The sequence below is a fragment of the Amblyraja radiata genome, chromosome 3 (genome assembly GCF_010909765.2).
Source record: "Amblyraja radiata isolate CabotCenter1 chromosome 3, sAmbRad1.1.pri, whole genome shotgun sequence".
Classification (NCBI taxonomy): domain Eukaryota; kingdom Metazoa; phylum Chordata; class Chondrichthyes; order Rajiformes; family Rajidae; genus Amblyraja; species Amblyraja radiata.
Window position 1 is genome coordinate 104645102 of NC_045958.1, and position 262471 is coordinate 104907572.

Consider the following 262471-nt stretch of genomic DNA (forward strand, 5'->3'; position numbering starts at 1 on the left):
CTCGGTGGTGGTAAGCTACTTCTGTAGCAACAGCTGCCCTGGGGCAGACCGACGGAAGCGTGGCTGCCAATCTGCGCCTACGGCCCCTCCGACCACTACCAGTCACTCACACACATTCACACACAGGCAAAGGTGGGTGAAGTGTCTTGCCCAAGGACACAACGACAGTATGCACTCCAAGCGGGATTCGAACCGGCTACCTTCCGTTATGCCTAAAAGGAGGGAGATTGAGACATTTTGTGAAGGCACCTTACCACCTAGGTCTTGGACAAACCTTTGTTTAAATCAAGAATTGTGTATTTACAGCTGTGGGTCTAGATCCGTATACTTGCTTTCATACCTCATCAAGTGGTCAAGGTCTTGGCCACCACAACTATTGACGGGGATGAACCAGTCAGCATTCATGGCACCCTGAATTTATAACACTACAACTGAGGCTTAAATTCAAGTAATATAACATTTTATTCCCAGAATTGTTTTTAAATAAAAGGTTGAATTGTTGCATTATTGACTCTGTATCTGTTCAATATCCTTACATCTCTGGTCCAGGTAACAGACGGCATTGTGAAGATGGTTTCACGATCCTTTAAGTACATTTATTTGCAAAGTGGACTAATTCAGTAATCATACTCTGTGATTTGTAACTACTTTGCACGAGCAGTTAGAGAATCATCTCTGCATTATCCACATTAATCAACAAGCATAACGTTCATCAGGAATTGCTGCTCAAGTCTGAGCTGAACAGATCAGTACATCAGGCCCAGGATTACTTACACGTTTCCAATACCAGCTGCTTAGTCAAGAGTGCAGCATAGCACCGTTAGTATTAGTTTTACAGAAACAGGCCCTTCAGCCCATCTGGCCCACGCCAACAGGCAATTTACAGAAGCCAATGAACCTCCAAACCGGCACATCTTTGGAATGTGGGAGGAAACCGGAGCACCCAGAGATATCCTCTTGGTCACAGGGAGAACGTACAAACTCGGTACACTCAGCACCTGAGGTCAGAATTGAACTTTTTCACCCAGAGAGTTGTGAATCTGTGGAATTCTCTGCCACAGAAGGCAGTGGAGGCCAATTCACCGGATGTATTCAAGAGTTAGAGTTAGCTCTTAGGGCTAACGGAATCAAGGGATATGGGGAAAAAACAGGAATGGGGTTCTGATTCTGGATGATCAGCCATGATCATATTGAATGACGGTACTGGCTTGAGGGGCCGAATGGCCTACTCCCGCACCAATTTTCGATGTTTCTAATTAAAGCAGAATACACGACAAACCATTCTGCAACAGAAGTGGACGCACAGATTGGGAACTTCACATTCACAGCCCATCATTACAGACTCAGCTAAAGATGACTAACCTCTTCTGCTGATGGAGGCAATCCCACGCAGTTCCTGGGCGTCACACGAGGAGGTATGGGGTGTTTCACATGGGAACAAGATCGACACCGGCTGCCAGAAACTTTGATACATTTGTTTTTATTGTTAATTAACAATGCACCCCTTTGATAAGTTTATGATCAGAGGGTAAATGCCCAGAAACAGACTGTACACACTATACAAAGAAACCACAATGTGGCAACACAAAAACATTACTCTCCAAAGCCACTCTGCTTTATTTAAATTATACACAGCTTTATGAAATATTCTCTTATGGAAAATATATAAATAATTTCTTATTTTAATCAGACTATGTTACAGGTATACATACAAATCAGGTATATGTTCCGTGATCTTTGAACAGCAGAACATTCCAATAATGTAGCAGCTTATCACATAGAAATAAAACCAAACACATTCACAATGATGGCTGCAATGTCCACCTACAATGCGCTCTCTCTCTTTCCCTCGTACTTGGCCATTGACTTCCATTAAATTATTCCTTCCCCTTCAAACAGCAAACACGTTTGCTGGATGAAGTAACATCAGACTTGCTATCCAAGCATTGATTCGTTTCAATCTCACTCCCAAGTGTGTGGAGATGGAAAGAGTGACGCACCACGAGAAACACAGAGCAGGGGGATTCAGACTGAGCAGGAGGAACAAATGTACACAGAGACCACAAGACGGGAGGGGAGGGGGTTCCTGCAGAAAATGGCAATGATAAAGTCGTAAAGTTAATAGTGAATTGCTGACATCTCTTGAAAGCATTGACGGTGATGGTCACCGCCATTTCAAGTGGCCAACTTGATTAGTGTTCTTCACAGTGCACCGCCCATCACAGGGCAGACTGCTGTGGGGACAACCAGGCGGAACAGTACCTGTGAGCTGTGGAGAGATGGAGGAACCTCCAACACCGTGTGTTTATGTTACAGCAATTCCATCAGCAGCTTCTTCCTACATCCTGGATCCTGGGCAGAATGGATCAGGTCAATGAAGTATAGCACCTTATTCTAGACCCATCCCTTGGGAGTCACCATACTCTGGGGGTGACATCTCAGCTGCTCTCTGCAATCCACCCACTCAAGATCAAGGCACACAACCCAGAGATTTCCAGCTTCCAACTAGCAACACCAGAAATAGATAGTCACAAAGTGCTGGAGTAACTCAGCTGGTCAGGCAGCATCTATGGGGAAACGAGGATAGATAGGTGACGTTTCGGGTCAGAGCCCTTCTTCACACAGCTCTGAATCCCGTGACGAATGATCGCAACCTGAAACGTCACTCATCCTTTTCCTCCAGAGATGCTGCCTGACCCGCTGAGTTACTCCAGCACTTTGTGTCTTATCTTTGGTATAAAGCAGCATTTGCAGTTCTTTGCTTCTGCCGACACCGGAACTCTGATCCGCTTGCAATTCTCCCTTCCCACCCTCTCCAGGTGAGTGCCAAGATAATGGAGAAGAACGCGTCCAGCTGCCAAACACTCCTCTGTTCCAAATTCACTGCTGATCAGAAAAACACAAAGTGCTAGAGGAACTCGGTGGGCGGGCAGCATCTGTGAAGGAAAATGGACAGTTTCCAATCTGAAGGACCACGACCGGAAAACATTGCCTGTCCATTTCCCTCCACAGATGCTGCCTGACCCGCTGAGTTCCTCCAGCACTTTGTATTTTGCTGAAGATTCCAGCATCTGCTGGTCAGATTTAGTTTTGTAAAAAAATCGCCGACCAGTGCTGCGACAGGATCTTCAATCTTAATTCAAAATTAAATTCTGCACATGCACACACCATCGAGCTGCAGTAATGGATGAGCTGAGAGCCTCCAGCAACTCAGCATCCTATCGACACTGATCATGTTTCTGTCTGGTGTCCAGAGCCCACTCGCACCCCTTGCCTGAGGCACACTGTTCAACAATAATCTGCTCAAGACCTCACTATAACAACCTCCTCAAAGTTGTGCAATGGGGCTCAGCACCGAACAGTATATGGATCACTATCATACATCTCAAAGCCAGGACACAACGAGAAACGGCAGCCAGACTTGCCTCCTCATCTGGACGCTCAGCTATTTTGGAAGCCGAAATATTTGATGTCATTTTCTTTCACATGGTGCCTCCCAGTTTTCACATCACCACTGGGGGGCGTTACAACCCCCCTGCCCAGAACCCATCCACGCTGAGGAATTGCCACCCACGTTGGCCGAAATGCCCAGTGCACAGAACTGCCTGACCAGGGCTGGGGGAGTGGGCAGGCAGTGATGGAGAGCAGCCGGTGGTGGAGATACCAGGGATCAGTGTCCTATGCATCCTAGTTGCTGGAGTTCCAAACATCCTCTGAACTGCTGGGTGGAGAGTTTCCTATGTACCCAGGGGATGGGTAGCTACGTGACTGGGGGTGGGGGTTCCCTATGTATAATGGTTGTGGGAGAGGAGGAGGGGGAGTTCATAGTCTGGGGAGGGGCAGCTACCACCCACTCCTCTAAAGCAGCAGTGGTGGACAGGCCACGTGTGGAACACAGGGGACCCTTCTGAAGAAGTGTCTCGACCCGAAATGTCACCTACTCCTCTACGACCTGCCCCGCTGAGATACTCCAGCTTTTTGCGTCAATCTACAGGGAGATTTGGTAGTTCCAGGGTGGAAAGTGCCCCCCCCCCCCCCAGAGAGCCCTTGACAATAGAACGGTTGGTCATCTGGATAGAGGCAGGGTGAGGGGCGAGTTATGCCCCAACTACTTGGGCCCACGGCTACAGTCCGCCATGAAAGGTCCCCAGCAGCGCCAGTCTCCACCAGAATATTTCAAACATTATTGCAACAAACTGTAGTCGTTTCTCCTTGTGGTGCCCATCAGACAGTAGCGCAGACTTGAAACAACCCAGGGCAGTTGCGGTGGAGTGGAAGGGTTTGCGATGGGTGGGTGTTGTCTGTACAATGGTGTTGAGCAGATCCATCCAGTAAGCCAGACCAGCGAGAACCGAGGGCTGCGTCCCAATTGTCTTCATACCGCCAGTAGTGTTAAGAATACCTTCGCGTTCAGGACAGAGGGAAGGGCAATAAATAAGGAGCCAGGCTCTGGACCAGAATCGAGTGCGGAGTCGACGCAAGTGGCAGGTGTGTTGGTGTCAGCAAATGGGGGCTGAAGTTGGCCGTGGATCTGGCAATGTGGAAATGTTTCCGCTTGGGCTTGGTCAGGACTCGAGCATCAGTTCAACGTCCACGGGCTTCGGTAATACAAGGGTAGTGTCCGCTTCCTCGTATAGCTGTCAGAGAGGAGAGACAGGGTCAGAGAATAGACAGCGAGATCTGCTAAACAGCCTAAGTGAGAGACAGACGGAGATCTCGGATGCCAGAGAGCGAGTGGGTTCATTGGCTTCTGTGTAATTGTAAATTATACCTAATGTGTAGGATAGAACTATTGTCATACGTAATAGGAGCAGAATTAGGCCATTCGGCCCATCAAGTATACTCCACCATTCAATCATAGCTGATCTATCTCCCTGCTAACCCCATTCTCCTGCCTTCTCCCCATAACCCGACACCCGCACTAATCAAGAATCTATCTAATCTCTGCTTTAAAAATATCCACTGATGGCCTCCACAGCCGTCTGTGGCAACGAATTACACAGATTCATCACCATCAGACTAAATAGATTCCTTCTCATCTCCTTCCTTATGGAACGTCCTTTAATTCTGAGGCTATGACCTCTAGTCCTGGACTCTTCCACTCGTGAAAACATCCTCTCCGCATCCACATCCTCTCCACATCCACAAGCCTTTCACTATTCTGTACGTTTCAATGAGGTCCCCCCTCATTCTTCTAAACTCCAGCGAGTACAGGCCCAGTGCTGACAAACGCTCATCATAGGCTCACCTACTCATTCCTGGGATCATTCTTGTAAGCCGCCTTTGGATCCTCTCCAGAGCCAGCACATCCTTCCTCAGATATGGTGCCCAAAATTACTCACAATATTCCAAATGCGGCCTCACCAGCACCTTATTGAGCCTCAGCATTACATTCCTAACACAAGCCCTTCGGACCACCAAGTCCCCACTGGCCATTGATCACCTGTTCACATTAGTTCCATGTTATCCCACATAGTCAGTCCCTGTTAATTGGGGGCAATTTAATTTACAGATGTCAATTGACCTACAAACCCGTAAGTCTTTGGGCTGTAGTAGGAAACCGGAGCACCTAGAGAAAACCTATACGGTTAATAGGAGAACACACAAGCTCCGTACAGACAGCATTCAGTCAGTATCAAAGCCAGGCCTCTGGTGGTGTAAGGCAGTAGCTTTACCGCTGCGCCACTGTACTGTCCTTTTGTCCATATCAGGTCCTTGCACTGTCCACGAGAGCTTCCCTTTATTTATCCCATCTAAATCAGCATATCATTTATCAAATATCTTCTCAATCTTTTTTAATTTAGAGAGAAACAGTTCAACTTCTCCAATTTAACCCTGTAACCGAATCTCCTCCCCGCCCCGCCCCCCCGCCCCCCCCCCCCCCCCCCCCCCCCCCGTTCCTGAAACCTACAAATCTTTTCAGCACCTTCTCTAGTGTCTCATAAGCAAAGTTAGACACAATATCACAGTGCGGGCCGATCAGTGTCCGGGCACAGTTTGAAACTTCCCTGCTTTCACACTCCATGCCACAACCACATCTGTCCCATTACCACATCAAACAGGGTCTTGTGTGTTCTGGGAGACACTGTTTCAGAACTCTGTCGTGAGCACACGGAACATCACCACCTCTCTGACTTCTCTCAATCTGCACAAGAGATTGTAGACCCCCCCCCCCCCCCCCCCCCACCCCACTGCAGAAGAGTGCGATTCTTCTGAGAAACGGGCGGCTCCAATGAGCGTTGGTCAGCAACTTACTGGCTGGAATTGAACATCTTGGAAGAGTTCTTGGATAAACCTGCGGGACGGGAGTCTGAAGGTGCAGTTTGCCAGCAAGTGAGAGACCTCAGAGTAGAGACAGATGTCATCAAAAGCATGAGGAAACTTCTCCTTTATCCTGGGGAGCACAAATAGAAGGATCTGAACATTTTTGTGCAAAAACAACACAAGTAATGCAATTTTAAAAAGCAGGCAGTGGGAGGGCAGGGACAAGCCCCCCTCATTTGGGTGTTGTACAGCATGTTATTTTGTGTTTTCTCTGGCACAATTTACCACCACACACATGGAAACTGCTTCTCAAATCGCAATGGGATCGAAGGAGAGATAGCTGACTGGATAGAAAATTGGCTTCATGGAAGCAGAGGGTGGTGGTGGAGGCCTGTAACTGGTAGTGTGCCTCAGGGTTCGGTGCTGGGCCCATTGTTGTTTGCCGTCTATATCAATGATTCGGATGGCATGGTTAGCAAGTTTGCTGATGACACTAAAGTGGGTGGTAGTGAAGATTGTTGTCAAACATTGCAGCAGGATCTTGAACAGTTGGGCAGGTGGGCTGAGGAATAGTTGGTGGAATCTAGTAGAGAAATGTGAGGTGTTGCACATTGGGAAGTCTAACAAGGGCAGGATCGACAGTGAATGGTAGGGCTCTGGGAAGTGTTGTAGAGCAGAGTTAAGTACATAGTTCCTTGAAAGTGGCATGAATAGGGCGGTCAAGACGCCATTTTGGCACATTGGCCTTCATTAGACCAGGGATTCCCACCCTTTTTTGTCCCGTTTACCCCGGGCAACTTTAATAACACATAACAATGTTATTTCACTTATTTATGAACAACTAATGATGAACAGATACCGGTATACCAGAACCAAACACAGTCAGTCAATGAGAACAAATATGTACAAATCCAGAATCAACACATTTACCCCCTGGGTAGGTGAAATATACCCCAGGTTGGGAACCCTTGAGTTAGGGTATTGAGTGTAGAAGTTGGGAGGTCATGTTACAGCTGTATAAGATATTGGTGAGGCCACATTTAAAGTATGGTGTTCAGTTCTGGGCACCATGTTATAAGAAAGGTGTTGTCAAGCTGGAAAGGGTACAGAGAAGATTTCATAGGACGTTGCCAGTACTAGAGGGCCTGAGCTATAGCGAGAGGTCGGGTAGGCTAGGGCTTTATTCCTTGGAGTGCAGGAGGATGAGGGTTCATCTTATAGAGTTGACAATAAACCAAACTAAACAAAGTGCCCTTTCGAAGGATGAAACTGATGAATAGTTTTATTCAAGAGGGACATGTGATGCCTTGAGGAATGAGTGCAGGAACTGTGGTCACAGGCTGGTCTAAGTGTGTCGGAGCATCCTAACCCTCCTGCTGCGATTTTACAAGAATCTAGGTATATTGGACACTAAACACCTACTCCAGACCCGGGGAACAACTGTCCGTGCTGGGCATCGATCCAGGATTTAGTCCCATATACACGCCTTTGTGTGTACAGACAGGGAGAATACGCAGTCTTTTTTTCCCCAGGACTGGGGATTCAAGAACCAGAGGACATGGGTTTAAGGAGAGATTTAGTAGGAACCCGAGGGGCAACGTTTCCACAGAGGGTTGTGGGTGAGTGGAACAAGCAAGCAGTGGAGGTAGTTGAGGTAGGTACTATTACAGCATTGAAAAGATATTTGGACAGGTGCACGGATAGGAAAGGGACATGAACCAAAGGTAGACATGTGACTGGTGTGGATGAGTTGTGCAGCAGGGCCTGCTGTACGGCTCTGGCGCCTCAATGACGGATGCCCGTGACGCTCTGCCAGAAGTACGATTGCCGTGAATGTCGCAATGGAATGAGTTCTTACGTCAGGAGCCCCGTTTCGTGGCCCTTTGTCCCGACAGAGCTGCTCAGATTTATGACCAGCCGCAGCACCTCTTTGCGCAGCAGCACCCGGCAGGCAGGCTTGTTGTCCATCACCGCTTTCCCTGCTGGTGGGAGGTGGCAGGGTTCAAAACAGGCGCAGGCTCCAAGCAATCACACCACTTTCACACTCCCCTGCATCTACACCCTTACCTCACTTGGTCAAACCAAGCTCACCCTCAGTCTGAATGGCCCCGATACGACACTGGCCAGTCCACTCATGCCGCCTGACTCGCTGGATTCCTCCAGCACTTTGCCGTTTGCTCAAGATTCCAGCTTCTGCAGTTACTTGTGTCACCCTCATACTCAATGCTGAATTAAACCAAGCCGTCTCCTCCCTGCCCCACCCCGACTCACTAATGCATACTCCCTCCTCACCCTAACTCAGACGTAAACTCCCTCCCCACCCAACAAACCCCAAGATAAACAAGCCACAACAAGCCCATTTTCACCGCCCCTCCCTTAAGCCGACAACCACAGAGTTGTGTGTATCTAAGAGCGTTTCCTGAAACTCGTATGTGGATAGTCCAACCCGGGAAGGAAACATAGTGGACCTTTTCCACACAGAGAGTTGTGAGTCTGTGGAATTCTCTGCCTCAGAGGGCAGTGGAGGCCAGTTCTCTGGATACTTTCAAGAGAGAGCTAGACAGGGCTCTTAAAGATAGCAGTCAGGAGATATGGGGAGAAGGCAGGAACGGGGTACTGATTGTGGATGATCAGCCGTGATCACATTGAATGGCGGTGCTGGCTCGAAGGGCCGAATGGCCTACTCCTGCACCTATTGTCTATATTGTGTTGGGAACTAAGCCTGGCCAGGTGATCGGTGGATTTGGAGCTGGTGATCACAACTCCATAAGTTTAATGTAGAAACAAGGAGCTGCAGATGCCGGCTTACAAAGGCATGAGACAAAGTGCTGGAGTAACTCAGCTGGTCAGGCGGCATCACTGGATAACATGGATAGGTGACTTTTCAGTTCGGGGCCCTTCTTCACACTAATTCCCTGGTGAACATGGACGTTTTGGGTCAAGGTGCTTATTCAGTCAGAAGAAGGGGACCCGACCCATGATGTCACCCAACCATATTCTCCAGAGATGCTGTCTGACCAGCAGAGTTACTCCCGTACTCTATGTCTTTCCATAGGTTTTCAGATTGGTTTGAATAGGGATAAGGCTGGAACATGCTGCCAGGGATGGTGGCGGAGGCAGACGTGATATTGGCATTTAAAAGACTTTTGGAATGGCACATGCAGGGATTACATGCGGGCAAATAAAGATTGGTCTGGGCACTACGTTCTGCACGGACATTTTGGGCCGAAGGGCCTGTTTCTATGTACCAGCTTCCCCAAGCAGACAAGTGCTGGGAACACATTTCAAAGGGTACAGTTAGTTGTGCCTCACGTTAACCTTCTTACACAAGAAGCAAGTCTGAATCACGAGCACCAGGGTTGTTCCAGGGTCCCACACTCACTTATTAGTATATCGACACTCTTGGTACTGCTGGCAGACCCTTGCGACACAGCATCGCTGCACCCGGAGATGTCAGAGATCTTCGAGGATCGAGGCGTGACTTCCAGGTGGGTGTGGATCGGGATGGTGGGCAGACAGCAGTCAGAGTAGAGAACGTCCGGCAAATCTGGAAACAGTAACACCGTTACATTAACACCAGGAAACGTCACGAGGGATATCTGCAGCTTCAGAAAAGCAGAGTAAGTTTATTCAAAGCACTGGCAACAAAGTACTCTTAACTTGGAGTTGAAAATACAGTTGTAATGGGGAGGGAAAATAAACTCTGGAAGGGAATCACACGTAAACTGCTACATCCAATCTGAAGCCGTAAGAAACCGCAGAGTTGTAGATATAGCCCAGTCCATCACACAGATCACACTCCCCACCATTGTAGATGTGGCCCAGTCCATCACACAGACCACACTCCCCACCATTGCAGATGTAGCCCAGTCCATCATACATGGAGTTTAATGCTGATAAGTGTGAGGTGCTACATCTTGGCAGGACAAATCAAAATAGGACGTACATGGTAAATGGTAGGGAATTGAGGAATGCAGTTGAACAGAGGGATCTGGGAATAACTGTGCACAGTTCCCTGAAAGTGGAATCTCATGTAGATAGGGTGGTAAAGAAAGCTTTTGGTGTGCTGGCCTTTATAAATCAGAGCATTGAGTATAGAAGTTGGGATGTAATGATAAAATTGTACAAGGCATTCGTGAGGCCAAATCTGGAGTATGGTGTGCAATTTTGGTCGCCTAATTATAGGAAGGATGTCAACAAAATAGAGAGAGTACAGAGGAGATTTACTAGAATGTTGCCTGGGTTTCAGCAACTAAGTTACAGAGAAAGGTTGAACAAGTTAGGGCTTTATTCTTTGGAGCGCAGAAGGTTAAGGGGGGACTTGATAGAGGTCTTCAAAATGATGAGAGGGATAGACAGAGTTGACGTGGATAAGCTTTTCCCACTTGAGAGTAGGGAAGTTTCAAACAAGGGGACATGACTTGAGAATTAAGGGACAGAAGTTTAGGGGTAACATGAGGGGGAACTTCTTTACTCAGAGAGTGGTAGCTGTGTGGAATGAGCTTCCAGTGAAGGTGGTGGAGGCAGGTTCGACTTTATCATTTAAAAATAAATTGGATAGTTATATGGATGGGAAAGGAATGGAGGGTTATGGTCTGAGTGCAGGTAGATGGGACTAGGGGAGAATACGTGTTCGGCACGGACTAGAAGGGCCGAGATGGCCTGTTTCCGTGCTGTAATTGTTATATGGTTATACAGACCCAACTCCTCACCATTGTGGATGTAGCCCAGTCCATCACACAGACCATACTCCCCACCATCGACTCAATCTACACTTCACGCTGCCTCGGGAAAGCAGTCAAAGACTTGTCCCTGTCCCACCCCGGTCTTTCCTTCTTTTCCCCGCTCCTGTCTGGCAGAAGGTACAGAAGCTTGAAAGTGTGCACCACCAGACTCAGGAACAGCTTCTTCCCCTCTGTTATCAGGCTTCTGAATGGTCCTTCCATAAGCTAGGGTGCTGTCCGATTCACCTCTACCCCATTGCGGACATTGGACTTTGTCTCTGGAACTGATGCGCTACAATGCTGAGAACTATATTCTACACTCTGGATCTTCCCCTTTGCTCTACCTATTGCTCTCGAGTAACACTTGATTATATTGATGTATAGTATTATCTGATGTGCTTGGATAACATGCTGGACAAAGCTTTTACGGGTGACTGGGGTTATGTGGAGGTTGGAGAATGGGGTTAAGAGGGAACGATAGATCAGCCATGATTGAATGGCAGAGTAGACGATGGGCCGAATGGCCTAATTCTGCTCATATAACCCATATTTCACTGTATGTGGGTACAGGTGACCTACACCTGTGTGGTTTTAGACCGACCTGCACGGTTTAAAGTGGAGGCGCATTGGCTGCTGGGCTGGCAGCCCAGTATCTTCAGGCATACACAGTAGAGGCAGCTATCGTCCGTGTGCTCCTGCAAGCCAGTCTCCTCTGTGGCGTCACCTGAAGGAGCATCTTCTGAGGCTTTCAGCATTGCCTCCGTGAAGCTGATCTGAGACCGCAGCTCTTGGAAGGGGCTTCGAGAACAAGGGGACGATACTTGGTCTAAAATAAAATAAACACAACTTAGGCATTATGGAGTCATACAGCACGGAAACAGGCCCTTTGACCCAACTTGCCCTTTCTAAGATGCCCCATCTACACTAGTCCAACCTGCCCACATTTGGCTCATATCCCTCTAAACCTTTCCTATCCACGTGCCTTTTGTCAGCCAGTATCTGCATCTCGTTGTGTCTACACGCACCTGTCCAAATGTCTTTTTACTGCTGCTGGTGTACCTGCCTCACAACCTCCTCTGGCAGCTCGTTCCATACACCCACCACTCTCTGTGTAAACTCAATAGACAATAGGTGCAGGAGTTGGCCATTCGGCCCTTCGAGCCAGCACCACCATTCAATGTGATCATGGCTGATCATCCCCAATCAGTACCCCGTTCCTGCCTTCTCCCCATATCCCCTGACTCCGCTATTTTTAAGAGCCCTATCTAGCTCTCTCTTGAAAGCATCCAAAGAACCTGCCTCCACCGCCCTCTGGCAGAGAATTCCACAGACACCACTCTCCGTGAGAAAAAGTGTTTCCTCGTCTCCGTTCTAAATGGCGTACTCCTTATTCTTAAACTGTGGCCCCTGGTTCTGGATTCTTAAACTATGGCCCCTGGTTCTGGATTCTTAAACTGTGGCCCCTAGTTCTGGAGACTCCACAGACAACTTCAGCTGCAGTGTCTATAGGCCAGAGCTTCACTCCATCACCAAGAAACTATCCATCAGGAAGAATTCTCAGTTTCTAAGCCTGTCTGAAGGCGGCATCTCTCATCAAGGGGCCCCACCCAAGAGAGCCGTGCCCTCTTCTCACTGCTACCGCCGGGCAGGAGGTACAGAAGCCTGAAGTGCCACACCACCAGGTTCAGGAACAGCTACTTCCTCACAATCGTCAAGATCTTGAACCGACCGGCACCACCCTACACCCACCTCAGCAACGGAACACTACGCACCACCTCCTGCACTACGGGGACAACCAGAATGCTTGTGAACGCCACATAACACAAACTTCAGCAACTGCGACTGTATCTTTGGTTGAACTACACACTTTAGTTTTTGCACTATTATTTCCTAGTACTGTGGCTATTCATTTATTGCACTATTGATTATCAGAGGTTGTGAGGTGAAGGCAGGAGGATGGGGTTAGGGAAAAATAGATCAGCCATGATTGAATGGTGGAGTACTTGAAGGGCCGAATGGCCCATTTCTGCTCCTCTAACCTATGGACGTATATTCATCTTAGGTTATTGTGTTTACTAGTGCAAGTAAAAATGTCATTGTTCTTTCATCAGCACGTGTGACAATTAAACACTTGACTTTTTCCTATGTGTATTTTTGCACTCATTTCCTTTTGCAGTCTTTTCACTGTCTTGCAGAATTCGTGTAAAGTATAATTTGGGCATCATTTAAAAGTTGGTGTTTTCTGTGTGTGCCGTAAAGATTTTTATTGTACCTGCACTCACCATGAAATGCAGCCTCAACGCTCTATGAGGCGCTGGTCAGGCCGCATTTGGAGTATTGTGAGCAATTTTACGCAACATATCTGAGGATGTGCTGGCTCTGGAGAGGGTCCAGAGGAGGTCTACAAGAATGATCCTAAGAATGAGTGGGATAACATATGATGAACTTTTGACTGTACTCGCTAGAGTTTAGAAGAATGAGGAGAGAGCTCATTGAAACTTACAGAATAGTGAAAGGCTTGGATAACGTGGATGTGGAGAGGATGTTTCTACTAGTGGGAGAGTCTAGGACCAGAGGTCACAACCTCAGAATTAAAGGATGTTCCTTTAGGAAGTTGAGGCGGAATTTCCGTAGTCTTCTTTAGAGGGTGGTGAATCTGTGGAATTCTTTGCCACAGAAGGCTGTGGAGGCCAAGTCAGTGGATATTTTTAAGGCGGAGATAAATAGATTCTTGATTAGTACGGATGTCAAGGGTTATGGGTAGAAGGCAGGAGAATGGGGTTAGGAGAGATATACAAGCCATGATTGATTGGCAAAGTAGACTTGATGAGCCGAATGGCCTAATTCTGACCTTGTATGAAAGAATATAAACAATTTGACTGCTGCAATGCCTACAGGCAATAGGTGCATGTCTCTGATCTACAGGGAGGAGAGCTGTTCCCCTGCTGTGCCACCTACTGGTGAGGGATAGGAAGCAACCTTCCGTGCAGTGCATTCAGTGCCGTGCCAAAGCCACTTAGGCTTCATATAAACAACACAAATCTCCCCAGGTGGCGAGGATGTTTGCAACACACGGCTGTACTGGGGTACCTCAGCAAGGCAGGAGTTGGCATTATCTTCGCCTGATGTGCCTACACTTTCTCGTTAAAGCAGCAACATGAGAGCACTGTGGTCAAGATACTACAGCACTAAGCAAGAGTCTAAAGTTCACATCTTCTCCTCATAGTTGAGAATTTAAGAAAAAAATCAACCTCTAAAAAACCTCCATCCCCTTCCTTGTGCCCCTCATGGATGCCCCTCTATTTCCCTCCTTTCCCATCACCTTCCACCTACGCTCCTTCCTCTGGCTCCACATTTCACGCCTCTGCTAGCACTCGCTCCTTTTCTCACACATTTTGTCTTTTCACCTCTGGTCTTTGTCCACCTATCTGCCCACCAAACCCTCCCCTCACCTGTATCCACCTATCACTTGCCAGGCCTTGTCCCTCCCCCACCTATCTTCCAGCTTTCTCCTCCCCCACTACAATCATTCTGAAGAAGGGTCCTGACCCGAAACGTCACCTATCCATGTTCTCCAGAGATGCTGCCTGACCCGCTGAGTTACTCCAGCACTCTGTGAAACGTCACCTATCCATGTTCTCCAGAGATGCTGCCTGACCCACTGAGATATTTCAGCATAGTTTTCTTTAAAAAAAACCCCCATTGGGTTCACAAATTTTTATTCTAGACTCAAAGTAATCATCTCTTAAATGTCTCCTCAGTTCAGCGGAAACCAGGGATGGGCAAGAAATGTCAGAAATCGCACAACACAAAGAGAGCAGTTAGCTAGACCAGGTAGACATTTGCACCCACCATCTTTTGATTCTGGTCCTTGCATCGAGTAGTCATCTTCAGGTGGGCTGCACTTCTGCTGAAAGTAAGGGATGTCCTTCACCTGGGAGAAAGGTGGAACAGTTCACTAGACAGTTTCATCCGCACACCATAGATCATGGTCTTGTATCTAAACATCAGCTCAAATGTAACAAACATCACAGTCATAGAATCTTAAGGGCCTGTCCCACTGTACGAGGTAATTCAAGAGTTCTCCAGAGTTTGGAGAATGTCTGTAGCGGGTCCGTAGGAGTTTGTGAATGTCTCGTAGCGGCTCGTACGAGTAACGGTAGGTACTCAGGAAATCCGGTAAACTCGTGACGTTTTTTCAACACTATGAAAAATGCCCACAAGTAAAAAAATACTCGTGATGAAAAATATTGTTACTTTTTACTCGTATGAGCCGCTACAAGACATCCACGAACTCCTACGGACATTCTCCGAGTTCGAATCAGGGGAAAACTCGGGACAACTCTTGAATTACCTCATACAGTGGGACAGGCCCTTAACAGCGTGGAAACGGGTCCTTCCAACTTGCCCACACCATCCACACAAACACGACCCACCTGCTTACATTTGGCTGATATCTCAAAACACAAATAGATTTACAATAAATACTTTTTAAAAAGTGTAGATAGCAAAGATTGGATATTTTATAATTAGCTAAATTTTCCATTCTCAACAGAATAAGTATTGATCTGGAACTGAATGTCAGATGCACCAATCATGATCCTTTGAAGATTCACTGGGAATACATTTAAACGGAATTCTTTATAAGCACTTTACATGGTCAGCCATTCCCAGGATTCAACCAGGCAGCACCTTGCAGCAAATAAGGAGGTCCTTCTGTTCCTTATCGAATATAGGAGCAAAGAGGTCCTCTGCAGTTGTACAGAGCCCTAGTGAAACCACACCTGGAGTATTGTGCGCAGTTTTGGTCCCCTAATTTGAGGAAGGACATTCTTGCTATTGAGGGAGTGCAGCGTAGGTTTACCAGGTTAATTCCCGGAATGGCGGGACTGTCATATGCTGAGAGAATGGAACAGCTGGACTTGTACACTCTGGAGTTTAGAAGGATGAGAGGATATCTCATTGAAACATATAAGATTGTTAAGGGCTTGGACGCGCTGGAGGCAGGAAACATGTTCCCAATGTTGGGGGAGTCCAGAACCAGGGGCCACAGTTTAAGAATAAGGAGTAAGCCATTTAGAACGGAGACAAGGAAACACTTTTTCTCACAGAGTGGTGAGTCTGTGGAATTCTCTGTCTCAGAGGGCAGTGGAGGCAAGTTCTCTGGATGCAGTCAGGATGATGGAGGTGAATTTCCTCGGGAGGTAAAAAGGGCAGCACTTCACCGCCAGATGTTCCAGGTGCGGAGAGCAGGAGTTAGACAGAACTGCCAATTTGTTACTATTGCAATTATTATTATTGAGGGAGTGCATCGTAGGTTCACCAGGTTAATTCCAGGGATGGCGGGACTGACATATGATGAAAGAATGGGTTGACTGGGCTTGTATTCACTGGAATTTAGGACGAGAGATCTTATAGAGACATATAAAATTCTTAAAGGATCGGACAGGCTGGATGCAGGAAAAATGTTCTCGGTGTTGGGGGAGTCCAGAACCAGGGGTCACAGTTTACGAATAAGGGGTTGGCCATTTAGGACTGATATGAGGAAAAACCTTTTCACCCAGAGTTGTGAATCTGTGGAATTCTCTGCCACAGAAGGCAGTGGAGGCCAATTCACTGGGTTTTCAAGAGGGAGTTAGATTTAGCTCTTCGGGCTAAAGGAATCAAGAACGGGGTAGTGATTTTAGATGATCAGCCATGTCATATTTAATGGCGGTGCTGGCTCGAAGGCCGAATGGCCTACTCGGGCACCAATTTTTCTATGTTTCTGATAATCCTATTGTAACCTACCCATCCTACATTCCAATCAACTCCTCCCAGGTTCCACTGATTCTACGGGGGCAGCACAGTGGTGCAGCGGTACAGTTGCTGCCTCAGCGCCAGAGTCCTGGGTTCGATCCTTACCACGGGTGCCGTCTGTACAGAGTTTGTACATTCTCCCTGTGACCGTGTGGGTTTTCGCCTAGTGCTCTGGTTTCCTACCACATCGCCAAAGACGTGTAGCTTAATTGGCTTCTGTAAAAATGCCCCATGTGCACAGGATTGAACTAGTGTATGGGTGATCGATGGTTGGCACAGACTCGGTGGGCCGAAAGGCATGTTTCCACACTAACTATAAAATCTAAAACCAAGTCTCCTCACGAGAGGCAGGTAACAAAGAGGCCCAATTTCTCACCAATCCATATGTATTGTGGGAGGAAACTGGAGCACCTGGGAAAGCCATGTAGCCACTGGGAGGAGGTGTAGATAGAGAGCAAGAAACTATTTCAGATGATCGAAAAGGGAACAGATCATAAAAACTAGATCCAGACTAGCAATAATGATAGGAAGCCAGTTCTACATGCATAACTTGGTAGAAATGTCTACAAATGGAATTGATTCCAGGTCTATGTTCAAGAAGGATCTGCAGATGCTGGAAAAACGAAGGTAGACAAAAATGCTGGAGAAACTCAGCGGGTGCGGCACCATCTATGGAGCAAAGGAAATAGGCAACGTTTCGGGCCGAAATCCTTCTTCAGACTGATCCAGGTCTATTGCTGATTTTAAATTTTAAAAGGATGTTCTGTTAACCATAGGTATTAAACAATAAAGACAAATGTGGAGTCAGCCCACAGATCTGTAGAAGGGTATCGACCTGAAAAGTCACCTATTCCTTTTCTCCAGAGATGCTCTCTGTCCCGCTGAGTTACTCCAGCTTTTTGTGTCTATCTGCAGTTCCTTCCTAAACAGACCATCCGTGGTCTCTTTAACTAGTAGAATCACCAGCAGTGGAGAGAGGGCTGGTCTGTTGCCAGGCCTGCAGTTGCACAATGGCAGTGTGCCTTCCCACCCGCCCACACACACACCCTGCCAGACTTGCAGACACACAGAATAATGTGCAGGGTTCCCACTCATCCTACCTGGAACAGCTCATTGATGTCGCTCGGCAGTGCAAGGCCAATGTAATCGTCGTTGCTGCCGTAGGTGGCGTTGGAGACCATGGAGCGCACAGAGGAGGAACGCTGAAGGGTGGTGTGATTAATCGGACTGAGTAAATCCTCTTTGTCCAGCGAGGCAAAGCTCAATGCTTTGATGAATCTGAACAACGGGAGATGAGCAGGAATGAGAGGCGGCAAGTGAGCGACAGATGGTATTCACAACCTCAGACACACTGTGCAGGGAACGGCAACAACAGCGTGGTGGAGCACAGACTATTTTCCTTTAGCTCCCCCTGACTCTGGTGAACTCTGCAGAGTAATTCATTTCCATAACCCGATCCGACCCGACTCGCAGTGTAATCAACGTTGTGGGGGAACAGTTTGTGTTAATAAATTTTAAAATTCTGAAAATGAGAAGATTTTTACCAAATAACTTTTATTTATACGAGGATGTTTCCGTAACCGGCTTCTGTCTCCGCACTAGTATCCTATGGGATCTTTGGTGCGGAGACGGAAGCCGGTTACGGAAATGGGGCCTTAAATTACCCATGACCGTACTACGTCTTTTTCGTCGAGTGGACTATCTTGCTCGCTATAGGATCTTTGCTGACCACGGTCTGTAGCAGCCATTACCAGAGCTCACCATTGTCTGTAGAAGGCACCCCCTCCTATCATTCACCACTGTCTGATAGTAGGCATCACCATTGTTCACCACTGTCTGTAGTAGCCATTACCATAGTTCACCATTGTCTGTAGCAGGCATCTCTACCGTAGCTCACCACTGACTGATAGTAGGCACCCCCACTAGTGTTCAGTAGGCATCCCCACCACAGCTCACCACCTCCTCCCATACATCACCACTGTCTCTGCTGGTAGGCAGCAGCACAGCAGATCATGCCCACAACTTAACAGAGAGCCTGCAGCAGAAAACCACTGGCTATTCGAGTATTTAAGCAGCTCGCCCAGATTCCTACACTGTAAACTACCTAATTCAGCGCACACACAATTCAGAATCCTTCACGCAACAATTTACCAGGACCTACTTCCCTAAAGTCAAAATCATCATAAGATCATGTTCATTAGACATAGAAGCAAAAATTAGGCTATTTGGTCCATCGATACTACTCCAACATTCGATCATGGCTGATTGCCATCTGTCCTTCTCTACCCTATTCTTCTGCCTTCTCCCCGTAACATTTGACACCCGTGCTAATCAAGAATCTATCCATTTCCACTTTAAAAATACCCATGGACTTGGTCTGTCTGTGGCAATGAATTCCATGGATTCATAGACAATAGGTGCAGGAGAAGGCCATTCAGCCCTTCGAGCCAGTACCACCATTCACTGTGATCATGGCTGATCATCCACAATCAGTACCCCGTTCCTGCCTTCTCCCCATATCCCTTGATTCCGCTAGCCCGAAGAGCTGTCTAATTCTCTTTTGAATGCATCCAGTGAATCGGCCTCCACTGCCTTCACTGGCAGAGAATTCTACAAATTCACAACTCTCTGTGTGAAAAAGGTTTTCCTCATCTCAGTTCTAAATGGCCTACCCCTTATTCTTAAACAGCGGCCCCTGGTTATGGACTCAAAGTAGGAGACCATAAACCGCACACAATACTCCAGGTGTGGTCTCACCAGGGCCCTGTACAACTGCAGAAGGAGCTCTTTGCTCCTATACTCAACTCCTCTCATTATGAAGGCCAATAGGCCATTAGCTTTCTTCACTGCCTGCTCTACCTGCATGCTTACTTTCAGTGATTGATGTACAAGGACACCCAGGTCTCGTTGCACCTCCCTTTTCCTAACTTGACACCATTCGGATAATAATCTGCCTTCCTGTTCTTGCCACCTCACATTTATCCACATTATACTGCATCTTAAACATATCTATTGACTTGGCCTCCACAGCTGTCTGTGGCAATGAATTCCACAGATTCACCGCCCTCTGACTAAAGAAATTCCTTCTCATCTCCTTACTATAGGTTTGTCCTTTTATTCTGAGGCTGTGCTCTCTGGTTCTAGATTTTTCCACTAGTGGACACATTCTCTGGCACTCTAAGGCAGCAACTCCAGTGCTGTGCCACCGATCTGCCCTGTAAAGATTCTTTGGAGAATCAAGGAACTGTGGATGATGGTTCAAAAAAAGGCACAAATTTCTGGAATAACTCAGTAGGTTAGGCAGCTTCTCGTGCAGACATGGATAGTTCACCTATCCACGTGCTCCAGAGTTGCTGCCCGATCCACTGAGTGTACTCCAGAACTTTGCGCCTTTATTTGAACCAACATCCACAGTTCCTTGTTTCTCCAAAGAATCTTTACAGTCAATGGATATGTTTAAGATGGAAATTGATAGATTCTTGATTAGTACGAGTGCCAGAGGTTATGGGGAGAAGACAGGCGGATAGGGTTAGGAAGGAGTGATAGATTAGCCCGTGAGTGAATGGTGGAGTAGACTTGATGGGCCAGATTCTGCTGCTCGGATTTATGAGACCTGGGTTCGACCTTGTCTATGGGTGCAGTCTGTATGGAGTTTGCACGTTCTCCCTATGACCGCGTGGGTTTTCTCCGGGTGCTCTGGTTTACTCCTACTCTCCAAAGACGTACAGGTTTGTAGGTTAATTAACTTCTGTAAATTGTTCCTAGTGTGTAGGACAGAACTAGTGTATAGGGTGATCACTGGTCGGCGTGGACTCATAGGTCAAAATGGGCCTGTTTCTAGTTTATCTGTAAAATAAACCCCTTTTGAAAAAGGAATACATGGGGTTACCTTCTGGGCGTCAGTCTGGAGTCCAGGCTGCCTGTCTTCATGGTGATGGTGTCTGTGAAGAGCACGTCCTTTGCGGGCGATGCGAGGGCCTCGGAGTGCGACAGTGACGAGTGCATCCTCTGCTGCTGCAGCCGCTTCAGGGTGGCGTAGCCAAAGGCATCACGCGGACTGGTGTAGCTGAAGCTGTAGTCGGTCAGGCTCTTGATGGTGGTGACAGAAGGTGCTTTGAGCGACTGGGCCCGCCGCGGGAGAGTGTGAGAGGATCCGGGGGGTACCAGCGAGACGGAGTTGGACTTGGACAGAGGTAGATGGTTGGAGCGAGGGGTGGGGGACACGTTGGTCTTCAACGTGCGTGAACTGACGATGGTGTTGAGGCTGCCACAGTCGGTGTCGGCGTTGGCCAGGTCGAGACGGACCGTCTCACTGGAAGGACTGGAGCTGACCGAGCTCATGGAGCTGATGCCGCTGGTTGTGGTGTCCGTGTTGAAGCTCTGGCTGCGGCTTTTGAACTGCGGGCCGGCGGTGCCGTCCCCCATCGACCTGTCCTTGACAATCTGCTCCCTGTGGTTGTCCACCAGCAGTGTCTTGGGGCGTTTCAGCTCCGTCTCCGAGATGCTGTGCGAGCTGTCGCCGTTTCCGTGATCCCGGTTGCCAACGAAGGAGGTCTCCAGGCTCAAGGTGTGGCTCTTGTGCATCCGGGTGCCGTTGAAGATGCTGGTGAAGACCTCGCTCTGCAGGTACTCGGTGCTGTTGGCCGGCTCCGTCACCGCCCGGATGCGCTGGTGCACATGCTTCCTCTCCACTGCCACTTTGGCCGACTTGGACTCGCTGCTGCTGCGCAGTTTCTTGCTGGGCAGAGAGGTCAAATTGTTGAAGAAGCGGCGGGTGACAAATTTGGACGAGCTGAGGATGCTGAGAGGGCTTCTCTCCTTTTCCTTCATTGACTTGGGCTTCAGTAGCAAAGACGGGTCTCCCTCTTCAGTGATATCAAGGAAGAAAGTGCTCGTCGTGCTGCTCCCATAGCGGTCATCTTCCATGATAAACATGCCTGAAACGAAGCAGACCAGTTAGCATGTCCCACTGATCAGGAGCTGAATTTATACAGATCTTTCATGACTTTTGAGCAAGGAAAATAATTGCTCCTCTTTAAAGGCAAAAATTCCCTTTGAAGTGTAACTATTGCATAATATGGTAAATGCATCAGGCTTTTGGTCACGGGAGAATGATCTGCACAGCACATAGCACAGTACAGGGACAGACCCTTCGGCGCACAATGTCTTTGCCGAACAGGACGCCAGGTTAACCTCCTCTACTGCCAATTGATTCATATCCCGCCATGTGTCTATTTAAAAGCCTCTTAAAAGCTGCTATTGAATCTGCTTTATTAATATCTACTGTAAGTTGAACTTTAATCAAGCCAATAAGATCATAAGTCCTGAAGGCACAGGAGCAGAATTAGGCCATTCATCCCATCGAGACTACTCCGTCATTCAATCATGACTGATCTACTTTTTCCTCTCAACCCCATCCTCCCACCTTCACCCTGTTACCTTTAACAAATCAAGAACCCAGCAATCTCCGCTTTTAAAAATACCACAGCTGTCTGTGGCAATGAATTCCACAGATTCACCACCTTCTGGCGAAATAAATTGGCTGGTTTGCCAATGTAACCAGAGAAAAATGAAGGAAATGTTTGATGAGACAGTCTAGAGACCTCTGCTCTGTATTCAAATCATGCAGTGCCGGGCCTGACCATGGCTCTTGCGTTCAGTCTTGAGGTTCATTCGCTAAACTAGCATCGATATTTCAATCAAGGAAATGGCAGTTGGATCTATGTATCAATAGCAGGTGCTCTTTAATACGGCACGCAATGTAGATGGGCTGATCAGGACACATGCAGCTAACAGAAAATAGCAGAGTTGTAGATTGCGAGGAAGGTTGCTAAAAGATACAGCATGAAATTGGAAATAGCGGCAGAGAAATGGCAGATGACGTTTAATCTGAGCAAGTGTTGTAATTTGGGAAGCTAAATGAAGAGGAATATACAGAAAAGGCAGGACCCTCAGGAGTATGAACGTACAGAGGGATCTTGGGGTGCAAGTACATTGCTCTCTGTAAGTGCAAAACCAGTAGATAGTGGGAAAGACAGTGATGTTGGGGGAGTCCAGAACCAGGGGCCACAGTTTAAGAATAAGAAGTAAGCCATTTAGAACAGAGATGAAGAAACACCTATTCTCACAGAGAATGGTGAGTTTGTGGAATTCCCTGCCTCAGAGGGCGGTGGAGGCCGGTTCTCTGGATGCTTTTAAGAGAGAGCTAGATAGGGCTCTTAAAAATAGCGGAGTCAGGGGATATGGGGAGAAGGCAGGAACGGGGTATTGATTGGGGATATTCAGCCATGATCACATTGAATGGCGGTGCTGGTTCGAAGGGCCTACTCCTGCACCTATTGTCTATTGTCTATAAGGCAGACATACCACCATCAGTTGGGGTGTTGAGTATAACATTTGGAAAGTCATGTTGCTAAAGTGTAAAACTTTGGTTTGGCCAAATTTGGAGTATTGTGTGCAGATCTCTGGTCACCCCGTTACAGAGGTATGCAGAGGCTTTGGAGAGGGTGCAGAAGAGGTTTACCAAGATGCTGCCTGGATGAGAGGTTATTAGCTAGGAGAGTTTGGACAAATTGGGATTGTTTTCTCTGGAGTGTCGGAGACTGAAGACTGGCTGACCTGATCAAAGTTTATAAAATGATGAGACACATAGATAAGGTTGACAGTCAAGAGTCTTTTCCCCCCACAGGGTTGAAATGTCAAATGCTAGAGGGCATAGCTCTAAGGTGAGGGGGATGGCAAGTTCAAAGGAGTTTTCTTTGCTGACCAAAGAGGGTGGTGAGCATCTGAAACGCATGCCAAGGCAAGTGGTGGAAGCAGATAGGATAGAAGTAGGTAAGAGGTATTAAGTCAGGCAAATGACCATATGAGTGGAGGGAAAGGCAGGAAGATGGGTTTAGGTTAACTTGGCATCATGGTTGCACAGACATTGTGGGCAGAAGGGCCTGTTCCCGTGCTGTACTCTTCTATGTTTGAAGCCAACTTGACAAATTCATTGCAACCATCTTTGAACCAAAGCTTTGTTTGGGAACAGTCAGGGAGCCGACACAAACCCTGGCTGGCGACTGGTGCCGTGCTGTTGCAGAGGTCTCCCGATACATTGGGAGGACGGGCAAACTTCACACGATACTCACTCTGGGGCAAAGACTCACTGTCGCTGTTGTGCCTGGAGCCGGTGGACTCGGAGCTGAGGCTCAGGGTACTGGGGACCGAGGAGAGCTCGCTGTACAGTTGCTCCATGTCGTCAGGGGCCACGGGCCAAGGCTGCCTGCGGCTGTGCCTGACCGCATCCCAGTTGTGCTGCTTCAGGATGTCACAGCCCTGCTTTGTCTTTGCTATGAGGCCTAGCACATACAAACACGTCCTGTGGGGCAGCATAGAGAAAAGGAGTGAGTGGAAACAACAAGCCCACGTCCGATGCACTGTAATAAGCACACTCATAAAGAACATCACAGTTAACTTTACATGCAGACCTTAGAGATACAGCGCAGAAACAGGCCCTTCGGCCCACCTAGTTTGTGCTGACTAGCGACCAACGGACAATTTATCATTTTACTGAAGCCAATTAACCTACAAACCTGTACGTCTTTAGAATGTGGGCGGAAACCAGAGCACCCAGAGAAAACCCACGTGGTCACGGGAGAACGTACAAACTCCGCATAGACAGCATCGAACTTAGGTCTCTGGCGTTGTAAGGCAGCAGCTCTCCCGCCACGCCACTGTGCTGTCCTAACATCACCTCACAGTCTCTGGAAATCCAATTAACATTCACCTATCAGCTATCACTGACATGTCAAAGCACAGAGATCTAACGGTAAAAAAGACACAAGTGCCTGTGTAACTCAGCGGGTCAAGCAGCATCACTGGAGAATATGAATATATCACGTTTTTGGTTGGGACCCTTCTCCCTATCCATGTTCTCTAGAGACGCTGCTCTCTTTGTTGTAAACCTGCCTCTGCAGTTCATTGTCTCGAGATTTACTGCAACATGTATTACGCCGTTCCTCCGGGTTTATTCCAAGCAGGGTTGATGCTTACCCTCTGACGGAGAGGGTCTCGCATGTCTGGGCCAGGACGATGATATCTGGGATCACATTCTCTTCTTGGAGAAGGTTCAGGCCCCAGTTAGATGAGCCAATGTTTCCCTGAAATTCAGACGACATTTCGGTTAGAATCATTAAGCATCCAGCATCAGTTGAAGAGAAAAGATGGCCATCTTTAGTTTAGGTTTATTATTGTCTCATGCACAGAGGTACAGTGAATAGCTTTGTTATAGAATGCTATCCAATCTCATCAGCTAATAACATACATAAATACAATCACGTCAAATGGAAGTACAATAGGTAGAAGATACAGAGTGCAGAATATAGTTCTCAGCATTGTAGCGCATCAGTTCCAGAGACAAAGTCCAATGTCCGCAATGGGGTAGAGGTGAATCGGACAGCACCCTAGCTTATGAAGGGCCGTTCAGAAGCCTGATAATAGAGGGGAAGCTGTTCCTGAGTCTGGTGGTGCGCGCTTTCAAGCTTCTGTATCTTTTGTCCGATGGGATTGGGGAGGAAGAGGATTTACCAGGGGGGAGAGATTTGGTCACCAGATAATTCTTTTCAGAAAACAATCTAGCATAAATAGACATGGTTTGCATAAGGTGTTCAAAAAGGAACTGCAGATGCTGGAATATCGAAGGTACACAAAATTAAAAGAAGGATCTGAAGAAGGGTTTCGGCCCGAAACGTCGCCTATTTCCTTCGCTCCATAGATGCTGCTGCACCCGCTGAGTTTCCCCAGCAATTTTGTGTACCTATGGTTTGCATAAGGGTTCAGTTCCTGAGAAAAGTCACTGTGTCAGAGATATAATGCTGGAGTAACTCAGCGGGACAGGCAGCATCTCTGGAGAGAAGGAATGGGTGAGGTTTTGGGTGGAGACCCTTCTTCAGACTGTCTGGGACTGGAACTGACCCATTTTTCTAAAACTATCGCAAGTACATATCGCTCAACATTAATTTGTTATTTTTCAATGACGTGAGCGAATTATCACTCTGACACTAATCATAATTAAACTAATGGAATATACACCGCATCATTAATGAACACCATGAAGCATTTTATTATTACTACTATGGGAGGCCCTGGGGCAGAGTCCATTCACAGGCAGCCTGCAATAGCTGCACGGAACTGCAGTGGAAGGAAATTATTGGCATCAGACCGACTCCTTTGTACCCATCCAGGACACCGGGCATTCAAGTGAGATGTAGGAATCGCAGGTAGACACCAAATGCTGGAGTAACTCGGCGGGACAAGCAGCGTCGCTGGAGAGAAGGAAAATGTAAGAATCGCAGGTCTCTTTAGGCCTGGGTCGGACGTTTCAGGAACTTGACAAGGATTTAAAAAGTTAGCAAGACATACAGACAGCTGACGAGGGTGGAAATACAGAAAGGTAACCATGTAAAGAAAAGACACCGTCGTACCAGGGCCCAGAGTGCTGCTTTCAGCTGCTTCACACCATCCCACTTGTCCAGTGCTGGCGAACGCACCACGTAACTCAAGTCTGGAACAATGCTCTGCAACAATAGAATGGTATCGCGTAAGGCTCCTGCCATAAATCTAACATTCCCAATCACATCGAGTACGTTCTCCTTTGCGCTGGCATATCAGACACTCCCGTGGCATGAACAGCATGGGCTGGGAAACAATAAAGAACCCTCTAAACTCCTCGGATTGAGATTCACACAGAAAAGATTTATGTTGCCAGGAATCGAGGGACAGATTTACAGTGGGGGTGGACAGGTAAGACTTTATTCCTTGGAGCACAGGGGTCTGAGGAATGATCTGTGTAAAATCAAGAGGGGAACAGATAGAGTAATGCATAGATTTTACCCAGAGTATTAAGGGACTCCTGTTGACAGGTAGTTCTGCTACATGTATTCATATTGCAAATTGGATATAACATATTTGTACACTAATTGTATTATACACATGCCAAATTGGTTATAACACGATTTTGATCGGGAACTAGATAACACTTAAAAATCACATTGAAACTAAGGTGTAGAAAAAAAGCTGTCAAAGAATAACAGCAAAAATTGTTTCCATGTAACGTCCCAACAGTAATCAGACACCATTATCCTTCAAGAACACAGCCTGTCAGTTTCACTGAGTGCCCATTGCAAATGGCCAGCAATCGCTCCTATTGACACATGTGCAATAACACACATGCAGCAACTGAGTGAAGAGACAGGGTTTTAAATACTGTTTTATTACTGTATTAAATACTGTGTTAATCACAGTCATGAATGTGCATTGCATTTATCATGTTGAAAGGTATACTCAGTTCCGCAAAGGTTTTCTGACCTGTGTCTCCAGTAAATGGCAGCCAGTTTTATGATGCACCAGCTGGCTATATAAATGAATGGGCAGGTAAACATACAGCCGTTGTAACCTAGACAAGGGAAAAATGTAATTCTCAATACAGAACATATAAATAAAGTCTTAACTCTCTGTATTTCAAGCTATATATTGCATTTGTATTTATACACGGTTCCTGAATGCAATTTTCAGAGACAAACAGGAAAGCTTGCATTTGTTAAATATCATATTTCAAGAGTCAAGAATGGTTTATTCACATGTGTATCAAAACAAAACAATGAAATTCTTACTGGCACACAAAATTGCTGGGGAAACTCAGCGGGTGCAGCAGCATCCATAGATGCTGCTGCACCTGCTGAGTTTCCCCAGCAATTTTGTGTACCTTCGATATTCCAGCATCTGCAGTTCCCTTTTGAACACATTCTTACTGGCAGCAGCCCAAGTCTGTAAGCACAGTAGTCAAAAGGATAAGATTGTAAAAACTAATTATTTAAAATGCACCACCATGTTATTTCAGTGACGGTGGTGGTCATTTTGTATCGCAAATGGTTTAAATTAAGATAAAGCTGATGTAATAACTTTGTGCTGCTGCAAGTAGCCTCAGCCATTCATTATTGGTTATAATCCTTTAAAGATGTTTACTTAACACACTCCTAACACCAAGTGGGCAATGATTGTTATTGCACAGCATTTACTTTGGAATCTCAGAATCAAGAAGCCAACGCAGAAACAGGTTCTTCAGCCCACTGAGACCAATACTTGCACTGCTCCCACTTTTATTCTCCCCACTTTCCCATCAGCTGGCCCTAGATTTAACCTTTTACTGACACACTAGGGCCAATTTGCAGTACACAATTTGGGATGAGAGGTGAAACCAGAGCACCCGGTGGAAACCCACACACACACAGTCATAGGGAGAACATGCAAACTCCACACAGACAGCACTGGAGGACAGGATTGAAGCAAAGTTGCTGGAGCTGATACTCTACTAGTGTCACGACAGCGATCCCTGCATCCTTTAGACTTTACTTTAAAGATACAGCGCAGAACCAGACCCTTTGGTCCACTAAGTTTAAAACGACCAGTGATCACCCCGCACGCGAGCACTATCTTACACACTGGGAGAAATTTACAATTTCTACCGAAGCCAATTAACCTACAAACCTGTAGGTGTTTGGATTGTGGAAGGAAACCGGAGCACTTGGAGAAAACCCACGTGGTCACAGGGAGAACGTGCAAACTCCGTACAGACAGCACCCGTAATCAGGATCAATCGTGGGTCTCTGGTGCTGTGAGGCAGCAATTCTACTGCTGTGCCACTGTGCCGCCCCAACTGACTTAATCCTCACTTGTCTTGAGTATTCAGCTAATGCCGATGCTCTGCAAGTGTTGCAGCGGTGACTACAAAATAAACCTAATCCGCGCTCATTGCTGCTCTCATTCATGGCCCAGGCGGGGAATATTCAGAAATCAGTGGTCAGTAAATTCCATGCAAACAAGGCCACACAATACAGTGAGGCACACATAGGCAGCCAATATCAAGGACCCACACCACCATGACCATGCCCTCATCTTGCTGCTTGCCATCGGGAGCCGGGAGCCTAAAAACCGTGACCTCCAGGTTCAGCTGCTTCCCAGCAACCATCAGGCTCTTGGAGACTGCACAGCACTAATCTCAGCAAAATGTACAATCAATGAACTGCAGATGCTGGTTTATAAAAAGCGACACAAAGTGCTGGAGTAACTCAGCGGATCAGGCAGCATCTCTGGAGAACTGGATTGGTTACATTTCAGGTGGAGACCCGACTTCAGACAGGCCTCAACAGCTAAAAGATGTAATAGCTGCGCATTTGGAAAGCAGTGACAGGTTCGGTCAAAGTCAGCATGGATTTATGAAGGGAAATCGTGCTTGACTAATCTTCTGGAATTTTTGGAGGATGTAACAAGTAGAATGGATAAGGGAGGGCCAGTGGATGTGGTGTATCTGGACTTTCAAAAAGCTTTTGACAAGGTCCCCCACAAGAGATTAGTGTGCAAAATTAGAGCACATGGTATTGGGGGTAAGGGTAATGACATGGATAGAGAACTGGTTGGCAGACAGGAAGCAAAGAGTAGGAATAAACGGGTCCTTTTCAGAATGGCAGGCAGTGATTCGTGGGGTGCCACAAGGCTCAGTGCTGGGACCCCAGTTATTTACAATATATATATATATTAACGATTTAGACGAGGGAATTAAATGTAACATCTCCAAGTTTGCGGATGACTCAAAGCTGGGTGACAGAGTGAGCTGTGAGGAGGATGCTATGAGGCTGCAGGGTGACTTAGATAAGTTGGGTGAGTGGGCAGATGCAGTATAATGTAGATAAATGTGAGGTTATCCACTTTGGTGGCAAGAATAAGAAGGCAGATTATTATCTGAATTGTGTCAGATTAAGAAAAGGGGAGGTGCAACGAGACCTGGGTGTGCTTGTACATCAATCACTGAAAGTAAGCATGCAGGTACAGCAGGTAGTGAAGAAAGCCAATTTTTGGCCTTCTTTGCGAGAGGCTTTGAGTATAGGAGCAAGGAGGTCCTATTGCAGTTGTACAGGGCCATGGTGGGCCCACACCTGGAGTATTGTGCAGTATTGGTCTCCTAATTTGAGGAAGGACATTCTTGCTATTGAGGGAGTGCACCGTAGGTTCACCAGTTTAATTCCCGGGATGGTGGGACGGACACATGATGAAAGAATGGGTCGACTCGGCTTGTATTCACTGGAACATAGAAGGATGATGGGGATCTTATAGAAACATAAAATTCATAAGGGATTGGACAGGCTAGATGCAGGAAAAATGTTCCCCATGTTGGGGGAGTCCAGAACCAGGGTTCGCAGTTTAAAAATAAGGGGTGGGCCATTTAGGACTGAGATGAGGAAAAGCTTTTTCACCCAGAGAGATGTGAATCCGTGGAATTCTCTGCCACAGAAGGCGGTGGAGTCCAATTCACTGGATGTTTTCAAGAGAGTTAGATTTAGCTCTTAGGGCTAAGGGAATCAAGGGATATGGGGAAAAAGCAGGAACGGGATACTGATTTTGGATGATCAGCCATGATGATATTGAATGGCGGTGCTGGTTCGAAGGGCCGAATGGCCTACTCCTGCACCTATGTTTCTATTTTTCTCAGCTAAAATGTCGACATTAAGCCTTCCACCCAAAATTGTTTAATTTCATTTTGCATACAGCTTTTCCTTTCAGAATTAATTGCTGTAAATCTTAAATTATCCAGCAATAAAGTGATAAAGCAAAATGCTCAGCATTCAGAAGTGGTTGTAGAATTTTAAAACTTGGCTTGTGCATGTGGTAAATATTTAAATAAATGTTTAACCATTTACCCAGTCGCTCACCTCTGGTTACTGCGACGCACATAGTTCTCTCCGTCAGCGGGTTTGCGATATGTAGTGAGTGCCTCATTTAGCTTTTCTTCAATCAGATCCACATACTTCAAGTTGTATTCCTGAAAGCACATGTGATGGTATTTACATTGCTGAAACGATGCACTATATTCTATTAACTTGAACCACATGCCCAGCATTCAATGTATCCGGTTCCATATGCATCACAGCTTGGGTTGGCAACTACCCTGCCAAAGAGATTGTAAACACACCCCAGATGATCACAGAGTAGCCTCTCTCTCTCTCACCCCAAATCATTCTGCCTTGGGAAAGCAGACAATATAATCAAGAACCACTCACAACCTAATCATTCTCTCTTCCCCCATCAGACTGAAGATACACTCTTGAAATTTCACATCACCAGATTTAAAAACATTTCCCCTCTCAAATTCTTGAATGGACCTTGCATATGTCAGGGATGAATTTCCTGATCTTTTATTCTACCTCTTTGCAGCCCTTGCTTTTGCGCTTTATATCTGTCAAGTCAAGTCAAGAGAGTTTATTGTCACATGTCCCAGATAGGACAATGAAATTCTTTCTTGCTGCAGCACAACAGAATATTGTTGGCATAAATACAGATCAGTGTGTCCATATACCATAGAATATATATACACACACATAAATAAACAGATAAGTGCAATAGGCTGTTATGGTTCATAGTTTATTTGAAGTGTTTGCAGTTGGGAAGAAGCTGTTCCTGAACCTGGATGTACCAGATTTCAGGCTCCTGTACCTTCTACCTGATGGCAGCGGAGAGATGAGTGTGTGGCCAGGATGGTGTGGGTCCTTGATGATGTTGGCAACTTTTTTGAGACAGCGACTGCGATAGATCCCTTCGATAGTGGGAGGTCAGAGCCGATGATGGACTGTGCAGTGGTTGCAATTTTCTGCATTCTTTTCCGCTCCTGGACGCTCAAGTTGCAGAACCTAGCCATGATGCAACAGGTCAACATGCTCTCTACTGTGCACCTGTAGAAGTTCGAGAGAGTCCACTTTGACATATTGACTCTCCGTAATCTTCTCAGGAAGTAGAGGCGCTGATGTGCTTTCTTTATAATTGCATCAGTGTGCTGGGACCAGGAAAGATCTTCGGATCCACAGTCCACAATCAGTTCCTTGGTTTTGCTGGTGTTGAGGGCCAGGTTATTGTGCTGGCACCATTTTGTCAATCGGTCGATCTCACTTCTATGCTCTGATTCGTCCCCATTAGTGATTCGTCCCACAACCGTGGTGTCGTCGGCGAACTTGATGATGGAGTTCGCACTATGTCCAGCTGCACAGTCATGAGTATACAGCAGGGGGCTGAGCACGCAGCCTTGAGGTGCACCCGTGCTGATTGTTATCGAGGATGACAATCACTTTCTCTGCAGATGTACGGCTATATTCTGCTATATTCTGCACTGTTTTCTATCTGGCACTACCAGATGTACTTATGCGTGGCATGATTTGTCTGCATTCTCCACTATATCTCAGTATAGTGACATTAATAAGCAATATCGCTATTATTCCGGGATTCAAGATCTTAAATTGAAGCCGACAAAATGCTCATGACATTAGTATTCTGTAACCAACAGAAGGTACAGTGGCCCTTGAGAAATCACTAGCTACATGCAAAATAAGAGCAAACAAAGCAGGCTTTGATCTTTTACCTCAACACAATTTTCCTATTGTATCCCACAATTTCGCCCTTGACCTTAGCTTTGAATGCTATGATTGAGCCTCCATAGCCATCTGGAAAAGAGAAACCCGTGGTTTCACCATTCGGAAATTTGCCACACTTTAGTCCCAACTAGTCTATCCCTCATTTCCTGCGTAGCTTCCTCGAGTTATATTTGATGACGTTAAAGTGGAGACCATTGATCATGAGAATTGAACCATCGCAGCACTTCATTGCTCCCTTTTATCGACTATCTCGGAGCTGACACCACCCTTACACAGGACTAAATATGGAAATAAAATACCTGCTGCAAAATGTCAAATCTGCAGCAAATTGCTTCCTTTCGTCCAGTCATTTGGGGCAAAGATTTTAGTAACAGCCTAATAATGAAACACTTTAAGAGTTTTAGTCACTGAAACTATTAACCATACGCACCTGTTGCCATTTTTCCAACTGCTTGGTAACATAACCTCTTTCGTTCAGGTAGGAGAATCCCTTAGGAATTGATAAAAATCTGGAAAAAATAAACCACATGTCATCACCAATGTTGGGGAAGTCCAAAACTAGGGGTCACAGTTTAAGGATAAGAGGGAAGTCTTTTAGGACCGAGATGAGAAAATCATTTTTTACACAGAGAGTGGTGAATCTGTGGAATTCTCTGCCACAGAAGGTAGTTGAGGCCAGTTCATTGGCTATATTTAAGAGGGAGTTAGATGTGGCCCTTGTGGCTAAAGGGATCAGGGGGTATGGAGATAAGGCAGGGATGGGATACTGAGTTGGATGATCAGCCTTGATCATATCGAATGGCGCTGCAGGCTCGAAGGGCCGAATGGCCTACTCCTGCACCTATTTTCTATGTTTCTATCAGGAATCCAGTCAGTGCCATGGTTCAAAATAGCCAGTTTGAAGAATGGTCCCAACCTATAATGTCACCTATCCATGTTCTCCAATGATGCTGCCTGACCCACTGAATTACTCCAGTACTTTGTGTCCTTTTATGTTACAAAATGAAGAGCTGGCCAAAGGATGGCCAGAGAATTAAACCAATTTCTCTGTTGAGGTGCAGATTCCTTTGTCAAAAGAGATTTAAAAAAGGTGAAAGGGGATGGAGGAAGGGGCAGCCAGAGAGAGGAGAGAGAATGAAGGGGCAGCCAAAAGAGGGGAGTAAGAGACAGCAAGAGAGACATGGAGGGGAGGGAAGAAGAGGGAGATAGGGACTACAAGGGCAGGACTGAAGGAAGGAGGGGCAATGACAGGCAGACAAGCTGAAAAGCACACAGGCAGGCTCGGAAATGGTAGGAATGTTTGCATGGCAGTGGTCAAAGAATTACCCCTTAGATTACTTATAATATATTAAATGACATGAGCAAATATTTTTCATTTTAATCAATATCTAATTCCTTAGATGCCATGAATTTTGCGCTACTTTCGAAAATTTGCTTACTGGTTCACTAAGTTTCTTGAGCGGTTGAAACCTGTTGCCCCTTTACAGGAAGGATGTGGAGGCTTTGGAGTGGGTGCAGAGGAGGTTTACAAGAATGCTGCCTGGATTAGAGGGTATTTGCTATAAGCAGCGGTTGGACAAACTGTTTTCTCTGGCAGATTGGGGGTTGAGTGGAGATCTGACAGAAGTATATAAAATTGTGCAAGACAACAATAGGGTAAATGGCTGTAACCTTTTTCCCCAGAGTAGAAATAACAAAGGCTAGAGGTTGAAAGCCAGAGGGGAAAAGTTTAAAGGAGATGTGTGAGGCTTTGATTTGTTTTTAAACAGAGGGTGGTGGGTGCCTGGAATGCGCTGCCACAGTTGATGGTGGAGGCAGTGGTTTATAAGAGATTTGTTGATGGATATGTAGGGAACGAGGTGATATGGATCAGATGCAGGCAGAGGAGATGACACCATCTTCAGCACAGAACTTGTAGGCTGAACGGCCTGTGTTATACTGTTGTGTGCGCACAAAATAGGCCCTGAAAGGGTTGATGCATGAGCGCGGCAACGATGGGCTACATGGGAACTTCAGAATAATTCAATAAACTTCCCCATTATAAACAAATGTGCTGCTCATGGTACTTCAGTTCCGTTTAGTTTATTGTCACATGTACCGAGGTACAGTGAAAAGCTTTTTATTGCGTGCTATCCAATCAGCAGACAATGCATGATTACAATCAACCCATTCACAGTGTACAGATACATGATAAGGGAATAATGTTTAGTGCAAGGTAAAGCCAGCAAAGTCCGGTCAAGGATAGCCTGAGGAACATCAAAGAGGTATTTAGCGATCCATTGAAGTGCAAGTAATAAAATGGGCTTAAGGCAGTCATGAGAATGTTATTCTTCAGGTAGCAGGTTGGTTGCTGTGATGCCCAGCAGGATGTTGAGAGTTTCAACTAAACGATTATCTTAAGCAAAGATGTGGTTGTAATTTTAGTTTAGTTTAGCGGAAACAGACCCTTTGGCCCACCGAGTTTGTGCCGACCAGCGATCCCCGCACAGTAGCACTATCCTACACATAGGGGCAATGTACAATTTTTACCGAAGCAAATTTAACCTTCGAACTGGTACTCCTTTGAAATGGAAGAGGAAACCGCACCAGGGGAAAACCTACACGATCACAGGGAGATCATGCAGTCTCCATACAGGCAGCACCTGTAGTCAGAATCAAACCCGCTTCTCTGGGGCTGTAAGGCTGCAACTATACCATTGCGCCGCACCCAAACTTTGCTATGTATTGAAGCGAAGGACGAGGGAAAAAGTATTTAAAATAAAGAGGGAATGATGCATGGAAAACAAGTCCCGGTAATTATGAACTGTAATTCATCGCCTGCCTGTGTTGGAAGCAGTATCAATTTGTGCCATCAAAAGGAAACTGGGTAGGCACTTGAGAACGTGCAAATTGCTGGGGAATGGAGCTGATGAAATTATTGAACGAGGATTCGGTGGTTTAAATGGCCTACTCCCATGCTGTGAAGATTTGGAGTTTAATAAAAATGGATGAAAATGGGTCAGGTTAGGACAATCAAGGAATTGTAGATGCTAGTTTATAAAAAAAGACAAAATGCTGAAGTAACTGAGTGAGCCAGGCAGCATCTCTGGAGAACAAGACAAGTTGACGCTCAGATCGGGATCCTTCAGAATGAGGCCTGAAGCATGGGTCCCAACTCTAAATGTCACCTCTCCAAGTTCTCCAAAGATGTTACTTCAGCACTTTGTGTCTTTTTCTGTGCCAGGTTGGTCTTGTTTGATCTTATTGTGTTGTTAGAAGTGTAGCAGTGGAAACCGGAGATGAAGTTTGAATAATTGTACTCACCGGAGGAGTAGCAGCAAACCTTTGTCTCCAAGGTGGGTTAAAGCAGGTTTCAATTGGATCAGTGCATGCAGGTTAGCCTGGAGTATTAGAAAGAACATTGTACATCCATTAATCACATCTTATTCCAGCTAAACAACAATTAATCTTGTGTAGGAAGGAACTGTAGATGCTGGTTATAGATCGAAGACAAGACACTAAATGCTGGAGTAACTCAGCTGGACAAGCAGCATCTCTGAAGGAAAGGAATGGGTGACATTTTTAGTTGACACCCTTCTTCAGACAAGGATAGGTGACGCTTCAGATCGGGTCCCTCAGACAAAAGTCTGAAGAAGGGTCTCAACCCTTTTTCTGTGTATTTTCAGCAATTAAACTTCCTGTTCTCCAAGATTTTAGCACCACATATAGATGGAAACTCCAGTGCAGATTACGATCTGTTGAACAATTGCCCTTGTAGTCTGTATTGTGGCTGACCTGGACAGACAATGCCTTGATCTTCAGACTGTGAAAGCTAATGTTGATGTACAAGTGGAGGCCAGGTGTCCAATCACCTGTAAAGGAAGCGTCTCTGACCGTACATCATCCCATCCGCACTGGGTGCAGTATGAATCGACATTATTCACTGATGCAATGCTTGGAGCATCATGCTTCCTTTTATTTGGGCAACATTGAGAAGCCACCAAACTAGTAAGTGTTTTACATTTTTGAATCCTTCAGAATCTAGTCTCATAGGTAAACTTCACAATAATAAGCATTGCACACTTTAGAGCGGATCAGTGGCGTAGTAGTAGAGCTGCTGCCTCACAGCGCCAGGGACCGGGGTTTGATCCTGCCTACGGGTGCTGTCTGTACGGAGTTTGTACGTTCTCCCCGTGGGTTGTCTTCAAAATATTCAGTTTCCTCCCACACTCCAAAGGCGTACAGGTTTGTAGGTTAATTGGCTTGGTATAAATGTAAAACATTGTACCTAGTGCACGTTCATTCTACGTGCTTACCACGAGTTTGATTTTTTTTTAAATAAACTCGGGAGAGCACTTGAATGAACTCGTACCGTGGGACAGGACCAAAAGCTGTTAAAAGAAACCTTTATAATTTCTCATCCCTCTCTTACCAGCTGGATTCACCAACATTAAGCCCAGTATCCGTACTCCATTTAAAATTACATGGTGATGAGTGAGGCCCACCATAAATTGGAGGAGCAGAACCTCATATTTTGCTTGGGCAGTTTACACCCAAGCGGTATTGAACTTCTCCAATTTCAGGTAGTCCCTGCTTTCTCCTCCCCTTCCCAGCTCTCCCTCAGCACACTATCTCCACCTCTTCCTTTCCTCTTCCCGCTCCTTCCACCCTCACATCAGTCTGAAGAAGGGTCCCGACCTGAAACGTCGCCTATTTCTTTCGCTCAATAAATGCTGCCTCACCCGCTAAGTTTTTCCAGCATTTTTGTCTACCTTCGATTTTCCAGCATCTGCAGTTCCTTCTTAAACATGGTGATGAGTGAGCAAAGCTTTAGGTGACGGTCACCCCTTACATCAGGGAAAACCCAGTGCCACTTCCGCAGGCTTCAAATAATCTGACTGCCATAACTGGGCTCAAACACAAGATCATGGTTAAATCATTTAGACAACTCTCTCACCCCACTCCTAAGTCACCAGCAAAGTTGTCTCACGGTCAAATGTTAAGACAGATGCCCAGCAGCATCTAACAATTAGGCAATTCTGCGCAAAGGTGCTGAGAATCCATTTCCCCTTCCACCCCGTCTCTTCCCTCACATGTATCCTCCCCCTTGCCCCTCTCTCTCTCCCCCATCTATCCTCCCCTTGTCACTCTCTCCCCCCACATCTCTCAGCCCCCCAGGCTTCTCTCCACCCACATCTGTTTCTCCCCACCCCTTGTCCCTCTCGCCACAAACCTGCTCACCCTTCCCACTCTCCTCACCCTCACTTCTCCTTTGCTCCTCCCTCTTCCCTTTTAAGGGTCAAATGCCAACTCCTAAGCCACAGCAGTCTGAAGACTTGCATCGTTGTCTGTCCATTCCCCCAACAGATGCTGCCTGACCCGTTGAGTTCCTCCAGCAGGCTAAATATAATTGCAGATGCTGGAATCTTGAGTAAAACAGAGTGCTGGAGTAACTCAGTGGGTCAGGTGGCATTCTGCGGAGGGAATGGACAGAAGACCCTTCATGAGACAGATTGTAGTAGGGTGGGAGAAGGCTGGGAAAGAGGTGGGTGGTGGGTGGGGCAAAGCCTAGCAATGGATGGACAAAGGCCAGAGATAAAAAGTAGACAAAAGGGTGTCAGATATGTGGAGGAATTAAATGTAAAGTCAGAGGGAGGGATATGAAGGGGGGGGGGGGGGGGCAGATATTGGGGGAAATGGGTGCACACTGGGATTGGTGGGTGGGGAAGACAGTGCAGGATTGAAGAAATGGGTGGAGGGGAGGCTGTGACCTAAAATTGGAGAATTCACTGTTCCCCTAGCATTACCTCAAACAACATGGATGTGTAAGTATTACAGGATGGGGATTCTGTAAGTGCTGTAAGTTAAACTAAAACGTTAGGTTCAGAAAGCTGAGCTTGTGTGAGTAATACCACACTTCAAGCCTGAAGAGCATTGTGCACTCACTTCCACACTCAGCAGAGCTCACCTTGTCCTCACATGCCTCATCCAGGATTTCCAGGGCCTCTGAAGAGATGGCTTTATTTTTGTCGTGCAGCTGTGTCACCAGTAACTCCATGCCCCAGTTGCTGAAGAACTCCACGTTGGCCCGCAGTAGAACGCGCAAGTGCTTGGTCGCGTACAACCTGCAGTTCTGAAATGACAGCAGTCAGACCGAAACTGTGGTGAGCCACAGGAAGTGTTTGCTACAAACTAGTCTACACAAAGTGTGGTAGGTGTATGGAACGAGCTGCCGGAGGAGGTAATTGAAGCAGGTACTATCGCAATACTTAAGACACATTTAGACAGGTACATGGATAGCACTGGTGTGGAGGGCCATGGGCCAAATGCAGGCAAGTGGGAATAGTGTAGCTGGGGCATGTTGGTCAGTGTGGGCAAGTTGGGCCGAATGGCCTGCTCCCACACTGCATGACTATCACTGTCAAGCCCATAATTTGTCATCGTTGTCACAAAAGGTGGGTATAAAATAATTGACAACACAGCAGGCAATGCTCCCCAGCTACTGGTCCAGGTTTTCTCATCATGTGCCCACCCAGGCATGGTTTGGATGCAACGTGGACTTCTGTCCCACCCACTTTTGATCAGCGGTTACCCAACCCTTGCCATTTGCAGAAGAAATGTTAATTTTTCATGAGTTTATTGCCAAACATTAACTACCCCCGAAAAGGCGAGGCATAGGAACATGATAATCGGGAGCGGGAACACCTAGGCCATTCGGTCCCTCAAGTCTGCTCAGTAAGATCACCAGCTCAGCCGATCCAAACCTCAATTTCACGTTCCTATTTACCCACAGCAAATGAGCATTCAGCCCCTTGCTTCAGTTTCAGTTTAGTTTAATGTCACGTGTGCCGAGGTACAGGGAAAAGCTTTTGTCGCGAGCTGACCAGTCAGCGGTAAGACTACACATGATTACAATCGACCCATTTTTACTATAGATATATGAAAAAGGAATAGCGTTTAATGCAAAGTAAAGCCCGATCAAAGATAGTCCAAGGGTAACCAACGAGGTAGATCGTAGTTCAGGACTGCTCTCTGGTTGTGGTGGCATGCTAATAGGTCATTTTTTTAATCACGGGCAAATTTCTTAATTGTGGCTGCCATCTTTAGGTTCAAGTCATTTATATACAACACATGAAGCAAGGATTCTAAACCAAGGCTTGTGGAACACACTGCATACAGTTCCCCAGTCATCAAACACCAGGGGCATGCATCCTTTATTCTCCCTGCATTCTGCATAAAAACTCCATCTTGTATAGATTTTCACACCATTAAGTGAATGTGAATTTCAAGATCCAGCCAGTCTGTACAAAATACGATCAACCCACATGATTCACCTGCTCACCAATTCCAAACGTACTTACATCTGTGGCTGACGTAAGGATTTTGGACAGGATAACCCTGGACAAGCCGTCGCGGCTGTAGTCTAGAGTGGAGACTGTTAGCTTTAGCACGTGGTCGTAGTTCTTCAGAGAACAGAGGCTGAGCAAACTAGAGGGAGGAAGAGATTAAATTAAGACAGGCACAACATTCAGTATTACTTTTCTCACCATCCCACGCACCTTAACTGCATCTTCAAATGCCACCTCAATTTCCGACCAATTAATTCCATTTCTAAATTCCCTGTTGCGTTGCCACAGTGCCTGCCTTTTCTGCTGCAGCAAAACTGACAAATGCTGACGGCCATTTCGCTTGGGAAACTTACAACCCAGCGGTATGAAATTGATTTCTCTCACTTCAAGTAACCCTTGCATCCCCCCTCTCTCTCTCTCTCTCCATCCCTCCCCCACCCGTCATACCAGCTTCAAAGTCGCCTTGTTGAGTCTCATTGTCAGTAACTGGTTTTCACCCAGCCCACAGCTACCATTGGCCTGTTTCCTTTACCATCGTTACTTTTTTGCATATCTTTCATTCATTTGTTGTATATCTCTCTATATCACCGTCTATATCTCGTTTCCCTTTCCCCCGACTCTCAGTCCGAAGAAGGGTCTCGACCTGAAACGACACATATTCCTGTTCTCTAGAGATGCTCTCCTGAGTTACTCCAGCTTTTTGCGTCTATCTTTGGCATATTAAGAGTTTTAGGTTTTTATGCATAGCCTTTGATCTTATACACTTTTCTTAAACAAAATGCTAATCCGTGGAAATCGGATTATACAGGCATTCTCGGCACACTTTTACAAAAGGGAAAGGACTGAGAGACTGATTTGAGAGCTTTATTTTTAAATGAGCAGGATAGGGAGGGAGAATATTGTAAACATGGTATACTCTAACTTTGAAAAATGAGATGCCCCAGAGGAAGCCGAGGAGAGCAGCGAGACACAGTGAAAAACACAGTGTCCAGTCAAATTATACTGTCCACAAGTACCATCAAGCTACACACAGGTACAACGGGTAGTGCAAAGAGAATACACCAGAATGCAAAATATAGTGTTGCTGTTATAAAAGTAGTGCAGATTTTAAAAAGTGCATGGACCTCAATAAGGTAGTTTGGAAGATCAGGACTACACTCTAGTTAATGAGAGGACCAGTGAAGAAGCTATTCCATAGAAACATAGAAAAATAGGTGCAGGAGTTGGTCATTCGGCCCTTCGAGCCATTCAATATGATCATGGCTGATCATCCAAAATCAATACCCCCTCCCTGCTTCCTCCCCATGTCGCTTGAGCACTAAGAGCTAAATCTAAGAGCTGAACTAGCAGGTTCAGGAACAGCTTCTTCCCTGCGGCTGTTACCCGACTTAACTCTGCACCTTGGTGATTACCAGTCACCCCCTCGGACACTCCTTCCCACAGTGATTGATCTCCCCCCCTGAAATTTGCACTACTGCTACTGTATATACATATATACATTTTACTGTTCCATTATTCTGTGTTTGCATTTCTGGGTGAGATGCTAACTGCATTTCATTGTCTCTGTACTTGTACACTGCACAATGACAATAAAGTTTGAATCTGAATCTGAATCGAACTCTCTTGAAAACATCCAGTGAATTGGCCTCCACTGCCTACTGTGGCAGAGAATGCCACAGATCCACAACTCTGAGTGAAAAAGTTTTTCCTCATCTCAGTCCTAATCCTATTCCAGAAATTAATAATACATGCTTTCACGTTTCGCATCTTCTGCCCAACAGGAGTGGGAAAGGGAGGAGAGAACTACTGGGTCCTTGTTTAGGTTGGCTGCTTTTACCAGGCAGGGAGCATTCAGGTATGCCACTTTGACATTATCAGCATCAGTATTTCATTCACCTAAAATTAGCAGAGCGACTTCCACGGCGACTTACCATTGAAACATGCTGCATTTCTCCAACATCTTGACCCCATGCGGGTGAGCAGACAGGGTACCGATGAGTAGAAAGTAGTGCTGGCTGAGGGTGTTGAGCAAACCATTATTCTGCAGGCTTCGTTCAGGTTTAAGGCCAGAGGACGAGGAGAGCCACTGCACAATGTCCTTCACCAACTCCTCCAGATAAATCTGACCATCCTGTCACAACATGAAACCCATGACAATCATTGAATTCACATTTTTTCACCACTCTCTCTCTCTCCTACGTCCCATTTGGATTTGCATCCTTTCTCCCTTTCCCCCTCACCCCGGCTTTACAATGCACCTCTTCTATCCATAGCTCACACTTTTTGTCTTTTCATCTCTGGCCTTTGTCCAAACAATAGCGCATCAAGAAATCCCCCTCAACTGTATCCACCTATCACTTGTCAGGCTTTGTCCTGCCCCCAAATAAATTGTCTGAAGGGCATAACGTCACCTATCCATGTTCTCCACAGATGCTGCCTGACCCGCTGAGTTACTCCAGCACTCTGTGAAATGTCACCTATCCATGTTTTCCACAGGTGCTGCCTGACCTACTGAATTACTCCAGCACTCTGTGAAACGTCATCTATCCATGTTCTCCACAGATGCTGCCTGACCCGCTGAGTTACTCCAGCACTCTGTGAAATGTCACCTATCCATGTTCTCCACAGGTGCTGCCTGACCTACTGAGTTACTCCTGCACTCTGTGAAACGTCATCTATCCATGTTCTCCACAGATGCTGCCTGACCCGCTGAGTTACTCCAGCACTCTGTGAAATGTCACCTATCCATGTTCTCCACAGGTGCTGCCTGACCTACTGAGTTACTCCTGCACTCTGTGAAACGTCATCTATCCATGTTCTGAGTTACTCCAGCACTCTGTGAAACGTCACCTATCCATGTTCTCCACAGATGCTGTCTGACCCACTGAGTTACTCAAGCACTGTCTATTTTTGTAAACAGCAGTTCTGTGTGTCTCTACATTGCGTTCTACATTCTTCTGAAACAGTAAACGAGAAATTTGCACCATAGCAAAAAATGAAACTGCTCCATTCAACACCAACCCCTCCACTCTTCACTCATCTCACCCTATGTATTAATTCTCCCACAGTTTTAGAAAGGGGAATATGTTGAGTTAAAGGGTGATAATCAATACCAAAATAATTCCTAAAGCTCATTGTTATAGTTAAACATTGGCCCTTATCTTAAATAATTTTGTTTTAAAACACACACAATCGTGGAGCGGACACAGTCGCCCAAACAGGTGATCCTTCACACACAAGTCTTCAGACAATGTCTCCCCACTCCCCACAGTATCACCTCTCTGTACTTTCCCCTTAAACGCTCAGAATACCGCAGCCACTGCATTATCCGTCCTCCTGCTTCCTGGATTCAAATGATCAGCTGCTCAGCCTGTGCTCTCAGGCCCTCCCTCACCGTTCTCCTATAATCTAGGCTGTTGAGACTGGAACATTGAGTGCCATCCACAGCATCTCGATGAATTTCATCCCCTAATTCTTCAAATCCATTTCAATTTCAGAAATTAGCAAACAAAACCTGCTGCCCCATAATTTGTGAGCACAACGCTTGAGTTGTACAGAATTAGTAAGTGCAGGGAGGAACTTCAGATGCTGGTTTATAGCAAAGATAGACACAAAGTACCGGAGTACCTCAGCAGGTCAGGCAGCATATCTGGAAAAAAGGAATAGGTGACGTTTCGGGTCTGAAGAAGGGTTTCCATTCGAAACATCTCCAATTCCTTTTCTCCAGAGATGCTGCCTAACCCACTGAGTTACACAAGCACCTTGTGTCTATCATCAATATGTGGATTTACATGGAGGACAACGTTGTGTGGAGTAATAAGGTGGCAAGCTCACCTCGCTGGATTCAAGCAGAAACTCGATAAACTGGCAGCCCACTATAGTCAGCTGCTTTCCCATGGCATGATCCAGCTCCATGTTCGCGTACAGCCTGCCACTGGGTTTGTAAAAGTATAGCAGTCTGCGCACAAACCTAAACAAGGGTGGAAACGCTGAAATAGTGATCAAGGCAGGAGGAAAATAATGTGTCGAAAGGAACTGCAGATGCTGCTTTGCACCGAAGATAGACACAAAATGCAGAAGTAACTCAGCAGGACAGGGAGCATCTCTGGAGAGACGAAATGGGTAACATTTTGGCGACGAGAGACCCTTCTTCAGACTCTACAGAATTTGAAGAAGGATCTTGACCCGAAACGTCACCCATTCCTTCTCTCCAGAGATGCTGATTGTCCCGCTGACTCACTCCAGCATTTTTTGTCTATGTTCAGGAGGAAAATAACATGGGAGAGGACGAAAGAATAATAAAGTCATGCAGAAAGACTCCATTGTGCAGGTAATATAACAGCATTGTAAAGCCATTTGGACAGGAACATGGATATGAAAGGTTCAGAGGGAAATGGGCTAAACTAGGGAAAATGGGACTAGCTTAGATGGAACATCTTGGTCAGCATGGACGAGTTGGGCCAAACGGCCTTTTTCTGTCCAGTGATTGTATGACAAGTAAATTCCCCACTAGCAGTGATGCAATTCAAACTCCTGGTCTCAGTCCAGGTATCTGGGTTACTATTCCAGTAACTCAATCTCTACACTCTACATTAATGATTTGGATGAAGGGACAAAAAGCAATGTATCCAAGGTTGCTGAAGGTTAAATGGGAAAGGGCAATGAGATAGTGAACGGACAAAAATATAGCAGATTATGGGGAAAAGTAGTGTTATCTATTGTGTGGAGAGGACAAAAGCAGGATATGATTGAAATGGTATGAGATGAATGGTAATACTCTGAGATCTGTGTGCCCTTGCAAAAGAAGCAGTTACTTTGAGTACCACAAGAGTTTACGAGGGTGAGGGGACATTGGTCTTTAATGTAATGTGAATGGAGTCCAGAGCAAGAGAATCTTGCTTCACTTTAATGAGAGGCAGCGCTTGTACTCACCTGTGTAACTGTTCATCTTTGTAATTCCTCAGGTTTACATTGGGCCACTGCAAAAAAAGATTGAAATTCAAGCATTTATTCTTGAATAGACTTGACACTAACTGCCAGTCAAACAGTGTTGATAACCAGCATGGACACAAAATGCTGCAGTAACTCAGCGGGACAGGCGGCATTTTCTGGAGAGAAGGGATGGGTGATTTTCGGGTCGAGATCCTTCTTCAGACCTTGATAACCAGCCTGCTTGGTTCTACCACTGCCACCATTTCTTGAACTGATTTGAAATGTTACCTCTCCCTTCATGGAGTGTCCAGGCGAGACCTTTGTCTTTTCACTTGCAATTTTTCAAACGTCCTATTATCCAGCCTACCTCCATGATAAAAAAAAAACTTAACTGTTGGTGGAATTTAGCAGGTCAAGCAGAATATGAGAAGGCAAAGAGATGGCGGATATTTCAGGTTGTGACCCTACTTCAGAACTAAGAGAATATAGTATGAAGAGGTGAAAGAGAGGGATGATAGGAGTCAGTAGAGTATAGGTGGAACCAAAATTATATTTTGTTGGGGGGGGGGGGGAAGATGTAATTTGACAATAGAGGCTAGTGAAGATAGATGAAGTCGTATGAATATTGATCTCACTAACTTCAAGTAACTCGCTCTATCCCTCCCACACCCAAGTTGCACCAGCTTCTCGTTTTCACCCAACAAACAGCTAGCAATGGCCTGTTTCCTTTATCATTGATACGTTTTTGCATCATCGTCTATATCTCCCCTTTCCCTTTCCCGTGACTTTCAGCCTGAAGAAGGGTCTCGACCCGAAACGTCACCCATTCCCTCTCTCCAGAGACGCCGCCAGTCCCACAGAGATACTCCAGCTTTTTGTGCCTATTTTCGAATATAGATGAAAACAGATAAGGGAATAGAATGAATTCAGGTGTGGAAGGTACATGAAAGAGTGGCGAGCACTTTGCATCCAAGTTTTGAACGATCAAATCAAAACCGGGCATCAAATTTTCAAAAATGTTTATGGTAATTATCCCAAAACGTAAATGTTTTGAGATACTAGTCGAGTCTAAATGATTTATTTGCAGTTCTACCTTAAGAATAGTTGAGATGAGGTTCCAGTTCCATCGCAGATTGTCCTTGTTATTCAGGACATCGCTGTCACGCAGGTTCCCCATCATTGCCTCCTCCGTATCCTAGAAAATTATTAAACATTGCAAAATGGGTATCTGGCAGGAGATGTATAAAGGTAAACTTGTGCAAGAAATACATTAGTAGAATTATTTAACTTCACAAGTAGAGTTAAAGCCCTGTCCCACTGTACGAGTTCATTCAAGAGATCTCCCGAGTTTAAAAAAAAATCAAATTCATGGAAGCACGTAGAATGAACGTAGCGGGTACGTCGGAGCTCGGGGACGTCTCTTAGAGGCTCGTAACGCTAACGGCAGGTACTCGGGAAACACGGTAAGCTCGGGAAGACTTGTGAAGATTTTTCAACATGTTGAAAAACTCGAAGTACCTGCGAGTACCGTAAATCTCCGAGTTCGAATCAGGGCAAACTCGGGAGAACTCTTGAATGAACTCGTACAGTGGGACAGGGCTATTACAAAGAAGGCAAATGGGATATTTGCCTTCATTGGTCAGACATTTCAGTATACGAGTCAGGAGGTGGTGCAGCTTTATGGACTATCCCAAGGCTGGCATTTGGAGTAGTATGTGTCAGTTCCGGTCACCCTTGGCGAGGATGTTGAAGAGATTTACCAGAATGATGTTTCGATTAGATGGCATGAAATATAAAGAGAGGTTGGATAAACTTGGATTGTTTTCTCCTAAGCATTAGGGGTTGAGAAGAGACCTTACCAGTATGTACAATTGTGAGAGGCATGGGTAGCATAAGTATCCAGAACCTTTTTCCCAGGTTGGGAATGCCAAAGACTGGAAGACATAGCTTTAAGGTGAAAGGGGGAATGTTTAAAAGAAATGTGTGGGGAAATGATAGGTGCCTGGAACACACTGCCACGGGTAGTAGTAGAGGCATATACGATAGTGGATGACATGAAGCCAGAAGAGATTAGTTTAACGACATTATCTTCGGCATAGATATGGTGGGTCGAATGGCCCGCTCCTATGCTGTGCTAAGCTTCAAAATCTAAGACTCAAAATGCCATGTACAAGTCATTTAAGGACTAAAAAACACAAGGATTTTCAAATTGGTCTCTTCATCGGGACACGTTTTCCCAGTGGCAGTAAAAGCCCTGTCCCACGGTATGAGTTCATTCCAAGAGCTCTCCCGAGTTTAAAAAAAATCAAACTCGTGGTAAGCACGGAGAATGAACGTAGTGGGTACGTCGGAGCTCAGGGACGTCTCTTAGCGGCTCTTAACGCTAACGGCAGGTACGTGGGAAGACTTGCTAACGGCAGGTAAGCACGGGAAGACTCGTGAAGATTTTTCAACATGATGAAAAATTTCCACAAGAGCTCCGAGTACCGACGAGTGGCCATTACCGTAAACCTCTGAGTTCGAATCAGGGCAAACTGGGGAGAACTCTTGGAATGAACTCGTACCGTGGGACAGGGCATTAACTTGTTAACTAGGAGCTCTGCTCACCTTCAGAATGAAGAAATCCTTTTGGATACGCAGATGCTGATCCCGCTTCTGGATGTTGGAGCAGCTCTTGTGCGCAATGTGATCCAGATACAGGCTGTAAGGTTTGGAGCCCCGCTTCTTCATCTCGTGAAAACGCTTCAAGCAATTCACAGCTGCACTGGCTCGCCTGTAAGTATTGAAGGCAAGTCAGGAGGCAAGAGGGACAAATGCTTACTGGCACTGCAATCGTTGCCGTCATATGCTTTTACACAACAGGGAACAAACACCACGACAGAGATCCCATTATCATGTGAAAAAGAGAAATTTGACTTGGATGTCAGTCAATAAGTTGAAAAGGGTGTTGAAGAGATTCACCATGATGTTACCAAGACGTGGGCTTGAGTTACAGGGAGAGTTTGAACTGGTTAGGATTTTCTTCTTTGGAGCGTAGGAGGTTGAGGGGTGACCTTTTAATGAGTACAGGATCATAAGGGGCACGGATAAAGTGGACGCTCAGTTTTTTTCCCCCAGGGCAGAGGATTCTAAAACTAGAGGACACCCGCTTAAGGCGAGAGGGGAGAGATTTAAGTCAGACCTCCAGGAAACCTTTTCCGAAGGTAGTGCATATCTGGAATGTGGTGCCGGAGGAAGCAATAGAAGTGGATACAATTACGACTTTTAAAGGGCATTTAGACAGGTATGGATGGCCAAGGTTCAGAGGGCTATGGGCCAAATGCAGGCAAATGGGACTAACTCAATATGCAACTTGGTCAGCGTGGGTCAGTTTCCACTGCCGACCATGATATCCCACCCACCTGTGTTTGGCACATATCCCTCTAAAACATTCCTATCCATGTGCCTCTCCAAAGTAGGTGATAGAAGAAAGTGAGCAGATATTCACAGACAATGATACCACCATAAATATTGCAGGCTATGGTCAGTAACTGTAAGTACTGTTGTATTACTTTGAGCTTTGACAGCCACCGTTATTTAGCGTGAATGGCGAAATGCAATACTTACAGACGCTTTTCCTGAGCGATATTGAAGGAAGCTGCCATGTTCATGAGAGTTGGTAGACAGTGTAAGTGGTGACTGTACGCATAAGGCAGGATGTTATTTGCCTGGGTGAGGAAGGTACCCGTTTAGTATGCCACACAATATCACAAGCTTACTCTAGTTTATTCAACCTCAAACGCAGTGGTGATGGTGTGCACGACTTTAGACAAAATGTTAATCAGAGGATACAGCTTATCTGGCCAGGTGGATGTTGAGGAACCCATTTCAAAGTGACCATACATGGTTGCCAAGTAAAGAAACAAAGTGCTGGAGTAACTCAGCGGGTCAGGCAGCATCTCTAGAGAACATGGATAGGTGACGTTTCACAGAGTGTTGGAATAACTCAGCGGGTCAGGCAGCATCTGTGGAGAACATGGATAGGTGACGTTTCACAGAGTGCTGGAGTAACTCAGCGGGTCAGGCAGCATCTCTGGAGAACATGGATAGGTGACGTTTCAGAGTGCTGGAGTAACTCAGCGGGTCAGGCAGCATCTCTGGAGAACATGGATAGGTGACGTTTCGGCACGGGAACCTTCTTCAGACTGCCACGTATCTTGGCCACGAACAATAAATCTACTGAAGTTGCTCACTAAATTAACCCACACATAATTCAGTTTTATGGCTGTTCAATATTGCTGTGTAAAGTATTAATGATGGTATAAAATGATTTATTCCATAAGAACCACAATAATATTTCTGAGATATTTAGACCAAATGACAGATTTTAGAAACTTTTACCCCTCTGAAGCAGAGTATGTTAGTTTTTTGAGCAGATGCTGAAGATGATTGGCGAGAGAAGCTTTGTACATGGGCTTTAGTAACGCTCTCGACAAGGTCCCTAATGGTAGGCTGATCAAGAAGATTAAGATGCATGGGATGTATGGAGAATTAACAGATTGGATTCAAGCATAGGCTTGGCCATAAAAGACAGAGGGTAGTAGTAGGGGGGGGATTATCCTGACTGGAGGTCTGTGCCCAGTGGGGTTCCGCAAGGATCAGTATTGCAAGATTGCAAAAAGTGGTGAATATTGCCTGTATCACCAGTACTGAGCTCCCTACCATCGAAGGGATCTACAGGAGTCGCTGCCTCAGAAATGCAGCCAACATCATCAGAGACCCACACCACCCTGGCCATGCTCTCATTTCACTCCTGTCATCAGGAAGGTGACATAGAAGCCTGAAAACTGTTAACATCCAGGTTCAGGAACAGCTTCTTTCCACAACCATCAGGCTATTAAACATTACAAACTATACACTAAACATTTTTTTGTTTATTATGGTATAATATTATGTTTAAATGTCTGTTGTCCCGCTGCGTAAGAATTTCATCGTTCCACTTTGGGACATGTGACAATACAACACATGTATTGTTCTTGATTGTTCTTCCTCAGAAGCTGCCTGATTTTCTCTTTCCATTATGCGCTATACTTGATTCCAGACCTAGCAATGAGATTGATTCTCTACTACAGCTTTGGTTCAGAGGCAATTTGGACAGAACGGTAAATGCTATCAACATCTATATCTCATGAAAAAGCATAAAAGGTATAATCATTGGCCAGGCTGCGAGACATTAATTGCTGGACGTCAAAGGGCAGTGTCAAGCCAGTTACAAACTGGAGTGCAAAGTCAGATGAGATGCAAGCCCCAAGGAGATGGTGTCGGGCTAGTCACAGCCTTGCAGAGCCTGAAAAAGGGCCCGAACCAAAACGCATGTTCTCCAGAGATGCTGCCAACCCGCTGAGTTACTCCAGCACTTTATCTTTTTTCGTAAACCAGCACTGTGCAGTTCCTTCTATCTACTTTGCAGGGTCAGAGTCAGATTAGTTCCAAAAGACACCCACATCAGCCTGGTTTCAATAAATTAATGGCATTGTTGTTAGTTTATAGCTTGTACTATTTTAAAATTGCCACATGTACCGATATGGTGAAAAATATTGCGTGTACCTGATCAAGTCAAACCATACTGTACATGAGTACACTCAAGCCATACTCAAATACACCAGGTAAATAGAAATATACCAGAGTACAGAACATAGCGTAATAGCTGCAGGGAAAGTGCAGATAACAGATATCAAGTTATTACGCTACCAAACCCATGACAAGATTGGAGTAGGCAATGCCAGACGGTGAATAGAGGTCGAAAGAGAGCATTATCTAGCTGACAGCTCAACTTACCATGTGCAGGAGCTCACCCAGAAGGATGGTGGCACACACAAACACACCATCATTGCTGCTTGTTAGCACTTCAACCAGGCTCTGAGGAAAGAGGCAGGGTGAGTTACATTTACGATACACTAAATAGCAACAAAACAATGACTAGGTTGTGGGTTTATGTAACGAGCTGCCAGAGGAGATCATGGGGGCATGTACTATAACAACATTTAAAAGACATTTGCACGGGTGGACGGATAGGAAAGGTATAGAGGGATATGAGCCAAACATGAGCGGGTGGGCTAGTGTAGATGGGATGTCCTGGTCAGCATGGGAAAGCAGCAAAGGGCCTGTTTCCATGCCGTATGACTCTTATGACTAACTGACCGAGGCACACATTTCAAATATAAACCCTCTATTTAAATGAACCACGCTGTTCACAAATATTCCAAGTCTCAATACCCATTGTCATTACTGACATCAGTATCATGTATACTTACATTAAAGATGATATTATTTATTTTATATATCTTTTATCATTATTAATTCACCAGTGACGCTTCAGTTAAAATATTTCACGGGGTGAACGTACAAACTCTGCACATAACAGCACCCGTCATCAGGATTGAACCCGGGTCTTTGGCGCTGTAAGAGCTGTAAGGCAGAAACGCTACCTCTGCGCCACCATGCCACCCCTTGGCGGGAGTAGGGAGGAGGAGGAATGATCAGGGTGGGAAAGATCTTTCTATTGGATTCCAGTTTCTAATGGTGTTATCCTATGCAAAAATAATGCTAACACCTCAATTTAAATTTAAATTCACAACCAAGCATCCATTATTCCACACATAAACCTCCTGAACATGTTGATTTAATACTACTCGCATTTCAAAGTAACTTTACATGACATTATTGCCTGTTAATTACATTGGGTGTTCCAATGCTTGGGGCTTGGAACCGTTCTAAATTAATTTAAAGTAATTCAAATTGTACTTAGCTAATAAACAAATGATGAAAATATATTAGGAAGTTTTATAGTTTCTAAACTGCCAAAAACAAATTTAAAAAGCTCGCTAATTTAGGTGTTACCTCCAGGAGTCCATTGTTGATAAATGCAGAGAGCACAAGTGCCAAATAGTTGTCCATCAAGTCAGGCCTAGAAAGAGAAACAATCATTGCACTTGACACAAAGCCATGAACAAGTCTGCCAACAACTCAAGTCTTCCCTTCAAACCTTACACACAACACTGCAAAAGCAATCAGGACTTTATGAATTCTCATGTAACTTTTACTTATTTTACATGATGCGCCCAACGTACATATTTAAAACAGAGCTGGATATATTCGGGTCTGAAAGCACATGGTAAGAGAAACAAACTTCATATTTCAGGTCCACAATCTTTCATGAGGACATTTAGACTTGTGGCTCCGCAAATAAATTACTGACCGGCTAAATTCACGTCTCCGTCTGACACAGCACCTCATAATTCGCTTGGGCAGCTTGCAATCTAACGGTATGAATGTTGATTTCTCCAATTTCAAGTAACTCCTGCATCCCCCCCCTCCCCCAACCAAGTAGCCCTACCACAGAGCTGGCAAGTTTTGTCAGAGTAGTTCAGTATTCTAATACCTGAAAATCAGTATTTTGCTGAGGAAATCAGTATTTTTGTCATTTTGCTGAAAAAAGTATTGTTTTTTTATGTGCGGTCATACCCATGTAGGCGTACAAGAATGCATAACTTTGTTACCAATTGTCTTCTACGCACCTTCCTTGACAGTGCATTCATTGCCATCTCTCTATATACTGCTGTTTGAACTGCTGCTTCCTGCTTTTAGTATCAGATGATGTAGAAGCCAAATTGGAAGCATCCCTCTCCCTCCCTCGCTCTCTCTCCCTCCTTCCTCTCTTTCCCTCCCTCTCCCGCCCACCCTTCCTCTCTCTTCCTCCCTCTCCTCTCTTTTTTCTCCCTCCCTCTCTCCTTCTCCCTCCTCCTCCTCCCTCTCTCCCCTAACAGTCTGTGACCCATAACGCTATGTGTAAAGCGCTCTAGCTGGGAGCGCTATTATTAGAACCCATAGTGCTGTTCGTTTAAATTCCCGCGCGTTAAACTGACAGCACTGTTTAAACCTGGAGCGGGACACGCAGATCAAAGCTTACAAAAATAATCATCCAGATCTTGAAATTTAAAATACTAATAGATTTAATCTATTTAATTAGAGTTACAGCATGACTTTTTATATCCTTGCATTTTTTAAGCAGCAAGATGAAACAGGAAGTTGGGCTGATTTTAAAAAAATCCGTATTTTACAAAGCAAATGCGTACATCCGTATGCTGATCGCATTTCCGTACAAAATATGGAAAATCCGTACTACTTGGCAGCTCTGCTACCAGTTCCACTGGTCACATCCATGTATCCCTCTTATTATCACACCTTCTCCAGCCAACAATGGGCCATTATGGGCTCCAACTATCCTGAGGTCATCTGTTGCAGGCTCTGATCTTGCCTCCAGTCTATTTTCTCCCCCCTCCCCCTCCCTCACCCCTACTTTCAGTCTGAAGGGGGGTTCCTACCAAAACATCATCTATTCTTTTTCTCCGTAGATGCTGCCTGGTCTGCTGGGTTCCCCCAGCACATTTATTCTGCAAAACACATGTCTCAAGGGCCTCATACGCCGTACACTGCTTGGCAGGTTGGAGTTCACATACTAGATAATTCCTTTGTCACCTCCCCATGAAGCACTTACAAGGTTAAAATGATGTCCTTAAGCTTGGAGAAATGAGCCTACAATTGCATTTCTCTGCGGCCTCATCTATTCAATGGTAAAGCATGAATTGCTGATACAAGTACCGTGCAGTGTAATGAAAGCATTAATAATCAAATGCTACCAAAAATAAAGATTTAGATGATACTTTGGGATCTTCTTCTCCTTGTCCAAGCCACTGCATAACGCAGGCTCTGGCACATGGGTTGAAGACCTTGAGATCTTCTGGTTTGCAGGGCTCTGGGAGGAGGGGGCAGGTATAAGACCATTAGACATAGGAGCAGAATTAGATCATTCGACCCATCGAGTCGACTCTGCCATTCAATCATGGGTGATCTATCATTCACTCTCAACCCCATTCTCCTGCCGTCCCATAACCTTTGACACACTTACTAATCAAGAATCTCTCAATTTCTGCTTGACCCAATGACTTGGCACCCACAGCCACCTATTGAACATCGAACAACATGATAAAAAAAGCTTAACACATAATAACTTTTAAAAACTATAATGTTCTGTGGGCAAATAATTATACAAGTGTTGTTTTAGTCTTCAACCCTAGTTGAGGCCACCCAAACTATTGCATTAATCACTGGGGAGTCGTACCTGGATCGGGCTCGATGCGGGAGAATGGTTTTAGCTTCAGCTGCTACAAATCCGTCCGAAAGACGCCAGGAATCCTGGAATCGGCTGGGATCTGGGGGAAAAAAAACAAGGCAATGCAAATAATCATGGAAAAGCCAAAGGTGCTTTCAACCTTACACGCATGTACCTTCCCATTGTTCATGTAAGGCCGAATTAGGCACACTGGCATTACATCAAAGTCTGAACAGTTCCTATAATCTGTTTCCAATGAAGGGCCTGTAATCATAGATTTAAATGAATTGGCTACCCAGAGGCTACACAAGGAAACATTTTTCTAAACTGTGTATTATGATCTGATACGTACTGCTGAAAAGAATAGTGGAAGTACATTCAACAGCGACGTCCTGAGTGAACTAGGAATTACAGGAATGGTGGGTGTGAGGTTCGAGATAAAGAGCTGCATTAAAAGCCAAATTACAAACTGCCAGCATTGCACTAGGGACTCGGGGCTTTGTTTGTTTTTTTGCACAAAATGTTTTTTTTTTTTAATGGAACTATTTTCTTTGTTTATTATATTATCTATTGAGCACTGTGCTGCACGTAAGACTTTCATTGTCCCCTTTCGGTACCATAGGACAATAAAACGCTCTCGACTCTCGAAAAGAATGAACACGTTCCATGCGACTTCATGCCATGATTACGGCTGACATCAGCAACTCATTATTTTGATCCTCGCCAGTCCTACTGACGTCATGTATTGTGGGGCTTTGATCCTTCATCCGTCTTTAGGCAACAAGGGCGGCAGCGATTGGCGGTAAGTGTAATTGATGAACACTGCCTGTAGGGGTCAGCAGTGATGAAGCAAAGGATCTAACTGCACACACAATGTTTTTACAGCATTTCATGCACAAAGTAGATTTCTTCCTAACCCCCTGCATTTGATTATTTGGGTTTTGATACATTTGCTTCCTCACTTTCCTCACAAAAGAGAATAAAATGTTCCCATGCTGTATCTCTAACCTAAAATCATACAACTATATACTTACTTGTCACTTGTCACCAGAGCATTTAAGGATAGAAAAAGACACAAAGTCCTGGAGTAACTCCGCGGGTCAGGCAGCATCTGTGAAGAATTTGGATAGACGCAAAGAAACAACCTGAAACTTTATTTATCCATTCTCCAGTGGTGCTGCCTGACCTGCTGAGTTACTCCAGCACACTGTGTTTAAAAAAAACCCAGAATCTGCAGTTCCTTGTTTCTATAATTAAGAATAGAATTGTGAGAGCAGATTGTTAGATTGAGTAGTTGACATCACACCCACTTTTTGGACCATTTTCCTTGATTCACTACAAAGGATTGGAAGTTCATAAGTTCTAGGACCAGTTATAGTCTATTCGGCCCATCAAGTCGACTCTGCCATTCAATCATAGCTGATCTATATTTCCCTCGTAACCCCTTCTCCCACCTTTTCCCCCATAACCCGACACCTATACTACTCACGAATCTATCAATCTCCGCTTTAAAAATATCCATTGACTTGGCCTCCATAGCTGTCCGAAGCAATGAAATTCACAGATTCGCCACCCTCTGACTAAAGAAATTCCTCCTCATCTCCTTTCTAAAGGTACGTTCTTTTATTATGAGGCTATGGCCTCTAGTCCTAGACTCTCCCACGAGTGGAAACATCCTGGCCACATCCACCCTATCCAAGCCTTTCACTATTTGGTAAGTTTCAATGAGATTCCTCCCCCTCATCCTTCTAAACTCCAGCGAGTTTAGGCCCAGTGCTGTCAAACGTTCATCATACTTTAATCCAATCATCCCTGGGATTATTCGCGTACACCTCCTCTAGACCCTCTCAAACACCAGCAAATCCTGCTCCAGAAATGGGGCCCAAGGATGACTTCATCCCTGGTGGTATGTTATCTGAAATGGTGCTAAAATCTTGCTAAAGTTGATCTGCAAGCACCCACAGCGAATACAAACATTACATTGTTTGTTGCGGCAGGGCGGTGGGGAGGCGAGGGAGGAAGTGATTTGTGGCGGTACCGACATCCTGGGTTAAATGAGGACTCCCACTATAGATGATGCCAAGTCTGGCCAAGGCAATTTATGAATTCAGTATTTCTGGTAACTCAGAAAGGTACCAGCAGCCATTGAAGTTTCAAATTGGATAAATAAAACCAGCTGTATATTCTTCAGTGCTAAAACACTTTTTGGACAAGATCACAAAGAGAGCATGGAATCAGGCCATTTGGCCCGACTTGCCCACACCGATCAACATGCCCCATCTACACCAGTCAAGGGGCTAGGATCTATTAACAATTTATTTTGCACATATTACAGTATTCCCAATTCATTGCATAATATGGTCCAAAGTGCAATGTGCTGGAGTAACTCAGCAGGTTAGACAGTATCTCTGGAACATGGATGCTTCAGGTTGGGACCCTTCTTCAGACTGAAGCGTTCCAACGGGTACCAAAGAAGGGTCCCAAACCAAACCCATATGCCACCTTTACCACTCGATTAAAAGGCATAGAATGTCAGTGAATATTGTATCATCTATAAACAGGAAACCACTGTACAAAGGCATTCGTAATCTCTGTCATCAACATGTGTCATTTACTGTCTATCTGCATGATATTAAATATTGCAATCAGTGAACGAGTCAGTGATAGTTTACATTTTCTGACAAGTAGAAAATCACAATGTCCTGTCAGATGGCAGGTCTTAAAAAGACTGGCTTTACACTGGCTTCCTTACATCCAGATCAACCACGCATGTCGTACATTAATCAGGTCAGGTAAAGAATCAGAGAAGTTTATCCAAGTCCATCTTGCAGGACTTTTTTTTACCCCCAATAGGCATGAACATAACCAGGAAGGCAAAGAAATGTTTTGCAATATGAACTGTGAGGAGAGTGGGCTCACAGCTTACCTAACCACCCAGATACCTCGGTGAACTGACAGGTAGAAAGTGTGCTCACTCACCTACACTTAGCAGAGCTTCAGAAAAATCCTGCGTATCCACAGGAATAGGTAGTCGAAAGATATCGTGCAGCACCTCCAGCAGACCACGCTGTCAAAGTGAAGGGGGGGGGGGGGAGAAACCTTGTCAGTTTACAAAAGGTTTTTCTGCAAAGCTCTAGAATAATACACAGATGAGCAGAACAGCAGAAGAGGCATGTATAATAATAAAGCTATTTTACGCAGGCACCTCAACACTTAACTGTACAACTGCCAGGTTCACCAACAGCTACTTTTCACAGAACTGAGGTTCTTGAACCAACATGAACCCTAATCTTACTCAGTCAACAAATTACTACCGACTACCTCTTGCACTACTATCAATGGTATTTTCTAATTGATTTTTCACTAATGTCTTTTTTTTTTGCAGAACTTTCTTTCTTTTGGAATTTGTAATATCATTTATGTACAATTTGTTCTTGTGTGTTATCTGAGTGAATGTGCCTATGATGCTGACACAAGCTATACCTACAATAATTGAATTGATTGAAAGATACAACCAAACAAACAAGCACTTCGGCTCACCGAATCCCGTTCATACCAGATCCATGTTTTTCTACTTTCTCATCCATCCATTCCATATTAGGGACAATTTACAGAGGCCAATTAACTCAAAAACCTGCACATCTTTAAGATATGGGAGGAAACCAGAGCATCCGGAAGAAAACCACGCGGTCACAGGAAGAACATGTAAGCTCCATTTAGACAGCAGCCGAGGTCAGGATCAAACCCAGGTCCCTAGCGCCGTGAGGCAGCAGCTCTACCCGCTGCACCACTGTGTATCTCAACTCTTGCATATGACAATTAACGGTGGTCACAGTGGCGCAGCGGTAGAGTTGCTGCCGTACAGCGAATACAGCGTCGGAGGCCCGGGTTCGATCCCAACTACGCGTGTTGTCTGTACGAAATTGTCTGTACATTCACCCCGTGACCAACGAGGGTTTTCTCCGGGATCTTCGGTTTCCTCCCACACTCCAAAGACGTACAGGTTTGTAGGTTAATTGGCTTGGGAAATGTAAAAATTGTCCCGTGTGTGTAGGATAGTGTTAATGTGCGGGGATCGCTGGTCGGCGTGGACCCGGTGGGCCGAAGGGCCTGCTTCCGCGCTGTATCGTTAACTAAACTAAGAGAAATAATCAAAAAAATCTAATGCCAGATCAATCTCCTTGACTCAAATCTGAAAGCCTCCTCAACACCAATCCACAAGCCAATCACTCCACAAATCCATTCACATTGCCTAATAGTGTATTCCATACTGTACCCACCGGCCACCTTTTCCTCCAAGTCCCAGTTAACATTGCCCATTGCACCCACTCTAATGCAATCGAATTTTTCCCTCAGACTAGCAACCAGAACACAACATTCTAGTCGTGGTCTCACCAATGTGTTATGAAACTTACCAAGACCAGTCTGCCTTTATACTCTAGCTAACAAAACCAAACATTCCTATGCCCTCGTCAACCTATCGACCTGTGCTGTCACCTTCAGTCATTTTGAACATGCATACCAAGCTGACTCAATCGATTTAGTCCTCAATAAGTATCCAGAGCCAGTAGCCAGAGTATCCCAGGCCCAGAGAATTAACTATTGACTATATGATGTATTAGACCTGATGTTGAATGACGGATAAATATATTCCAGGAACAAAAAAACGTCAGTGATCGTATGGGATCTATTCATGCCCACCAGACATAGAAACATAGAAACATAGAAATTAGGTGCAGGAGTAGGCCATTCGGCCCTTCGAGCCTGCACCGCCATTCAATATGATCATGGCTGATCATCCAACTCAGTATCCCAGACAGGTCAGTAACAATGAAACCACAGACCAGCAGTGGCGCAACTAGCACCATGGACCCAGGTTAGATTCTAATCTTGGATGCTGTCTGTGTGAAGTTTGCATGTTCTCTCTGTGACCGCATGGGTTTCCTCCAGGTGTGGGTTTGTAGTTTAATTTGCCTCTGCAATTGCCCCGAGTGGATGGGACTGGGTTAACGTGTAACTAGATTCACGGGTGATCGATGGTTGGTGTGGGCTCGGTGGGCCGAAGGGCCAATTTTTAATCAGCATTTCTAAACTAAACTGTTCTTCAGGTAGCAAAGTGCAATAAAAGTAAAATTAAAAAAAAACTTGCATTAAAGCACTACATGGTCAATTTAGCTTAGGCTTTCTTTCAAACATGTCCCCTGACTTGAAGACAGGAAAACTATGAGTTATTCTTGAGCTTCCCACGAGTCACTGCAGCTTTAAACATTAACGCTATCAATTTCCACAACACTGGTGACCTGTTCCAAATGTGTCAGTAGCTGATTCAAGCAAATAACAAAATATATTTGCAAGGGAAACAACTTAATCTGGTTTCCATCAAAAATAATCCCTAGTCTTAGAATCACAGACTAGTTTAATGTGAGGAAGCTACTCAGCCCATCGTGTTTGTGCCAGCCATTTGAAAGACAACTGTCTAATTGGTCTCCCTCCCCGACTCTTTCCCAGGTGAGAACTAGACAATTATATCAAATGCATTCGATGATTAGTTACAAGGCCAGCAGGTCTACATCACAGCAGTGACTAGATATACTTTCTGTCAGTAAAATACTGATCAGAAATAGGAAGGAAGTAAATATACTCTGCAGACCTTTCTTTAAATAAAAAATAAAACCAGGAAGTAACAAGGTAAAACTCAGTGCCACAGTTTAAGAATAAAGGATAGGCCATTTAGAAGAGACAAGGAAACACTTCTTCACAGAGAGAGTTGTGAGTATGTGGAATTCTCTGCCTCAGAGGGCGGTGGAGGCCGGTTCTTTGAATACTTTCAAGAGAGAGCTAGATAGGGCTTTTAAACCTAGCGGAGTCAGGAGATATGGGGCTGTTAAAGATAGCGGAGTCAGGAGATATGGGTAGAAGGCAGGAAGATCAGCCATGATCACATTGAATGGCAGTGCTGGCTCCAAGGATCGAATGGCCTACTTGTGCGCCTATTGTCTATTAGATGTTAGGTGCAGCAGGAATGGGGGGGGGGGGGGGGGGGGGGGGGGGGAATGATGTTGGATTGTGTTCTTATCATCTCCGTCCGGAAAGATATCAGCAGCAAATCCCACTCAGGATATTAAGTCAATTCCATGTGCCTCCTGTTCTCATTGATATATATGCGACTGAAGCTATCATCTTACCAGAGGTGGCCCAAATCTGCAAATTTCAGGACCACACTGGCCATTCATCACATTAAAGAGCGCTCAAGACTACATTTAAACTGCAACTGGAGGCTCGAGCTGTTCATAAAACTAACTCATTGGTTTTACCATATGTCCAGAGATGAAATCAAATGCTAACAAATTCCCCTCAATTGCAGCAGGGTAGGTGAGAATTAAAAAAAAATTACAAATAATGCCCATGTGTATAAAGAGGGGAAATGTGTGAAATCAGTATATTACAGATAACAATATAATCTTTTTAAAGCATCCCTTACAATAAACTGCGACGGAAAGATCACACTGTGCGCTTGCCACAAATGATGCAGCTAAGATTCAAGTACGAGCACCTCAGTGCGAACATCAACCTACCCGTACTTCCATATTTGGTATACAAAGTATTCCTATCAAAGAATGGATGCCTGAGTTTCCTGGCCGGCACAAATTTATAATTCCTGTAAACCAAACAAAATAGGCACACTATCAGCATTAAAATCAGCACTAGATATTGGCAAAAGCTTCATTCACCACATCTTCAAGTTAAAACAATATTTTAAAATATTAAAATAATCATTAATAATATCCACCAGGAAGTAATACAAAGGCAGAAAGCAAGTTGAGTGAGACCAATGCTACCTTGTCTGTGGTCTCAGTACATTTTAGCAGTGCTCTCTGGGTTTAGTGTACAGAGCATGGACTTTGGTGGGGAGGGGTGATTTTATTGTCAGTTAAAATTACCTGGACGTTGCAAATTGAAATCCAAGAAACCTAGAAATACTAGGCGGGTCAGGCAGCATCTATGGCCAGAAGCTGTCTGATCTTTTAAGTTACTGACCATTTCTGTTCTATTTCATCCGAAATAAATTTGGTCTTAGTTTAGTTAAACAAAATGTAGTTTCTAATTTTCTCATTTCTAATTTTCTCATACTCTTAATCTTGTAGTTTAATGGGCCTGTCCCACTGTACAAGCTAATTCAAGAGTTCTCCCGAGTTTGCCCTGATTAGAATTCGGAGAATTATGGTAATAGCCGCTCGTAGGTACTCGGGGCTCTCGTGGACATTTTTCAACATGTTGAAAAATCTTCACGAGTCTTCCCGAGCTTACTGCGTTTCCTGAGTACCTGCCGTTAGCGTTGTACATTCTACATACTTACCAGAAGTTTGTTTTTTTTTAAAACTCGGTAGAGCTCCTGAATTAGCTCGTACAGTGGGACAGCCCCTTTAGCTTGCATTGATATAAACCAGATAGCTCTCAGGTAATTGGGTAACCCGTTAGAACTGGTTAATTGAAGCCAGTTGACTTACCACACGTTAGCTGGAAAGATATATGTGGGTGTAGGAAAGAACTGCAGATGCTGGTTTAAATCAAAGGTAGACGCAAAATGTTGGAGTAACTCAGCGGGTTAGTCAACATCTCTGGAGAGAAGAAATGGGTGATGTTTCGGGTCGAGACCCTTCTTCAGACAAAGATATATATGGGGTAAACACTTATTGGTTTAATTTTGTTTTCTCATGGTCCTATTGTTTTAAATTCCAGCGATATAAACAGCTCTTTAGACAAATCAGTGCTTTTTTTGTACACAGAAATATGCCAGTGTGCATATAATTTCTTTCTATCAGTGCGAGACCTGGGTGTCCTTGTACACGAGTCACTGAAAGTTGGCGTGCAGGTACAGCAAGCAGTGAAGAAAGCTAATGGAATGTTGGCCTTCATAACAAAAGGATTTCAGTATAGGAGTAGAGAGATTCTTCTGCAGTTGTATAGGGATCTGGTAAGACCAAAACTGGAGTATTGTGTACAGTTTTGGTCTCCTAATTTGAGGAAGGGCATCCTTGTGATTGAGGCAGTGCAGCATATGTTCACGAGATAGATCCCTGGAATGGCGGGACTGTCATATGAGGAAAGATTGAAAAGACTAGGCTTGTATTCACTGGAGTTTAGAAGGATGAGGGGGATCTTATAGAAACATATAAAATTATAAAAGGACTGGACAAGCTAGATGCAGGAAAAATGTTCCCAATGTTGGGCGAGTCCAGAACCAGAGGCCAGTCTTAGAATAAAGGGTAGGCCATTTAAGACTGAGGTGAGGAAAAAACGTTTTCACCCAGGGAGTTGTGAATTTGTGGAATTCCCTGCCATAGAGGGCAGTGGAGGCCAAATCACTGGATAGATTTAAGAGAGAGTTAGATAGAGCTCTAGGGGCTAGTGGAATCAAGGGATATGGGGAGAAGGCAGGCATGGGTTATTGATTGGGGACGATCAGCCATGATCACAAAGAATGGCGGTGCTGGCTCGGAGGGCCGAATGGCCTCCTCCTGCACCTATTTTCTATGTTTCAATGTCTACAGTGGATCATCACTGTATACGGTGTTTAAGGTCCTAACTGCCTAAATTAATTTTTTAAAATGTAAGCTTTAGTAATCTTTTTTAATATTACAAAAACAATAAAGCTGAAAATCTAGTGTTTAATTGGTCAGAGGTGCCAGAATGCTGTATGGGCGAATGATGTCATTAAAGAAGCATTTATTTTAAAGGGGGAAAGTACAGACCAATTAGTGTGAAATCAAAATTAAAGAAGGTGCTGGAAAAGGACATTTGGAAAATAATAACAAACTGGGCAGGGTCCGAATGATTAGAGGGATATGTTTGAAAAATCTATTCGGATTTTTAGAGGTTGGAGCTAGCAGAATAATGAACATTGAACTAGTTACAAATAGTATATTTGGCCACTGTCACCATTGTGATCATTATAGCAAGAGACCCTTCCACATTACATTCATGCCCCTCAAAGTAATCAGGGAGAAGTATTAAATCCTACCGCACATGGCTTTCCAAGTTTCTAAGGCAAAAATAAAGAAGCCTTTGACATTACTTGCACGCCACAGTGAATCATACCTGCCCAGGATCGGAAGGCTGCTACTATTGCCATTTTGCTGGCTAATAACCGTGCTTCTCTGTCCTCTCTGCATGAAATAAACAAAATACACAATTACACCCTGAATGCAACTATATTCAGTTTATTCCATAGAACATAAAACAATATAGCACAGGTACAGGTCCTTCAGCCTACGGGGTCTTTGCCAAACGCCTTGCCGAGGTAAAATGTATAAACAAGGTACAACAGATAGCACAGTGGTGCAGCGGTAGAATTGCTGCCTTACAGCGCTTGCAACGCCAGAGACCCGGGTTCTATCCTGACTACGGGTGCCGTCTGTACGGAATTTGTACATTCTCTCCGTGACCACGAGGGTTTTCACCGCACTCCAAAGACGTACAGGTTTGTAGGTTAATTGGCTTGGTATAAGTGTAAATTGTCCCTAGTGTGTATAGGATAATATTAATGTGCTGGTCGGTGCTGACTCGGTGGGCCGAAGGACCTGTTTTGGTCCTGTACCTCTGAACTAAACTAAAACTAAGATGCTGGTCTACAAAAAAAAAAGACAGAGTGCTTGTATAACTCTGCGGGTCAGGTTTCCAGAGGCATGGACGGATGACATTTTGGGTCGGGACCCTTCTTCAGACTAATTCCCTCTGCATGTGATCCATAGCCCTCAATTCCCAGCATATCCATGTGCCTATCCAAAAGCCCCTTAAATGCCACTATCGTATCTGCTTTCACCACCACCCCAGGCGATGCACTCTAGGTATTCACTGCCCTTTGGTTAAAAAAAAAATCCCATGTACATCTCCTTTAAACTTTGCCTCTCATGTTAAAGCTATGCCCTCTAGTCTTTGACATTTCCATGCTGTATTGCCACTCGCATGCATATCCTTAGCAGAGCCGTGCTGGAGGTTCAGACAGCATCTGTGGAGGGAATAGGGAGGCAATGCTTCGGGTTGGAATCCCAGCTTTAGGGGATGCTGACTTGAAATGTCATCTGTCCATTCTCTCCACAGATACTGCCTGACCTGCCGAGTTCCTCCAGCGCAGTCTCAAGATTTCGGCACATGTACATCTTTATTGGATTGGGGTTCTACAGGCTCTAAACTTCGATATATTGTACCATGTTGCACTTCTTCCTACGTCGGTAAAGATCAAGAGACCGTAGGATTTACCCACTGGTGCAGCTACAGCTGAGTTTCAGTCATGTCTATAAAGGATACACACATTAACTGTGAATCACTGGTCAATGGGCAGTAATAGATCTCCAGCTTAAGGTGGTGTTTGGCATGCTTGCCTTCATTGGCTTTCTGTAACCTTAATGCTACAACTGTACAAGACAATGGCAAGGCCAAATATTAACTATAGTCCTGGTCGCCCTGCTATATGATGGATGTCACTGAACCGGAAAGGGCGCAACAAAGATTTAAGGATATTATGAGGTTTGGAAGGTTGGAATTATATGAAGAGGCTGGATAAGATGTGTTTTTTAATCCGGTAAGAGATTGAGGTGACATTAAAGGTTCCCCAAATCATGAGGGGCATAGAGTGAATAACCACAGATTTTTTCCCCCTGGATAGTTGAGTCAAAGGCTAGAGGGCATGAGTTTAAGATGAGAGGGGTAATTTTAAAAGCAATCGCAAGGGTAACGTCCTCCACTTAAGACAGTGAGGCATATGTGGAAAGAGCTGCCAGGGCAAGTGGTCGAGATGGGTGCAACTAAGACACCCGGACAGGAAAAGTTGGAAGGTGTATGGATCAGGCAAGTGGGACTAGCTCTGTTGGGCAACGATCACATGGACAAGCTCAAGACCGAAAGCCTTGTTTCCATGCTGAGTAGCTCTCCAACTTTACCATCTTTCCATTTCATATATTATCCCAGTCCACGCTAGATAATTCCACTTTTATAACTTAGTAACTCTCTTTACTTAACATTGAAACAAGGTTTCAGATTTAGGTCTGAATATGATCACTCTTCCGAGCGAATCCACAAGGATAAAATCATTAGTTATTCCTGTTCCATAATGCATGACCAGATATCAGATTAGTTCCATAATGTATTGTGCTGAGAATCTGTCCCAAATAGATTATGAACATCCTTAGTTATAGTTCTGCCCATTAATTTATCTATTGTATAAGATTGGACGTCATACAATTTATCGCAGTACATTTCCTGCAAGTCCCCATTATGTGTTTACTATGCTTTCCTAATGGAAGGTTGGCCTTCATAACAAGAGGATTTCAGTGTAGGAGTAAAGAGCTTCTGCAGTTGTATAGGGCTCTGGTGAGACCACATCTGGAGTATTGTGTACAGTTTTGGTCTCCTAATTTGAGGAAGGACATCCTTGTGATTGAGGCAGTGCAGCGTAGGTTCCCGAGATTGATCCCTGGGATGGCGGGACTGTCATATGAGGAAAGATTGAAAAGACCAGGCTTGCATTCACTGGAGTTTAGAAGGATGAGGGGATATCTTATAGAAACATATAAAATTATAAAAGGACTGGGCAAGCTAGATGCAGGAAAAATGTTCCCAATGTTGGGCGAGTCCAGAACCAGGGCCAGTCTTAGAATAAAGGGGAAGCTATTTAAGACTGAGGAGAGAAAAAACTTTTTCACCCAGAGAGTTGTGAATTTGTGGAATTCCATGCCACAGAGGGCAGTGGAGGCCAAGTCACTGGATGGATTTAAGAGAGAGTTAGATAGAGCTCTAGGGGCTAGTGGAATCAAGGGATATGGGGAGAAGGCAGGCACGGGTTATTGATTGGGGACGATCAGCCATGATCACAATGAATGGCGGTGCTGGCTCGAAGGGCCGAATGGCCTCCTCCTGCACCTGTTTTCTATGTTTCTATGAAATAGCTTTTACACTTTTCACTTAAGGGAAAGCCGCTTCGCTCTACCAGAATAGTTATTCCCTCAAATTTCTATTGAGAATTATATATTACTACATTTGAAATAAATTCAAGGAGGAAACTTACTTGAGTTGTCCTTCTGCAGTGTCTGGATTATGTCTGTAGTGAAAATCCGTGTATGGCGCTAGAATTTGCTGCAAGACAAATACATTATTGCAATAGATAATCCAGAACACTTCAGAACTTTACATTTTATACAAATATATAATGACACATATGTAACTATAACACAAACGCATACAGAGTCTGAAGAAGGGTCCTGAACGCAAACGTCATTTGTCCTTTTTCTCCCTAGCCTGACCTACTGAGTTCCTTCAGTACTTTGTGCTTTGCTCAAGACTCTAGCACCTGCAGTTGCTTGTGTCTTTCTACATAATATATTTATATATTAAACAAAAAACAAAAAATGCTGGAAAGATTTGGCTGGTCAGGCAGTATCTGTGGAAACAGTACCAGTGTTTCACGTTGAAGACCCAGATTCAAAAAAGACCTGAAGCTAGAATTCAAAGGAAAGTAAACAGAGAGAGAGATCATCAGAAGAAATTTCGGAACTTAGAAACATAGAAAATAAGTGCAGGAGGCCATTCGGCCCTTCGAGCTAGCACCGCCATTCATTGCGATCATGGCTGATCGTCCCCTATCAATAACCCGTGCCTGCCTTCTCCCCATATCCCTTGATTCCAATAGAAACATAGAAAATAGTTCAATTTTCTCAGTGGGAAGGTAAATCCCCCAACAAATTCTCCGATCATCAACTCAAACTCCGGTATCCCTGTCAGTAGTAAAACAATTTGGAAAACTGCTTTTACTGAGAATCAGTTTTTCATCTACATGTTAGCAAAACTCAAACTCACATTTCCCACATGTAGCAAACGTTTTCTTCCCACAGAAATGTAGAATTTATTTATGTTTTTATTTTCACTTTTTGTCTTAAGGTTATCATATCCAAGTACCTAGAACATAGAGCAGTACAGTGCTGGAAAAGGCTCTTTTGGCCCACAATGTCTGTGCCAAACATGACGCCAAGTTAAACTAATCTCCTCTGCTTATATGCGATCCATATTCCTCCATATCCAAGTGAAATACCTTTTCTCTTCCTGGCAACAGTCAGAACCTTTGTCACCCAGGGTGGAAATGTCCAACATTAGAGGGCATAGCTATAAGATGAAAAGGGAAAAGTTTAATGGAGATGTGCAGGGCAAGTTTTTAAAACAGAGGGTGGTGAGGGGCCTGGAACGCACTGGAGGCAGATACGACAGTGACATTTAAGAGGCTTGTAGACAGGCACATGGAAGTGCAAGGAAGAGAAAGCTACGGTTCATGTAGAGGCAGATGAGAACAATCATGTTGGGTGCAAGCATTGTGGTCAAAGGGCGTGTTCCTGTGCTGTACTGTTCTATGCTCTAAAGGCTTTGTCCAGGTGGGATTATTGTATTACATAGTGCACCGGAGAGCAATTATAACTGAAAGCACCAGTGCTCATACCTCTAGTTCCACATCGTTTCGAATGTACTTCCGTGTCTTTGGGTGATTTAGCAGATGAAGAATGGTGGTGATGAGCGCCTCGTTTATCCGATTCAATTGACAGTCGATCACATTCTTCAGAATGGTACTGAGACCTCCACGGATGGCCACCACCTCAGGATTCTGAAGTGCTGATAAAATAAATTAGTCCAACGTTTACACAAAGGAAATGGTGATCTAGAGGCCGAGGATATTGATTTGATGTCAGTAAATCCAATCAATGAAGCTATAGATTGTCATCATGTCCTTCAGGGAAGGACATCTGTTTGTGTGCAAATCATCAATCTATACATTTCAGATTTCCACCAGCATTCATAGAGTGATACAGCGTGGAAGCCGGCCCTTCGGCCCACACCGGCTAACATGTCCCAGCTCCACTAGTCCCACCTGCCTGTGGTTGGTCCATATCCATCCAAACCTGTCCTATCCATGTACCTGTCTAACTGTTTCTTAAATGTTGAGATAGTCCCTGCCTCAACTACCTCCTCTGGCAGCTTGTTCCATACACCCACCACCCTTTGTGTGAAAAAGTTATCCCTCAGATTCCTATTAAATCTTTACTCCTTCACCTTAAACCTATGTCCTCTGGTCCTCGATTCCCCTACTCAAGGAAGAGACTCAATGCATCTACCCGATCTATTCCTCTCATGATTTTATACACTGCAGATGTGAAGTGGGGCACAAAGCTACACATTTTCTGACTGGTAATGGGCAGAAGAGTAGTAAATACTATCTTGGTTAAGGAGCCTATTGGCAATTTAAATGCCATCAGTGCACAGTCTCGTCTTCTGCACTGTGGGTTTGAACGTGCAACCTTTTAGGTTTAGATTGATCTGGTGGCAAGCCCACGGATGCTTTTACACTAATGCCCCAGGACAGGATTCTGAAGATGAATGAATGCCAGATAGGAAATGGTTTAGTCCCGTTACCTAGCTCACAGAGGATGGCCAAACAAGCTCGGACCATGCGATCACGTTCTTGGAGACCATCATTTCCAACAGCAATTAGGGAGTTTGTGATAGAGTTGGGAAACAGTGCAGCATTCACAGTGATCATCTGTGGGGAAAAAAGAAACATATTAACACTCAAGCTCCTAACAGCACAGACAGGAGCTGACTGCTGGAGCAAACCATATCTAATCTTTCTGCCCTATTAGTTTGTCATGACCTCTTCAAATAGTTAGGTTTTCTCATGTAGAAATAAATTTCTCTTCGCCTCTCTCCTTGAAGTATCAAATTTATAATAGACTCCCTTCTACATTAATTCTACTCTAGCCTAAATAGCCTTCAGCGAGTCCCCGTGAAAATGCCCTCAGCCCTCTTCTTGACTAGTAAGGGTATCAGGGATTATGTGGCAAAGGCAGTTTCCATCTCAAAGGGGTTGAGATCAGCCATGATTGAATGGCAGAGTGGCCTGGATGGGCCGAATGGCCTAATTGGACTTCAAAATTAAGCTCCCTGATTAAATTCTAATCATGTGTTCATAAACAGAATAAACGTGGGCCCAGCAGTCAATCCTATGGCTCAGATATTGTTAAAATCCTATGGCTCAGCATGTCCAGCCATACTTAATATTAAGCAATACACATTTGTTGGTCAATGTTTTTAAACAGTGACCCACGTGTCTCTTAATAAGCTTTGAACTATTTCTCAAACATTTTTCAAAAACAAGTAATAGCATTAGAGCATTCCATTTATCTTTCAGTTTGGCTGTTTTTTTTATTTATTCAGCCTCAGAAAGGGAGCATAAAAAGTTAGGAACCTCTGAGGAATCTCAACTACTAACGGTTCCTTGATACAAACTCAATATGTGCGCACTTAGAATGAGGACACAAATGGGCCCACCTGATACACTCCACAAATGCAAGCCTGTCAAAACTCTCAAAAAGAACGGCCACCGAAGGAAGGCAATGAATGGTCATTCGTCCTTCTCCCCGCTGCCGTCAGGCAAAAGACACAGAAGCTTGGCAGACAAAAGTGCTGGAGAAACTCAGCGGGTGCAGCAGCATCTATGGAGCGAAGGAAATAGGCAACGTTTCGGCCCTGAGTTTCTCCAGCACTTTTGTCTACCTTCGATTTTCCAGCATCTGCAGTTCCTTCTTAGACACAGAAGCTTGAATGGGCGCACCACCAGACTCAGGAACAGCTTCTTCCCCTCTGTTATCAGGCTTCTGAACAGTCCTTCCATAAGCTACGGTACTGTCCGAGTCACCTTTACCATATTATGGACATTGGACTTTGTCTCTGGAACAAATGCTGAAAACTATATTTGTATCTGTCGCTTCCCCTTTGCTCTACCAATTGTACTTGAGTTTGGTTTGATTGTACTTATGTGTAGTATTATTGATCTGATTGGATAGCATGTAAAAAAGCTTTTCACTGTGCCTTGGTACATGTGACAATAATAATCACTATGAACAGGTGATGAGGGCAAAGCAGAATGTTGATTTAATTTTGCAAATACAAGTTAAAGACTTTTGCCTTCCATCACAGTGAGGAGGTGTTGGAGATTCACTGTGATGGATGTTTGTGTAAATTGTGTTAAGTGTGGGTCTTGTTTTTTTTTGTAATGTTAAGACTGTAGAAAATGCAATTTCGTTCAAACCAAGCTGTTTGAATGACAATAAAAGGCATTCTATTCTATTCTATTAAGCAATATTTGAAAATATACAATTTTACTCTTTACTTTTTCATTCTGCTAACTTCACCCAATAATTCTATGCAAATGGAGAAGCTAACAGAAGGTCTGTGTATGGAAGAGACTTTATTCTACATCTAATCCATGCAGAATTGTTCTGGAAGTTTGGATGCTGAAAATTATCTTAAATAAATGTTTTCATCAATAAGGAAAAACTAAATTTTAATACACCCACGCTCGTAAAATGTATTGACGATTTACATACATGTTGAGTCATAACACAGAGCAGGGGAATTCCTGGTACACACAAACAAGTCTATGGGGTTGCCATTACCCTTTTGCTACCCTATGTGTAGCAGCTGTCATAGGCAAATGTTAAAGTTTCATTGTTTTGAGTCAGAGCTAGAGAGCACATAAACCACATATAGATCACATAAACAGTGCATTTAGCCAAACTCAGTCATGCCAACAAAATTGTTTAAGCAGGCTAGTCCCACCTGGCTGCACCTGCCCCACACTGTTCCAAACCAGGTCCTGACCTGAAATGTTGACTGTCCATTCTCTCCATAGATGCTGCCTGGCCCGCTGAGTTGCTCCAGCACCTCATTGTTTTTTCACCTGTTCATGCAGCTGTCAAAGTGTCTTGTAAGTGTGATAATTGTACCTGCCTCTCCCACCTCCTCTGGCAGCTCGTCCCATGCATGCACCTTCAAGTATGAAAAATGTCCACCTCAGGTCCCAAAAAGTCACCTTAGACATATGGTGTTCAGTTTTCGATACCCCTAGCCTGAGGAAAATACCATGTCTAATCATCTTTTCTATATTCCTAAAGTCATTCTTTAAGGGCCTGTCCCACTTGGCCGTGATTTGCACGCCATTTACGCGACCTGGTAGCGTGTGGGCAGCTTGGGACGGTCGCATGGAGTTGCATGCGGTATCGTGCAGCGCGCCAGGATTTTGTGCTGCACAAAATCTTCGCGCGCCACAGGCCTGTTGCGTAAATGACGGCCAAGTGGGACAGGGTGACGTTTCGGGTCGAATGGGTGACGTTTCGAGTCGAGACGTTGTTGGGGAAGTCCAGGACAAGGGGTCACAGCTTAAGGATAAGGGGGAAATCCTTTAAAACCGAGATGAGAAGAACTTTTTTCACACAGAGAGTGATGAATCTCTGGAACTCCCTGCCACAGAGGGTAGTCGAGGCCAGTTCATTGGCTATATTTAAGAGGGAGTTAGATGTGGCCCTTGTGGCTAAGGGGATCAGAGGGTATGGAGAGAAGGCAGGTATGGGATACTTAGTTGAATGATCAGCCATGATCATATTGAATGGCGGTGCAGGCTCGAAGGGCCGAATGGCCTACTCCTGCACCTAATTTCTATGTTTCTATGAGACCTTTCTTCAGACTGAAACGTCATCCATTCCTTCTCACCAGAGGTACTGCTGGTCCCGCTGAGTTACTCCTGCATTTTGTGTCTATCTTCAATTTAAACCAGCATCTGCAGTTAATCCCACAGATTAATTTGCTCTGCAGCTTGCTACTTTTCATTCACCTCTTTTTTTGAATAGGAGCTTTACATCTGCAGTTTTTCCAATTGCTAGCACCACTCAAGAAACTGGAACATTTTAGAAAATCACTATAAATATCATAAACTGGGTAAATATCATAAACTGGGTATTCAAATGACGTCACGCACTCCAGACGGCTGTGCGCTCGTCAGTCACCACCAGCCTGTCGCGTAAATGACGGCCAAGTGGGACAGGCCCTTTAGCCTTCTACACTCCAGGGAAAAGACAACACAGACTATCCAGCCTCTAATAGCTCAAACTATCCACACCAAGTAACATCCAGATTAAATCTGTCCCCATTTGTTCCACCAAAATGCAAAACGCGATTATTCAACTTAAACTCTGCAATTTCTCTGTCCATTTGCCCAGTGCAGGAGGCTCAAGGGTGACCTGTGGCCTCTCAATTTCCCCCCTGGGATCCCACAATGTCTTAGGAAACACAAACAAATCCCAGGGATTTAGCTAAACAAAAAATGCTGGAGAAATTCAGCGGGTGAGGCAGCATCTATGGAGAGAAGGAATAGGCAACGTTTCGGGTCTTTCTCCTGCATTTTTTGTCTATTTTCGATTTTTTTTCAGCATCTGCAGTTCTTTCTTAAACACTAGGGATTTAGCACCGCCTCCTCTGTAATGTGGCCTCTCTCTAAGATCACTAGTAATTTCCACAAGGTCCCTAGAAACCATGTCTTTCTCCACTGTAAATACAGAGGAGAATTCACAGGTGGTGATGAGTCAGCATACAAGTGACATCTGGTTGAATAGCGGCACAAAAAAAAAAAAAAATCACTCGCTCAACGTCAACAAAACCAACATTTCGGAAATGAAGACAAGAGAACATGCGCCAGTTTTCAATCGTGGTCAGAAGTGGAGAGAAAAAGCAGTTTCAAATTTCTGGGCATCAACAACTCCGAGGATCTGACCTGGGCCCTGGACGTATGTGTAATCATGAAGGTGGCGTGCCAGCACATCAACCTTCTTGGAAGTTTGAAGAGCTTCTTTGGAAATTGGGAGGTCATGTTGCAGTTGTATAAGACGTTGGTGAGACTGCATTTAGAATATTGTTTGAGAAGGAACTGTAGATGCTGGAAAATCGAAGGTAGACAAAAGTGCTGGAGAAACTCAGCGGGTGCGGCAACCAAGGTTTCGGCCCGAAACATTGCCCATTTCCTTCGCTCCATAGATGCTGCCGCACCCGCTGAGTTTCTCCAGCACTTTTGTCCAATTTAGAATATTGTGTTCAGTTCTGGGCACCGTGTTATAGGAAAGATATTGTCAAGCTTGAAAGGGTGCAGAGAAGATTTACAAGCATGCTGCCAGGGCTAGTGGGCGTGAGCTATTGGGAGAGGTTGAGTAGGTCAGGTCTCTATTCCTTGGGTGATCTTATAGAGGTGCATAAAATCATGAAAGGAATAGATCAGGTAGATGCACAGAGGCCCTTGCCCAGAGTAGGGGAATCGAGGACCAGAGGACATAGGTTCAAGGTGAAGGGGAAAAGATTTAATAGGAATCTGAGGGGTAACTTTTTCTCACAAAGGGTGGTGGGTGTATGGAACAAGCTGCCAGAGGAGGTAGTTGAGGCTGGACTATCCTAACGTTTAAAGGGCCAGTCCCACGGGCGTCATTTGCGCATCACGCAGGTGGCATGCAAAGATTTTGTGAATCATAAAATCCTGGGGCGCCGCGCGCGACCGCGTGTCACTGTCTACGCCACCACGCGTAATGCACGCCATGCGCGCATCGCGACGCGCAAGTCGTGCATCGTGACGCGTAAATGAGGAGGAGGGGGCAGAGGGAGTGGGAGAGGGAGAGACCGGGAAGGAGCAGCTAGCCTTCCGCCCAGCAGCTACCTGGCAACCACCACCTCCACCGGTTGCACCTGTGTCGAAGGACACCGTGGCTGGCTGGCGGGTGGGCCGGCAGAAGGCGCTGATGTGGCAGCTGGTTCCGCTGTCCAGTCCCAGCGGCCGCTCTCAGCCACCCGAGCTACTGAGTTGCTGGCATGATCCCCGACCCCCTCCTTCTCAATACTCCTGCCCTCCCCGCAACTTTACCCCTGGCAGCCCAGAGAAGTTTACTACTTTGTGCAGACCAGGCCGTGCTGACCCGGGCCAGACACCCCACACACTGTGAAAGGAACTCTCCCCTCCCAGCTGTACTGAGGGATAGCCAAGTGACGGGGGTGGGGGGGGGCGACGGACCTGTCCCCCCACCACATTTTCAGAGTTGGGGGCCAATCCCCACCCCCCCATGTTTTGTGAGCTGGGCGCTACAGCCAGTCCCAGGTTGGCTCGCTTGCCCCAGGTCTGGCAGTAGCGCCCAGGTCGGCTGGCAGGTCTAGATGTAGTGCCCAGGTCGGCTCGCTTGCCCCAGGTCTGGCTGCAGTTCCCAAGTCGTCTACGTGCCCCAGAACTAACTGCAGTTCCCAGGTCGGCTGCGTGCCCAGGGAATGGCTGTAGTTCCCAGGTCGCCTCCGTGCCACGGGTCAGCTCGCTTGCCCCAGGTCTGGCTGTGACACCCAGATCTGCTGCGTGCCCCCCGAATGGCTGCAGTTGCCAGGTCGGCTCGCTTGACCCAGGTCGCTCGCCTGCCCCGGGACTGGCCGTAGCGCCCAGGTCGGCTGGCAGGTCTGGCTGAAGCGCCCAGGTCGCCTGCGTGCCCCGGGACTGGCTGCAGTTCCCAGGTCGCGAAAACTAATTGAAAGAAAACGCCTGCGGGCCAAATGTGTTTGGGTTACGGGCCGGATCCAGGCCGTAGGTTGCCGACCTGTGTTAGGCCTCATTGTGTCCCCCCCCCCCTCCCCCCATGTTCTGGCCCAAGCGATTTGGCCCAAGTCTATCTTTCTTGGCTAACAATCTAACCTTCGGTCTCCAAGACGCAGGAAAAATTTCGGGCCTTATTTTAGGGTAAAAAATAGCGTCTTCATTGCCGGGAAATACGGTACTCATTTGTGGGAAATCTAATGCACATAGCCACACTTTTCAAATGAAAACCACGTAACAGGAAGTCCAGTCAAATCAGGATACCTTTGTCACACAAAACAAGATCCTCTCGCAAACCTCAGCCCAATTTTTTTCTCATCTCAATAACGTTGTCTATGGAGGAGCAAGTGTACACCACGCTGTAAGTCCAATATAACCTGTGGTAACTTCATACAAAACAAGAAGCAGAGTGCTAATCACCCAGTGCACCCAACTCAGAATGAAAGAAAGAAAAGCAACTTGATCCCCATGCTTAGATGAAGGAGAGCAAGAGGGCCAGAACTGCGAGATGTAAGTTCAGGGCGGATGGAAGAAAATAGGATCCTTCAAGTCTGTAATGTCCTAGATTCATCAATAAATAATTTATTGTGTGTTGCGTGCTAAGTATGCAAACACATCAACCAAGTTGCACACAGGAAACTGACTAATAGTTTATTATTGTCACATGCATTGAGGCAGTGATATACTGTAGAGCTTGATCTAAAATGTTAACCTCTCTCCTACACATATTATTTTGACCAGCTGAATGCTTTTCAGATATCCAGTATTTTTAAATGATTGAAAGGCCAGCCAACAGTGGGTGAAACTGTATGGCAATTAGAGCCATAGGATTTTTTACAGCCTGCAGTCAATCTATATATTTTTTAAAAAGCAGTCTACTTGACAGCTCCAAATACTGAAGCAGTCCTTGAATCCTGAAGCAGACAAATAGAGTGCTGGATGAATGCAGCCAGTCAGGCAGCATCTGTGGAGGGAACTGGACAATCTACATTTCGGGTTGACACCCTTCTAAGTCTGAAGTCTGAGGAGGGCTTGGAACCAAAATTCCATCTGTCCACTTCCCTCCACAGATGCCACTTGACCTGCTGAGTTCATCCTGCATGGGTTTTTTTTTTGCTCAAACTTTCAGTATCTGCAGTCTTGTCTCCTTGAGGGCTGAATCTTTTGTCAGAGACAAGGGGACTATCACTGGTCTAATCTAATACCAGATGTCTCAGGACCGATTAGATTTGAGTCTCAAAAAGTATGGATTAAAGGAAATCAGTATTAGTTTAAAAAGTATTGGAGAAAATAATGGGCCTGAAAGTTGCCGAATCCCCAGGTTATGATCTTCTGCATCAGAGAGAACTGAAAGATGTAAACACTAGAGATTATGGAAAACACCATGCAGGTTGGAGGGTGGCAAACCTCATAATTAAAAAAAGGAAATGGGAAATTACAGAGAAGTTAAACAAACATCAGTAATAAGGAAAATAGACACAAAATGTTGGAGTAACTCAGCGGGACAGACAGTATCTCTGGAGAAAGAAATGGGTGACATTTTGGGTATAGATCCTTCTTCAGACTGAAAGTCAGGTGACAGGGAAACTAGACATTTGGAAGGGCAAGGTGTGAAAACGACAGATCAAAGTAGACAGTGATCAAGGAAATGTGGATTGGCTCATTGTTGGCTATGGGGAAGGTGACAACGAGGTGTACAAAATGTAAAATTAATCAGGAGGGCAGTGAAACTAGTCGGAGAACTAGGGTGGTGGAGGAATGAAGAGAGAGGGAAAGCAAGGGTTACTTGAAGTTAGATAAGTCAATTTTCATACCACTGGGTTGTAAGCTGCCCAAGCAAAATATGAGGTGCTTCTCAATTTGCACTGTGCATCACTCTGACAGTGGAGGTGGCCCAGGACAGAATGGGAGGAGGAGTTTAGCAACAGGGACATCAGATAGGTTTCGGGGGACTGAGCAGAGGTGTTCAACGAAACAATCGCCGAGCCTGCACTTGGTCTCACCGATATATAGGGACAAAGACTCATTATTTATTTATTTGCCTCTGTACTCTACAATTTGAGATTTGTAATAGAAAAAAAATCACAGTGGTTAAAGTGCACATTGTCAGATTTTAATATGGGCCATTTTTATACATTTTGGTTTCACCATGTAGAAATTACAGCAGAGTTTATACATAGTCCATATAACCATATAACAATTACAGCACGGAAACAGGCCATCTCGACCCTTCTAGTCCGTGCCGAACACGTATTCTCCCCTAGTCCCATATACCTGCGCTCAGACCATAACCCTCCATTCCTTTCCCGTCCATATAACTATCCAATTTATTTTTAAATTATAAAAACGAACCTGCCTCCACCACCTTCACTGGAAGCTCATTCCACACAGCCACCACTCTCTCAGTAAAGAAGTTCCCCCTCATGTTACCCATAAACTTCTGTCCCTTAATTCTCAAGTCATGTCCCCTTGTTTGAATCTTCCCTACTCTCAGTGGGAAAAGCTTATCCACGTCAACTCCGTCTATCCCTCTCATCATTTTAAAGACCCCCCTTAACCTTCTGCGCTCCAAAGAATAAAGCCCTAACTTGTTCAACCTTTCTCTGTAACTTAGTTGCTGAAACCCAGGCAACATTCTAGTAAATCTCCTCTGTACTCTCTCTATTTTGTTGACATCCTTCCTATAATTAGGCGACCAAAATTGCACCCCATACTCCAGAATTGGCCTCACCAATGCCTTGTACAATTTTAACATTACATCCCAACTTCTATACTCAATGCTCTGATTGAAACGGGGCTTGCTGTCTCTCCCTTCGGGGGAATATGACTTTTTGTCGTATCCCCCTTCTCTGCCTCCGTCTGCGCTGAGGCCTAATGGCGGAGCTGGCGACCTCGAGGCTCCAGAGGCAGAGCCTGTCAGGACTCGCCCTGGGCTCGCTCCCGTGAAGGCGGCCTGACGAGGGGCTGAGACTCTCGTGAGGGGCTGTGACGCTCCCGTCGGAGTGGCCCAGCCCGAGGTGGAACGGCACTCCCGTCGGAGTGGCCCAGCCCGAGGGTGGAACGGCACTCCCGTCGGAGTGGCCCAGCCCGAGGGTGGAACGGCACTCCCGTCGGAGTGGTCCAGCTCAAGGGTGGAACGGCACTCCCGTCGGAGTGGCCCAGCTCAAGGGTGGAACGGCACTCCCGTCGGAGTGGCCCAGCTCAAGGGAGGAACGGCACTCCCGTCGGAGTGGCCCAGCTCGAGGGAGGAGCGGCACTCACGTGAGGGCGATCCGGCTCGGGGCTGGAACGGTGCTCCGGTGGCTGGGAAGGCGTTCTGGCGGCGGTGACCTGAGTCCGGGGTTTAGCCGCGGGCCAGCGGCTGCGTCCGCTGGACTGGAGGGCGGCAGCTTCGACCACCCCGGGCCGCGGTGTTTGAACCGGCCCGTTTGCGGTGTTCGGTGAGTCGCGGGACTGTTTGTGCCATCGCCCGGTGGGGAATCGCCTCAGCGCAGAGGGAGAAGAGGAGGGAAGAGACAGTAACCCTAAGATTTTTGCCTCCACCAGTGAGGAGGTGCTTGGAGGATACACTGTGGTGGATGTTAATTTGTGTTTATTGTTGTTTTTTATTGTATGTATGACTGTAGGCACGAAATTTCGTTCAGACCGTAAGGTCTGAATGACAATAAAGGTATTCAATTCAATTCAATTCAATCAATTTATAAAGGCCAGCACACCAAAAGCTTTCTTTACCACCCTATCTACATGAGATTCCACTTTCAGGGAACTGTGCACAGTTATTCCCAGATCCCTCTGTTCACCTGCATCCTTCAATTCCCTCCCATTTACCATGTACGTCCTATTTTGATTTGTCCTGCCAAGATGTAGCACCTCACACTTATCAGCATTAAACTCCATCTGCTATCTTTCAGTCCACTCTTCCAACTGGCATAAATCTCTCTGTAGACTTTGAAAATCTACTTCATTATCCACAACCCCACCTATCTTAGTATCATCTGCATACTTACTAATCCAATTTACCACACCATCATCCAGATCATTGATGTACATGACAAACAACAGTGGACCCAACACAGATCCCTGTGGCACCCCACTAGTCACTGGCCTCCAACCTGACAAACAACCATCCACCATTACTCTCTGGCATCTCCCATTCAGCCACTGTTGAATCCATCTTGCTACTCCACCATTAATACCCAACCATTGAACCTTCTTAACCAACCTTCCATGAGGAACCTTGTCAAAGGCCTTACTGAAGTCCATATATACAACATCCACTGCTTTACCCTCATCAATATCCCGAGTAACATCTTCAAAAAATTCAAGAAGATTAGTCAAACATGACCTTCCAGGCACAAATCCATGTTGACTGTTCCTAATCAGACCCTGTTTATCCAGATGCTTATATATATTATCTCTAAGTATCCTTTCCATTAATTTGCCCACCACTGACGTCAAACTAACAGGTCTATAATTGCTAGGTTTACTCTTAGACCCCTTTTTAAACAATGGAACAACATGCGCAGTACGCCAATCCTCCGGCACTATTCCCGTTTCTAATGACATTTGAAATATTTCTGTCATAGCCCCTGCTATTTTTACACTAACTTCCCTCAATGTCCTAGGGAATAACCTGTCCGGACCTGGAGACTTATCCACTTTTATATTTCTCAAAAGCGTCAGTACTTCCTCTTCTTTGAATCTCATAGTTTCCATAGCTACTCTACTTGTTTCCCTTACCTCACATAATTCAATATCCTTCTCCTTGGTGAATACCGAAGAAAAGAAATTGTTCAATATCTCCCCCATCTCTTTTGGCTCTGCAGATAGCTGTCCACTCTGACTCTCTAATGGACCAATTTTATCCCTCGTTATCCATTTGCTATTAATATAGCTGTAGAAACCCTTTGGGTTTACTTTCACCTTACTTGCCAAAGCAACCTCATATCTTCTTTTTCCCTCGATTTCAGGGCACCATAATGTTTGGGACACAGCAATGTCATGTAAATGAAAGTGGTCATGTTTAGTATTTTGTTGCATATCCTTTGCATGCAATAACTGCTTGAAGTCTGTGATTCATGGACATCACCAATTGCTGGGTGTCTTCTCTGGTGATGTTCTGCTAGGCCTGTATTGCAGCCAACTTTAGCTAATGCTTGTTTTGGGGGCTAGTCCCCTTAAGTTTTCTCTTCAGCATATAAAAGGCATGCTCATTTGGGTTCAGATCGGGTGATTAACTTGGCCACTCAAGAATTTACCATTTTTTAGATTTGATAAACTCCTTTGTTGCTTTAGCAGTATGTTTAAGATCATTGTCTTGCTGTAGAATGAACCACCGGCCAATGAGTTTTGAGGCATTTGTTTGAACTTGAGCAGATAGGATGTGTCTATACACTTCAGAATTCATTATGCTACTACCATCAGCAGTTGTATCATCAATGAAGATAAGTGAGCCAGTACCTTCAGCAGCCATACATGCCCAGGCCATAACACCCCCACCACCGTGTTTCACAGATGAGGTGGTATGCTTTGGATCTTGGGCAGTTCCTTCTCTCCTCCATACTTTGCTCTTGCCATCACTCTGATATAAGTTAATCTTCTTCTCATCTGTCCACAAGACCTTTTTCCAGAACTGTGGTTGCTCTTTTAAGTACTTCTTGGCAAACTGTAACCTGACCATTCTATTTTTGCGGCTAACCAGTGGTTTGTATCTTGCAGTGTAGCCTCTGTATTTCTGTTCATGAAGTCTTTTGCGGACAGTGGTCATTGACAAATCCACATAAAACATTATGGAGGGCACTGTAATAATGTGAGAGGTAAATACTTTGCTCTTGCCATCACTCTGATATAAGTTAATCTTACTCTCATCCGTCCACAAGACCTTTTTCCAGAACTGTGGTTGATCTTTTAAGTACTTCTTGACAAACTGTAACCTGACCATTCTATTTTTGCGGCTAACCAGTGGTTTGCATCTTGCAGTGTAACCTCTGTATTTCTGTTCATGAAGTCTTCTGCAGACAGTGGTCATTGACAAATCCACACCTGACTCCTGAAGAGTGTTTCTGATCTGTCTGACAGGTGTTTGGGGATTTTTCTTTATTAACGAGAGAATTCTTCTGTCATCAGCTGTGTAGGTCTTCCTTGGCCTGCCAGTGCATTTGTGATTAGTAAGCTCATCAGTGCTCTCTTTCTTCTTAATGATGTTCCAAACAGTTGATTTTGGTAAGCCTAAGGTTTGGCTGATGTCTCAAACAGTTTTATTCTTGTTTCTCAGTCTCATAATGGCTTCTTTGACTTTCATTGGCACAACTTTGGTCCTCATGTTGATAAACAACATTAAAAGTTTCCAAAGGTCATGGAAAGACTGAAGTAAAGACTAGGTGCTGAGAGCTCTCTTATACCTGCATTAAGGAGGCAATTACAAACGCCTGTGAAGCCATGTGTCCCAACATTATGGTGCCATGAAATGGGGGCACTATGTATAAACACAGCTGTAATTTCTACATCTTGAAACCAAAACATATAAAAATGGCCTTTAATAAAATCTGACAATGTGCACTTTAACCACACGTGGTTTTTTTCCATTACAAATCACAAATTGTGGAGTACAGAGGCAAACAAATGAATGATGGGTCTTTGTCCCAAACATTATGGAGGGCACTGTACGTCAGTCCCGCCATCAGGGGAATTAACCTGGTGATTTTTTTTGTACCTTTGATACACGCATCCCTAATTTCCTGCTTGATGCTATCCCCAACCTCCCTACTGCTGTTTGGTGGTCTGTATACCACTCCAACAAGCATTTTCTGCCCTTGGCTGTTTCGCAGTTCCACCCACAACCAATTCTACAGCACCCAAGCTGATGTCTCTCCTTGCTATTGCATTAAGCTCCTCTTTAACCAGCAATGCCACCCCACCTCCTCCTCTTTTGCCTATCCTTCCTGAATATCAAATACCCCTGCATGTTTAGCTCCCAGCTTTGGTCACCCTGGAGCCATGTCTCCATAATCTCAACTATATCAAATCCCTTAACTACTAACTGCGCGTTCAATTCATCCACCTTATTACGAATGCTCCTCGCATTAAGGCACAAAGCTTTCAGGTTAGTATTTCTTATCTCCCTTCTACCTTTTGCGTCTAAAAACTATAAACCAACTCAATAAACTAATCTGCCTGTGTTTGATCAATATTCCTCCATAACCATGTACATATTGAACAGCCACTATGGTATCTGTCTCAGGAACAGCTTCTTCCCCTCTGTTTTCAAGCTTCTGAACGGTCCTTCCATAAGCTAGGGTACTGTCCGATTTTCCTCTACTCATTGAGGAAACTAGACTGTCTCTGGAACTGATGTGCTATAATGCTGAGAACTATATTCTGCACTCTTTAACTATTATACATGAAATTGACTATTGTATTTATATATAGGATATTTATAGATAGTATTATCTGATCTGATAGCATGCAAAAAGCTTTTCACTGTACCTTAGTAAACGTGACAATGACAAATCTAAACCGGCCTCCACCACCACCCCTGACAGCATGCTCCAGGCACCCAACACCCTTTAAAAAAGACTTGCCCTGCATACCTTCTTTAAACATTGCCCCTTTCATCTTAAAGCTATGCCCTCCAGTCTTTGACATTTCTACCCTGGTAAATCAAGAAAAACTAGCAAAAAAAAAAAAACAACGTTAAATCAGTCATGATCTTATTGGATGGCAAAGCCGTTTCCAAGGACTGTATTTCACCATGCTGCTTCTATTCCTAAGTTCTTATAATTTTATATCATCTTGTGTCATAACTGAACATCCAGACTGAATCTTCTGGTTATCCTTAGCTTTTTCTTATTCCCACTTCTACAGTGAAGTTTTGAACAATTTGTCATGGGACTTTATTCAAACATTTGGCATAGATCAATTAAACTCAAGACCCCTTGTCAAACTATTATAGAACAAGTGCAGAGATAGTTAAAGTTAGATAGTAAAGAAAAGTTATATCTTTAAATATACCTGACAGATATAATGTAGCTTAGCTTCAGATAAACAATCTTTTACATTATTCCGTTGACCTGTTTCTAATCCAAGATGGCTCATGTTTAGAATCTCACAAGGAATAGTCAGCAGGATAGAAAAGAAAACCACATTCTCTTCTTTCTATCCACAAGTTTCTGATTCAAGGTTAACGATGTTGAATAAATGGTGGAAGCTTCAAATATAATTTCTCAGGCAATAGGACCAATGTTGGCTTAACCCTGCTGTCCAGAGAGCCCTGGCACCAGCTTGTGGCCAGTAGAAGACATGGAACAGTGCTTTCGGGTCCAGCATTAGAGCAGTGCTGTTCTGGGTAATTTACCTTCCGAACTAGTCGAAGTGCCTGTGTCCGCTCCACCTCGTTGCTCTGTTGGATGTCTATACATCTGACGGAAGAAATGGATGACAAAAATGTGTTCAGTCAAAAACCGTACTACTAAATTGAAGACGTTTTTTTTATCGTAGTCTCTCACTTTTATTACCGTCGAGAGGTCTGTCATTCCATTTTACTATATTTCACGAGGGAATTTTTGATCGGTAAAGAATTCAAGCATTTTGGTAGGAAGTAGACACAGGAATATTGGATCGGCAGTGATTCTATTGACTGGCAGAGAGGTTTATGGAATACTCCTGCTCTCTTGTATCGAAGAGAGGGAGAGTTTGGCTCATCAGGTGATTTGTCCCTTTGATTTTCTTAACATTCACATTTAGTTATTAGAATATTTCAGTTATCTTAAGATGACAGACATTTTCTAAAAGGGTTTCAGCAAATTTCTTAACTGTTATGGCATTCACTTTTATTTGTTTATATCCTTTCCTTGTACAACCAGTTCCCTTTTCCCGAGGTTGTGAAAAATGATGCAAATCAGACTGACCCAAGGAATACGAGCACTGTTAAGATATTTAGCATTCTGGCAGATTAGTAACACTTTCTTAAACATTCATTGACTTGCTTGAACATGCAAATCAGGTCTAATAAATTCCTACAGGAAACAAAACTCTACCCTCTACAAACAACACTTCACAACACAGGAATTTTCATTCCAGGACTAAAAGCAGTGGGAAAAAGAAACTGCGGCAGGAGGAAATTTGTTTCAAGTGAAGACGAGATTCCTGCTGAAAACCTGACATCGTCGGGCTGCACGGTTGCACAGCAGTAGAGTTGCTGCCTCTGTTGTCTGTACAGAGTTTGTACGTTCTTCCCGTGACCTGCATGGGTTTTGTCTGGGTGCTCCGGTGTCCTCCCACACTCCAAAGACGTACATGTTTGTAGGTTAATTGACTTCAGTAAAATTGTATATTGTCCCTAGTGTGTAGGATATGGTTAGTGTGTGTGGATCACAGGTCGGCGCGGACTTGTTATGCTGAAGGGCCTGTTTACGCTCTATCTCTAAACTAAACTGCAGATTACAAAATAAAAACATTACAGCACAGTTAAAGGAATACAGCAGTTTGCAGTGCCACAACTGTTTGATATGCACAATTTAATAAATGTGAAGCTTATATTTATGCCTATATTTATATACATAGGTTTTCCAATTAAATTTATCACTTAAGCTTAATTGAATATTAATAGTAAATAAAATATTCCCTTCAGATTAACCATTCATTCAGAAAAGGACTGGATGACCAATGAACGACCAAATTAATTTTGTAACACTTATTTTAAGGGACCAGGAAGTAGCAGCTAAAAGGCCCCATATTCTTTCAATCTGAATCCTATCAGACTAGATTAATCTGCAGTATAGTGCCCTGGTGATGTGTAAACTCCCCAATGAAGAGGCTCCTGGTGATAAAGCTGTCTGTGGCTTTGGCAAAATGGCAAATGTTATCTTGCCAGGAGGTGCCAACAGCACTGAGCCAATACAAAAGCAACTTTAATAAGGTGGTTATTTGAGCCTCCTAGGTCCAACCCCTTTTGAGTTGCAAATTCATATCAACAAACCATCAAGGGCAAGTAGATTCATCAGTTCTACAGAAGAGCATGATATTATACAGCTGAATGGCAATGAGGTTTCAGACAACAAAAATTATGAAACCAAACTAACCTAGCTATTAAATAATCCACACGTAGTTTCAGCACCTTCTGGAGAATACTTGAGTCTCGAGTAAGATATCGGAGGGCACGGAGACCAGCTGCACGCACCTCTTTGGCTTCATTTAACAATGCTAATCGCAAACTGAGCAAGAGGAAATGTTTATTAGTGAAAAAGAGTATTAAGATTCTATCATCACATCTCAAGGCATTGCACAACTAGTGACTTACGCTGGTTCGGGGGTAATTTCTACTTTGTGGTAAATGCAGCACAGAATTTGCATACACCCAAATCCCAAAAGCAAATGAGTCAACTGACTATAGATACTCTATTACTGGCAATGCTGATGTGGAGAAAACATTGACAAAAATAATATTGTTTCATCTGCATTTATCATGACTGAGGTTGTGGAAGCTAGGGAATTCAGGAAAGTGAATGGGAAAGGCCTGAAAATTATCCACATTACAAGAGGTGCTGGCAGTCAAAGCACATAAATCACTGGACGCTGATCTAGTGTATCCCAGGACATTGTGGAAGATAGGAAAGAAAGTAGAGAGCCCTGGCAAAGATGTGTGTTATTATTAGCCACGAGAGATACTGGAAGCTGGAGGATGGCGACTGTATTTTTAATTTAAGAAGGGCGGCAAGGACAAGCCAGGAAATGAAGGCTGGTGAGCCTAAAGTCAGCGGTGGGAATGGAGGGGATTCCGAGAAATACCATCCACCTGCATTTGGAAAGGCATGAATTGATGATGGGTAGTCAGCATGGCTTTGTGCAAGGGAAAATTGTCTCACGCGAATTTGAGCTTATATTGAAGAGTTGACCAAAAGAATTAATGAGGAAAGGATAGTAGATACTATCTAAATGAACAGCAAAGTTCCATGTGTTCTGGAAGGTCAGATTACATGGGATAGGCTGTGATAGCAAATTAAATGTTATAGAAGATATAGAAATTAATCAAATATGTCATTAATATGCTGGACATTAAATCTAGAGGTCCAGAACACAAAAGGGTAGACATGTCACGATGCAATATAAAGTCCTGTTTAGACAACATCTGGAGTACTGTGTGGCCCCCCTGGCTCTTGGTACTCTACAGTTGAAATGACACATACAAGTGTGACACAGAATTACCAAAGTCCAAAGCGATTCATAACAGATCTATTACAAATTCACCTAGAGTCCAAAGTGTTAAACTACAACGAGAGAATGCACAAACTTGGATTGTGTATTTCCTGGAATTTGGACGGTTATGGTTTTCATGCTATTACAGTTAATTGAAGCGATACATAAAGCAAAAGTATTTCTACTGGCGAGGGAGTTTAGTGTTGGGGATAGAGCTCAAACGCTAAAAAACTCCAAATAGGAATAGACGTTTCAATTTATTTTTCATAAATCTAGGTTGTTAATATTTAATTTGACATCAATTTTGTTAACCATAGCTCTTAGCATATATGGGCTAAAAGTAGGTATTTGAAGCTAGGTCACCAATAAACCGTAATTTAATTGAATGGTAGAAGAAGCTCGAGATGTTTAAAGACCTATACTCCTAGATCAGGGGTGGGGAACCTGCGGCCTTCTAAGCCATTAAGTGCGGCCTTTTGAATGAATCCAAATTTTGTAGAACAAATCTTTTTATTATTATTCATATGTTTTTGTTCATCTTTTATTATTTTTATTTTAATCTTAAAAAGAACGTATTTAAAATACCAAAGAATAAAAGAAGATTCAACAAAATAATCCTTCCCGACTGACGGCCACAATTAAAACATTAGGAAGTCATGAGGGCTATTTAAAAAAAATAATGTACATTTTGAAGTATATCTAATTTTCTTGGATGTGGCCTTATTAGATCACAGCTAACTTAATGCGGCCTCCCACCATGAAAAGCTTCCCCACCCCTGTCCTAGATCAATTAGAACCTCAGTAGTGACAGATTTCCAGTTATATTCTATACTTACCATATAATAATTTCTTCATAAGTAAAACCTAGTTTCTCTTCACAGTGGCCAATATTACAAAGTAACTATGGAAGAAAAAAAAGTGAAATTAAATAGTGTCAATGTCTAAACAGTACTACAAACTTTGTATTAACAGACCCAAATGGGATATTGCTCAAGGGCAAATACATGCATTTCCTAATGGGAGTGGTCTTCATCTGTGTGTTGCTGTATTAACGGGAATATAAAATTGCTGCAAGAGAGAATTGAATTGCTCCGTTGCCGGTGAATATGACAATTAAGCACTCTTGACTGCAACTTTCCACACTGCAAGTTCTTCATTTCAATCACGCCAGCTGAGTAATTGCCAAATAAGAGCCAAATACATTCCATGCCAATGTCCTACAGCAGCAAATAGTTTCAATTGATTGAGCTATAGAAGCCTACGCTACAGCAATCCAAAGCACACACCACCTCATTTTCTCCCATATCTTTCTGTGCTTTATATATTTATTAACTTTTTCTAGCAATGTTACAAAATTTTGAGATTTTAAAAATCAAGTCTGTAATTTATCCCATCAGATAAAGCATAAAAATAAGTTTAATTTGACATCTAATTCACTTTCATATCTCAAGTATTTAAAAAGTTATGGCCATTTTCATACTCGGAAATGAGCATCTTGTTCCCTATTGATTTTCTATGGACATAACAAAAAAGCTGTGATCGTGAACAGTCAAAAGCCAATAACTTTCTTAAAAATTAAGAGAACTGAATGAAATTTTCAGTTATCATAGATTGAAGCATTCTGAAACAAATATAAAATAATCTTACTTGGATGACCTGAAATTAAAGCATATAATTAGTTAGTTACCTAATTGTAGCTAATTTCAGACTTCAATTACTAGATCTCAACATCTATCCATTTCTTAATAAATGATTAACATTTTTAAATAGCCTAAATGTCCAAATAATATTCACAAATAATTCACAATAAAACATGATTTTAAAATCTCATTTACATTAATTTATAGGCCAAATGGAAGGAATTCAGTGTTCAATTGCTGTAAATAAATGCCCATTTAAATCAGCTTTCCAGTGGGTCCCTGTGGAACGCGCTGGTTTAGAACGTTCACATTGCGGTAGATTTGTGCCTCAAATGCCGAGAAAAATACTGCGCGATATAATGGGCCCAAATTGAGCTACTCGCAATATTAAATTTTGTATAAAAGGATCTTTAGAAGCCCTTTTGAATGTAAAAATATACAACCTACCTTCTGCTATTTTCTTTATGAGACCCTGCGGTTGCTGACGCTCGCGGGTTTAAAGATTGATTTTTAAACTACTATAACTATTATTCAAGGCCTTTAAACCTAATAATAGCTTTTGCGACGGGGTCTTCCAGCGATTTTTCGTTAATAATTAACTAGGCTGAACATTTTCGATTGGAACAGCTTAGAGAAAATCGCGTTTTAAACCCGCCCCCTCTAAACGGCGCCAAAATCGCGCACAACCTCAGCGGCAGATATTCAGCGACGCTTCAGGTAGGCTTTGCAACATACCTACTTTTTCCTTAAAATAAGCCTTGTTGTATTTCAACCGGCCTGTGGCAAAACACTCCACCCTAACTACAAAAACATTGTTCACAATAAGTGCAATCATCGTAATTTGATCTTGACTCCAAATGGCTCCCAGAAAATAATCTTTACTTAATCTTTAAATATATTCCTTCCTCAGAATAAAAATTGACTTTATCATTCTCAAGGGCCTGTCCCACTTGGATGTCATTGAGCGTAATTTACGTGTCATCATTTACGCGTCACGACGCATGCATGGTGCGTGGTGATGTAGGCAGTGACGCGCAGTTGCGCGCGTCGGCCCAAAATTTTGGGACGTACAAAATCTTCGCGCGACATCTACGTGACGCGCAAATGACGCCCACGTGGGACAGGCCCTTTAACTGTATATTTCTATTCCCAGCATCATTTCGTTGAATTTGTTGGAAGGAACTGCAGATGCTGATTTAAACCGAAGATAGACACAAAATGCTGGAGTAATTCAGCAGGACAGACATCATCTCTAGAAAAAAGGAATAGGTGACGTTTTGGGTCGAGACCCTTCTCCAGATTGAGAGTCAGGGGAAAGGGAGATGAGAGATAGTCTGAAGAAGGGTCTCGACCCAAAATATCACCCATTCCTCTCCAGAGATGCTGCCTGTCCCACTGAGTTACTCCAGCATTTTGCGTCCATCTTCAGTTTAAACCAGCATCTACAGTACCTTTCTTCCACAAGGGAGATTGGTCCAAAAATGTCAGAGACCAAGGGATCCAAGGCAAGAAGTATCCATAATTGGATCAGTAGTAGGAGATACTGGGCGATGGGGGAAGGTTGCTTTTGTGACAGATTCCTCCGCTGACGAACCCTTACTGTTTCTTAAATAGATTAATGGCTTCAATGTGAAAATAGGAGTTCGCAGTTGGTAATATCGATAGCAGGGAAGTTAACCTTGCGCTATACGATGATATGAGATGGTTAAGATTGATGGGGAAATTAGCAGCATGAGCAAACAAGAAGTGCTGGAGGAATTCAGTACATCAGGCAATACCTGTGGAGGAAATGGACAGATAATGGCGCAGGTCCCATCCCCAAGTCCCATATTCCCACTCTTTCCCGTCCCCCGTTCACCACCTGCTGTGCTGGCTCGAAGGACCAAATTGCCTACTCCTGCACCTATTGTCTATTGTCATATACCACCTGAATTCGCACTTTTCAACTTTACTTATCTGAACCCATCTCCTTTTCATCTCTGGCCTTTGTCGCTTACACCATCCATCCATCTCATCCTTTGTATCCACCTTTCATTTGCTAGCCTATTCCCCACCCCCATCTGTCTTTTCCTTCTTTTTCTCACCCCCTCAACCCAACAATATGAAAGGTCCTGACCCAAAATGCCATCTGTACATTCCCAGACCCGCTGAGTTCCTCTAGCAGTTTGTGTTTTGCTCCAGTTTTCCAGCATCTGCAGTTTCTTGTGTCTCTATTGTTCATACTTACTTTGATAAAGTTGTTCAGGTGTCCGAGCTTTCGCATGTTAGATACTCCCTGGGGTTTTGCCACATTTTGGAGGATCTCGCGAAGGTTGTCTGCAGGGTCTGAAACAAAATATAAAGATTGGGTAATGTAGCTCACTGGAATCTTGCTTCACACTTCATTTAATAGTCCTCATTCACAACTGCTCAAAGATGTGCCAAGATCTCCTCACTGAAATTACTTCCTCAGGCTCTGGACCAAATGACTTGCATCCTCAGTGATTTCAATTGCCATTTCAATGCAACATGCCCTTCCCACGAGTTCACTGCAATCCCACTATTCCCTAATCTCTCCCTCCACAAAAACTGTAAAAACCCAAATTCAGAAAGGCCTACACTTTCCCATTTCACGTGGTCTCACAATTCTCACAAAATTCTCCTTCAAGCCCCTTTGCTCCAAGAATAACAATCTTACAGCTAATAGTCCCCCACCCAGATGTATTCTGAAAAATATCCTCTATTGGTCCTGAAACGGTGACCACAACTAAATAAAACAAGAACTAGAAAAGGCAAACTGATTTAACCATTCATAGCCAGATCTGGCTGTGCCATGTAATGCCCTGCTCTCCCATACACTATTATTCCTGATGTAGTCATATTAATCCTCCTTCAACATGCAGAGTTCCTAGATGCATCACTAAGGTCCAATATGTTGCCTCAACTTCCCTCATTTTTATCCAAACAAACCAGACCAATCTTCTGAGGATACCCAGTACTGTCGTACTGATATCCATCCCTCTAGTTCATCGAACATAAACGAGCCAGCTTGATTAGTACCCCCATTAACGGCACAAAACATGACTCCCCTTCAGCATCAGCGCTGTGGCCGCAGTGTGCAACATTCCCCAAGACTACTCTGACAACTGCTCCCTCTAAGCCAAGATGATCAAGGACAGTGGATGCATGGGAAGACTTACAGGTTCCTCTCCAAGTCTTACGCCACACTGATTTGGAAATATATAGCTGCTCCTTCACTGTCACTAGAACAACAGGGCCCTCCATAATGTTTGGGACAAAGACCCATCATTTATTTATTTGCCTCTGTACTCCACAATTTGAGATTTGTAATAGAAAACAATCACATGTGGTTAAAGTGCACATTGTCAGATTTTATTAAAGGCCATTTTTATACATTTTGGTTTCACCATGTAGAAATTACAGCTGTGTTTATACATAATGCCCCCATTTCATGGCACCATAATTTTGGGACACATGGCTTCACATGCGTTTGTAATTCCCTCCTTAATGCAGGTATAAGAGAGCTCTCAGCACCTAGTCTTTCCTCCAGTCTTTCCATCACCTTTGGAAACTTTTATTGCTGTTTATCAACATGAGGACCAAAGTTGTGCCAATGAAAGTCAAAGAAGCCATTATGAGACTGAGAAAAAAGAATAAAACTGTTAGAGACATCAGCCAAACCTTAGGCTTACCAAAATTTGGCACCCCAATTCCAGATTTCAAATTGTGGAGTACAGAGGCAAATAAATAAATGATGGGTCTTTGTCCCAAACATTATGGAGGGCACTGTAGGTCCTGGAACTCCCTATCCAGAGCACAAAGGGAGCGTCTTCACCAAGATGACTAAAGTGACCCAAAAAGACCGCTCAAGATTAATTAGGGATAGGCAATTAATCCTGACCTTGTCGGTGATGCTCAGATCAGTCAAAACAAAAATTCTTATCAAAATATGCAGATCATGCAAAATTCAAGAAGAGTGAACAATGACAGGATTTGTTTTAGATTTAAGGAATACCAATAAAATGAAATGGACAGTAGAAAGACCGAAAAATTGAATGGAAGAATGATTAGGACTAAATAAAACGATTTAAATTTTTTAATGAGTTTGGAACACAGACGGGGCTGCACATAAATGAATCGTTGAAGATAGTTGTACAAGTTGATAAGAATTTTAGAAAAAACATTCAGCGTCTTATGGGTTTTATACAGAAAAATAAAATTCAAAGATCACAAATTATGCCATGGTTTTATATTCGGTGATAAGGTAACAGAAGAATAGTGTTGTTGCATACCCAAGTTTTAAAGTCATAAACAAAGTGATAAAATGACAGAGCACGTCATGAATGATTATAGGATATGGCACCGAGTGAGTAACAAGAGTACGAAAGGAAATACATTTCATAGAAGCTGTCTATAGCACTCGTTAGATCAAAGCAGGAGTCCTGCATCAAATCCTTGACTCACTTTCAAAAGGACATGAAAGTTAGTCAGTTTGAAGAAGGGACTCGATCTAAAACACCGTCTGTCCATTCCCTCTACTGATGCTGTCAGACCCACTGAGTTTCTCCAGCACTTTTGTTCTTTGCTCATCACCCCACCACTCGATCAACCACCCGCTGACGCCATAAGTGGCAGCCTCGCCAACAGCCTGTCTCGTGCCTTTCTTCTTTTGTTGTTTTTAGTCTTTTATTTGTATGTTTTAGTGTATCTTTAGTTTTGTATTATGTGGGGGGGGGGGGGGGGGGGGGTTGGTGGAAACCTTTTCTATCTCTTCCCTCGACGGAGATGCGACTTTTGCCGTATCGTATCTCTGTCTGCACTGCCGCCTAACATCGTGGAGCGGGCGGTTTCTTTGTTAGGGATCGACCTCGGGAGCTCCAACCGCAGGAGCTTTGACCGCCCCAATGAGGGGCCTTCGATCGCCGACTGCAGGAGCTTCGACCGCCCCGATCGCGGGAGCCTCGATCGCCCCGATGTGGGGGCTTCGACCACCCCGATCGCGGGAGCTTCGATCGCTCCGACTGTGAATGGTTCGATCGCCCCGACTGCGGGAGAAAAGGAGGAAGAAGGTAAAAGTTATTCGCCTTCCATCACAGTGGGGAATGTGAGGTTGCCGAAAAACAAGATGTACGTGCGCTGGTGGGTACCCGGGGGGAGTGCCGTGAGTGCAGTGATCTTGGTGTTTGTGGGGACATCGTGCCATGAGAACATCCCGGAGTCTGGTGCGAGTGTGGTCGGCTTTCTGACTGTTCGGGCGGATAGGGACGGCAGAGAGAACGACAGCGGTCAGTACAACTCTGATCACAGCACGGTGAAGGAGCATGTGTGTGGCCCGGACATTGAACTGATGGCTGTGGGTCTCTGCTTATGTTGTGTGCCCTGGGGATTCTCACACGTCGCTGTGGTGGCTGTTTATGTTTAATCTTTATGCGGTTTTGTATCTTGTTGCTTTTTTTTGTATGACTGGTGAATCAAATTTCACTGTACCTCGGTACACGTGACAATAAAGGATCATCTAACCATTGAACAATTCTACTTGGAGCCTGCAAGTAAGTACACAATGGCCCAAGTATTTACCCTCCGTGCTGTCACAATTCTATGCAAAGCCACGGGTGAACTATTTTATATAATTTCTGCAAAACCAGGTGGACTTTGTACTCCATGTCTTGTTAGAAAACTGAAGATTCCACACACTGTATTAAGCTGTCATGCTATCTTAGTACCCAGCCATTTATTAAATCTGCTTGAAAATGGCAACATAGAACCACTATTGATTATGCTGCTCCCTCACAGCCCTAGTGATCCCTGGTGACCCAGATTTAATCTCGGCCTCCAGTGCTGTCTGCATCAAGTCTATGCCTGCGCTTTGTGATTTTGTGGATTTCTTCTAAGTGTGCCAGGTTCTCCCACAACTTAAGACATGCTGGCAGTGAGGTTAATAGCCCTGTCCCATAGTGCGAGTTCATTCCAAGAGTTCTCCCGAGTTTAAAAAAATCAAACTCGTGGTAAGCACGGAGAATGAACATAGCAGGTACGTCGGAGCTCGGGGACGTCTCTTAGCGCTAACGGCAGGTACTCGAAATGTCCACGAGACCCCCGAGTACCGACGAGTGGCCATTACCGTATATCTCCAAGTTCGAATCAGGGCAAACTCGGGAGAACTCTTGGAATAAACTCGTACCGTGGGACAGGGGTTTAATTGGCCACTGAAAATTATTTCCAGTGCATAAGTGGCTGGTGGGAGGATTAAGGGGATGGTAATAGGCAAGTAAGAAAGGTTGGGTTTGCAGGGAAATGAAATGGATGGATGGGATTCAGAGACATGAGAGACTGGAATTGTGAGTAAATAATAAAGTACTGGAGGAACACAGCAGGTCAGGCAGCATCTGTGGAGGGAAATGGGCGGATGGCACAACAGATCCGAAGAAGGGTGCCAACCCAAAATGTCCTCTGTCCACTCCCTCCGCAGATGCTGCCTGACCAGATGATGGGGGAAGAGCTGGCAGAGACTCAATGGGGCAAATATCCCATGTTTCAAAGGAGTCATTTAGCTTGTTTTGCTTCTGATTTTTGTAATCATTATTTTACTGATTCATGCTTACTTCCAGTATTTTGAGGAACCCTTAAAAATCATATTTGGAAACTGGCATCGTGTCACAAACTCTAATTTTCTGGATTATTAATCCTGATTTCAGCATTACGTGTTCAGTAACAAAATTATTACATGATCACACCATTCAAAATCCCAAAACAAAATACTATAGCTAGTGCAAATCTGAAACTGAAATTTGGAATATTCGGTAGGTCACGTAAAAGTTAAGGTTTTTGGCTGTAAACTATGCAAAGGTCTTCTCTGCTGATAACACCAGGTCAACAGTAAAATGGAAACTTTGTGTTGTGCTACAAATGCATCATCCTCTAGACCCTTCCTCCTCTCTCTTTCTTTTCACCTTAACATCACCCCAAGAGAGCCAGTCAATGTAACATTCACAACTTTTAATTAATTCTTGAAGTAAACTATTCTGAGCTTTGATACTACAAATCATCAAATACCAATCTAATATTAGTTGAGCATTGTGCATCAGTATCAAGACACTCTAGTTCCAAGGCCCCTGACACACAGTCTGAAGAAAGGTCTCGACCCAAAACGTCACCCATTTAGTCTCTCCAGAGATGCTGCCATTCCCGCTGAGGTACTCCAGCATTTTGTGTCCATTTTCTAGTAAAGGGCCTGTACCACTGTACGAGGTAATTCACGAGCTCTCCCGAGTTTAAAAAAAACTTGTGGTAAGCACGTAGAATGTACGTAGCGGGTACGTCAGACCTCGGGACGTCACCTAGCGGCTCGTAACGCTAACGGCAGGTACTCGGGAAGACTCGGTAAGCTCGTGAAGACTCGTGAAGATTTTTCAACATGTTGAAAAATGTCCATGTGAGCCCCGAGTACCTACGACCGGCTATTACCGTAATTCTCCGAGTTCGAATCAGGAGAAACTCGGGAGAACTCTTGAATTAGCTCGTACAGTGGGACAGCCCTTTTAGAATAACTTCTGCCCATCCACTTCTGGACCCGACACATTTAAATTTTGTTTAATTCTAGAAGGGCCAAACTTTGACCCTTCATCTCAAAACAATATAGAAAGTTCTTCGTAGTGACAAAACTACACCACTTCATTAACAATAAAACACTTCTTTCCTTAGCTGAAAAAGACTCCTTTAAAATCCCAGAGAATTCAATCTGCAGCAATTTTTACTTCCAATAGCAATATTCCCTAATTCCGGACCGGTGAACGGTAAATCATTCACTAACTTGATAAATCTCAATTCCAGCCCACATCCTTCACGCAATATTTTAGTTGCCAACATGCAGACATTTTTGAGTCCCTGCCTAAAATTACACTTAGTTGCCATGGGCTATGACTCAGAGTAACCTATGAAATCCCACATGGCTTGTCTCCAAAATTATTTTTAATCTTGGCTCGTACATGTAAATGCCGCTCAGCCAAAATAATTTACTCTAAGCAGAACCATCTTCAATAAACCAATCAAATCATTCACTCACCATTTGGCTAAGTGTTTTTTTGAATTCTGTGTTGTTGTTTAATGGGAGAATTTTGCTCGGAAATAGAACAATTGCATCTACTATCACACAGATTCACAATAGCCCAGACCTGACGTAAATGAGTGCCTATCTTCTGCATTTTCAATGTTATCCACCTCAGAATATCGTGGGTAATATTTAAAAACAACAGGGCTGGAGGAACTTGGCATGTTGCGTCAGCATCTGTGGAGGAAATGGACAGATGGCGTTTTGTGTTGGGACCTGTCTTTAATCGGAAGAAAGGCAGTCACCTGCCCATTCTAACCACCTCCACCCCACCCACAGATATTGTCTGACCCATTGAGTTCCCCAGCACTTTGTTTTTTGCTCCAGATTCTAGCAGCTGCAGTCTCGTCTCCTTGAATGATATTCTTCCATTTCCTACATCAATTTATGACTGCCAACTGTCAGTTATGTTCTAATTTGTTGAAGATGCAGACAACATTTATACTCTAAGGAAATTAGCTACTAAGTATTCAAGTATACAGAACCTCCTACACCAAATCCACCTGAGAATTTCACCCAACTTGACTCTCCAGACAATGGTAATAGGATATCGAGGAGCTATGACTAACCATTATTCTGTAAAATTGCATAATTATCACCCTGCTCTTAAATGCAAAGCTTCAGCTAATAAACATGTTTTTTGCTCATCATCTTTACTACCTTATTTATCTGCGCTGCCATTTTCTGGTCTCACAGTTCCTAGGTATTTCCTCAAAGTAGAGATCGATAGATTTTGGGAGGTCAGAGAAATCAAGGAATAAGAGGGTAAGGCAGGAAAATATTTCTGAAGTGGAAGATCAATGATGACAAGAGACTCCAGATGCCGAAATCTGGAGCAACCATCTGCTGGAGGGATTCAATGGGTCGAGCAGCATCTGTGGTGGGTGGACATTTCAGGTTGAACCCAGCATCAGTGGGAAGGGAAGATTTTGTATATTTTGAGTACACTTAAGCTTGCACGATTATGATTACCTAGTGTAACTCAATTTATTGTAATCATTCTTTGAATGTTGAATTTCTTTAGTCTTCTGAGGAAGTAGTGGCATTGTTGTTCTTTCTTGGCTATAGCGTCAATATGGTTGGACCAGACAAACTGGTGGTGATATTTAAATCTATGAACAATGCTGCTAGCCATCTCCACCAGCAGCACCATCCTGTTTCCTGAAGTCAATGTAGTTCCTTCATCTTGCTGGGAGTAAGGGAGTGGTTGCTGTCTTGACATCATGTTACTACGCTCTCGATCAACTTCCTGCATGCCGTCTTGTAATTGTTCGAGGTCCAGCCCACTACAGTGATGTCATCTGCAAACTGTCAGTGTAGTTAGAGCAGAATTTGTCTGCACAGTCATCAAAGGACAGGGAGCCTGGTAAAGGGGTAAGAAAGCATCATTAAGGAGACTGGTGTCAAGAATTATTATGGAAGATGTTTTATTGTTGTGGCTCGGAGTGCTAATGATCCAGCTGTAAGGGGGGTGCAACACCTAGGTCCAGGAGTTTGGAGACGAGATTTGTTGGGATTATGATGTTGAAGGCAGAGCTATGAAGTCAAGCAGCAAGGAGTCTGGCGTAGATATCATTGTTATCCTGATGTTATGCGCCGGCCGTCTTGGATGTTTGGCTCCAAGTATGGAAGAAATGTGGGAAAAAATGGCTGTTGTTTCGGGACTGTGGTGTCAAGCATGTGAATGACAGACTTCCCAAATGCACCAACCAAATGTAATCAGGGCCTCAATGTTGGCCCTGGAATGGTGCTGACACACTGGCCTACTTACCCTTTCAGTTGACTTGGAAGATATTGCAGAGGCAATGTTGGTGGCTGCTCTCCCATGCCTCGAGGTATCTGCTGTAACTAGTACAAGCCTCAGAAACATAGAGACAGGGATCACTGCTACCAGTAAAACTTATAAGAAGTAAATAGCAGGACAGATAAAGGAGAGTCAGTAGATGTTGTTTACAGATTTTCAGAAAGCCTTTGATAATATGCCACAAGTGAGTGTTAAGGAAGATGAGAACCCACAGTATCAAAGGGAAGATACTAGCTTGGATCGCAGGTTGGCTAGATGGCAAAAGACAAAGAGTGGCAATAAAGGGGGCCTTTTCTGGTTGGCTGCCAGTGACTAGCCGAGTTCCGCAGAAGTCGGTGCTGGGGCTGACTTCACATTGTATATTAATGATTTAGACAAGGGGATTGAAGGCTTTGTGGCCAGGTTTGCCAATGATTCGAAAATAGGTGGAAGGGCAGGTAGTGTAGAGAAAGCAGGGACTTGGCAAAATATACTTGGACAGGTTGGGGGAGTGGGCAGAGAAGTGGCAGATGGAATATAGTTTAGCAAAGTGTGGAGTCAAGCATTTTGGTAGGAATAAAGGTGTAGACTAATTTCTAAATGGGGAGAGAATCCAGAAATCTGAGGTGCAAAAAGACTTGGGAGTGCTGGTGCAAGATTCCCAAAAAGTTAATCTGCAAGTTGAATCAGTAGTAAAGAAAGCAAACTCAATGCTAGCATTTATTCCAAGAGGGCTTGTATATAAAGACAGGAATGTAATGTTGAGGTTCTAGAAGGCGCTGGTAAGGTCGCATTTGGAATATTGTGAGCAATTTTGTGCACCATCTCTGAGGAAGAATGTGGAGGCCGTCAGTGGATATTTTTAAGGCAGAGATAAATAGTTTCTTGATTATTACAGGTGTCAGAGGTTATGGGGATAAGGCAGGAAAACGGGGATAGGAGGGAGAGAGATCGGCCATTATCCTTCTTTACAGGCTTCTGTGGCAAATAATTCCACAGATTCACCACCCTTTGACTCATTAAATTACTCATTTTCCTTCCTAAAATAAAGTCCTTTAATTCTGAGGCTATAACCTCTAGTTTTAGACTCTCCCACTAATGGAAACATCCTCCCCATTCCTCTAGTGTCTTCCGGCAAAATGTACTTCAATTATATTACTAGATATAACAGAGCTCTAAACAACACAAGGGAAATTTGAAAGAAAGTGTATCCAATAATTAGTTTGTTAGGATAAAGTAATAGTAAGATTAAACGAGAATTTACCAGTTTGAAGTTTGATCTTGATTTTATGAGGAGTTACGATGAGCGATTACGTGAAGAAGGGCCGTCCGTCTGCGTGCGCGTCAATCTTCAAAGCAGCGGTGTTAAATCACAGATAAAAAGAAGACCTGAGAATAGTAAGATTGTGAAGAAACTAGAACTTCCATATGACCTTGATAGTATGAGGGTGGGAGCGGTGGGCACGTAATCGCTCATCGTAACTCCTCATAAAATCAAGATCAAACTTCAAATTGGTAAGTTCTCGTTTAATCTTACTATTTTACTTCGGAGTCATGTGAGTGACTACGTGAAGATTTCAAAGCTCTGTGATTTTACGCCGGTTACGAATCCAGGCGTCACACACTGAATGGATTGACCATGGATGCGTGTAATCATTAAAGCATTCAGACATTACGTAGTTAAATAAAGAAACTGATGCTTTAAATGAAAGAAAAGTTTTAAAAAAAGTTACCCCTCCCAACCTTGGGGGGGGGGGGGGGGGGGAAACTAAGGCACAGAACTTAAAATGGTATGTGCAAACACCCCCAGTCCGGTTATGGATTTGTTATAAAACCGGTGGACCATTATTTCATTCGTCCATCCTGCAGCCACTAGGATGTCGTCAAGGGGCACGTCCATAGCTCTTGCTGCCGACGTAGATGCAGCCCTGGTGGAGTGATTTAACCATATAAATGTTTACTCCTGCTACCGCCATTACCTCTTTTGACCATCTGGAGATGGTTTGAGTTGACACCTTTTGGTGTGGTTTTTTTATGGCTGATGAGGACCGATTGTTCTGAGCCTCTGAGGTTCTCGTAACTCTCAGATAGTGGTGTTAGTATGTTGCCACCCACACAACCGTTGGTCCTCTGGATATGCCAAGAACTGGATCTCCATCCCTGGCCTGCTCTGTTTATCAGGTTCCCGATTAGGAATGTTATGTTGTTCATATTGGTGGTCATGTAGTCCAACCGTAGCTTTTGCAGTGTCTGGACTCTTTGTCAGCATACCACCTTCAGGGTTAGTTATAGGCGGTCCCCACTGTCAAAGTAGGGTTTATACCACGCTCACATCCCATGTGTCAGTGCACCTTGGCCTTGGAGGTCTTAAATTGTAAATTCCCTTCATGAATTTTGTTGTAAAGGGGTGCGTTCCTATCGAACTGTGCCCTGCTTCCGGCATCAGATCGGAGGAGAGTGCGCCTCTGGCACTATAGATGCACTATAACTTAGTTTATAGTTATAGTACAGTTGATAGGAACTCCAAGACATCCGTTATCTGAACTGTGTTGTATTTGTTCGGACAGTCCTATGCCTTGAAATGGCCTCCTCAGAATCTGCAGACCAACAAGTTATACGTTCATGTAGTGGATGATTGCTCCCTGTAACTGGGTTCACTGGGAGGTCCCTGCTCTTGGGTACAGCCATTACTGGCTGGACTATAATTCCCAAAATTTTTGGGGACCAGGCTTGAGTAGGCCAATCTGGCACTACCAATATGCCTGTGGCTTAGTCTTGCTTGATTTTTGTCAAGCATCGGTTTGTGAGACAAATTGGCGGAAAGCATACATAAACATTCCTCCCCAATTGAGGGAGAAGGCATCCACTGCCTTGCTCCTGGATCCAGCTCGCAGGACACATATCTGGGTAACTAATGGTTAGTCTAGATGCAAACGGATCAACATCTGGTATGCCAAATCGTGTAGTTATTTTGTTAAATACTGTCTGATTCAACATCCATTCTGTGTTGTTATTAAACATTCGTGACCCAGCATCTGTCACCGTGTTATATCTACCTCGTAGATTTCCCAAATATTCCTCTCAATACACCAGTGCCAAAATGAGGTTCGACAATCTGTCGTAAGATACAGATTTTACACCATCCTTGTTAATGGATATATGCCACCGCAGTGGTGTTATCAATCTGAATTTGAACAAGCACCGGTCGCATATCGCTCCAGAGAACCTTGAGTCCATATTGTGCCCCCAACAATTCTGGGTAATTGATTCCATATGTTGGGGAATTACAGACTCCTGCTCATTCCATCTGCCCCCACAGCTTTAGACTGTGTTGGTGTCTCCCCATCCTTAGCCGCTTGCATAGGTCTGAAGAACCCTCGATGGCTTTCGGTGCAAAATTTCCCTGAGCTGTCTCCCATTCATTATCCACCATAGTTATTCAACAATGGCCTCTGCTGGCAATCCATGGTTTGCCAATTCGGCCTGCATGTAATCTGAGTGTTCGTTCCTTTGCTTGCTGTAAATTCTGGTAATGCAAAGGCCCTTACTGCTGGGAATGCAGCTACTATTTGCCAATTACACTCGCTGTTTGCCTGATAGATGGCTAGATTTTGACTATCAGGTCATTGCAGGCTTAATTAATATTGTCGTTTGCCCCTAGGCAAAGTCACCAACATATTTACTGTTTTTGATAGTAAATTCTAGGTAATCAATTACCCTTGTAGGTGTCAATTTTGATTTAACTGGATGGATGAGGTAACCAATTCTTTCAAACAGGGTTTTGGTTTGCTTGACTGATGCTTCTGCCAATTCTTGGTGACTCCAAAATGAAAATGTCCTCCAAATATGCCATTATTATGTGGTTTTGTGACCTTTGTAGTCCCAGAATTGGTTTCCATAGTTTAGTCAATAGTCTAGGAGCTGATGTCAACCCATTTGGCAGAGCCATGCCATCCAGTTAAACTTCAAATATCTCCTGTTCTTAATGAATAGACACCGAATAGTATGCATCTTTGAGGTCGATGCATGCTATGTGACCATTTTATAGGAAGCTCCTATAAAACAGTAGTTAGACCGTAACTAAAAATTGCTGTTTCTAAAAGTCTGTACTGCACAAATGAGTTAAACCTGGATGAAGTGACATCCTCCATCTGTCACCTGTCCTGGAAGGCAATCCTGCCCAAAATACTGGGCCTGCCTTGAAGACAATTCCGGTCCGAGTTCCAAGTCTGCTTGGAACCTATGTATGTTGTGCAGTAAAAAATAATCACATGTTGTTATCTGTTTTTTAAGACCAGATCTGAAATTCATGTTATTGTCATTTTGAACAAAAACACAAGAGTAAAATTACCAACATGTAACTGGTCCACAATCCCTTGTTTCAGTAAACCCAGACCCACCTACCTCCATGGCTACCGGTGGTCTTGTGGTAAGCCCAAAGGCCCCTGATACGGGTTCCTTTTCTCTCCTTGATTGGGAGTTGGACTGGTAGGAAGTGTGGAATCCATGTTTCTCCTGACCTCTGCTTGGGTCTTGGTCTGAAAACCTTATCATACTGAGCCTGCCTTGTCGGACAATTCTGGCCATAATTCTGAGTCTGCCTTGAAAGACGACTCTGATCATATTTCCGTGCCCAGCTTTCAAGCTACCACCGGCTTCAGTGAACTGCTTACCCCCTATGGAGGTGTGGGGTGTGTTGTCGCTTACTGATGAAGTTTGCTTGTCGTTGGTACCTTGATTGGTCCGACAGCTTTTGCTTCCTTCTTCTGGTCTTACCTGAAGAGAGGATTCGGCGGCTGGTTTCTCCAAAGTCACCCTGATAGCGCTGCTCCCTTGCCGGCATTTGTGCGGATATTCTGCCAACTGCTGTCTCTTGAGGCCATATGCATGTGCATCAGTATGTTCATACTTTAATTCGAGATCAGTTACCTACTGATCTCGAAACCAAATTTCGTTTGAACGTTATGTGAGGTTCAAATGACAAATAAATGGTATTGTATAGTATTGTAATTCGAGATCAGTTACCTACTGATCACTCACACTCCATTGAGAGTGAGATTTGTAGGTAGCCCTGAAAACAGGTGCTGCCGCAGGCCCCTGAGGATACCTGCGCTGACATGGCCCCTCCAGCGGGCCTAAATGAGATTCTTGCTTTGGGTCAGACTGAAACTGACCATGAATGCTCCTCTCCTCAGAGCAGGAGACATTTTCTAGATCTCTATCCAGGGAAGCACCCAGTGAACCTGGATGATTGCAGAAGTATTTCTTTTATTTTGTGCTTATTATTTATTTTATGTAAAGCTCTTTGGTGCAAGTTAACTTAAACAGTGTTATATAAGTAAAAGTTACTTACTTACTTCCTTTCTTCTGCTTGTCCCTGGGAAGGTTCCCCCCCCCCCCCTGCTTTTGTACTCTGATTCAGAGTGGTTTCTTCCATATGTACTTCCCCCTCCAATGGGGAAGACATTGGGTTGCCCCATTATGCGAGGCTCCCGGTACTGCCTGCTGCTGTAGGCACCGGGCTGACACAGCTCTCTCCTTAGAGCAGGTCATTGTTGGGGCAACTTCTCCAAAAAGTTGCTCCTATGTGGGAGAGTCGTCCTCAGATCCTCTCCGTTGAGGGAGGGTATCCCTTTCCCTCCCCGGACTCTTCTGAGTCAACGGGTTGTTTGACTTGCGGGTGGATTTTCCCGTACTGCAGGACCACCAACGGAGCTCTCCTCCTGCAACAAGTCTCCTGCCGGTTCTGCCGGCGCTAATGTCGGGAAACACCGTTGCCCACTACTGGGAAATGCTGCGGTCTTCGGCAGCCGACTTCCCCGCGGACGGTCTCCTCGACATCTGGGCCCTGAAACTACAAAAAGTTTCAAGCCCGAAAGAATGCAGGTAAGTGATTCAACTTTCCTTACCTGCCATCATAACGGCCTGGGAGGACGTAGTGCCTCTGCCAGTCCGTCGCGCGTTGCATTCAGACGTAATGACGCGCACGCAGACGGACGGCCCTTCTTCACGTAGTCACTCACGTGACTCCGAAGTAAAATCTATGTTTTCTATAGCTCCCACTTAAATGTACTCAACAAAAAAATGGTCTCAGCTAAAAAGATGTCATACTATTGTAGGAGGTCAAACTCTTCAACAATGCAATTCACACTTTGTGAAATCAAATATTTGTACGGTTTACAAATGTGGAGAATGAATTTTAACTACCTCAGCAATGCCAGCCTATGTTGTTCCTCAGCAACCAATTTAAATCCTGGAATTTCCTTCCCAACAACACGGGAATCCCAACCAAGAAGAGCTACAGCAGTTCCAGGAGGGGCTACCAAGCACGTGTTTAAGCGCAATCATGGATGGACAATAAATATTGGCTTTGCAGACGTATCCCGCAAATGAAATATTTATCTTAATCCAGAAATGTCAAAAATTTGATATCTTTCACGCAAAATCATTGAACCACTTATTTCCGCTTGTGTGACATTGCACGTCCCAGCTCCTGTGCTGAAATCATCAGCTATGACTTTGTTAATTTGACTTCCAGCACATTACTGATACCATCAGTGGGCCCAACTCATCCATGCCGACCAGGATGCCCATCTAAGCCAGTCCCATTTGCCTGCGTTTGACCTATCTCTATAACTTTAAACCTCTCATCTTGTATGCGTGTGTGTATATCAAGAGTCAAGAGTGTTTTATTGTCATATGTCCCGGATGGGACAATGACATTTTTACTTGCTGCAACACAACAGAATATGTGAATATGTAAACATAGTACATAACGGGGGAAGAGAAAAAAAAAGTTAAATAAATGACAAATATAGTGCAATAATAATATAGTCTTTTGCAGTTCAGTGCTCAGAGCTTATTCGTTGTTGTGTTTAATAGCCTGATGGCTGTAGGGAAGAAGCTGTTCCTGAACCTGGATGTTACAATTTTCAGGCTCCTGTACCTTCTTCCGGATGGCAATGGTGAAATGAGTGTGTGGCCAGGATGGTGTGGGTCTTTGATGATATTGGCTGCCTTGAGGCAGCGACTACGATAGATCCCTTCGACAGTTTGGAGGTCAAAGCCAGTGATGGACTGGGCAGTGGTCACAACTTTTTGTAGTCTTTTTCGCTCCTCGACGTTCAAGTTGCAGAACCAGGCCACGATGCAACCGGTCAGAATGCTCTCTACTGTGCACCTGTAGAAGTTTAGGAGAATCCTCTTCGACATGCCGAATCTCCGTAATCTTCTCAGGAAGTGGAGTTGCTGATGTGCCCTCTTTATAATTGCATCGGTGTGCTGGGTCCAGGAAAGATTTTCAGAAATATGCACGCCCAGGAATTTGAAGTTTTTGACCCTCTCCACCATCGTCCCATTAATGTGAACAGGATTGTGGGTCCTCATTCTTCCCCAACCAAAGTCCACAATCAGTTCCTTGGTCTTACTGATGTTGAGAGCCAGGTTGTTGTGCTGGCACCATTTGGTAAGTCGGTCGATCTCACTTCAATACTCTGACTCACACCACCGAGTGTGACTGAGTGAATGAATAATGCGATGTAAAGCGCCTTGAGTATTAGAAAGGCGCTATATAAATCCCATTCATTATTATTATTATTCACCACCGAGTGTGACTGAGGAGTAAATGAATAATGCGATGTAAAGCGCCTTGAGTATTAGAAAGGCGCTATATAAATCCCATCCATTATTATTATTATTATCCCCATTTGTGATTTGCCCAACAACAGTGATATCGTCGGCAAACTTGATGAGGGAGTTCGCACTATGTCCGGCTACGCAGTCATGGGTATAGAGTGAGTAAAGCAGGGGGCTGAGCACGCCGCCTTGAGGTGCTCCTGTACTGATTGTTACTGAGGATGAAGTGCTTCCGCCAATTCGAACACACTGTGGTCTATGGATGAGGAAGTCGAGGATTCAGTTGCAAAGGGATGTTAAGAGACCCAGTTCCATGAGCTTGGTAACCAGCTTGGAAGGGATGATGGTATTAAATGTCGAGCTGTAGTCTATAAACAACAGCCTGGCGTAGATGTTTTTATTGTCCAAGTGGTCCAATGCAGAGTGACGAGCCAGTGAAATTGCATTCTTCGTTGACCTGTTGTGGCGGTATGCGAACTGTAGTGGGTCGAGGTTCTTGTTGAGGTAAGAGTTGATGTGCACCATAACCAACCTCTCAAAGCACTTCATCACCACAGACGTTAGTACCACTGGTCGATAGTCATTGAGGCATGTCACCTTACTCTTCTTGGGCCCCGATATTATTGATGCTCTCTTAAAGCAGGTGGAAACCTCAGATGTGAGAGGTTGAAAATATCCACAAAACTCCCGCCAGTTGGTCTGCACAAGTCTGGAGAACTCCACCGGGTATACCATGTGCTTTCCGAGGGTTCACCCCGCTGAAGGATCTTCTGGCGTCAGCCTCTGTGACTGTAACTGTCATACCGTCAGGGCCAATGGGGGTTCGGGAAGGCACATCAGTGTTCTCCCTATCGAACCATGCGAAGCACGCATTGAGCTCATCAGGAAGTGATGCTTCGCTGTCATTTGAGCTGCCTCCTGATTTCACCTTGTAAGAGTTGATGGCATTCAAGCCCTGCCACAGTTGCCGAACATTCGTCTCATCCTCCAGCTTAGAGCGGAAGTCCCTATTGGCCTTTTGGATGGCCTTACCAAGGTTGTATTTGGACTTCTTATGGACCTCTACATCGCCTGACCAGAATGCAGGGGATCTGGCCTTCATAAGAGTGCAGATCTCATGGTTCATCCAAGGCTTCTGGTTAGGAAATACTCGGAAGGTTTTTGTTGCTACGCAGTCCTCCACACATTTCCTGATGAAGTCTGTAACGGCTGTGGCGTATTCATTCAGGTCCGTTGCCGAGTCCTTTAACATTGCCCAGTTTACAGACTCCAAGCAGTCCTGGAATTTATCCTTTCCCTCCCCCGACCAGCTCTGTACAATCCTCACCTCTGGGGGTGCTTTCTTCAGTTGCTGCCTATATGCAGGAAGAAGCAGCACCGCTGAATGGTCGGATTTTCCGAAGTGAGGCATCGCGACGGCGGTAGGGTCCAGGCCTGTCAGTTGCCCCAGAGGGAGTTGAGCTGGGTTTGCCACTTCTTCTCCGCGCAAGCTGTGGGCCTGGGGCCGTTGGTATTGTCGGTCCGGGCCTGTCAGTTGGCCTGGGGTGAAGGGGGGGGGGGGGGGTCAAGAGTGTTTTTAGCGGATCCCAATCGGTCCAGTATCCCTCTTAATTTTTATTCACAAGGAACTGTAGATGCTGCTCGAGTAAACTCAGCGAGGCAGGCAGCACCTCTCGAGAACATGGATAGGCGACATTTCTGGTCCCTTCCTTAGAATGTTTGAATGATGGGAGGCGGGGTGGAAAGAAAGAGGAAGAGAAGAAGGGCAGGGCAAAGCTTGGCAGGTAATAGGTGGATACAGATGTCAATCCCATACAGATCGCTTCCCATTCCCACAATGACCTTTCTGCCTGGGCCTCCTGCATTGCTCGAGTGAGATCACACGCAAACTAGAGGAACAGCACCCCACATTCTGCTTGGGCAGCTTACAACCCAATGGTGGGAACGTAGAATTCTCCAAATTTAGGTAACTTCAATCCCCCCCCCCCCCTTCCCCACAGACCCCTTATTCCCCCCCCCACCCCCACTGCTGACATTGTCTATCAATGTTTGAGGGGATGCTACCTGACCCGCTGAGTTGCTCCAGCACTTTGTGTCCCTCTAAACCTAGCCAAATACCTTTTAAATGTTGTTATTGTACCTGCCTCAACCATTTCCTCATTCCACTGACACGTTACAGCATTTACATAAATTGAAGTCGTTTTCATTGACCCCAAGAGGTTTACCATGATGTTTGTCACAGATGCCAGAGCTTGAAAAATATGTTCCACTGTTTAGCATCAATATTAAAATGTAATATTAGATTCTGCCCCCAGCATTGTAATGCTTTTGGTGTTCAGTGTTGCTTACCAGAAATAGCTCCTGATTTTACTCAAAATGGCCTCATTCCAATTTTAGATTAAAAAAAACAGATTTCTGCGCAAGGCATAGTACTTGTTGAGCAAGTGCCACTCACCTTTTGTGGCTGAATTTCCCCATAGACCTCCGCTTCTGATGCTTTGTTGCTTTGTTTTATTTGCAGGGGAGCAAGCAAATCCATAATGTAGCTGCTGCTCAGCACTCTGGCTTGATAGGACATTGTCCAATCATAAGTCATAAGGTCATGTGATAGAAACAGAATTAGGCCATTCGGCCCATCATCTACTCCGCCATTCAATCATGGCTGATCTATCTCTCCATCCTAACCCCATTCTCCTGCCTCCTCCCCATAACCTCTGACACCCCTCTCCCACTTAGGATTCCAATTATGGACTCCTCATGCCTCTATGATTCAACCCCAATTACAAATCTTAATCGCTCAACCCTCAAATCTATTCCCAGAAGGCACAATTCTGAGATATTCAACACAATATATTCATCATCTGCCATGCTGACATCATGCTCGGCATAGACATTGTAGGCAGAAGAGCCTGTTCCCATGCTGTACAATATGGAGATATTTAGAATGGAATTTATTTTTTAAGATGGTCAATTATTTAAATTGAATGTAGCACGAGACGGGCGTTATAAGCCCAACGGTGTGATAGGTTTGTTATTTGAAGTGCACCATATCAATCTCCGTCACTTAGTGAAACTAACTTTTTACTATGTCTCAACTGATATGAAGCTAGCTGGTCAGAATACGGAATTCAATTACCTCCTCTCAGTCACTCCCGGGTACTCCTATCTCTTAAAGTTACAGATCTCTCTCATTGCTGGCCTCAGCTCCACTCAAAAAAGTTTCAATGTGTGCAGAGTGCAGACAGACTTCCAATACATTGCTTCAGTTTAAGTGATACAAGAAGAGGATTTATGAAGTTTCAAGGACAGCGTCTGCATAATTTGAGCATTTTACAACACCGCCGTTGACTAGCAAACAGAAAAACTGGAATTTATCACAAGACATCACTTAGACATTGGGTCACTAGAGGTAAAACAACATGAGCAGTTTCAGACTCTATACTCCAGGCAGGCAACGCTCCGTAGTGGAAACACACATTCAGAATTTGTTTTCCAACCATGGAGAAACCATGGCCTTGGTGCACCACAACATGAAGAATATGAAAAACAACAGGGTAATCAAAGCAGGCTCATCGACTGGGTAATGCCCAGCTCCAAACAAAGTCTGACGGAGAACGCAAAGAGTTTCAGTTTGTTTGTGAAGCCATCATCCCCCTGGTATGGGAATGAGCCATGCTGGTATTTACATTACAAAGTGGACATTAATGACGTTATTAAAACATTCTTGCAGTTTTACAGTTGTAAAGAGACAGCAGCTAATTTACACACAGCAAGCTCGTCCAAAACTCCAATGTTGATTCCGGAGTGCTCGTCATCTGTTTTCAGTGTTATCGATTCAGAGATGAGTATTAACCAAGACACTTGGGATAACTTGCCAAAGGATATTTTACATCCAAGGCTGCAGGCAGGTCTTCAATTTAACACGACATTTTTAAAAAACATCTCTAAACGTGCAGCTCTACTTGAGCAATTCTTACCATCACTCTGGGTAGGTGGGTTCAGGAGTCATACAGCCATGTATCCCTTACAAAGCCACAGATACAACTTGTGACACACATTTCAACAACCTTTATCTCGTCCCAAACTAAAACTACACGTTGGAACACTGGCAGTTTAAGGATGCTAAAACCACGAGCTACTGAAAACTTCCAACTAACAATTTCAGAAATGTTACAAACAAATTAAGATAAGAGGTACAATAGTTACAAAAACGTCTCTGACACTGTATGCATAGTTTTATTAGTAACTATAGTCTTCTATACCACGCAACACCTCAGAGGTAGAATCTCAGCAACAATGCCCAGAATCAAACACAGTTGGCCTTAAAATATAAAGATTGGACATGCGAGGACTGGAGAAAGGTGTTATTCAGTGACAAAAGCATTTCCTGGTTCAGGGCTAACTAAGGCAACATGTTTGTCGATCAGTTGCAGAGCCGACGAGAAAATGCTACAGAGCCACTTGTCAAACACCCCAAAAAAATGAAGTGTTGTGGTAGTTAGTGGGGTACCGCAAGGCTCAGTGCTGGGACCCCAGCTATTTACAATTTATATTAATGATCTGGATGAGGGAATTGAAGGCAACATCTCCAAGTTTGCGGATGACACTAAGCTGGGGGGCAGTGTTAGCTGTGAGGAGGATGCTAGGAGACTGCAAGGAGACTTGGATAGGCTGGGTGAGTGGGCAAATGTTTGGCAGATGCAGTATAATGTGGATAAATGTGAGGTTATCCACTTTGGTGGCAAAAACAGGAAAGCAGACTATTATCTAAATGGTGGCCGATTAGGAAAAGGGGAGATGCAGCGAGACCTGGGTGTCATGGTACACCAGTCATTGAAAGTAGGCATGCAGGTGCAGCAGGCAGTGAAGAAAGCGAATGGTATGTTAGCTTTCATAGCAAAAGGATTTGAGTATAGGAGCAGGGAGGTTCTACTGCAGTTGTACAGGGTCTTAGTGAGACCACACCTGGAGTATTGCGTACAGTTTTGGTCTCCAAATCTGAGGAAGGACATTATAGCCATAGAGGGAGTGCAGAGAAGGTTCACCAGACTGATTCCTGGGATGTCAGGACTTTCATATGAAGAAAGACTGGATAGACTTGGCTTATACTCGCTAGAATTTAGGAGATTGAGAGGGGATCTTATAGAAACGTACAAAATTCTTATGGGGTTGGACAGGCTAGATGCAGGAAGATTGTTCCCGATGTTGGGGAAGTCCAGGACAAGGGGTCACAGCTTAAGGATAAGGGGGAAATCCTTTAGGACCGAGATGAGAAGAAACTTTTTCACACAGAGAGTGGTGAATCTCTGGAACTCTCTGCCACAGAGGGTAGTTGAGGCCAGTTCATTGGTTATATTTAAGAGGGAGTTAGATGTGGCCCTTGTGGCTAAAGGGATCAGGGGGTATGGAGAGAAGGCAGGTACGGGATACTGAGTCGGATGATCAGCCATGATCATATTGAATGGCGGTGCAGGCTCGAAGGGCCGAATGGCCTACTCCTGCACCTATTTTCTATGTATCTATGTAGTAGTTTCCGCTATTATGGTGTTGGCCCACTGGACCTAGTTAATGGATTGCTGAGATCGGCACAAAATATTGATGTATTGCACAGAAGAGCGGTGAAGGAAATGGCAAAGACTTCTCCAGCAGCATTGGAGATATTCCAGCAAGACCTTGCACCCTGCCACACATCAAAGATGGTGAACCATTCTTCCCAGCAGAAGAAGATACGTGACTTGGACGAGCCTGGTAACTCACCTGACCTGAATCCAACTGAGAATTTGCAGTCAATTATCATAGGGAGACTGAAAGGACAGGACTGTACAACCAGACCGAAGCTCAAAGCTATAATTCAGCTGCGGTTGCGAGATAAAAAGAATCGTTGGAAACTGCAAAAATCTGGTTGATTCCGCGCCAATCATGTCAAATACTTGATAAAGAACCATGATGTAGTTTCAAATTCCTAGGAGTAAATATCACCAACAACTTCTCCTAGACCACCCATATTTTTAGCATCAACCAATAAAGCACACCTCCTTAGAAGGCTTAGGAAGTTCGGCATGTTCCCAATAACTCACCAACTTCCACATTTGTGCCATAGAAAGCATCACAGATTGGTCTGGGAACAGCTCCATCCAAGACCGCAAGAAATTGCAGCGAATTGTGGACGCAGCCCAGACCATCACACAAACCAACCTCTCTTCCATTGACTCCAATTTCACCTCACGTTGCCTCGGCAAGGCAAGCATCATAGTTAAGGACAAGTCGCACCTTGGTCACTCCCTTTTCCCCCCACTCCCATTGGGCAAAAGGTAGAGAAGTGTAAAAACACATACCTCCAGATTCAGGGATAGTTTTTTTCCAGCTCTTGATCCATCCTACTACAGAGCAGTCCTGAACTACTATCTACCTCATTGGTGACTCTCAGTCCATCTATGATTGGACTTTACAGGCTTTATCTTGCACTAAACGTTATTCCTTTATTATGTATCTGTACACTGTGAATGGTTCGATTGTAATTATGTGTTGTCTTTCTGCTGGCTGGGAGCACACAACAACAGCTTTTCACTGTACCTCGGTACACATGACAATAAACTAAACTGCCTGATTAACTGTACTAAAGACATAATGGTGTGATAATGAATAAAAGGTAGCCCTGCGACATGTATAATGACTTGTTATATCCAAGTGTATGCTTGATTGTATTAATTTGTACAAGGATGTACAGCGTAGGACTGATCTGAGTGAATCAGCAGTCCCAGAGCATACTTGACTTGATTGGCAATGACCTCAGATGGATGCAGCATTAACATCCCAAGGTAAACACTGCATCCATTATACTGGCACACACAAATTTGGACATTGGTACAATCACAAGGTATATATAGTATGTTGATTGTAAAATATTGTACATCTTTATAAACAATACACATTTTCAAGTTGCTAGGTACGTATTCAATAGATAATAAACAGGAGCAGCAACCATAAATAATTTATTCCTAAAACGCAAGGCACTGAAGTAAATTTAAGCAGCTTACTATTTGAAGCTTGGAACCAACACTCCATATTACAGTTGTCAGTCATCCCAAGTAGGGAGTTATTACATAGGCATGCAAAAATAGCATCACATAGTGCTCTATTTTACAAAGGTAATCATCTTGTAAAGTGTACCATATCCAATATGAAATGAGACATAGGGAGCGAGGAAGGCTTGAATAGATGTCAGAACATCTGTACTTGGAATCAGGAAATTTACTGATATAAAAACTGTTTTATAAAGCGCCGTATTTCATAAATTCCTTAAATTCCACATTGCTCAATTATTCAGAAGTATGGGGTTGGGAAATGCTTCAACTATTTTACACAACAACCATCTTAGATCACACTTGGGAGTACTGTGTGCAGTGTCCGTTGCCCAGCTATAGGAAGGATGCCATTCAGCTGGAAAGGGTGCAGATGAGATTCACCAGGATGTTACCTGGGCTTGTGGGCTTGAACTTTAGGGAGAGATTGGATAGGCTGTGACTTTATTCTTTGATTGACAGAGGCTGAAGGGTGACCTTATTGTGGTGTACAAAACCATTAGGGGCATGGATAAAGTGAATGTCCAGTTGAACCCAGGGTAGAGGGTTCTAAAACTAGAGGGCATAGGCTTAAGGTGAAAGAAGAGAGAGTTAAGAAGGACCTCAGGATCAACTTTCTGAAATGAATCTGAAATGAGATGCCAGAGAAAACTATAGGAGCTGATATAATTACGATTTAAAAAAAATAATTGGAAAGATATAGAGACAGGTGTCTCGCGAGGTAGGGGACAATGACAGGCAAATGCCAGCTTGGTCAGGATGGACAAGATGGGCTGAAGGACCTGTTTCAGTGACGTACAGCCTTATGACTTTGCAGATCATGGTTTTGCAAATAGCCACAAACTGACAAACTGTTTTGATGAATGATAAAGAATTTACAATGAAAAAGCAGCACCTTTCCTTTCTTCAGGAGGTCCTAAAGCACCTCATAGTCAATGATTTAAGTTTGTATTAGAAACAGCACTGCTTTGGGACAACTCTTCCGCCCCCCCTCCCAAAAGAACCCCAAAATACTGTGGGATCCAACACAACCGTCTAAACAAGAAAGATTTCTGATGAGAAATGTGGATTTTGACAAGGGCCATTTCTCAGCATCACACAGATAGTGTGCTCAAACTTAAGACTGCTACAATTGTGAAAGATGGAAACAAAATGGGCAACATCTCTGCTTTTGCTTTGGTAGCCTGCTATTTGTCTGCTGGCAACAAGTCGAGTTGGGGGGGGGGGGGGGGGGGGGGGGGGAGGGAGCGTGGAAATAGTGTGATGTAGGTTTGAGCCGTGTGTAAACAAACAGAACTAATAGCATGACCCCTAGCAGGATGTCCCATGATGCCTAGCAGCAGGAATGTACTGGGAGCTCTCCCTGTTGCTAGTCTGCCCCAGGTAGGCCTCAAATAGTTCTCGAACCTGGAAATGATCAAACTGCACACGCGGTTTTTGAAAGAACTTCATTCATTTCATACCCTTTCTATTGAACACGTCAGATATTTCAGGAAAAAAAAACTGGACAATGTTTAAAATGATCACAAGCAAGATAACCTTCACTTCCTAATTTAACCATATTACATCAAATCTGCCTCTCCTCCACTCCCTTCAGATTTAGTGAAATGCACTCTTAAACCCATATAAAATGGAGGGAAGGTGCTGGAGAGGAAAAGCATAGTCAAACTTAAAACATCATTTAGTTAATTGCACAATTTCCTGCCTCACAACTCCCTCCAAGAGCACTGAACACCCGAGGGCTCACTATATTGCAGGAAGTGGGCTGCTAAGTAAGGTTATTATAGGTTACTAGAGACAACTTATCACCACGTCAAAATAAAAAGCAGGCAGAATAGGCCTGCAGGGATTGATACACTTTCCAAATACACTTTCATTCAACGGTCATTCACAATTATACTTTACTCCCAGTCACTTCTGGCATTAGATCATCCACACTGCACAGATCTGGTTGTCTGGAACAACATGATGCTGGATAAAAGCCAATCAGCAGGAAGAACAGGCACTGTGGGCCCCTTCACTAGTTTTTCTTATGCCTGCTCTTAAAGTTGCAGTGTGTCACATTCATCTTTTAATCTCTCGGCTTGTGATATGACACCACAACATTGAGACTGGTAAAACCAGCAAGCCTGTGCACACAGAGGGATGAGTTATGCGCTACTCCCCGAGGAGCTGCACATAATGAATTCCTCATCTGGCCCACGCTACTGCGGTTTGCAAACAAAAGGAAACACTGCAGGAAATCATCCCAGGAAATGCTACAAACCTCTTAAGTGGCCAGGCACCAGAAGAAACCAGGCAAGAAGAATCTTTTTTTTTGGCAAAATAGATGGAGATTTCTGGGAAGTATGGTGAGGTTAGGTAGATTTAAACATCAAAATATATATCCCTGTGGTGTCTTTCTCGTACCTGCCCCAAAAGTAGAACATCTCCCACTGTTTTTAGAGTTCTGCGATGCAGCTATTCATTCAGATGGTTCCAGGGAGCAAGGTATCGAATTTGCCATGAGTTACATTTCTTCACTTCATATTTTTTTAAATTCCCATCAAAGATGGGAATTCCCATCAAAAATCATGAGTTTGTTTGGACGCCAAAAAAAATTTTTTTTAAGGGGTCACAGCTTAAGGATAAGGGGGAAATCCTTTAAAACCGAGATGAGAAGAACTTCTTTCACACAGAGAGTGGTGAATCTCTGGAACTCCCTGCCACAGAGGGTAGTCGAGGCCAGTTCATTGGCTATATTTAAGAGGGAGTTAGATGTGGCCCTTGTGGCTAAGGGGATCAGAGGGTATGGAGAGAAGGCAGGTACGGGATACTGAGTTGGATGATCAGCCATGATCATATTGAATGGCGGTGCAGGCTCGTAGGGCCGAATGGCCTACTCCTGCACCTAATTTCTATGTTTCTATGCAAAGTTTGAATCGACAATGTTAATCATACGTCACAGAAACAGGCCTTTCAACCCAACTCGTCCATGCCAACTCTCCAGAAGTGCCGTTTGCCCATGCTTGATGCATCTCCTTCGAAACATTTTCCTTATCACATACTTGATCAAATGTTAAAGTTGTTCTTGTACCTGCGTCAACCATTTTCTCTGGCAACTCGTTCCATACTTTGAGAGAAAAACTTGCTCCTCAGACGTCTATTACATTTTTCCCCCTTTCACCTTAAACGTATGGCCTCCAGTTCTTGATTCCCTGACCCTGGGAAAAAGACTGTGCAATCACCCCAGTCCCCTCATGATTTGACACACCTCTATCACTCATCATCCTCCTGCATTCCAAGGAATAAAGTCCTAGCCTGCCCAAGCTCTCCCTATAGATCAGGCCCTTGGGGAAAGATTGGCTAGGCTGGGTTTGTTTTCTTTGGATCAAAGGCAGCTGAGGGGTGACGATAGAGGTATGTGGAATTATAAGAGGCATACATGCAGATAAACTGAATCTTTTTCCCACAGTATGGATCTTAAAATAAAAAAGATGTGGGGGTTTTGAAGGGAAGTTGAAGTGAACATTTTTATTATAGATTGGCAAAATGGTCAGCAAGGATGTGGTGGGGAAAGGGCTCATTTCTGCCAGGCCACATCCTCCCCATGGGCACTCATTCACACTACTCAAAGAACCTGAAAAACCTCTGCAGAAAATGCAACATCCCCATTGACAATTGGGAATTTTGATCCATGACCACTGAAAGTGGAGAAGAATAATTCTGGATGGCACCGTCCGTCTATTGCTGGGATCTGTACTAAAGTTCATAAATGATAGGAGCAGAACTAGGCCATTCGGCCCATCCGGTCTACTCTGCCTTCAATCATGGCTGATCTATCTCTCCCTATCAACCCCATTCTCCTGCCTACTCTCCAAAACCCGACACCCATACTAATCAAGAATCTATCTATCTTTGCCGTAACAATATCCATTGAGACTGTGGGTCCCAAATCACCCTTGTCAGTCACTCAGGAACTCATTCCTGGCACTATGGGAGTATATTAGGTCCTTTCAATACTTGCTACGGGGACATTTTCCCAGTGATAGGGTAGGGGCACATCTTAAGAATAAAGAATCGCTTATTTCTGATGGACATGAGGAATTTTTTCTTGAAGCGGGGCATGAATTTATGGAATTATCTACACCAGAGAAATGTGCAGATGGAGTTATAGAATATATTCAAGACAGAGATTGACAGACTTTTACATTACACAAGACTTGAGTGGAATGGGAAAATAGATATATAGTAAATGCTTATTATAATGGACCATAGGGAAGAGAATGGTGTCTGTTATTGCCAACTGTCCGCTATAACTGCATAATGTATTATCATTGTACATAGTAAAACAAAGAACTGCAGATGATCTTTCATACACAAAAGGGCACAAAGTGCTTGAGTAACTCAGTGGATTAGGCAGTACTTCTGGAGAACATGTATAGATGACATCTGGACCCTTCTACAGATGGATTCAGTCTGCTGAGTTACTCCAGCACTTTGTGTCATTTCACCTTAAAACTAGGCACCGATGCCGCTGGTCTGCACCAGTGAGCCCTCGCACGGTCCGGTTGACGCGGATGTTGTTGTGGCTCACATTCTTGACCCCACGTATAGCGCTTTCTTTGGGCCGCCACCACCGACAGGATGCGCCCGGTCACCATAGGGTTCCCTCCCCTATCACCAGCCACCACTACATCCTGTCGACCGTCACTTTGTCCACTCCCTCGCTCCACCTCCTCCCGTCGCTTTATCCACTCCCTCGCCCGCCTTCTCTCCTGCAGTCGCCAACATCTTCCAAGCTGGAGTATATCGGCGACTCCAGAGCAGGAGGTGGCGGTGGAGGTGGGGGGAGGCCAGGTGAACAGAGCAACAAGAGGTGGCAGCTCAGGGGAGTGGGAGCGGAGAAAGCGACAGCCAACAGGAATAAACGGTTCCGAATACCTCCGCTCGGTTCGCATTAACCAACCTGATCTCCCTGTGGCTCAACACTTCAACTCCCCCTCCTATTCCGAATCCTACCTTTCTGTCCTGGGCCTCCTCCATGGCCAGAGTGAGGACCACCGGAAATTGGAGGAGCAGCACCTCATATTCCGCTTGGGCAGTTTGCACACAAGCGGCATAAACATTGACTTCTCCAATTTCCGGTAGCCCTTGCTGTCTCCTCCCCTTCTCAGCTCTCCGGCTCCTCCTCTTCCTTTCTCCTTTCTTTTCCCTGCCTCCCCTCCACCCTACATCAGTCTGAAGAAGGGTTTTGGTCCGAAACGTTGCCTATTCCTTCGCTCCATAGATGCTGATGCGCCCGCTGAGTTTCTCCAGCACTTTTGCCTACCTAGGAAGAAATGGCAGCTGGTGAGAGGGGAGGAAGCCCCACGGTGACCAAGCACATCCTGCCAGTAACAGTGGCCTGAAAAAAGTGCTGTCATCAGGGAGCTACAACGTCAGCCACAACAACAGCCGCATCTACCAGACGGTGCGGTGGGTGAAGGGCTCACTGGCGGTGGAGGGGCTGCAATTGGCCAGAGAGCCGGGGTGGCATTGGCAGGTCTGTCCGCTATAACTGAAATCCGTTACAAAAGGGATGCCTTAAAACGATGGTTTACTGTATTGGATAATGGTGGCTGAAATTGGATCAGCGGACCACACCGTAGAGCGGGCTTTACTGCTGATGGGATCGCACGTGGCAGGCTGGTGCAGAAGGTTCAGCCACATGGGGTGTGTCGATACAAGGCAGAGGGTAGTGTGGATGTGTGTTTTACTGATGGAAATTTTGTATCAAGTGGCTTTCAGCAATCAGTGCTGGGACCTTTGTTGTTTCTAATCAATTGTTTGTGAGAATGTAGGCAGCATAATTAGTGTGCTTGGAGACAATATAAAAAATGGCAGAGTCCAAGAGAGTTTAAAAGGTTTTTGATGATACAGTGGGTCATAGATCACCACAATAGTTGGGTGGAGTGGTGACAGGTGGAATTTAATCCAGACACACATGACGTAATGTACTTTGGGAATACAGAATCTTGGAGAACATGGAATAAATGGCAGGATCTTCAGCAGTGTAGATGTACAGAGAGACCTTAGGGTACAAATTCATAAGGTCACAGGGGATAAATTAGTAAGTTTTTCCACTTAGAGTGGTGAATATCTAGAATGAGGTGCCAGAGCAGGTAGTGGAGGCAAATACAATTACAACATTGAAAATGTGTTTGGACGGATACTTAGAAGGAAAAGGTAGAGGGGTATGGACCTAATGGAAGTAAATTGGATTAGCATAGATACACACAAGGGTCGGCATAGACGAGATATGCAGAGAGAACACGTTTCTGTACTGAACAATTCCATGATTCGACAAATGATCATATTGAATGGTGCAGCCAGGCCTGTACCTACACATTTCAAACATCTTTATGGCGCATGTTGCTATCAGAAATCTGCAATAACTGTATTTACGTTTGTACCGGCCACATGTACAAATCAGAGTGAGGCCACACTCAAACTGGAACAGCACCTCATATTCCACTTCAGGAGCCAAAAACCTCATGGTATGAACAATAAATTTCCCAATTTAAAGTAATACCATTTCAGCTGTGAGACATTACAGACGCTTACACCCAAATATCAAACCGTAACTTCCGCAGGAACATTGCATGTGTATCTGCCACCATTTAGCACCATGACCAAGCAGAAGTTCAGAACTCCCACACAAATGGGGATGCCCCAAATACCTAATCATCTGACTACTGGGGATTTCCCAATTTGGACTACATATTCAAGCGCCTTCAATGTCTCCCTCCTTAGCTTCATATCCCTTTTGTCTGTTACACGATGTATAGCATAAAGTGTATGGTATTATTAAAATTACAAGATAAATTACTAATCTGAACTGTATCAACCTTGGTCCTTACTCCATAGATGTTGCTCAGCCCACTAAGCATTTCCAGCAATATTTGACTCATTCATTGCGGGGAATTAGTGGTTAGGCAACCCGTAATTATTCAGAATTCCCATCCCTCACAGGACTAAAAATAAGTGACATACTAGTTCATTTCTGGATAGATGGGGGTGGAGGAGAGATATGGTGAGAGGAGTTAAGAGTGAGCCACATTAGTAATTGAGACATTAAAAAAACATCAAAAATTCTGTAAGAGTAAGTTTAATTCTGCATCACAAGTTTTTGATCCGTAAATTAGTTTTGTTTTGAGATACAAAACGGAAACAAGTCCTTCGGCCCACCGAGTCCACTCTGACCAGCAAACCCCGCGCACTAACGCTAGTTCTACACACACTAGGGAGAATTTACAATTATACCAAGCCAATTAACCTACAAACCTGTACGTCTTTGGAGTGCGGGAGGAAACTGAAGAAAACCCACGCAGGTTTTTCTTTTCTGCTTTATCTGCAGCTAAACTGTTTCCTGAGTAATCTAACTGTGCATTTGTGAATTCTGTAAGGAATAATTTCTGAATCCAAATAGACATAATGCAGGGGTTGCCTGTATACTATTTTGGAGTCACTGTCAACAGTTGTTTAGTCACTACAGACTTCTGAAACCCAAAATCACAGCATGATGACATTACAAAATGGAATTTCAAATTTATATTCACATGAAGGATGCATACATTGGTAAATCAGCATGAATCAAATACTCCTTATGAAGACAAGTGTCAGCAGTCTCTGAACTGCTCCATTGTTGTGATGAAGATATTCCTGTAAACTATTATTACATTCTGGATTATGCCCAAACAATAATGGTTCAAAACCTTGGTAAACATCGCTACATATTCTTGTAAACATTTACACATTCTGTTGTGCTGCAGCAAGTAAGAATTTCATTGTCCTATCTGGGACACATGACAATAAAACTCTCTTGACTCTTGAGTCCATTAACAATTTGACCTGGTTCAATCATACTGACACTACGGCCAAGAAAGCACACCAAGAATCTAAGCATCAGAAAATGAAGAAAATTCAATGTCCATAATGATTCTTACCAATTTCTACCAATGGACCATAGAAAGAATCAAAATACATAAGTAGATTCAAAATGCTGGAGTAACTCAGCGGGACAGGCAGCATCTCTGGAGAGAAGGAATGGATGACGTTTTGGGTCGAGACCCTTCGATTTAAACCAGCACTGCAGCTCTTTTCTACTATATCTAAATACATCACAGCTTGGTAAGAAATCTTCTTTGACCAAGAGCGTAAGAAACTGCAAGGAATCATTCACATCACAGCCCAGACATTCACGCAAACCAGATCCCCTCCCAATCAACTCCATCTAAACCTCACGATACCTCACGAAAGCAGCCAATATTATCAAGAGCCTATTAGGCAAAATATACAAAAGCTTGTGAGCACGTACCACAGATTTACGTATAGCCTCTTCCCTGCTGTCATCACCCTTCAATCGATCACTCATATGCTCACGTGTTCTTATTCCTCCAACCTACATTGAGGCCCTTGCACTTTTTAAAAATCTGCTCTTCCTCTGTACCTGTAACACTATTCTGTACTGCGTTTATTTTCTCTTTAGCACCATCAGTCGTACACATGTACGGTACAATTTGCCTGGATAGTACAAAAACAGTTTTCACTGTACACATGACAATAGTAAACCATTGTCAGAGTCTGAAGAAGGGTCTCGACCCGAAACATCACCCATTCCTTCTCTCCAGAGATGCTGCCTGTCCCGCTGAGTTACTCCAGCATTTTGTGTCTACCTATAATAAACCATTTCCAGATAAGAGAGGTTCCGTGTACTTGGACTTTCATAACGCCTTTAATGAGGGGCGTCAGAATAGTTTATTAAACAAAATTAAAACACAAGATAAATGTAATTTATAGCTGTGGGTTGAGGAATAGTTAACAAAGAAAATAGAAATACGTGTCATTTGAGGGTTTAGAAGGTTATGGTTTGTGTGAGTTACCAGCTTTTCAGTGAATGTCAATGCTTTAAATGGAGGGAACGGGTATAATATATCCAGGTTTGCTGACAATACAATGATAGGTGGTAGTATGTGTAGTGAGAAGAGTTTAAGTGTTATAGGGAGATTGAGCGAAAAGACGAGAACTTGGAAATGGAAGATATTAAAGGTACTGTGTGCAAATGGACCCATTGTCCTTCCATAAACATCAGTCAAAAGAGTAGGCCATTCAGGTCTACTTCACCATTCAGCAAGATCATGGCTGATCTTCAATCTCAACACCAATTTCCTGGTCTATCCCCATAGTCCTCAATTCTGCTAATTTCCAAAGAAGACAATGATGAAGGCAGAATATAACACAGGTTTACCAGATTGGAGGGTGGTTGGGACAGGCGCCATAAATGTTGCTATGAAAAGAGATCAGACCAGATTCAAAAGAATGACGTGCGATATTGAAACCTACAAATTCTCACATAGCTTCAAAGGGTCAATACAAGGATGATGTTTCTCCTGGCTGCAAGGTGGAGAATATTCAGAACACTCAGTGTTTAAACAAAAGGTCAGCCAGTCAGGATAGTGATGGATTTATCATCACCCAGAAGAGTTATGAATCTTTGAAAATTCCTATAAGGACCTTGGAGGCTGAATCATTGAGTATATTCAAGACAAAGGTGTATAAATGCTTGGATAATAAAGTCAACAGGTTCATGGATTTGTACAGGAAAATAGTGTCAATATAGATGATCAGTCTGATTTTACTTAATGGTGGGAACGTACCCACGTTGACTTCTATTTTAATTACATTTTTCTCAACATTTAAGAAATAACTTCACCAGCTAGGTATTATTTCCATCCTCTGTATTCAGAATAGTTTTGGGCACAAAATCAGACTGCTCAGAAAGATGGGGATTATATTAAAGATTATAAAAATCAAATTAGCCCCTCTCCAGGAATGTTAGCAGAGGTACAAATGGAGAATGCAGAGAAAACCATCTCACTCAAAGGATAATGATGGGGAAATAAGTTACTATAGTAAAATATTCAGAGGAATGGTGAGAAAGTACAATTTTAATCAAGTACAAAAAGGAACAGGTTTGTTAGACTAAGTGCCCCTTTCCTGTTGTAAATAACTATTTTCCTATTACCCATCTTGTAATTATATTGGAAGATCATCATTTCAGAAATAAGTGTATGGTGTGAACATCACATAAATGCTCACCTGATTGCTACAAGTACATTCTGGCACTGTGGGGAGTCTTAGCTTTACTTAGAATGAATATATTGTTTGGACAGCTTCTGCTTTGACAATTACTATTTATTGAAGGTTAATTGTATTTACCTTTAACAATGTGTTTAAAATGCAGAATCCTAATTGAAGCTAGAGGAGTACTAACCAACAATTCTGACAGCCAGAATTGTTCTACAAAACCATGTCAACTCTCCACAAAGTAAAACTGTCTCTCCAAGTGGGTACAATACTGCTCAGGATAATCAGTGATGTCAACTACCTTCAATATGTGAAAAAGACATGCAAATTATTATAAAGGTTCTAATCTCCAGTGCTGAGTTTGTTGATAATGGCTAACATTTCACTTGGTTTGGTATTCCTGAATATAACGGCTAAACAGGAGGTTTTGCTGGGAAGAATGTTTATGACAGACCTTATCTTTGAGGATCGCTCCCAACTTCACTGACCGCATCTTTTTTTCTACCCCTTGCAACATTCAAACCTTCAAATACCCTCCTGAACCACATTAATCTTACCTCATACAATAGACAATAGGTGCAGGAGCAGGCCATTCAGCCCTTCGAGCCAGCACCGCCATTCAATGTGATGATCATCTCAAATCAGTACCCCGTTCCTGTCTTCTCCCCATATCCCCTGACACCGCTATCTTTAAGAGCACTATCTAGCTCTCTTGAAAGTATCCAGAGAACCTGCCTCCACCGCAGGTTCTCTGGAGGCAGAGAATTCCAGACTCACCACTGTGTGAAAAAGTGTTTCCTCATCTCCGTTCTAAATGGCTTACCCCTTATTCTTAAACTGTGACCCCTGGTTCTGGACTCCCCCAACATCGGGAACATGTTTCCTGCCTCTAGCGTACGTACATTACATACGCAAGTAACAATATATCTATTAAGTTAATGCATAATTGTTAATTAAGCCTATTAATTTTCCAAATCCCTCAAAATCACCCCCACTAGACTTAAGGCGATGTCAGGTTTACTCTTTTCACGGGTCTGATGTAATTACTGTGACTCCACTTTGCTTCCCCTGGCAGCAACATATCGAGTCTTTTAACTTTCTATTGACATTTTTGGTAAAGTGGTAAAGCAGTCAAGCTCAGATTCTTCCCAACAGAAATTGCTTTGTTTGCCGTTGTCTCATTTTATTTACTTCCCCCTACCCTCCTTCAATTACGCTTGTTCCTCTTCCATCCTGTTCCCTCTATAACCCAATTAGTTTATATTCCACCCTTGCCCAGCAAAATCAAGAGAGCAGTTCAGCCAGTTCAATGCTTCGCCACAATTCTCTCATATCACGGCTGTTTCAAACTATTTTTTCCCAATATTTAATAATTCCATAATGCTTCTCTACTTACCCCAAATTTATTTATTCACCTTAATGTTTAAAGCTTCAATTATCCTGCCATTCCTACATTTTAATGGAGAATATTACAAAGTTATTTGCTGAAAAAACTTTTCCTAATTTTGTTCCCAAATAGCCACGGTCTCATTTTAAAAATGTATTCCACTATTTTTTGTTTTACTCCATTGGAAATAGTTTCTTTATATCACTTTTCTTTAATATTTTAACTAACATGATCATATTGCATGTCAACCGCTTGCGGTGGGAGTATCCTGAGGAGCAGCAGCCAGAAGACCGATGACCCGCCTGGAGTGCCCAGCTCGCCTCTGCCGGAGACTCGCAGTGGACCCGTATCACAGACGGAAACCCACCTGGAAGGCCCGATTCGCCCACCAGAGTGGAGAGAACGGTGGGTCTGTCAGCAGATCGGCAGTGGGAGGGAGTACACTGCATCAACGGTGGAGTGGGCCTCTGGAGGCCCTGCAGCAGCCTGGGACTCCAAGAAGCCAAGCACGTGGACTCCATGCGGCACGCAGCAGCACAGAGGACACCAAGTCGACGCTTGGCCAGGCCGACCTTGCTACGCCGCCAGGACAACGGGCCTTCATGGTCAGGTCAAGTATCAAAGGGCACCAAACTGGCGACTCTGTATACTATCTCAGTGAACTCCTGCTATACACCTAGACCTAAGCGAAGATGCTTACTAATAAGCATCTAAGTAGTTCTGTACAGAGATACTTGTACTCAACTGTATATGAATTTCACTGTACCTCGGTACATGTGACAAATAAGTAAAGTACAAAACATGCAGAATCCTTAAATTGATCCTCAAACAAAACTCTGAACATTAATAGACCATTATCTGTTTATTTGCACTATATCTGTTTATTTATTCATGTGTGTGTATATATTTATATAATGGTATATGGACACACTGATCTGTTCTGTATTCATGCCTACTATATTCTGTTGTGCTGAAGCAAAGCAAGAATTTAATTGTCCTATCTGGGACACATGACAATAAACTCTCTTGAATCTTGAATTGTACCTCAAGTTGTAACGCAATTCTGATGAATCTGCCCTACTCCCCTCAAAGGCCATAATTAGAGAGCTGCACAGCACAGAAACAGGCCCTTCGGCCCACTCGTCCATGTCAACCAAGTTGGCATTCTGAGCTCATCCTATTTGCCTGCATTTGCCTCATGCCCCTCTATACCTTCCTATTCATACATGTCCAAATGTCTCCCGTAAATCATAGTTATATCTGCCTACCTAGCCTGCTCTGGCTCTTCCTAAAATCTCCAAGTTAATTTTGTTGATTCACCCGGGGTCTGACCAACATTATATATTACCAAACCACAGGCCGACACTCGTTCTTTAGGTTTATTGGCTGCGTACAGCGGAAATTTGTTTTGCATGCTATCCAATCAGATAATACCATATACAAATACTATCAAAACATACTCATGTACAATAGGTAGACCAAAGGGGAAGATATTCTGCAGAGTGCAGAATATAATTCTCAGCATTGTTGCACATTGCTGAGACAAACACGCGACAAAGTCCAATGTCTACAATTTCTTAGTCCTGGGCAGAGCTGTTCCCAAACCAAGCTGTGAAGCAACCTAACAGTATGCTTGCTATGGTGCATCTGTAGAGGATTGTAAGTCATTGGAGACATGCCGAATATCCTCAGTCTCCTCAGGAAAGAGGTGTTGGCGTGCCTTGGCTATTGCATCAATGCGGTTAATCTATGACAGATTATATTAACTTGGTAATATTAACACCAAGGAACTTGAAGCTCTTAACCATTTCCACTTTGGCACCATTGATGCTGACTGGGCCATGTGCTCCATGCTTCCTACAGTCGTTAGTTAACAAGCTCTTTCACCTTGCGGATGGAGGGAGAGATTATTGTCCAGTCTAAAGAAGGATCTGGACCGAGACCTCACCTTTCCCTTTGCTCCAGATGCTGCCTGACCCGCTGAGTTTCTCAAGCATTTTTATCTACCTTCAATTTTTCCAGCATCTGCAGTTCTTTCTTAAACATTTTGTCTACTCTACTGCGAAATCTCCTCAAAGTATGCCTACTTTGAAGAAGTTCTCCTTCTCTCTCCGAAGACAGTTTAACAACCTCCTCTCTCATTGACCCCCCCTCTGTGATTCCCCCTTCCCTCCAACTCTACAAAGTCTGTTGAAAGGTCTCGACCCGAAACGTCACCTTTTCCTTCGCTGCCTCACCCGCTGAAACTCTCCAGCATTTTTATCTACCTTCATTGTCCTGAAACATGTAACTAAGTTTTCTATCTCCATCCTATACTTCATCTCTACATTGTTTATGATTCGGTGCACCACGGTGGTGTCATCTGTAAATTTGTAGATGGAATTAGAGCCCAATTTGGTTGCACAGTTATGAGCGTATTGAGTATATAGTAGGGGACTGAGAACGTATTATGTTGAGAACTGTGGAGTGCATCTCCTGTCAGAGCCATTTTACTTTGGCACCAGGATGACAGTGGTCTTTTTGAAAAAAGATTTCAAGATCTGTCGATTCTTGCATCAAGATCTGCAGATCCTTGTGTCAAACACAACATTTTCAATTTATTTTCTGTTTATTTTCTCTTTTGCACTATCTGATGTACTTATCTATTGTATGATTTCCCTGGTTAGTTTTTTTTAAACCTGCATCTCAATACATGTGTCAATAACAAAATACGAACATAAGAAATAGATGTTGGGATAAGCTTCGAGCTCTCATACCATACCTACTGTGTCATTAAAGCTATCAAAGGTTTTCACTGTACCTCGATACACATGATAATTAACTAAACTGATATCACTGCTGATATTCAGCATCTGCAGTTCCTTCTTAAACATTTTGTACCATAGATGCTGCCTCACCCGCTGAGTTTCACCAGCATTTTTGTCTACCTTCGATTTTCCAGCAACTGCAGTTCCTTCTTTAACATGTTGTCTACTCCACTGCGAAATCTCCTCAAGATATGCCTACTTTGAAGAAGTTCTCCGGGTTTTGACCAGAAACGTTGCCTATTTCCTTTGCTCCATGGATGCTGCCTCACCCGCACAGTTTCTCCAGCATTTTTGTCTACCTTCACTGCTGATCGTTCACCATTGCAGGGGCGGAAAACCCCAGGGGGGCCACGTCCAATCCGTTTTGAGAGGTGGGGGACGATCCCCACCATTTTTTGTAATCCGGAATTTAAAACCCGGTGAAATCTCTGTTTACCGCGAGACAGTGGGGATGGGGCTGATGATTGAGGGCGCCGATTGGACGAGAGAGACATCGGTCAGCAGGCAATGGGGGCGGGATATGATCAGCGCGATGATTGGAGGAGGGAGGTGTCGGTCAGACCGGGGGTGGGACCGAGGACAGAGCGCGGTGATTGGAGGATGGAGACGTCCTGGTGGGAATGACGGCTCAGGCTTACGGCCAGCACGGAAAAGCAGCGCTAGCTCCACGGCTCCGGACTGGTGTCCCGTCAGTCCAGGCAGGGCTGTAGGTAAACCGGCGACAGGCAGAATTGAGCTGCATCTAGCGCTGCTTCTCTGCGTTGGGCGTAAGCCTGGGCCGTCGTTCCCGGAATTACTGTCCACAGGGCCCATAGCTGAAGCCTCCAATGCCTCGCGTGCGTGTGAGTGTGTGCAGGCACGCGCGGCCGCCAATAAATTATGTCCCCCCCCATGTTTTGATAGCGATTTCCGTGCCTGCACCATTATCCCCATGTCCCCGCTTTCCTTAACAGACAGAGCTATACAACGCAGGCAAAGGCTCCATTGCCCATCGATATGGATCCACAATACCATAGTATCAATAATCTATTTATAATTCCAGCTACAGTACCTAGAATTATTGTGTTCTTAACATACCAGTAACTAAGCCCCACACCAATTTCTTGAGTACTAAAGTCCACAGATTCATAACTAGAAATTTCAGCTCATTTACCTGAATGGCCAACTGCTGAGTTTGGGACTGTGACTGGTTTGAGGTAAGTCAGCCAGGTCAAACAACAGCTCTGCACCTACCCATAAAAACGTTGCAACTTTCAATATATTCACCTCTCATTCTTCTAAACTCAAGATTGTATTCAAGAGAGTGAATCTGCCCAGTCCATCACACAGAGTAATTGACTCGATCTACATTTCACATTGCCTCGAGAAGTCAGACAACGCGAGACATTTCCCACCATCATTCCTTTTTCTCCCCACTCCCATTGGACAGGAAATTAAGCTTGAAAGAGTGCACCTCCAGACTCGGAAACAGCGTTTTCCAGTTATCAGACTTCTCATTGGACCTCGGATAAGCAACTGTACAGACAAATTATCCAATCTACCTCATTGCAGATATTGGACCTTTACTTTGGAACTATTTGCTAAAATGCTGCGAAACTATATCTTGCACACTGGCATCTTTCCCTTTGCTCAACCTTTTAGTCCTTGTGTTTGCTTGATTGTATTAGTTTTAGTTCAGTTTAGATACAGTTTAGATATAGTTTAGAACAGGCCCTTCGGCCCACCGGGTCCACCAGCGACCCCTGCATATTAGCACTATCCTACACACAGTAGGGACAATTTATACATTTACCAAGCTAATTTACATACATACCTGTATGTTTCCAGAGTGTGGGAGGAAATCGAAGATGTTGGAGAAAACCCACCCAGTTCACGGGGAGAACGTATAATCAGACAGCACCTTGAGTCGGGATCCAACCCGGGACTTGCGTGCCGCAAGGCAGCAACTCTACCGCTATGCCACCGTGCCGCCCTATTCATATATAGTATTAAAGGATTTGATTGGATAGAATGGAAACAAAGGCTTTTCACTGTACATTGGTACACATTATAATAATAAAGCTAAGCCGACTAACCAAGTTAGCATCATCTCTTTGTACAACTACTCGCCATCCCAAAGAACAGAAAATACTCAAATAACTCAGTAGGTCAAGAGAATCTGTGGGGAAAAAAAAGTTAACGTTTCAGATGCAACAAGGCCATTATAGAAACGGGAACTGCAGGTGCTGGTTTACAAAAAAGACAAAGTGCTGGAGTAACAACAGATCAGGCAGCATCTCTGGGGAACATAGGTGATGTTTTGGGTTGGGACCCTTCCAAAAAGCTGTCTGACTTGTTGAGCACTCCAGCACTTTGGGTCTTTTTTTTTTTAAACAACCAAAGCATTAACAGTTTATCTAAAAATGCTACAAAACCTGATAACTGCAACAATTTCTCCTTTTATTTCAGATTTCCAGTATCTACAATGTTTTTATTTTTATTTCAGAGGCACCAAGAGGCCTTGAGTAGAAACCATCACTCTATAAGCAACAGTATCTATCGCTGAAATATTGCAACATAGAGTGGATGCAGACATTTCAATTGCTTTCTAGATTATTTTCAACACAAGTATAAAAAACAAGAAAGCTCCAGCCTGCAAGCCTCAAAAATAGCTATTTGAGGTGGGTGGTCACAATATTTTTCTCAATGTAGGGGAGCCTAAAACTAGGTTTAAGGCATGAGGGGATTTAGAAAGGATCCCTGCGCATTTTTCCCCCTCACATGAGATGGTACGTTTATGGAACAAGCTGCCAGAAGACACTGTGGATGTGGGGACAATTACATTGTTTAAAAGACATTTAGACAGGTAAACAAATAAAAAAGGCTTGTTGGGATATGGGCCATACGCTTGCAGATAAGCCCAAGAAGACATCTTGGTCAGCATGGATGAGTTGGACCGAAGGACTTGCATCCAAACATTTATTTCCATGAATCATAATCCCAGTCAAACAGCCCTATAAGATAATAGATCGGCAAATTGCACATTTCTGCTCAATCGTTAGTTTATTGGGGTTCAGTAGTGTTATTGGTTCAGTAGTGTTAATACCAAAACAGAATCTTATTTAGATGTTCAATGACAATAATATGTGGGGCGACAGGTGTGTGCAGGGTAGGGTAGTGAAAGGGAGTATTATAGGTTAATGCAACATTTCTTAAAGGTTCAACTGGGAAATACCAATAAAGGCTAACATTTAGAATCATCCTACCGATTGACAACCTGAGTCATAGCAATATCAGGATCACATCAAAAGGTGAATTGGACCGATCAAAGCAAGCTCAGATGGCAATACTGAAATATCTCCGTATCTGTACACATTGATGTCAGTTTAATATTAATGCAACTTGTGCTCAAGGCAAGTTTATTCTTGCTAATTGTAAAAGTACCCCCACCAATCGAATCGCAGAACTCTTATTGTCTAATTGCTGTGTATAAAAGGAACCTTCTAATAATATACCACCAGCAATGAATTACTGAGAAAGTCCAGTTAATTATACAGCATGTGTTTGCCACCTAAACATCCCACTGCCTTAATCAAAACATGTTGGGGAAAAACAGGTCCACCATTAACTTTTAATTACACTTGAAATATTAAACTGTTTTGTTTGCCTTTTCTCATTGAGAAATCCAAGCTTTGTTTTCCTTTCAGAGTACCAGATCTCTTAATGCTATGTATACCAGTAGAAAATCTATTTCAAAATAGCAACATCCTAACTGGTATTGACTCAGTTGAACATGCAATACACGGGTGTCAAGAGCAGACAACGGGGGTGGTGGGAAAAAAGTATAGATAACGATGGGAACTGGAGCCCTTTTCTCCCAACTTTGGCTTGCGTCTAAACAATGAAGGCGATGTGGTTATTGCAAAATGGGGGACATTCAAGCGTGACAGAGGGGGAGAGAACAGTGTGCAAAAGGCCACAACACTGCAATCAACTATACAGTGTAACACTGAATAAAGGGAACTTAACAGCGGCTGCTAATTCTACCAAAGTCAAAAAGTAACATTTTGGTCGGAAAAAGACAGACCACAACTGGCCATGCTCACGACCAAAATAGGATAGAGAGACTGGGTCGGCCCTCGATGAGGGCCCGAGGCTTTCAGCACAGATCAGCGGCCTCACGGCTCCGGCACACCCCGACTCCACGGCGGGGCTGGTGGTGCCGCACACACCGGTGTTAGCCTAGGTCCCGGCACCGGCCCGGCCCTCAAGACATGGCCGACCCAGAATCCTATCGTCGCTCATCCACATAAGAAAGGCAACACAACTGCAAAGGGAATGTGACAGGAAAACATCTGCCGGCCCACAAACCCGAAAGCAACTGGGTCAACAAATGAGACGGCTGAGGCACCAGGTAGGAGCGGGCGGACACAGACAGTGTCGCAGGCAGATAGGCCAAACGCTGGGTCAGACAGGCCCCAGGGTGGCACAGGGAGCCGGTCCGGGCTCCCGCTCCGCCGGTGCCAGTGCTGGGCATTGCAGCAGGGCTCCCCTCACGGCTGGAAGGTCATCAGCCCTGACTGACTTACTGACTGGCTCCCTGGCACCAGGAGAAAGGCAGCAGCTGGGCAAGCCTGAGCTGGCACAGGGAGACAGACCTGTATTTAATCACAGGACATGGAAGCCCCCGCCACCGTGTTTCACAGATGAGGTGGTATGCTTTGGATCTTGGGCAGTTCCTTCTCTCCTTCATACTTTGCTCTTGCCATCACTCTGATATAAGTTCATTTTCGTCTCATCTGTCCACAAGACCATTTCCCAGAACTGTGGTTGCATTTTAAGTACTTCTTGGCAAACTGTAACCTGGCCATCCTATTTTTACAGCTAACCAATGGTTTGCGTCTTGCAGTGTAGCCTCTGTATTTCTGTTCATGATGTATTCTGCGGAGAGTGGTCATTAACAAATCCACACCTGAAGAGTGTTTCTGATCTGTCAGACAGGTGTTTGGGGATTTTTCTTTATTATAGAGATAATTCTTCTGTCATCAGCTGTGGAGGTCTTCCTTGGCCTGCCAGTCCCTTTGCGATTCGTAAGCTCACTAGTGCTCTCTTTTTTCTTAATGATGTTCCAAACAGTTGATCTTGGTAACCCTAAGGTTTGGCTGATGTCTCTAACAGTTTTATTCTTGTTTCTCAGTCTCATAATGGTTTCTATGACTTTCATTGGCACAACTTTGGTCCTCATGTTGATAAACAGCAATAAAAATTTACAAAATGATGGAAAGACTGGGTGCTGAGAGCTTTCTTATACCTGCATTAAGGAGGCATTTAAACACACCTGAATAATTACAAATGCCTGTGAAGCCCTGTGTCCCAAACATTATGGTGCCCTGAAATGGGGGGGGGGGGGAACTGTGATGGTGAAACCAAAATGTATAAAAATACCCTTTAATAAAATCTGAGTGTGCACTTTTACCATGTGATATATTTTTTTAAATTACAAATCTCAATTTCTGAAGTACAGAGGCAAATAAATAAATGATGGATCTTTGTCTCAAACATTATGGAGGGCACTGTATACACCACTCTCTGAAAAATTGCCCCTCTGGTTCCGCTTAAATATTTTCCTCTCACGTTATAACAGTGCCCTCCATAATATTTTATGTGGATTTGTCAATGACCACTGTTCGCAGAAGACTTCATGAACAGAAATACAGAGGCTACACTGCAAGATACAAACCACTGGTTAGCCGCAAAAATAGAATGGTCAGGTTACAGTTTGCCAAGAAGTACTTAAAAGAGCAACCACAGCTCTGGAAAAAGGTCTTGTGGACAGATGAGAAGAAGATTAACTTATATCAGAGTGATAGCAAGAGCAAAGTATGGAGGAGAGCAGGAACTGCCCAAGATCCAAAGCATACCATCTCATGTGTGAAACACGGTGGTGGGGGTGTTATGGCGTGGGCATGTATGGCTGCTGAAGGTACTGGTTCACTTATCTTCATTGATGATACAACTGGTGATGGTTGTAACATAATGAACTCTGAAGTGCATAGACACATCCTATCTGCTCAAGCTCAAACAAATGCCTCAAAAACTAATTGGCCGGCGGTTCATTCTACAGCAAGACAATGATCCCAAACATACTGCTAAAGCAACAAGAGTTTTTCAAGGCTTAAAAATGGTCAATTCTTGAGTGGCCAAGTCATTCACCCGATCTGAACCCAATTGAGCATGCCTTTTATATGCTGAAGAGAAAACTGAAGGGGACGACCCCCCAAAACAAGTATAAGCTAAAGATGGCTGCAATACAGGCCTGGCAGAGCATCACCAGAGAAGACACCCAGCAACAGGTGATGTCCATGAATCGCAGACTTCATGCAGTCATTGCATGCAAAGGATATGCAACAAAATACTAAACATTTCATTTACATGACATTGCTGTGTCCCAAATAGTATGGTGCCCTGAAATGGGAGGGGACTATGTATTAAAAAAGCTGTAATTTCTACATGGTGAAACCAAAATGTCCTTTATTAAAATCTGACAATGTGTACTTTAACTACATGCAATTTTTTTTCCATTACAAATCTCAAATTGTGGAGTACAGAGGCAAATAAATAAATGATGGGTCTTTGTCCCAAACATTATGGAGGGCACTGCATGTCCTCTAGCTTTGGATTTCTCTACCCTGTGGGAAAGACTGGGTAATCACTTTATCTCTGTCCCTCAAGAATTTATAAATCTCCTACCCTCACATACACTCCAGGGATATCCAGTCTTTCCTTACAGCCCAACCTTCCAGACCCCGCAACATTAAATCATTTTTGCATCTTTTCCAGTTAATGACCTCCTCCAAAAACAGAGCAACCCGAACTGTACATAGTACTCCATATGCGACCTTACCATCTGCAACAGTCATACAGCACAGAAACACAACCTTTCGATCCAACTGGCCCATACCAATCAATGCCACATCCAAGCTTGCATCTCCCTAAACCTTTCATATTCATGTACTCGTCCAAATGTCTTATAAATGCTGTTATAGAACCTGCCTCAAATACCTCCTCTGTCAGCTCATTCCATATACCCATCACCCTCTGTAAAGTGCCATGATGTCCCAACTCCTGTACTCAACACACTGACTGATGAAGGCTAGCATGCTAAACACCACCTTCACCTTCCTGTCCACCTATGTCAAGTCAAGTCAAGTGTGTTTATTGTCATGTGTCCCTGATAGGTCAATGACATTCTTGCTTTGCTTCAGCACAACAGATACTACTATAATACTGGTATACGAATATAAGGTCTGAAGAAGGGTTTCGGCCCGAAACGTCGCCTATTTCCTTCGCTCCATAGATGCTGCTGCACCCGCTGAGTTTCCCCAGCAATTTTGTGTACCTTCGATATTCCAGCATCTGCAGTTCCTTTTTGAACACTACTATAATACTACTACTTTGTGCAGGAAGGAACTGCAGATGCTGTTTTTTTACCAAAGATAGACATACAATGATGTAGTAACTCAGCAGGACAGATAGCATCTCTGGAGAGGAGGAATGGGTGATGTTTCGGGTCGAGAGTCAGAGGAGAGGGAAGCTAGGGGTTTGGAAGGGTACAAAGAGAATATAAGGTGTGAAAACAACCGATCAAAGCAGATGATGATCAAGAAAATGTAGAATGGTCCATTGTCGGCTGAGTGGAAGCTGACAACGAACATACAAACAGTAAAATTAATCAGGACAGCGAAACTAGTCCACTCTGACCTTTCTGTCCTGGGCCTCCTCCACTGTCAGAGCGAGGCCAAACACAAATGGGCGGAACAGCACCGCCTATTTCGCTTGGCAGCTCACAACCCAGCAGTATGAATATTGATTTCTCTAACTTTTGTAACTCTTGCTTTCCCTCTCCCTCCCCCACTCTAGTACTCCAACTAGTTTCACTATCCTCTTGATTAACTTTACTGATTGTATGCCTCGTTGTCAACTTCCCCTCAGCCAACAATGGTCATTGTTTGCTTTGATCTGTCGTTTTCACACCTTACATTCTCTTTGTACCCTTCCATATCTCTACTTTCCCTCTCCCTGACAATCAGTCTGAAGCAGGGTCTCGACCCAAAATGTCATCCATTCCTTCAGGGATGTCCTGTTGAGTTCTCCAGCATTTGTGTCTATCTATAATGCTGCCTTCATGGAAATATGTATCTGCACCCCTAGGTCTCCCCAAGGCCCAACCACTTACTGTGCAAGTCCTGCCCTGTTTTGTTTGTCTTACCAAAAGCGTAACACGTTCAAGATTTATTTATTTACAAATGTGACAAACTTTGGTCAATCATAACCAAGCCAGGCAGAAGGAGGAGTGCTGATTTTCTCCACAAAGGGTACTACTGAATTTGAGGGGCTTTTACGACAATCTGTTAGTGTTCTAGCCACTGCATTTGAGATTGTCAGTTTGGAATTGCAAATGTTGTTTCATTATTTTATTTTAAAGAAATTCCCCGTGGTACACAGTCGGGACAAAATTGTGACTTGGAATCAATCGATGAGCCATTTGTCCAGTAGCAGAGACAAAGAGGGGTCCACACTGGATTACAAATTAAAGGCATATTAAAGTTAAAGATTCGAAACAATTGTTTCTGATAACATCAAGGTCCCATCAGCTACAGTAGTGACAGTGCAGAGTGGCCCGTGGCTGCATTTGTCAAATATCATTTTGTGACAATGAATGTAGGTTACGGGTTTGTTTCCCCTCAGTGGGCAGGAGAATGCACCTAAAGGATGTTAAATAATCCATTTTATCACAGCAAAGAAAACTGAAGCCACCATCAGCACAATAACAGGTTTGCTATTTGAAGATACTTGCACAGTTTAACCTCAAGAGGAAACTAAGGAAAAATTGGGAATATTGGAAATATTCATTTTACTGGATTTGGACATCAGTGGCATTATTTACTGCCCTTTCCCAATTTGTAATTGACTTACTTCCTAGGCCATTTCAGAGGGCATTCAAGGATCAATCACATTGGCAGATTTAGAATCGCATGTAGGCCAGACCAGATAAGGACCACAGTTTCTCCTCCAAACGATGTCAGTGAACCAGATGGGTTTAAAGCCAAGTCATCATTATTAATTACTTTTTAAAATATTAAAAGATATATGGTAAAGATGGATGGAAAATGACAGGACAGTTATGTACAGGGTACTGTGGGGAAGGGGCAAGAGCATCCCGCACTGTGAAGGTAACTCATGGATTATGGTACCCACAGGTGGGGAGATAACGTGGAATGATCATCCTTGTTTGGACAACAGTCCAACATACTGAGTGGGACAATGAAATAAATTAGAATTCGAGGCAATTGGAGGCTTCTTTCCCAGAGTGAGATGGTAGTGTTGTCTAAATGGTGAAAATTCATCCAGCACCTTCACCCCTCTCTGCCTGCCACCATTCCAAAACCTTCTCCCATCCACCAGCGACTTTAGTCATTTGCTATTATCCGTGTCCATTTCCCCTCATCCCAATCGACAGTCTGTCCTTTCCCCCCAGCATCCTCCATCTCTTTACACTCATTGCCTTCAGCCCTTTCACAGCAATCACGTTTTGCCATGACATGCCACTTCACTCTTCTTCCCCCTCCCATCCCTCCCCTTCCTTCTCTCAAGTTCAATAAATCTTCAACCCTGTTCCCATCACAACCTTGTTCTTCCTCTTGTCCCCCCATATCCCTCTTTATTACCTCCCCTCCCACCCTACCCACACCCTCCTCTGCTCCCCTCCTCACTCATCCCACCACCCTCTCCTCTCATCCCATCCTATGCCCCATCTCTCAACCCATCCCCTCCTCCCACCCTACTCCCCTCCCATCTTTCCCCCTCCCTCTCCTCCCATCCCCTCCTGTCTTCTCCCCATCCTTCCCCTCTCATTCTCCCCCCTCTCCTCTCCCATCCCATCCTCCCCCTTCCCCCCTCTCACCCCCCTCATTCTCCCCCCTCTCCTCTCCCATCCTCCCAACCCATCCTCCTCCTCGTCCTTCCCCCCTCCCATCCTTCCCCTCTCACCCCCCCCCCCTCATTCTCCCCCCCTCCTCTCCCATCCTCCTACTCCTCCTCGTCCTTCCCCCCCCCCCTCCCCTCACTCCCCCCCCCCCTCCCATCACATCCTCCCTCTCTCTCCTCCACTCCTCAACCGCCGGAGCTCGTGCCTCCGGAGCCGTTGGTGTTTGCCGCGGGTTTCAGTGCGAGGGGCGGTGGCCGGAGTGGAGTGGAGCTCCCCGGGTCACCTCAACACAGCCCGGTGCGGCCCGGCCCGGCGCAACCTCCCCTCGGCCAGGCAGAGTGGGCACGCCCCCTCCCCTCTTTGCCCCCTTCCCTCCCTCTTACCCCGGCTCAGGTCGAGCGGGACGTTCTCCTCGCCGCTGTCATTCCGCCCTGTGAGGGAGGGAGGGAGGGAGAGGAGAAAAAACACGGCCGGTCAGCAACGGTTGACGGCGCGGTGAGTCGGGGCGGGGGGGCGCTCGCATCGCGTCGGTGTTTTATTAACCGCCACCCCCCGAGACCGCGGGCGCCGGGGCGAGGAGGCGAGGAGGTTGGCGAGGGGAGGGGAGGCCGTGGGCGCGTTACCTCGGATGCGGAGACTCCTGGCGGAGCAGCCGCGGACACTGGCCGCCATCTTCACCCACTGCCGGGCATTGGGCAGGCGGGCGGCGCCGCTCTCGCGAGAACAAGGCCGACCCGCACAGACAGACAGGCGGAGCCAGCGGCCCGGGGAGGATGGGCTTAGTGTAGGGAGTGGCGGAGTGTAGGGAGTGGCGGAGTGTAGGGAGTGGCGGAGTGTAGGGAGTGGCTTAGTGTAGGGAGTGGCGGAGTGTAGGGAGTGGCTTAGTGTAGGGAGTGGCGGAGTGTAGGGAGTGGCTTAGTGTAGGGAGTGTAGGGAGTGGCGGAGTGTAGGGAGTGGCGGAGTGTAGGGAGTGGCGGAGTGTAGGGAGTGGCTTAGTGTAGGGAGTGGCGGTGTGTAGGGAGTGGCGGAGTGTAGGGAGTGGCTTAGTGTAGGGAGTGGCGGAGTGTAGGGAGTGGCGGAGTGTAGGGAGTGGCGGAGTGTAGGGAGTGGCGGAGTGTAGGGAGTGGCGGAGTGTAGGGAGTGGCGGAGTGTAGGGAGTGGCGGAGTGTAGGGAGTGGCTTAGTGTAGGGAGTGGCGGAGTGTAGGGAGTGGCGGAGTGGCGGAGTGTAGGGAGTGGCGGAGTGTAGGGAGTGGCTTAGTGTAGGGAGTGGCAGTGTAGGGGGTGGCATGGCGTATGGTGGAGCTTGGTGTAGGGAGTGGTTTGGTGTAGGGTGTAGCTTAGTGTAGGGAGTGGTTTGGTGTAGGGGAGTTACTGGGTGTAGGTAGTGGCTTGGTGTAGGGAGTGGCTTGGTGTAGGGGAGTTCCTGGGTGTAGGGAGGGGCTTCGTGTAGGGAGTGGCTTGGTATAGGGGAGTTACTGGGTGTAGGGAGGGGCTTAGTGTAGGGGAGTGGCTGGGTGTAGAGGAGGGGCTTAGTGTAGGGAGTGGCTTGGTGAAGGGAGTGGCTTGGTGTAGGGAGTGGCTTAGTGTAAGGAGGGGTTTGTGTAGGGAGTGGCCTAGTGTAGGGTGGGGCTTAGTGTAGGGAGTGGCTTGGTATAGGGAGGGTCTTGGTGTAAGGAGGGGCTTAGTGTAGGGAGTGGCTTGGTATAGGGAGGGTCTTGGTGTAAGGAGGGGCTTAGTGTAGGGAGTGGCTTGGTGTAGGGAGGGTCTTGGTGTAAGGAGGGGCTTAGTGTAGGGAATGGCTTGGTGTAGGGTGGGGCTTAGTGTAGGGAGTGGCTTGGTATGGGAGGGGCTTGGTGTAAGGTGGGGCTTAGTGTAGGGAGTGGTTTAGTGTAGAGTGGCTTAGTGTAAGGAGGGGCTTGGTGTAGGGAGGGGCTTAGTGTAGGGGAGTGGCTGGGTTTAAGGAGGGGCTTAGTGTAGGGAGTGGCTTGGTGAAGGGAGTGGCTTGGTGTAGGGAGTGGCTTAGTGTAAGGAGGGGATTAGTGTAGGGAGTGGCCTAGTGTAGGGTGGGGCTTAGTGTAGGGAGTGGCTTGGTATAGGGAGGGTCTTGGTGTAAGGAGGGGCTTAGTGTAGGGAGTGGCTATGTGTAGGGAGTGGCTTGGTATAGGGAGGGTCTTGGTGTAAGGAGGGGCTTAGTGTAGGGAGTGGCTTGGTGTAGGGAGGGTCTTGGTGTGAGGAGGGCCAGTGTAGGGAGTGGCTAAGTGTAAGGAGTGGCTTGGTGTAGGGAGGGTCTTGGTGTAAGGAGGGGCTTAGTGTAGGGAGTGGCCTAGTGTAGGGTGGGGCTTAGTGTAGGGAGTGGCTTGGTATGGGAGGGGCTTGGTATGGGGAGGGGCTTGGTGTAAGGTGGGGCTTAGTGTATGGAGTGGTTTAGTGTAGAGTGGCTTAGTGTAAGGAGGGGCTTGGTGTAGGGAGGGGTTTAGTGTAGGGGACTGGCATGGTGTAGGGAGGGACTTAGTGTAAGGAGGGGCTTAGTGTGGAGAGTGGCTTGGTTTAGGGAGGGGCTTAGTGTAGGGGAGTGGCTTGGTGTAGAGGGGCTTAGTGTAAGGAGGGGCTTGGTGTAGGGAGGGGCTTAGTGTAAGGAGGGGCTTAGTGTAGGGAGTGGCTTGGTGTAGGGAGGGGCTTAGTGTAGGGGAGGGGGCTTAGTGCAGGGAGGTGCTTAGTGTGGGGGAGTGGCTTGGTGTAGGGAGTGGCTTGAGGAAGGGAGGGGCTTGGTGTAGGGAGGGACTTGGTGTAGGGAGGGGCTTATTGTAGGGAGGGGCTTGGTGAAGGGAGGGGATAAGTGTGGGGCATTGGCTTAGTGGGGGGGGCTTATTGTGGGGAGGAGGGTTTAGTGTAGGGGAGGGGCAGTGTAGGGAGACAGTGTACGGAGGGACAGCGTATGGGTGGGCTTAGTGCAGGGAGGGGCTTAGTGTGGGAAGGGGCTTATGGCAGGGAGGGGCTTAGTGTAGACAGGGGCTTGGTGTGGCGAGGGGTTTCATATGGAGGAGGGGTTTCGTTTGGGGAGGGGCTTAATGTGGAAGGGGGGCTTAATGTGTGGAGGGGTTTAGTGTAAGGAGGAGCGATATTGCAGGGAGGAGGGGATTTGTGAAGGGAGGGGCTTAATGTGGGGTGGGGTTTTAGTGTTGGGAAGAGGGGATTAATGGGGAAGGGGTTTAATGAAGGGAGGGGTTTACTGTGGGGAGGGGCTTCGTGTTAAGGAGAATCTTTGTGTAGGAAGGAAGGGGCTTAGTGTGGGGGTGGGGCTGAGTGTGGGGGAGAGCCTTCGTGTAGAGGGGCTTAGTGTGGCTGGAGGGGCTTAGTGTGGGTGGAGGGTCTCAGTGTAGGAAGACAGGGCTTAGTGGGAGGAGGGGCTTTATGTAGGGAGGGGCTTAGTGTGGGAACGGATGGCATGGGGGGGCTTCGTGTAGGGAGGGGCTTAGTGTGGGGGGTTACTGTGGGAAGGGATGGTGTGGGGGGGACTTATTGTAGCGCGGAGTGGCTCAGTGTGGGGGGCTTCATGTTGGGAGGGGCTTTGTGTAGGGAGGGGCTTAGTGTAGGGGAGGAGCTTAGTATAGGGAGGGACAGTGTGGGGAAGGGCTTAGTGTGGGGGAGGAGATACGTGTGGGGAGGGGATCAGTGTGGGGGAGGGGTTTAGTGCATGGAGGGGAGGTTTGGTGTGGGGGAGGGCGTAGTATCGTGGGGCAGTGCAGGGAGGGACTTAGTGTGGGGGGTTAGTGCGGGGGAGGGTTTAGTGTGGGGGAGGGGTTTAGTATGGGGGACAGGTTTAGTGTGGGGAGGGGCTTGGTGTTGGGAGGACTTAATGTGGGGAAGGGAGGTGATTGAGGTTGAGGGCTGAGATTGAGGAAGAGAGGATTGAAGGAGTGGGAGGGTATTGAATGAGTGGGGAGGGTATTTGAGGGGGAGGGGATGTGGGAGAGGGGGGGATGTGGGAGGGTGTGATTGAAAGGGAGAGGAATGTGGGGGAGAGGGTTAAGAGATAGGGGAGGGGGAGGGGCTTGAGAAGAGGGATGGGTTTGAGGAGGGAAGAGGGGCTCCAGGGAGGGAATAGAGTTGGTTGGAGGTGGAGGGGTTTGGTGAGGAGGGGGAGGAGCTTGGTGGGGAGGGAGGGGATTGAGGGAAGGGGGGCTTGGAGGAGAAAGGGGCTTGATGGGATGTGAGGAGCATGGGGAGGGTGGGGCTTGAGAGGAGGGAAGAGAAGTGAGGAAGGAGGAGCTTCATGGAAGGGGGCGGCTTGGTGGAGCAGTGTGGCTTTTGGTGAGGGGAGCAGAATCAGGTCTTGTGAGTGAGGGGAGGCTTGGTCTGTAGGGGGCAGGGCTTGGTGTGGTATGTGGGACCATGGAATGATTGAGAGGAAGGAGACGCGTTGTAGGGTTGTGCGGGGTTGGGGGGGGGGGGGGTGGAAGGGGGGGGGGGGGGGGTAGGAGAAAGTAGGAGTGGGTCTCGGCAAGAGGGGCCGAAGGACCCGGATCCGTGTTTTATCTTTAAACTAAACCAAGGATGATTTTACTTTGGTAAATCCTGACTCACATTGCCCAATTCTAATTTTTTTTAAGGGTGTTTTTTATCAATTATTTTGTCATGGAGTCGAGGATTTCTCAGCTACAGCTTTCAGGCTAACTAGTCTAGCTAACCCAATTTCTCTTCCGCTCCATTCATGAGCAGTGGGATAACATTTGCAAATAGACTTCTATGGTGTCAATCTATGGTGAAGAGTAGACTGAGCTGCTTTTCTTTAGCAAGTGCAGAGCATTTCTTTGTAAATTGAATCTAGTAGCTTTGTGTAGCTCTGTGTAGCTCTCTGATTGCCAAGCTATAGAAATATGTCATTCAGCTGGAAAAGGGTACAGAAAAATTTCACCAGGATGTTATTGGGACTGGAAGCTTGAGTTATAAGAAGACTATTTTTTGTTATAAGTTCACAAATTATAGGGATAGAATTAGGCAATTCGGCCCATTGAGTCTACTCCGCTACTCCTTCTCAACGCTCCTGCCCTCCCCGCAACTTTACCCCTGGCCAGACTCACCACACGCTGTGAAAGGAACTCTCCCCCCAATTGGTCCCTTGAACTAGTATTGTCACTCAATAAGATCACAACTGATCCAACTTGTCCCGGTGTGCTCCCGTTTTTCCCACCATCTCTCCATCTGCCGTCACCTCCCACACATTCAGTAATTCAGAATGAAGGAGATTTGGGAGCCTTGGGCAAATTGAATTGTTACTTTATTTATTTTTATTCTTTATTTTTACGGAGAGGAGAACCATCTGCGCATGCGCGGTTTAAGATTTATTTTAAAGTCGACTGACTGCCTACCCTGAGTAATTACTCACGGACCGTGCCTGGTCTGTTTCCATGCTTTTTGACTCCCTGACACAGACTCAATGGTCTGAGTGGCCTCCTCTTACATCATAATTTCCATATTCTAGAGGAAGAATCACTTTCCTAGTAACAAAACAAAGTGCTGGAGGAACTCAATGGGTTGAGCACATCTGTGTAGGGAAATGGGCAGACGACATTGGGATCCTTCTTCTGACTGATGGAGTAAAAGGAGAGATAGCTGCAACTGTGGCAGCTCTTTGAAATAAATAAAACGTCCTTTTTTTTAAAAGGACCTCACAATGTCCCAAAGTATTTGATTCCGTTTTAATAGTCTTTATGACATAGTTACTTCTATAATTTGGGAAAACACCAACCGACACACCACTAGTTCCCATTTTGTGAGTTGTAGATGTAGCCCTGCCCATCACACAGACCAGACTCCCCACCATCAACTCCATCTACACTTCACGCTGCATCGGGAAAGCAGCCAACGTAATCAAAGACTTGTCCCTGTCCCACCCCGGTCATTCCTTCTTCGCCCCGCTCCCATCCAGCAGAAGGTACAAAAGCTTGAAAGCGCGCACCACCAGACTCAGGAACAGTTTCTTCCCCTCTGTTATCAGGCTTCTGAATGGTCCTTCCATAAGCTATGATACTGTCCGATTCACCTCCACCCCATTCTGGACATTGGACTTTGTCTCTGGAACTGATGCGCTACAATGCTGAGAACTATATTCTGCACTCTGTATCTTCCCCTTTGCTCTACCTATTGTACTTGAGCTTGGATTGATTCTATATATGTATAGTATTATCTGATTTGATTGGATAACATGCAAAATAAAGCTTTTCACTGTACCTCAGTACATGCAACAATAATAAACCTAAATGAGTTTATATCCATCTGAATTGTCAGCAACTGTTACAGTCTAAGGACAAAAGATCGTCAACCTGAAATGTTAACTCTTTTTTTCTCTCCATAAAACCTGTCTCACTAAATATTTCCAACTTTTTCCATTTTCAGTCCCATCTGAAAAATCACACCATTCATTAACAGTACAAGGCTTTGTCAGTCCAGGAGATCTCTAGGATTATTCATTGGGCTTTAGGAGTATGAAATCATCCTTTAGACTCAACTGGTCAAAGCATCATTGAATCAAGGGTAGATAAAAATCCTGGAGAAACTCAGCGGGTGAGGCAGCATCTACAGAGTAATGAAAAGGTGACGTTTCGGGTCGAGACCCTTCTTCAGATTGAAGAAGGGTCTCGAACCGAAACATCACCTTTTCCTCCGCTCCATAGATGCTGCCTCACCCGCTGCGTTTCTCCAGAATTTTTATCTACCTTCGATTGTTCCAGTATCTGCAGTTCCTTGCTAAACATTGATTCAATGGTGATGCTTGAAACTGTAGATGCTGGAATCCTGGGCAAAAATACAATGTGCTGAAGGAACTCAGAGGGTCAGGCAGCATCTGCGGAGGGAATGGACAGACTTACGGGAGTGGGCAAGGGAAGAGCAAAAGCTGAGAATGTTGATGTTGCTTGACCTGCTGAGTTCCTTCAGCGCATTGAAATGAAACAAGGGGGTATTGCTTGGAGGTGTTCAATGATTTTCATTCCATTATTCTTCCTCCTGCACAATCGGTAGTGGTAGCGCTGCTTCCAGAGACCAGGTTTGATCATGACTTCAGGTGCTGTCTGTGTGGAGTTTGCACATTCTCCCTGTGACTGCATGAGTTTCCTCCGGATGCAGATAGACACAAAATGTTGGAGTACCTTAACGGAACAGGCAGTATCTCTGAATAGAAGGAATGGGCGACGTTTCGGGTGTGACCCTTCTTTAGACTGAAAGTCAGGGGAGAGGGAGACATCGAGATATGGAATGAGAGATCAAAGGAGACGAAGCTCAAGGAAAATATAGAACAGGTCATTGCTAACTGAGGGGAGGGTAACACAGAAGTATCAGTTTAAATCAGTAAAATTAAATCAGGAGGATAGTCAAACTAGTCTGAGAACTAGGGTGGGGGAGGTTTAGAGAGAGAGAGGGAAAGCAAGGGTACTTGAAGTTAGTGAAGTCAATGTTTATACCGCTCGGGTGTAAGCTGCCCAAGCAAAATATGAGGTGCTGTTCCTCCAATTTGTGCTGGGTCTCACTCTGACAATGAAGGAGGCCCAGGACAGAAAGGTCAGTGTGGGTATGAGAGGGGGAGTTAAAGTGTTTGGCCACCGGGAGATCTCTCAGGTCTAGGCGGAGTTACTCCAGCATTTTGTGTCTTTCCTCCGGGTGCTCCGGTTTCTTCCCATATCCCAGTCAAGTAGGTTTGCCGGTTAATTGGCTTCCAATTGTCCCCAATGTGTAGGATGTGAAAGTGGGGTAATTCAACCGGTCAGGCAGCATCTCTGGAGGAAATGAAGAGGGTCTCAACTCGAAACGTTACCTATCTGTGTTCTCCAGAGATGCTGCCTGATGGACTGAGTTACTCCATCACTTTGTGTCTTTTTTTCCCGCATTTTCGTACAATGAAGATACTTCCTTTGCATTTTGGTCCCAGGCCAAAAAGTAGAAGAGCTAATTGAGACCTCTAAGTGGCTGGTAGTCAGAATTATCGTGATACAGTTACATAAATTTTGTCACCAGGTTTCAATTTACAGAATGCAGAAACCCAAGGATTATTACAATAAGTCACAACATGTAACTTTGCAGAAGATAACAAGCTGAGAAAAAATGAAATCTGCAGAAGTACTTCACGTCATGATCTTAAGGTTAGTCAAGGAACTATTTGTTGGATACTTTTGGTCAGACTCTATTGTAATACAGAATCCATTCCAAGAAACAGTCATGCCTAGATATTAGATTTCACCATCTTTCGATGAGCTAAACATTTATTATTGTCATGTGTAACAAGGCAAAGTGAAAAGCTTTGTATTGCATGCTATCCAAACCAATAAATACAATCAAGTCAAACTCAAATACGATAGAGGGAGCAAATGGGTAGATACAGAATGCAGACATTTTAATGTCCCATAAATTTGTGAAGGGCCTGTCCACTTTCACCACCTAATTCACAACCTTTTTTCATCGTGGACATTTTTTATGAGGCTTGAAAAACGCCCCGACCTACTTGATGCCACGAGTACCTACGACTAGCATCATGACCTACCTACGACCCACCCACGACCTCCTATGACCTCGTGACGACCGTGCTGCGAGTATGAGTCAAGGGCAAACTCGGCAGAGGTCGGGAATTAGGTCGTGAAAGTGGGACAGGCCCTTCAACATTGGCCATTTGCTGTTTGGGCAAAGAACTGCGATCAAAAATGAGACTTGTATCTCTCCTGTTTGAGTGGCATTGTAGAACTCGGCACCACTCTGGGTTTATTATTGTCACGTGTACTGAGGTAGTGGAGAGCTTTGCTATCCAAACACATCAGATTCACCATACACAAATAGAATCAAGGTTTCAAGGTCAATTTATTGTCACATGAACCAATTAAGGTACAGTGAAATTGTACCTTGAAAAGTCAAACTCCAGTACAATAGGTAGAGCAAAGGGGAAAATACAGAATGCAGAATATAGTTCTCAGCATTGTAGCGCATCAGTTCCAGAGACAAAGTGGGGTGGGGGCACAGTATAAGCTATATAATACTCCAAGTGCGGTCTCACCCATGTCTTGTACAACTGTAACATATCGTCCCACCTTTTACATTCCATTTGCTGACTGATGAAGGCCAGCATGTGCCTTCTTCACTGGCCTATCTTCATGATATGCCACTTCCAGTTGACTATGTACATACTCCTAGATTCCTCTGCTGATGTCTTCCGGAGGCTCCGCTGCTGCCGCTGAGAATCCCGAGTTCGATCCCAACTACGGGTGCTGTCTGTGCGGAGTTTGTACGTTCTCCCCGTGATGTGCGTGGGTTTTCTCCGAGATCTTCGGTCTCCTCCTTCACTCCAAAGACGTGCATGTTTGTAGGTTAATTGGATTGTTCTAAATGTAAGTTGTCCCGAGTGTGTGCAGGATTGTGTTAGTGTGCGGGGATTGCTGGACGGTGCGGACTCGGTGGGACAAAGGGCCTGTTTCTGCACTGTATCTCTATACTAAACTAAACTAAAAGATTGAGTAAAGGCAATCAGGCAATGTACTGTAAGAACATAGAGAGTAGGCACAAGGAATTACGGATGTTGGTTGATAAAAAAAGACACCAAGTGCTGCTGTGGTGGAGTAACTCAGCGGGTCAGGCAGCATCTCTGGAGAACATGGATAGGTGACGTTTTACAGAGTGCTGGAGTAACTCAGCGGGTCAGGCAGCATCTCTGGAGAACATGGATAGGTGACGTTTCACAGAGTGCTGGAGTAACTCAGCGGGTCAGGCAGCATCTCTGGAGAACATGGATAGGTGACATTTTAGGTCGGGACCCTTCTTCTGACTGATTGTAGTGGGGGTGGGGATAAAGCTGGAGGAGAGGTCGGGGTGGGACAAAACCTGTCAGGTGATAGGTGAGGAGATGGGTTGGCAGATGTGGACAGAGGCTATGTTTTAAATGATCATCTCTTCACCTTGAAACCATGTTCATGTTTTGAGATCCTCCCATTAATGGAAACATCCTCACGTACTCCAACACATTCCCTGGGGATCGTTCTCTCAGATCGTCCCTTATTTCTTTTCAGAACTATGGACTTTTTCATTGGTCCAATGACAATTATCTGATAGGTTCAAATGATTCAATAATTGCACTTAAGAGGCTGTTAGTTAGACGCATTTGAACACAGATCCCTCCAATCCTGAGGGGAAATCAAGAACCAAGGGACGTGGTTTTAAGATGAGAGGGGGAACAGTTATTAGGAACCTGATGGACATTTTTTTTATCACACAATGGGTGGTAGGTGTATGGAATGAGCTGCCAGAGGAGGTAGTTGAGGCAGGTAGAGTAATGACTTTTTGAAAGTCATTTGGACAGGTACATGGATAGGGATCATTTAGAGGGAAATGGGGCAAATGCAGGCAGGTATAGATATGTCATCTTAGTCGGCATGGACATCGTGGGATGAAGGGCCTGTTCCTATGTTGTATTGTTCTAATTTTTACATGCATTTTGTGAATTAATAAATACGTTTAACGTATTTGGTTGAATCAGGTTATTCAGTTCCTCTTTCATAGAATGATAGCATCTTGCAGCTAAGGAAGTAGTTTCACCATTGTGCCGGTGCTTCTAATTAATCTCACATCTTTGTTCCTTCTCATTGCTACGCATTTCCTACCTTTCTGTAACAAGGTTTTTTTCTGCATTAGATGGCTCTGGGTCTGTACTCTACCTTGCAGGCACATAGAAACATAGAAACATAGAAAATAGGTGCAGGAGTAGGCCATTCGGCCCTTCGAGCCTGCACCGCCATTCAATATGATCATGGCTGATCATCCAACTCAGTATCCTGTACCTGCCTTCTCTCCATACCCCCTGATCCCTTTAGCCACAAGGGCCACATCTAACTCCCTCTTAAATATAGCCAATGAACTGGCCTCAACTACCTTCTGTGGCAGAGAATTCCAGAGATTCACCACTCTCTGTGTGAAAAATGTTTTTTCTCATCTCAGTCCTAAAAGATTTCCCCCTTATCCTTAAACTGTGACCCCTTGTTCTGGACTTCCCCAACATCGGGAACAATCTTCCTGCATCTAGCCTGTCCAACCCCTTAAGAATTTTGCAAGTTTCTAAGCTGTTTGTTCCATCTTTGGCTATTTAAACAAAGAATTGTAAAATATTTTTCATCTCTCCATTGAATATTGAGCCAAGTGCTGGAGGAACTCGGCGGGTCGGGCAGCATCTGTAGAGGGAATGGACAGATAACGTATTGGGATGAGATCCTTCTTCAGACTGACCCTAAACATCGTCTGTCTTTTTCCCTCCACATATGCTGCCTGACCTGCAGAGTTTCTCCAGCATTTGTGCTTTTTTTTAAACGTATGACTGCTTGTGGGAATAATTTATTTGTGATTTGTTTATTGAAAATAAATATAAAAACTGATTTGGCGGACAAAGATAATTGTCTCCTGAGGGGTCCCAACCCAAAACGTCTTCCGTCCATTCCCTCCACACTGCCTGACCCACTGAGTTCCTCCAGCACTTTGTGTTTAGCTCACGATTTCAGCATTTAGTTTAGTTTCGAGATACAGCGTGGAAACAGGCCCTTCGGCCAACCGAGTCCGCACCAACCAGTGATCCCCACACACTAGAGGCTATTTTACATTTATACCAAGCCAATTAACCCACAAAGCTGTACGTCTTTGGAGTGTGTGAGGAAACCGAAGTTCTTGGAGAAAACCCACGCAGTCAGGATGAAAACGTAAAAACGCTGTACAGACAGCACCCGTAGTCGGGATCGAACCCTGGTCTCTGGCACTGCAAGTGCTGTAAGGCAGCAACTCTACCGCTGCGCCAGGGCCCGTGTGTCTCGTAATTGTCAATGTCCTTGATTGTGGAAGATATTGAATGTATATGTGTTTTAGCCTGTCCCAGAGTCACCTCAGACTTGTGTAGGAAGAGGACTGCAGATGCCGGTTTATGCCAAAGATAGTCACTAAATGCGGGAGTAACTCTGCAGGTCAGGCCGCATCTCTGGGGGGGGAAAAGGGGGACGTTCCAGTTCGGAGCCCTTCTTCAGACTGAAAGTAGAGGTGGAGGAGCGGTGGGGGGGGGGAGGGAGTTGGGGGGGGGGGGGGGTTGGATAAGCTGGAGGCAAGAAAAGGCAAACTTGCCTTGCTGACTCTTAAGGGCCTGTCCCACTTGGGCGTCATTAGCGCGTCATGCAGATGCGTCGTGACGCGTAAATGGTGTCGCCTAAATGACGCGCAAATGACGCCCAAGTGGGACAAGCCATTTAGATAATGTTTGCACACTTTGGACTTTATTCCCAGTCAGGGGAAGTATCTGAGGCTGGCCACTGCATTTCCATGTACGCGGTTACCTGGAAACATTCTCCTCCCACACATTCTTCTCGCTTGCTCCGCATTCAGTATCAGTTTAACTTAAGATTGCAACCTTCACGTGGTCCGCCCTGTTTCGACGAATGCAATCAACCTGGCGTGCACAATCAAATAAGATCAAATGGAACAAGTTGTCCTACAATTTTAGGCAGTGCACGCCATACGCAAGAAAAGGAAGTTTAACTTATTGTCACATGTACCGAGTGAAACACAGTGAAAAGCTTTTGGTTGCGTGCTAACCAGTCAGCAGAAAGACAATACATGATTACAATCGAGCCATTCCGTGTAAAGATACATGATCAGGGAATAACGTTTAGTTCAAGGTAAAGCCAGCAGAGTCCGATCAAGGATAGTCTGAGTTTCGTCGAAGAACTAGATAGTAGTTCAGGACCGCTCTCTAGTTGTGATAGGATGGTTCAGTTGCCTGATAACAGCTGGGAAGAAACTGTCCCTGAATATGGAGGTCTGCGTTTTCACACTTCTGTACCTTTTGGGAGAGGGGAGAAGAGAGAGAGTGGCCAGGGTGAGACTGGCCCCTGATTTTGCTGAGTCTGGAGGTGTGCGTTTTCATTCATTCATTCATTCATTCATTCATTCACGGCCATTCCTATCAGAGATTTAACCGTGTCGGAAAGCACATCGATTTCATTTACAATGGAGGACTTCTTTCAACGCCATTTCATATGAGATTTTAATCACAGCAATGATCTTCAGATGCATTAAAATTGCAACGAGCAACGTTCAGCTGAAACGTGTATCTGCGGAGAGATAAACCATAACTTCTGGAGGACAATAAAACATAATATTAAACAGCAATTAGGTGGAGAGCACGGCCTTCAAGAAATGAAGGTGTTCCCTGCAAATTAAACATACTTCCTTTAACCATACGCATACTGCCCATAACCAAGTAACTATACACAAAAGAAGCAATGGTTGCAAATAGACTCAATTAGAAACACAAAGTTAGAGACATGTAACGATACTTACAAAAGTAGTATGAATTTTAGCGCACATGTTTGATTGATTCACTCATTAGCAAAGAGGAATAACAGTACCGCATCCTTTCAATTTAGGTGTTCCAAAAGTCATTCTCAGGAAAATAAACAGCAAAATATGTTCAAAGCACACATTAAAGACCGTTTAAGGGTCTTCAACATAATTGGGTTTGTTCAAATTCTCAAATATAAATAATTCTTCCCCAAGGAAGGTCCACAATTCACAATGGTGGAGTGAGATGATCTGGGTGGAAGATCGCCGATGGATCTTCTGTTGACCGATTCTTTGCTGACGTCGCGGGAACGGAGAGAGCTACGCAGCTTTCGAGAGGCGGGACGCTGGCTGCTGAAGAGTTCCCTTCGTAAAGTGATTGTTGCGTATTGTCGCTCAGTGCAAATGGGAAGAGAAGGAGACGAGGTGGACCGTGGCAGCTCTGTCCAATTCCCTGGAGTCATGCTCAGTCATTATCGTAGATGCATTCTGCAATGGCAAAAAAGGAAATAATACCTTGGGATGATAGATCTAGATACTGGAAAGAGCGGAGGGTCAAGGCAAGAATGAGTGACCACTTTGCAGAACACCTCCATAAAACACCTCGGTGTCTTCAATCCACCCAGAAGTGACATAACAAACCATCTCTTTTCCCTGCCAGGAAGATTGCAACCTGTGGCATTCAATATTGAAACAAGGACACAGAGTGCTGGAGTGACTCAGCGGGTCAGGCAGCATCTCTGGAGAACATGGATAGGTGACGTTTCACAGAGTGCTGGAGTAACTCAGCGGGTCAGGCAGCATCTGTGGAGAACATGGATAGGTGACGTTTCACAGAGTGCTGGAGTAACTCAGCGGGTCAGGCAGCATCTTTGGAGGACATGGATAGGTGACGTTTCACAGAGTGCTGGAGTAACTCAGCGGGTCAGGCAGCATCTGTGGAGAACATGGATAGGTGACTTTTCACAGAGTGCTGGAGTAACTCAGCGGGTCAGGCAGCATCTCTGGAGAACATGGATAGGTGACGTTTCACAGAGTGCTGGAATAACTCAGCAGGTCAGGCAGCATCTGTGGAGAACATGGATAGGTGACGTTTCAGGTTGGGACCCATCTTCAGACTTCTGATGCCCAATCAGCGCCAGAGACCCACATTCGATCCTGAGCCTGGTTGCCTACTGTGTCCGTTTGTACGTTCACCCAGTGACTGTGTGGGTCTCCTGTAGATCCCCCACATCCCAAAGACGTGCGGGTTTGTAGGTTAATTTTTTTCTGTAAAATGGCCCTTCGTGTGTAGGGAGTCGATGAGAAAGTGGGATAGCATAGATCTGGTGTGAATGAATGATCAATGGTCGGCGTGGACTCGAAGGGCCGAAGGGCCTGTTTCCATGCTGTATCTTTCAATTCAATCAATCAATCTATTCCTATTTCTAGAAAATTCATCAATGTGAAGTATTAGAAAGGTCTCGACCCAAAACGTCACCTATTCCTTTTCTCCAGAGATGCTGCCTGACCCGCTGAGTTACTCCAGCTTGTTGTGTCTAACCTGAAATGTTAAAGGGGCTGTCCCACTTGGGCGACCTAATCCGCGAGTTCTGGCGAGTTTGCCCTCGACTCATAGTCGCAGCATGGTCGACACGAGGTCGTAGGAGGTCTTCGTAACTCTCCTTCAGGCTTGAGAGTGGACTCCGTGTACTCGAGGCCTCAGCTGGGTCGGGGCATATTTTTCAACATGCTGATAAATGCCCCCGAATAAAAAAAGGTCACCATGGAAAAAATTGATACTTTTTTTACTCGTAGGTTTAGTCGTAGTAGGTCGTAGCAGGTCGGCATGTTAGTCGTAGGTAATCGAGGGTAGTCGAAGGAAGTCTACTGATGTCAGGCTAGCTGATCTAAAATCCCTGTTTTCTCTCTCCCGCCTTTCTTAAAAAGTGGATTTTACCTGGACTTTCAGAAAGTATTTGATAAGGTCCCACATGGAGATTAGTGGGCAAAATTAGGGCACATGGTATTGGGGGTAGAGTGCTGACATGGATAGAAAATTGGTTGGCCGACAGGAAACAAAGAGTAGGGATTAACAGGTCCCTTTCAGAATGGCAGGCAGTGACTAGTGGGGTACCGCAAGGCTCGGTGCTGGGACCGCAGCTAATTAAAATATACATAAATGATTTGGATGAAGAGATTCAAAGTAACATTAGTAAATTTGCAGATGACACAAAGCTGGGTGGCGGTGTGAACTGTGAGGAGGATGCTATGAGAATGCAGGGTGACTTGGACAGGTTGGGAGAGTGGGCAGGTGCATGGCAGATGAAGTTTAATGTGGATAAATGTGAGGTTATCCACTTTGGTATCAAAAACAGGAAGGCAGATTACAATCTAAATGGCGTCAAGTTGGGAAAAGGGGAAGTATAACGGGATCTGGGGGTCCTTGTTCATCAGTCTATGAAAGTAAGCGTGCAGGTACAGCAGACAGTGAAGAAAGCGAGTGGCATGTTGGCCTTTACAACAAGAGGAGTCGAATATAGGAGCAAAGAGGTCCTTCTACAGTTGTACAGGGCCCTAGTGAGACCACACCTGGAGTATTGTGTGCAGTTTTGGTCCCCTAATTTGAAGAAGGACATTCTCGCTATTGAGGGAGTGCAGCGTAGGTTTATAAGGTTAATTTGCTGGATGGCGGGACTCTCATATGCTGAGAGAATGGAGCGGCTGGACTTGTACACACTGGAGTTTAGAAGGATGAGAGGGGATCTTATTGAAACATATAAGATTGTTAAGGGTTTGGATACGCTAGAGGCAGGAAACATGTTCCCGATGTTGGGGGAGTCCAGAACCAGGGGCCACAGTTTAAGAATAAGGGGAAAGCCATTTAGAACGGAGACGAGAAAATACTTTTTCTCACAGAGAGTGGTGAGTCTGTGGAATTCTCTGCCTCAGAGGGCGGTGGAGGCCAGTTCTCTGGATGCTTTCAAGAGAGAGTTAGATAGGGCTCTTAAAAATAGCGGAGTCAGGGGATATGGGGAGAAGGCAGGAATGGGGTATTGATTGGGGATGATCAGCCATGATCACATTGAATGGCGATGCTGGCTCGAAGGGCCGAATGGCCTACTCCTGCACCTATTGTCTATTGTCTACTCTGGGCCAGAAACTCTGTGCGTCTACCCAATCCATTCCTCTCATGGTTTGCCTACGTATGATAATTAAACACTCCCGTGATTATCTTGTAGAAACAAGTAACTTACACAAAGGGATACAAAGTGCTGGAGTAACTCAGCGGGTCAGGCAGCATCTCTGGAGAACATGGATAGATGACGTTTCACAGAGTGCTGGAGTAACTCAACAGGTCAGGCAGCATCTCTGGAGAACATGGATAGGTGACGTTTTGGGCCAGGACCCTTCTTCAGACTCAAGTGTATGCATGTTCTTTCTTAAAAAGTGGGATAACATTAGCTACCCTCCAATCCACAGGAACTGATCCTGAGTCTATAGAACATTGGAAAATTATCACCAATGCATCCATGATTTTTAGAGCCACTTCCTTAAGTACCCTGGGATGCAGACCATCAGGCCCTGGGGATTTATCAGCCTTCAGTCCCATCAGTCTATCCAACACCATTTCCTGCCTAATGTGGATTTCCTTCAGTTCCTCCGTCACCCCAGACCCTCGGGCCACTACTATATCAGGAAGATTGTTTGTGTCCTCTTTAGTGAAGACGGATCCAAAGTACCTGTTCAACTCATCTGCCATTTCCTGTAGGTGAATCGAGGACCAGAGGACATAGGTTTAAGGTGAAGGGGAGAAAGATTTAATAGGAATCTGATGGGTAACTTTTTCACACAAAGGTGGTGGGTGCATGGAACGAGAGTGTATGGAGGAGGTAGTAGAGGCAGGGACTATCCCAATGTTCAGGAAACAGTTACCCAGGTACATGGATAGGACAGGTTTGGAGGCATATGGACCAAGTGCAGGGAGGTGTGATAGTGTAGTTCGGACATGTTGGCCGGTGTGGGCAAGTTGGGCCTGTTTCCACACTGTATCACTCTATAACCGAACAATGAAGTCCATACTTGAAGCAGCACTGGAGGTTTGCAAACAGCGTACTATCCCATACTCTTCACAATGCACAACCTCTAAACATACCTGTATCAATATCATCATAGATCTCGCCATCCCCTTCCACATTTCTGGAAATAAATAAATAAAAGTGTTTTATTATTATATATTCTGGTCAAATTATAAAGCATTTTATTTTGTGACATAGCTGCTGAGTTTGCCATGTTTCAACTTATGTTTCAACATAAACCTGAAGGCTTCCCACATACTGTATTGAAGAACTAGAGAACACATCGGATGTGATTCCTGTGGTTTCCTGATCTTACACCGAGGATCCAAATAAAAATTATTTCCTTCAGTTCTAAATTAATATTCTCCTTCGAGTCGTGAAGTCACACACCACGGAAACAGGCCCTTCGGCCCAACTCGTCTGTGCTGACCCAGATGCCCCCATCTACGCTCGTCCCAATTGACCCGCGTTTGGCCCATAACCCTCTAAACCTTTCCTCTCCATCTACCTGCCCATGTGTCTTTTAATTGCTATTGTTGTACCTGTCTCAACTACCTCCTCTGGCCGCATGCTCCATACACCCAGCAACTGCTGTGTGAAAAAGTTGCCCCTCAGGTTTCCCAATAAATCTTTCCCCCCCCTCACCTTAAACCTACAGTATGTCCTCTGCTTTTGATTCCTGGGTAAAAGACTGTGCTTTCACCTTATCTATTGCCCTCATGGTTTTAAACACCTCTATAAGATCTTCCCTCAGCCTCCCGCACTCCAAGGAATAAAGATCAAGTCTGCTCAACCTCTCCCTGTAGCTCAGGCCTTTAAGTCCTGGCAACATCTTCGGAAATTTTCTCTGCACTCTTTCCAGCTTAACAGCATCTTTCCTACAGCAAGAGTGACCGAAACTGAACACTATACTCCAAGTGTTTGAGAAAGAAGCTGGAAAAATCAAAGTTTGACAAAAATTCTGGAGAAACTCAGAGGGGGAGGCAGCATCTATGGAGAGAAGGAAATAGGCGATGTTTCGTGTCGAGGACCCTTCTTCAGATTGAAGATGGGTCTCAATGCGAAATGTTGCCTATTCCTTCTCTCCATAGATGCTGCCTCACTACACTCCAAGTGTGGCCTCACCAACATCGTGTACAACTGGAACATAATGCCCAAATTTCTATACTCAATAGCCTGTCTGATGTACCGAGAGCCTTCTTGACCACCCTATCTACCTGTGACGCCAGTTTCAATGAATTCTGTAGCTGCACTTCTAGATCCCTCTGCTCTGCAACACTGCCCGGGGTCCTGCCCTAGTTTGACTTCCTAAAATGCAACTCCTCACATTTAAACTCATTTGCCGCTCCTCAGCCCACTTGCCCAGCTGATCAAGATCCCGCTGCAAGCCCTCCCTCTATGTATCTGCCTTGGAATTTGCCTCCCCTACAAGATTGCATAATGTAGAAACAAAGAACTGCAGATGCTGGTTCATACACAAAAGGACACAATCTGTCCTGGGCCTCCTCCACTGTCAGAGCGAGGCCCAGCGCAAATTGGAGGAACAGCACCTCATATTTTGCTTGGGTAGTTTACATCCCAGCAATATGAACATCGACTTCTCTAACTTCAAGTTACCCTTGCTTTCCCTCTCTCTCCATCCCTCCCCCATCCAAGTTGTTGTACTAGTTTCATTGTTCACCTAGTGAGTTTCATTATGTGTAAAACTCATTAACATTCTCTGACCAGTCTGACTGCCCTCCTGATTAAATTTTATCTTTCTATGCTTCGGTGTCACCTTCCCCTAGCTAACAGTGATCTATTCTACATTTTCCTTCAACTTCGTCCCCTTTGATGTCTCGTTTTCCTTACCTTACCCTTCGATATCTTTCTGTCTCCCTCTCCCCTGACTCTGTCTGAAGAAGGGTCTCGACCCGAAAGGTCACCCGTGCCTTCTCTCCAGAGATGCTGCCTGACCTGCTGAGTTACTCCATCACTTTGTGTCTATATCTTCAGTGTAAACCATCATCTGCAGTTCCTTCCTACACAATTACTTTAGAGTCTATTGATATAGACTCCTGCCAACAACAATATGCTATAATATTGCGAATAACTCCAAGCAATGCCAACTCAAATACCAACATTTGAGTTTAGAGATTGAGATTTAAACATTGAACGAAAGTCAACGCGAAGCTTTTGGGCTGTTGTTAAAGAAGAGATAAGCTGGTTTACTACAGTGGACACACAAGGCAAAGCTTTATCACCTGATCACCCATCTCAGTCTGACGTGCCTATGTCTCTGATACCTCAAGACAAGAGTGTTTTATTGTCATGTGTCCCAGATAGAACAATGACATTCTTGCTTGCTGCAGCACAACACAATATGTAAACACAGTACTCTGCAAACAATATGATAAACGAGAGAGAGAAAAAAAGGTCTGTGTGTATACAAACACATAGCTACAAATGCACACACATATATTTTTATATATATACATACACACATACTCAAAAAAAACCTCCAAAAAAACAAACAATAATAGTGCAATAATAATAACTCTATTGTAGTTTAGAACTTATTGTGTTTAATAGCCTGATGGCTGTAGGGAAGAAGCTGTTCCTGAACCTGGACATTACAGTTCTCAGGCTCCCGATGGCAGGGGTGAGATGAGCGTGTGGCCAGGGTTGTGTGGGTCTCTGATGATGCTGGCTGCCTTTTTGAGGCAGCGACTGCGATAGATCCCTTCGATGGTGGGGAGGTCAGAGCGGGTGATGGCCTGGGCAGTGTTTACAACTTGTTGCAGTCTTCTCCGCTCCTGGACGCTCACCACAAAGCGTGACTCATTACTTCACCGTTAGAATGTGTTGGTTCAAGCAAGCCGTTTACCAACACTGTCACACGGCAGTGGGTGAACAATAAAGCAGCAGCCATTCGAATTGTTGAAGGCACAAGATGTTGGAGTAACTCAAAGGCTGAGGTAGCATCTCCCAACTTTTATGCTGACTGATGATGGACAATGTGCCAAAAGCCTTCTTGACCACCTTATCTACCTGTACAAACACGTTCAGGAAACTATGTACCTTTGTACTCCTAGATCTCCTGAAGAAGGGTCTCGACCCGAAACGTCACCTATTCCTCCACTCCATAGATGCTGCCTCACCCGCTGAGTTTCTCCAGCATTTTGTCAACCTTTGTACTCCTAGAACCCTCTGCTCTATAATACTCCCCAGACCCCTACCCTTCACTGTGAAGGCCCTGCCCTGGTATGACTTCTCAAAATGCCACATCTCTCAATTTAGTTTAGAGAAACAGGCCCTTCGGCCCACCAAGCCCACACCGAGCAGCGATCCCCGCACATTAACGCTACCCTACACACATTGGGGACAATATTTTTTTACATTTACACCAAGCCAATTAGCCTACAAACCTGTGTGTCTTTGCAGTACGGGAAGAAATCGAAGATCTCGGAGAAACCCCACACAGGTCACGGGGAGAATGCACAAACCCCTTGCAGACAAGCAGTCCCGTAGTTAGGATCAAACCTGGGTCACTGGCGCTTGTAAGACAATAGCTCTACCGCTACACCACCGTGCCGTCCTAAACGCCTGAATTAAACTCCATTTGCCATTCCTCAGCCCACTTTCCCAACTGATCAAGATCCCATTGGAATTCTTGATAACCATCTTCACAGTACATTTGCCCTGGTTTAAATTCACGAAATGCAATACCTAAAGGGTCTGTCCCACTTGGGCGTCATTTGCGCGTCACGCAGATGGCGCGCAAAGATTTTGTACATCCCAAGACGTACGAGATTGATCCCTGGGATGGCGGGACTGTCATATGAGGAAAGATTGAAAAGACTAGGCTTGTATTCACTGGAGTTTAGAAGGATGAGGGGGATCTTATAGAAACATATAAAATTATAAAAGGACTGGACAAGCTAGATGCAGGAAGAATGTCCCCAATGTTGGGCGAGTCCAGAACCAGGGGCCACAGTCTTAGAATAAAGGGGAGGTCATTTAAGACTGAGGTGAGAAAAAACTTATTCACCCAGAGGGTTGTGAATTTGTGGAATTCCCTGCCACAGAGGGCAGTGGAGGCCAAATCATTGGATGGATTTAAGAGAGAGTTAGATAGCGCTCTGGGGGCTAGTGGAATCAAGGGATATGGGGAGAAGGCAGGCACGGGTTATTGATTGGGGACGATCAGCCATGATCACAATGAATGGCGGTGCTGGCTCGAAGGGCCGAATGGCCTCTAAAATCCTAATGTTTCTAAAATCCTGGGGCGCCGCGCACGTCCGCGCGTCACCATGCATCATGCGCGCGTAATGCACACCATGCGGGCATCACGTGCGCGTCACGACACCTGTGTCGTGCGTTGAGACGCGTAAATGATGTCGCGTAAATGACGCGCAAAGGACAACCAAGTGGGACAGGCCCTTGACACTTGCCCGAATTTCCCCCTTCAAAAACTGCAGTTATTTCCCGCTCTCGCATTAAAGAGCTGTTACATTTTATTTTAGCTGCATGGAATTGGCTTTCTATCGCTTTGACCTCAAGGAAAGACGCCCTCCATAAAATACTAAAGGTTCAGAAAACTTCAATTGGAAAAGACGGGCAAGAAATCACTGCGTTATTTTATTAAAAAATATACTCACTCTGTGGCTACGTGGACTTTTTGAACGTATCCAACTGTTTTTCAAAAAAGAAGGGAAAGAGTTAAATTTGCAACAAACTTTAGACAAACCAGCATACACTCCACTGCAATATGAAACGCTAAAAATACTAAATAGACCCATCATATTTCATATCAGGGCAATTTTAATCCGTTCTGTTTGAAGAACAGATTAGTAAATTATCCAAGAGAGGAATTCTTTGATTCCTTTCCTCTATCTTTTACTTTAGCTAGACACAAGGAACTGCAGATGCTGGTTTACGGGGGGAAAAGACTGAAGTGCTGGAGTAACAAGACATGTATGGATTTTGGGGAGAAGGTAAAACTAGGCCATGTGGAGCAGGGGGGACTACAAGGTCGGAGGCCGTGGAGGGCCGACAGCCAGAAGTGATTATGGAATTTGGACATAGGAACAGAGTTCCCCTTATCCTCACCTTTCACCCCATCAGCCGTCGCATACAACACATAATCCTCCGACATTTTCACACCTCCAATGGGATCCCATGGCTAGTCACATCTTCCCATCTCCATCCCTTTCCGCGGAGACGGTCCCCTACACAAATCCCTGGTTAACTCATCCCTTCTCACCCAAACCACCCCCTCCTCAGGTACCTTCCCCTGTAATCTCCTCTGCCTGTACGTGATCCATAGTCCTCCATTCGCTACATATCCGTGTCCCTGTCTACAAACCTCTTTGAACACCACTATTGTAAGTGCCTCCAGCACCACCACCCCTGGAAGTGCATTCCAGGCACCCTCCACCCTCCACCCTCGGTGTTAAACAATTACCCCGCACATCTCCTTTAAACTTTTCCCCCTCTCACCTTAAAGCTCTGTTCCCTAATCTTTGATATTTCCACCCTGGGGAAAAAAGATTGTGCCCAGATTCAGGGACAGGTTCTTCCCAGCTGTTATCAGGCAACTGAACCATCCTCTTACCAACTAGACAGCGGTCCTGTACCTCCCATCCACCTCATTAGAGACGTTCGAACTATCTTTAATGAGACTTTATCGGACTTCAATGTTATATCTTTGCACTAAATGTTGTTTCCTTTATCCTTTATATTTACACAGTGGACAGGTTGATTGTATTCATGTATTGTCTTTTTCTTGACTGGATAGCAGGCAAACAGAAGCTTTTCACTGTACCTATACACATGACAATAATAAACTAAACTAAACTAAAAGGAAATTCAATAATAAAATATGTCTCATCCGAAACTGGTAAAATGCAATATGCTGGAGTAACTCAGCGGGTCAAGCAGCATCTGCAGAGAACATGGATAGGTGACGTTTCACGGAGTGCTGGAGTAACTCAGCGGGTCAGGCAGCATCTCTGGAGAACATGGATAGGTGACGTTTCAGGTCGGGGCCCTTCTTCAGACTGATTGCAGGGGGTGCAGTAAAAAAAACTGGAAGAGAGAAGAGGGTCAGACAGCATCTGTGGAGATGGAATGAACAGACAATGTTCCACCTTGGGAGATTGTGGGAGAAATGGGTGCACATTAGGGTGGTGGGAGGTGGGGGGGTGGGGGCAGGAAAGAGAAACTGGAGTATTCAATGTTCAAATCTATGTTCAGAGGGTCAGGCAGCATAGAACGTCTCTCCCTCTGCATCCCTCCCCCAACCTAGTTCTGCGACCAGTCTGGCTGTCCTGATTACATTGTGGATAGGTGACGTTTCAGGTCATGAACCTCTTCAAACTCGAATAAATGACCCGAAATATCACCTATCCATGTTCTCCAGAGATGCTGCCTGACACCCTGAGTTACTCCAGCATTTTGTCTTTCACTTAAGATTCCAGCCTCTGCATGTCCTCATGCCTCTCATCAGATATTATTTATTAAAACAAATGAAATAAACTTACATTTTCCATCTACGTTGCGGCAGAGCAGTTTAACTTCATCGGTGTGCTGGACAATGTCTAAAACTTCACCCGCTTTTAGCGGTAGATCGCGGTTGCCCCATTTCTTGTTGGTTAAATTCTGAGCGACTTGGACAGTTCCTAGAATCCTGATTTCCCCATCAAACTGTTGGAGGCGAGGGAAATAAAAAATGACACTCTGCTTCACATTTCCAGACACTTAACAAAAAACGAGAATGAGATGCCGTCAACCTTGCCAAGACTCGAGGGTGTGAGCTAGAAGGGAGAGGTTGAGCAGGCTGGGACTTTATTCCTTGGAGCGCAGGAAGATGAGGGGTGATCTTATAGAGGAGTACAAAATCGTAAATCGGGTAGACGCAAGCAGTCTCTTGCCCGGAGTAGGGGACTCGAAAACTAGGTGAGGGGGGGAAAGATTTAATAGGAACCCGAGGGGTAACTTATTTTACAAAAAGGGTGGTGGGCGTATGGAACGAGCTGCTGGAGGAGGTAGTTGAGGCTGGTATTATCGCAACATTTAAGAAACATTTAGATTGGCACATGGATAGGAAAGGTTTAGAGGGATATGGGCCAAACGCAGGCCAGTAGGACTTGTGTAGATGGGACATGTTAGTCGATGTGGGCAGGTTGGGCTGAAGGGCCTGTTTCCACACTGTATCAGTCTATGACAATAAATAATATATGGCAGAGGAGGCAATGTCATTTGGGTATTTTTAAAGTGGAGATAGATGCAGTAGGTTTCTTGATTAGTAAAGCCATCAAATATTATGGGGAAAAGGATGGGGTTGAGAGGGAAAAATAGACCAGCCATGATTATATGGTGGAGCACACTCGGTGGGCCAAATGGCCTAATTCTGCTCCAATGTTTAATTTAGAGATACAGCATGGAAACAGGCCCTTCGGCCCACCTAGTCCGTACTGACCAGCGATCACCCGTACATTAGTTCTATCCCACACACTCGGGACAATTTACATAAGCCAATTAATTTACAAATCTGCACGTCTTTGGGATGTGAGAGGAAACTGGAGCACCCGGAGAAAACCCATGTGGTCACGCTGAGAACTTGCAAACGGCGTACAGACAGCACCCGTAGTCAGGATAGAACCCGGGTCTCTGGCGCAGTGAGGTGGCAGCTCTGCTACTGCGCCACCTTGCCACCTTTTTTTTGTTTTATCCACAGGATAATAATGTCTGATTATTTCTTATGATTATATAAAATTATAAAAGGACTGGTCAAGCTAGATGCAGGAAAAATGTTCCCAATGTTGGGCGAGTCCAGGACCAGGGGCCACAGTCTTAGAATAAAGGAGAGGCCATTTAAGACTGAGATGAGAAAAAAACGTTTTCACCCAGAGAGTTGTGAATTTGTGGAATTCCCTGCCACAGAAGGCAGTGGAGGCCAAGTCACTGGATGGATTTAAGAGAGAGTTAGATAGAGCTCTCGGGGCTGGTGGAATCAAGGGATATGGGGAGAAGGCCCATTGGGGATGATCAGCCATGATCACAATGAATGGCGGTGCTGGCTCGAAGGGCCGAATGGCCTCCTCCTGCACCTATTTTCTATGTTTCTATGTTATGAACAGAGGGTATTATTTTTTACCAGTCTCGACTCGGCGGCGCGACTCACCCGTTGCAGCGGCCCCTACAGCCTGTCTGTCTTTTTTTTATTTTTTGTCTAGTTAAATGTAGTGTTGGTGTTTTTTAATATTGGTTTTAAATGTGTATATGTGGGGGCGGGGGGGGGGGGGGGGGGGGGGGTGGGGGGCGGGGGAAACTGTTTAAAATCTCTTCCCTGTCCGGTGGACTGTCGGGACATCGGGAGCTCGCGGGTCCGGGGGAGAGAGAGACCGCTTCCCGGAGCTCCCGCAACGCGACTTCTCCAGCCCATGTCGCGGGGTTGGAACGACCTGGAGCGGGGTCGTACATCGCCCAGCACGACTTCATGGCCGTGGGACATTCCAGCGCCCGCCGGGGGCTCCAACTTTGTGACATTTGGACCGGGAGCGGGGCCGTAAATCGCCCGGCACGGCCTAAAATGGCCGTGGGACTTATCATCGCCCGCCTGGGGCTTGGACATCGGGAGAGACATGGAGAACAGGGGAGAGAAAATACTTTGCCTTCCATCACAGTAGGTTCACTGTGATGGATGTTTGTGTGAACTAAATTGTGTGTATGTCTAGGAATTGTCTTTGTTTGTATGGCTGTGGAAACGGAATTTCGTTTGAGCCTCACTGAGGCTCAAATGACAATAAATTGTATTGTATTGTATTTTAGCAGAAAGTTTAATGAGCAATTCCATAGAATCGTAAAGAGTTTTGAAGACAGAACACTTACTTTAAATTTTTTCCTGAAGTCTTTTTCCTCTTTCTCTAACTTTTTGATTCTTTTTGGATCCATATCGTCTTTCTTGCCTTTATTTGGTCCAGTTCTCAAACTGTTCAATAGGAAAAAAGAACACGGCTTTAGGAGATTTGACCTTTAACTAAAATCAAAATCAAGGCAGGAGCCTTTCCCGTTGTATTCTCCTCACACACCTCAGTAACACTCGCACCGACTCCCACACTAGGCCTGATCCCGTACAACATTCACCGAGACGACACTAGACACTGAAGATAGATACAAAGTGCTGGAGCAACTCAACGTATCAGGCAGCGTCTCTGGAGACAACGAATGGGTGACATTTTGGGTCGAGACCTTTCTTCAGACTGAACATAGAGGGAGGGAACTGGAGGTAAGAAAAGGCCTGAACAAAGGAGGGCTGGCAACAGATGACCAAGGAAGGGTGGAGCCCACAATGGCCCATTGTTGGCTGGGGAAGAGAATATAGGGAAGGGATACAGGGATGCAAACTTTTCTCCAGAGATGCTGCCTGACCCGCTGAGTTACTCCAGCACTTTGTGTCTTTTTTTTTGTGAACCAGGTTCTGCAGTTCCTTATTTCTGCATTTCACTGCTCCACTATGAAATCTCCCAATGTGTGCCTCCTTGGAAGAGGTTCTCCTCCTCTTTCCGAAGGCAGTTCCGTGAGCCCCTCTCTCACTGCTCCCCCTCTGGGATTCCTGGCAGTGTGAAGAAGGTTCCCAACCAAAAACGTCACCTATCTTCAGAGATGCTGCCTGTCCCGCTGAGTTACTCCAGCACTTTGTGTGTATCCTTGGTGTAAACCAGCATCTGCAGTTCCTTCTTACACACTGTGTGTTACACCCCAACTGAAAGGCGAACAGCTGAGTGCTACAATAACATCGCAAAACATTGCAGATACTCAACCAGTCAGGCAGCCTCAACTTTTGAGGTCAGTCACACTTCATTGCGACGGGCAGAGTGAGTACACAGACCTGTTCAGTGCCAAGTATACTCAGGCCATGGCCAACAGTGGAAAGAATACTTGGCAGTGAACAGGTTAATTGCAGAAAAGGAGAATACCCTTAAGGGCCGGTCCCACTTGGGCGTCATTTGCGCATCACGCAGGTGGCGCGCGAGGATTTTGAGAATTCCAAAATCCTGGGGCGCCGCGCGCTATCGCCTGTCACTGCCTACGCCACCACGTCTCACCACGCGTCATGACGCGTAAATGATGTCGCGTATATGACGTGCAAATGACACCCAAGTGAGACAGGCCCTTTAGAGTCAAAGAGTCAAATATCACACAAAGTCCCACACCTAGAGTCATACAGCACAGAAACAGGACCTTCAACCCAATTGGTCCAAGACATACAAGACTCCATCTACACTACTCACCTGCCCGCGATGACCCATTCTTATCCATGTACCTGTCCAAATGTCTACTTTCCCTGCCTCAACTACCTCTTCTGACAGCTCGTTCCATACATCCACCACCCACTGAGTGAAAACGTTACCCCTCAAGTTTTCTTTAAATCTCTCCCCTCTCACCAATATAACACCTGATAACAGAGGGGAAGAAGCTGTTCCTGAGTCTGGTGGTGCGCGCTTTCAAGCTTCTGTACCTTCAGCCGGACGGGAGCGGGGAGAAGAAGGAATGACCAGGGTGGGACAGGGATACGTCTTTGATCATGTTGGCTGCTTTCCCGAGGCAGCGTGGTGTAGATGGAGTCGATGGTGGGGAGTGTGGTCTGTGTGATGGACTGGGCTACATCTACAACTCTGTGCGATTTCTTGCAGTCTTGGGCAGAGATGCTCCAAAAGCTCAGCAAAAAGACTATACATGATTACCATCGGGCCTTCAACAGTGTATAGATAAATGATAAAGGGCATAAAGTTTAGTGCAAGATAAAGTCCAATGAGGTAGATGGGAGGCCATAACTGCTCTCTAGTTGGTGATAGGATGGTTCAGTTGCCTGATAAAAGCTGGGAAGAACTGTCCCTGATTCTGGAGGTGTGCGTTTTCACACTTCTGTACCTCTTGCCTGATGGGAGAGGGGAGAAGAGGGAGTGACCGGGATGAGACTGGTCCTTGATTATGCTGCTGGCCTTGCCGAGGCAGCGTGAGGTGTAGATGGAGTCAATGGAAGGGAGGTTGGTCTGTTCAGTTCAGTTGAGTTGAGTTTTGATTATTGTTACTTGTACCGAGGTACAGCAAAAAGCTTTTGTTGTGTGCTAACCAGTTGGAGGAAAGTCAATACATGATTACAATTGAGCCATCCACAATGTACAAATAAACGATAAAGGGAATAACGTTTAGTGCAAGATAAATTCCAGTGAGGTGCGATTGAAGATGGTGCGGTAGGTCCTGAGAGGTGGACAATCGACAGGTCTGGGAGGAGATCATAAGGAGAAAAGTTAAAGTAAGAAATGCTGCTGTTGGTGTAGAGGTTTAAAAGTGTGGAGCGAATGTAATGAGTGATTGCAGATCCACATCTGGAACCAGCACACGTAGAGTCACCAGGCTTGGGCCTAGTGTTGCCAACATTCCCACTCCCAAATAAGGGACAAAAGGTCAAAATACGGGACAAATTCCGAACGGCAATTCGTTGACCGACTCGGCCGTGGCTGGGTGAATGATGAGTTGTCCCGGGTGCTGGGAGGCCAGCTGAGGAGTTTTGGCCCGGCACCCTATCCAACTCATGAACCGATGATCGGCCATGAGAAGGAGGGGTAGTGGTGGTGTTTGTGGTAAGCGAAGGTCGGACAGCTGGCCGGGCTGCCGACCGACGGGGCCACGGGCGAGGCGCTGCTGCTGCTGCACTCCATGGGCTGCACTACATCGGGACGGGTGAGGCGGGGCCGGACGCGGCGCTCCGACCCGACAGTCCCCTCGACCCGAGTAGTAGCAGTCAAATACGGGACAAGGGCGGTCCCATATGGGACATAGCAATTTAGCCCAAAATACGGGACAGTTGGCAACCCTATTTGGGCGCCATCTTGGAATATCTGCATACTCCTCAGGAAGTAAAGCATTTGGTGTGACTTCTTGGCCGTTGCTTAAATGTTGTTGGTCCACGACAGATCGTTATATTGGAAAAGATCAAAAAACTCAAACCATCAGAACCAGCCTGAGAAATTACACTTTGATTTGTCAGTTTAGTTTAGTTTATAGTTTAGTGATATAGCGTGGAAACAGGCCCTTCGGCCCACCGAGCCCCCACCGACCAGCGACCCCACGCACATTAACACCATCCTACACCCACTAGGGACAATTTTTACATTTTCCAAGCCAATTAACCTACAAACATGTACACCTTTGGAATGTGGGAGGAAACTGAAGATCTCGGAGAAAACCCACGCAGGTCACGTGGAGAACGTACAAACTCCGTACAGATAGCACCCGTAGTCAGGATCGGACCCGGGTCTCTGGCGCTGTGAGGCAGTAACTCTACCGCTGTGTCACCATGCAGATTTAGGGATAAATCAGTGATCTTCCACCTGGGCAGATCAATGGTTGCCCTAGACAGCAGCTTACTAGCATGGGCTGACTGAGTGTAGAGTCATGTTAGAATCAAATGCCGAGCTGTGTTCTGCTATTCTGCTTAAAGAAATAAAGAAGTGATCCAGGAATCTGCAAAGCCAAGATCCTTTTCCATTCATTCTCATGCCATAAAAAACAAATCACATCTCTTCTCATTCATCTCCATTTTATATACAGTAAGCTCTTTTCCAATGTAGAGAGCATACCAACTGCTTGCGTCAAGGTCTGGTTCGGCTACTTAAACGCCCAGGAACGAAGGAGATTACAGAATGTGGTGGACACTGCCCTGGTTCATCACGGGTACTCACCTCCCCACCATCGAAGGGATCTACAGGAGGTGCTGCCTCAAAAAGGCAGCCAGCATCATCAGTGACCCACACCACCCTGGCCACACTCTCATCTCACTAAACCATCGGGAAAAAGGTACAGGGGTCTAAGAATTGTGATAGAGCATGGAACAGTACAAGGACAGGCCCTTCGGCCCACAATGTCTGTGCTGAACATGATGTCAGGACCGACTCTTATCTGTCTGCACGTACAGTGATCCATGTTCCTCCATACCCTGCATATCCATGTGTCTATCCAAAAGCCTCCTAATTGTCACTATTATATCTAGCTGCTTGCCAGCAAATGTGAACCGTACACTGCGGACGGCTTGATTGTAATCATGTATAGCCTTGTCTTTGACTGTATAGCACACAACAAAAAGCTTTTCACTCTACCTCGGTGAATTAAAGCAAACTAAACTCATAAATACAACACCGGTCAGGAGGCATCTCTGGAGAACATGGATAAGTGACGTTTCACAGAGTGCTGGAGTAACTCAGCGGGTCAGGCAGCATCTGTGGAGAACATGGATAGGTGAGTTCCGGGTCGAGACCGTTCTTCAGACTCACTGTCGGACTCCAGTTTTTACTGTACCTCGGTAAACGTGACGATAATGAAACTAAACCTAGACCATCACAAACAGGCCGAATGGTCACCTGTGCTGCCTCCTTAGTTTGGTGGGTGGCAGAAGCTGCCAGAGGCTGTGACCTACAGGTCTATCACTCTATGGATGCGGGATTAGTAGACTATTTCTGTACAAAATGCTAATCGGGGATGTGCTTGGGTATGACTGTACTAGACTGGACTCATCCAGTGAGCAGCGCTGAACTACTATAGAGTCATAGACTCATAGAGTGATACAACGTGGAAACAGGCCCTTCGGCCCAACTTGCCCACACCAGCCAACATGTCCCAACTACACCAGTCCCACCTGCCAGCATTTAGTCCATATCGCTCTAAACTTGTCCTATCCATGTACCCGTCCAACTGTTTCTTAAATGTTGGGATAGTCCCAGCCTCAACTACCTCCTCTGGCAGCTTGTTCCATGCATGCACCACCCTTTGTTGAAAAAGTTACCCCGCCGATTCCTATTAAATCTTTTCCTCTTCATCTTGAACCTATGTCCTCTGGTCCTCAATTCCCCTACTCTGGGCAAGAGATTTTGTGCATCTACCCGATCTATTCCTCTCATGATCTTATACACCTTCATAAGATCACCCCTCATCCTCCTGCGCTCCAACGAATAGAGACCCAGCCTACTCAACCTCTCCCTACAGCTCACACCCTCTAGTCCTGGCAACATCCTCGTAAATCTTCTCTGAACCCTTTCAAGCTTGACAATATCTTTCCTAAACATGGTGCCCAGAACTGAACAAAATACTCTAAGAGCGGTCTCACCCTCTACCCCATTGATGATTCTCGGACCATCCTTGATCGGATTTTGCTGGCTTTACCTTGCACTAAACGTTATTCTCTCATCATGTATCTGTACACTGTAAATGGATCGATTGTAACCATGTTTAAAAGGAACTGCAGATGCTGGAAAATTCAAAGATAGATAAAAATTCTGGAGAAACTCAGTGGGTGAGGCAGCATCTATGTGTTGTCTTTCCGCTGGCTGGATAGCACGCAGCAAAAGCTTTTCATTGTACCTCGGTACACGTGACAATAAACTAGACTGGACTGAAGTGGGATTTCACTGTGCGCCTACACTTGGCAGATGTGACCAGGCATGGATATCGCTATCAAAATATGGAGGGGACTAGGGGACAGGGGGGGAAACCATTTTTAGGCGGCTGCACAAACACATACGCGAGGCTACGGAGGCTCAATCCAGTGCTAAATGTAGCTCAACTCTGCCTGTCTCGCCGGGTTAACCTACAGCCCTGCCTGGACTGACGGGACACCAGCGCTGCTTCTCCGCGCTGGCTGTAAACCTGGGCCATATTTCCCGCAAGTCCAGGCAGGGCTGTAGGTTAACCCGGCGGGACAGGAACAGTTGAGCTTGGTTTAGCGCTGTTTCTCTACGCTGGCTGGGGGCACAGTTCCTGTCTAACCCCGACGTCTCTGGCCATTGCCTGCTGACTGACGTCTCTCTCGCCCAGTCGGCGCCCTAGATCAGTAGTCCTGCCCCCACTTTCGCGCGGAAAGCGGAGATTTCATCGGGTTTTTAAATCCGGATTACAAAAAAGGGGGGAGAGGGGGACAGGGGACGTGTCCCCCCCTGGCCCCACCAGGATTTCCGCCCCTGGATGTGATATTGAAAGCACCGTTGAAACATTGAGGCAGCTTTGGGAGCTGATTATCGCCGGGGCAGGTTGGACTGTACCTGAATTCGGGAGGCGGTGGTGGGAAATCTTCTGCGCTGACATCGTCGTAGACGTCTTCACCCCCTGGGGGAGAGAACAAGAGGCAGGCGTCAGCAAAACAACTGCAGCTGAGAATGAAAGAAACTTCACCACAGCAAAAGCCCCAGTCCCCAGCCACACACAAAAAGCTTTTCTTTGTACCTCAGTACACGTGACAATAAACCAAACTGAGGTACAGTCTGACAAACACGTGGCTTTAAGCATGTGGCAGCCGGTTGACTTTGCAAAAGACCAGTGTACTTGATGCTAAAGTCTTCTTCAATTTTATTGACTTCTCCAATTTCAGGTAGTCCCTGCTTTCTCCCTCTTTCCCCTCCCCAGCTCTCCCACAGCCCACTGTCTCCACCTCTTCCTTTTTTCTTCCCGCCCCCCTCCCCCCCACCACCCCCACATCAGTCTGAAGAAGGGTCTCGACCCGAAACGTCACCTATTCCTTTGCTCCATAGATGCTGCCTCACCCGCTGAATTTCACCAGCAGTTTTGTCTACCTTTAAACCTAAAGTCTACTCTTTTTCAGGCAAGTTAATACTTTGTTTTTTTTTTACATTTCTGGAACACAGAACACAGCACAATAAACCTACAAATGTGCATTTCTTTTGGGATGTGGGAGGAAACTAGAGAAAACCCACAGGGAGAACGTGCAAACTCCGTACAGGCAGCACCCATAGTCAGGATCAAAACTGTACCCATTGCGCCACCTTGCCGCCCATAAATGTATCTGGCGGGTCTGCTCTGACGTAGATGTGATTGTACCTGCTTCCTCCACCTCCGACAGAGCATTGAAGGCATCAGCCACTCTCTGTGTGAATCCTTCCCTCATGACTTACTAATGTTTTAATTGTGGCTGTCAGTCGGGGAGGATTATTTCGTCAAATCTTCTTTTACTTTTTAGCATTTTAAACACGTTCATTTTAAGATTAAAATTTAATATAATATAAGACGAATAAAAAACATATTAATAAATATGTTCTCCTGACCTATTCGACAAAATTTGGATTCATTCAAAAGGCCGCACTTAATGGCCTAGTAGGTCGCATGCGGCCTTAAGGCCGCAGGTTCCCCATCCCTGAACTGAACCATCCTAAAACAACTGGAGAGCGGACCTGTGCTACCATCCACCTCATTGGAGACCCTCGGACTATCATTGATCGGACTTTTCCTTGAACTAAATGTTACTCCCTTTATCCTGTACCTGTACACTGTGGACGGCTGGATTGTAATCATGTATAGTCTTTCCGCTGTCTGGATAGCACGCAACAAAAAGCTTTTCACTGTACCTCGGTACACGTGACAATAAACTAAACTATGGACACAGTTGAAACACTGTGGGAAAAGGTTAAGTCAGGAGACAACGAGGCAGTTTTTATTTTTGAGAGAGAATTAGCACTTTAAATTCCTGGGCCTTCGTATATCGGACAATCTGTCCAGGGCCCATCACAGGGATGTTCAGTTTAGTTTGGAGAGATACAGCGTGGAAACAGGCCCTTCGGCCCATCGAGTCCGCGCCGACCAGCGATCCCTGCACACTAACACTATCCTGCACACTAGGGATTATTTTACATTTACACCAAGCCAATTAACCTACAAACCTGTACGTCCTCGGAGTGTGGGAGGAAACCGGAGATCTTGGAAAAAACCCACGCAGGTCACGGGGAGTACGTACAAACTCCGTACTGACAGCAGCCGTATTCAGGATCAAACCCGGTCCTCTGGTGCTGTGAGGCAGCAATTCTACCCCTGGGCCACCCTAAGTGTGGTCTACTACCTTACGGGCCTGTCCCACTGGGACGACCTAATCCACGAGTTTAGAAGACCCTAGACGAGTTGAAAAAAATGTCATGTCCGTGTTGACTCACCGAAGTAAAAGATCTCCTACGACTATGTCTACGACCTTCTACGACTATGTCTACGACCTCCTACAACTATGTCTGCGACCTCCTACAACTATGTCTAAGACCTCCTGCAACTATGTATACGACCTCCTACGACTATGTCTACGACCTCCTACGACCCCCCTCGACCTCAGTCTTCCACACCTAACATCAACTACGACTAGCTATGAGTGGAAAATGATCACATGATAAAATGATGTAATGTTTGCATTTTTTTCTCAGGCCAGTTACCGACCTACGACTACCTACGAGTAAAAAGTGTGGATTTTTTCCATGCCGACCTTTTTTTTACTCGTGGACATTTTTTAAATCAGGCTGGAAAAAAACGCCGCGACCTACTTGAGGCCACGAGTACGCGGAGACCACTCACGAGCACGAGGAAGAGTTACGAAGACCTCCTACGACCTTGTGGCGACTATGCTGCGAGTACGAGTCAAGGGCAAACTAGGCAGAGGTCGCCAATTTGAAAGTGGGACAGGGGCTTTACACTTATATTTAGTAAGACTGTGCAGTGTGTGTGGTGGGATTTTTCACTGAACTGTAGGCAAGACAAGAATATAGCAGGATCTGGGTGCGCGTGTCAATAAAAGAGTTTTGAACCGAGTGGGCGTGATAGTGAAGTCAGTATGGAAATCTCAAGATCATCAGAATCACAGCACAAAAATCACACACAAAACAAATAAAACACAACCGCAGCACTTTGGAAATCCCCTTACCTGCAAGCTCTGACGATGGAGGGATGGACCTTCAGAGATAAAAAAGAGAGAAATTTACTCCACAGCAAGGAGAGACCTGAATCCTCAGGGAGTGATTGAGAGGTAAAAGTAATAGACTGACAATGTTAGAGGCCGATGAGGTAAAGACAAGAATCAACATGTTAGTGGAACAGACATGGAAGCCTCATACAAACCCAGTCAGATGTGGTCTTCGCAAAGTCACTCAGAGATTCAAAAAAAAAGTAGACACAGAGTGCTGGAGTAACTCAGCGGGTCAGGCAGCATCTCTGGAGAACATGGATAGGTGACGTTTTACAGAGTGCTGGAGTAACTCAACGGGTCAGGCAGTATCTCTGGAGAACATGGATAGGTGACGTTTCACAGAGTGCTGGAGTAACTCAGCGGGTCAGGCAGCATCTCTGGAGAACATGGATAGGTGACGTTTCAGGTCGGGACCCTTCTTCACTCAGAGGGTGGTGGATATATTGAACGAGGTGGTACCTCCAGAGGAGGTAGTTGAGGCAGGGACTATAACAACAGGACAGGTTTAGAGGGATATGGGCCTAACGTGGGCATGCTGTACCAGGTGTAGATGGGACATGTTGGTTGGCGTGGGCAACTTGGGCTGAAGGGCCTGTTTCTGTGCTGTACGATATTATGACTGATTATGGTTAGAGGGGAAAGAGGTGGAGGCAGCTCGAAAACCTGGCGAGTGATAGGTGAGTACGGGTTTGTATTTTTTCTGATTTGTAAAAGGTCTAAGGTCAGAGATGAAATGACAAAATGTGTGAGACATAGCTTTAAGGATAGAAGACCCTTCTTCCTGACCCGACCCGACCCCTATCCATGTTCTCCAGAGATTCTGCCTGACTCACTAAGTTCCTCCAGCACTCTGTGAAACATCGCCTATCCATGTTCTCCAGAGATGCTGCCTGACCCGCTGAGTTACTCCAGCACTCTGTGTATTTTTTTTGTACTCCAGCATCTGCAGTTCCTTGTGTCTACAACAACCCTGGTAGTCTTCACTCATTGGAAAAGATTTTGATTGGGTTAGAGACATTGGCACATGGAGTCAGTACTGCTGCTAATCAAGTTAGCATGAACACACTCCGACGTATTAGTACCAGATGGGGGTTATTAGTAGGCTGGTGGTCCGGCCATTGTGCGTATCTTACGGCAGACAGCGCTCGCTGCTCTTGCCCAGAGGGTCACCGTTCTCCTTCTCTCTCGCCTTTCCCTCCTTGGCGTCCGTCTCCGCCTTCTTCCTCTTCAGCCAGGACCAGGAGTTCTGCTTTGATGCGTCCTGTGCAGCAGGGCTTCAAAGTAGGTACGCTGTTATTACCCGCACGTTACAACTCCTGGTGCCACTCTGCCAGCCCAGAACCACTCGTTCCAAACCACTCGCTCCCGTGGAACCCAGGATCGGCCCCAAAATACTGGAGTAACTCGGCGGGACAGGCGGCATCTCTACAGTATCCGCTACCACTCCAGCTGTAAGAATTTCATTGTCCTGTCTGGGACACGTGACAATTTAAAACTCTCTTGATTCTTGACTCTTGACCTTCCCCTCAGTCACCAATGATCTATTCTACATTTTCCCTGATTTAGTTTAGTTTGGAGATACAGCTGCGGAAACAGGCCCTTCGGCCCACCGGGTCCGCGCCGACCAGCGGTCCCCGCACATTAACACTATCCTACACATACATTTACCAAGCCAATTAACCTACAAACCTGCACGTCTTTGGAGTGTGGGAGGAAACCGAAGATCTCGGAGAAAACCCACACAGGTCACGGGGCGAATGTACAAACTCCCCACAGACAGTACCCGCAGTCGGGACCGAACCCGGGTCTCCGGCGCTGCATTCGCTGCGAGGCAGCAACTCTACCGCTGCGCCAACGTGATCTTCGTCTCCTATGATCTCTCGTTTTCACACCTTACCCTTCCATATGTCGCTTTTCCCTCTCTCAGGCTGAACAAGGGTCTCGACCTAAAACATTACCCACCCCCTCTGTATATCGCTGAGACCAAGCGCAGGCTCGGCGATCGTTTAGCTGAAATCATCCGCTCAGTCCGCCTAAACCTACCTGATCTCCAAGTTGCCAAACACTTTTAACTCCCCCCTCCCATTCCCACACTGACCTTTCTGTCCTGGGCCTCCTCCATTGTCAGAGTGAGGCCCAGCGCAAATTGGAGGAACAGCACCTCATACATTTCGCTTGGGCAGCTTACACCCCAGCGGTATGAACATTGACTTCTCTAACTTCAAGCAACCCTTGCTTTCCCTCTCTCTCCATCCCTCCCCCTTCCCAGTTCTCCCACCAGTCTGACTGTCCTCCTGGTTAAGTTTTGCTTTCTATGCTTCGTTGTCGCCTTCCCCCAGCTAACAATGATCTATTCTACATTTTCCTTAATTTCTGCCCCCTTTGAGCTCCCATTTTCACACCTTACCCTTCCATATCTATCATTTCCCTTTCCCCTGACTCTCAGTCTAAAGAAGGGTCTCGACTCGTGTGAACATCTCTGGAGAACATGGATAGGTGACGTTTCACAGAGTGCTGGAGTAACTCAGTGGGTTAGGCAGCATCTCTGGAGAACATGGATAGGTGACGTTTCAAGTCGAGACGGGTTGAGGAAGGGTCTTAACCCAAAATGCCTGAGATTATCTGTTGACGGCGCTGATTTCTCCTGGTCTCTTCTTCCTTCCAGCTCCCCCACCCACAATCAGTCAGAGTACAGCGAATGGGGGGGGTCATTAAATCAACCCCCCGGCCTCTCACTGCACTCCAGTGTGTATCTAGTGCCTCTGACCAAGACCATGGCTTAGGCCCCACCACCACCCATCCCATCACAGGCCACTCACTTCAAATCTTCAGGAATCTCGTCGACATCATCATAGATCTCTTCACCGCTGGAAAAGAGCCCTGTGGAGGGGGGAGGAATAGGAAGAGAGAGACACCAGAGAGTCAGGCCCTCGCTACCCAGCGCCAGCCGCGAGCGAGCCTTCCTCAATGAATCGGCCTGAAGGAGTATCCCGACCCAGAGCGTCGCCTGTCCATTCCCCTCCACGGACGCTACCTGACTCGCTCAGTTCCCCCACCAACAGTGGCGCAGCGCCAGAGACCCGGGTTCGATCCTGACCTCGGGTGCTGCCTGTCTGTGGGCGTGGAGTTTGCACGTTCTCCCTGTGACCGCGTGGGTTTCCTCCGGGTGCTCCGGTTTCCTCCCACATCCCGAAGACGTGCGGGTTTGTAGGTTAATTGGTCCTCTGTAAATTGCCCCTAGTGTGTAGGGAGTGGATGAGAAAGTGGGATAACATAGAACTAGTGTGAACGGGTGATCGATGGTCGGCGTGGACTCGGTGAGCTGAAGGCCCTGCTTCCGTGCTGTATCTTTCAATGGTTCAATGATTTGCGTTTTTAGTTTAGAGATACTTGGAAGGAGGCCCTTCGGCCCACCGAATCTGCGCTAACCATCGATCACCCGTTCACACTAGTTCTATGTTATCCCACTTTCTCATCCACTCCCTACACACTGGGGGCAATTTACAGAGGGCCAATTAACCTGCAAACCCGCACGTCTTTGGGATGTGGGAGGAAACCGGAGCACCCGGAGGAAACCCACGCGGTCACAGGGAGAACGTGCAAACTTCACATGCCCACAGACAGCAGCCGAGGTCAGGATTGAACCCGGGACTCTGGCGCTGTGAGGCATCAGCTCTACCTGATGCGCTACTGTGCTGCCCAAAGGGAAATTCTTCTTCACTGGAGTCCGGATGGGGAACATAGGTGAGTTGGGGATTTGGGGCAATGCCTGACCTGTTGCTTCGAGTTCATAGAGTCATGGAGTGATATCGCGTGGAAACAGGCCCTTCAGCTCAACTTGCCAACACCGACCAACATGTCCCATCTGCACTCGTCCCACCTGCCTACGTTTGGTCCATATCCCTCCACACCTATCCATGTACCTGTCCAAATGTTGTTCCGATAGTCACTGCCTCAACTACCTCCTCTGGCAGCTCGTTCCATACACCCACCACTCTGTGTGTGAAAAAGTTACCCCCTGAGGTTCCCATTAAATCTTATCCCCTTCACCTTAAACCTATGTCCTCTGGTCCTCGATTTCCCATACTCTGGGCAAGAGACTCTGTGCGTCTGTCTACCCGATCTATTCCTCACGAGGTTTTGTACACTTGGCTGAGGGAACTGTCGCGGAGCTGGGGAACAGGGGGAAATGGATCTAAATGTGTAAGAATGGCGTAAGTGGTACTTACCGCTGCCACCACCACTGTTGTTCCCCCCACCTCTGAGGAAGCAATGGAAAGAAGGTGCACATTAGCAACAGTTTGAAACGGCAGAAATCTGGCACGTTGCTGGTCTTAGTGGGTAGTGGAGGAAGCTTTAGACTTCAGAGATAGAGCGCAGAAACAGGCCCTTCGGCCCACCGAGTTCCTGCCGACCAGCGATCACCCCGTACACGAGCGCTCAGCACAATTTATAATTCACAGAAGCCAATTAAACTACAAAACCTGCAGGTCTTTGGAGTGTAGGAGGAAACCGGTCACAGGGAGAATGCACAAGACAGCACCCTGTGAAGTCAGGATTGAACTGGGGTTTCTGGCGCTGTGAGGCAGCAGCTCTACCCGCTGCGCCACCGTGCCACACAAAACTTACAAGTCTAGTCCGTCGACCTTATTGCCAGAAACACACGTACTGGTCAGAGAGTCGTGGAGCTGTACAGCACGGAAACAGGCCCTTCGGCCCACTTTCCCCATAGTGGTATACTGGCCTAGTCCCATTTTCCTGCATTTGAAACCCTTCCTATCCATATATCTGTCCAAATGTCTTTTAAAATTCATAATTGTGTCTGCTTCCATAGGTTCCTCTGGCAGCTCGTTCCAGCTACGGACCACCCTCGAGTGGAAATGTTGTCCCTGAAGTTCCTCTTAAATCTCCCCCCTCTCAACTTAATCCTGAGCCCTCTAGTTTTAGAATCCTCCACTCTGTGATAAAAGAGTGTTCACTTTATCCATGCCCCTCACGACCTTGTGCACCTCGATAAGGTCACCCCTCAGCCTCTTACGCTACAAAGAAAAAAAGTCTCAGCCTGTCCAACCTCTCCCTGTAACTCAAGCCCACGAGCCCAGGTAACATGCTGGTGAGTCTCCTCTCTGCACCCTCTCCAACTGAATGAAATCCTTCCTGTAGCTGGGTGATCAGAATGAAGGTCTCTTTCGCATTCAGTAAAAGGTGGAGTGTGCGGTTTTGCAGCAAGCACAGATCTGATTCTGAACCAGAATCCCTGGTCTGTGAGCAGCCCATTTGCTGCCCACCCGACCCATCCTGATTAAAACCGAAGATAGACACAAGATGCTGGAGTAACTCAGCGGGACAGGCAGCATCTCTGGAGAGAAGGAATGGGTGACGCTTCGGGTCGAGACCCTTCTTCAGACTAAGAAGGGTCTCAACCCGGAACTTCGCCCATTCCTTCTCTCCAGAGATGCTGCCTGTCCCGCTGAGTTACTCCAGCATCTTGTGTCTGTCTTCGGTATAAACCAGCATCTGCGGTTCCTTCCTACTGATTCTGACCAGGGCAGGCAGCAAACACTGGGGTGGTCTGGGACTGGTGGGGCCTTTCTCGTAACATGCAGACTGAGGAGCAAGAACATTACCGGGTGGCGCAGCGGTAGAGTTGCTGCCTTACAATGCTCACAGCGCCGGAGACCCGGGTTCGATCCTGACTATGGGTGCTGTCTGTACGGAGTTTACATGTCCTCCCTGTGGCCATGTGGGTTTTCTCCGAGATCTTTGGTTTCCTCCCACACTCCAAAGACGTGCAGAATTGTAGGTTAATTGGCTTGGTATAAAATGTAAATTATCCCCGGTGTGTGTAGGATAGTGTTAGTGTGTGGGGATCGCTGGTCGGTGTGGACTCGGTGGGCCGAAGGGCCTGTTTCTGCGCTGTATCTCTAAACTAAACTAGGTAGCTGGGAACTGAAGAATTTTGCAATTTCCTCTATGGCTACAAGAATGAAAAACGGAGACTTTAGAACATGGAAGAGTACAACACAGGAACACCCACAGTCTGTACTGAACATAATACCAAATGAAACTGATCTCCTCTGCCTGCACGTGATCCACATCCCTCCATTCCCTGCATATCCACGTGCCTATCTAAAAGCCTCTTAAACACCACTCTCATATCTGCCTCCACCCCCACCTTTGTAATCGCGTTCCAGGCTCCCATCACCCTCAGTGTAAAAAAACATGCCCCGCACATCTCCTTTGAACTTTCCGTCATAAATTTGAGCTTTCCGTCATGTGATAGGAGAAGAATTGGACCATTTGTCCCATCAAGTCTACTCTGCCAATGAATCATGGCTGGTCTATCTCTCCTCCTAACCCCCATTCTCCTGCCTTCTCCCCATAACCCCTGACACCCGTACTAATCAAGAATCTATCTATCTCTGCCTTAAGATATCCACTGACTTGGCCTCCACAGCCTTCTGTGGCAAAGAATTCCACAGATTCACCACCCTCTGACTAAAGAAATTCCTTCTCATCTCCTTCCTAAAGGAACGTCCTTTAATTCTGAGGCTATGACCTCCAGTCCTAGACTAGTGGAAAAAACCTCTCCACATCCATTCTATCCAGGCCTTTCACTATTCGGCACGCTTCAATAAGGTCCCCCCCTCATCCTTCTAAACTCCAGCGAGTACAGGCCCGCTCACCATACGTTAACCCACTCATTCCTGGGATTATTCTTGTAAACATCCTCTGGACCCTCTCCAGAGCCAGCACATCCTTCCTCAGATGTGGGGTCCAAATTTGCTCATAATACTCCAAATGCGGCCAGACCAGCGCCTTATTGAGCCTCAGCATTACATCCCTGTTTTTTGTATTCTAGCCCTCAGGATTCCTGGCGTCTCCAAGGTTTTTTTGCTCCTTACATGGTGACGTCACTGATCGGGGCAACGTCATCGTAGAGTTCCTGATCCGGGAGCGACTGCCTCATGGCTTGAGAGGCGGCCGCCAATTCCTTCGGCTTGCCTAGTGTCTTCTTCTTGATCTCGTCGTAGTTGATGTCCACGCAGGTCACCTTAATGTAACCGTCTGCAGAGGAGACGAGCAAGAGAGGGGAGAGATAAGAGGGTGAACCATGCAGACCTAAACCTCTCCACCTGCCCGCATTTTGGCCCTTCATCAGTCAGAGCTAGGGTTGCCAACTAAGCCGGGACATCCCGTATTTTGGGCTAAATCAGTTTGTCCCGTACGGGACCGCCCTTGTCCCGTATTTGACTGCTACTACTCGGGTCGAGGGGATTGTCGGGTTGGAGCGCAACGTCCGGCCCCGCCTCACCCGTCCCAACGTAGTGCAGCCCATGGAGTGCAGCAGCAGCAGCAGCGCCTCGCCCGTGGCCCTGTCGGTCAGCAGCCCGGCCAGCTGTCCGACCTTCGGACCTTCGGTTACCGCCGACACCACCGCCCCCCCTTCTCATGGCCGATCATCGGTTCATGAGTTGGATGGGGTGCCGGGGCCAAAACTCCTCAGCTGGCCCGCCGGCTGGGCTTTGTGTGCAGTCCAGCACCCGGGCCAACTCATCATTCACCCAGCCACGGCCGAGTCGGTCAACGAATTGCCGTTGGGAATTTGATCCCGTATTTTGACCCTTTGTCCCTTAAGGGCCTGTCCCACTGTATGAGGTAATTCTGAGTTTTAAAAAAATCGAACTCATGGTAAGTACGTAGAATGTACGTAGCGGGTACATCGGAGCTCGGGACGTCTCTTAGCGGCTTGTAACGCTAACGGCAGGTACTCAGGAAACGCGGGAAGACTCGTGAAGATTTTTCAACATGTTGAAAAATATCCACGAGAACCCCGAGTACCTACGAGCGGCTATTACCGTAATTCTCCGAGTTCGAATCAGGGGGAACTCGGGAGAACTCTTGAATTACCTCGTACAGTGGGACAGGCCCTTTATTTAGGAGTGAGAAAGTTGGCAACCCTAATCAGAGCGCTGAGCATGAACATATATTTCTCTAACATCAAGTAACCTTTGCTTTCCCTCGATGACACAAAATGCTGGAGTAACTCAGCGGGCCAGGCAGCTTCCTTGGAGAGAAGAAATGGATGACATTTTGGGTCGAACCCTGTCTTCAGACTGAAGGGCCCTCTTTCCCTCTCTCTCTCCATCCCTCCCCTACCCTAGTTCTGCGGCTCATTTCACTGTCCTTCTGCAGTGTATATAATGGTAACAGCAACTTTAAGAACTGAGTACCGGAATGATGCGATTCATGCCATTTGATATTGAGAATATTGTGTTCAGTTCTGGGCACCGTTATAGGAAAGATGTTGTCAAGCTTGAAAGGGTTCAGAAAAGATTTACGAGGATGTTGCCAGGATTTGAGGGTGTGAGCTACAGGGAGAGGTTGAGTAGGCTGGGTCTCTATTCCATGGAGGGCAGGAGGATGAGGGGAGATCTTATAGAGGTATACAAAATCATGAGAGGAATAGATCGGGTAGATGCACAGTCTCTTGTCCAGAGTAGGGGAATCGAGGGCCAGAGGACATAGGTTCATGGTGAAGGGGAAAAGATTTAATAGGAATCCGAGGGATAACTTTTTCACACAAAGGGTGGTGGGTGTATGGAACAAGCTGCCAGAGGAGGTAGTTGAGGCTGGGATTATCCCATTGTTTAAGAAACAGTTGGACAGGCACATGGATAGGACAGGTTTGGAGGGATATGGACCAAGTGCAGGCAAGTGGGACTAGTGTAGCTGGGACATTGTTGGCCAGTGTGGGCGAGTTGGGCCGAAGGGCCTGTTTCCAGACTGTATCACTTTATGACTATGACTCTACATATTCATTGTCTTATCAGACTCGTGAAGTATGTGTGAGTATGCGCAGTGTATTTTATGTAAAATAAAGAGGACCCACACTGGCGACTGCATGTACTGAAAACCTGTGCTTTGTTCCTATCTACATGACGTTGCCATAATATCTTACAATGGCAAAGAGGGTGGTATAGATAGAGTTTGTGAACTCAACCTTAAAATTCATCGCAGGACTGTTGTGCACCATGCCTCCTTGTCATCTTCCCCTCAGCGAACAATGAACCAATTAGATATTGCCTTCATCATCGCCTGCTTTGATCTGTCATTTTCACACCTTATCCTTCCATATCTCTCGTCTCCCTCTCCCTTGCCTCTCAGTCTGAAGAAGGGTCTCGACCCGAAACGTCATCCATTCCTTCTGTCCAGAGATGCTGGGCCTGTCCCGCTGAGTTACTCCAGCGTTTTGTGTCTGTCTTCTGTTTGAGTTATAGAAGTTGGGAGGTCATGTTGCCTGTTACATGTAAGACGTTGGTGAGGCCAATATGGGCAGCACGGTGGCGCAGCAGTAGAGTTGCTGCCTTACAGTGCCAGAGACCCGGGTTCGATCCTGACTATGCGGGTGGGCGGGCTGTGACCGCGGGGTTTTACTCCCACGTTCAAAGAAGTGAAGATTTAGAGGTCAATAGGTTTCTGTAACATTCTCTCTCGCGTGGAGGGATTCCCACTGGTCTGCTGCTGCAAGTAACAATTGAACTGCCAGGGACATATGACAATAAAAACTCTCTTGATTGTTGACTCTTGAGTTACTGCAAAGTTTCTGTGTCACCGAGTCACTTCAGGCTGGGAATGGGATCACAACGCCTTTCAGTCTTGGCTGGTGGGGGTACGGAGGGAGAAGGAAGCCATCACCTTTGAGCCCACCCTGCTCCTCAGGTAATCTCATGCCCATTCTAATCCTTCTCTGAGGGGAGACCTGATAGAAGTCCATAAAATCATGGGGGAGCGTAGATAGGGTAGACAGTCAGAACCTTTCTTCCAGGGTGGAAATGTCAAAGACCAGAGGGCACGTCTTGAAGGTGAGAGGGGTAACGTTTAATGGAGATGTGTGGGGCAATTTATTTTTTTTACATAGAGGGTGGTGGGTGCCTGGAACAAGCTGATGGAGGCAGATACGATATGTTATTTCTCGGTTTGAAAAAATATTTTCATGTTAAAATATTCAATGTCATTGGCTAACGGAATCAAGGGATATGGGGAGAAAGCAGGGATGGGGTACTGATTGGGGATGATCAGCCATGATCATATTGAATGGCAGTGCTAGGTCGAATGGCAGAATGGCCGACTCCTGCACCTCTTGTCTATGGTTCTATGTTTCTATGTTTCTACGATAGTGTGTATCTCAACTATCTCAAATAGTTTGAGAGGCTTTTAAATAGGCACATGGATATGCAGGGAATGGAGGGACATGGGTCACGTGCAGGTGAAGGAGATTAGCTTAAATTGGCATCGTGTTCAGCACGGACATTGTGGGCCGAAGGGCCTGTTCCTGTGCTGTGTTATATGTTCAATCTGCCTTTTCTCCAGATGCTCAGGCCTGACATTTTATATTCTTCCTCTAGATGGAGCCCTTGAGTGAAGAGTGAGATCCAGATACCTACTCTGCAATCACAGATACTAACAACATATAATATACAACAGTACAGCACAGGACCAGGCCCTTCGGCCCACAATGTCCACGCCGAACATGTTGTTCAGCTGGAAAAGTTGCTGAGAAGATTTACGAGGATGTTGCCGGGACTCGAGGGCCTGAGCTGTAAGGAGAGGTCCGGCTGACTACCCAGAGTTGGGGAATCGAAAACCAGAGGACGTAGGTTTAAGGTGAGGGGGAAAAGATTTAATAGGAACCCGAGGGGCAACCTTCTTACACAACGGGTGGTGGGTGTATGGAACGAGCAGCTGGCAGGGGTAGTTGAGGCTGGTACTGTTGCAATGTTTAAGTAACATTTGGACAGGTACATGGATCGAACAGGTTTATGGGGATACGAGCCAAATGCAGGCAGGTGGGACAAGTGTAGATGGGACATGTTGCTCACAACCAGGGGCCACAGTCTTAGAATAAAGGGGAGGCCATTTAAGACGGAAGTGAGAAAAAACTTTTTCACCCAGAGAGTTGTGAATTTGTGGAATTCTCTGCCACAGAGGGCAGTGAAGGCCAAATCACTGGATGGATTTAAGAGAGAGTTAGATAGAGCTCTAGGGGCTAGTGGAATCAAGGGAATCAATCGGCTGGATGGGTTGGAGTTTGTAAAATGTGTGCAGGATAGTTTTTTGCAGCAATACATAGAAGTACCTACTAGAGAAGGGGCGGTGCTGGACCTCCTGTTAGGAAATGAGACGGGTCAGGTGGCAGAGGTATGCGTTGGGGAACAGTTCAGGACCAGTGATCACAATACCATTAGTTTCAATATAATTATGGAGAGGGTCAGAACTGGACCTAGGGTTGAGATTTTTGATTGGAGAAAGGCTAACTTTGAGGAGATGCGAAAGGATATAAAAGAAGTAAATTGGGACAGTTTGTTTTATGGGAAAGATATGGAAGATAAATGGAAGACATTTAAAGGTGACATTTTAAGAGTGCAGAATCTTTATGTCCCTGTTCGGTTGAAAGGAAATAGTAAAAATTGGAAAGAGCCATGGTTTTCAAGGGAAATTGGACACTTGGTTCGGAAAAAGAGAGAGATCTACAATAATTATAGGCAGCAAGGAGTGAATGAGGTGCTTGAGGAGTATAAAGAATGTAAAAAGAATCTTAAGAAAGAAATTAGAAAAGCTAAAAGAAGATATGAGGTTGCTTTGGCAAGTAAGGTGAAAGTAAATCCAAAGGGTTTCTACAGCTATATTAATAGCAAAAGGATAACGAGGGATAAAATTGGTCCATTAGAGAGTCAGAGTGGACAGCTATCTGCAGAGCCAAAAGAGATGGGGGAGATATTGAACAATTTATTTTCTTCGGTATTCACCAAGGAGAAGGATATTGAATTATGTGAGGTAAGGGAAACAAGTAGAGTAGCTATGGAAACTATGAGATTCAAAGAAGAGGAAGTACTGACACTTTTGCGAAATATAAAAGTGCATAAGTCTCCAGGCCCGGACAGGATATTCCCTAGGACATTGAGGGAAGTTAGTGTAGAAATAGCAGGGGCTATGACAGAAATGTTTCAAATGTCATTAGAAACGGGAATAGTGCCGGAGGATTGGCGTATTGCACATGTTGTTCCATTGTTTAAAAAGGGGTCTAAGAGTAAACCTAGCAATTATAGACCTGTTAGTTTGACGTCAGTGGTGGGCAAATTAATGGAAAGGATACTTAGAGATAATATATATAAGCATCTGGATAAACAGGGTCTGATTAGGAACAGTCAACATGGATTTGTGCCTGGAAGGTCATGTTTGACTAATCTTCTTGAATTTTTTGAAGAGGTTACTCGGGAAATTGATGAGGGTAAAGCAGTGGATGTTGTATATATGGACTTCAGTAAGGCCTTTGACAAGGTTCCTCATGGAAGGTTGGTTAAGAAGGTTCAATGGTTGGGTATTAATGGTGGAGCAGCAAGATGGATTCAACAGTGGCTGAATGGGAGATGCCAGAGAGTAATGGTGGATGGTTGTTTGTCAGGTTGGAGGCCAGTGACTAGTGGGGTGCCACAGGGATCTGTGTTGGGTCCACTGTTGTTTGTCATGTACATCAATGATCTGGATGATGGTGTGGTAAATTGGATTAGTAAATATGCAGATGATACTAAGATAGGTGGGGTTGTGGATAATGAAGTAGATTTTCAAAGTCTACAGAGAGATTTATGCCAGTTGGAAGAGTGGACTGAAAGATGGCAGATGGAGTTTAATGCTGATAAGTGTGAGGTGCTACATCTTGGCAGGACAAATCAAAATAGGACGTACATGATAAATGGTAGGGAATTGAAGAATGCAGGTGAACAGAGGGATCTGGGAATAACTGTGCACAGTTCCCTGAAAGTGGAATCTCATGTAGATAGGTGGTAAAGAAAGCTTTTGGTGTGCTGGCCTTTATAAATCAGAGCATTGAGTATAGAAGTTGGGATGTAATGTTAAAATTGTACAAGGCATTGGTGAGGCCAATTCTGGAGTATGGGGTACAATTTTGGTCGCCTAATTATAGGAAGGATGTCAACAAAATAGAGAGAGTACAGAGGAGATTTACTAGAATGTTGCCTGGGTTTCAGCAACTAAGTTACAGAGAAAGGTTGAACAAGTTAGGGCTTTATTCTTTGGAGCGCAGAAGGTTAAGGGGGGACTTGATAGAGGTCTTTAAAATGATGAGAGGGATAGACAGAGTTGACGTGGATAAGCTTTTCCCACTGAGAGTAGGGAAGATTCAAACAAGGGGACATGACTTGAGAATTAAGGGACAGAAGTTTAGGGGTAACATGAGGGGGAACTTCTTTACTCAGAGAGTGGTGGCTGTGTGGAATGAGCTTCCAGTGAAGGTGGTGGAGGCAGGTTCGTTTTTATAATTTAAAAATAAATTGGATAGTTATATGGACGGGAAAGGAATGGAGGGTTATGGTCTGAGCGCAGGTATATGGGACTAGGGGAGAATACGTGTTCGGCACCGACTAGAAGGGTCGAGATGGCCTGTTTCCGTGCTGTAATTGTTATATGGTTATATGGTTATATGATATGGGGAGAAGGCAGGCACGGGTTATTGATTGGGGACGATCAGCCATGATCACAATGAATGGTGGTGCTGGCTCGAAGGGCCGAATGGCCTCCTCCTCCACCTATTTTCTATGTTTCCATGTTTGTAACGTGGGTAAATTGGGCCAAAGATCCAGTTTTGCACACTGAATGACTGTATGACTCGATGAACATGAACCTGTGAACTTAACAGGATGACCAAAACGGAACTCAATACTCCAAATGTGGCCACACCAATGTTTTGTATAACAAAAAAGGAACTGCAGATGCTGGTTTATACTAAAGATAGACACAAAATGCTGAAGTAACTCAGGAAATGGCTGGGGGACATTTCAGGTCGGGACCTTCAGCCTGAGGAAGAGTACCGACCTGAAATATAACATGTCCATTCCCTCCACTGATGCTGCTTGACCTGGTGAGTTACTCCAGCACTTTGTTTTTTGCTCAGGATTCTGGCATCTGCAGTTCCATGTGTTTTCCTCCCACTCTTGGTCCACATTGGTTGAAATCATTCTCAGGATTCAGAATTGGTGAATTGCTCTTCGTAAGCTTATACTTACATTCGGGCACACACACATTTCCACATGTGCACGCATATACCCACACACACACACACACCCACCCACCTACACACACACACACACATTCCCACACGTGCAGACATATATCCACACATGCACACTCACACACACATATACACACATATCCACATATACCCACATGCACACACACACATATACTCACATGCCGTCACGCACACACACACACACACACACACACACACACGCACACGCACATACCCACATTCAAATACATGCACACACTTATACCTAATCACACACATATACCCATATACACACACATGCCCACACACACATGTACCCACACAACCATGTACACACATATACCCAGACACACACATACACCAACACACACACACATATACACATCTGTACCGCCACACCCATGCACACACACCCATGTACACACATGTATACCCACACACACATATCCCCACACCCATGCAATATATACCCACTCACACACATATACCCACACACCTATGCACACACACACACACACGCATCCATGTACACATATATATACCCACACCCATGCACACACACACACACACCCATGTACATATATACGCACACACACACATATACCCACACACCCACACACACACCGTGAGCTGCCAGCTACTCACATGTGCCATCGGTGGTGCGTGCCAGCCACTTGCCCTCGGGGTTGTCGGTGATGCGGATCACTTCTAGTTCCTCGCCCTGCTTACAGCTCAGCTCGTTCTTGCCGCCCCGGTAATCCATCGTCACCTTCACCGTCTGGATCACCTCGATTGGCCCCGAAAACTGCACGGGAGGCAGAAGGTCGGCAACGGTGATAGGCGTCACGGTGGCGCAGCGGCAGAGCTGCTGCCTGACAGCACCAGAGACCCGGGTTCGATCCCGACTACGGCTGCTGTCTGTACAGAGTTTGCACGTTCTCCCCGGGACCTGTGTGGGTTTTCTCCGGGTGCTCCGGTTTCCTCCCACATTCCAAAGACATGCAGGTTTGTAGGTTAATTGGCTGGTGTAAGTGTAAATTGTCCCTCGTGGGAGTAGGATAGTGTTAGTGTGCGGGGATCGCTGGTCGGTGCGGACTAGGTGGGCCGAAGGGCCTGTTTCCGCGCTGTATCTCGAAACTTGACTTGGCTAAACTCGGGTTCGAACCTGACCTCGGGTGCTGTCTGCTCGGAGTTTGTACGTTCTCCCTGTGACCGCATGAGTTTTCTCCGGGTGCTCCGGTTTCCTCCCACATTCCAAAGACGTGCAGGTTTGTAGGTTAATTGGCATTGGTAAATTGTCCCTGCTGTGTAGGATAGAACTAGTGTGCGGGGGGGATCGCTGGTCGGTGCGGACCCAGTGGGCCGAAGGGCCTGTTTCTGTGCTGTATCTCTATGCGAAACCAAAAAAATAATATCAACTCCAGAGGAGGTCAGGTGGGGCTGGGGCGGGACAGGAAGAGACTCGAGGGTCTGAGGTACTGGGAGAGTTTGGCCTGGCAAGGATATGCTCATTAATGTCCTCTGTTGGTGAACTTCACCATCAGTTTGAAAGCTTCTTCCAGCTGGCTAATCGCTGGACTGTGGGGGAAAATGTGGTGTGATCATATGTAAATAATAAGCATTATATACTGGAGTAACTCAGCAGGTCAGGCAGCATCTCTGGAGAACATGGATAGGTGATGTTTCAGATCAGGACCCTTCTTCAGACTCAGAAACGTCACCTATCCATGTCCTCCAGAGATGCTGCCTGACCCGCTGAGTTACTCCAGCACTCTGTGACTTTTTTTTTGTACTCCAGCATCTGCGGTTCCTTGTGTCTACAACAACCCTGGTAGTCTTCACTCATTGGAAAAGATTTTGATTGGGTTAGAGACATTGGCACATGGAGTCAGTACTGCTGCTAATCAAGTTAGCATGAACACACTCCAACGTATTAGTACCAGATGGGGGTTATTAGTTCCTTTTCATTTTAATCAGCATTTAAATTTTGTTTGGGTTTTTATGAGTGTATATGTAGGTGGATTTTCTCCATTTGATTAGATGGGTGAGTTCACTTGCCGTGTTGTGTTCAATTCTGGTCGGCCTGCTGTAGAGAACGGGGATGAAGATCAAGCAACATGTAGTCTGACTGTCTTCCCGATTAAATTTTATATTTGTATGCTTCGTTGTCACCTTCCCCTAGCTAACAATGATCTACATTTTCCTTGATCTCGTCCTGCTTGATGTCTTGTTTTCACACCTTACCCTTCCACATCTCTGCATTCCACATTCCCTGTCCCCTGACTCTCAGTCTGAAGTAGGGTTGCCAAATTTCTCACTTCCAAATAAGGGACCAAAGGTCAAAATAAGGGACAAATTCCCGACGGCAATTCGTTGACCGACTCGGCCGTGGCTGGGTGAATGATGAGTTGGCCCGGGTGCTGGACTGCACACAAAGCCCAGCCGGCGGGCCAGCTAAGGAGTTTTGGCCCCGGCACCCCATCCAATTCATGAACTGATGATCGGCCATGAGAAGGAGGGGTGGTGGTGTCGGCGGTAAGCGAAGGTCCGAAGGTCGGACAGCTGGCTGGGCTGCTGACCGACGGGGCCACGGGCGAGGAGCTGCTGCTGCTGCTGCACTCCATGGGCTGCACTACGTCGGGACGGGTGAGGCGGGGCCGGACGAGACAAACCAATATAGCACAATATACGGGATGTCCCGGCTAATACGGAACAGTTGGCAACCCTAGTCTGAAGATGAATCTCAACCCGAAACGCCATCCATTCCTTCTCTCCGTAAAGATGCTGCCTGTCCCACTGAGTTACTCCAGCATTTTGTGTCTACGTTCACTGTGAACATTGGTCCTTATCACAGGTTGCCCTTACAATGCAAAGGCTTTTTGCCACACAGAATGAAGGATAAAAATTGTACTCATGTGTGGTCTGCTCACTGACTGATTAACACGCATCGAAAAAGCTTTTCAACGTACCTCGGTACACGTGACAGTAAACTAGACTGAACTGAACCGAGTGTCTGTCACCATGTTATAGGAAATATGTTGTCAAGTTAGAAAGGGTGCGGCGAAGATTTACGAGGATGTTGCCAAGACTCGAGGGCCTGAGCTATCGGGAAAGGTCAGGCAGGCTGGGACTCTATTCCTTGGAGCGCAGGAGGATGAGGGGTGATCTTATAGAGGTGTACAAAATCACGAATGGGAATAGATCGGGTGGATGCACAAGGTCTCTTGACCAGAGTAGGGGAATCGAGAACCAGAGGGCATAGGTTTAAGGTGAAGGGGAAAAGATTTAATAGGAATCTGGGTGGTAACATTTTTACACATTGGATAATGGGCGTAAGGAACGAGCTGCCAGAGGAGGTAGTTGAGGCAGGGACTATCGCAACATTTAAGAAACTTTTAGACAGGTACATGGATAGGAGAGGTTTAGATGGATATGGGCCATATGCAGGCAGGTGGGAGTAGTGTAGGTGGGACATGTTGGGCGGTGTGGGCAAGTTGGGCCGAAGGGCCTGTTTCCACACTGTATCACTCTATGACTCTATGAGGTGGGACTAGTGTAGGTGGGACATTGTTGGCCAGTGTGCAAAAACTGGGCTGAAGGGCCTGTTTCCACGCTGTATCACTCCATGACCCTAATAATAAACTAAACTAATGCTGACTTACAGCAGATGAAAAGTGCTGGAGATACTCACCAGGTCAGGCAGCATCTGAGGAAGGAAATGGACAGACAACGTTTCGGATCGGGACCGATCAGACCGATTGGAAGAAGGGAGAGAAGGCTGGAAGAGAGAGGTGGAGGCAGGACAGAGCCTGGCAAGTGATAGGTGGATACAGGTGGGAGAGGGGATGATTTGCAACGGAATCATCCTATCTCAAACAGAGAGCGGTCCTGAGCTGCCGTCTCCCTGACCGGGGACCCTCGGACTATCTTTGATTAGTCCTTACCTTGCACTGAACATCATTCCCTCATCGTGTATCTGTACACCGTGGACGGTACGATTGTTAATCATGCATTGTCTTTCCGCAGGCTGGTTAGCAGGCGACAAAAAAAGCTTTTCACTGTCCCTCGTAACACCTGATCATAGACTAAACTAAACCAAGCAGATGGGTGGAGAAAGGGGCCAGAGCTGGAGGTGAAAAGGAGAGGAGAGGGATGTCGAGCAGGAGGGAGGAATAGGAATGGGAGGGGATGGGATGGGAGGAGGGGGATAGAGGAGTGGAGGGGGTGGGAGGTATGTGTGGGGGGGGGGATAATGGGAACTATGAGTGCACATTCCAGAATCAAAATGTTTAAACACTATGTCACTAAAATAGGCTTTAATTGTTTGTGTAGTTAAATATGAAAACAGGGAAGTACACGACTACTTCGGTCTTGTAAACACTGGTTCTAATCTTCCTATCTGAACAATGCAAATTATAATCCCTTCATAGAAGGATGAGGGGAACCTCATTGAAATTTACCGAAAGAGCGAAAGGCTTGGATAGAGTGGATGTGTAGAGGATGTTTCCACTAGTGGGAGAGTCTAGGAGCAGAGGTCACAGCCTCAGAATAAAAGGACGTTCCTTTAGGAAGGTAGACACAAAATGCTGGAGTAATGGCCCTGTCCCATGGTACGAGTTCATTCCAAGAGTTCTCCCGAGTTTGCCCTGATTCGAACTCGGAGATTTACGGTAATGGCCGCTCGTCGGTACATGAGGCTCTCGTGGACATTTTTCAACATGTTGAAAAATCTTCACGAGTCTTCCCGAGCTTACCTGCCGTCAGCGAGTCTTCCCGAGTACCGTTAGCATTACGAGCCGCTAAGAGACGTCCCCGAGCTCCGACGTACCCGCTACCTTCATTCTCCGTGCTTACCACGAGTTTGATTTTTTTTAAACTCGGGAGAGCTCTTGGAATGAACTCGTACCGTGGGGCAGGGCCATAACTCAGCGGGTGAGGCAGCATCTCTGGAGAGAAGGAATGGGTGACGTTTCGGGTTTCGACCCGAAACGTCACCCATTCCTTCTCTCCAGAGATGCTGCCTCACCCACTGAGTTACTCCATTTTGTGTCTACCTTCGATTTTACCAACATCTGCAATTCTTTCTTACTTCCTTCAGGAAGTTTCAGTTTAGTTTATTGTCACGGGTACCGAGCTGCAGTGAAAAGCTTTTTGTTGCGTGCTAACCAGTCAACAGAAAGACAATACATGATTACAATCAATCCGTTTACAGTGTATAGATACATGATAAAGGAATACGTTTTTTACTGAAAGTAACCATGCAGGTACAGCAGGCAGTGAAGAAAGCAAATGGCATGTTGGCCTTCATAGCGAGAGGATTTGAGTACAGGAGCAAGGAGGTCCAACTATAGTTGTACAGGGCCCTGGTGAGACCGCACTTGGAGTATTGTGTGCAGTTTTGGCATCCTAACTTGAAGAAGGACATTCTTGCTATTGAGAGAGTGCAGCGCAGGTTCACCGGGTTAATTCCTGGGATGGCGGGACTGACGTATGATGAAAGAATGGATCGACCGGGCTTGTACTCACTGAAATTTAGAAGGATGAGAGGGCTTCTTATTGAAACATCTAAAATTCTTAATGGATTGGGCAGGCTAGATGCAGGAAAAATGTTCCTGATGTTGGAGGAGTCCAGAACCAGGGGTCACAGTTTAAGAATAAGGGGTAGGCCATTTAGGACTGAGATGAGGAAAAACATTTTCACCCAGAGAGTAGTGAATCTGTGGAATTCTCTGCTACTGAAGGCAGTGGGTGTATTCATGAGAGAGTTAGATTTAGCTCTTCGGGCTAATGGAATCAAGGGATATGAGGAAAAAACAGGAACGGGGTACTGATTTTGGATGATCAGCCCTGATCATATTGAATGGCGATGCTGGCTCGAAAGGTCAGATGGCTTACTCCTGCACCTATTTTCTATGTTTAATAACATTTAGTGCAAGGTAAAGCCAGCAATGTCCGGTCAAGAATAGTCCGAGGGACATCAGAGGTAGATAGTAGTTCAGCATTGCTCTGGGATGAGGAGGAATTTCTTTGGTTAGAGGGTGGTGAATCTGTGGAATTTATTGCTGCAGAAGGCTGTGGAGACTAAGTCAATGGATATTTTAAAGGCAGAGATTGACAGATTCTTGATTAGTATGGGTGTCAGGAGTTATGGAGAGAATGGGGTTGAGAGGGACAGATAGGTCGGCCATTATTGAATAGCAGAGTGGGCTTGATGGGCAGAATGGCCTAATTATGTTCCTATCACATGAACTTAATAGATCAAGCTGAACATCATTTAGAGCTCTTTATTCTACTTGCGACCATGCTGTCGAAACTCACAGTGCTTCTGCCAGTTGGTAGCAGGGATCAGGGCTCGGATAGCTCAGTCTGCAGAGCATCAGACTGTTAGGAGCGGCACAGTGTCACAGTGGTGGAGTTGCTGCCTCACAGCGCACATGTTTGATTCTGATTACGGGGGCTGTCTGTGCACGTTCTCCCCGTGACCGTGTGGGTTTTCTCCGGGTGCTCCGGTTTCCTCCCACATCCCAAGAACCTGCAGGTTTGTCGGTTAATTGGCTTCTGTAAATGTTCCCTAGTGTGTAGGATAGTGCTAGTACACGGGGTGGCCGCAGGTCGGCGCGGGCTCGGTGGGCCACAGGGCCTGTTTCCACGCTGTATCTCTAAACTACAACTAAACTAAACTAAAGAAGGAATGACCAGGGTGGGATAATGATTACTGTATGTTGGCTGCTTTCCCGAGGCAGCGTGAAGTGTTGATGGTGGGGAGTGTGGTCTGTGTGATGGACTGGGCTACATCTACAACTCTCTGCGATTTCTTGCAGGTCTTGGGCAGAGCTGTTGGCAAACCTGACAGTAGGCTTTCATGGCTGCAGTTTCCATGGCAACATCCATGATAAATCTTCTCTGCTTCAATTACAACTTTCCCAGTCATAGAGTGATACAGCGTGGAAACAGGCCCTTCGGTCCAACTTGCCCACACCGGACAACATGTCCCATCTACACTAGTCCCACCTGCCTGCGTTTGGTCCATATCCCTCCAAACCTGTCCTATCCATGTGCCTGTCTAACTGTTTCTTAAACGTTAAATAGAAACATAGACAATAGGTGCAGGAGGAGGCCATTCGGCCCTTCGAGCCAGCACCGCCACTCATTGCGATCCTGGCTGATCGTCCCCAATCAATAACCCATGCCTGCCTTCTCCCCATATCCCTTGATTCCACTAGCCCCTAGAGCTTTATCTAGCTCTCTCTTAAATCCATCTTTGGTCACCATCCCATAGCAATTGTACCTGCCTCAACTACCTCCTCCGGCAGCTCGTTCCATACACCCACGCCACCCTTTGTGTGAAAAAGTTACCCCTCAGGTTCCTATTAAATCTTTCCCCCCCTCACCTTAAACCTATGTCTTATGATTCCCGATTCCCCTAGTCTGGGTAAAAGATTCCGTGAATTCATCCCATCTACTTCCCCTATGAGTTTACACACCTCCGTAAGATCACCTCTCATCCTCCTGCACTCCCTATAGCTCAGGCTCTCGAGTCCTGGGAACATCCCAGCAAATTTTCTCTGCACCCTTTCCAGCTTGACGACATCCTTGCTATGGGATGGTGACCAAAGCTGAACACAATAGTTAATATAACATAATGTGGCCTCACCAACGTCTCGTACAACTGTAACATGACCTTCCGACTTCTATTCTCAATACTCCGAATGCCAAATGAATATCAAATGATTTGGAAAGTATCCAAAGGGAAATAGAAGGGAATGTTGACACGGCATATGTTCACTTATAGGGGGTGTGGTAGGGGAGGGTTGGAAACGGATTCCGTTGCAAGTTTCCAAGAGCATTGGGTAAGTTGTCATGGGCGTGAACAATGGGAACGGATTTGAATAGATGCAGCGCGGAAACAGGCCCTTTTCGGCCCACCGAGTCTGCGCCGACCAGCGACCACCCGCTCACACTAGCCCTATGTTATCCCGCTTTCTCATCCACTCCCTGCACAATTTACAGAAGGCCGATTCACCTACAAATCCGCACGTCAGTCACGGTGGCGCAGCGGTAGAGTTGCTGCCTTACAGCGAACGCAGCGCCGGAGACCCGGGTTCGATCCCGACTACGGGTGCTGTCTGTACGGAGTTTGTACGTTCTCCCCGTGACCTGCATGGGTTTCCTCCGAGATCTTCGGTTTCCTCCCACGCTCCAAAGACGTACAGGTTTGTTGGTTAATCGGCTTGGGAAATGTAAAAATTGTCCCGAGGGTGTAGGATAGTGTTAGTGTGCGAGGATCGCTGGTCGGCGTGGGCCCGGTGGGGGGCTGTTTCCGTGCTGCATCTTAAACTAAGCTAAATTAAAACTAAAACGTCTCCCTGTTGGATGTGGGAGAAAACCGGAGCACCCGGAGGAAACCCACGCGGTCACAGGGAGAATGTGCAAACCTACACACAGACAGCAGCCGAGGTCAGGATCGAACCCGGGTCTCTGGCACTGTGAGGCAGCGGCTCTACCCGCTGCGCCACCGTGACGGGTTTCTCGTAGATATGGCACTGGTTTGATGGGCCAAATTACCCTTTTGTGTTGTACATTCATATTTTTCTATATTTAGTGGGTAGTGAGAGGGATAGATATTATCATAGAGGCGGTTCATTTGCAGGGGGGGTCACGGTGGTGCAGCGGTAGAGTTGCTGCCTTACAGCGCTTGCAGCGCCGGAGACCGGGGTTCGATCCCGACTATGGGTGCTGTCTGTACGGAGTTTGTACGTTCTCCCCGTGACCTGCGTGGGTTTTCTCCGAGATCTTTGGTTTCCTCCCACACTCCAAAGACGTGCAGGTTTGTAGGTTAATTGGTTTGGGTTTGTACACATGGTATAAATTGTCCCTAGTGTGTGTGTAGGCTTGTGCGGGGATCGCTGGTCAGTGCGGGCTCGATGGGCCGAAGGGCCTACATCTGCGCTGTATCTCTAAACTGAACTTAACTAACCATTAGATGGACACAAAAAGCTGGAGTCACTCAGTGGGTCAGACAACATCTCTGGAGAAAAGGAATAGGTGACGTTTCAGGTCGAGACCATACTCCAGTTCTGTCCAGAGTTGCTGTCTGACTTGCTGAGTTACTCCAGCTTTTTGCGTCCATCTTCAGTTTAAACCAGCATCTGCAGTTCCTTCCTACACGCTCCTTTAACATTCGGTGCTTGGACAGATCTGACGGGATTCTAGACTGGACCTGGTGGGCCGAAGGGCCTGTTTCCATTACTATAGACATTCCATACCTTGAATCTCTTCCTCATCTCCTGCTCCCTCTTCTCCTTCTCTCGTTGCTCCTTTTTATCCATCTCTTGTTTCCTCTTCTCCTCCTTCTCCCGTTTTTTCTCTTGTTCTTTCAGCTCCTTCAGCGATCTTTCAGACGAGGGATAAATAAAAACTCCGGCTTAACATCTGTAGTTGGAAAGTTACTGGAGAGTATTCTGAGGGATAGGTTATACAGGGATTTGGATGGGCAAGGGCTGATTATGGATAGTCAGCATGGTTTTGTACTTTGGAGGTCATGTCTCACAAATCTGATTGATTTTTTTGAAGACGTAACCAAAGAGGCCGATGAGGCCAGAACTGTAGATATAGACAATAGACAATAGGTGTAGGAGTAGGCCATTCGCCCCCGTCGAGCCACAATCAGTACCCCATTCCTGCCTTCTCCCCATGTCTCTTGACTATCTTTAAGAGCTCTATCTAACTCTCTCTTGAAAGCATCCAGCGAATCGTTCTTCACCGCCTTCTGTGGCAGAGAATTCCACAGATTCACAACTCTCTGTGTGAAAATGTTTTTCCTCATCTCCGTTCTAAATGGCCTACCCCTTATTCAAACTGTGGCCCCTGGTTCTGGACTCTCCCAACATCGGGAACATGTTTCCTGCCTCTAGCGTGTACAATCCCTTATTAATCTTGTTTCAACAAGATTCCCTCTCATCCTTCTAAATTCCAGTGTTTTCAAGCCCAGCCGCTCCATTCTATCAACATATGACAGTCCCGCCATCTCCGGAATTAACCTTGTGAACCTACGCTGCACTCCCTCAATAGCAAGAATATCCTTCCTCAAATTTGAAGACCAAAACTGCACACAATACTCAAGGTGTGGTCTCAGTAGGGCCCTGCAACTGCAGGAGATGCAACGCCCGTCCCTAGACCTCCTCCATCCAGGGACCCAGATAGTACTTACAGATGAGACATAGATTCACTTGCACCTCCTCCAACCTCGTCTACTGTATCTATAGACAATAGACAATAGGTGCAGGAGTGGGCCTTTCAGCACCGCCATTCGCTGTGATCCTGGCTTATCATCCACAATCAGTACCACCCGTTCCTGCCTTCTCCCCATATCCCCTGACTCTGCTATCTTTAAGAGCTCTATCTAACTCTATTTTGATAGCATCCAGAGAATTGGCCTCCACTGCCCTCTGAGGCAGAGAATTCCACAGACTCCATAGATTCACAACTCTCTCTAAGTGAATGTGCATCTGTGCATCTACCCAATCCGCTGTATCCAATGTGACCTCCTGTACATCGGCGAGACCAAATGTAGACTCGGTGACCGTTTTGTTGATCACACGCTCTGTCCTCCAAGGCCTACCTGATCTCCCGGTTGCCAACCATTTCAATTCCCCTTCCCATTCCCACACTGACCTTTCTGTACTGGGCCTCCCCCACTGTCTGAATGAGGCCACGCGCAAACTAGAGGAACAGCACCTCATACGACAATAGACAATAGGTGCAGGAGCAGGCCATTTGGCCATTTGAGCCTAAGTTCACGTTCGTAAGTGATAGGAGCAGAATTAGGCCATGACAGGTCTATCTTTCGCGCTGAACCTCATTCTCCTGCCTTCTTCCCACACTAGTTCTATGTTATCCCACTTTCACATCCACTCCCCACTCCTAGTGTGCAGGATAGTGCCAGCGTACAGAGCAATCACTGGCTGGCGCGGACTCGGTGGGCTGAAGGGCCTGTATCCGTGCTGTATCTCTAAAGTCTAAAGGGTCAGGCAACAGCTGTGGAGGGAATGGACAGCCTAGGATTTGACAATCATTCAACAGCTTTTAAACTTCTGCATTTCACTTCCTACTTTCCTTTCCTTTCCTCACTGACCACCTCCAGCCTTGGTCACTATCTCCACCCTTCTCTCCCCCACCCATTTATCTGCCACCTCCCTCCCCACCTTTACCAGGGGAGTCGTGGAGCAGTATGTGAATTGTGAGGTCTTAGCTTCAGCTTCTTCCCTGCAGCCTTCAGGCTAATAAACACTGCAACACCAATAAGCTCAGAACTACGGAGACTATTATTATTTTAATTGAGTTATTATCTTTTATGTGTACATATGTGTGTGTGTGTGTGTGTGTGTGTGTGTGTGTGTGTGTGTGTGTGTGTGTGTGTGTGTGTGTATGTGTGTGTGTGTATATGTGAATATATATGAATGTATAGATATGTGTGTGCGTGTGTGCGTATATATATGTGTGTGTGTGTATATGTGTGAGCGTGTGTGTATATATATGTATGTATAGATATGTGTGTGCGTGTGTGCGCGTATATATATATGTGTGTGTGTATATATGTGTGTGTGTGCGTGTGTATGTATAAATATGTATATATATATATCTGTGTGTGTGCGTATATATATATATGTGTGTGTGTGTGTGCGTATATATGTGCGTGTGTGTGTGTGTACATGCGTGTGTGTATATATATATGTATGTGTGTGTATATATGTTGGATGTGTATATATGTGTATATGTGTGTGTGTGTATATATATTTATATATGTGTGTGTGTGTATATATATATATGTGTGCGTGTATATATGTGTGTGTGTGTATATATATGTGTGTGTGTGTGCATGTGTGTGTGTGTGTATATATATATATATAATATATGTGTGTGCATACGTGGGTAAGTGTATATATATAAACACTGAACTTCTTTCTCGTTTATTGTATTGTTTACAGTGTAACACTCCTAACTCTTGACTCATGAAGGAAGCTGGACAACTATGATGCTCTGATTCTAAAGTCAAAGTCAAAGTATCCTTTATTGTCATTCAGACCTTTCGGTCTGAACGAAATTTCGTGCCTTGCAGTCATACATATAATAAAAATGACAAAAACACACAATAAACACAAATTTAACATCCACCACAGTGAGTTCACTGTGTTCACTTCTAACCACCGATAGAAAGTTCATAGGTTCATGTTCAAGGAGCAGAATTAGGCCATTCGGCCCATCAAGTCTACTCCATCCTTCAATCATGTCTGATCTATCTCTCCCTCCTAACCCCATTCTCCTGCCTTCTCCCTGTAACCCCTGATACCCGCACTAGTCAAGAATCTGTCAATTTTTGCATTAAAAATATCTATTGGCGGCCTCCACAGTCTTCAGTAGCAATGAATTCCACAGATTCACCACCCTCTGACTAAATAAATTCCTTCTCATCTCCTTTCTAAAGGTACGTCCTTTAATTCTGAGGCTGTGGTCTCTGGTCCTAGACTCTTCCACTAGTGGAAACATCCTCTCCACATCCACTCTATCCAGGCCTTTCACTATTCGGTAAGTTTTATTGAGGTTCCCCTCCCCATCCTTCCAAACTCCAGCGAGTACAGGCCCAGTGCTGTCAAACGCTCATCATATGTTAACCTACTCATTCCTGGGATCATTCTCGTAAACATAAACCAAAATAAATGCTGGCATTGCATTCGCCTTCCTTACTACCGATTTGACTTGCAAATTATTTTTTTAGGGAACCTGCACCAGCACTCTCAAAACTCTTTGCACATCCTATTTCTGAATTATCTTCCCATTTATAAAATAGTCTACCTCTTTATTCCTGCTGCCAAAATGCATGACTCCACACTTTGCTACACTGTATTCCATCTGCCACCTCTCTGCCCTCTCTCCCAACATGTCCAAGTCCTTCTGCAGAGTCCCTGCTTAATCCGTCTAGAATTCCTATTTTCATCCTCTGCCCTTTGTTAAAGTGTGATTACATTGGCTGCTTTCCAATGTGAGGTGATGAGTTATCTAGAATCAAGGGTCCCTTTAATTCAAATTCTTTACCCAATTTTTTTTTTCAATTTCCTAATTCATTCTCGATCAATAGTGACTATAATTCCAGGGACCTTCCTGTGAACCTTTCTATGAGGGCAGGTATATAATATTTGCATTTTCATCATGCGTGCCTTTCCAATCTTATCTGGCCTCTTCCTCTGTCTCCTCTCCGTCTGTGTTTTGGGCTGTGATGTACTGTTATGGTCTGAAGTTCAACAGGGTTATATTTAACCAGAAGCTGATCGACTAATCAACCGGCGTAACCTCAGACCACTGGATGACAAAAGTTTCCATTCAGTTTATTAGCAGCACTTGACGGTGAAGAGAGAGAGAGAGAGTAAATAGGGGTGGGAAATGTGTTGTATACTGCTGCCAAATCAGTGGGATCATAATCGGTTCACTCCACGTTCCCCGTGGCAAGGCAGGTTCTCCACCTACCTGGTCCAGATCAGAACTTCCACTCAAATCCCAACACTTGGGCTCGGTCCACCAAGGCCTGCTGGATCTCTCAGTTAAACCCCTGTCCCACGGTACGAGTTCATTCCAAGAGCTCTCCCGAGTTTGCCCTGATTCGAACTCGGAGATTTACGGTAATGGCCGCTCGTCGGTACTCGGGGCTCTCGTGGACATTTTCCAACATGTTGAAAAATCTTCACGAGTCTTCCCATGCTTACCTGCCGTTGGCGAGTCTTCCCGAATACCTGCCGTTAGCGTTACGAGCCGCTAAGAGACGTCCCCGAGCTCCGACGTACCCGCTACGTTCATTCTCCGTGCTTACCACGAGTTTGACTTTTTTTAAACTTGGGAGAGCTCTTGGAATGAACTCGTACAGTGGGACAGGGCTATTAGTGGCCGTTCCAACTCCCCTTCCCATTCGCACGATCATCTCTCTGTCCTGGGCCTCTGCCATCCACACCTCACGCTGCCTGGGCAAGGCCAGCAGCATCATCAAGGACCAGTCTCACCCCGGCCACTCCCTCTTCTCCCCTCTCCCATCGGGCAAGATGTACAGAAGTGTGAAAACGCACACCTCCAGATTCAGGGACAGTTTCTTCCCGGCTGTTATCAGGCAACTGAACCATCCCATCACCAACTAGAGAACAGTCCTGACCTCCCATCCACCTCATTGGTGACCCTCGGACTATCTTCAATCAGACTCTACTGGACTTTATCTTGCACTAAACGTTATTCACATAGAAACATAGAAAATAGGTGCAGGAAGAGGCCATTCGGCCCTTCGATTCAGCACCGCCAGCGGGTACAGGCCCAGTGCCATCAAACGCTCATCATATGTTAACCCACCCATTCCTGGGATCATTCTCGTAAACCTCCTCTGGACCCTCTCCAGAGACAGCACATCCTTCCTCAGATACAGGGCTCAAAATTGCTCACAATACTCCAAAGGCATCTGACCAGCACCTTATAGAGCCTCAGCATTACATCCCTGTTTTTGTATACTAGTCCTCTCGAAACAAATGTGTTTGCGCTCTTTACTATCGACTTTGCACCACTGAGCTTGCTCTGTATTGTTTGGTTTTTGCACTCTCATGGTCTGGTTTACTGAGAATAACTGATAATCTGTCGTATATTTATTGTGGTGATTTTGTGTCTGATGTGCCTTAAAGCTGCAGCAAGTAAGATTTCATTATTCTGGCATATCTGATGCATATGACAATGAAATGCTCTCAAACATTTAATCGTACCTGTAACTGTCCAAATCTTCGTACATTTCACCATCTGATCCTTCTTTCTGAAATCAGACAAATGTCATGATGAGTCCCGATCTTTCTCTGTGTTGAAGCAGGCTCCTGGATCTGACATGCAGACTCCTGCTCCCCATTCACACATTTCGTTATCATTTCAGTTGTTTACCGTAGTCTTACCAAATTCTGCCCACAAAAACACAGCTTCCCCCCGCTTTTTCTCTCACTCCCATGCACATAAACATACACACACACTACACACACTACATACACACTACACAAACACACTACATGCTCACTACGCACGCATTACACACACTACACGCACACACACATACACTCTATATGCATGCAAACTACACACACACACTACATATGCACTATGCATACACACGCATTCACATTATACGCATGCTTACTACACACACACACTTGTACACACACTACACACAAAACACACACTACGCACGCACTGCACACACACTACATGCATGCACACTACAAACACACAAACTGCACACACACACACACCTGTACACAAACACACACACACTACACACAAACACATCTGTACACACACAGACATGCAAACACACCTGTACACACATGTACAGATGTTAAACATGCATTCTGTTAAATATATTGGGGCAATTTATATATAATGACAGTCGGAATGTTTTTTGTGGGAGTGAGAGATGTGAGAGTGGTGGCTCGGCCTTGAATGTATTCCCCGACCCGTGACAGGGTGGTGGAACATTCCTGGCCAGCTGCAGCATGGACCGTGTAAAATGACACCACACCCTGTTGACTATTGCATATGGACTCAGTGGGATGTTTTCCATGCATGTGATGCTTAATTGAGGATAGCTCCAAAAAGCTGGAGTAACTCAGGGGGACTGGAGGCAAAGGACAGGTGACGTTTCGGGTCGAGACCCTTCTTCAGGCTGAGAGTCAGGGGAAAGGGTAACAAGAGATATAGATGGTGATGTGGAGAGATATAGAGCAAATGAATGAAAGATATGCAAAAACATAACAATGATCAAGGAAAGGTGGAGCCCACAATGGTCCATTGTTGGCTGTGAGCTAGGTGATAAGGAGTTATACAGACAATGAAACTTAACAGGATGACAATGAAACTAGTATGATGACTAGAGTGGGGGAGGGATGGAGAGAGAGGGGATGCAAGGGTTACTTGAAGATAGAGAAATCAATGTTCATACCGCTGGGGTGTAAACTGCCCAAGCGAAATATGAGGTGATGTTCCTCCAATTTGCATTGGGCCTCACTCTGACAGTGGAGGAGGCCCAGGACAGAAAAGGTCAGTGTGGGAATGGGAGGGGGAGTTAAAGTGTTTAGCAACCGGAGAATCGTGTAGGCCCAGGCGGACTGAGCAGAGGTGTTCAGCGAAACGATCGCCCAGTCTGCGTATGGTCTCACTTAAGACAGGGATTGGCTTTATGCATGGCAATAATCTCACTGATCTATGTGCAAAATGTTTTTTTACACTGCCCCTTGGTACACGTGACAATAAACAAACGATTGAGCCATTCATAGAGTTATTCACGGTCCTTACCTCGTCTCCGCAGTTGGAAGGCATCTGCCTCCTGCGATCTGCAACGTAGAAGTTATAGAGTTCAGACCAGTAAATGAATAATAAATAGAAACATTTCCTCAGGCTAATTTTCTCATCAGTCGCCCTGCACAGAAAAGGACCCATTCGCCCACCATGTCCATGCTCATAACTTCATGTCGATATGTTCTAGGTGCAGAATTAGGCCATTCGGCCCATTTGGTCGACTCCCCCATTTATTCATGGCTGATCTATCTTTTCCTAAGAACCCCATTCTCTCACTTTCCCTCCATAACCCCTGACACCCGCACTAATCAAGACTCTATCTATCTCTACCTTAAATATATCCATTGACGGCCCCCACGGCCGTGTGCGGCAATGAATTCCATAGATTCACCACCCTCTGAGGCTGTGAACTCTGGTCCTAGGTTCTCCCACTAGTGGAAACGTCCTCTCCACATCCACTCTATCCAGGCTTCATCTTTTTGCCCATCTATAGCAGTCCCATATGCACAAGCCCTTCATCTCTTTAATGACCTTCCACTTTCCACGCCCTCGTCACATCATCTTTAGTACGGATGTTCAGTCTTTCTGCACCTCCATCCCCCATCAGGAATACCTTCCAGCCCTCCGCACTTGTCAATTTCCCCATTTATTCTATATCTCTCCATATCACCATCTATATCTCTCTATATCACCATCTATATCTCTCTCTATATCACCATCTATATCTCTCTCTATATCACCATCTATACAGGTATATCTCTCTATATCACCATCTATATCTCTCGTTTCCCTCTCCCCTGAATCCATGGTAAAATGGTTCTGGTTGAATTCCCTATTTATGCCTCTCATAATTATATATACTGCTATCGGGCCTACCGAGATACAGAGGTGTACAGCTATATTCCTATTAAATCTTTTCCCCTTCACCTTAAACCAATGTCCTCTGGTCCTCGATTCCCCTACTCTGGGCAGGAGACTCTGTGCATCTACCCGATCTATTCCTCTCATGATTTTATGCACCTCTATAAAATCACCCCTCATCCTCCTGCTCCATTCTTGTGGGATCTTAGAACCATTTTGGGGGTGGGAAAATTGCAACCTTCACGTGGTCCGCCCTGTTTTGACGAATGCAATCAACCTGGCGTGCACAATCAAATAAGATGAAATAGAACCAGTTGTCCTACAACTTTAGGCTGTGCACGCCACACGCAAGAGGAAGAAGCAGAACCATTTTGCATTGAAACAGTCCATAGCCCTCTGCAGACTTAACCCCACCACCAACCCATTTAATTCCTCTCCCCACGTTCCCACCAAACATCCCAGATTCCTCTCCTCACCCACACACCAGACACAGTATACAGCGGCCAGTTAAACCACCGACCCTGCATGTCTTTGTGATGTGGGTAGAAACCCACAGGGTTACAGGGAGACCATCGATCACCCCTTCACGCTAGTTAGCCCACTGTCTCATCCACTCCCTACACACAAGGGGCAATTTACAGAGGTCCGATTAACCTACAAACCCGCACGTCTTTGGAACGTGGATGGAAACTGGAGCACCCGGAGGAAACCCACACACGGTTACAGGGAGAACGTGCAAACGCCACACCGACACACACACACACAGACAGAAGGTCAGGATCAAACACAATGGGCGTCACAGTGTCACAGCGCTAGAGACCCGGGTTCGATCCTGACTACGGGTGCTGTCTGTACAGAGTGTGTACGTTGTCCCCATGACCTGCGTGGGTTTTTTCCGGGCGCTGCGGTTTCCTCCCACACTCTAAAGATATACAGGTTAATTGTGTTCGGTAAAATTGTAAAATGTCCCCAGTACGGACTTGGTGGGCCGATGGGCCTGTTTTCCGTGATGTATCTCTAAGTCTAACCCAGGCCTTTGGCGCGATGACACAGCAGCTCTACCCGCTGCACTGCTGACAAAGGACCCCCGACTCAGCGATCGTTCTAAATTGCATTTGAGTTGCTTCTCTGTTGGCCGATGGCTGGCCGACAGCTTCCCTCCTACCACCCCTACCAGCTGATCGCCATCCATGTGAGGGTGGCTGCCCGTGCTTTGACCCTCTTTGTGTCGGGGTGGTCCTCCTACCTTCCAGTTTCATTGGCGGCAGCGGTGGGGGCAGCAACTCCGAGCCCAGCACGTCGTCATAGTTCTCCTCCTCATCCTCCTCTGTGGGCGGGCTGTCGGAGAGAAGGAACGTCACACACACATACGGGAATGGACAGAGAGAGCCCTTTCCCTCCACAAGTCAGGCTCTCACTCTGCTTGCTGACTGAAGAGACCAGGGAGAGTCTCTTGCCCAGAGTAGGGGAATCGAAGACCTGAGGACGTTGGCGGTCACGGTGGCGCAGCGGTAGAGTTGCTGCCTTACAGCGAACACAGCGCCGGAGACCCGGGTTCAACCCCGACTACGGGACGGAGTTTGTACCTTCTCCCCGTGACCTGCGTGGGTTTTCTCAGAGATAATACACAATAGACAATAGGCGCAGGAGTAGGCCGTTCGGCCCTTCAAGCCAGCACCGCCATTCAATGTGATCATGGCTGATCATCCCCAATCAGTACCCCGTTCCTGCCTTCTCCTCATATCCCCTGACTCCGCTATTTTTAAGAGCCCTATCTAGCTCTCTCTTGAAAGCATCTAGAGAACCTGCCTCCACCACCCTCTGAGGCAGAGAATTCCACAGACTCACCACTCTCTGTGTGAAAAAGTGTTTCCTCGTCTGTTCTAAATAGCTTACCCCTTATTCTTAAACTGTGGCCCCTGGTTCTGGACTCCCCAAACATCGGGAACATGTTTCCTGCCTCTCGCGTGTCCAAACCCTTAACAATCTTATATGTTTCAATGAGATACCCTCTCATCCTTCTAAACTCCAGAGTGTACAAGCCCAGCCGCTCCACTCTCTCAGCATATGACAGTCCCGCCATCCCGGGAATTAACCAGGTTTGTAGGTTATTTGGCTTGGTAAATGTAAAAAAAATTGTCACTAGTGGGTGTAGGATACTGTTAATGTGCAGGGATCGCTGGTCGGCGCGGACCTGGTGGGCCGAAGGGCCTGTTTCCCATAACTAGGACGTGGGCTTAAGGTGAGGCGGGGAAGGATTCAATAGGAAACTGAGGGGTAACTTTTTCACACAAAGTGTGGTGGGTGTATGGAACGAGCTGCCAGAGGAGGTAGTTGAGGCAGGGACTATCGCAATGTTTAAGAAACAATTAGACGTGTACATGGATAGTAGACAAAAATGCTGGAGAAACTGAGCGGGTGAGGCAGCATCTGTGGAGCGAAGGAAATAGGCAACGTTTCGGGCCGAAACCCTTCTTCAGACTTTTGAAATAGGAATGAAGGAAATTTGGCTGAATTACGAGAATGATCCCAGGAATGTGTGGGTTAACATACGATGAGCGTTTGACGGCACTGGGCCTATACTCACTGGAGTTTAGAAGGATGAGGGGGAACCGCATTGAAACTTAGATAGAATGAATGTGGAGAGGATGTTTCCACTAGTGGGAGAGTCTAGGACTAGAGGTCGTAGCCTCAGAATTAAAGTACGTTCACTTTAGGAAGGAGATGAGGAGGAATTTCTTTAGTCAGAGGGTGGTGAATCTGTGGAACTCATTGCCACAGAAGGCTGTGGAGGTCAAGTCAATGGATATTTTTAAGGCAGAGATAGATAGATTCTTGATTAGTACGGGTATCAGGGGTTATGGGGAGAAGGCAGGTGAATGGGGTTAGGAGGGAGAGATAGATCGGCCATAATTGAATGGCGTAGACTTGATGGGCCGAATGGCCTAAATCTGCTCCAATCACTTATGAACTATTCGATTGACCAACAATAGCATTTACTGCAGGTTTAAACCAGCTTCTCCACAGACGTGTACTCGGGTAAAAAGATTTTTGTTGCGTGCTACCCGGTCAAAGAAAAGACCATACATAATCACAATCAAGCCGTCCACAGTGTACAGATAGAGATAGGAATTGCACTGTGACTTCACTGCACTCATTCCATCTCTTACCCCTTCCACCCACACCTCTCCTCTCCTTATCTAATACCCTTTTGTCTCTTTTTCACATCCAGCCATTGTCACTTTCTCCCCTCATCTCCCAACCCCCCCCCCCCCCCCCACCCCGCCTCACCTGTATCCACCTATCACTTTTGCTCTACATCGGTGAGACCAAGCGTAGGCTTGGCGATCGCTTCGCCCAACACCTCCGCTCGGTCCGCAAGAACCAACCTGATCTCCCTGTGGCTCAACACTTCAACTCCCCCTCCCATTCCGAATCCGACCTTTCTGTCCTGGGCCTCCTCCATGGCCAGAGTGAGGACCACCGTAAATTGGAGAAGCAGCACCTCATATTCCGCCTGGGCAGTTTGCACCCCAGCGGTATGGACATTGACTTCTCCAATCTCAGGTAGTCCCTGCTTTCTCCTCCCGTTCCCAGCTCTCCCTCAGCCCACTGGCTTCTCCTCTTCCTTTCTAAATGCAGTGCAACGCATCTTCCGATGAATTGTTTTAAATGTCAGGTACTCTTGGGAAAGGTGACAGGTCAATCAGCTGAGTTTGTGGTTTACCATCTCAACCTCAAATGACCTTCTACATCCTGTCCTCAACTGAGGCTGACGTAACCCTTCACTCAGCATCCCACCAGCTGCCGCCTCAATGCTGTAACTAACCCAACCAGGAAATCCCCGACATCATCACCTAGACTTGTCCTGTACACAAACAGTCCATCCAAGACATTATTGAGTCTACAGTATTGAGAAGATTAGACACAGCGTGCTGGAGTAACTCAGCGGGTCAGGCAGCATCTCTGGAGAACATGGATGGACCACGTTTCAGGTCGAGACCCTTCTTCAATCTCTCTGAGGAACTCACAGTCTCTCTGAGTTCATAAAAGGGCCCCGAACCAAAACGTCACCCATCCGTTTCCTACAGAGATGCTGCCTGACCCGCTGAGTTACTCCAGCACCTGAGTTTGAGTTGAGGTTAGTTTATTGCCACATGTACCATGGTATAGTGAAAAGCTTTTGTTGTGTGCAAACCAGAAACTTTATGCCTATCTTGGTTTAAACCAGCATCCGGAGGGGGCGCTGTCCTGTGCATGGCTGCCCAGCTAGCAGCTGTCCGTCTTTTCATCTCTTTTTAAAACATTTTTAGTTAGTTAAAGTGTTTTGTTCTGGAGGTCTAGACTTTTTTATGTGGGGGGAAGGGGGGAACTATCTTTCAGGGTCCCTACCTGGTCGGAGAGGCAGCTTTTCTCCGGGCTGCAGCTTCGACCCGTCCTTGCGGCCTACCAGCGGGCCTGGAGCGGCGTTTCCTGTCGGGGACCGCCCAGAACCACGGCTTCGGTGGCGGCACAGCGCTGGAGCGCTATCGTGGAGCGGGCGATGCCTTGCCTGGGTCGCCGCGCTGGAGCTCCGGTGAGCTGAAGACCGCCGAGAAAAACATCGCGGAGCTGCGGGACTGTGGAGCGGCCAGCTGCGGGCGGCGGCGCCGAACTTTACACCGGGAGCCTGGGATCTCTCGATGAGATCGCCAGTAGTGGAGCTCCAACCGGCGCGGCCTTGTTGGCTTCGGAAGCCGCGGCCTCCAGTACAGAAACGACCGTTCCAGGTGTCCCAAGCCGCTGAGAGGATTCTCCTGATGCTGGAGCAACATCACCCGGCGAGAACGGCCTGGAACATCAGGCCTTCATGAAGGCAACTGTGGAGGCCTCAATAGGCCCGACTATGGGTGAACTGGGGTTGGGGACTGGACTTTGTGCCTTCCCTCATAATGGAAACCATTGTGGGGGGATGTTCTTTATGTTAAAGATCTTTATTATTGTCATGTTTGTATTCTTTTTTTATGTGCTGCATTGGCAACAAGCATTTCACTACACCTAGGTGTATGTGACAAATAAATGTATCTAATCTAATCTAATCTAATCTAATCTGCACTTCCTTGTTTCTACATTTAGAGTATCTTATTCAGTTGTGGTCACCATGTTATTGGAAAGATGTTCTTCAGCTGGAAGGATTGCAGTGAAGATTTGGATGATGAGGCCAGGACTCAAGGGCCTGAGCTATGGGGAGAGTTTGGGCCGGCTAGGACTTTATTCCTTGTGACCACAGGCGGAAATCCCGGGGGGGGGCAGGGAGGACATGTTCCCCCCACCCCCCTCCCTGTTTTGAGAGGTGGGGGACGATCCTCCCCCATTTTTTGTAATCCGGATTTTAAAACCCGGTGAAATCTCCGCTTTCTGAGACAGTGGGAGCGGGACTGCTGACTGAGGGCGCCGACTGGACAAGAGAGACGTCGGTCAGCAGGCAATGGTGGCGGGACGATGATTTAGCGCGATGATTGGAGGAGGGAGGTGTCGGTCAGAGGCGCAAGTAGGGGGAGGTGGGACTGAGGATAGAGTACGGTGATTGGAGGGGGGAGACGAGCCCGGGTCATAGGGTCACAATGGCAGCCCTGGACATAGACCTGCACCTCATCCGCAGCCAGGATCTACCCCGGGTCTCTGGCGCTGCAATCGCTGCCGAACCGCCACTGGACCTTCCCCGTTTCCACCCGAGAGCCCCCCACGCCCGGAGGTGGCCAGAGACGTCGGGAGCTGTGCCTCCAAGCCCACAGCCAGCGCAGAGAAGCAACGCTAAATCCAGCTCAACTCTGCCTGTCCCGCCAGGTTAACCTACGGCCCTGCCTGGATTTACGGGACATATGTCATCAGTCCAGGCAAGGCTGCAGGTTAACCCTACGAGACAGGCAGAGTTGAGCTGCATTTAGCACTGGATTGAGCCGAAATTACGGGGCCTCCGAAGGGGTGGGGATGGGGGGGGGGGGGGTGTGTGTGTGTGTGTGTGTGTGTGTGTGTGTGTGTGTGTGTGTGTGTGTGTGTGTGTGTGTGTGTGTGTGTGTGTGTGTGTGTGTGTGTTTTCGTGTGTATGCGTGTGCGAGTGTGTGTATGTGCGTGTTTGTATGAATTTGCGTGTGTGTGTGCATGTACGTATGTGCATGTGAGTGTGTGTGTGTATGTGTATGTGTGTGTGTGTGCGTGTTCATGCATTTGCGCGTGTGTGAGTGAGCGGTGATTCCAGGCGTGCAGGGCATTGGAGATGTATGGCAGCCTGGTCTGCGGTCCCTGGACTCTGCCCAGCTGACCGCAGTCTGGGGCAGTAGTGGCTGGAGTTGGTACGGTTACTCACATCATATCCGCCGGTTTGCTGGTCAGGTGGCGAGGAGGCAGGTTTGGTACGGGCGGTGGTTTCCCGACATCCCGGCTCGATGCTGCAAGAAAGCAAGTTCAAATCCAGCTCAGATCACAGGCAGTGGATGGAAAATCAGCCTCGATCGTCAGACTTTAGAGATACAGCGCAGAAACAGGCCCTTCGGCCCACTGAGTCCGCACCAACCTGTACAGTAGCACTATCCCACACACACTAGGGACAATTTACAATTTTCAGAAGCCAATTAACCTGCAAACCTGTACATCTTGCAGGCGGTACATTGGCTGCCTCACAGCGCCGGTGACGCGGGTTCGATCCCGACTATGGGCGCTGTCTGTGCGGAGTTTGTACGTTCTCCCCGTGACCTGCACGAGTTTTCTCTGGTTTCCACCACCTTCCAAAGAGGTGCAGCATTTTACATTCATTGGTTTCTGTAAAATTGTAAATTGTCACTGGTGTGTAGGACCGCTGGTCGGAGCGGACTCAGTGGGCTGAAGGGCCTGTTTCCACGCTGTATGTCTCAAGTCCAAAGTAAAGTCACAGTGGCGCAATACGTAGAGCAGCGGCCTCACAGTTCCAGAGACGGGGGTTCGATCCCGACCTCTGGTGCTGTCTGTGTGTGGAGTTTACAACATAGGGCCGACCCTTCAACTCAAACCTAGAGCTGCTGTCAGGACAACATGCTTTTATATGGTGACACGGTGGCGCAGAGGTAGAATTGCTGCCTTACAGCGCCAGAGAACCGGGTCTGATCCTGACTACGGGTGCTGTCTGTACGGCATTTGTACCTTCTCCCCGTGACCCGTGTGGGCTTTCTCCGGGCGCTCCGGTTTCCTCCCATTGTGCTGCCACAAGTTCCCATTTCCCGCCACACCTCTCTTCCCGTCTCCTTCCATCTACATCCTTTCCTCTGGCTTCACATTTCACTCTTCACTCGTCGACTTCTCTTTTCTCACAGCCTTTTGCCTCCTTCCCATCTCACCCATCTGCTAATCAAACCCACCCCTCACCTGTATCCTCCTATCACTCACCACCTCCCACCTCTCTTCCTGCTTTCTCCCCCCCCCCCCCAACACAATCCGACTGAAGAAAGGTCCCGACCCGAAACGTCACCTATCCATGTTCTCCAGAGATGCTGAGTTACTCCAGCACTCTGTGTCTATAAACAAAAACTAAACTCAAGATGTTTAGTTTAGTTTAGAGATACAGCGTGGAAAAAGGCCCTTCGGCCCACTGAGTCCGCACCGACCAGCGATCCCCGCATATTAACACTGTCCTGACACGCTGAGTTACATCCATTGACTCCCTTCCATTGACTCCATTTATACCTCACGCTGCCTCGGCAAGGCCAGCAGCATAATCAAGGACCAGTCGCACCCCGGTCACTCCCTCTTCTCCCCTCTCCCATCAGGCAAGAAATACAGAAGTGTGAAAACGCACACCTCCAGATTCAGGGACAGTTTCTTCCCAGCTGTTATCAGGCAATTGAATCATCCTCTCACCAATTAGAAAGCAGCCCTGAACTAATATCTACCTCACAGGTGACTGTCGGACTATATTTGATCGGACTTTACTGGCTTTATCTTGCATTTAACAGTATTCCCTCATATACTGTATCTATACACTGAATGGCTCAATTGTAATCATGGGCCTGTAATCGCTGGAGTTTAGAAGGATGAGGGGACCTCAATGAAACATACCCAATAGTGAAAGGCCTGGATAGAGTGGATGTGGAGAGGATGTTTCCACTAGTGGGAGCGTCCAGGACCAGAGGTCATAGCCTCAGAATTAAAGGACGTTCCTTTAGGAAGGAGATGAGGAGAAATTAATTTATTCAGAGGGTGGTGAATCTGTGGAATTATATGCCGCAGAAGGCTGTGGAGTCAATGGATATTTTTATTTGGAGATAGATGGATTCTGGTGTCAGAGGTTATGGGGAGAAGGCAGGAGAATGGGGTTAGGAGGGGGAGATAGATCAGCCATGATTGAATGGCGGAGGGGACTTGATGGGCCGAATGGCCTAATTCTGCTCCTATCACTTATGACCTTTGTGCTGACTGGTTAGCACGTAACAGATGCGTTTCTCTGTACCTCGGTAACAATAAACTAAAACTTGTGTCTTTTTGCAATGGGAAATCATAGCATAACGCATCAGAGAGGTGGACAGGAGACAGGGGAGGAAGTTGAGGCAGGTAACATAATAACAATTAAAAGACACTTGGACAGGTACATGGATAGGACAGGTTTAGAGAGATATGGACTAAAAGTGGACAGGTGGGAATAGTGTCGATGAGGATCTTGGATGTGTAAGAAAGAACTGCAGATGCTGGTTTAAATCGAAGGTAGACCCAAAATGCTGGAGTAACTCAGTGGGTCAGGCAGCATCTCTGGAGAGAAGGACTGGGCGACATTTCAGGTCAAGACCATTCTTCAGACTGATGTCAGCGGGGAGGGTGGGACAAAGATAGAATGTAGTCGGAAACAGTAAGACTAGTGGGAGAACTGGGAAGGGGGAGGGGATGGAGAGAGAGAGAGAAAGCAAGGGCTATCTGAAGTTAGAGAGGTCAATGTTCATATAGCTGGGGTGTAAACGACCCAAGCGTCCAAGGATCTTGGATGACGTGGACAAGTTGGGCCGAAGGGCCTGGCGTTGTGCCAAATGGCTAAATGTTTCTATTATGCCTTGCTGGCACTTTTGGTTTAGCTTAAGGTTTATTATTGTCGCCTGTACTGTGGTGGTGAAAGGCTTTTGCACGGCTGTCCAAACAGATCAGATAATACCACACATAAATACATTCAAGTCAAACTCAAGCACAATAGGGAGAGCAAAGGGGAAGATACAGAGTGCAGAATATAGTTCTCAGCATTGTAGCGCATCAGTTCCAGAGATCATAAGATATAGGAGCAGAATTAGGCCATTCGGCCCATGGATTTTGCGCTGCTATCCAATCATGGCTGATCTATGTCAACCTCTCAACCACATTCTGCTGCCTTCTCCCCATAACCCCTGACACCCGCACTCATCGCGAAGGTGTCAATTTCCTCTTTAAATTATCCATTGGCCTTCACAGCCGTCTGTGGCAATTAATTCCACAGATTCACCGCCGTCATCTCCATTCTAAAGATATATTCTTGAATTTTGAGGCTGTACCCCTCTGATCCTCGACTCTCCCACGTGGTAGCTTCCTCTCCACCCAGGCCTCTCACTATTCGGTAAGTTTCAAAAACGTCCCCCCTCATCTTTCAAAACTCCAGCGAGTACAGGCCCCGATAAAGTCCAATGTCCGCAATGGGGTAGAGGTGAATCGGACAGCACCCTAGCTTATGGAAGGACCGTTCAGAAGCCTGATAACAGAGGGGAAGAAGCTGTTCCTGAGTCTGGTGGTGCACACTTTCAGGCTTCTGCATCTTCTGCCAGACGGGAGCGGGGAGAAGGGCAGAATGCAGTCTACGCAAGGCCGCTTACTTCCCCTCCCAGCTTCTTCCGAGCAGAACGACAATTTGCAAAAGGAGGAAGCTGGAAAGAGAAGTAAAAGACACCAGAGTTACGAGAGATATTGCAAGGCAAGAGTTGATAAATTGTTGAGGTCGGCGTCTGACTAATGTGTGGGGTCAGCACTTTGGCATTGACCGCAACTTCTTGCAAGAGCAGGCAGCGGCTGTGTGTGACAGGATTATCACAGGCCACGTGTCACTGATGTACATGCAGGCCAGCAGCACTGTCCCAGTACAGCTGCCTTCAAAGTCGGCCCCAGAGTTTTAGAGTAACTGGGTCTGAGGAAGGGTCTTGACCCAAAACGTCACCGATTCATTCTCTCCACAGATGCTGCCTGACCCACTGAGTTACCCCAGCACTCTGTGAAACGTCACCTATCCATGTTCTCCAGAGATGCTGCCTGACCTGCTGAGTTACTCCAGCACTTTGTGTCCATCCAGAACTTTGCATAAACCAGCATCTGTAGTTCATTCCTATATGTAGGGCGGCAGAGTGGCGCAACGGTAGAGTTGCTGCCGTACAGCGCCGGAGACCCGGGTTCTATCCTGACTACGGGTGCTGTCTGTACGGAGTTTGTACGTTCTCCCCATGACCTGCGTGGGTTTTCTCAGACATCTTAGGATTCCTCCCACACAACAAAGGCGTACAGGTTTATAGGTTAATTGGGTTGGTATAAATGTAAAGTGTAGGACAGTGTTAATGTGCGGGGATCGCTGGTCGGTGCGGACCTGGTAGGCCGAAAGGCCTGTTTCCGCGCTGTATCTCTAAACTAAAACTAAACGAAACATCTTGAGTTTTGTTTTTGTTTATAGACACAACTCGCTGGAGTAACTCAGCAGGTCAGGCAGCATCTCTGGAGAACATGGATAGGTGACGTTTCACAGAGTGCTGGAGTAACTCAGCGGGTCAGGCAGCATCTCTGGAGAACATGGATAGGTGACGTTTCACAGAGTGCTGGAGTAACTCAGCTGGTCAGGCAGCATCTCTGGAGAACATGGATAGGTGACGTTTCAGGTCGGGGCCCTTCTTCAGACTGATTGCAGGGGGTGCAGTAAAAAAAACTGGAAGAGAGAAGAGGGTCAGGCAGCATCTGTGGAGATGGAATGAACAGACAATGTTCCACCTTGGGAGAATGTGGGAGAAATGGGTGCACATTAGGGTGGTGGGAGGTGGGGGGGTGGGGGCAGGAAAGAGAAACTGGAATATTCAATGTTCAAATCTATGTTCAGAGGGTCAGGCAGCATAGAACGTCTCTCCCTCTGCATCCCTCCCCCAACCTAGTTCTGCGACCAGTCTGGCTGTCCTGATTACATTTTATCTTTGTATGCCTCGTTGTAAACTTCCCCTCACTAACAATGATCCATTCTACATTTTCCTTCGTCCATGTCCCCTTAGTTCTCTCGTTTTCACACCATACCCTTCCATATCTCATGCTTTACCCTTCCATACCCACTCCCCTGCCTCTCAGTCCGAAGAAGGATCTCAACCCGAAACGTCACCCATTCCTTCTCTCCAGAGATGCTGCCTGTCCCGCTGAGTTACACCAGCATTTTGTGTCTATTTGCAGAGGGAATGGACTGACAACGGTTCGGGTCTGAACTCCTCTTGGTCCTTCTTTAGAGAGGTTGAGGCCTCTTCTGCACCCTCTCCAAGGTCTCCACTCCTTTCCTGTAATTAATTTGCTATTGAGGGAGTGCAGCGTAGGTTCTCGAGGTTAATTCCCCGGATGGCGGGACTGTCATATGTTGAAAGAATGGAGCGACTGGGCTTGTACACACTGGAATCAATGGTGCGTAGGTCAGTACCCGTGATGGGGTACTGTATCCACCACTCTCTGTAGTCTCCTTTGTCCCTAGGCGTTCAAATTGCTGACTCAGCAATGTTGCTACAGGGAGAAGTTCTCTAATATACACCCACAGAGGTTTGATAGAGTTTGTATTAACGTTGACTCTTCTCAATCTTCCAAGGAAGTCGCCACAGTATTGTGTGCAGTTTTGGTCTCCTAATTTGAGGAAGGACATTCTTGCTATTGAGGGAGTGCAGCGTAGGTTCACAAGGTTAATTCCCGGGATGGTGGGACTGTCATATGTTGAAAGAGTGGAGCGACTGGGCTTGTACACACTGGAATTTAGATGGATGAGAGGGCATCTTATTGAAACATGTAAGATTATGAAGGGATTGGACACGCTAGAGGCAGGAAACATGTTCCCGATGTTGGGGGAGTTCAGAACCAGGGGCCACAGTTTAAGAATAAGGGGTCGGCCATTTAGAACAGAGACAAAGAAAAACATTTTCACCCAGAGAGTTGTGAATCTGTGGAATTCTCTGCCTCAGGTGGAGGGCAACTTTCTGGATGCTTTCAAGAGAGAGAGATAGAGCTCTTATAGATAGCGGGGTCATGGGATATGGGGAGAAGGCAGGAATGGGGTACCGATTGTGGATGATCAGCCATGATCACAGTGAATAGCGATGCTGGCTCGAAGAGCCGAGTGGCCTACTCCTGCACCTATTGTCTGTTGTGGATAATCTTGTCCTTCTCACCTGAAGGCTGTGCTCTATTGATGTCGTGCCCAAGTTGTGTCTCCCACTGCCCGTTAATGGGCCCACACGTACATAAAGTGGTGGGAGGGGTGGCGGTGGTATCTGGACTGACCACGTTAAATGGTGCCAACGCGTCAAGCGCAGGTGAGACAGAGATTCAGAGAAGTCTGCACCTTCTCAGACCTCACCTACTGTATCTGATGTGGCCACAGCAAGATCAGCTGAGGACCAGGCAATCGTTTTTGCTGAACACTTTTAGACTTTAGAGATACAGCGTAGAAACAGGCCCTTTGCCCCACCAAGTCAGTGCGACCAGCGATCACCCCGTACACTAACGCTATTCTGCCCACTAGGAACAATTTAACAGAAGTCGATTAACCTACAAATCTAAACGTCTTTGCAGCGTGGGAAGAAACCGGAGCACCTGGAGGAAACCCACGCAGTCACGGAGAGAACGTGCTAACTCTGTACAGACAGCACCTGTAGTCAGGATTGAACCTGGTACTCTGGCGCTGTGAGGCAGCAACTCTACCACTGCTCCACCGTGCACAGTCTGCCAAGGATCTTCCGGTTGCTAACCATTTTAACTCCCCTTCCCACAGTGACCCGAAACGTCACCTATCCATGTTCTCCACAGATGCTGCCTGACCCGCTGAGTTACTCCAGCACTCTGTGAAACATCACCTATCCATGTTCTCCAGAGATGCTGCCTGACCCGCTGAGTTACTCCAGCACTTTGTGTCTTTTTTTGTAGTCCAGCATCTGCAATTCCTTGTATCACACATGTGCCACATCCCGTGTGGGGAATGCATACAACATGAGTTGTGGAATGTGGACACAAGGAACTGCAGGTGCCGGTTTACAAAAAAAGACACAAAGTGCTGGAGTAACTCAGCGGGACAGGCAGCATCTCTGTAGACCATGGAAAGGCGACACAAATAAGGGACATCGGTGCTACCTCCTGCACCCATGCAGAACTCACTGACTTCATCAACTTCACCATCAATTTCCACCCTGCACTCAAATTTACTTGGACCATCTCCGACACCTCCCTCCACTTTCTTGATCTCACTGTCTCCATCACAGGAAATAGACTGTTGACTGACGCCTATTACAAACCCACTGACTACACTTCTTCCCACCCTGCTTCCTGCAAAGACTCTATCCCCTAGTCCCAATTCCTCTGTCTACGCCACATGTCTCCAGAGATGCCCAAGATGAGCTGTCCTCATTCATTAGGGAACGGGGGTTTCCCTCTCCCATCATAGATGAGGCCCTCACTCGTGTCTCCTCGGTACCCCGCAGCTCCGCCCTTGCCCTCCCCCCCCTCCCCCTAGTCGCAATGGAGACAGAGTCCCACTAGTCCTTACATTCCACCCCATCAGCCATCATACACAACACTTAATCCACCGGAATTTTCGCCACCTCCAACGGGCTCCCAACACTAATCACATCTTCCCATCTCCACCCCTTTCCGCCTTCCGCAGAGACCGTCCCCTCCGCAACTCCCTGGTTAACTCATCCCTTCCCACCCAAACCACTCCCTCCCCAGGTACCTTCCCCTGCAACCGCAGAAGATGCCACACCTGTCCCTAGACCATCTCCCTCGACTCTGTCCATGGACTCTGCCTGTCTTTCCAGGTGAGGCAGAGGTTCACTTGCACCTCCTCCAACCTCATCTACTGTATCCGTTGTTCAAGATATGGACTCTTATACATCGGCGAGACCGAGCGCAGACTGGGCGATCGTTTCGCGGAACACCTTCGCTCAGCCCCGGGTGAATCTACCTGATCTCCCGGTTGCTGGACACTCTAATTCACCTTCCCATTCCCACACAGACCTTTCTGTCCTCGGTCTCCTCCATTGTCAGAGTGAGGCTAAACGCAAATTGGAGGAACAGCATCTCATATTGGGCTTGGGCAGCTTACAGCCCAGTGGTATGAATATTGATTTCTCTCACTTCAGGTAAACATAGAAACATAGAAATTAGGTGCAGGAGTAGGCCATTCGGCCCTTCGAGCCTGCACCGCCATTCAATATGATCATGGCTGATCATCCAACTCAGTATCCCGTACCTGCCTTCTCTCCATACCCTCTGATCCCCTTAGCCACAAGGGCCACATCTAACTCCCTCTTAAATATAGCCAATGAACTGGCCTCAACTACCCTCTGTGGCAGAGAGTTCCAGAGATTCACCACTCTCTGTGTGAAAAAAGTTTTTCTCATCTCGGTTTTAAAGGATTTCCCCCTGATCCTTAAGCTGTGACCCCGGCATTCCCTCTTTCTCTATATCTCCCCCACCCAAGTCGCACCAACTTCTCATTTTCACCTTACAAACAGCTTACAATGGCTTGTTTCCTTCATCATTGTTACTTTTTTGCATATCTTTCATTCATTGTTCTTTATCTCGCAACATCACCGTCTATATCTCTCGTTTCCTGCTCCCCAGACTAGTCTGAAGAAGGGTCTCGACCCGAAACGTCACCCATTCCCGTACACTCCTACTGTCTTGCACACACCAGGAACAATTTAGATTTTTTTTACAGAAGCCAGTTAAACCAACAGACCTGCACGTCTTTGGAGTGTGGGAGGAAACCGGAGCACCCGGAGAAAACCAATGCGGTCACGGGGAGAATGTACAAACTCCGTACAGACAGCACCCGTAGTCAGGATCAAGCCCATGTCTCTGGCGCTGAGACATGGGCTTGATTCCCGAGCCTACCACGTTTCCTGAGTATCTGCCGTTAGCGTTACGAGCCGCTAAGAGACGTCCCGAGCTCCGACGTACCCGCTCCGTACATTCTACGTGCTTACCATGAGTTTGATTTTGTTTTAAACTCGGGAGAGCTCTTGAATTACGTCGTACAGTGGGACAGGCACCATTACTCTGCTTAAAAAAGGTTCGACCCTGACCATGGCTGCTGTCTGTGTAGATTTTGCACGTTCACCCTATGACTGCGTGAGTTTTTGCCCGGATGTTCCACTTCCTCCCACAGTCCAAAGTCATTCATGTTTGTAGGTTAATTGTCCTTAAGTGTAGAGGATGGAACTAGCGAACGAGTGCTCGCTGGTCGGCGCAAACCCGGTGGGCCAAAGAGCCCGTTTCCACTGCATCTCTAATCCTTGTTCATCAGTCTATGAAAGTAAGCATGCAGGTACAGCAGGCAATGAAGAAAGCGAATGGCATGTTGGCCTTTATAACAAGAGGAATCGAATATAGGAGCAAAGAGGTCCTTCTGCAGTTGTACAGAGCCCTAGTGAGACCACACCTGGAGTATTGTGTGCAGTTTTGGTCCCCTAATTTGAGGAAGGACATTCTTCTTATTGAGGGAGTGCAGCGTAGGTTTACAGGGTTAATTCCCGGGATGGCTGGACTGTCATATGCTGAGAGAATGGAGCAGCTGGGCTTGTACACTCTGGAGTTTAGAAGGATGAGAGGGCATCTCATTGAAACATATTAGATTGTTAAGGGTTTGGACACGCTAGAGGCAGGAAACATGTTCCCGATGTTGGGGGAGTCCAGAACCAGGGGCCACAGTTTAAGAATAAGGAGTAAGCCATTTAGAATGGAGATGAGGAAATACTTTTTCTCACAGAGAGTGGTGAGTCTGTGGAATTCTCTGCCTCAGAGGGTGGTGGAGGCAGGTTCTCTGGATGCTTTCAAGAGAGAGCTAGATAGGGCTCTTAAAGATAGCGGAATCAGGGATATGGGGAGAAGGCAGGAACGGGGTACTGATTGTGGATGATCAGCCATGATCACATTGAATGGCGGTGCTGGCTCGAAGGGCCGAATGGCCTACTCTTGCACCTATTGTCTGTCTAAATTAGCGTGAACGGGTGATCGCTGGTCGGTGTGGACGTAGTGGGCCGAAGGGCCTGTTTGCACGCTGTGTCTCTCAATTAAACTAAACTAAACTAAGCTAAAGGGAAGGTAGACAAAAATGCTGGAAAAACTCAGCGGGTGAGGCAGCATCTATGGAGCGAAGGAAATAAGCAACGTTTCGGCCCGAAACATTGCCTATTTCCTTCGTTCCATAGATGCTGCCACACCCGCTGAGTTTCTCCAGCATTTTTGTCTACCTTCGATTTTCCAGCATCTGCAGTTCTTTCTTAAACTGAAAGGAGCTCCCTTGTGGAGGTTTCCGGGGAGAGAGGGGGCAGTTCCTGGAAGCTTGTGCTGGAGCGGGCAGTGGGTGGAACAACCACACACAGATGGGGGAAGGCAGGGACACCGGCCTGTGTGTGGCCACACACAGGATACACAACTCGTCAGCCCGGAAACCCTGCTCCATGCTGCTGAGGTTTCTGCCCGACTTCCTGATCGCTCTGAGCATCAACACGGCTCGCTAACCTCACTCGGTCTGGATTTTAAAGTCGGGCGGCATGGATGCGCAGCAGGTAGAGCTGCTGCCATACAGCGCCAGAGACCCGGGTTCGATCCTGACCTCGGGTGCTGTCTACGTGTGTAGAGTTTATTCATTCTACCTGTGACTGCGCGGGTTTCACCTTCATAAAGTTATCCGAGCAGAATTAGGCCATTCGGCCCATCAAGTCTACACCGTCATTCAATCATGGTTGATCTATCTCTCCCTCTCAACCCCATTCTCCTGCCTTCTCCCCGTAACCCCTGGCGCCCGTACTAATCAAGAACCTGTCAATCTCCGCCTTAAAAATATCCACTGACTTGGCCTCCACAGCCGTCTGTGGCAATGAATTCCACAGATTCACCACCCTCTGACTAGAGAAATTCCTCCTTTCTAAAGGTATGTCCTTTAATTCTGAATTTCTTTAGTCAGAGGGTGGTGAATCTGTGGAATTCATTGCCACAAACGGCTGTGGAGGCCAAGTCATTAGGTATTTTAAAAGCAGAGATAGATAGGTTCTTGATTAGTACGGGTGTCAGGGGTTGTGGTGAGAGGAGAGATAGATCAGCCGTGATTGAGTGGCAGAGTAGACTTGATGGGCCGAATGGCCAAATTCTGCTCCTATGAACCTATGATTCCCAGCCTCTGACAAGAGATTGTGTGGGGCATGGTGTTGTAGCACGGAAACAGGCCTTTCGGCCCCACTTGTCCATGCCGGCCAAGATGCCACATCCAAGTGAGTCCCATTTACCAGCTTTTGTCCAATATCCCTTTAAACCTTTCCTATCCACGTATCTGTCAAAATAATTTGAAATGTTGTTATAGTCCCTTCCTCAACCACCTCCACTGGCAGCTCATTCCATACACCCACCAACCTCTGTGTAAAAAAGTTGCTCTTCAGGTTCCTATTAAATCTTCCCCCCCCCTCTTACCTCTGGTTCATGATTTCTCTACTCTGGGTAAAAGACTCAAATACACCTCGATGAGATCACCCCTCATCCTCCTGCGCTCCAAGGAAATAAAATCCAAGCCTTCCCAATCTCTCCCTGTAAAACGTAGGCCCTCGAGCCCCGGCAACATCCTTGTAGTTTACTCAAGATTCAAGCATCTGCAGTTCCTGGTGTTTGCATTCAAATTCGCTGTATCATCGCTGAGCTTGAAACCGCTGATTATTATGTATTGGGGGTGTTTTACATTTCATGCAAAACATCAGTCTAATTATTAGCCGTCCCACGACTCTTCCTAGGCAGGGAGAGCAGGGGTTACTTATTCAAATTTCCTCTGCACCCTCCGGTCACACACTCCCGGGTCAGCTCCTGTTCGACTATCTGAAGGGGCTGCACTTTAGCCCCAAGCTGGTGATATTTGGGCACCCGGTACAGAGGGGGGAAGGGATGGCGGGAGGGAGGGAGTGGGGGGGGGGGACCTTCCTGTCCGTCTGCTCCTGGGCCTGGCCAAGATGGCCGTTCGCGGGTCCAGGTAGTCGACGGCCACACTACAGTCGGCTGCCTGCCCCGTTTCCGGGCCCACGTGTCCCTGGAGAGCGAACACACACGCGGTGTCCACGGGGACTCTGGGGGCCTTCCGTGAACGCTGGTCACTGCGGTAGGTCGAGTGTAAAGTTGGCAATATGTTAATCTGATGATCATTTGTTTGTAAAACTGTCAACATAGGCAGCCTTTGATTGTGTTAATACTCTGGATGTTTATTTTATTTTCTGACTAAAAGAATTTGTAGAATAATTTTTTGTTTTAAAAGATGTCAGACACAAAGTGAAGCCCTTCGGCCCACCGAGTCCACGCCAACCATTGATCACCCGTTCACGCCAGTTCTGTGTTATCCCACTTTCACATCCACTCCCTCGACTTAAGGAGCAATTTACAGAGGGCCAATGAACCCTAAAGAGCTAGATAGGGCTCTTAAATAATAATAATAATAATAATATATCTTTTATTGTCATTGCACGTCAGTGCAACGAGATTTAGTGTGCAGCTCCACTGATGTACAAGAAAGAAAATTTCTAGCCGCGTTCGGTACCGGGCTGCTCCGAGTAAACTCGGGCTTGGGAGCGCAAAGCCGCTGCGTCTGGACGCGCCGCCATCTTCACTTCGCCAGTGTCTCAAAGACAGCGGACTCAAGGGATGTGGGGAGAAGGCAGGAACGGGGTACTGATTGTGGATGATCAGCCATGATCACATTGGCCTACTCTTACATCTATTGTCTATTGTCACACATGTCTTTGGGATGTGAGAGGAAACTGGAGCAAAAGACATGAGGAGGAATTTGATTAGCCAGAGGGTGATGAATCTGTGAGATTCATCACCAAGTCAATGGGTATTTTTAAGGTGGAGATTGACAGATTCTTGATGAGTACAGGTATTAGAGGTTACGAGGAGAAGGCAGGAGAATGGGGTTAGGAGGAAAGGATTGAATGGCGGAGTAGAGTTGATGGGCCGAATGGCCTAATTCTTTCTCTTGAACATGAACTTATGAAACGCACGCGGTCACAGGGAGAGCGCGCAAACTCCTACACACAGACCGAGGTCAGGATCGAACCGGGACCAGTGTCGCTACGAGGCAGCGGCTCTACCCGCTGGGCCACGGTGCTTTGTTGCGGCCGGTGGCGGGGAGTTTGGAGCTTTGGTCTTTGCCTGAGGGGAGCACATACTTTGGGCATCAGTGATAGCGTTTCACACTCGTCTCTTTAGCCACTTGGCGGTTTTTTTTGCACGATCTTCAAACATCTCGCATGCCGCGACACAAATAAACAGAACATCTCATCTCACCAATCTCGTGCGAATCGTGCACTTGTTAATAACACCACAACTTCCCCCTCTTCTTCCCGATTTCAGAACAGATCCAATTACAGTATTTGCTCATAATGTTGTCGACATTTATAAAATACATTCAGCCCTTTTTACGTTTCCCCTTTTGAAAACAAAATGTAGCCGTAAATTTATAGATGCAAAGAACGTGGTGAAAACCGCGCAGCACATCATCGGTGCCCCGCTCCCTGCGATGGATGCCCTCCACCGAAAACGGTGTCTGAGACGGGCTGGGAAGATCATTAAAGACCCCTCCCACCCCGACCATGGACTGTTTGCCCTCCTCCCATCAGGGAGACGGTACAGGAGCCTCAGGTCTCGTACCAGTAGGATGAAGAACAGCTTCTACAGTTATACCATCACATTGCTGAACTCGGAGTCCCGCCGATAGATTTCTCCGGTCCCTCCGTCCCCGTTGTTTAATTATTCTGTATTTTTGATTATTCTGTATCTTTTTTTTTAATTTCTATATGCACTACTACTACGGACTGACGCAAAACTGCATTTCGTTGTACCCATACTTAGTATTTGTGCAATTACATTAAAGTTGAATTGAATTGAATTGAAAAACTGCAGATGCCAAAGATAGACACAAAGTGCTGGAGTAACTCGGTTGATCAGGCAGCACTTCTGGAGAAAGAGGGCTGAAGTTTTGAGACGGGACCCTTCTTCATGAGAGTGTGAAGAAGGGTCCTGACCCGATACGTCACCTATCCATATTCGGTGGATTTAAACTATTTCACTAAATGGGGAATGTGATGGTTGGTTTCCCCAGAACTCAACCATCAGGGGAAGTTTGATGGTTGAGTCCCAATCATCATTCGCAGTAATTTGGAAGCTGGTAGTGGAGACACTTTTGGGACTTATTCCTCGGGATTTGATAATCTGCAAGAAATTAAAGACATTTTCAATGCAGGAGCCAATGACCATGGACCTGACCCGTTGAGTTACTCCAGCACTCTGTGAAACGTCACCTATCCATGTTCTCCACAGATGCTGCCTGACCCGCTGAGTTACTCCAGCATTCTGTGAAACGTCACCTATCCATGTTCTCCACAGATGCTGCCTGACCCGGGCCGAAACATTGACTATTTCCTTTGCTCCATAGATGCTGCTGCACCCGCTGAGTTTCTCCAGCATTTTTGTCTACCTTCGATTTTCCAGCATCTGCAGTTCCTTCTTGAACAATAGATCGGGTAGATGCACAGAGTCTCTCGCCCAGAGGAGGGGAATCGAGGATCAGAGGCCAAAAAGGTTTAAAGTGAATGGGAAAAGATTTAATAGGAATCTGAGGGGTGACTTTTTCACACAAAGGATTGTGGTTGTATAGAACGAGCTGCCAGATGAGGTAGTTGAGGCTGGGACTATCGCAATGGGACTATCGCAATACTTAGGCGACTCTTTAGGTGACTGCCAGGGACTAATATTAATAGAATTCACCTACGACACCTGGCGACAACCTACGACAGCAAAAATTGACGCCACTGTTTCCGAAAATTTTTCAACGTGTTGAACATTTTGCGGCAGTCGCCTGTAGTCGCCCAAAAAATCGCCTAAGTGGGACAGGCCCATTAAACAAGTACATGGGTAGGTCAGTTTTGGAGGGATATGGACCAAGCGCAGGCAGGTGGGACTAGTGTAGCTGGGATTCTTTGGGTGGTTTGGGCAAGTTGAGCCAAATGACCTGATTCCACACTGTATCACTCTCTGATTCTGAGCATTCAATGTTCACACTACTGGGGTGTGCGTTACTCAAGCAGAATATGAGGTGCTGCTCCTCCAGTTTGTGTTGGGCCTCACTCTGGCAATGGAGGAGGCCCAGGACAGAAAGGTCAGTGTGGGAAAGGGAGGGGGAGTTTAATTGTTTAGCAACCGGGAGATCCAGTAGGCCTTGACGGTCCGAGCGCATATACTCGGTGAAACGGTCGCCGAGACTACGCTTGGTCTCGCCGATGTGCAGGAGGTCACATCAGGGAACACCTGATGCAGCAGACGAGGTTGGAGGAGATGCAAGCAAACCTCTGTCTCACCCGGAAGGACTTCTGGGATCCCTGGATGGAGTTAAAGGGACAGGTGTTGCGTCTTCTGCGGATGCAGGGGGAAGTACCTGGGGAGGCGGTGGTTTGGGTGGGAAGGGACGAGTTGACCAGGGAGTTGCGGAGGGAACGGTCTCTGCGGAAGGCGGAAAGGGGTGGAGATGGGAGGATGTGGCTGGTGGTGGGATCCTGTTAGGCGTGATGGAAATGTCTCATCTGCCTGCAGGTGATTCATTGAGAGTCATCGAGTCATACAATGTGGAAACAGACCCTTCGGCCCAACTGAAAAGGGTCTCGACCCGAAAAGTCACCTAGTCTTTTTCTCCAGAGATGCTGCCAGATCCGCTGAGTTACTCCAGCTTTTTGAGTCTGATCTTTTAATCCCTTATCACACAGTCGTCATAGAGTGATACAGCGTGGAAATAGGCCCTTCGGCCCAACTGGTCCTACCTGCCTGCATTTTACCCATATCCCTCTAAATCTGTCCTATCCATGTACCTGTCTAAATGTTTCTTAAACACTGTGATAGTCCCAGCCTCAACTACCTCCTCTGGCAGCTCGTTCCCTACACCCACCACCCTCTGAGTGAAAAGGTTGCTCTTCAAGTTCCAATTAAATCTTTCCTATGTCCTCTGGTTCTCGATTCCCATACTCTGGGCAAAAGATTCTGTGCATTTAACCGATCTATTCCTCTCATGATTTTGTACACCTCTATAAGATCGCCCTTCATCCTCCTGCTCCAAGTCCTAGCCTGCCCAACCTCTTCCTATAACTCAGGCCCTCGCATCATCAGGTTCGCTGACGACACCACTGTTGTGGGACGTATCACTGATGGGGATGAGTCAGAGTATAGAAAAGAGATCGACCGACTGACCAAATGGTGCCAGCACAATAAACTGGCCCTCAACACCCGCAAAACCAAGGAACTGATTGTGAACTTTGGAAGGGGTAGGATGGGGACCCACAGTCCCGTTTATATCAACGGGTCGATGGTGGAAAGGGTCAAGAGCTTTAAATTCCTGGGCGTGCACATTTCTGAAGATCTCTCCTGGTCCCAGAATACTGATGCAATTATAAAGAAAGCACATCAGCGCCCCTACTTGCTGAGAAGATTACGGAGAGTCGGTATGTCAAGGAGGACTCTCTCGAACTTCTACAGGTGCACAGTAGAGAGCATGCTGACCGGTTGCATCGTGGCTTGGTTCGGTAACTTGAGCGCCCAGGAGCAGAAAAGACTACAAAAAGTAATAAACACTGCCCAGTCCATCACCGGCTCTGACCTCCCTACCATCGAGGGGATCCATCACAGTCGCTGCCTCAAAAGGGTGCCAGCATCATCAAGGATCCACACCATCCTGGCCACACACTCATCTCCCCGCTGCCTTCAGGTAGAAGGTACAGGAGCCTGAAATCTGCAACATCCAGGTTCAGGAATAACTACTTCCCCACAGCTATCAGGCTATTAAACTCAACTCAAACAAAACCCTGAACATGAATAGCCCATTGCACTTTATCTGTTTAATTATGTGTGTATATATACATTCAATGGTATATGGACACTGATCTGTTCTGTATTTATTCATGCCTACTATATTCTGTTGAGCTGAAGCAAAGCAAAAAATTCATTGTCCTATCTCGGACACATGACAATAAACTCTCTTGAATCTTGAGTCCTGGCAACATCTTCGTAAATCTTCCCTTCACCCAATTCCAGCTAGACAACATCTTTCCTATGACATGGTGCCCAGAACTGAACCCAATACTCTAAATGTGGCCTCGCTGTCTTATGGACTTTATTTTGCATTAAATATTGCTCCCTTTATCCTGTATCTGTACACTGTGGACAAATCTATTGCAATCACGTATAGTCTTTCCGCTGACTGGATAGCACGCAACAAAGATTCTCACTGTACCTCGGTGCATGTGTCAATAAAACTAAACTGAACTAAACTAAACACAACTCTGAAGAAGGGTCTTGACCTGAAACATCGCCTCTTCCTTCTCTCCAGAGATGCTGCCTGACCCACAGAGTTGCCCCAGTATTTTGTGTCTATCTTCAGTGTAAACCAGCATCTGTAGTTCCTTCCTACACATGACCTCCCAACATCTAGACTCAAATGTGCCAAAAGTCTTTTTGACCACTCTGTGATGCTGCTTTCCAGCTCTGTGGGTGTGGGAAACCTTCGTTTCAGTTTAGTTTATTGTCACGTGTACCGAGGTACCGCGAAAAGCTTTTGTTGCGCGCTAGCCAGTCAGCGGAAAGACAATACATGATTACAATCGACCCATTTACAGTGTACAGATACATGATAAGGGAATAACGTTTCGTGCAAGGCAAAGCTAGCAAAGTTCGATCACGATAGACCAAGATCAGTCTGAAGGAGGGCCTCGACCCAAAACGTCACCCATTCCCTCTCTCCAGTGATGCTGCCTGTCCCGCTGAGTTAATCCAGCATTTTGTGTCTAAAGTCCGATCAAGGATAGCCCGAGGGTCACCAATGAGGCAGATAGTAGTTCAGCACTGCTCTCTGGATGTGGTATTTGAGTGAGCGTGATAGAGAGATGGTCATGTGCGTACGAGATCACTGGAGTATTTCGGCCTGAGTGTGTGGACAAATGTGGCCCTCTGTATCTCTTATCACTAAGTCTGCTTGCAACTCGCTGTCAGATGGTGAAAGTAAGGACGTCTATTTATGTCGAGATCAAAATAGTCAAGAGGTTCTGACTTTTCATGGTCTGCTTTCACTTCTGACAATATGAGACAGAGACGGTAGTGGAATTTAAGAGGCTCGTGGATCGGAACACGGATATGCAGGGAATGGAGGGATATGGATCACGTGCAGGCAGATATGCAGTCTTGGCAGCATGTTCGGCACGGACATTGTGGGCCGATGGGCCTGTTCCCGTGCTGTAGGTTTAGGCTTATTATTGTCACGTATACTGAGGTACAGTGAAAGGCTCTGCTTTGCACGCATATCAGGTAACACTACACATTAATACAACCAAGTCAAACTCCAGTACAATAGGTAGAGCAAAGGGGAAGATACAGGGTGCAGAATTTAGTTCTCAGCATTGTAGCGCATCAGTTCCAGAGACAACGTCCAATGTCCGCAATGGGGTAGAGGTGAATCGGACAGCACCCTATCTTATGGAAGGACCGTTCAGAAGAAATAGGAGCAGAATTAGGCCATTCAGCCCATCAAGTATACTCCACCATTCAATCATGGCTGATCTATTTTCCCGCTCAACCTGCCTTCTCCCCATAACCCCTGACACCAGTACAAATCAAGACACTATCTATCTATGCCTTAAAAATACACAATGACTTGGCCCCCAAAGCCGTCTGTGGCAATGAATTCCACAGATTCACCACCCTCTGGCTAAAGAACTTCCTCCTCATCTCCTTTCTAAAGGTATGTCCTTTTATTCTGAGGCTGTGGCCTCTGGTACTAGATTCTCCCACTTGTGGAAACATCCTCTCCACATCCATTCCAACCAAGCCTTTTGCTATCCGGTAAGTTTCAATGACGTTCCCCACTCATCTTTTTAAATTCAAACTGTTCTATATTTTAGTTTGGAGATACATCGCGGAAACAAACCTTTCAGCCAATCGTGTCCGCACCGACCAGCGATCCCTGCACACTAACGCAATCCCACAATAGGGACAAGGTACATTTACACAAAGCCAATTAACCCAACTTGCCCACACTCGCCCAACTTGCCCACACACGCCCAACTTGCCCACAACAGCCCAACTTGCCCACAACAGCCCAACTTGCCCACACCCACCCAACCTGCCCACCCCCACCCAACTTGCCCACACCCACCCAACTTGCCCACACCCACCCAACTTGCCCACAACAGCCCAACTTGCCCACACCCACCCAACTTGCCCACAACAGCCCAACTTGCCCACAACAGCCCAACTTGCCCACACTCGCCCAACTTGCCCACAACAGCCCAACTTGCCCACAACAGCCCAACTTGCCCACACCCACCCAACTTGCCCACACCCACCCAACTTGCCCACACCCACCCAACTTGCCCACACCCACCCAACTTGCCCACACCCACCCAACTTGCCCACACCCACCCAACTTGCCCACACCCACCCAACTTGCCCACACCCACCCAACTTGCCCACACCCACCCAACTTGCCCACAACAGCCCAACTTGCCCACAACAGCCCAACTTGCCCACACCCACCCAACTTGCCCACACCCACCCAACTTGCCCACACCCACCCAACTTGCCCACACCCACCCAACTTGCCCACACCCACCCAACTTGCCTACACCAGCCCAACTTGCCCACGGTGACCCAACTTGCCCACGGTGACCCAACTTGCCCACGGTGACCCAACTTGCCCACACCCGCCCAACTTGCCCACACCCTCCCAACTTGCCCACACCCGCCCAACTTGCCCACACCCGCCCAACTTGCCCACACCCGCCCAACTTGCCCACACCCGCCCAACTTGCCCACACCCACCCCCACTTGCCCACAACCCTCCCAACTTGCCCCACACCCCGCCCAACTTGCCCACACCGCCCAACTTGCCCACACCCGCCCAACTTGCCCACAACAGCCCAACTTGCCCACACCCACCCAACTTGCCCACACCGACCCAACTTGCCCACTCCCACCCAACTTGCCCACACTGACCCAACTTGCCCACTCCCACCCAACTTGCCTACTCCCACCCAACTTGCCCACTCCCACCCAACTTGCCCACACCCACCCAACTTGCCCACACCCACCCAACTTGCCCACACCGACCCAACTTGCCTACACCAGCCCAACTTGCCCACACCCACCCAACTTGCCCACACCCTCCCAACTTGCCCACACCCACCCAACTTGCCCACACCCACCCAACTTGCCCACACCCACCCAACTTGCCCACACCCACCCAACTTGCCCACACCCACCCAACTTGCCCACACCCACCCAACTTGCCCACATCTACACTAGCCCAACCTGTCTGTGTTTGGCCCATATCCCTCCCAACATGTCCGAATTTAGTTTAGTTAATTATCACGTGTACCAAGGTACAGTGAAAAACCTTTTTTTGTTGCGTGCTAACCAGCCAGCGGAAAGACTGTACGTGATTACTGGCGAGCTGTCCACAGTGTACAGATACAGGAAGAGGGGAATAAAAGAGTGTCGCGAATGTAATGGGTGATTGCAGATCCACTTCTGGGACCAGCAAGCAGAGAGTCGCCAGGCTTGGGCGCCATCTTGAACCGGTGTGAACGGGTGATCGACGGTCAGCATGGACTTGATGGGCCGAAGGGCCTGTTTCCATGCTGTACCTTCCAATCAATCAATCAAACGGAATAGGGGAAGGTTAGGCAGCTGAAGAGCTGTCATTAGTCACTAGTGACAATAGACAATAGACAATAGATGCAGGAGTAGGCCATTCGGCCCTTCGAGCCAGCATCGCCATTCAATGTGATCATGGCTGATTATCCCCAATCAGTACCCCGTTCCTGCCTTCTCCCCATATCCCCTGACTCCACTATTTTTTAAGAGCCCTATCTCTCTTGAAAGCATTGTGAGTGGAAAGGCTATACATGATTACAACTAGGTCATGCACAGCTACCTATATACCTGTCTAAATGTTTCTTAATCATTGTGATAGTACCTGCATTCAACTACCCCTCCGGCAGCTCGTTCCATAAACCCACCATCCTCTGTGTGAAAACATTGCCCCTCAGGCTCCTATTAAATCTCACCCCTCTCACCTTAATCCTATGTCCTCTGGTTCTTGATTCCCCTACTCTGGGTAAAAGATTCTGTGCATTCACCCTATCTAATCCTCACATGATCTTGTACCATCTTGTTCCCAGGAATGAGGGGGATAACATATGATGAGCGTTTGACGGCACTGGGCCTGTACTTGCTGGAGCTTCGAAGGATGAGGGGGGACCTCATTGAAACTTACCGAATAGTGAAAGGCCTGGATAGAGTGGATGTGGAGAGGATGTTTCCACTAGTGGGAGAGTCTAGGACCAGAGGTCACACTCAGTATAAAAGGACGTTCCATTAGGAAGGAGATGAGGAGGAATTTCTTTAGCCAGAGGGTGGTGAATCTGTGGCATTCATTGCCACTGAAGGCTGTGGAGGCCAAGTCAATGGGTATTTTAAGGCGGAGATTGACAGGTTCTGGATTTGTACGGGTGTCAGGGGAGAAGGCAGGAGAATGGGGTTAGGAGGTGAAGATAGATCAGCCATGATTGAATGGTAGGGTAGACTCGATGGGCCGACTGGCCTAATTCTGCTCGTATAACTTATGAACCTAGAGTTGTACGGGCTCCCCGCTCAACTGGAGCAGAGACAGCTCCATCCACATGGAGCTGTGCGTCTGGTCCTGCCCATTCCTTCTCTCCAGAGATGCTGCCTGTCCAGCTGAGTTACTCAAGCATTTTGTGTCTGCCGTCTGTTACAAACAGTGGCGATGAACAATAACCACACGCAGAGGCGAGCCGTCATTTCCGCTCCACCACAGAGGGAGCCTCGACTGACTGGGGTAAACTCGAATAGACAGGTAGTCATGGTGTTGACAAAATAAACATCACAGCACGGTTCGTGGAACAGCTCCATCCAAGACCACGAGAAACTGCAGCGAATTGTGGACGCAGCCCAGACCATCACACAAACCAACCTCCCTTCCATTGACTCCATCTACACCTCACGCTGCCTCAGCATAAGGCCAGCAGCATCATCAAGGACCAGTCTCACCCCAGCCACTTCCTCTTCCCCTCTCCAGGAGAGGCAAGAGGTACAGAAGTGTGAAAACGAACGCACACCTCCAGATTTAGGGACAGTTTCTTGTGCTGAAGCAAAGCAAGAATTTCATTGTCCTATCTGGGACACACGACAATAAACTCTCTTGACTTGACTTGACTTGACTTGACTTCCCAGCTGTTATCGGGCAACTGAACCATCCTATCACCAACTAGAGACCAGTTCCGACCTCCCATCATTGGAGACCCTCGGACTATCTTTGATCGGACTTTATCTTGCACTAAACGTTACTCCCTTAGTCCTGTATCTGTACGCTGTGGACGACTCGACTGTAATCATCTATAGTCTTTCTGCTGGCTGGAGAGCACGCAACAAAAAGCTTGTCTCCTGTCTCTAATCTGACTTTACTGAACTTTATGTTGCACGAAACATTGTTCCCAATATCCTGTATCTCAATTGTAATCATGTACTATATTTCTGCTGACTGGTTAGCATGGAACAAAGGCTTTTCGCTGTACCTCGGTACGCGTGACAATAAACTGATAAACTAAATGAAAACTAAGCGGCTGGCAGATCGCTTTTCCCCCAGAGACACAGGTGGCCCCTAGAGGAAGTGGTTGGCCATCTGAACCATTGCTTCAGTTCCCAGGTTTAACAACTGTTCACCTCTGGTGAGCAACATTCACTGTGATAATAGCGGTGTCGTAGAGTGTCATAGAGTGATACAGCGTGGAAACAGGCCCCTCATCCCAACTTGCCCACACCGACCAACTTGCCCAAGCTACACTAGTCCCACCTGCCTGCGTTTGGCCCATGTCCCTCTACACCTACGTACCTGTCCAAATGTTTCTTAAACGTTGCGATAGTTCCTGCCTCAGCTACCTCCTCTGTCATCTCCCCTTTCCCCTCCCCCCCACCCCCCCCCGTCCCCTTTCACCTTTCCTCTGGCTTCACATTTCATTCAATTTCTCTCCCTATTTCACACCCTTTGTCCCTTCATCTCTGGCCTTTGTCCAAAGGGGAAGATACAGAGTGCAGAATATAGTTCTCAGCATTGTAGCACATCAGTTCCAGAGACAAAGTCCAATGTCTGCAATGGGGTAGAGGTGAATCGGACAGCACCCTAGCTTATGGAAGGACCTTTCAGAAGCCTGATAACAGAGGGGAAGAAGGTGTTCCTGAGTCTGGTGGTGCGGGCTTTCAAGCTTCTGTACCTTCTGCCGGACGGGAGTGGGGAGAAGGAGGTGAGGTTTAAGATTTAATAGGAATCTGAGGGACAACTTTTTAAAACAAAGGGTGGTGGGTGTATGGAACGAGCTGCCAGAGGAGGAAGTTGAGGCAGGGACTTTAACAACATTTAAAACATCAGACAGGTACATGGATAGGACGGATTTGGAGGGATGCGGGCCAAGCGCGGGCAGGTGGGACTAGTGTAGATGGGACGTGTTGGTCTGCATGGACCTGGTGGGCGAAGGGCCTGTTTCCACGCTGTATGACTCTATGAATGGCGTTAATGACATGACTATGTCTATGAATGACAAGGTTAATTTCCGGGATGGCGGGACTGTCATATGCTGAGAGAATGGAGCAGCTGGGCTTGTACACTCTGGAGTTTAGAAGGATGAGAGGGTATCTCATTGAAACATATAAGATTGTTAAGGGTTTGGACACACTAGAGGCAGGAAACATGTTCCCGATGTTGGGGGAATCCAGAATCAGGGGCCACAGTTTAAGACTAAGGAGTAAGCCATTTAGAACGGAGACGAGGAAACACTTTTTCTCACAGAGAGTGGTGAGTGTGGAATTCTCTGCCTCAGAGGGCGGTGGAGGCAGGTTCTCTGGATGCTTTCAAGAGAGAGCTAGATAGGGCTCTTAAAAATAACGGAGTCAGGGGTTATGGGGACAAGGCAGGAACGGGGTACTGATTGTGGATGATCAGCCATGATCACATTGATTGGTGGTGCTGGCTCAAAGGGCCGAATGGCCTACTCCTGCACCTATTGTCGATTGTCTATTATCTATTGTCTATTGTTAATAACTTCTTTAATAACTAGTCAGCACTTCACCTAGAACAGATGGTGATTGAAAAGAGGTTCTCTCTCTCTCTCTCTCTCTCTCTCTCTCTCTCTCTCTTCCTCCCCCCCCCCTCCGTTCTTGAGCAGTAAGTGTGAAACTGTCTGCTTGCTTGACACGGTTTCAGACTGTGGTGAATTTTTCTTTACTTAGTCACTTTAAGTTTCTTGCTGCACGGTGCTGGCAAGTCTGACGTTATCTGTGTCAGCCCTGCGGGGGAGATTTGGATCTGTGAGAGTGGGGGTGGGGGGAAAGGAGGGGGGAGACTGGCGAGGAGAGGGAGAGAATATGAGGGGGGCACCCAGGAGAATTGGGGGAGGGGGAGGCAGAGGGAAGGGAAGGGGAGAGGTGGTGGGCACGGGAGTGGGGGGGGGGGGGGGGAAGAGGGGGGAAGGGAGAGTGGGGGGAGAGGGGGAGAAGGAGGGAGAGAAAAGGGCAGGGGGAAGTGGGAGGGGGAGAGAGGGGGAGGGGGAGTAGAGGGGGGGAGAGGGGTAGAGAGGGGGGGTGGGAGAGGGGTTGGAGAGAATGGGGGAGGAGAGAGAGGGAGCGAAAAAGTTCCCCCTCAGATTCCTACTAAATCTTTTCCCCTTCACCCTATGTCCTCTGGTCTTCAATTCCCCTACTCCGGGCAAGAGACTCTGTGCATCTACCCGATCTATTCCTCTCATGATTTTATACACCTCTATTAGATCACCCCTCATCCTCCTGCGCTCCAAGTCCCAGCCTGCTCAACCTCTCCCCGTAGCTGAGACCCTCGAGTCCTGGCAACATCCTCGTAAATCTTCTCCACACCCTTTCCAGCTTGAATACATCTTTCCTATAACATGGTGCCCAGAACTGAACACAACACTCTAAATGCGACCTCACCGACGTCTTATACAACTGCGACCTGGCCACCCGACTCAATACTCTGACTGATGGAGGCCAATGACCACCCTGTCTACCTGCGCTACACATATGGTCAAACATTGCCAGAAGGTTGGTGGTGGGCCTGTACAGAGAGGGTGAGGTTGAGGACATATCTCAATGAGAGGCTGAAGGGCCGAATGGCCTACTCCTGCACCTGCTTCTTTCAATGTTTCTATCTCAGAGGACCAAGGTCGTGCACGTACCTGGGGTTGGGGGCTGTGGCTTGTCCTGGGCTTTGCGGAATTGGTCCAGGTTGACGTTGGGGGGTCTGTTGGGCTTCTGGGGTGGGGCTCCGAGCGTCCAGATGGCGGGCAGGTTCTTGCGTTTGGGAGCGTTCGGATCCTTCGGCTCCCCCTCGCCCTCCTGTCCCGGGGCCTTGCCGGGGAGCGTGACCTGCAGCCTGGCGATCTTCCGGGCCCCGCCAACATCGTCCAGCCTGGGTTTGGGAGGGATGGTCTTCGGGGCCCAGGGCTTGGGGCCTTCCCCCTTGGCCTCTACGGCAGGCCAGGCCCCCGTCCCTGTCTTCTCCTCGGCCCCGCCCACCTTGGCCGGCTCCCCCGCGGGCTTCATCGGCCTGGGCGGGAAGGCCCCGCCGAGCCTGCTGCCGCCGCCCCCTCCCTCCTCCCTCCTGCCGCTCTCCGCGCTCTCTCTGGGAAGGCTGGCGCACTCGTTCCACGGCTTCAGCCCGGAGGCGGGCTTGGGGAAGGTGGGCTTCGACGGGCGTTCCACAACCGCCGTCCCGGACGGAGAATTGGCCACCAGGAAGGGGTTCTTGGAGAAGGAGGACGGTTTGGGGAAGTTCTCCCGAGGCGCGTTCTCCTTGGGCGTAGTCTCGGCGGCTGCGGTGGACCTCAACCCAAACTTGGCGAGCGCCGGCCTCTCTTCCTTGTCCTCCCTCTGGACGCAGAAGGAGTGCTTGGCCACCACACTGGGCTTGGGGAACGGGGGCTTGGGGTCTTTGGCTTCCCTCTGTGGCCCCTCCTGATGGGCCTTCAGGGCCGAGGGCTTGAGGAAGGCCGGCTTCTCCGCCACGGGGGCGGGGGGCCTGTCGATGAAGGAGCCGCCTGTCCTGTTCAGGGGGAACTTGGGGGCCGAGGGGCTTTCGAAGGCTGCCGCTTTGCTGGCGATGGAAGACATGTTTCTCCAAAGCGGAGGCTGTGGGCCGAGAGCCGTCTTCGGAGATCCTTGGGCTTGCTGGTCCGACACGGCCTTGTCATTAAACTTGGCCAACAGAGCCTTCACATCCGAGCGGCCGCCCTGTGGGACAGACAAGGCGAGGGAAGTGATCGTCAGGGAGAGAGAGAGAGAGGGGGGGGGGGGGGACGGGCGTCTCGGGGAGAGACGGGGCCCGAGGATTGGAGGAGGGCGGCGGGGCGGTGGTTTGGGCTTCCTGTCGGCGTTGCTAGGCGCATCCTGCGCGCCTCTCGCTGTGGTCAGCGCTGGCTTTGCAGCTGCTCCTGCAACGCTGCTGCTGCTGCTGTTGCAGCAGAGGCTCGGCAAGCATGCAGCCGCCCACAGCAGCGTTTCCTGCACTCTCTGGTGCAGGCTGCAAGATCAGCGGGGGGGGGGGGGGGGGGGGGGGGGAGACGGTGGAGGGAGAGGGATGGAGGGTGAAAGAGGGTGGAGGGATGAAGTGGAGGGAAAGACAGAGTTGGAGCGGAGGGAAAGAGAGAGAGGAGAGGGGAAGTGGGGGGAGAGCGAGGGAGGGAGGGAGAGAAGGAGGGGGAAGAGCGAGAGTGAGAGAAAGCGGGAAAGGAGGGAAAAAGTGCGAGACAAGGAGGAAGGGGTGGAATGAGGAAGGAAGAGGGAGGGGTGAGAGAATTGAGGGAGGGAGGGAGAAAGAGGGAGGAGGTGGAGGGAAAGAGATTTAGAGAGGAGGGAAAGAGATAGAAGGAGGGGGAGAGAGGGAGAAAGAGGGTGGGAGGGAGAAAGGGAAGGAGGAATGGAAAAAAGGGAGGGAGAGAGAGGGTTTACAAGAATGATCCCAGTCAGTAGTAGGTTAACATATGATGAGCGTTTGACGGCACTGGGCCTGTACTCGCTGGAGTTTAGAAGGATGAGGGGTGACCTCATTGAAACTTACCGAATAGTGAAAGGCCTGGATAGAGTGGATGTGGAGAGGATGTTTCTACTAGTGGGAGAGTCTAGGACCAGAGGTTACAGACACTGAATCAAAGGACGTTCCTTTAGGAAGATGCGGAGACACTTTTTATTAGCCAGAGGGTGGTGAATCTGTGGAATTCATTGGCACAGACGGCTGTGGAGGCCAAGTCAATGGATATTTTTTAAGGCAGAGATAGATAGATACTTGATTAGTACGGGTGTCAGGGGTCATGGAGAGAAGGCAGGAGAATGGGGTTTGGAGGGAGAGACAGATCAGCCATGATTGAATGGTGGAGAAGACTTGATGGGCCGAATGGCCTAATTCTACTCCTATCACTTATGACCTCATGATCATTGACACATCGACTCAGAAAACAATCACAAAAGAACAAATTATAGATCAATTATAAACTATAAATTATGTTCTGCTGTGACCTTGTCGGTTTCCTCCCACACTCCAAAGATGTGCAGGTTTGTAGGTTAATTGGCTTTTGTAAATTGTCCCTAGTGTGTGGGATAGTGCTAGTAGAACCAGGGGCCACAGTTTAAGAATAAGGGGTAAGCCATTTAGAACAGAGACGAGGAAACACTTTTTCACACAGAGAGTGGTAAGTCTGTGGAATTCTCTGCCTCAGAGGGCGGTGGAGGCAGGTTCTCTGGATACTTTAGAGGGCTAGATAGGGCTCTTAAAAATAGCGGAGTCAGGGGATATGGGGAGAAGGCAGGAACGGGGTACTGATTGGGGATGATCAGCCATGATCACATTGAATGGCGGTGCTGGCTCGAAGGGCCGAATGGCCTACTCCTGCACCTATTGTCTATCGTCTATTGACAAAAATTATTATTTCAAAAACATGCTTATTAAAAACCACGAGTGTAGGGTAGTGCACGAGGTGGTGTGTGGTGGTGCGTTGTTGAGGTAGGGTGAGCTTGGTACGGGTCGGGTCAAGGTTTAGGCTCAGGTCCGGTGTTGGCACGTGTACCAGGATGCAGAGGAAAGCTTTGCTTCCATTGCTTCTGTCATCAATGTAGCCATGATATCAGGAAAAGACACAGCACTGTACTGCTGAACAATCCTTGCATGTCGGGGATAGTCCTGATCGTTCAAACTACCTTTCCACTCCGTCTGTGTACACGCACGCACACACACACACGCACACACGGGGATAGTCCTGATCGTTCAAACTACTTTGCCTCTCCGTGTACATGCACGCACACACGCACGTACACACGTACTCGCACACACGCACGCACACACACGCACGCACACACGCACGCACGCACAATCGCACGCACGTAGACACACACACACACACGCACGCACACACACGCACGTACAGACACACACATACAGACACGCACACACACGCACGCACACACGCGCACGCACACACGCACGCACAATCGCACGCACGTAGACACACGCACACACACGCACGCACACACACACACACACAAACGCACGTACAGACACACACATACAGACACGCACGTTCACGCGCACGCGCACACGCTCGCACGCACACATACGCACGCACGCACACGCACGCACAAGCACAAGCACGCACACAAACACACACACATCCACTCACTCACACACTCATACACACACTCACACACAGATTCACACACACACTCACACTCAGCCCCTCCATGTATCTCCCATCTAAACACTCCACACTTTTCCAGCCCCCTACCCTCTCACTGCCTCCCCGACCTCACACTGGTACCACACCCACATCTCCCCCCCCCCCCCATCACTCCCATCTTGCCTCACCCTCCCTCACCCTCCCTACCATCACCTTCCTCTCTCCCTCAACCCTCACCTTCCCCACCCCTCCCTCCCTCATCTTTACCCTCCCTCCCCGTCCTCTCACCCCCCTACCTTCCCCTGCTCTCCACCCCTCCCCTCCTCCCCTCACTCCACCACCTCCTCCCCCTCACACTCCCCTCTCTCTCCACCACTCACCCCCACCACCTCCCCTCAATACCCCTCCCCCACCCTCCTTCCCCCGCTCTCTCACCCCTTCTCGCCTCCCCCCTCCCCCCTCCACTCAATCCCACCCTCATCTCCCCCTCTCACGCATCCCCAAAACAACTCTCACTGCCACCTCTCACTTCCTAGCCCACCCTCCCTCAAGTTCCTCTCTCCCTTAATTCCTCACCTCCCTCCCTCTGACTCGCACCAACACTGCCTGCCCCTCTCTCTCCAGACACAGTATCTCTCCACACGGTCCCTTACCTCCGAGGCGGGGGGAGTGTAGACAGAGGCTGGACCACGGGCTGGGGTCCGTCAATGAGGGCTGTGGGGTAAACTGCCCCTGGGTGCCCTCTGTCACACCCGAGTCACCCCAAGGGTGAGTGAATTCTCCCCTGGGTTGGGTCGGGTCGGGGCAGCTCAACAATCAGGAAGCAGCAAAGAGGAACTTTATGTGTAGGAAGGAACTGCAGATGCTGGTTTACACCGAAGATAGACACAAAGTGCTGGAGTAACTCAGCGGGACAGGCAGCATCGCTGGAGAGAAGGACCCTTCTTCAAACTGAGAAAGGGAAACGAGAGATACAGACGGTGATGCAGAGAGATATAGAACAAATGAATGAAAGATATGCCAAAATGGAACCTTATGCTCAACTTACAATAATTTAAAAAAGCACACCAGCCAACTCCACCCTCAATTCACGGGAACAAAACAGCAGGAGGTTTGAAACGAGCCGTCGCTTTACAGAGTTCGTTACCAGTAACCCAATGATTTCATAACAGAATTGAACCCAGCTTATAAACCACAAGCAGCAATGAGTTCACTGTGTGATGGGGCGGAGTCACCATAACCGGTTGTGTGACTGCCAGTAAGCTTCATGTGTAGGAAGGAACTGCAGATGCTGGTTTCAACCGAAGATAAAAGCTGGAGTAACTCGATACAATACCTTTTATTGTCATTTGAGCCTCAGTGAGGCTCAAACGAAACTCAGCGGGACAGGCAGCATCTCTGGAGAGAAGGAATGGGTGACGTTTTCGGGGCGAGACCCTACACCAGACTGAGAGTCAGGGGAGAGGGAAATGAGATATATACAGTGCCCTCCATAATGTTTGGGACAAAGACCTATCATTTATTTATTTGCCTCTGTACTCCACAATTTGAGATTTGTAATATTAAAAAAATCACATGGTTAAAGTGCACATTGTCAGATTTTAATAAAGGCCATTTTTATACATTTTGGTTTCACCATGTAGAAATTACAGCAGTGTTTATACATAGTCCCCCCCATTTCAGGGCACCATAATGTTTGGGCCACAGCAATGTCATGTAAATGAAAGTAGTCATGTTTAGTATTTTGTTGCATATCCTTTGCATGCAATAACTGCTTGAAGTCTGTGATTCATGGACATCACCAGTTGCTGGGTGTCTTCTCTGGTGATGCTCTGCCAGGCCTGTATTGCAGCCATTTTTAGCTTATGCTTGTTTTGGGGGCCAGTCCCCTTCAGTTTTCTCTTCAACATATAAACGGCATGCTCAATTGGGTTCAGATTGGGTGATTGACTTGGCCACTCAAGAATTGACCATTTTTTAGCTTTGAAAAGTTCCTTTGTTGCTTCAGCAGTATTTGGGATCATTGTGATTGTGATCATCATTCTTTGGAGCACAGAAGGTTAAGGGCGGGACTTCATAGAGGTCTTTAAAATGATGAGAGGGATAGACAGGGTTGACGTGGATAAGCTTTTTCCATTGAGAGTAGGGAAGATTCAACCAAGAGGACATGATTTGAGAATTAAGGGACAGAAGTTTAGGTGTAACAAGAGGGGGAACATCTTTACTCAGAGAGTGGTAGCTGTGTGGAATGAGCTTCCAGTGGAAGTGATGGAGGCTTGGGATCATTGTCTTGCTGTAGAGTGAACCGCCGGCCAATGAGTTTTGAGGCATTTGTTTGAACTTGAGCAGATAGGATGTGTCTGTACACTTCAGAATTCATTAATAATAATAATAATAATAATAATAATAATAATAATAATAATAATAATAATAATAATAATAATAAATACTTTATTGATCCCCTCAGGGAAATTCAGATGTCCAGAAGCCCCCAACCAACAAACTCACAGATTCAAAACGAACGCAGACAGAAAATACATAGAATACAATGTGGACACTACCTGAGAGCAATAAATATTTAAAAAGACCACTAATTAACAATTAAAAATTAAAAATTGCAAAAATGCATCCCCCTACAGCCTAGCGGTCCGAATTATAAAATCTAATGGCTGCAGGGGTGAAGGATCTCCTGAACCGCTCCGTTCTACAGGGCAGGGAGAGGAGCCGGTTGTTGTTCCGAGTGCTCTTTTGACTCTCCAGAATTACGTGGCGGGGACGCCCGGGGTTTTTCAGGATGACCTGCACCTTGTGCCTCATACGCCTCTCAAGCACATCCATCCCAGAGTCTACTCTCCCCTCCAGCACTGAGCTAGCTCGTTTAACCAGTTTGACCAGCTTCTTGTTGTTTTTTGCACTAATGCTGTTGCCCCAGCAGACAACAGCGTAGAAAATAACACTTGCAACCACATTGTTGTAAAACATGTGCAGCATATCATTACACACATTGAAGGATTTGAGCCTTCCGAGGAAAAAGAGTCTGCTCTGGCCTTTTTTGTAGAGGGAGTCAGAGTTGACAGACCAGTCCAGTTTGTTATCAAGGTGCACTCCAAGGTATTTATATGTCTGCACCACCTCAATGTCAGCCCCTGCAGCGTTGACCGGCTGAAGGGGGAGCTTGGACCTGCCAAAGTTAACCACCATCTCTTTAGTCTTAGTTGTGTTCAGGATGAGACAGTTCTCTTCACTCCAGTCACAAAAGGAACTGGTCAAGTTCCTGTATTCCTCCACCTGCCCGTTCCTTACACACGCCACAATTATGCTACTACCATCAGCAGTCGTATCATCAATGAAGATAAGTGAGCCAGTACCTTCAGCAGCCATACATGCCCAGGCCATAACACCCTCACCACCGTGTTTCACGGATGAGGTGGTATACTTTGGATCTTGGGCAGTTCCTTCTCTCCTCCATACTTTGTTCTTGCCATCACTCGGATATAAGTTAATCTTTGTCTCATCTGTCCACAAGACCTTTTCCCGGAACTGTGGTTGTTCTTTTAAGTACTTCTTGGCTGTAACCTGGCCATCCTATTTTTGCAGCTAACCAGTGGTTTGCATCTTGCAGTGTAGCCTCTGTATTTCTGTTCATGAAGTCTTCTGTGGACAGTGGTCATTGACAAATCCACACCTGACTCCTGAAGAGTGTTTCTGATCTGTCAGACATGTGTTTGGGGATTTTTCTTTATTATAGAGAGAATTCTTCAGTCATCAGCTGAGTAGGTCTTCCTTGGCCTGCCAGTCCCTTTGCGATTAGTAAGCTCACCAGTGCTCCCTTTCATCTTAATGATGTTCCAAACAGTTGATTTTGGTAAGCCTAAGGTTTGGCTGATGTCTCTAACAGTTTTATTCTTGTTTCTCAGTCTCATAATGCCTTCTTTGACTTTCATTGGCACAACTTTGGTCCTCATGTTGATAAACAGCAATAAAAGTTTCCAAAGGTGATGGAAAGACTGGAGGAAAGACTAGGTGCTGAGAGCTCTCTTATACCTGCATTAAGGTGGCAATTAAACGCACCTGAGCAATTACAAACACCTGTGAAGCCATGTGTCACAAACATTATGGTCCCTGAAATGGGGGGACTATGTATAAACACAGCTGTAATTTCTACACGGTGAAACCAAAATGTATAAAAATGGCCTTTAATAAAATCTGACAATGTGCACTTTAACCACATGTGATTTTTTTCTATTACAAATCTCAAATAGTGGAGTACAGAGGCAAATAAATAAATGATGGGTCTTTGTCCCTAACATTATGTAGGGCACTGTAATCGGGGATGTAGAGAGATATAGACCAGATGAATGAAAGATATGCAAAAAATAACATTGATGAAGGCAACAGGTGTGGATTAGGTGTAAACGAGCATTCATTTTCAATATCAATATTCATACCACTGGGAACGTAAGCAGCATCTCATATTTCACTTGGGCAGTTTACACCCCAGTGGTATGAATATTGATTTATCTAACTTCAAGTAACTCTTGCATTCCCTCTCACTCCATCCCTCCCCCGTCATCATTATACCAGCTTCAAAGTCGTCTTGTTGAGTCTCATTGTCTGTGACACATTTTCACCTACTCCACAGCAAACAATGGCCTGTCTTCTTTATCATCGTTATTTTTTTGCATATCTTTCATTCATGTGGTTTTGTAAGTCGGAGTGTCGGAGAGCACATTTTTGTCCATGCCAGACAAGTTGGCATTCTGAGATAAAGACAAAGGAACTCAGCGGGTCAGGCAGCATCTGTGGAGGTGAGACGCATAAAGCTGGAGTAATTCAGCGGGTCAGGCAGAACCTCTGGAGAAAAAGGAATGGGTGGCGTATGGGGTCGAGACCCTTCTTCAGCATCTGTGGAAGGGAATGGGCAGATGATGTTTTGGGTTAGGACCCTTCCTCATTCTGGCCATTCCCTCCACCATACGGTGCCTGACCCGCTGAGTTACTTTGCGTTTTGCTCAAGATCCCAGCATCTGCAGTTCCTTGTGTCTGGCATTCTGGGCTCGTCCCATTTGCCTGCATTTGGCCCACATCCCTCGAATCCCTTCCCATCCATATATCCATCGAAATCTCTTTACATTTTCCCTGTACACATGACAATGATAAAACCTTAACCCTTCCCCCATATTAAGTCGTAATTGTACCCACGTCGACAGCTTCCTCTGGCAGCTCGTTCCCGATACAGACTACCCTCTGAGTGAAAAATGTAGCCCCTGAAGCTCCCTCTTAAATCTTCCCCCTCTCACCTTAAACCTGCACCCTCTAGTTTTAGAATCCTCTACCGTGGGGAAAGTTCAAGCAGGAATGATTGAAAAGGGAAGAAAGAATTGGGGAAATAGATCACTTGATAAGTTCATAAGGTCATAAGTGATAGGAGCAGAATTAGGCCATTCGGCCCATCTAGTCTACTCCGCCATTCAATCACGGCTGATCTATCTCTTCCTCTCAACCTCATTCTCCTGCCTTCTCCCCATATCCTCTGACACCCATACTAGTCAAGAATCTATCTATCTCTGCCTTAAAAATGTCCATTGACGGCCTCCACAGCCTTCTGATTGACCCCTGATGGAATGGGAATAATGGGACTCGATGGGCTGAATGGCCTACTTATGCTCCTATGTCTTGTAGTCTCATACAGACTGTGAGCGTTCACTTTATCCACACCTCTCATGATCTTGTACACCTCAATAAGGTCACCCCTCAGCCTCCTACTCTCCAAAGGAAAATGTCCCAGCCTATCCAACCTCTCTCTGTAACTCAAGCACACAAGCCCAGGTAGCAAACACCCTGGTGAATCTCCTCTGCATCCTTGCCCAACAGTGACATCCCTAAGTCTCTGAAGACAGACTTAAAGTGCTGGAGTAACTCAGCGGGACAGGCAGCATCTCTGGAGAGAAGGAATGGGTGACGTTTCGGGTCGAGACCCTTCTTCAGACTGAGCCATCAGGGGAGAGGGAGACACAGAGATAAAGAATGTAAGGTGTGAAAACAAGAGTTAAAGGGGATGCAGATTAAGGAAAATGTAGAATAGATTGTTGTAATCTCGGGGAAGGTGACAATGAAGCTTAGAGATAAACATTTAATCAGGCAGACTGGTGGGAGAACTAGGGTGGGGGAGGGATGGAGAGAGAGGGAAAGCAAGGGTTACTTGATGTTAGAGAAGTCAATGTTCATACCGCTGGGGTGTAAGCTGCCCAGGCGAAATATGAGGTGCGGTTCCTCCAATTTGCGCTGGGCCTCACTCTGCCAGTGGAGGAGGCCCAGGACAGAAAGGTCAGTGAGGGAATGGGAGGGGGAGTTAAAGTGTTTGGCAACAGGAAGATCAGGTAGGCCCAGGCGGACTGAGTGGAAGTGTTCTCTCACTCTGCAACACTGCGACGGTCCAACACACACTCCCTCTCGCACACTTACTCACACCACTAGTGCAAGGAAACACCGCCACCTGCTGGTCTGGTTCCAATCTGCACCATCCTGAACTGCAAATATATCGCCGCTGTTTCTCCGACACAGAGTCCAAACTCGGGACCTCTCCCCATTAAAACACCTTCACTGCAAGGTCAGCAGTGGCTTAGGAAGGCAGCTCACCCCCCCCCCCCCCCCCCCCCCCCCTCCCTTCTCAAGGTGAGGGTAAACCAGACCAGACTCTCCATGATCAACTCCATCTACACTGAATGACACAGAATGCTGGAGTAACTCAGCAGGTCAGGCAGCATCTGTGGAGAACATGGATAGGTGACGTTTCACAGAGTGCTGGAGTAACTCAGCGGGTCAGGCAGCATCTCTGGAGAAAATGGATAGGTGACGTTTCGGATCGGGATCCTTCATCCCCATATCTTTCCTCCAGAGATGCTGACAGTATGCGGGGATCGCTGGTCGGCATGGACTCGATGGACCGAAGGGCTTGTTTCTGCGCGGTGTCCCTAAGCTAAACTAAACTAAATTAAACTGTGCCATGGGTGCAATGGGAAAGCCAAGAAAAGGGGAAGTTCAGGACGCAGAATTTATACCAACTCAGACATTTTGTGGCTTGGAATTCCCCTGTCATACCCTCTCCTCCCGCAGCAAGACCAGGAGGAAGGTCTAAAGTTTAATGGTTTGAGGAATCTCCATACTTCAGAGATACACAGGCCCTTCGGCCCACCATGTCCGCGCCGACCAGCGATCACCCCGTACACTAGCACTATCCTACACACTAGGGACAATTTACAATTTGCAGAAGCCAATTATAGCCTACAAACCTGCACGTCTTAGGGAGTGCGAGAGGAAACCGGAGCACCCGGAGAAAACCCACGCGCTCACAGGGAGAACGTGCAAACTCCGCACAGACAGCACCTGCAGTCAAGATCGAACCCGGGTCTCTGGCGCTGTGAGGCAGCAACTCTACCGCTGCGCCACCGTGTCGCCCCCTGGTCTTACAGCTCCAGTGATCTTGCATCAACATCTTGTACAGTAGGAATTTAGTGCCCAAACGCTAGCACTCACAGTGGAGCAGCGGGTAGAGCCGCTGCTTCACAGCGCCAGAGACCCGGGTTCGATCCTTACCTCTGTGTGGAGTTTGCACGTTCTCCCAGAGACCATGTGGGTTTCCTCCTGGTGCTCCGGGCTTCCTCCCACATCCCAAAGACGTGCGGGTGCGGGTTTGTAGGTTAATTGTATTCCCCTAGTGTGTCGGGAGTGGATGAGAAAGTGGGCTAACATGGAACTAGTGCTATCTCTCTAAATTAAAAACTTTGAATGTGGAATTGGTTGATGTACTGGTGTGGATTGAGAATCTATGTTCAGCAGAAAGGGAATAAATTATTGTTCTCAAGGTGAGAATGAACAGGTGTGATTAGTGAAGCCCCTGTCCCACTGTACGAGGTAATTCAAGAGTTCTCCCGAGTTTTCCCCTGATTCGAACTCCGAGAATGTCCGTAGCGGGTCCGTAGGAGTTCGTGGATGGCTCGTAACGGCTCGTACGAGTAAAAAGTAACAGTATTTTTCATCACGAGTATTTTTTTACTCGTGGACATTTTTTACAAGGATGAAAAAAGGTCATGAGTTTACCGGATGTCCCGAGTACCTACCGTTAGCATTACGAGCCGCTACGAGACATCCATGAACTCCTACGGACATTCTCTGAGTTCGAATCAGGGGAAATCTCGGGAGGACTCGTGAATGACCTCGAACTGTGGGACAGGAGCTTAAGTTTACAAATGACATTAAAGTGGGTGGTGTCGTAGACTATGAAGACCGTTATCAGAAATTACAGCAGGATCTTGATCAGCTGGGCAAATGGGCTGAGGAGTTGTTAATGGAGTTTAGTGCAGATAACTGTGAGGTGTTACATTTTGTTAAAATAAACCAGGGCAGGACCTTCATAGTAAAAGGCAGGGTCTTAGGGAGTATTGATGAGCAGAGGGATCTAGGAGTGCAGGGACATTGTTTCCTGGCAGTGGAGACATGGGTAGATAGTGTGGGCAGAAAGACTTTTGGTACATTGGCCTGCATCAGTTAGAAAATATGGGGTGTAGAGGTTTAGTTTAGAGATACCACGCGGAAACAGGCCCTTCGGCCCATCGAGTCCACGCCGACCAGTAACACTATCTGACACACTAGGGACAATTTACTTTTATACCAAGTTCAAGAATGTCCCTTGCAACCGCAGAAAATGCTACATGTGTCGCTTTACCTCCCCCCTCGACTCCATTCAAGAACCCAAGCAGTCGTTCTAGGTGCAACAGAGGTTCACCTGCAACTCCTCCAACCTCATCTATTGCATCCGCTGCTCTAGATGTCAGCTGATCTACATCGGTGAGACCAAGCGTAGGATTGGCGATCGTTTCGCCGAACACCTCCGCTCGGTCCGCATTAACCAACCTGATCTCCCTGTGGCTCAGCACTTCAACTTCCCCCTCCCATTCCCAATTTGACCTTTCTGTCCTGGGCCTCCTCCATGGCCAGAGTGAGCACCACCGGAAACTGGAGGAGCAGCACCTCATATTCCACTTGGGCAGTCGGCACCCCAGCGGCATAAACATTGAATTCTCCAATTTTTGGTAGCCCTTGCTGTCTCCTCCCCTTCTCAGCTCTCCCTCAGCCCTCTGGCTCCTCCTCTTCCTTTCTTCTTCCCGCCCCCCCCCCACCCTGCATCATTCTGTAGAAGGATTTTGGCCCGAAACGTTGCCTATTTCCTTCACTCCATAGATGCTGCCGCACCCACTGAGTTTCTCCAGCACTTTTGTCTACCTTTACTCTTATACCAAACCAATTAACCTGCAAACCTGTACTGTACGTCTTTGGAGTGTGGGAGGAGACCGGAGATCTCGGAGAAAACCCACGCAGGTCACAGGGAGAACGTGCAAACTCCGTGCAGGCAGCACCCATATTCAGGATCAAACCCGGGTCTCTGGAGCTGCAAGTGCTGTAAGGCAGCAACTCTACCGCTGCGCCACCTCATTGTTGGGAGGTCATGTTGCAGTTGTACAAGATGTCGGTGAGGCCAAAGAGCTCCTCTATAATCTTTGGGTGAGGCCACACTAGGAGTATTGTGTTCAGGTTTGATCACTCTGTTATAGGAAGGATGTAATGAAACTGGAAAGAGTGCAGACAACATTTATGAGGATGTTGCCAGCACTCGAGGGCCTGAGCTGCAGGGTAAGGTTGGGCAGGCTAGGACTTGCCTTGGAGCACAGGGGTGATCTTATAGGGGTGTATAAAAACATGAGGGGAATAGATTGGGTGGACGCACAGAATCTTTATCCTGGAGTAGGGGAATCATGAACTAGAAGGTGCAGATTTAAGGTGAGGAGAGGAAGATTTAATAGAAACTCAAGAGGCAACTCTATTTACACAGAGGTGGTGGGTGTATGGAACGAGCTGTCAGAGGTGGTAGTTGTGGCAGGGACAATAACAACATTTAAAAGACATTTGGACAGGTACGTAGATAGGACTGGTTTGACAATAGGTGCAGGAGTAGGCCATTCGGCCCTTCGAGCCAGCACCGCCATTCAAAGTGATCATGGCTGACCATCCCCAATCAGTACCCCGTTCCTGCTCCCCATATCCTTCTCCCCATATCCCCTGACTCCGCTATCTTTAAGAGACCTATCTAGCTCTCTCTTGAAAGTATCCTGAGAACCGACCTCCACAGAATTCCACAGACTCACAGCTCTCTGTGTGAAAAAGTGTTTCCTCATCTCCGTTCTAAATGGCTTACCCCTTATTCTTATAACTGTGGCCCCCTGGTTCTGGACCCCCAACATCGGGAACATGTTTCCTGCCTCTAGCGTGTCCAAACCCTTAATAATCTTGTATGTTTCAATAAGATCCCCTCTCAACCTAAGTTCCAGTGTATACGAGCTCCATTCTCTCAGCATATGACAGCCGCGCCATCCCGGGAATTAACCTTGCGAGGGATATGTGCCGAACTCGGGCCAGCTGGGACTGGTGTAGGTGGGACATGTTGGCCAGTGTGGACACGTCGGGCTGAAGGGCCTGTTTCCACGCTGCATCACTCTATGACTCCAGATTCAACCCCTCAGACACACACTCGGGGGGCAGTTTACAAAGGCCAACTAACCTACAAACCCGCACGTCTTGGGATGTGGGAGGAAACCAGGTCACCCGGAGGAAACCCACGCGGTCACAGGGAGAGCGTGCAAACTCCGCACACACACCCAGTCAGCAGTCGGTATCGAACCCGGGTCACTGGCGCTGCGAGCAATGGCTTAACCCGCTGTGCCACCGTCCCGCGGTTGATGTGTTATCCGAAGCTGAATCTGAAGTGGTGCAGATTTGGAGGCTAAACCAGGCCAGGACCTTCCAAAGAATGGGTATGACCTTGGAGAATGTTGCAGCAGGGCGAAGGCTGCGGACGTCAGTAGGATCAACAAGCTAATCAGGAAGGTACACAAAAATGCTGGAGAAACTCAGCTGGTGCAGCAGCATCTATGGAGCGAAGGAAATAGGCGACGTTTCGGGCCGAGACGTTGCCTATTTCCTTCGCTCCATAGATGCTGCTGCACCCGCTGAGTTTCTCCATCATTTTTGTGTACCTTCGATTTTCCAGCATCTGCAGTTCCTTCTTAAACTAATCAGGAAGGCTGGCTCTGTCCTGGGGGCAGAGTTGTAGTTAGATTCACGGGAGGTGGGTCTTGGAGGGGAGGATGCTCCTCAAACTGCGGAGCATCCTGGACAATACAGCTCACCCACCCCCTCCATGACACACTGGTCAACCTGAGGAGCACCTTCAGCAACAGACTGGTTCCACCAAGATGCAGCACAGAACGCCACAGGAGATCCTTCTTCCCTGTGGCTATCAAACTGTACAACTCCTCCCCTTCTGTCGTGGGGTAGACTGAGACCCCACCCCAACCTTTGCACATCCACAATCCTTTCCAAATAACCATATAACCATATAACAATTACAGCACGAAAACAGGCCATCTCGGCCCTACAAGTCCGTGCCGAACACTTATTTTCCCCTAGTCCCATCTACCTGCACTCAGACCATAACCCTCCATTCCTTTCCCATCCATATACCTATCCAATTTATTTTTAAATTATAAAATCGAACCTGCCTCCACCACTTCCACTGGAAGCTCATTCCACACAGCTACCACTCTCTGAGTAAAGAAGTTCCCCCTCATGTTACCCCTAAACTTCTGTCCCTCAATTCTCAAGTCATGTCCTCTTGTTTGAATCTTCCCTACTCTCAATGGGAAAAGCTTATCCACGTCAACTCTGTCTAACCCACTCATCATTTTAAAGACCTCTATCAAGTCCCCCCTTAACCTTCTGCACTCCAGAGAGTAAAGACCTAACATTCAACCTTTCTCTGTAACTTAGTTGCTGAAACCCAGGCAACATTCTAGTAAATCTCCTCTGTACTCTCTCTATTTTGTTGTCATCCTTCCTATAATTAGGCGACAAAAATTGTACACCATTCCACTTTCCACTCGTCACTTTAATGTCATGATTCATGTATCTTGTTGTGTTTTATGACTGTTGGCCGATCAGTTTCCCTCCTGGGATAAATAAAGTTCTATCGTATCGTATCATAGTTTAGCTGTTTAAAGCTACCCGTTCCACCTACTGCACCACTGTGCTTTCGAGTTCACCAACGCTTTCGATACCTGGTTCTGTACCTAACACAAGGCTTCTTCACTTCCTCCTTCTTGCCCCTTGTGCCCCTTGGGAACGAGGACAACTTCCTTCACTCTGGCCCCATGGGTGGTTGGTAACGGAAGAGGTTAATGTGGTAACCGCAGACTAACCCACCCCCCCCCCCTGGGACAGGAGACATCTGACTGGGGGTGGAGTGATTCTAAAGACACAGAGTCACAGAGACACAGAGTCAGAGACACAGAGACACAGAGACACAGAGACACAGAGACACAGTCACAGCGACACAGAGTCACAGCGACACAGAGTCACAGAGACACAGAGTCACAGATACACAGAGACACAGAGTCACAGAGACACAGAGACACAGAGATACAGTCACAGAGTCACAGAGACACAGATCACAGACACAGAGTCACAGTCACAGAGACACAGAGACACAAAGACACAAAGACACAGAGACACAGAGACACAGAGACACAGAATCACAGAGACACAGTCACAGAGACACAGTCACAGAGACACAGAGACACAGAGACACAGATACACAGATACACAGAATCACAGAGACACAGTCACAGAGACACAGTCACAGAGACACAGAGACACAGAGTCACAGAGACACAGACACAGAGACAGATACACAGAATCACAGAGACACAGTCACAGAGACACAGAGACACAGAGTCACAGAGACACAGACACAGAGACACAGAATCACAGAGACACAGAGAGATAGTGTGAAAACAGGCCCTTCAGCCCAACTTGTCCACACCAGCCAACATGTCCCATCTACACCAGCTCCGCCTGCCTGCGTTTGGCCCATATGTGACTACAATTTACAGGAGCGAGCATATGCAACATAGAACATAGAACAATTTGAGTTTAGAAGGATGAGGGGGTACCTCATTGGAACGTACCGAATAGTGAAAGGCTTGGATAGAGTGGATGTAGATGTTTCCTCTCTCCCTCCTCACTCTACCCCTCCTTCCCTCTCTCCCCCTCCCCACTCCCCTCTCGCCCCCTCCCCTCTCTCCCCCTCCTCCCTCCCCTCCCTCTCCCCTTCCATTTTCCCCCTCCTCCGTCTCCCCTTCCCTCGCTCTCCCTCCCATCTTTCTCTCTCCCACTCACCCCTCTCCGCTCCTCCACCTTCCCTCTCTCCCCTTCCTCCCTCTCATCGCTCTCCCTCCCCTCCCTCTCCCCTTCCTCCATTTTCCCCTTCTCCGTCTCCCCTTCCCTCTCTTTCCCTCCCATCTTTCTCCCTCCCCCTGCCCCCTCATCCTCTCCCCCTTCTCCCTCTCTCCCCTCTCCCCCCACCTCTCTCTCTCTCTCTGTGAGGGGAATCCAGCACGGAACATCCCAGAGCTGTGTGTGATCAACTCGGATAATTGAGAGTGTGAAGCTGTTCCACAGAGAACTATCAGCACCTCTCGTCTCACCTTCCAGCTGGGAGGCTGTGAAATGCTTCCTGTGATGTGGTGGGTGGATGGAATGAGCTACTGGAGGAGATAGCTGAGGCAGGGACTATAGCAACATTTAAAAGACACTTGGACAGGTCCATGGATAGGAAAGGTTTAGAGGGATACGGGACAAACACAGGCAGGCGGGACAAGTGTAGATTTAGACGAGATACAGCACAAAAACAGGCCCTTCGGCCCACCCATTCCGTACCGACTTTAGAGATACAGCGCTGAAACAGGCCCTTTGTCCCAACGACTCAGCTCCGACCAGCATCAAACCATACACTACTTCTGTCCTACACACACTATGGATAATTTACAATTCACAGCAGCCAATTAACCTACAAACGTGCACTTCCTCAGAGTGTGGGAGGAAACTGGAGCACCCGTAAAACCCACGCTGGTCACGGGGAGGACGTGCAAACTCCGTACAGACAGCACCCGAGGTCAGGATTGAACCGGGGACCTCTGGCGCTGTGAGGCAGCAACTCTGCCGCTGCGCCACCGTGCCGCCCCATCTTGGTCAGCATGGGCGTGTTGGGCTGAAGGGCTCGTGTCTGTGGCTCTATGAGTGTACTGTGGGTGTGAATCTACAGCTTTCCAGGAGTGTAGAGTGAACCAGGGGGCAGCAGAGAGAGCCGGTGACTGTGTCAGACACAACTTGGGCAGGAACTACCCTGCCGTATGCTGAGCAAAACACAAAGTGCTGGAGCAACTCAGCGGGTCTCAGGCAGCTATCTCTGGAGAACATAGGTAGGTGATGTTTCAGGTCAGGACAAATCCTGGATAAGATTAAAAGTGGAAAAGATAGGGTGAATGCACAGAATCTTTTACCCAGGGTAAGGGAATCAAGAACCATAACGTTATAAGTGATAGGAGTAGAATTAGGCCATTAGGCCATCGTCTACACCGCCATTCAATCATGGCTGATCTATCTCTCCCGCCAAACCCCATTCTCCTGCCTTCCCCCCATAACCACTGACACCCGTACTAATCAAGAATCTATCTATCTCTGCCTTAAAAATATCCACTGACAAATATCCACCACAGCCTTCTGTGGCAAAGAATTCCACAGATTCACCACCCTCTGATGAAATAAATTCCTCCTCTTCTCCGTCCCAAAAGCACGTCCTTTAATTTTGAGGCTTTGACCTCTCCCACTAGTGGAAACATCCTTTCCACATCCACTCTATCCAGGCCTTTCACTATTCAGTAAGTTTCAATGAGGTTACCCCTCATCCTTCTAAACTCCAGCGAGTACAGGCCCAGTGCTGACAAACGCTGATCATTGGTTAACCAGAGGATATGGGTTTAAGGTGGAGGGAGGGGGAAATATTTAATAGGAACCTGAGGGGCAACATTTTCACACAGAGAGCGGTGGGTGTATGGAACGAGCTGCCAGAGGAGGTAGTTGAGGCTGGGACTATTGCAACATTTAAGAAAAACATTTATACAGGTACCTGTACATGGATAGGACAGGTTTCATAGGGATATGGGCCAAACGCAGGCAGATGGGACTAGTGTAGATTGGGCATGTTGGTTGGTGTGAGCAAGTTGGGGCGAAGGGCCTGTTCCCATTCTGTATCACTCTAGGATGGGGGTGGCACGGTGGCGCAGCGGTAGAGTTGCTGCCTTACAGCGACAGAAGACCCAGGTTCGATCCTGACCTAGGGTGCTGCCTGTGTGGAGTTTGCACGTTCTCCCTGTGACCATGTGGGTTTTCTCCGGGTGCTCCGGTTTCTTCATACATCCTAAAGATGTGCGGGATTGTAGGTTAATTGGCTTCTGTAAAGTTGTCGCTAGTGTGTAGGATATTGTGTGTGTAGTGATCGCTGGTAGGAGCGGACTCGATGGGCAGAAGTGCCGGTTTCCACACTATATTTTTAAAATCTCAACATGTTCTAGCTAGAAGTCTCAAGTAACCACTAGAGGGGCAGGGGAGCATTGGTTAGCCCATCAAGGCTAGGCTGAATGGTCTCATACTATGTCACAGAAAGCCCCACAGATTAATGACTACAATTACCGAACTGCATGAGTGTTTACTGTGACTAATGTAAGCTCCTCAAGATTGCACTTGCAAACGTTTATACGGATGTTGTCAGGACCCGAGGCCGTGAGCTACAGGGAGAGGGTGAGCAGGCTGAGACTCTATTCCTTGGAGCGCAGGAGGATGAGGGGTGATCTTACTGAGGTGTACAAAATCACGAGGGGAATAGATCGGGTAGATGCACCGAGCCTCTTGCCCAGAGTAGGGGAATTGAGGACCAGAGAACATAGGTTCAAGGTGAAGGGGAAAAGATTTAATAGGAACCTGAGGGGGCAACATTTTCACTCAGAGGGTGGTGGGTGTATGGAACCAGAGAAAGTAGGGATTCCAGATTCAGGGACAGGTTCTTCCCGGCTGCTTTCAGGCAACTGAACCATCCTACCACAACCAGCGAGCACTCCTGAACTACTAGCTACCTCATTGGTGACCCTCGGCCAATCTTTGATCGGACTTTACAGGCTTTTTCTTGCACTAAATGTATAAGCTCCCTTATCATGTGTCTATACACTGTAAATGGGTCGATTGGAATCATGTATAATCTTTCCGCTAACTGGTTGGCATGCAACAAAAGCTTTTCACCTCGGTACACGTGACAATAAACTAAACTGAAACTGAACTGAAATAGATGGGGCAAGTATCGTAACAGCATGGAAAAAGGCCCTTCGGCCCATTTTCAAATTCCCATCCCACTCCCAATCTGACCGCCCTACAATCTGTGGATCCCTCAGAAGGTGGTGGGTGTGTGGAACGAGCTGCCTGAGGAGTTAGTTGAGGCAGGGACTATCCCAACTTTTATAAGACATTTGGATGGGTACATGGATAGGACAGGTTTAGAGGGATATGGGCCAAATGCGTGCAGGTGGGACTAGTTTAGATGGGACATCTTGATTGGTGTGGGCAAGTTGGGCCGAATGTATGACTGTGTCTCAATGAGCTAATCAGACCTTACGCATGATCAATGAGTCCATTAGGTTTCAGGTGTATCAGTGTAATACACCCTCTGGGTGTAATAAGTCTTTAGACATTAGAGATGCAGGTGGAACAGACCCTTTGGCCCACCAAGCCCACGCCAACCAGTCACTGAAAGTAAGCATGCAGGTACAGCAGCCAGTGAAGAAAGCGAATGGCATGTTGGCCTTCATAACAAGAGGAGTTGAGTATAGGAGCAAAGAGGTCCTTCTGCAGTTGTACTGAGCCCTAGTGAGACCACATATTGAGACACTGAAAGTACAGGAGGGGGAATGGGGGGGATGAATTTGGGGCGAACATTTCAATTCCACCCCCCCTCTCAGTCTGAAGAAGGGTCCCAAGCCCAAACATCACCTATCCATGTTCTCCACAGATGCTGCCTGACTCGCTGAGTTACTCCAGCACTCTTTGAAACGTCACCTATCCATGTTCTCCACAGATGATGCCTGACCAACTGAAGTTACTCCAACACTCTGTGAAACGTCCCCTATCCATGCCCACTGAGTCCGTGCGTTTGTGTGCGCTTGCATGTGTGTGTGTGTGTGAACAAGCCTTGGCATTTGGCTCGGCTTACACTCTGTCTTTCTCGATTTGAACACGGCATGCAAATCCCTGCCAGCCCCTTGGATCTGTGAGTGTAAACAGCGGTGGGGAAGGGTGGGTCAGCGGGCAGGGGGTTAATGACCAGGGGGTGTGCCAGCAGTGCACCACCACGCGTCAGGACAGTCTGCGTCCGAGTCGACACACACTCACCATGGCTGCAGCCGACCAGAGTTCCTGCTTCCACCTCCTCCTCTCACTCCCAGCTCAGCATTTCACAGTTCCTCTTGCCGACTCTTGCAGGAAATTATCTCAGCGCACCGTGACTTTGGTGGAGACTTCCCGGCAATAACATCACTTGGAGTTGCCCACTGCTGTGTGGGCTGATGTGGAGGCAGGGTTATGGGAGGGGCAGCTTTCTACATACACCAGCAAATAGGCTCTGTGATAAAACACTACCCACATGTTGACACATGCTCGCACAAAGACTGATGCATAAACTTAGTGTAGACTAATATAAAAACTCGTTTAGATTAGAGATACAGCACGGAAACAGGCCCTTCGGCCCACCTAGACCAGCCATCCCCGCACACTGACACTATTCAACACACACTAGGGACAGATGCTGCCTGACCCGCTGAGTTACTCCAGCACTCTGTGAAACGTCACCTATCCATGTTCTCCACAGATGCTGCCTGACCCGCTGAGTTACTCCAGCACTTTATTTATTTTTGTAAACCAGCATCTGCAATTCCCTGTTTCGACACATATAGACTTGCGGGCACAAACATTCAGAGATGCGTACAGTACACAAACACACAGCTGGTGGAGTCATTGACTCCCACAACCCTGGTTCGATCCTGACCTCAGGTGACGTCTGTGCGGTGTTTGTACTTCTCCCTGTGACCATGTGGGTTTACTCCAGGTGCTCCGGTTTCCTCCCACATCCCAAAGACGTGCAGGTCTGTTGGTTGATTGGCGTCTGTTTAGATTCAGATGAGGTTATAGTCCTGTGCGCCAAGTTCCTTGTTGGTGTGAATGGCCCCCAGGGTGAGGGGTAGGAACTGGGGGGAGTTAATGGCAGAGTGGGAGAGTAAAAAATGGGTCAGTGTTGAGTGTGTGGGCCGAAGGGCCTGTTTCCCTGCTCTTTCATTCTAGGACCACGCTTGTGTGAACGCACACACATAATCACACCCTTGTGCAGACACAGGCATACAGGAAAATGAAGATGAATTCAATACAGGTCATTATGCTCAATCAGTCTACTCTCAATCACATGTAAGGTATTGATATCAGCTTATTATCATCACGTACCCTGCACTGCAAAGAGAAAGAAAACAATATATGCATTATATAGTGTTACAGCGGCAGAGTAAGTGCAGATAAAAAAAAGTGCAAGGGCCGCAATGGGGTAGATTGGAAGATCTGGACGACACCCTCAGCAGATGAAAGGTTCGTTCAGGAGCCTGATAACAGAGGGGAAGACGCTGTTCCTGAGTCTGGTGGTGCGCGTTTCAAGCTTCTGCACCTTCTGCCGGACGGGAGTGGGGAGAAGAGAGAATGACCAGGTTGGGACAAGTTTGCTGTTTTCCCGAGGAGGCATAAAGTGCTGATGGGGTCAATGGTGGGGAGTGTGGTTTGTGTGATGGACTGGGCTACATCTACAATGGTGGGGAGTGTGGTTTGTGTGATGGACTGGGCTACATCTACAATGGTGGGGAGTCTGGTTTGTGTGATGGACTGGGCTATATCTACAATAGTGGGGAGTGTGACAATAGACAATAGGTACAGCAGTCGGCCATTCAGCCCTTCGAGCCATCACCGCCATTCAATGTGATCATGGCTGATCATCACCAATCAGTACCCTGTTCCTGCCTTCTCCCCATATCCCCTGACTCCACTATTTTTAAGAGCCCTATCTAGCTCTCTCTTGAAAGCATCCAGAGAACCTGCCTCCGCCGCCCTCTGAGGCAGAGAATTCCACAGACTCACCACTCTGTGAGAAAAAGTGTTTCCTCGGCTCCGTTCTAAATGGCTTACTCCTTATTCTTAAACTGTGGCCCCTGGTTCTGGACTCCCCCAACATCGGGAACATGTTTGCTGCCTCTAGCGTGTCCAAACCCTTAACAATCTTATATGTTTCAATGAGATGCCCTCTCATCCTTCTAAACTCCAGAGTGTACAAGCCCAGCTGCTCCATTCTCTCAGCATATGACAGTCCCGCCATCCTGGAAATTAACCTTGTAAACCTACGCTGCACTTCCTCAATAGCAAAAATGTCATTCCACAAATTAGGGGACCAAAACTGCACACAATACTCCAGGTGTGGTCTCACTAGGGCTCTGTAAAACTGCAGAAGGACCTCTTTGCTCCTATATTCGATTCCTCTTATTATAAAAGCCAACATGCCATTCGCTTTCTTCACTGTCTGCTGTACCTGCATGCTTACTTTCATAGACTGATGAACAAGGATCCCCAGGTCCCGTTGTACTTCCCCTTTTCCCAACTTGATGCCATTTAGATAGTAATCTGCCTTCCTGTTTTTGCTACCAAAGTGGATAACCTCACATTTATCTGCATTAAACTTCATCTGCCATGCATCCGCCCACTCCCATAACCTGTCCAAGCCACCCTGCATTCCCATAGCATCCTCCTCACAGTTCACACTGCCACCCAGCTTTGTGGTCTGTGTGATGGAGTGGGCTACATCTGCAATGGTGGGGAGTCTGCTCTGTGTGATGGACTGGGTTACATCTACAATGGTGGGGAGTCTGATCCGTGTGATGGACTGGGCTACATCGACAACTCTCTGCAATTTCTTGCGGTCTTGGGCAGAGCTGTTCCCAAACCAAGCTGTGAAGCAACCCGAGAGTGTACTCTCTACGGGGCATCTGTAGATGTTGATAAGGGTCATTGGAGACGTGCTGAAGTTGCTTACTCTTCTGAGGATCTAGAGGCGTTGGTGTGACTTCTTGACCATATCGTCAATGTGGTTGGACCAGGACAGATATTTGGTGATATTTATGGCCCAGAAGTTCTCAACCATCTCCACTCCATCTCCATCTCCATGGCCATTGATATAGGCTGGGGCGTTTACTCTACCATGCTTCCTGGAGGTCAATGACAACTCTTTTGTCTTCCTCTCATTAAGGGGGAGGGTGTGGTCTTAACACCAATTTTACTAAGCTCTCGATATCCTTCCTGTACTGGGTGGACAAGTAACGTCCACAAGTTTAAGGAGTAGAATTAGACCATTCGGCCCATCGTGTCTCCTCCGCCATGCAATCATGGCTGATTGCCCCAATCCATTTCTTCAACCTTCTCCCCATAATTCTTGACACCCGTTCTAATCAAGAATCTGCCCATCTCTGCCTTAAACATATCCACTGACTTGGCCTCCACAGCCCTCTGTGGCAATGTTCTGCAGATTAACTATCCTCTGGCTAAAGTAGTTCCTTCTTTCTAAAAGAGCGCCCTTTTCGAGCTACTAAAATGTCAGGCAAAGACCATCTCCAACAAGGGTGAAAGTGCTTTGTTCCGCCCCTCCTTCTTCAGACTGAGACTGGAGGGGAGGGAGGGGGAGGGGATTGGATGTAGGAAAAGGCCGGGTCAAAGCAGGGCCGGCAACAGATGACCAAGGAAGGGTGGAGCCCACAATGGCCCATTGCTGGCTGGGGAAGAGGTGATAACAAAGGGTTACAGTTATGCAAACATCTCTCCAGAGATGCTGCCTGACCCCCTGCATCTATATATATATATACACACACTAACGTATCCTCGTTTATTGTATTGTTTACAGTGTACTATGTTTACATATTTTACATCGGTAGCAAAAACAGGAAGGCAGATTACTATCTAAATGGCGTCAAGCTGGGAAAAGGGGAAGTACTACGGGATCTGGGGGTCCTTGTACATCAGTCTATGAAAGTAAGCATGCAGGTACAGCAGGCAGTGAAGAAAGCGAATGGCATGTTTGCCTTTATAACAAGAGGAATCGAATATAGGAGCAAAGAGGTCCTTCTGCAGTTGTACAGAGCCCTAGTGAGACCACACCTGGAGTATTGTGTGCAGTCTTGGTGCCCTAATTTGAGGAAGGGCATTCTTGCTATTGAGGGAGTGCAGCGTAGGTTTCCAAGGTTAATTCCCGGGATGGCGGGACTGTCATACGCTGAGAGAATGGAGCAGCTAGGCTTGTACATTCTGGAAATTAGAAGGATGAGAGGATATCTCATTGAAACATATAAGATTGTTAAGGGCTTGGACACACTAGAGGCAGGAAACATGTTCCCGATGTTGGGGGAGTCCAGAACCAGGGGCTGCAGTTTAAGAATAAGGAGTAAGCCATTTAGAACGGAGACGAGGAAACACTTTTTCTCACAGAGAGTTGTGAGCCTGTGGAATTCTCTGCCTCAGAGGGCGGTGGAGGCAGGTTCTCTGGATACTTTCAAGAGAGAGCTAGATAGGGCTCTTAAAAATAGCGGAGACAGGGGATATGGGGAGAAGGCAGGAATGGGGTACTGATTGGGGATGCTCAGCCATGATCACATTGAATGGCGGTGCCGGCTCGAAGGGCCGAATGGCCTACTCCTGCACCTATTGTCTCTTGTCATATTCTGCTGTGCTGCAGCAAGCAAGAATTTCATTGTTCTATATGGGACGCATGCCAATAAAACACTCTGGACTATTTACTCTTTTCCAGCTCTTTGCATCTTTCCTCGTGGGAAATCCAGTCCACTTCCCTTTACTATTTAATGGCATTCACTTGCTCTCTGCCAGTCTGCCACAACAATGTGGATGAGCCTCACATTAACGCTGTGGGCATCAAGAACAAGGTTGAAGCTGGGGCTCCTGTGGAGAGAGAAGCTTATCTCTTCGTAGCTCGAGAGAGAGGAGATAGCTGGTTGATAGAGCTCCTATTCTTAGACTTTAGAGATGCAGCGTGGAAAGAGGCCCTTCGGCCCACCGACCAGCGATCACCTATCCTACGCACACTAGGAACAATTTACAGTTTTTACCGAAGCTAATTAAACTACAAACCTGCACGTCTTTAGATGTGGGAGGAAACCGGAGCACCCGGGGAAAACCCACGCTGTCACAGGGAGAAGGTACAAACTCAGGATCGAACCCGGGTCTCTGGCGCTGTGAGGCGGTGACTCTACCGATGTGCCACCATGCCGCCCCTACCACCAGATTCAGGAGCTTTATAAAAGGCCTGGACAAGCTAGATGCAGGAAAAATGTTCCCAATGTTGGGCGAGTCCAGAACCAGGGGCCACAGTCTTAGAATAAAGGGGAGGTCATTTGAGACTGAGGTGAGAAAAAACGTTTTCACCCAGAGAGTTGTGAATTTGTGGAATTCCCTGCCACAGAGGGCAGTGGAGGCCAAGTCACTGGATGGATTTAAGAGAGAGTTAGATAGAGCTCTAGGGGCTAGTGGAGTCAAGGGATATGGGGAGAAGGCAGGCACGGATTATTGATTGGGGACGATCAGCCATGATCACAATGAATGGCGGTGCTGGCTCGAAGGGCCGAATGGCCTCCTCCTGCACCTATTTTCTATGTTTCTATGTTTCTATCTCCTCTTCTAGACCTGGCCCTGTCTTCACCGTGCCTTGCACGACATGTCCACTGCATTTGCAATCAAATACCTCCTTTTCCTTGTCTGAAATCCAACACGGCTGAGATGGTTTAGAGGGATACGGACTAAACACATGGAAATGGGACGAGCTTAGATGGGGCATCTTGGTTGGAATGGACGAATTGGGCCGAAGGACCTGTTTCCGTGCTGTATGACTGAATGAGTGTGTGTGGTACACTTTGATTGGGTAGCACGCACGCGATAGATTTACACTGCGTCTCGAAACACGTGACTGCAAGAAACCAACACTAATGATCGGACCAAGACCCAAACCCCTTTTATCTGTAGGCTTTGCAATCTATTTACATCTATGGAGTCACACATTGTGGAAACAGGCCCTTCAGTCCAACTTGCCCACGCCGACCAACATGTCCCTTCCACACTAGTTCCACCTGCCTGCACTTAGCCCATATCCCTCCAAACCTGTCCGATCCATGTACCTGCCTAAATGTTTCTTAAATGTTATGATAATACCTGCCTCAACTACCTCCTATGGCAGCTCATTCTATACATCCACCACCCTTTGTGTAAAAAGGCTGCCTCTCATGTTCCTATTAAATCTCCTCCCACCCCCCACCCCCTCACCTTAAACCTATGTCCTCTGGTTCTCGATTGCTCTGGGCAAAAGACTGTGTATTTACCCTGCCTAATATCAAATGATTCCCTTTATCATGTATTTGTACACTGGCTGGATTGTAATCATGGACTCAGCTCAGTTGCAGTTTAGTTTATTGTCACGTGTACCAAGGTACAGTGAAAAGCTTTTGTTGCGCGCTAACCAATCAGTGGAAAGACAATACGTACAAGATACGATCTTACAACCGATCCATTTACTGTGCACAGATACATGGTAAGGGATCTTACACGCAAGGGAATAACGTTTGGTGCCAGGTAAAGCCAGTAAAGTCCGATCAAGATTAGTCCGCGGGTCCCCAATGAGGAAGGTAGTAGTTCAGCACTGCTCTCTGGTTGTGGTAGGATGGTTCACTGCCTGACTTTCTGCATTACATGTTTAGTCTTTCCGCTGTCTGGTTAGCATGCAACAAAGGTTATTCACCGTACCTCAGTTCACGTGACAATAAACTAAACTCAAACTCAAATTATACACCTCGATAAGATTGCCCCTCATCCTCTTGCGCTCCAAAGAATAAAGCCCTAAGATGACATGTTGCATTTTGGGAAGTCTAACATGGGCAGGACCTACACAGTGAATGTTAGAGCTCTGTGGCGTATTGCAGATCAGAGGGATCTAGGAGTACAGGTGCATGGTACCTTGAAGGTCGAGGCGCAGGTAGATAAGGTGGTCAAAAATACTTTTGGTACATTGGCCTTCATCAGCCGGATTATTGAATATAGAAGTCGGGAGGTCATGTTGCAGTTGTATAAGGTATTGGTGAAACTGCATTTAGAATATCGTGTTCAGTTCTGGGCACCATGTTATAGGAAAGATGCTGTCAAGCTGGAAAGGGTACAGAGAAGATTTATGAGGATGCCACCAGGACTAGAGGGTGTGAGGTTGAGTAAGCTGGGACACCATTACCTGGAGTACAGGAGGATGAGGGGTGATCTTATAGAGGTGTGTAAAATCACGAGAGGAATAGATCGGGTAGATGCACAGAGTCTCTTGCCCAGAGTAGGGGAATCGAGGATCAGAGAACATAGGTTCGTGGTGAAGGGGAAAAGATTTAATAGGAATCTGAGGGGTAACGTTTTCACAGAAAGGGTGGTGGGTGTATGGAACAAGCTGCCGGAGGAGGTAGTTGAGGCTGGGACTATCCCAATGTTTAAGAAACATTTAGACAGGTACATGGACAGGACAGGTTTGGAGGGATATGGACCAAGCGGAGGCAGGTGGGACTAGTGTAGCTGGGACATGTTGGCCAGTGTGGGCAGGTTGGGCCGAAGGGCCTGCTTGCATGCTGTATCACTCTATGACTCGATTTAGATAAGATTTTTTAGTTTTACTGTAAATGCGGCGTTACATAATCTTTCACTTTAGACCATTGGTCAAACTTCCTCACATCCTATTTATATCCTATCTGTGATCTCCCTACATCCACGGCTCACTTCCTCACCCACGATGACTCACCAGCCAAGTTAGCAACTGGGTTATCAGTGTTAAAATAAGCCGGGCAGAGTTGAGTTCCCCACTACCCATCCCTTTAACAGAACAACAGCGTGGAAACAGGATCACACCAGCCAACATGTCCCAGCTACACTAGTCCCGCCTGCCCACATTTGGTCCATATCCCTCCACACCTGTCCTATCTGTAC

At 46.5% G+C, this 262471-nt stretch overlaps 2 protein-coding genes and 1 long non-coding RNA gene across 8 annotated transcripts; 1 reads left to right on the top strand and 2 right to left on the bottom strand.

Moving 5' to 3' along the window:
- Positions 1-1464: 1464 nt before the first annotated feature.
- Positions 1465-136577, bottom strand: rictor (RPTOR independent companion of MTOR complex 2). 2 transcript variants are annotated; one of them, XM_033018491.1, is made up of 38 exons: positions 136470-136577; positions 136230-136277; positions 89199-89296; positions 86168-86232; positions 84218-84349; positions 82492-82555; positions 68108-68234; positions 67140-67309; positions 65721-65788; positions 62756-62823; positions 60232-60314; positions 56636-56723; positions 53666-53756; positions 51385-51451; positions 50323-50403; positions 48112-48212; positions 47113-47278; positions 45599-45700; positions 44506-44552; positions 43408-43543; positions 41505-41704; positions 39586-39712; positions 38193-38357; positions 35549-35625; positions 32676-32754; positions 30536-30645; positions 27138-27225; positions 26255-26347; positions 24825-24931; positions 23939-24150; positions 20677-21724; positions 17888-18065; positions 14841-14922; positions 11590-11814; positions 9647-9811; positions 8123-8246; positions 6256-6394; positions 1465-4637 (listed from the first exon to the last, which is right to left on the bottom strand). In XM_033018491.1, exons 1-38 carry the CDS (start codon positions 136516-136518, stop codon positions 4566-4568), a joined length of 5142 nt encoding a protein of 1713 aa, XP_032874382.1. In that variant the 5' UTR covers positions 136519-136577; the 3' UTR covers positions 1465-4565. The 2 variants fall into 2 exon arrangements, with proteins under 2 accessions (XP_032874382.1, XP_032874381.1); XM_033018490.1 differs by having other exon boundaries at positions 23921-24150.
- Positions 136578-148877: 12300 nt separating this feature from the next.
- Positions 148878-254922, bottom strand: fyb1 (FYN binding protein 1). 5 transcript variants are annotated; one of them, XM_033018495.1, is made up of 20 exons: positions 254774-254922; positions 234322-234950; positions 233897-234291; positions 208678-208759; positions 203578-203669; positions 201468-201505; positions 199895-199941; positions 194375-194501; positions 185754-185913; positions 177925-178087; positions 175249-175280; positions 173839-173899; positions 172153-172293; positions 170978-171006; positions 168330-168393; positions 162124-162223; positions 159774-159936; positions 157890-157923; positions 153327-153370; positions 148878-149680 (listed from the first exon to the last, which is right to left on the bottom strand). In XM_033018495.1, exons 1-20 carry the CDS (start codon positions 254774-254776, stop codon positions 149658-149660), a joined length of 2427 nt encoding a protein of 808 aa, XP_032874386.1. In that variant the 5' UTR covers positions 254777-254922; the 3' UTR covers positions 148878-149657. The 5 variants fall into 5 exon arrangements, with proteins under 5 accessions (XP_032874386.1, XP_032874385.1, XP_032874388.1 ...); XM_033018494.1 differs by having other exon boundaries at positions 233897-234950; XM_033018497.1 differs by lacking the exon at positions 254774-254922 and adding an exon at positions 238434-238583 and having other exon boundaries at positions 233897-234950.
- LOC116971369 lies at positions 211164-223723 on the top strand. The gene is made up of 3 exons (XR_004411479.1): positions 211164-211299; positions 212226-212227; positions 223685-223723. It is a non-coding gene; the product is annotated as an uncharacterized LOC116971369 (long non-coding RNA).
- Positions 254923-262471: the final 7549 nt, after the last annotated feature.

What these genes read in the sequence shown, in the direction of transcription:
- rictor (XM_033018490.1), bottom strand. Translation starts at nt 136,518, where the DNA reads ATGGCGGCCAGTGTCCGCGGCTGCTCCGCCAGGAGTCTCCGCATCCGA. An exon ending in AGTTGGAAAAATGGCAACAG is followed by an intron (nt 30,646 to 32,675) that starts GTGCGTATGGTT and finishes ATGTGCTTTCAG; the next exon opens with GAATACAACTTGAAGTATGT. An exon ending in TCCAGACTGACGCCCAGAAG is followed by an intron (nt 18,066 to 20,676) that starts GTAACCCCATGT and finishes CCCGTTGTTCAG; the next exon opens with ATTCATCAAAGCATTGAGCT.
- fyb1 (XM_033018494.1), bottom strand. An exon ending in GAGATTCCTGAAGATTTGAA is followed by an intron (nt 172,294 to 173,838) that starts GTGAGTGGCCTG and finishes CCTACTTTGAAG; the next exon opens with CCCTGCTGCACAGGACGCAT. An exon ending in CTATGATGATATTGATACAG is followed by an intron (nt 149,681 to 153,326) that starts GTATGTTTAGAG and finishes TTGCCATTGCAG; the next exon opens with AATGCATCTACGATAATGAC.